The sequence below is a fragment of the Cervus elaphus genome, chromosome 17 (assembly GCF_910594005.1).
Source record: "Cervus elaphus chromosome 17, mCerEla1.1, whole genome shotgun sequence".
NCBI classification, from domain to species: Eukaryota; Metazoa; Chordata; class Mammalia; order Artiodactyla; family Cervidae; genus Cervus; species Cervus elaphus.
Genome location: NC_057831.1, coordinates 31,009,848 through 31,298,205, shown reverse-complemented (window position 1 = coordinate 31,298,205; position 288,358 = coordinate 31,009,848). Strand labels below are relative to the sequence as shown.

Genomic DNA, 288,358 nt, shown 5'->3' with positions numbered 1-288,358 from the left:
TCCTGAACTCCAGACTTACCTACAAATTTTATGTTGTATATATCTATTTATATCAAACTCTAAGTCATCCTTTACTCCTTCCTTTCTCTCATGTTGCACATTCAATGCACCTAGAGATCTCGTGACTGCCTTCTAACAAGTCCATAATCAGATCGCTTCTCAGTAGCCTTTTCTGAGACACCATCATTGGTCACTTCAGTTGTTCAATAGCCTTCTTAGAAGTCTCCCCACTTCTACCTTTGCTGTTAGATAGTCTATTCTCAACAAAGTGACCAGAAAGATCCTTTAAAATTTTTTTTAAATTTATTTATTTATTTTAATTGGAGGACAATCACTTCACAGCACTGTGGTGGCCCCTGCCACACATCAACACGTGATCCTTTAAAAATTTTTGTATCCGTATGAGATGATGGGTGTTCTCTAAATTTACTGTGATAACTTCTTCATGATGTATGTAAGTCAAATTATCATGTAGTACACCTTAAATATATACTGAGCTGTATGTCAATTGTATCTCAGTAAAATAGGAAGAAGCACTGTAGTTCAGGTCATGTTATTCCTGTCTTAAAATCCTCTACTGCCCTCTCCCTTCATCTTAACCAGGAGTTAAAACCAAAGTCCTTATAAAGGCTGCAAAGTCCTTTCAGGATCTGGCCTCCAATTGCTTGAATTTCTCTTCTACTATCCTTGCTCTCACTCCTTACCATATTCCAGAAACACTGGTACCCTTGAACCTGCCCAGCAAGCTCCTATGTTAGGGTCTATGCATAAGCTGTTTCCTTTGTCTAGAATGATTTTCCCCTGCTTGGCCAACTTCTCCCCTCTTTTAGTGCATTGCTCAAATCTTATTAATATTACCAGCTCCCTAACACTTTCCTTTACTTTTGTATTCCTGGCCTCTATTTTTCTCTTCTATTTTTTTCTTTTTTTGCATAATACACATCACCTTCATATGTACTATTTAATTTCTTTGTTATGTTTACTGTCTGTTTCTAAACTATCAGCTCTTTTGAGTTTTTGTTTTGAGATCTTGGGTTTTTGTTTACTAATAGATTATAAAAACATAGAACAATACTTGTCTATAGAACCCGCTCAAAAAATATTTGTTGAATAAATAAATAGAAATCCTTTAAGGGATGTGCAAGCAAACAACTTTTAAAACCATTGCTATGAATGATTTTCTATTTCATAATAGAACTATAAGTTCAAATGAGATGTGTCTAAATTAGAATCTTGTAACCTCAAATTATGATTTCATTTTTTAATAAGTCAACAGTGTTAAGTTTGAAGACTGTTTTAAGTAATTTTGTGAAATGCAGGTCTGAATGAACTAAGAGACACACACTATTTTTCAACTCAGAGCAATGGGAAACTGTTACCTAATTCACGATCACCTTAAAACAGAACATTCTCTGTAAGTCTGCCTTTGGAATAGAACAGAGAACTTCCATGGAAAGTCTCATATTCTGTGGCAATATGTTTTTTAAAGACAAAATCAAGAATTGATTTATTGCCTTGATTTTAAAATACCTGTCTGTAGTATTTTTTGATTAACTGTCAATTCTGTCGGTAAGAGCCAGTGCAGTGCCCGTCTTTCTAAAAAAGAAAGAGACTCTTTAGAAATTATAAAGTTAAGAGATTTTTGCCTCTTCTTTCCAAATGCTCCTTAGAAACTGTAAGTTTAAAAAGTTCAACAATCCTTCCCTCCAAAGAGCTAAATCTAATCATTAAAAAATCAATTGGCAAACACCTTAGGAACAAAAGAATAATAAGCAGCATGATTTTGTGGAAAAAATAGCCTGCGGGACCAATCTAGCTCTTTTGCAGACGAGGATGACAAAACTAGTTAGAATAGGTATAATTTATCTTGACTTGAATAGGATCACTGAGGGAATGGAAATTATGACCCCAGAAAAGTACAATCTGGCATGAATGTCAACTCCTTTCAGTGATTTTTCTAGTCAGATTATAAATGTGTTTTCTGCACGTACTGCTCTTTGTGGTTATGGTAAGAATTTTGTTGACAACAGCTTGTAGCCGTGGTTTGGTTGCACACAGCAGGAGTGAACTCCAACAAAACCCTGCGGCATGACAGGCAAGCATCACCAAAGCCAAATGGCAAAAGCTCACAGTGGGCCGTTTCTGGTCTGTCCACAGAAGGCAAAGAAAATCATGCTTGAGGAGCAAACTCACTGCAGCAGTGATGCAGATAACCCCCTACACGGAATGTGTGTATGTGTTGCTCCCGAAGATTGCCTAGCTATTATTTTTGTCTGATGGAAATATTTTCCTAGGGAAAATAAGAATAGTCCTCAAAGGTACCACTAACCTAGAAGCCAGATATTTTGTAGTGTTTATGTCAAATCTAGTTGTTGTTTTTTCATGTTTTATTTGATGATCACCTTTTTAATGGAATATAGAGCATATATTTAAAATCATCAATAATTTCAATTAGAATATTTGCCATGAAAATAAGATATTTTGTCCTAACCAGAAAAAATGGAATTCAGTTTAAAGATTCATGTTCATAAATACAGAAGAATAAAAAATACACTAAATTTAAGAATGTATGGCATAGCTAAAAAGAAGATAGTAATCATAGAGAACACAGTGACTAATGATGTAGTAGAATTGCATATTATTTTTAAGTGGATATGATACAGGATCTTTTTTTTTTTTATGATACAGGATCTTAAGGGCTTAGTTGTAACAGAGAAAAGACATTATTCCCAACTCTGACACATATATTAAAGTGTCTTGTACACATGAAAAACTTTGAATTCACAGACATAAATTAAAATGATTAAAGATCTGCAAATAGGTGATATGAGGACAGGTTAAATGAATGGGATCATTATGCAGTAGAAGGGAAGACTGTGGAATGACCTCAGCCCTCTTAATTTATAAAGGAATATTATGCAGATGGTGAGCAGCTGTTATCCATCTCACTGAGGGCTGAATCAGAGGAAATGGGTCTAAACTTTGGCTTGTGGGATTTAGGTTAAACATGAAGAATAGTTTCCTGACGGCAAAGGCTGTAAAGTACTGAACAAATTCCTGAGAGGCATTATAGAGTCTCCTTCCTTGGATATCTCTTAAGAATGTAAAGTGTTTTGCCATCTGCCTGCAGTGAGTGCAGTGAGAACCTGCAGAGAAGGTTAAAGAACTCAAAATCCTTTATGAATCAATACAGTCAGATGTATGTTTCCACCCAGGCGGATATCCATGTGTTTTTGTTGCAGGGGGAAGTTTTTGTTTTTGTTTTGTTTTTGTTTTTGAAAAGTAATGTCTTGGTAGTTGAGAATTTTACTCACACCAGTACATTTTTCTTGTTGTTTCCTTCTGCTTCATTGAAAATATATGTGGCTCCTTTCCACTGGTGTCGAAAAACAATTCAGCCTTTTAAGACCTTCTAGACAATTAAATACTGCCTTATTCATCACTCAAAAGGAGATATTATAAGATCTGACAGTTTTTACCCCAATATTTTTTCACCCTGTAGCTAGAGCACTATTTCAAGGAGACCCCCCAGATCAATCTCTTCAGATAGTCAATCTATTGGTTTGGCAAAAAAAAATGTTGAAAATCCCAAATGAACTTTTTGGCTAATCCAGTATTTCAACTGCCAGCCAAACAGGATTGAAAGTGACCGCAGTATTCTAAGAACAATGATGTTTTATGTTCATTTTGCATGTATTTAAGCCCTTATTTTTCATTCAAAAGAAAAAATAAAAACTGTTTTATGTCCCTGGCATAAGAACTTAGCTCTGACCATCTGCTCTTATATGAGTAAATCAGACAAGGTAAGCATGTTCATGTATGTGTACACAGGGAAAATTAAACATGTAATGTCCAATTCCAAATTTCCTAATGAGACAATATACATTGGCTATAGTTGTTACTGTTTTTACAAGTGAGTTTTTATATAATTTATGCCATTAATGACATTTTTTGCCTCTGTAAAAATCTCATGTTTAATATTGGCTATTAGAACTTTCCATACCTATTACCTTATTAATGTCTTTGAGAACCTAGTAAGTTCCTATTTTATTAAGTGTATTCCATGTAAGTCAAATATATCACCCAAGGTCACATGGTTGGTAATTGGAGAAGTCAGAACTACATCTCAGAAACTCTGAGTTTACCTGGAACTCCTTGTCTCAGAGAATATATTCTCTACCCATTAAATTTTACAAAACTTATGCTACTTCTTTCTTCCTCTTCCCTCCTTTTCCTTGCCTCTCTTCCAATCAGAAGACCATAGTATCAATTCTGTCATAATCCCGCCAAAGATACCTGAGTTTAATTACAAGGAAAGACTTTTTGTATGCAGAATATTTTACAACATAACTGGCCTTAATATTCAAAAGTGTCAATGCCATGAAAGTCAAGGAAAAATTGAGAGTAGCTCCAGATGAAATTTTATTTATTTATTTGTGTGCAGGGTCTTCATTGTCGTGCACAGGTTTTCGCTAGTTGCGGCTCGTGGGCTCTAGAATACAGGCTTACTATCTGTACCTAACAGGCTTAGTTGCCCTGAGGTGAGTGGAATCTTCCCAGACCCAGGGATTGAACTCATGTCTCTGGCATTGGCAGGCGGATTCTTAATCACTAGACCAGCAGGGAAGTCCCCAGATTGAAAGAAACTAGAGAGATACAATAACCAATATAATGTATGATTCTGGGCTGCGTGTTTTGCTATTAATGACATTATTAAGTTAAAGTGTTTAGATGTCTGAAGGCGGAAAGAGGTTCTTAGTGAATATAGATATATCACTAGCACTCAATTATATTTCCTCAGAAGTATCCAAATGCCTCTGTTATATGTCCCAAGTGGGAGTCAGAATTTAATACAATGTGTATAATATCTATTCTTTTAATGAAAATTTATATAGTTAATGGCCTTGGGAGATAGAAGTAGGGTTTCTTCTGGAGCAAAGAAGGCATGTTTTCTGCTCATTAAAAAGATTCAGGTTGTTTTCCTGAAACACAACCCGTTGCATATGTAGGTGTCATCTGACCCTCTTTGACTAGTCCTGTAAAAATTGAGGCACAGGGACCAGCACAAAACCTGCTAATTCTCTGGCTATTGTTACAGATGTGAATAATAAACTGTCCTTCCTCTCTGATCCAATGTCTTGTGTCTTCTACCAGCATCCATGAAACTGTCAGGTTAACTTGCAAAGCAGGGAAAACCTCATACCCTTTGCAGCCTTTTTACCTCCCCTGTACCTATATGAGCCAGTTTGTTAAGTTAACCACTACCAACAATGCCACACAAAACAACAGAGGGGAGGAAGAAAGGGAAAAATGTAATTGGTTATGTATACACACAATATAAATATGATAAGACAAGATGAAATATGGGTGGTTACTGCAACTTCCCATTTTTGCAACTGACCAATGGACAAAACTTATAAGTTTTTTCCCAATATTCATTTTACATTCTTCTTTCCCTTGGTTTCACTCAGTTGGTCTAAGTTCTTTATTAATCAAATGTGACGACTCAATAATATATTGTGGTCTATTTATGCAATGGAACACATACCTCAAAATTCATGAACCTCACAGATATAAATGTTAATAATAAAGGAAGTCACAGAAGAATGAACATAGTAAGGTATCATTTATACCAAACTAAGCATTATATTTTAACTACTGTACGCACATAGACTCTGCTCAGTGTCATGCGGCAGTGTGGATGGCAGGGCAGGTTGGGGAGAATACATACCTGTATGCGGTATGGCTGAGTCCCCTTGCTCTTCACCTGAAACTGTGACAACATTGTTCACTGACTATACCCCAATACAAAATAAAAAGTTAAATAAATATTTTAGGGGTAGTATATGTATGTAGCAAAACTCTAGTGACAAGAAAGGAAATGACAAAAATTATAACCATGCAAATCAGAACATCATCACCTTTGGGAAAAAGGAAACTTCACATAACCTTCACAAGCCAGATAATGTTCTATTTGCTGGGATAGGTGGCATGCATAGATATTTATTTTATAGTATATGTATTTGTTGGACATGTGAGTAATATTCAAAGCCTTTCCTTCTGCCCCTAGCTACAGAAAATCAAGGTAAACCAATAGCTTCTTTTAATGTCCTTGCCATTTTCTTCCCCTCCTCTCTCTTTGACTATATTAATAAATACATAAAATTAAATTAAACAATAATACAGTGGCTTCCCTGGTGGTCCAGTGGTTAAGAATCTGCCTTTCAATGCAAGGGCCGTTGGTTTGATCCCTGCTACAGGCAGATCCTACATGCTACAAAAGCAGCTGAGCCCATGTGCCACAGCTGTGAGACCGAGCCGTGGAGCCCACCAGGCTGTCACCACTGAAGCCCACACACCTAGAGCCTGTGCTCCACAAGAAGAGAAACCACCGCAGTCAGCCTGCACACCAGTTGTGGAGAGAGTAGCCCCCACTCTCCACAACTAGAAAAAGCCCACTAGCAGCAACAAGACCCAATGCAGTCAATAAATACATACATTTTTTTTTTAAAGCAACAAGTCCAAGCCAACTTCTCATTATAGATCTGGAACGCATTTGATATCTCCTTGAAAGACCTGTTGATCTATTTCAGTGTTTTACTTGTTTGTCCCTTCATGGGTAACCTCTTCTTCACTGGATAGTAAACAGATTTCAGATGATAACTATTAATGTATAAACAAAATAAGTAGAAATGACAGAAAGCTATCTTGTGGTAACCATTAAAATATAAATAGAATAAGTAGTAATGACAGGAACTTGGGTCCAAATCTTAGATTGTTCTCTCACAGTTTGTATTTTTGCTTCCTTTTTCCTCTTTTTGACACAGAGCCACCTGCTGGCAGTAGGGTGCTAGTTAACCCTAAACTATATTACAATGCAATTCGATTCCAGCACACAGGAAAAGGAAAGTTGATGAGGCTTTACCTCAAAAAGTTCTATAAATTGTACCAATATTAAGACTGTTCAGTGCTCGCTTCGGCAGCACATATACTAAAATTGGAACGATACAGAGAAGATTAGCATGGCCCCTGCGCAATGATGACAAAGAAAAAAAAAAAAGAAAAAAAAAGACTGTTCAGTTCAGTTCAGTCGCTCAGTCGTGTCCGACTCTTTGTGACCCCATGAACCGCAGCACGCCAGGCCTCCCTGTCCATCACCAACTCCCGGAGTTTACTCAAACTCATGTCCATTGAGTCGGTGATACCATGCAACCGTCTCATCCTCTGTCGTCCCCTTCTCCTTCTGCCTTCAATCTTTCCCAGCATCAGGGTCTTTTCAAATGAGTCAGCTCTTCGCATCAGGTGGCCAAAGTATTTTAGTTTCAGCTTAATGATACTGAAATTGGTAATATTAAAATGTGCCATGTATTTGAGGAAAGGGTATTTTTTTAAGCTGAGAAAGATTAGATCAAATTGAAATGTTGATGAGAAAACCTCATTAAGAGTAGTGGTTGAAGACACGGGTGAAGAGGGAGAATCTGTTCTGTAAGGTTCTTTTATAAAAAAATTCTTTTTTATTTTGGCTGCACTGGGTCTTTGTTGCTGCAGCCTTTCTCTAGTTGCGGACAGCAGGGGCTACTCTCTAGTTGTGGTGCTCAGGCTTCTCATTGCAGTGGCTTCTTTTGCTATGGAGAACAGGCTCTAAGTGCATAGGATTCAGTAGTTGTGGCTCAGGGGTTTAGTTGCACCACAGCATGTGGAATCTTCCCAAACCAGGGATCAAACCCATGTTACCTGCATTCCTATCCACTGTGCCACCAGGAAAGTCCCTGTAAGGCCCTTGAAAGGCAAGAAAAGACAGATTCTTGGACACAGATGGAAAACTGGCCAAGAGAAGAGGAAAAAACTCTCCTCAGATGCATCAGTAAAAATGCAGAGAGAGAGAGGCGAGAGTTGGGCAGTAACAAGGAGCTGACTGTTTTCATACTAGGAGGTGAAAGGGAAGATGGGATAACAGGCATTTAGGTGACTGAGAAATGTGAAATAGTTAAGCAAACATGAAAGCAAGTTGCCTAGTGAAACACACTAGGATTTCTGGGCCATGCTGAGAGCCCAGTTGAAGTTGGTGATCGTAAATTCCTGGCGGTACTAATGTGTCTTGTGATTTTTTTTCTCCCCCCAATTGTTCTGTTTTACAGATAAATATATGGAAAAAGTAAAGAGTTGGATCACACTGGAAGGATTTCTTGACAGGCAGAAGAGATAAGACAGATAAGACAGTTTATGGCATTGACAAAACTGTCCTTAAAATTATCAACCATGGAAAGTAAACTGAATAGGAAGAAAATGAAACCTAGAGGGAGAGATACAGATAGAGGGACTGGTCTCTTATTGGAGAGTCCAAAGAGATCAAGGATTTGCCATGGCAGAAGTAATTGAAGAAGCAAGTCAGAAGTATGAGAGATGGGGTTGTGATTGCTCAATATCTAAGTCATTGATTTGGAATATCAATGATTTTGTTGATTAAAAGATTCAGAGTGTTAAAAAAAAAAAAAAAAAAGATTCAGAGTGTGATTGTGGGAAGAGGTAGTTGAGGTGGAGTAGAAAAGGCCATATCGATGAGGAGGGTAAGGAAGTGAAAGGCCAGAGTATTGAAAGAATACTGAATATTAAAGCCACCTACAATGATGGCAGGGACTGGAACTGAGAGAAGAATGTGAGTCTGATGCCAAAGTATTTGATGAACAATGGAGAATGGTCAAGAGACAGATAACAGCGACAAAATGATCAGGTCATAAAGGCTAAGTGTGTATGCCTCAGAGGAGTAGGGTTACTGTGAGACGGGGGTGGATAATGATCTTGAAGATGTAATGAGGAGAAGAAAGGATTCAAATCTTGCCTCAATAAAGTTTATGAGGATTGGAAGAACCACACCCACTGCTCCACTGGGCTGCTAGAGAACACTGGAGTTGCAATAAGTCAGGTGGAGACAATGCTTGGAGAAAAAGGGTCTGTGCCAATGACAGAACAGCAGTTCCAGGGCTGCATACTTGCAGAGGTAGGAGGTGACGATGGAATGAAAGGCAAATAACTTACTGTCAATAGCTGCTTAGTGTTCTCCTCTTTCCTGAAGGAGTTTCTCAGATTGTAGAACTAAATTGAGACTGTTTCTATTAAACATTTACTGTTACTGAAATAAGAATGTATTGCTCTCTAGAAACTAGTTATTTCATATGAAACATAGTAGTACAGTAAGTCTGGACTACCGTTTCCTTATTTATAAAATGGACATAATTATTATCCCACAGATTAGTCATCATGTAATGGAATATAATGGCTTCCTTGGTGGCTGTTTGTAAAGAGACCACTTGCAATGAAGGAGATGCAAGGTTGATCCCTGGGTTGGGAAGATCCCTTGGAGAAGGAAATGGCAACCTGCTCCAGTATTCTTGCCTAGGAAATCCCATGGACAGAAGAGCCTGGGCTACAGTCAGTGGAGTCACAAGAATTGGACATGACTTAGTAACTGAACCACCACCACCATACATATACACAAATATAGTATCATTAAAAATAATTGTTCAGTTGCTAAGTTGTGTTCAATTCTTTGTGACCCCATGGACAGCAGCATGCCAGGCTTCCTTGTCCTACACTCTCTTCTGGAGTTTGCTCAAGTTCATGTCCACTGATTTGGTGATGCTAGCCAACCATCTCATTCTCTGCCCCCTTCTCTCTCTGCCTCCAATCTTTCCCAGCATCGGGGTCTTTTCCAGTGAGTCAGCTCTTCACATCGGGTGGTCAAAATATTGGATTCAGCCTCAGCCTCAGTCCTTCCAATGAATGTTCGGGATTGATTTCCTTTAGGATGGACTGGTTGGATCTCCTTGCAGTCCAAGGGACTCTCAAGAGTCTTCTCCAGCACCACAGTTCGAAAGCCTCAATTCTTTGGCTCTCAGCCTTCTTTATGGTCCAATCCTCCCATCCATACATGACCAATGGAAAAACTACATCTTTGACTGTACAGACCTCTGTTGGCAAAATTATATCTTTGCTTTTCAGTATGCTATCTAGGTTTGTCATAGCTTTCCTTCCAAGAAGCAAGTGTCTTCTAATTTCATGACTGCAGTCACCATCTGCACTGATTTTGGAGCCCAAGAAAAGAAACTCTTGTCACTGCTTCTACCTTTTCCCCTTCTATTTGCAATGAAATGAGGGGACTGGATGCCATGATCTTAGTTTTTTTAATTTTGAAAGCCAACTTTTTCACTCTCCTCTTTCACTTTGCAAAACTAATTAACATTTTGCAAAAATAATGCATAAAAAGAATATAAAATGAAAAAACTCAAGGCAAGAAAAAGTAGGATAGTGAGATGAAGGCAAGGATGAAGCTAATTACTGGAAGTCTTAAGTTCTTACTCAAATGCTGGAGTTCATCTACAAAATTTGTTGGTTTTCTAGAAGTAAATATGACATCAAAATTCAGTGTCCATGAAATTTGAATATTCTGGTTGATTAGGTCAAGAACAACTTTTCCTAGCACTGGAGATTAAAAATGTCTCTCACAAGATCTTCTTAAGCAGAATATTCATGTAGTTAGAATTTTAAACAGTATCCTATCAATCAATGTCATGACAGGAAAACTTTGTATATGATGTTACCATTACCTAAGAATTGATCACTAGAAATTAAGTTGCTCCCACAATATAAAGAGAAATACCTTGTTTATGGAACTCAAGCCTTTAGATTAGCTTTCTTCAGTTGTGAGGAAATGATTTTTAGCTTTTTTATAAAAATAGGTTTTTTTAGGTAGATATACTCCTAAGTATTTTATTCTTTTTGTTGCAATGGTGAATGGTATTGTTTCCTTAATTTCTCTTTCTGTTTTTTCATTGTTAGTATATAGGAATGCAAGGGATTTCTGTGTGTTAATTCAGAAACTATAAAACTCCTAGAGGAGAACATAGGCAAAACACTCTCCGACATAAATCACAGCAAGATCCTCTATGACCCACCTCCCAGAATATTGGAAATAAAAGCAAAACTAAAAGCAAAACTAAACAAATGGGACCTAATGAAACTTAAAAGCTTTTGCACTGCAAAGGAAACTATAAGTAAGGTGAAAAGACAGCCCTCAGATTGGGAGAAAATAATAGCAAATGAAGAAACAGACAAAGGATTAATCTCAAAAATATATAAGCAACTCCTGCAGCTCAATTCCAGAAAAATAAATGACCCAATCAAAAAATGGGCCAAAGAACTAAACAGACATTTCTCCAAAGAAGACATACAGATGGCTAACAAACACATGAAAAGATGCTCAACATCACTCATTATTAGAGAAATGCAAATCAAAACCACAATGAGGTACCATTACACGCCAGTCAGGATGGCTGCTATCCAAAAGTCTACAAGCAATAAATGCTGGAGAGGGTGTGGAGAAAAGGGAACCCTCTTACACTGTTGGTGGGAATGCAAACTAGTACAGCCACTATGGAGAACAGTGTGGAGATTTCTTAAAAAACTGGAAATAGAACTGCCATATGACCCAGCAATCCCACTTCTGGGCATACACACTGAGGAAACCAGATCTGAAACAGACACGTGCACCCCAATGTTCATCACAGCACTGTTTATAATAGCCAGGACATGGAAGCAACCTAGATGCCCATCAGCAGATGAATGGATAAGGAAGCTGTGGTACATATACACCATGGAATATTACTCAGCCGTTAAAAAGAATTCATTTGAATCAGTCCTAATGAGATGGATGAAACTGGAGCCCATTATACAGAGTGAAGTAAGCCAGAAAGATAAAGAACATTACAGCATACTAACACATATATATGGAATTTAGAAAGATGGTAACAATAACCCTATATGCAAAACAGAAAAAGAGACACAGAAATACAGAACAGACTTTTGAACTCTGTGGGAGAAGGTGAGGGTGGGATGTTTCAAAAGAACAGCATGTATACTATCTATGGTGAGACAGATCACCAGCCCAGGTGGGATGCATGAGACAAGTGCTCGGGCCTGGTGCACTGGGAAGACCCAGAGGAATCGGGTGGAGAGGAGGTGGGAGGGGGGATCGGGATGGGGAATACGTGTAAATCTATGGCTGATTCATATCAATGTATGACAAAACCCACTGAAATGTTGTGAAGTAATTAGCCTCCAACTAATAAAAAAAAAATAGGTTTTTTTAACTTTGAGAAGGAAAGAAATATATATAAAAGAATTGAGGGGGGTAGATTGAGTGAGTGAGAAGCCCACAACACAGTAAGTTAAACAATCTCTCATAGGGGATTTAAACTTTTAAAAAACTCATTTTTATTTAAAACTAGGAAATATCCTTCTGAAATTGCATTACATATATCCTCTTGTTTAGTCCCCACTAGTGAATGCCTGTAGGGATCACATGAATATTACCTACTGTTGATTCTTTATCTCTGCTTTCCTGCTCATCTTGCAGACTGTTAGCCTGAACAGAAATTTTAACGCCCCAGAACAGGCTTGCTTACAATATTAGATCTCTTTTCCCAGTACCATTTGCTTAATCAGGTTCCTCTGATGCTCAGTTCAGCACACACTAATCCGCCTCTTCCTGATGTAGTAAAAGACCAGCTTCTGAAGTAAGAGAGCAGGGAAATTGTATGGTACATTCCTGTGTGTGTTATGTATTGTGTGTGCATGTGTCTACATTGTAACATGCTATCTAGCTCATAGGAAGGAGGAGCTCAAGATAGTAAATAATTGAACTTTAATTTTTAAAGAAATGGAGTGGTTGAAGACATTTTATTCCTGGTTTAATAAAACACCTGCATAAATATCTTTGCTGTTTTCTAATTACTCAGAAAATTATTGTATATGAAAATCTACTAATTTTCACCTGAATTGTGCTCACTTATGGCTGACCAGAAAATCTTAGAGGCATATATAGAAATATTACAATTGATTTATAGAAATACTGCCTTAGATTGTTATTAGAAAAAAAAAAAAACTTATTTGAGAATCAAAAGATTTTGGTTCTAATGAAAGTTTATCTTAATATTTCTGAATCTTTCTCCTTATCTATAAAATAGAACTTATACTGATTACTTTCGTCAATAGAATTGTTGTTAAAATCCAAACACAAAAATAATTTGCAAGCTCTGGTATGAAGCCTAAGAAAAAGGCGTAAGGAAAAGCAGTGCTAATAATGCATTTTCTAAAGCACGTGTCTTTAGGACATTAAAATTTACTTCACTAGTAGAAAAAAGATGAAACAAATTCATTGTAATTAGTCACAAAATAGAATGAAGAAATCAAGAAAATATAAACAGATTTAAAATACTAGAAATTGTTTCAGTTATCTCTATCCATTTATAATATCTATCTAGCTACTTAGGACTTACATTCATTCAACAAATATTTATGGAATAGTTACTATTTGAAACTCCAGGGATTTGTAGTTTGCAGTTTGCCTGTCATACCTACAAACAAAAGCTTTATAGAGACATAGTTGAAGAAACATATTACAACCATGTGGCTGCATGGGGTCCAAAGCTTAATCTTAATAAAACCAACAGATGCCTTTGTTCAATGAATTACATTAGCTATTCACTCCTGTAGTTTGTGGTTAGTAACAACATAAGTATAAGTCAATATCTGACTTCTGAACTTAGAGCTTTTGGATCATGTTGTGATCCTTATAGTTAGCATCACTTGGCATTTCTTCAGTGTTATGAGTTCCAGTTATATTTCATTATAAAGGTTTAGATATGAAAATCTTCCTTTCTTAAACTTAAGTTTAAAAATTCCTTTCTGATGTCTGAATATCCAAATATTATCTCTATGTTAGCTAAGATTTAATCTGGAAAATAGTGATTTTATTTTGAATAACAAAGGATAATAAATTTATTCTCTTTTCCAAAATGTTATTTAGGTTCATGCTTTGAACAAAGATTTTTGGTATTAAAAACAGTAAGGAGTTTGGCCTTACCATTTAAAACCTACAATTTCCCTTTGGGGTTTAAGCTACACTTGGAGAGAAGACACTATAAAACAGAAAACCATTGAGGTTTTTCTGTTGTTATTCAGTTGTTAAGTCATGTCTGACTCTTTGTGACCCCATGAACTGCAGCACGCCAGGCTTCCCTGTCCTTCACTATCTCCTGGAGTTTGCTCAAACTTATATTCATTGAGTCAGTGATGCCATCCAACCATCTTATCCTTTGTCACCCCCTCTCCTGCCCTCAATCTTTCTCAGAATCAGGGTCTTTTCCAATGAATAGGCTCTTCGCATCAGGTGGCCAAAATATTGGAGCTTCAGCTTCGGCATCAGTCCATCCAATGAATATCCAGGATTGAAGTTTAGTTATATCATATTACTGGAAAAACATGAAGCATATAAGTCTAACTTTGGGCATATTATACTCTATTTTCATAAACCTAGTATTATTTTTATTGTTTAAATAATCTCAATGATCCATCATATATATACATAAACACAAACATATATAGAAGTAATAGAGTTCTAATCAACAGCATTCACATTTTAAGAAGTAAATACACTTCTACTGAATGTAAAAATAGATATAAAGTTTAATTTGTATTTCTCTGTCATTTGAAACAAAATCTGTTATAAAAATATTCAAGCAGCTATGTTTTCTATGACCATAAAGATGGAGCTAGCATCTGCTTACCTGGTATACCCAATATTACATGTAACATTTTGGATAGAAGACACAGAAATAACATTTTCTCATATTCCAGGCACTAACTTTTCCCTTTAATGAACACCCACTCCGGTACTCTTGCCTGGAAAATTCCATGGATGGAGGAGCCTGGTGGGCTACAGTCCATGGAGTTGTAAAGAGTCAGACACGAGTGAGCAACTATGCTTTTTCTTGTTCCTAAAACACACACTTGAGCAGGAGATGTGCTGACTTAGCTGTCTCTGGTCTACATCTTGTTATTTGTCCTCCAGCTTTGGTGACCCTTTCCAGTCTTCTAGTTTAATGCTGGCAATGGACACAATTATTCTGATTGCATCAGGGCCTTTATAAGCAATGTTGCTGCTGCTGCTTAGTCACTTCAGTCGTGTCTGACTCTGTGCGACCCTATGGACTGCAGCCAGGCAGGCTCCTCTGTCCATGGGATTCTCTAGGCAAGAATACTGGAGTGGGTCACCATGCCCTCCTCCAGAGGATCTTCCTGACCCAGGGATCGAACCCAGGTCTTCTGCATTGCAGGCAGATTCTTTACCACTAAGCCACCAAGGGAAGCCCTCATAAGGATATTCTGCATCTAATCTGTCATTCTCTTGGAACCAAAGAAGATATAGTTGTTTTAAACATGCCTTTAAGAAGATTTGTTTTTTCAAGACACTGAATTATATTTCTCTTTTGGGAGTTTTCTCACTAAATAAAATCATGAGTATGCCTTTTCCTTTCAAAACAAGTGTTGCATTTCTATAAAATAGAATTAAATAAAACTTTACAAGTAAATTGAACTAACATTTTTCTAATTACCACTATCAAAGGTAATGGCTTGGTTTGTCCCTCAAAATTTAAAGCTTTTGTAGAAATTCTAATCAAAAAGAAGTGGCAGAAAAAATTTTGAAAAGATTTATTAAAATAGCAAGAAGATGGTACAGACTCTACTTAGTGAGTACTTTGTATAGAATTAGATAAGCATGCATAAGAAACTACAAAGGCTGCACTTTTGTTTCATTATATTATGCTAAAGTGATAAGAAATTTTATTTCTTGATTCTCTATAGGGAAAGTTATTTATTATTTTTCACATATTTACATTTTGAAAAGTGGAAATTATGCATTACTAGAATATAATTGGTTTTATCCTGCATAAGATATCAAACCCATAGGAGTGAGCAATATGTATTCTTTACTTGCCAATACATGCCTGTCTATGACATATTCAAGAAATATTTGTTATATGAATGAATGAAAAACATAATCCAGAGACCAACTTGACCTTTTAAAGATTTATAATTGAGATGAATAGAACCCATATTCTTTAATTTAAAGGATGGTATTCTAAGCCCTGAAGAATGTAAACAGATTTAAAGAGGATAATAGATAACCTCCTTCTTCTTAAGTAAATATAAAATATTAAAACTGAACAATTAATGATTCAGGCTGCAAGGAGGAAAAAAATTCCCTGAATAACAGATACAAGGATGTGCTAATTTTCATTTTTATTGTTGTTGTTTAGTTGCTAAGTCATGTCTGACTCTTTTGCAACCTCATGGACTGTAACCTGCCTCTCTGTAACCTCCTCTATCCATGAGATTTCCCAGGAAGAGTACTGGGGTGGGTTGCTATTTCCCCCTCCAAGGGGTCTTCCTGACTCAGGGATCAATCCATGTCTCCTGCATTGGCAGGCAGATTCTGTACCACTGAGACACCAGGAAGCCCGAATTTTCATTTATTTAGAGGTTTGCAATTATTTAGAAGTTTTTTTTAATAAGTAAGAGAAGATAATTTGCCTTTGCCAGTTTCTGAGTATATATATGACTGGTTAGTTGAAAGTGATAAGCAAGGAGAAGAGAAGTTAGTTAAGAGCCCACTCCTCATTCATTAAGTTTATATACAAGCCTAGAACTTAAGACTTTCACTTAAACCCTAACTAACATAAGCCCCATTTGTCATTTCTGGTCATTGCCTCTGTTCTATAAATAGGAAGAAACTAGGATATACTTCATCACTTCCAACCAGTGACAGGATGGAGTGCTAAGGAATGGAGCTAAACCAGGGATAGTTAAGTATGTGGTATCTGGGCACAGTCAGAAAAGGTAAAACGTATCTTAAAATAATGAGCATTATGACCCAGTTATCTCACTTATACAAGGGAACAAATCACAAAGCCATATAAGAAGCTGGGTTTTTGAGCATTTCAAGAGAAATTGTTTTTCTCCTCTACTGCAGTTCAAGTTATAGGATAAATATTTTTAAGATAAAAATGGGAAACTATTTTCTTTCTTAAGAGAGCTTTACTCTTCATATACTAACTCTGATTTATTCTTACTAGAGTTACATGCATTGGATTTGTCTATGTTAAAGAAATTCTCATGTCAGTAGGTCTTGATCATAATTTTGTTAACAGATACTAAGTAATGATTCCAGTACTTTTAGAGCCATTTGCCTTTGCACTTAAGCATACTGTGTAGATAGAGAATGAGCAGGGAGATTTTATCTTGGCTGTGGACTTATTTTTTCCATCAGTAGTGAAAAGTCATAGCATACTTTCGAAAAAAATTCTATTTTAACCAGAGTTTTCTCTCTTTGATCCTTACTCAACCAATACTTTGTTTAACGGCCTATGGGTTTATCTCTTATTCCCCAAACTGTCAATTGCAGCAAAGCTTAACATTCCTGTGTTTTAATTCAATGTTTCTATTTAAGAATATCTAGGGAAAAGGCCACTATTTTTAACTAAGTTCAATCTAGAAGAAGCATAAAATGAGTTCAACTTTTAAGCTATACTTCTTACTAAAATCAATAATTTGAAAAAAAAAATGTTTAAATTATTGCCTAAAATGCCTAATGTCACGCTCTTACAGCATTTGGAACTAAGCATTTGGAGTTTAATTTCAGATTGTTTTGCTTGTTTTCATTTGTATTTCAATAAAACAGTATCTTTAACAGTTTGTAATTAAAGATTAAAGTTCCTCTTGTAAAAAAATTTCCCTTAAATAATAAATATATCGAATTAGTCTGCAGCATTCCAGAAGTTTTCCAGAAAATGAAGGTTTTTCTTATTTGTACATATATACAAGAGTAAAGAAGTCAAAGAATTTCAGATAACTTTTAACTGGGGTCATTGTGTTAAATTCCTAGGGATTCCATAGTTTAGTCTGCAGAGAAAAAGACTCTGAACATTTAGGAAATCAGTAAATGGTTTGAGCTTCAGTTCTGAATCACCTACCCAAAGGGGGGAAAAAAAAACTGTAGTGTAATCTCTCCTCTTTTATCATTTATTAATTGTAAACAGCTCTTCACTGCAGTGAGACATACTCTTAGAGTGGAATGGTAGGAATATCTTTACACTACTTCTAGGAATAAGATTGGAAAGCATTTGTTTTTAGAATCTACTGGTAAATTTCGCATTTGTTACAAGATCTGGTAAGCCTTAAAATCCCCAAGTTTATTTCTGGCCACTCAATCTACAGCATTCATTGAACATGGCCTGCTGTTCCTTCTCCAATCCTTCATCACGTACTAAAGAACAAATTCCTTAGGATAATGAATGATGACAGCAGAGCTGATAGAGTGACTGTCAGCTTATTCTCAGTGTCCAACAGACTTTCCATTTTAAACAATAGTGACCTGCATCTTTTATAAGTAAAAATGTTTACTTGGTGAGCAGTAGCTCTTACCTCTTTTTTTCTTACTTTTTATTTTGAATAAAAATTCCAAGCATATAAAAAGGTATAAGAGTGTATAATGAATCCCATTTTACCCTTCACCTAAGACTCACCAGATTCTTGGCAATTTGCCACACTCTGTTTTCTCTCTCTGTCTCATCCCCTTCTTGCCCCTCTCTACATAAAATACTTGTTTAGTACTGGTAAATTTAGTACCAGTATTTTTACTGAATCATTCTCTTATATAACCATAATGTAATTATAAAACTGAGGACATTTTGCATTGATAAATTGCTATTATCAAATATGTAACCCATATTCAGATTTTGCCAATTGTCTCAGTAACATTCTTTATAGAAATTTTGTAAAAATTAAGTTCCAATCCAAGGTTACACTTATCATGAATTTTGTATTTTAAAACAATTTTATCCTACCTAAAATGAGAAAATGCAGGTGATGTTTTGTGTAAGGATTGGTAATTTCATCCTTATGGTACCAACAAAACAATATTAAAATTATTAAGGGAAAATTTTAATCAAATTGTCTATGCAATATCAATTAGCTAAAATACTGAAGATTTCAGAAAAGACTTCATGGCTCTTGCTCTCAAATAATTCACAGTATAGATGCTAAAGCAGATCTAATACTCAATTAAAAATTTACTGATAAAGAACTATTGTATCTAGCAGCTTTTGCTTCAACACAAGCTACCCTTAAAAGTAATGATTGAGGACAGCAATCTTTTTTTTTTTTAAACTAGCAGTTCTGTGAGTTGGCAGGGCCTGTTGGCCAGTTCATCTGTTGGTCTTGCTTGGGTTCAGTCATGCAGCTGGAGCAGGTTGGCTGGGTTGGGTCGGGGCTGGTGGCTCTAGGGCAGTTGTCTGGCAGTTGATACTGGCTTTCGGTTGGTATTGACCCTGAAACAGGGAGCAAGGATGACTGAGGCCACATGTCTCCACCAGGATAGCTTAAGCTCTCTCACACAGTTGGTCTTGGGATTCCAAAGAGTGGCAAGAGAAGGCAAGCCCCAGTGCACAACATTTTTCAAATCTTTTCTTTCATTGCACTTGCTTACTGCCTCTTTGGCCAAATTATGTCAAATGACTAAGTCCAGGGTCATTATATGACGTCTCTCCAAGGCTACGGATACAAAGAGGCATGGATAAATCAGGGTCATCCCTGCAAAATCTATCCCAAAAGTATAAAATTTGATTAGAGTGAAATTGATGAACAATATTATGGAGTAAGTATTATTTTGTAATTGCCTTATTTTAAATGTACCAAATGTCAGTCAAAATACACCATAGGAATTATGATATAAAATTATTATGGTTAGAATAGTTTAAGAAGATGTCAAGGATAGAATGACTTGTAATGTCTCAAAGAATGGGTAAGAATTGGATGCATAGGGAGAAATTTATGGACAGAGGGTTTAGAGTGGGTAAATGAGAAATATAACAAAGTTGTGGAGCTTACAAAGAACATATTTGTCAGATAGTGAAGGAACAAACTGAATAGACAGCCCATCAGAAATAATAGAAAATAAGACCTAGGTGAATTCAGTCTATACTATGAATGGGGGCGTTGAAAGCCATAATTTAGAATTGTAGTTTCATAACATCAATAATATTTTAAGAAGAAACGCTTAGTAACAATATTGAGATGGGTGAGGTTGGGGTGTGCTATAAAAACGAGATATACTTTTATTATAATAATCCAAATTACGGGCTTCCCTGGTGGCTCAGTGGTAAAGACTCCACCTGCCAATGCAGGAGACACAGATTGGATTCCTGATCCAGGAAGATCCCACATACTGCAGAGCAACTAAGCCCCTGAACCACAACTATTGAGCCGATGCCCTGGAGCCTGCAAGCTGCAACTGCTGAGCCCATGTGCCGCAGCTACTGAAGCCCGCATGCCCTAGAGCCTGTGCGCCACAATAAGACAAGCCCCCACAATGAAAGGCCTACACACCCCAACTTCAGAAAAGCCTATGCGGCAACAAGGACCTAGCAAAGCCCAAAAGAAAATAAATTATAAAAAATAATCCAAATTGAAGTAATAACATTGAGAATAAAGAGACTGGGACAAATCTAGGAGACGTATTAAATGAGAAGAAAGAAAAGTACGAATTTGAGACATATTTTATATAGAAAACAGTGGGATTTTTAAGCTATAGGTTTAGACTCAATATCTCTTTCCTTTCCCATTCCCCTTTCTTCTATACTGTAGTCTTACATACATTTAAAATGAGCTAAAATATCATCTTTAATGATTTTGCCCCACTTTGCCCCACTTTATCCAGCTGTTCTCAGTACAACTTCCAAAATTTCCTGCTTCTGACAACTCTGTGATTAAGTTGACATCATTAAACTTTGATATCCAGAAAAGAGCACAATATCTCATATATACCTGCCCAGGACAGAGAACAATATTGATATGAATATCAAACTTTATATTAATGCAGTTAATGTCTTCATAGGTTATTGTTCCTGTGATATCATATGATCTCTTCATACTTATCCTATAAAATCAACTAAGTTCTTCAGGAATTTTGTATGAGGGCATTCAAAGTCATGTTATCTTCTAAATCAATATGTTTACAGGTATGTTAAAAAATAGTCTTAATTAAAAAAATTTTTATGCGTATTAAAATTTAAAAGAGACTCATTCTATACATTGGCAAACTTCAAAAAATCCTTAGGAATAATTGTAAACTATAAGAGTACCTTTCATCAGTATTATCTGACTGCCTTTACATAGAGCTGTAACATGGGTCCACAATCAAATGCAATGCTGAGTATAAATTATATCCTTTTACTTACGTGATAGGAATTTACTGAACTTGGTTATAGAAACATTAAGTGAAGAGGAACTAAAGAGCCTCATGATGATGGTGAAAGAGGAGAGTAAAAAACTGGCTTAAAACGCAACATTCAAAAAGCTAAGATCATGGCATCCAGTCCCATCACTTCATGGCAAATAGAAAGGGGAAAAATGGAAGCAGTGACAGATTTTATTTTCCTGGGCTCCAAAATCACTGCAGTTGTGAAGTCAAAAGATGCTTGCCCCTTGGAAGAAAAGCTATGACAAACCTAGGCAACGTATTAAAAAACAGTCACATCACTTGCTGACAAAGGTCTGTATAGCCAAAGCTATGGTTTTCCAGTAGTCATGTATGGAATGTGAGAGCTGGATCTTAAAGAAGACTGAAGAATTGATGCTTTAGAATTGTGGTGCTGGTCATTGAGAGTCCCTTGGACAGCAAAGAGATTAAACCAGTCAATCCTAAAGGAAATCAGTCCTGAATATTCATCGGAAGGACTAATGCTGAAGTTGAAGCTCCAATACTTTGGCCACCTGATGTGAAGAACTGACTCACTGGAAAAGACCTTGATGCTGGAAAAGATTGAAGGCAGAAGGAGAAAGGACGGCAGAGGATGAGATGGTTAGACAGCATCACCGACTCAGTGGACATGAATTTGAGCCCACCCCAGGAGATAGGGGAAGACAGAAGATCCTAGCCTGCTGCAGTCCACGGGGTCACAAACAGTTGGACATGACTTAGTGACCGAACAGCAACAAGACCCCCGTTTCTGTTCTTAACAAACAACTTTATCCCTAGAGAGCAAGGAATCTGAAATCATAAGGTATAAATGTACTAAGAGGTTGAATGTTTTCTGGATACTCATGCACAAGACAATGTGCTCACTACTAAGTATGGCATTAGGGTGAAAATTAGTCCTATAATGTCCTTTTATTGACCTGGAAAAGGAGTGAAAAAGACAATGGCTTACCAGCCTTTTGTCTTCTTATAAGCAAAGCAACAATTTAATATGACAGTTTAAGAACATGTTTAAATAGAGACACAGCTAGGACTGTGTTCTCATTCTCCCCCATCACACATAAACCTGAGTTGATTTTTGTAACACTGGCATCCTGTCCATTATAACTTTCTTTTAAAAAATTTTTGCTAAATGCTGAAAATCATCTCAGTGACCAGTGAGTCAAGTATGTAAGATCAAAGAGTTGCTTTTCTAGTAAATAAAACATTATTACTCTTTGGCTTTATTGTAAAAAAAAAAATTCATGTTTGTACATCAATATCAGTTCAGTCACTCAGTAGTGTCTGACTCTTTGCAACCCCATGGACTGCAGCAAGCCAGGCTTCCCTGTCTTTCACCAACTCCTGGAGCTTCCTCAAACTCACATCCATTGAGTCGGTGATGCCATCCAACCATCTCATCCTTTGTCGTCCCGTTCTCCTCCTGCCTTCACTCTTTCCCAGCATCAGGGTCATTTCTAATGCGTCAGTTCTTTGCATCATGTGCCTAAAGTATTGGAGCATCAGCTTCAGCATCAGTCCTTCCAATGAATATTCAGGACTGATTTCCTTTAGTATGGACTGGTTGGATCTCCTTGCAGTCCAAGGGACTCTCAACAGTCTTCTCCAACACCACAGTTCAAAGGCATCTATTCTTCAGTGCTCAGCTTTCTTTATGGCACTCAGCTTTCTTTCTATATGTTTGTCATATCCTCTCCTATATTAAAAGTTTCTTCAGGGTAAGGATTATCTCATACTTTTTTATGAATAATTTTTTTTGTGTGTAAATGATTTTGTAGTAGATATTCAATAATTTTTTTTTGTTAAATGCAAAAATTTATGAGAGCAACAGCAAAACCCAACTATATGTGTATGAATATATATGTGTGACTTTAACCTGGGGAGATAAAATCTCTTAGGATTTGAAGATGAGAATGGCAGTAGATTGCAAACTTCTTTTTTCTATCTTTCCATTTTTTTGCAGTGCTTTGATTGAGTAAGAGGAAACTGGAAACTTCTCTGTGAAGTGTCTAGGGTACTTGAGGTGAGAGAGAGCGAGAACCATTAACCACTAGAGGGCGGTAGCCACCTCGCTTGCCATAACAAGCTTCGCTTGAGCCTAACTCATACCTGTGTGTGGTGTGTGTGCTGTCGCTCACGCATGTTTGACTCTGAGCAACCCTATGGACTATAGCCTATAGTCCGCATAGTCCTATAGACTATAGGCTCCTCTGTCTATGGAATTTTTTAGGCAAGAATACTGGAGTGGGTTGCCACTTCCTTCTCCAAGGGATCTTCCTGACCCAGAGATTGAACCTGGGTCTCCTGCAGTGGCAGGTGGATACTTTACCATTGTGCCACCTGGAAAACCCCAACTCTAGTACTATAGCAGTTAAATATTTCTTCTAGCTAGTACTTTATCATTTTTTCCCTCTTATAGCAAATAGGTGTTATCTAGTTTCACTAACTTTAAAGTACCATTGATTTAGAGGTATATAATATCTGGAACCTGTTGTTTTTGTTATTATTTTGGTCCAATAATTTAGAAATAAGGTGGCATCTTGGATTTGGGAGAGAAATCACTTCTTACACTAAGCTTTATTCTTACAAGTAAAATTTAGTATGTGGCGTGTAGAATGGTGGTTTAGGTTGCTTTTTCTCAAGACATGCTTTGCTCTTTCTTCTAGCATACAGGCAGCTGCAGCAAGAAAACCCCTTGGCCACAAATATCTCTCCACCAGCTGTCTACCTGAAATCCATTAAGGCAGTGGATCCTAACCTTTTCACAGTGAGGGTCCTTTAGAAGCAAAATTTCATTGACGCATATGTGATAATTCTTAAACTCTCAAAATCAGTAGATTAAACAAATATATACATATGTTGTTGCTGTCATCATTGTTGTTCAGTTGCTAAGACATGTCCAGTGCTTTTGTGACCGCATGGATGGTAGCTCACCAGGCTCCTCTGTCCAAGGTATTTCCCAGGCAAGAATACTGGCCTGGATTGCCATTTCCTTCTCCAGGCGATCTTCCTGACCCAGGGATCAAACCATGTCTCCTGCATCAGCAGCTGGTTTCTTTACCTCTTAGCCACTAATGTTGTTAATACCTTTTGACAAATTAAGATTATATTAGCCACAATAGTTGCTAATAGTACATTTAACAGATAGCAGTACAAACACATAAAACATATTATTTAATCAGCCAATGGTTAAGACTCTTTGCCTAAACAAGTTCATGAACCTCTCGAAGGAAACACACAGTGTATCCCTCACCTACAGCATTGAGTCTGTGATCTGAAAGAAAAGAATCATTGAATTTATGTGTTATCCTGTTAAACCTCCACTTTTAGGATGGAATATCATATTTTCTGGTTAGAATTTTTTTAACCTTACCAACTCTTGGAAATGGAAAATGTGTATCTTCCTAGATACAATTAAGAAATTCCACAATTCCTGGCATTCATCAGTTAAGACACCTGACATAAGTGTGTCTGTAGCTCCCTACATGTGTTCTCCCTGTGAAGACTTGTAAAGGTTAAAGTTTTTAAAATATCAATGGCATTTTGATCTCTCAAAGACGTCAGTTCCAAATACAGTTTGTTTGTATGACCCAAGCAACTTTTTTTGGTGTCCTACTGAGTACATAGCCTGCATTCTGAGCTCAACTGTCTTGTGAGTTTTGACATCATAGATGAGGTATCTCCTGGCAGTGTGAAAGGAGTGTCTGGCAGCATGTAGCTAGCCCTGCAGACAGCCAAGCTTCTGCAGCTCATGTTAGCTGACAGTGAAACCCCACCAGTCACTTCTGGCAAAAGTCAAATTACTTCTTTTATAAAAGTAGCTCACTGAACACTGCTCCTGTTTCTCATTGGAATCTCTTACTCAAAGGACATTTTAATCAAATCAATTATGTAATCACATTTCTGTTTAATTATCATCAGGGAAAGGAACCAAATATAATTAAGATCATATATGGTACTTAATTAAAGAAAGTAAACTTACTCAAGCAATATCAGTTAATTCCTACTACAATGATGAAGCCATCATATAATATGGGAGAGCTTAATTATACTTTTTTATCCCTCAAGGTTATTTTACTGTAAAACAGAAGTGATTATTCTTACTCTTGTCAAATATTCTTACTCTTGCCAAATATAGAGGAAGGGGTCTATGTGTTAAAAGCTAAGAGAGAAAAAAGCTTGTTCAAAACTATGACAGTGTTTTCCTCCATTTTCAAAAGTCCTCTTTGGAGATGGTAACCACAGTCTTTCACATGTGGTAGTGTACTTAGACAATTCTGGGATGCACATGCATTTGTGGGCCTTTGGCAGTAGATAGGATATTCTGGAATTTGAGGCTGATAGGTTGGGAAATACTGATCTGGGATGACCTTCATTTCTGAGGTCCAAAGGGGTTAGCCAATTTGTACAAAATGACACAGCTAACTAAAGCTAGAGCTCTAGAGCTAAAATAGAAATCTTTCAATCTTTGTCTCATCCAATTTCCACCATCCTGGAGCTACAGAGGAATGTAAAGTTATGAAAGAAGATTCCTATGCTAATTCAGAGAACTGTATTTTCAGGCAAATCTACCTGCCAAGTGCCGAGAACACTACTATAGTTTGTATCTGGAAACTCAAAAGGGTGCTCAGGAAACTTATAAATAGAATGGTTACAAATGGTTTGATGTCAGCCTTAAGACATAAATAATGTTTAGCAGGTGTCAAACCAAAGCCTTGTTCCATTAGATATTTTCATCAGTGACCTAGATAAAGACATTGGCAATCCAGACAGCCAAAATCTCTATAAAGAATTTTACATTTTAGGAAGGCTTCTAGTGTCTCCTGCCCACAAATTATTACTCCTTCTCTTCTCCCATAATCAATTCCAAGTTCACTCCCATGGCCCAATTTATCTCACCTAGTGACTTAGCAGTAGCAGGGGTTAGGTTATTTAATTAATTACTACCAAGCTATGAACAACTACTATAACAGCTCTTCTAAATGTCTTAGAGATTTTTAATTTTTTAAAAAATGAGTTTATTCATTCAGTAGAATACTAGTAGCATTCTAATAGTAGTAGTGGGTAGAGATAAGCATCTCTGCTGTGTACTGGCTAGAACATTTCTCCTTGCCAAATGTAACCATAATTCCTCTAAACAACATTTTTGAAAAAATTCTTGAAGATTTCCAAATCAGAACACTTTTTCTTGTTGAGCCTGAACTAAACCTCTAAACCCTTCTTAATGTGATTCTCCATAGCAAGTGATCAATGACCATGATAAATACATGCAAGGAAACTCAGTTGCCATTTCTGATCTATATAATGTGGGTATATTCCTGGTAGAGAATGGTATTTTATACTTCTCTAAAACCCCCTCCCCTATAGCTCATTTTAAAAGTAACTTCTTTTTTCGTTTGTTTGTTTATGCTCTCCCGTTCTTGTTACTTACAGTGCTGAAGATTAAAGAAAAATAACATGGCAGCAGCTTTGGTTTGTATTAAAGAGAAAGGAGATCCTTCTTCAGGGCCACTGAGATCTAAAAATTATTCCTGGAAGTAACTAAAATGCTTGCAGTGGTGTGAAATCATGTAAAGTGAAGTTTTAGCCATATATAGCACATCCCTAATGAATACACTACTACTACTATTTTTTTAGGTGACACCAATTTGAGGGGAAATAATCCACAAACAAGTGTTTACAAATGAGGCTACTTAGGAGCAACCACAAGTATCTGACAGGTCACGAAAGTAAACTGTCTCATACAGGGTTTGCTGTTAAAAATATTTCAGTGATGTATTTTTACAGGCAGGCGAGGGAAAATGTCCATAAATAGCACTAGGAAGTTCAGCCAAGAACTTAAGTTGCCAACAAAAGTATTAAATTGACCGTCATTAGAAATATTTCAAATTTAGTTAATACTTAAAAGGCAAACGTAGTAAGAAACTGAATTATTGCGGTTTTTAAGTTTGCAGCATTACCTGGTTTGTTATGTTGTATTTTTCTAATTTTTCCATTTTTTCCCCATTTTCACATCCTATGATTTTCTTCATCTCAAATTCTATTTTCATTCAGCTCTGAATTAGTTGCTTTATTTCTCTTCTGTTCCAAAGTATAAATTTTTTTTAAAACCTTATGCCACCAACTTTCCCTTCCGCATTTCAAATCTTCACTGCCAGTCAATTTCTTTTTAAGGAAGAACTCTTAAATGGGTGTGGTGGTTTAGGAGGCAGAACTTCACCTTTCTGACACTGGCAATCCGTATCAATAAGATGCCCTTCATCCTGAGTTCCTTGAGTGTCAAAACTGTCGGCACTCGACCATGAACTATGACTTGGCTGCTATGATCTCTAACTCTAACTCAGGTTTGTGAAGTTTCACAATTTTTTCCCTTGAGAACAGCCAATGCTGAGCTGGCACAATACAAGCAAGCACAGATCTTTGAAGAGCATGCTACTTAAGTCCATATGAGGAACACGGTCCTTGGTTACGGCAGCTCCTCCTAATTCAGCAGCAACCATGGCAGCGAAGGAAAGGTTTTGGAACCTCCCTCTGAGCGCCTTCTCTCACGTCAGTTTGAGAAAAAGCTAGAAGGAAACATCTCAGACATTTCTGACAACATTTCTGAAAGATAGTCTGATTCTTGGTGACTTCTAACTTACTAAAAATGAGAAACAGTTACATACACGAAGAACCAGTTAATTGAACAGTTACCTGCCTGGCTAAAATGTATGAATTAGAAAGTTTCTTAAATCAAAATCTTAGGTGTTTCAGCTCCCTCCTGTGATGAATTTAGAAGAATCACTTTAACCCTTCATTAATGCCTGGGCTTGCGAATGAAACAAGGAACAGGTAAAAGAATGGAGTTGAAGCTCAGAATCAGGATCAGGGCTTCACTTGAACCAGCTTCCTAGTCTTTTTGATTTTTAAAAGCTACTTCATGTAGATTTTCTTTAGACACAGACAATATTTCCCCATGTCTAAAACTGTACGTTCTTGTCCTCACTAACGTAATATTTAGCATATTAAACTTGCAGGTTCTCGCTTACATTTCTCCAGGAGGAGATGTGCCTCCACCCTCACATTTCTTTACTAGTTACTTAGCTAACAATTTTAGAGAATACGTTAAATTTTAATGTAAAAACACCCTTCTCCAAATTCTTCCTACAAATGACTGGTGTCGTTTCTTCTGATGCTCTACCACTGAAAGCTACAATAGAGGTTAAGTGTTGACCAAAGGCTCCTTTTCCTGTTTTCCTCACAGTTATTGAAGTTTCAAATTCTTCCTGGGAATTTCAGTGTAAACAATAAAGAGATTGCAGTGATTTTCAAAACATGTTCCTTGAAACCTTGGAGTCGCATAAACATCTCTAGGGTTATGTAGAGGTATGCAGAATGATCACAGCTGGATTTAATTTATTTTCCTTTTTTTTTTCCTGTAGCCTAACTTAACAGGATTGAGGTTTATGGACATGGAAAATGAGCCTTATGAATTGGCAACACTGCTCAAATGACTGAAACTCGGTTGAAGAAGACCATTTCATGACTCAGGGCCAGTTGTTTTGGGACACAGTTGCTATCTTAGAGTGAGTTATTTGAATCTTTAAAACACAGTAAGGACAAGTAACTGGTTTGCTTTTGGCAAAGCTTAATCATTTATTACAGATGACAGACGTGAAAATAGTGAGGCTTCTCAGTGTTGCTTCTGTTCTTTATGTTTGCCTTTGGCAAGTATATCAAAGGTTAATTTTAATTAATCCTTTGGAATTTTAATTTCCCTTAAAGGTACTACCAGTTGATTAGAAAATGGTACTATCAGGTGTGATTGCTGCTTGTTTCACACGCAAAACATGTCTGGCAAACAATACTGGGAACTGAGCCAAGAAATGTCATTTCTCTCACTTTATGCTTCCATAATAAGTCTCCATCCCCAAATGCTTTCCCTGGTTCCATCCTCTGACTAATCCACCCACTCCAAATCTTTCCTGTTTACACTGTGGAAGAATGGTATTTTTAAAAAACACGCCTTAGCAAAACAACCCAACAGAGCTTTGCACATAGGGACACATAATAAATGTCATTTTGAAAATCTTTTGGAATGGATATTCTTTTATGAATGTCATAGATCATGGAAAGAAATAACTCAAAGCTAAACCCAGCAACTGACTCTCCATTATGAAATTGCTACTGTCAGAGATCTGGAACTCGAGTGTAAGATTTAAACTCTTGATGATTTTACCTTAACTAATACACAGGTTACTGAATCTTAGGTTACACTGAAGCATTACCAGCACTTCAGAAAAGCTGGTCCTGATTTGTCAGAACCTTTGACTTAGTTTGTGGAATTGATCCTCCCCCAATCTGGATTACTGAACTTTGTAGGAGACATTATTAGGCATGAGCAGGAGTTTATAAAAAGTAAATATTCACTTACAGAGTAGTTGTCAATCATTTCCTTTATTAAAAAAAAAAAAAAAAAGAACTGTCTTCAACTAAAAAGTCCAGAAGTATCTTTATGTGATGGTACCTGAAAAAGAGTCAATTTAGAGTTAATTTTACTTTCTTCCCTTTGTGGAAATTTTAGAAGCCATTATACCTTTTTAAAACCATCACGTAGCTCTTCATAAATCAGGACTTGTTTGGATGTTTCTTTAGAGGCATTGATGTGATTATTTTCATTTTCTCCCTACTGAGGAAGCAGTTTTCATCCTGTGGTTTCAGCAAACATTTAGAGAGACTCAAATAACTTGTCTTGTTCTCCATCTCCAGTATAACTCCAATACAGCAAGTTATTACCATCTCTGAAGCAAGCTGACCTTGGCAAACACAAACTTGGTTATATTAGTGTCAGCACCCATCAAATCTAATACTCCATCATCATATTTGATAGTTTCATGACTGTCCTGACATTATGCCATAACAAGACCTCAAAGTCACTGTAACTGTCCCAATTATATTTTGCCTCTCTTACCTTTGGTTGCCACAGTCTGTTGGTTCTCTTTATAGGCATCTCTTTGACTGGGAGCAGTTACTTTTACAAGCCTTTGTAATTCACCACTTAACTATAATAATCTTCTGCCCCTCGGCTTCTCTCCCCTTTAATTACCCTGAATGCTACTTGTCTCATAGTAATATGTAAGAAAACAATTTCATGTATTAAGTAATTAGCATCCACTAACCTTTGTTCATACTCTCTGACACTCAAACACCAGGGGCCAGGGGTTGGCTGGTAAGGTCTGAGCACTTCTGTTTCGTCCTAGGCTGTTCACCCCAGAGAAGGAGCCATAGGAGGAAAATGGTTTCTGGGGTCACGCCAGAGGTGTGACTCAATAGCACGGATCAGTGACCGCGCTGGGCCAGGAGGGAGTATGACCGTGAGCCTGCTCAAAGAAATGAGGGGACAAATGCAGGTAGACTAAGGTCTCAAAACTTGAGCTCAGGCTCCAGCAAAGTCAAAGAGTTGGATGCAACAAGGGGTGAACCAAAAGCAGAAAAAGATGGGATGAAGTTTAAAAGAATAGCCAGCTACCCATATTAACATCCTGCACTTTATAGCAACTCTAGACTTTGGGTCACTACTACCCACTTACCCAGGACACTTACCCCAAGGAATTTTGTTTCTCCCCACGTCTTTCTTTCCCCCTCTCCCTCCTCTTTATTATGCTGATCTACCCACTTGTCTGCCTTTTTTTTTTTTTAACTTTCTGTTTGCTTTACTCATTCTCCTCACTGTACATAAACAAACCCAAAATTCAGTTTTGCCAACAGGTTAGCTCTTCTGAGATGGAGAGGAGGAGAGAAGGCTGGGAATCCTTGCTCCTCTCTAAAACCATGAGGAATTCTTGTCCCCATTGTACTATAACAATGTCTAGGACTATTTTCTATCTCTATTTATTAAGTCACATTTATTAACTTATTTCAATTGGGATAAGATTATTTGAGAAAAATGAATATATTTTACTCTTCTTACTTTTCTTTGTGTTCTCTTGATGGCAGTTAATAACCACTCCATGCTGGTTAATCAATATATATATATATACATATAAGATATATTCATATTATGATTGTGTTAAAACCTTTTAACATAAGTTTTATTATATGTGCTACTGAACACTTAGAAAAATGGGTGAAGCAAGTGAAAACTATGGGTTTGTGTATGAAATTGAAAAAAATCAAGTAGAAAAGGAAAAATATGCAAAGCAATGATTTTTAAGAAGAATTTTGTTTCAACGAATTTTGTATAATATAGTGTATTATTGGTGAGTTCCTACTATGTGCTAGTTATTCTTCTAGGTGTTCTACATGTGATATGCCATTTCATTTAATCTTTACAACTATAAAAACAGGAGAAGTAAGGACTTAAGTTATTATCCCTAATTTGCTAATCAAAAATTAGAAGCACTTAGCATTGGCTTGTCCAGGGCCACCCAGGGAATAAGTTTGGAGACAGGATTCTGACACACGCACTTTGACACTTAGGCCATGTTATAACTTTCCATGGGACCATAATCATGTGAACCATTCCTTTTTGATAAACACACACACACACACCCCCTAATAGTTTTGTTTGTCTGAGGAACCCTGATTAACACGATACTGCATCTGTGTGTTTCCGTGAAGAACTGAGGTTCTTTTGAGATCCTTAGATTGTCTCATGAGGAAACTATTTCATAATTATTCCTTTAAAATGTAAAGACATTATTTGCATAACCTTTATGATATAACTTAATGCTTGAGATGAAAGGTCTTAGATGTTCACAGAAACAATGTCTTTGAACTTCAGTTTTCAAGTTGTCAACCTCAGTACTTAGCAGCTGAGCAATGGATATTCATGTTTCAATTTAGTCACATAATGTACACTCTAGAAACCCAATTTTAGTGCTTATCTGTTGTGACCTAAATCTACTAAAATAGAGGAATAATTTAGGGTCTTTAGCTGCCAAGGTACACAGTCCACTTTAAAAGGAAAAGTTCTCTTTTCATTCACTATGTCCTTCTTCTAAAATGGTTCATCTATTTGTCTGTATTTTGAGTTTGTTCCTTGTCCCAAATGGAAATATTCCTACCCACTTTGCAGTTTTTATTTCCAGGCTTGATTGCCATGCAAGTTTTATAGTTAATTTTTCAAATTAGATATCTTTTACTTGGGAGTTGTGCATTCATGCAGATAATTAATCAAAAATACAATCCCAGAAATACAATTGTACTGATAATTGATCAATACAATACAACTGGAAATAGCGTCTCCAATTTCAACAACCTACGATTTAGTTCTTTTTATAGTTATTTCAAGGTAATCAGGTCCCTCTACTGATAAGGAAGCTTTGACATGGAACTTGTTCTTCCACGGTGAGCATTCTGAAGTCCAAATTAAATAAAAGACATGTTATTTCCTTTACATTATGGCCTATTAAAGATTGCTGTTTGGAACATAATGACTAGGTAAATCCCAACCAAAAAATTAAAAAATGGAACTCTTCAAGAATTTAAGATAATATATTTACGGTTTCCTAAAGTTTTTATTTCTTTAAAACAATAATTGATTTGGTCGATCTTTAAAACAACAATTGAATTGACGCTTTTGAACTGTGGTGTTAGAGAAGATTCTTGAGAGTCCCTTGGACTGCAAGGAGATCAAACCGGTCAATCCTAAAGGAAATCAGTCCTGAATATTCATCGGAAGGACTGATGCTGAAGCTGAAACTCCAATACTTTGGCCACCTGATGTGAAGAACTGACTCATTGGAAAAGACCCTGATGCTGGGAAAGATTGAAGGCAGGAGGAAAAGGGGACGACAGAGGATAAGATGGTTGGATGGCATCATTGACTCAATGGACATGGGTTTGAGCAAGCTCCAAGAGTTGGTGATGGACAGGGAAGCCTGATATGTTGCAATCCGTGTGCCGCAAAGACTTGAATATGACTGAATGACTGACCTGAACTGACAACAATAATACTCATAAATAGGGAAACTCGTTAGCTCTGTTTACTCTCACTTTTGTGTTTTTTAAATGAAATCAAATAGATTTTGAAACATTTAGATCTCCTCCTCTCATAACAGAAGGAATTCAAAGTGAAAGAATTGCTTGACAGTATAAAGTAGAGGTTAAAACAATTAGACTTAGTCAATAGAATTATTTCAATTTCTTTAATGCCTGAAAATGTAGAAAGAAATAAAATCTTGCTTCTATGCTGCTAAATAGCAACATCCAGGGTGGTTGGTCCCATCTTGGACTGGTGAGTTTTTTTAATCTTATACTCACCGGTTTGAACTACCTTATAAAATTATAAACATATACAATTGTTTAACTGATAGTTGAAAATAGATGAGCTCTATTTCAATAAAAATATAATTATTAAAATTTAAAAATCTACTTAACTGCTGATTTATATGAATGATACCACAGTTATTTGGGGAAGGGATATCTTATTCAGCCTTGCTAATTATCATGTACTATAAAGGAATCCAAATTACATAATTTTCTATTGTTACTAGTTGATTAATTTAGCATTTCAGTCTCTCCATCTGAGAGTTGTAGAAAATTTGAATTCAATATCAAGGATACAATTTTCAGTGTGCTCTTTCTTTCTTTCTGTAATATATTTTTGTAATATATTTATTACTATATATATATATATAATAAATATATTTCTATAATATATATCCCTGTGATTCCTTTATAATTTATTCATATTCTCTCATTTTCTTCCTCCAACCTCTTTCCTCCCAACCCCTGAAAGAAAAAAGTCACATCCTGAACTTAACCTTATCTATAAAGCATATCTTTTCAAAACTGTGTTTTCCTTCTGGTGTGATATGTTTACTTTATAACCTATGTAACTAAGTTGTTTTTCACTTGCAAGTCCCAAGGAATAGTCAGATAAAAACTTATAACAACATTTAAAAGCACTTATGTGCATGTATGTGTGTGCCAAGTATAAGGCTGTAATTTTTCTTCTAAGTTGTCTTTTGTGGTGTTCAGCATGAGTAAGAAAGTAGCTTACATGATTACTCTAGTTCATGAGCTTAGAATTTGATGTCTCTTCTAGTTACTGAGGAATGGATCCAATACTGAAAATGAAATGAGCCTTTTACTATGTGATTGAGAGAAACACACAGGTGCTTGATATTACAAAAGCATTTTTAAAATGTGGAACCAGAGGCCTAGACACAAAGTTCAATTGGAGAGAGAGTTTAGAAAAATACTAGGACCGCTTAACTCTAATTTGGAGTTTTCAAACTTCCCATAGGATTTTAATCTTAAACAGGAGGTGCTTTGGCATACCATTTGTAAGATAAGACACATTAGTAGCAATGTAACTTAAAGGTGGAGGCACAGAAAAAAACACTCTTCACTCTGGTTATCTCTTCTCTGACAAGATTAGGTGGGCCTTTGGGGGCTTAACTTATCCTCTGCCTTGAACCACAAGTCAGATTGCAAACCACAGGATTATGAATATATCTGAATTTTCCTGTTTATTTTAAAATTGATAATACCTAGGGGTTTCTATGGAAAGGAGGATTTTATTTCCTTACGTTATTAATGATTCATCTAAAATTAACCCTGTTATAATTTGTGTAGAAAATATTCTTGTATGTTCTCAGTAAGTAATGATTAATAAAAACATTTTAAACTACAGTTGCTCTTTGTACGTGCTAAGTCGTTATAGTCGTGTCTGACTCTTTGTGACCCCATGGACCCACCAGGCACCTCTGTCCACGGGATTCTCCAGGCAAGAATACTGGAGTGGATCTTCCCCACCCAGGGATCAAATTTGCGTCTCTTACGTCTCCTGTGTTGGCAAGTGGGTTCTTTACCATAAGCGCCACCTAAGAAGCCCACAATTGCTCTTAAGGGATGGCATGTCTGAGGTATAATAGATCACTTTATAAGCAAGATAAATTCTCCCCAAAATCATTATCTTTTTTTTTTTTCTTTTTTTTTCTTTTCAAAATCATTATCTAACATGAGGGGTTTTGTTTTTACTTTCTTGCTCACATAAAGTCAAAACAGGAATTTCTGAGGTGAATAACTTAACTGCAAGTGCTAATTTGGTTCCTTCCTTCCTGTGGCTTTGCCATCTTCCATATGTGACTTTCAGGGACACCCCAATAGATGGAAAAACACAGTGGGTTATGTATGGGAGGTTTGCATGACCTGGGCCTAATCATGGTACTTACCTCTTCCTCTCATTTTCTACTGGCAAACAGTCACACGTAACTTGAAGGAGGCTGAGAAATAGTCTAATCATGTGATCAGAAAAAAGAAAAAAAGACAAGGTTTGGTGCTATGGCTTGGTATTCTGGAGATGAGCACTACAGAAATGTGAACAGCTATTTGGTAATGAAAAACTATTTAACCACTTGCACAGTTAAGTCAGCATTATCCTTTTCTTGAAAATTTTTATTGGGGCATAGTTGATTTAAAGTCTTCTGTTAGTTTCTACCATATAGAAAAGTGAATCAGATCATTTTCCCATGTAGATCATCACAGAGTATTGAGAAGAGTTCCCTGTGCTGCACAGTAGGTCCTTATGAGCTATCTGTTTTATGTTGTATGTATGTGTGTGTATATATGTATGTATGTATATACATATATATATATATGTATGTTGTATGTAGTATGTATATATCAGTCCCAGTCTCCCAGCTTATCCCTCTCTCCCATTTCCCTCCTGGTAATCATACGTCACCATCATCTGTGATTCTCTTTACTTATTCTTGTTAATGCTCTCATCTTTTGCAGCACTTAAGTTTTGCTTTTTAAACACTAAGAGGGAACCACATACTAATTTTAAAATAATGAAATGCACAAGGGCCATGCATATGTGTGCAAGCTTGTATATTTGAGTTTTTCAGAGTTTCGCAAAGAGTATAAAGACCTGTTTTGTATTTTACCTTTGTAGGTTTTATTTTATAGCCATAAAAGGATGCATGGGATTTAGGCTTCTTAATACGATGGAGTAACAGGGACCAAATTTACTTTCCATCTTAACTGAGAAATGAACACTCTATATGAAACAATGCCTTTCAACACTGGACAACTGGCAGAGTAACATTGTCATCTCTGATAGAGGAAAACAAACAAAGAGAGCTCTATAACTGCCCCAGACTCAGGTCTGAAAGAATTTTCCAAGCCATAGCACAGGGAATGAAACCCAAGGAGAGCCCAGAGTTCTCAGTTCACTGAAGAGACAGGGATCAGAGTTCTGGGAGGTCAAGGCAGTTAAATTTACAAGACAGGAGTCAGCTGCACAGAGGAAGAGAGAGCTCCGGAGATATACAGAAGGCTCTCCCGAACTTTTTGGCTGGGTTCTGATCTGCACATGTGTGAGAGAAACTACTTACTCATAGCTTGGGACAGAACCATCAGGAGGCAGCAAACTAAATAATTCCTGGGATTTAGACAGAGCTGGGTATAGTCTGTGTTCCCACCAGCCAGAGCAGAAAAACCTTTTAATATATAGACACTGGAGAGAGTGATTGGAAAGATATCACCTTAGGCATGAGATAACTTAGAACACAGACTAAAGGCTGCTCTGGACACATCCTAACAAGGTTTTAAAGCAAGCTTGAAAAGATTAAATTAATTCCCAGTAATTTAACTGAGTCTCAGAGCAAATTACTATTTAAAAGAATTCAACTACGTTTAACTCCCATCAATGTAAACTTCTCAGTGTTCAGAATTCAGTCAAAAATTACGAGGCATGCAAAGAGGCAGGGAAAAGAGACCTATAACCAGACCTATAACCAGGAGAAAATTCAGTCAATAGAAACAGGCCCAGAAATGACAGAGGTGATGGAATTAGGACATAAGAACATTAAAATATATTTTCTACATGTTCAAGGAGGTAAAAGAAAACATGAACATGATGCAGAGAGAAGTGGAAGATATTTTTAAAGATCCACATGAAATTTCTAGAGGTTAAATATATAATATATGAGTAGAAATTATACTAGATGTGATTAAAAGCAAATTAGACCCTGTAGGAAAAAATTTGTGAACTTGAAGACACAGCAATAGAAATTACCCAAAATGATAAACACAGAGGGAAGCAAGATCAGAAAATAATGAAAACAGCAACATGCCAGGAAGGACAGTATCGAGTGTTCTGATGTACATGTGTGTGGAGTGCCAGAGTGGGTATTGAAGCACAAAAAAACTGAGGAAGCAAGGGCTGAGAAATTTCCAAAGTTCTTTAAAAATATAAATGCATGGATTGAGGAATATAACAAAACCCAAGTAAAATAAACACGAAGAAAACCACTCCAAAACACATCATAAATGCCTGGATGACAAGACAGATGAAGGCAGCCTGAGAGACAGGGGGCAAAAAAAGAAAATTCAGGGTGCCAAGAAAAAGGACTACAGGAACTTATTGTCAGAAACTATGCAAACCAGAAGACATGGAACAACATCTTTAAAATACTGAAAAAGGAGAAAACAAAACCCTGCCAACCTGGGATTGATATCAGTGAAAAAAGCCTCTTTCAAAAATAAAGGTGGAATGCAGACAAATAAAAACTTAAAATTCATTATCAGTAGACCTATTCTACAAGAGAAATGTTACAGGAAGAACAAAGGGAAAATGATACCAGATGGAGATTTGGACCCACACAAAAAATAAAGATGCCCACACATGGGCAAAAAATGTGAAATTATGAAAGGTATTTTTCTTCTATTTTAAAATCCTTTCAAAGACTATTGACTGTTTAAAGCAAAAAATAATAGTAGTGCATTGTAGAGTGTATAATACATATAAAAGTAAGGTATAAGACAAAAATAGCACAAAAGAGGAGAGGAAATAGAAGAATACTGTTAATTACTTATGTGTGAAAGGATATATTATTATTGGGAATCTTGCATGATACCACTACACCAGCGGCGCCATATATTATTATTGGAATGAGCACTGTGATAAGCTTTAAAATATGCATACTGTAGATACTTTGAGAAACCATGAGAAAATAAAGCAGAAAGCTTAGGCTAATAAACCAATCAGTTCAGTTCAGTTACTCAGTCGTGTCTGACTCTTTGCGACCCCATGGACTGCAGCACGCCAGGTCTCCCTGTCCATCACCAACTCCCAGAGTTTACTCAAACTCATGCCCATTGAGTAGGTGATGCCATCCAACCATCTCATCCTCTGTCGTCCCCTTCTCCTCCCGCCTTCAATCTTTCCCAGCATCAGTGTCCTATCAAATGAGTCTGCTCTTCGCATCAGGTGGCCAAAGTACTGGAGTTTCAGCTTCAAAATCAGTCCTTCCAAAGAATATTCAGGACTGATTTCCTTTAGGATGGACTGGTTGGATCTTCTTGCAGTCCAAGGGACTCTCAAGAGTCTTCTCCAACACCACAGTCCAAAAGCATCAATTCTTCAGCACTCAGCTTTCTCTACAGTCCAACTCTCACATCCATACATGACTACTGGAAAAACCATAGCCTTGACTAGACAGACCTTTGTTGGCAAAGTAATGTCTCTGCTTTTTAATATGCTGTCTAGGCTGGTAATAACTTTCCTTCCGAGGAGTAAGCATGTTTTAACTTCATGGCTGCAATCACCATCTGCAGTGATTTTGGAGCCCAGAAAAATAAAGTCAGCCACTGTTTCCACTGTTTCCCCATCTATTTCCCATGAAGTGATGGGACCGGAGTTGGTAATGGACAGGGATCCCTGGCATGCTGCTATTCACGGGGTCACAAAGAGTAGGACACGACTGAGCGACTGAACTGAACTGAACTGATGGGACCAGATGCCATGATCTTTGTTTTCTGAATGCTGAGCTTTAAGCCAACTTTTTCACTCTCTTCTTTCACTTTCATCAAGAGGCTCTTTAGTTCTACTTCACTTTCTGCCATAAGGGTGGTGTCATCTGCATATCTGAGGTTATTGATATTTCTCCTGGCAATCTTGATTCCAGCTTGTGCTTCTTCCAGCCCAGCATTTCTCATGATGTACTCTGCATATAAGTTAAATAAAAGTAGGGTGACAATATACAGCCTTGACGTACTCCTTTTCCTATTTGGAACCAGTCTGTTGTTCCATGTCCAGTTCTAACTGTTGCTTCCTGACCTGCATACAGATTTCTCAAGAGGCAAGTCAGGTGGTCTGGTATTCCCATCTCTCAGAAATTTCCACAGTTGTTGTGATCCACATAGTCAAAGACTTTGGCATAGCCAATAAAGCAGAAATAGATGTTTTTCTGGAACTCTCTTGCTTTTTCAATGATCCAGTGGATGGTGGCAATTTGATCTCTGGTTCCTCTGCCTTTTCTAAAACCAGCTTGAACATCTTGAAGTTCACGGTTCACGTATTGTTGAAGCCTGGCTTGGAGAATTTTGAGCATTACTTTACTAGCATGTGAGAGGAGTGCAGTTGTGTGGTAGTTTGAACATCCTTTGGCATTGCCTTTCTTTGGGATTGGAATGAAAACTGACCTTTTCCAGTCCCGTGGCCACTGCTGAGTTTTCTAAATTTGCTGGCATATTGAGTGTATCACTTTTGTAGAATCATCTTCTAGGATTTGAAATAGCTCAACTGGAATTCCATCACCTCCACTAACTTTCTTCATAGTAATGCTTCCTAAGGCACACTTGAGGCATCAGATTCCAGGATGTCTGACTTTAGGTGAGTGATCACACCATCATGATTATCTGGGTCTTGAAGATCTTTTTTGTGCAGTTCTTCTGTGTATTTTTGCCACCTCCTCTTAATATCTTCTGCTTCTATTAGGTCCATATCATTTCTGTCCTTTATTGTGCCCATCTTTGCATGAAATGTTCCCTTGGTATCTCTAATTTTCTTGAAGAGATCTCTAGTCTTCCCCACTCTATGGATTCCTTTTATTTCTTTGCATTGATCGCTGAGGAAGGCTTTCTTATTTCTCCTTGCTATTCTTTGGACCTCTGCATTCAAATGGGTATTTCTTTCCTTTTCTCCTTTGCTTTTTGCTTCTCTTGTTTTCACAGCTATTTGTAAGGCCTCCTCAGACAGCCATTTTGCTTTTTTGCATCCGTTTTCCATGGGGATAGTCTTGATCCCTGTCTCCTGTACAATGTCATGAACCTCCATCCATAGTTCATCAGACACTCTGTCTATTGAATATAGTCCCTTAAATCTATTTCTCACTTCCACTGTATATTCATAAGGGATTTGATTTAGGTCACACCTGAACAGTCTAGTGGTTTCCCCTACTTTCTTTAATTTAAAGCCAAATTTGGCAATAAGGAATTCATGATCTGAGCCACAGTCAGCTCCTGGTCTTGTTTTTGCTGACTGTATAGAACTTCTGATTTCGGTGTTGACTATCTGGTGATGTCCACGTGTAGAGTCTTCTCTTGTGTTGTTGGAAGAGGACCAGTGCATTCTCTTGGCAAAACTCTATTAGTCTTTGCCCTGCTTCATTCTGTACTCCAAGGCCAAATTTGCCTGTTACTCCAGGTGTATCTTGAATTCTTACTTTTGCATTCTAGTCCCCTATAATAAAAAGGATATCTTTTTGGGGTGTTAGTTCTAGAAGGTCTTGTAGGTCTTCATAGAACCATTCAACTTCAGCTTCTTCAGCATTACTGGTCGGGCATAGACTTGGATTACTGTGATAGTGAATGGTTTGCCTTGGAAATGAACAGAGATCATTCTGTCATTTTTGAGATTGCATCCAAGTACTGCATCTCGGACTCTTTTGTTGACTATGATCTACTCCATTTCTTCTAAGGGATTCTTGCCCACAGTAGTAGATATAATGGTCATCTGAGTTAAATTCACCCATTCCAGTCCATTTTAGTTCACTGATTCCTAAAATGTTGACGTTAACTCTTGCCATCTCCTGTTTGACCACTTCCAATTTGCCTTGATTCATGGACCTAACATTCCAGGTTCCTATGCAATATTGCTCTTTACAGCATTGGACCTTGCTTCCATCACCAGTCACATCCACAAGTGTGTGTTGTTTTTGCTTTGGCTCCATCTCTTCATTCTTTCTGGGGTTATTTCACCACTGATCTCCAGTAGCATATTGGGCACCCACTGACCTGGGGAGTTCATCTTTCAGTGTCCTATCTTTTTGCCTTTTCATACTGTTCATGGAGTTCTCAAAGCAGTAGTCAAGACAAAATGGAATGCTAAAAATAATTACTCCAAAAGGATTCAGAATAAGGGCAGAGGGTGGGGTGAAAGAGCTGGAAACACATGGGAAAATAAAAAACAAATAGTTAGGTGTAGATTAGTAATAGTACATAGTAATAGTAGATTTAAATCCAACTCTCAGCAACCCTACTTCTTGGTATCTACCCAAATGAAAGAAAACATATGTGCACACAAAAATTTGTAAGTACCTTTTTATAAGTTTATATAAGCTAAACAATTCAAATACCCATCAACTTGTGAATGAATGAATAGAATATGGTATATCCATATAATGAGATATAGCAATAAAAAGTAGCAAATGACTTAAATCATGCAAAGACATGGATGAATCTTAACATATTATGCTAAGATAAAGAAGTCATCCACAAAAACACTATACACTGTATGATTCCATTTATATGAAGTTCTAGAAAAGACAAAAATATAGTAACAGAAAGCAGACTAGTGGTTGCCAGAAGCTGGAAGGTCGGGAAGAGGAATGACTGCAAAGGTCAGTGGTGAACCTTTTGGAGGGTGCTGGGGTTGATTACAGCTGGACTGTGATGAAGCTTTCACAACTGTGTACATTTGTCAAGACTTGTTGCATTGTACTTTCAAAATTGCCCCTCAATAAAGCTGACATTAAAGTGAATTAATGATTTGATGATCACATTTTAAAAATAGCAAGTTGACATTATAAGTGAGCTAGTGAACGCCCTTGAAATAAGACCCCACTGTGGAAAGAAGGATAATTCATTGGAAGAATGTGAGGGGAGAAGATCAGTAGAATAGCCCATACTCCAGGAATCCTGGGACTGAGTATATTAATAGAGACTCTAATCCTTTCTCTATAGGAGTCTGTTAAAATCAACCTGAGAGCTTTGGCTACTTTCTTATCTAAACAGAAAGAATGACTTCATGACAGCTACTATGCTAACTGATTTCATGTCCGAAGCATCAGGTAATGTGGCAAGTTGGAAAACTCTTGTATTTGCTACCTAGCTTCAAAGAGCAAACAAACAGGCTTCATTTGACTAATCAAGGCCAACTGGTTTTGGTCTTAAGCAGGCACTGGATTAGGACAGATGACAAATGCTTTTGAGATAGATGCGTATAAGCCATTTTAGAGCCTGAGGCAGGGCATATCATACTACAAGTGGAGCAGCATAAGGCAGAGCTGGGGAAAGAAAGCAAACTTTAAACTAAGGAGCAAGTTGTTGTTCATGCCAAATGTCAAGTTAGAGGAGAGGGCCAAAGATGCACCTGTCTGCTTCTAAGGCTCACTAAACGTTTTAGAGGTTGGATGGTTTTAAAACCTCTCTAAGCAGCTAAATGCTATTGCTTTTTCATTCTGTTTTCTATATAATCTCTCTTTTAACTACTTAATTCTTACTGATATATTCAAACTTTTTAAATAAAAGTAATACATGAACAAGATTTTTTAAAAAGCCTTGAACAAGCATAGAAATGAATTTTTAAAAAAATGAAAGCATCTCTTCCCAATACCCTAGTCTATTCCCTTCTAGAAACATAAGTAATGTTAAAATCTCCTGATTTTTGTGTAAATCTGATCTTTATGCTATGGCACTTAGGAGTTTGAGATTTCTTTTTTATTAATGCTTACACATATTTATATCATCAATCTAACTCTGATTTTCCCTTAAAAACCTTTGATCTTCCATTTACCTTGATCTGACTCTACACCTCAGTTAACAGTCTCCTCATTCAAGGCAAAAATATAAGATCACTCTTGATTCCTTTTTATCTTAAATATTACACTCCAGGTACTTCCCAGGTAGTTCAGTGGTTAAGACTTCATGCTCACAATGCAGGAGCCATAGGTTTGATGCAAGAGTACTGGAATGGATTGATCCCTGTCAGGGAACTAAAATTCGGCATACTGCAAAATATGGCTTAAATAAAAAAATCACATTCTATATTTAAGCCACTAGCAAATATCTTCATATCCACTTCTAAATTATTGCAGTACTTCACAACTTCTTACTTTATCTACCATTACCACATCTAGATTCACGCCACCATCCTCTCCTAACTAGTTTCCCTGAGTCTACTTTTACCTTTTAAAGTCTGGGTGATTTAAGGAATTATGGCCCATCCCTATTAGAAACCCTCCAATGACATTCTGGACACTGGAATGAAATCTAGACTTCATGGGCTACAAAGCTTGCCAACTTGCCTTTGGCTACTTCCCTGATCTCACATCAGGTCTGATGTGAGACCTGATTTCACATTTCACTCCAGTAAAACCTGCTTCCTTGCTGATTTGAAAACAAATTGAATGCATTTCATTCTCAAGATCTTGTTGTTTGTTTTCTGCCTTTAATTTCACCTGAAATGCTCTTCCTCTTATACTTGTGTGGCTCACTCAACATTCTGCTTAAATATCACCTCCTCCAAAAGCTCTTATCCTGAAACACCATCTCATTCCATCATGTCATTACTCACTTATCCTTACCTGCTTTATCAGTCTTTATGGCATTTATCACCACTTGAAATATTGTATGTACCTGTTTCATTGCCTATCAGACACACTAAAATATTAACTCCAGAAGGAAACAGACTGTTTATTTTTAACAATAGTTACATCCCTCCAGAGAATGGTGTCTGTCATAGAACAAACAATAAATGTTTTTTGAATGAATGAATGAACCCTCATCATTTTAGCTATCTAGATAGTTGTATGAAGTGCTTCCTGCTTCATTAATCTATAGTTATTACTGTGATCACCAAGCACAGGTCAATTCAAAGTATCTGTTTTCTTTCTATCTGAAAGGCCAAAAAAAGCTAACTAAAAAAAAAATGAACTAAGTCCCTTGCTGTGTTTTGTAAAAAATATACGATCAATAATCAAACACATTAGACTGGAGATTAGTTACGTCTTCAGAATCTTTGCTTCCAGGTAAAGAAAAAAATTAAAAAATAGTGTTAATGCTTGTGTATTTCAGAGACTAGTTATTTGCTCTTTTCTTTGTAGAACTACATCTCATTCCTCAAGAAATCTTGACAGATGTCACCCAGTGAAGGTTGGATCCATCAGCATTAATCATACATTCATTTGCTGTAGACACTATTTTGGCTTTCACAAGTCTTCAGGATTGCAGTGTTCTATATTAAGCTGTATCACTCTGATCCAGCTGATTCTGGAATACTGCCAACATGAGGGACATCTTCAAAGGCCTTTTAAATTAATTATTTATTTGTCTGCACCAGGTATTAGTTGGGGCATGCAGAATCTCTTAGTAGTGGCATGCAAACTCTTAGTTTCGGCATGTAAGGTCTAGTTCCCTGATCAGGGATCAAACCTAGGCCCCCTGTACTGGGAGCACAGAGTCTCAGCCACTGGACCACCAGGAAAGTCCCTTAAAAGGTGTTTTTAAAATTTCAGAGTAGAACTGTGTTCTCTAATAGTACATGTTCTTTATGATGGAGGTGATGATCTTTCCCAGCTTTGAACAACCTTGTTAATATATGGTTTTCATTTATTTACATATACAAGAATAAAAAACATAGCTAAGAAAGGGAAATTTGAACCACTATTCTCTCATATGAGAGTCAAAGCACCCCCAATTTGCCCCCCCCTCCCAGAATATGTATCAATAACAATTTAATCCATTTCTCTGGTCCAATCATACATTAGGGACTTCTCTGGTGGCTCAAACTGTAAAGTGTCTACTTACAATGTGGGAGACCTGGGTTCAATCCCTGGGTCGGGAAGATCTCTTGGAGAAGGAAATGGCAACCCACTCCAGTATTCTTGCCTGGAAAATCCCATGGGCAGAGGACCTGGTAGGCTACAGTCCATGAGGTTGCAAAGAGTCAGACACGACTGAGCGACTTCACTTTCACTTTCATCATACATTTGACAAGAGAGTATCTAGTAATCAAGTAAAAAAAAAAAAGCCAGTTAAAGGGAAAATTTTACTCTGTTCATGGTTTCCAGCGAAACATAGATTATATTAAAATAAATTTAAAGTATCAGTCTAGAATATCACTGTCTGCTTTAATGAAACGATGTCTTGATTTGAATGTTGTTTGTAGGTTTCACACACTCCAGTGGTCCTCAATAAGGAAAACAAAGTAAGTCTCAAATAGGCTAGTAATTTAATCTAGTAATCAGTTAATGACATAAATCTATAATGTTTGAAACCCTTAGGAAGCGACTAGAACAGAAAGAATGGATTTACCAAAAACTGGATTGTAAAACTTGAGTTTAAAATGTGATGAAATCTGTCTAAAGTGAAGGTGATAATACTAATGGGAAAAAAGGGGGACATAGTTGAAAAATTGATGGGGATTCCTCGTAATAAGCTTAAAAATTAATTTAAAAATACCAGAATATTTTCCAGATATAACTGTTACGGTCTTCTCAGGTGGCGCTACTGGTAAAGAACCAGCCTGCCAATGCAGGAGACATAGAGATGTGGGTTTGATCCCTGGGTTGGGAAGATCGCCTGGAAAAGGAAATGGCAGCCCACTCCAGTATTCTTGCCTGGAGAATCCTATGGACAGAGAAGCCTGTTGGGCTACAGTCCATAGGTTAGCAAAGAGTCAACACAACTGAAGAGACTTAGCACACATGCATGCATATATCGTTGTTATATTTGTGGAATTGTCAACTGATCCAAGTAATAATAGGTTTTATTAGAGCTAAGTTCTATTTACTTCTTTAGTCCTATCATTTGTAATGAGGTCAGCTTGGATGTCTTCTTTAATCCATCTTTCTCTTAGTAATGACGTATGCAGACTGTTCTTTAACTGGGAAAAGATTCTAGGGTTTTGGTGAAACTGTAATAAACTAAGGGCATCTCCCTGAGCTAAGCATGCAATAGGCACTCAGTGAATTAGATTTTCTTTCATTTTTATATGTCATCTTGTCTAATTTCTAAAATGATGCTTGCTTTCAGGTTTGGATTGTGTATTGTATTGACTTATATTATTTAATAGTTGCTAGACAGAACTATGAACTAAATAGAACATATAGAAAAGCTTTTACCTTCGAGTATCTGTTACCATACATATAGCCTTCATTAAGAACTTGTTTATAGGTTTCAAGGGAAATATAAGGAAAAACTACTCAATGAGTTGTGGAGTGGTAGAGTTATAATTAAAGGATTGTTGGCAGTGTTATTTTGGAGAACAAAAATAATTCCAAACCAAAAGCAAGAAATAATTTCATACAGAAAAACTCATTTGGTCAAACAAATAGCTACTTTCCACTATCGAGCACATTACAAGATTATACTTGTTGATATCCTTTGATATCAAGATTATATCCCTTGATATATATATATATAATATATATTATATATATATTTCTCACAGTTTACAAAGATCAAGTAGTGGGTACCACTTGGAATTCTTGGACAGATCCCCAAAAAAGGAATCAGTCTGAAGGATAAAGAAAACTTTGATTGTATTTACTATTTTTAATTTAGGCACCTATGGGCAGACATGAAATCTGCTTCTTCTGTGTAAATGTAATTGCACTATAAACTAATTTTTATAAACCAATCCCATTGATGTATTTCGATATATAACTGTTAAGAAATACACAACACGGGACTTCCCTGGCTGCCCGGTGGTTGCGACTCTGCATTGCCAATGCAACGGGCAATCCCTGGGTGAGGAACTAGGATCCCACGTGCCTTGCTTCATGGTCAAGAAAATATAAAACAGAACAACAGCTTCCTTGGTTCCTAATCGCCTTCTTGTTTCTCCTTAGAACCTCATACCTTGTTACTTTCTTTCCTGTCTCAGGAAAAAACAAAAAGGAAAAATATTCATCTTTCTGAAGAAATTCGGCTACCAATTTATTTGTTTGCTTTGAGGAGTTTTTACTTTACCTTTTAATCAAAGAAATGGGTTGAGGGTGGACAGGAACAGTAGTGCTCTAAGTCTGAGGGAGTTAGAACATCAATTATGGAATCATACTTACCTGGGTTGGAATCCCATCTCTACTATTTACAAACATTTCCCATAGATAAATGACTTAACCTCTCTGAGCCTTGGATTTTTCATCTATAACGTGGAGAAAATAATAGCATCAGAAAGTAATAACATGGGGCTGAGAACATTAAATGATGTAATAAATACAAAAACTCTTGGCACAAGGCCCTATACATTGTAATACATGATAAATGCTAGTTAGCAGTTTTTCTATTATCCACAATGATTCTTATTCATGTCTTCCTTACCAACATCTTACTGAAAAAAATTTCAAATATATAGAAAACTGTAAAAGTTTTTACAGTGAACACACATATATGTTCCACCTTTATACTGCAATTAATATTTTATCATACTTGCTTTATCACGTATCTATCTATTTCTCCAGGCCTCTATCCATTTAGCAATCCATCTGTTCTGTTTACTGTTGTGTAATAAACTCTCTAAAACTTAGTGACTTACAGTAACAGTCATTTTGTTATACTCATGGATTCTGTGAGTTAGGAATTCAGACAGGGCATTGTGGTGTTGGCCTGTCATTGCTCTACCATGTCTGAGGCCTCAGCTAGGAAGGCTTGATGGCTGGAGGCTGAAATCGTCTGGAAGTACCTTCACTTACAAGTCTGGGGGTTGCCAACATCAGATATTATTTTTTTAATTAATTTTTTGTTGAAGTATACTTGATTTACAATCATATTCATATTCATATATATATATGAAACTGAATCTTTTTTCATATTCTTTTCCATTGTGGCTTATTATAGGATATTAATGTAGTTCCGTATGCTATACAGTAGGATATTGTTGCTTATCCATTCTACACATAATAGTCTGCCTCTGCTAACCCCAAAATCCCATCCGTCCCATGCCCATTGGCAACCACAAGTCTGCTCTCTGTGTCTGTGATCCTGTTTCATAAATAAGTTCATTTGTGTCATATTTTAGATTCCATGTGTAATTAATATCATATGGTATTTGTCTTTCTCTTTTTGACTTACTTCACTTAGTATGATAATTTCTAGGCCCATTCATGTGGCTGTAAACAGCATTATTTCATTTTTTATTATGGCTGAGTAGTATTCCATTGTATATGTATACCACATCTTTCAGATACCATTTTGAATAGTTATGTATGTAATACATGGACATGTGAATGAAACATTTGGAATCTTTTAGACTTATAGACATAAAAACCAACGTTCTACAATTAGGATTTTTTAAATGAGAATCAAAGTGGAAAAATCTGACAATAAATAATTATTAGGGGAAGTGGGCATTTCCCTTTCCCACCTCCCCCTGGTGCTGGTATAATGTTAATGAAAAAACAGGAGATAAATCAACTATATTTTAATAAAAAAAAACAAACAAAAAACAGAAGGAGAAATTAGTCTCTGGGAAAAAAGCATAATATTTTCTTTGCATTTTTATTTCCTAAATTCATATATCAGCCAAACTTCAACCACTAGCTGGGTAACCTTGGAGAAGATACTTAATCTTTCTAAACTTCTGTGTCCTCATGAGAAGTGGTTTTAAATTGTTGCTACCTCATACGGTTGTTGTGAGAATATGCACACAAAACACTTAACTTAGCGCATTGTGAACAGTAGCACAGAAGAAAGACATTATGTGTTATTCTTCTCAAGTTGGATAAGCAAAACTTCATGCAGTTACTCAGAGAAACACACTTTTCCCCTTTCTATTGCTCCATCCCATGAGAGAAAGTCACATCATATGAATATTTGTTGAATACCTACTCCGTGCCAATCCCTGTGATAAGTGCTGGGGATATATTAGTGCTTAAGACAAATTCTACCCTCATGGTGCTTATGGTCTGGAAGGCATCAGTGACATTAAACAGTGATTACTCAGATTACTGTGTAACTACTGTCATAACAGGGGCTGTGAGAGCAAAGTGCAGATGCTTTACCCTTTTTTTTTTAACTATACTGTATAAAGTATGTATTCACTGTATAAATGCAGTATGCGGGAGTGGATAGCTTACTCTGAAGAGTCAGAAGGCTGACCCAGGAAAGTGACTTCTATGGTGAGATCTAGTCAACAAGACAGATTTGTAGGGTTGGCACTGACAGGAAACAGTGAAGTCATTCAAATGTATAAATAAAGTCACAAAAAGATCTCATTTCAGCTGAAGATTTTTTATTTAAAAATGATAGAAGAAAATTTCCTTAGGGTTCTTACAGTTAGAAACTATTATTATGGGATACTACTAGATTATTAGACTCAGTGTAAGTATTAAGAACATTTTATTTAGTAAAATACATTTAAGTGGATTAATGTGTTACAAAGTCAGGTGTTGCGTATTAAAAAGCTAGAATTTTAAAAATCAACCTTGCTAAACTATAAGTTCCTAAGATGCAGTATGGCAGTGGATAAGGTTTTATTTGCCTTGGGGAGTTATTTTATTTGTTTGTATTTTTAGGCATCGTGAAGTGGAAAGAACTTTGACGTCAGGAGGCCTGGGTTTTATTTCTGACATTTGCTCACTGGGGAGCTGTAGGCAAGGCATTTAAACTACAGCTTCCTTTTTGGTAAAAGGAGATATTAGTTACAAAAGCATGACGGAAGTTTAGCAGAGGAGCACTGCTAGCCGAGGAGATGACGTGTTGGTATGGATTGGGGTCAAAAGATTCCTGAAATCCTGTTCTTCTTTCACCTAGACATATGTTTGCTCCTTTTTTTCTGGCTTTGTGACAGGAAAGGGTCAGGGGTCTCATTACCTTAAGATTGAAAGGAAAGAGAGAGATAAGATCAACAGGTTTTGGTAACAGTACTGGAACAAATAACTAATAAGAGCAAAAGTTAAGAGTAAAAAGAACATGACGGGAATTTAAAATTCATCATTGCAGCTACATGGGAGTCTTTTAACTTCTGCTTGGTGCTTGGAGTAGAAATAATCACACTACCATGAGAACCAACCAAACTATTCTTATTCTCTCAGAATGTTTTCTCCTCCATCTTGCTCTTCTTCCTAAGCAACTTTCTGCCTTCCCCCATCCTACATTTTCGTCTTCAGTTTCCTTATCACTTCTCCTTTGTTTTCTTTGCTTTCTCTCTTATACTCTTTTCCCTACTCCTTCTACTTTCCCCTTTCTATTGTTTCATCCCACCAAAACATAATCATCAATGAAAACTCAATGAAGCAAAAATGCATTTCAATAAAAACTTTAAAAATTATAATTAGTTGTTATAACTACATGAAAGTGAAAGTGTTAGTTGTGCAGTCGTGTTAGACTCTGCGACTCCATAGACTGTAGCCCACTAGGCTCCTCTGTCCATGGAATTCTCCAGGCTAGAATACTGGAGTGGGTTGCCATGCACTCCTCCAGGGGATCTTCCTGATCCAGGGATCGAACCTGGGTCTCCCACATTGCAGGCAGATTCTTTACCATCTGAGTCACCAGGGAAGCTGTTACAACTGCATAGTACAACAGCAAACTTGTCAAACAAATAACAGTGAAAGGTCATTCCTCAAGTAGCCCAGCACTACCTGCAAGTCTCCATTTGAAACATAGTATCCTCCCACTCAGAGCGTCCCAGGTGACTCCGTGGTAAAGAATCCACCTGCAATGCGGGAGACACAGGAGATGCAGTTCAGTCCCTGGGTTGGGAAGATCCCCTGGAGGAGAGCATGGCAACTAGTTTCAGGAAATCCTATAGACAGAGGAGCCTGGCAGGGGTTGGGGGAGGCTACAGTCCATGGGGTCACAAAGAGTCAGACACAACTTAGTGACTGAGCGCGCAGGCATCCTCCCAATCACATGGTGGCACCTACACGTTTTTAAAAGGAAAAAAAAATGTGATGAGTAAGCATTGCGTTTATGCTCAATGTGTAGGCCTCTCTGAGTTGAATATATTATGCTCTGATATTTTCAGATAATGTTATTGTCATTTTGTAGGTGGGCTCTTCAGAGAAATTATTTGTCAATCCAACCCAAAGAGTGGTTATAGTTATACAGATAAAATAAATACAGGCAAATAAATCTGATGAAAAAAAAAGAGTAGATTGCCTTAAATTTTGTGGAACTCACCAGGGTATTTTTTATCTTCAAAAACCAAGAAGCAAATTATTTTTGGTGAAATAATTTATATACAATATTACATTTATTGATACATAAAAGTAACCAAATGTCATTATTTTGGAAATGGTACTGCTACAGCTCAGAAAACTCCTCAGTATCTCCACCATTTATTACTAAATGGTCTACTAGCCAACCATTTTGGAACAGATTGGCAGAGAAGGAAACTGCTCTTTTTAAGTACCGGAGTCCTTAGAGGTACAATGGAGTGTTCTCCAATATTATTCTTTGGGCTGGAAATGATTTTGAAAAATTCTTGTCAGTAGATAGGCTGTTTGATCAAGTCAAATTCTTACAGATTGCCTAGGGTTGGGTTAGAAAGGAAGCCACTTAGAACAAATGAAAGAAGTCCAAAACTTCTGGCTCTGTTAACTAAAGTGTCTCATTTGTTACTTAATATGAGAGAGAGAGAGCTAAAGAAACAAAAATTCCAAACTGGGAGCTCTTAAAATCATTTCGATTCTCAACCCTTTGATAAGGAGAAGTTAAGGTAGTAATAATAAACTTGTAGCATGTACATGCCCAAAGGAGAAACAAAGACTATGTTTTATTACCCTTAGAAATAAATATTAAGAGAATCAGCATGCTTGCAAAAAGATGAGAAAAAAAAATTGTGTGTGCTTGAGTTAAAAATGTAAACAGGACTTTGATTCTTAAGGGAGCCATCCTCTAGAGACTGGATTATAGGATAGTTTTCCTTTAACAATCCCAGAAAAAGCCAGAATCCTTTCTTTGGAAGCTGGAAAAACAGGAAAAATCTGTATTTGCGTTTTGCCAGTAGTGAAGTCTAAATGACCTGAGGGATGGTAGATAGCTCACCCAGGAGTCAGTAGTTTCCTAGTGGACTGCTTCCTAAACATCAGGAAGACCTTAATTTAAAATGTTCCTCAAGTAGGTAAAATAGAAGCTTAGAAATTCGGTATCTTCAGAGTGAAGTGTTTTAGTAATGGGGAAAAAGTGGAAATTAGGCCCTTAAATGAGGAGAAGTTTGAAGGCAAACCCTTGTTAATACTCTCCCACCCTGTGCTGGGGAAGGTGTGTTACCAGCATCCTAACTGACCCACTGAAGTGGTCCACAGCAAAAGTCCATCGGGTTACCCCAACAGGGTGAGTTTCTCTTTAACTTCATCCACCTCATCTTACTCTGATCCTATTCTTGTTCGCAAATTTCTAGCCTAAATTTTATTTTTCAATTAGACTTTTCTGGAAGTGAAATGCCCTGAACCTTTCAGATTGCTTCACAAGTATCTTTTATTTTAAATTGATAAATTGAACATCTGTGTTTTTCATTAGCTTCTGGTGAGCTTTGGTATTATTAGCATGAATGTATCCTGAAAGTCTGTTCGATCTATTTCTGTGCTCAGTTTCTCTGTCATATCTGAACCTTTGTGGCCCTGTGGACTGTAGCCTGCCAGGCTACTCTGTCTGTGGGATCTTCCAGGCAAGAACACTGGAGTGGGTTGACATTTCCTACTCCAGAGGGTCTTTTTCATCCAGGGATCCAACTCACATCTCTTATGTCTCCTGCATTGGCAGGTGAGTTCTTACCACTAGTGCCACCTGGGAAGCCCTATATTCATTCTGCAGTTGGTCTAATAAAAGTGAATTTCTGAACATGCTTGGTTTTGGCATTGATGGTGATCTCATAAAGATTTATTTACCCTGAGAATTTAAATCTGAAAAAACCTTCCAATTGTATTCTAACTCTTCAAGAGCAACATAGATGAAGTAAAACCCACATTCCTTCACTGAACCTGGAAAATAGTTTGTGAAATCTTGCCACTGGCTTCCCCCATGGCTCAGTGATAAAAAATCTGCCTGCAATGCAGGAGACCCAAGTTCAATCCCTGAATCAGAAAGATCCCCAGAGGAGGAAATGGCTACCACTGTAGTATTCTTGCCTGGTGAATCCCATGGACAGAGAAGCCTGGTGGGCTACAGTCTATAGGGTTGCAACAAGTTGGACATGACAGAAGCCACTGAGCATGCATGTATGTCCTGTATAAAACTTATTTTTGGTTTAAAATTATGGGTTAAACTTTAAAATTACATTATTGATGATGATCATTGAGGCTGGGTAATGGATCCATTGGGAGTTCATTAACTTATTCTATTTTGTGTATATTTAAAAATTCTACAATAAATATTAAAACAGGAACAGCAAAAAGACATATCAGGAGATTTAAAATTCATCTTCAAAGAACTTTCTGGAATTGAGGTAATATGATTTGTTCACTGCCTGGATTTCCAGTGTATTTGTCTCCACAACAAGCAAAACTTGAGCTCAGGTTGCTGGGGCAATGCTATCAGGTGTCTACCAGCTCTGCCTCTGCTGTTTCTTTGCCAGAAGGTACTATATTTGGATCTATGTGTAACACTTGACACTTTGGTTCAAGTTGTAATGAACCAACTCATTTCTTTTCTAAGAGGGTTTGGATACTTGTTTGCTCCTGCTGAACACATTGAAATATCTGTGAAATAGTCAAGATTTTGATTTTCCTAGGCATGTTTCTGCTTTCTTTTAAAATAATAGACATCCTCCTTGTACTCTAAGGCTTCTGTTCCCTTATATACCAACAGGATCTCTTGTTCAAAATTGATACATGCTTTTGTCTTTAACAGAAACACATAAGTGTTTCAGAGACTAAGTTCTGAAATAATGACACTAATTATTATGGTGAATATATGAATTACATATAATTCATGTATGTACATATAATTGTACATATAATGTACATATAATTCATGTAGTTCATATATCATGTGACATAATAGTAGTCACATGTAGTAGTATAATTTAGTATAAATATAATTTAGTATAAATTTAGTATAAATATAATTTAAAATGTTATAAACTTAATAAATAATATATTTTATAAATAATATAAAATTATATTAAATATAATGATAAGGCTATAAGAAGTTTTCAAGTAATTCGACCAGGTAGAAAACTAGAGATGCCTTGTTTATTTCCCTTAAAGATTAAATCCTACATAGAAAGGCTTATCAGCCTAATACATTTCATTAAAGGACATATTCAGTTGATGTTAATTTGGAAAATTTGCCTCATTTATCTCACTGATGTATTCATTTTGCCTGTGTTTTTGTAGTACTTTTTGTCATATTACTTTAATAATACAATATGTTGAATGTCTTTGTTTAAAAAATTAGCAATATTTTCCTTTAATGTTTTATGTAGCTTTGATTAAGACTATTATTTTAAAATTGATTAAGGTGTATTTGTATCAAATTTGGAAAACTCAGCAGTGGCCACAGGACTGGAAAATGTCAGTTTTCATTCCAGTCCCAAAGAAAGGCAATGCCAAAGAATGTTCAAACTACCACACAATCGCACTCATCTCACATGCTAGTAAAGTAATGCTCAAAATTCTCCAAGCCGAATTCAGCAATACGTGAACCATGAACTTCCAGATGTTCAAGTTGCTTTTAGAAAAGGCAGAGGAACCAGAGATCAAAAATTGTCAACATCCACAAGATTATCAAAAAAGCAAGAGAGTTCCAAAAAAACCATCTATTTCTGCTTTATTGACTATGCCAAAGCCTTTGACTGTGTGGATCACAGTAAACTGTAGAAAATTCTGAAAGAGATAAGAATACCAGACCACCTGACCTGCCTCTTGAGAAATTTGTATGCAGGTCAGGAAGCAACAGTTAGAACTGAACATGGGAACAACAGACTGGTTCCAAATAGGAAAAGGAGTACGTCAAGGCTGTATATTGTCACCCTGCTTATTTAACTTATATGCAGAGTACATCATAAGAAACGATGGGCTGGATGAAACACAAGCTGGAATCAAGATTGTCGGGAGAAATATCAATAACCTCAGATATGCAGATGACACCACCCTTATGGCAGAAAGTGAAGAGGAACTAAAAAGCCTCTTGATGAAAGAGGTGAGAGAAAAAGTTGGCTTAAAGCTCAACATTCAGAAAACTAAGATCATGGCATCTGGTCCCGTCACTTCATGGGAAATAGATGGGGAAACAGTGGAAACAGTGGCTGAATTTATTTTGGGGGGGGGGGCTCCAAAATCACTGCAGATGGTGACTGCAGCCATGAAATTAAAAGATGCTTACTCCTTGGAAGGAAAGTTATGACCAACCTAGACAGCATATTTAAAAAGCAGAGACATTACTTTGCTAACAAAGGTCCATCTAGTTAAGGCTATGGTTTTTCCAGTGGTCATGTATGGATGTGAGAGTTGGACTATAAAGAAAGCTGAGCGCCGAAGAATTGATGCTTTTGAACTGTGGTGTTGGAGAAGACTCTTGAGACTCCCTTGGACTACAAGGATATCCAACCAGTCCATCTTAAAGGAGGTCAGTCCTGAGTGTTCATTAGAAGGACTGATACTGAAGCTGAAACTCTAATGCTTTTGGCCACCTGATGTCAAGAGCTGACTCATTTGAAAAGACCCTGATGCTGGGAAAGATTGAAGGCAAGAGGAGAAGGGGATGACAGAGGATGAGATGGTTGGATGGCATCACCGACTCAATGGACATGAGTTTGGGTGGACTCCAGGAGTTGGTGATGGACAGCGAGGCCTTATGTTCTGCAGTCCATGGGGTCACAAAGAGTCAGACATGACTGAGCAACTGAAATGAACTGAACTGATATCAAGTACCTTGGTTAAATAAAAAATTAAATATTAAAAATATCTAACAGTTTTGCTTTATCTAAACCAAATCTGTGAATATTTTGTTTTTCAGATTTAATTTGGATGTTTGAATTTGTATTGATGACCATATACATGTTCTCAAATTCTCCTTCCAAGTATATTTTCATAGAGAAGACCAAATATTCTGATGAGATTTTAATTTTATTTTTTCTCTCTTTTTCACATAGTGAAAAATATATTTTTATTATGAGGCCCTTTTCTGTAGGGAAAGCTGTGACTCAATAGAAATAATAGTTGCAGACTAAAATATTTGAAGAACATTTTCCCTATGATCAAACCTAAAGGTTTATCTCTTAATCCTGAAGTGATTTTTACTTCAATCAATCTTTTTATTTTATTTTAGCTTATTCACCTAATACTCAGTTATACAAAGACATAAAAATCATCAAGTTTACAAATTGAATTAGACCCATATTGAGCTGAATCAGACTTGCTTGAATAGAAATTTTCAGAGATACAAATTATTACAATATACTCTGTGAAAGTACCCACCTATTTTAGTTAAGTACATGTACTCTGTAGCCAAAGTTTTGGTCTCAAAATTTAGCTCCGCTCTGAGGATGAAATATGTAAAAAGGATTCAGAAGAGTATCTAGCCACTGAAAGTGAAAGTTGCTCAGTCATGTCCGACTCTTTGTGACCCCAAGGATTCGCCAGGCCAGAATACTGGAGTGGGTAGCCTTTCCCTTCTCCAGGGGATCTTCCTGACCCAGGAATTGACCCCAGGTCTGCTGCATTGCAGGCAGATTCTTTACCAACTGAGCTATGAGGGAAGCCCATCTAGCTACTAGTAAGTATTTTATAAGTAAAAATTATTACTCATAATTTAAATATTTTTGAAAGACATTTGTTCCTAGAGAAGGAAATGACAACCCACTCCAGTATTCTTGCCTGGGAAATCCCATGGACAGAGGAGCCTCGAGAGCTACAGACTATAGGGTCACAAAGAGTCTCAGTGACTACACAATAACCTGTACAAAAAAAAAGACATTTGTTATGTATATATAACAAATGTATGTGACAATGTTATGTGTATCAACACAATGTTACTATACTTATAACAATGTGTATAAACAATGTGTATTAATGTATATGTCAGTGTTGTGTATAATAATGTACATAAAAATCATTACTCTTAATTTTCAGTTTATTATAAAAGTGTTAGTTGCTCAGTCATGTCCAAGTTTTTGCTACCCCATGGACTGTTGCCCGCCAGGCTCCACTGTCCATGGGATTCTCCAGGCAAGAATACTGGCATGGGTAGCCATTCCCTTCTCCAGGGGTTCAACTTGGGTCTCCGACACTGCAGGCAGCTTCTTTACCATCTGAGCCACTAGGAAAGCCTTTAATATAAATGTAAAATGTTTTCAGAGAAGAATTTAAAAGTACAAAAGCGAATATGAGTAAAATAAAACTATAAAGAGTTTCACTACTCAGAGGTAACCATTGATAGCATTCATATCTAGACTTTTTCTATAAATTTTAAAATGTAAGATTTAATGTCTAAAGTAATAATATTCGAGTAAAACTGGATGGATTTTGTTATTAATTTATCAAAAAGCTACAGTTATTTTGTTAAAGTTTTTAAATTGTGAGAAGGAGCAGGCATCAAACTTTGGCTGAAGAATACTTTAAAATATGCTGTCATATGAAATAATGAGATTTTAAAAATATTTAAAGATTCCAGTTTCACATCTCATAGATTAAAAAAAATACATTTTGTTCACTTTCTTCATTAGTTAACCTTTTCACAGCTGGCAGAAAATGGCTTTAAGGAATTTCCCAGAATTAGTTTAATGAAATTAAATGCCAATAAATGTATGCACATTACATGCTGGCTGAATTTGACGTGATGTGTATTCCATCTTTGGTAGAATTAAGTATAGTTTTGGTTTATGTTATTGATCCATATTTGTTTCTTCATATCTTTTTATATCTTAAAAATAATTCTAAGCTATAATCAGATTTTTGATGAATTGATTCATCATTCTTAGCACAGCATCTCTTACACTTTGGCTAGGAATGACATGCCTTAATACATTCCACTATGACTACACATGTGGATATCTTCCAATGAAAATATTAGTTTCTTTGCTTTTCCCAGAGTATATAAATGAATTTTAAAAACATTTAGTAGAGTTACTGTCTTTTGGGTGGAAGATTTTACTGTAAATAAAGCTTGTTAGAATTAGATTTTCCCCAAGGATCTTTCCAATCCAAATACATTTGCTTAAATGACCTTATTTGTACACTAGTCTTGTTAATAATTATGTCTTTGTAGCTCTACCATTGATGGAGAGACACATGGAAAAGCCTGAGAAATTCTAAACCCAGACAATGTGAAAAACTACTTAATGGCTACGTAAAGATTACATCGGTGGATTGGGACAAAACCACACTTAAAGAAATTGAGATTTATAAACCAATTAAATTTAAATTAATTTGGGGCTAACATAAGCTTATATTTTATGGTGAACTTGGTCAATTCATGTAGTTTTATAAAAACATATATGAGTTGCCTTATTCCCACTATGTATATATTAAATGTTCTCTAAAAATCTGAAATTTAGAAAATTTAAGGAAAAAAATTAACAGCCTCATAATCCCATCTCCCAAAGATAACTAACGCATATACTTTACTATATATACATAGACAAGATCTTGATTTAATAAGTTTTACTTGTGATAAATAATTGTGATTGTTACTAGCTCTTTTACTGATTACAAAATTGACAATATACAAATAAAATATTAATTTACAGATTTTAAGTGACAGTGAGTCATCACACAACATTTTAATCTAGTGGGAATACTTCTAAAAAACAGAAAATGCCTAATTCAAAAAGTCATCAATTAAAAAAATCTCAAAACCAAATCTAGTATTTTCCCCCAAATGAGTTTGCTTTTAAAATCACTTATATCAGCAGAATATGGGACACGGTAAATGGTCAAGAAATAAGCATGCATAGCATTTTAATGATTTATCCAGGGTGGGTGATGATAAAAATCACCAGCAACATATCAGTCAGGACCCTGAGAAAAAACAGATTGTACCCTCAAAGGTATTTAATTTAAAATAATTTAACAAAGGGACTTTGTATAGAGGTGTAAACATACTGTATTCTCCAAAAGTGACCTAGTATATTTTATAAATAAAATCTAAATTTTCTTTCTTCACATTTTCCTTAACTCTTTTAGTATAACAGTGTGAGATGTTTTTACATGGATAGCTGACCATTTTAAAATTTCTCTCTTTTTGCTTTCCTAACACACTTTGTTTTAATTGATTTTACATGAATGTAAATTTGGAAACAGGAAAATGCCTCCCAGGCTGGGGAGATGGTTTTCTGGGCACTACCAACTAATTGGGAAGCTATGTTCCAGGCCCATTTCTTACTTTCTTGACTTTCTTCAAATAATATTCTTTTCAGACACCAAGTTTGCTTCGTTGCTGTTGTTGTTTTTAATTTTGGCTGCATTGGATCTTAGCTGCGCTGTGTGGGCCCTCTTAGTGGCAGAACGCAGGATTAGTTGCTCTATGGCATGTGGGATCCTAGTTCCCCTACCAGGGATCAAACCTGCACCTCCTGCCTGGACCACCAGGGACATCCCCAGACATGAAGTTTTTTCAGTGATTGATCTACATGTTTTGTTTCTCACTAATCTTCAAATCACATATTGGTTTCTCTTTCTGACTACTCCAGACTCCTCAAAGAATTGATTTTCTCTGGGCAAAACCTCAGACTAGCTAAACTTGGATCTGATCATGAGAACTATTCCTCCCCTTTTGAAATCTCAAACTTGGAGCTCCTGAGTACTTTTTTCAGTGTCCTTACTATCTACTCTTCTTATTGATACCCCTCACTGACCAACTGGGTCTTTTTGCTTACAGCAAATTGTCAGTGAAATGCATAGTCACTTCACAAACTTGGCCACTCTTCCTTCATTAATCAGTCACTTACTAATACTACCCCCCGAACCCAGACTTGAAACTTGGGAGCTACTTTTGAGAAGTTTAAACTTCTTTATAACATCTTCCTCAAGCACACATTTACTCAGTTACCTAAACTTCATGGATGTTAGAGTTCTTAGAGTCCTTCTCATCCATTAACTTCTTTCCACTCTCTGTGCCTCTTTTAGTTCTGGCCCTTCTCCCAGGACTCTGTAGTAAGCTTTAGAATGACAGTATGCCTCTCTCTCTAGATTACCAAATGTTTCTTTAGGTATTAGAATAGTTAATACTTCCTCTCCATCCCAGATTTTAAACATTAAATACTGATACCTATGAGTGGTTTATTTGCCTTTCAGAATTAGGATTTAGAAGACAAACTGACTTAGAATAATATAGGAACTTTTTAAATACTGGCACTTTATAGTTTATTGGGTGCAACTGTAAAAACTCATCACGGCCATGCCAGCTTGTAATTTAAAGTTTCTGTTATTTTTGAAGTACTGCAAGAGGAATTCTGAGTCATATATTGGATAATTAAAATGTTAGAGCAAACATTTATACATGGAGGTAAATACTGTGTTGAGATGGAATATTATTAAAAACTCTTCCTGCTAAATTAATCTTTTGATCTAATTTCCTTTTCTCATTTTAGCTTTTTGTGTACTGGTTTTGAAAGAGTGAGGCTGTTAGTACATTTTTTTTTTTTTTTTGGTGTGGTGAATGCTTCATTGCTTAGCCCATAGGGTTAATGAGGTTAAGGACATTGGTCTGATTTCCCAATGGTTCAGTAATCTTCCTGTAGTCTGTAGTCACGGACTGTCCTCCAAACCATGACCAACCATTTCATAGATGTCAGTCATGAGGGAGACAGAAAAGGGGAGTCAGGATAGCTCAGTCAATAGCTCAGTCAATTCATTCTAAAACAAATTAAGGCAAATGCCCTACCAGAAGTGGTTCAGGAGTTTCACCTTCTCTTATTTAAAAGTAATTCAGCCTTTATTCAGGGCTTCCCAGGTGGCACTACCATAATTTGCTACAGATTATGCCTCTATGGCCCTCAACAGTGTTAGTTGCTATAGTTTTCCATCTTCTTTCTCTTGTCTTTAAGTTGGATGGTTTACTGAATTTACTGAGATGCAGTGTGTTGAGATGAAAAGGATGTAGTTTTTCAAGTCAGACCCTCTGTTCTACTTCTATCACTAATTAGTTGTGTGCCCTTGGTTAAATTTCTGAATCTCCAACTTTCTATTTCTTTCTTTGAAAAAAATAACTATATGGTTCTAAGAATTAAATAATATACATAAGTCAATAAATAGTACATGCATAATAAATGCTAAAGTTCTCTATTTATCTTTTGTGATACATAAAACCTAATCAGTCAGGAAAGTTTTACATGGTTACCAGTTATTTAACACTTTCTTGGTGCCAAGCATGCTACATATATATATATGTAGTTTATATATATGTGTATGTAGTTTATATATGTGTATGTAGTTTATATATAATATGTATATGTAGTATATATATGTATAATCTCTACTTCTCATGATAACTTCAAAAGGTAATTTATAATTATTTCTTTTAAAATGAAGAAACTGAGATGAGTTGCTATCTGGGGTGCATGGTTCTCACCAAAGCATAGTTTACAGTAAATTGGGGGTACAGGGATATTTCTAGGGAAGTGATTTTTAAGTATTATAGTTGAATGACCACTTGGATATGAAAAAAAAAAACATCCAGGTAATAATTTCACAAAAAAATTTTTGTTTGTGAAAAAAGCAGACTCTTGGGGCCCATTGGCAAGGATCCTGGGTCTGGAGGCCAGGAAATTACAGTTTTAACAAACTGCCTGTGCCATTTTGATGCAGTTGGCACTTTGGAGAACACTTGGGTAAATATCAGCCTATGCATCCAACTTGGATTTGGTTCATTTCCCCAACACCCCAGACTTTAAACTGTGGTAGGAGGAGGAAGAGGATTCAGAGGTAGGCTATCATCTATAGGCTAACACTGATTTGCATAGGTAGGTAACACTCCCAGCTCTTCACCACCTCAAGATGCTTATCTTCTAGTGATACCTCTACACATTGCCTGCAGTTATTGATGTCTTTAGTCAACCTGGTTTTATTCAGGATCAAATTAATTGTATTAGCAGTAAACAGATGAGGAGGAGCAGAGAGCGGACCCTTACAGGGTAATTCTAGCCATTGCCCTGTGGAAGTGTTACCAGCTGCAATCTCTTGAAACCTCAGTTTTCTTGACTATAAATGGGATGACATTTGTCTTATAAAGTTAGAATAATTATCAAGTGTAGTAAGAGTTATTACATTAAGTATAGTAAAAATTATTACACTGCCTAGTGTATGGTAGGTGTTTGTAAGTGGCAGCTATTGTTACTATTTAATTATTTATATATTTTGGGAGGGAGATGTCAAACATGACAACAAATATAAAAGCACTCTGTAAACCAGTTCACACTAGGAAACCCTTCCCTCCAATATAATCTTTCAGAGAATGTGATGAAAACTATGGACTAGTGCTGTCCAATGAAAATATAATAATGTCAGTCAACATTGGTAATTTAAAACATCTTAAAATCCACATTAAGAAACAGGCAAAGTGAATTTTAATTGTATGTTTAACAAATATAAAACTTTTACTACTTCAACATGTAATCAACATAAAATTATTAACGACATTTTATATTATATTTGTCATAATAAGTCTTAAAAATCCATTTCCATTATAACACAATGTGGACACTACTTTTTCAGTGGTAAAATGAAATGTACTCCGATCCAAACACTAAGGTTGTTTTTAACGGAGGCATGTTATCCTACTTCAGTTTTTAATTTAAACTTACATAAAACAAAAAATTCAGTGCTTCAATCGCAGTAAACACGTTTCAAATGTTCAGTAGCAACATGTGATAAGTGGTTACCGGTTTGGATCGAGCAGTTTGGGGTGTTCTCTAGAATTTTGTTTGCACTTCTTGGGGACCCACGGACTCCATCAGCCTTGCTTTACACGTCCCATGGTTAAGAACCATCCTTTTCACATATTATAAGCCAATTCACAGTTCAAAACAAGCCTAAAAGTTACTTTCTCTTATGTTCACTGAACATTATTCAAATTTGCTCATGAATAAATCCCTTGGGCTAAATCTAACACCTTTATAGAAACTGGAAAGTGGACTATTGATCTGGACTTAGAAAATTAAGCTGAGGTTATAATGGTTGAACCACCTTTGGCCGCTGCTCTTTTTAACACGGTCTTCTGGTTTGATTAGAGGATTTAACTTCTAGATATTAAAGTTGCTAATTTTCCCTTTCCTAACAGGTCAACTTTAAAGACTTCTTCTCTTCTCCGGGCACATAAAGCTTGTTCAAAAAAACCAGGCAGTGGCCGCTGAACTTGCATAGATAGGGATTTATCCAAAGCCCTCTCCTATTTTTAGCCAAAGCAACTGCTTGCCAATTCAGTTTCTGGAGAGAAAAATGCATCCACGACAAAACAAACAGGCCGAGCGGACCTTTGTCAGGTACTGCCCCAAACCCCCTAAGACTGCTCCCACAGAAACTCCGTACTGCAATAGTCTTTCCCCAGCAGCTTCGGCTCGCTGCAGTTAGCCCACCGCAGATTCGGCCGCAGGCTTCCCTCAGCTCCGCGCAGCCCTGATGGTCCGGGGCGTGGCCGGGAGCGGAGAGGGCGTGTCCTGACTCGGGGGCGGGGCCGGTGTGTGTGTTGGGGCAAGGGGGCGGGAGCCAAGAGGCGGAAGTTCCCGCGGGCCGTGGGGAAGGCGCAAGCCGCGCGAGTCACTTGTCAGCGCTCGTCTGATTTGGAGGCATCGCGGCGCCGGCCCCGAGGTGAGTGGCCGCCTGCAGGGGGATGCGCGTCTCTGAACCCGGGTGGGGAGGAGGGAAAGAAGGAATCGCCGTGTACTGAGCGCATGGCGAGAAGTCCTGCTTAGGGAGAGACGGTGGTGCGCCTAGCGCTGGGAAGCTTCTCAGGTGTTTGCTGGACGCGGATCTGCGGAGGTGGGAGAGTGGCGTGGGAAGAGGACTGTCGGGGAAACGGCGGCGCGGAAGCGGTCTCCAGGCCAGAGAACGGGCACTGGAGCCCGGCCGGGCTGGGACTAGCACGGCTGAGGCAGGGGCGCAGGAGTCGGGCGAGGGCGGGCCACCATCCGGGTGCCGAGCGCCTCTGGGCACCCACCTTGGAGTCTGGGGATACTCGCGTCCTGCGCAGTGTCCTGGAGGTGTGGAGAGGAAGCGGGGCTAATTTTTACTTGGGCTCACTCTACTGAGAAGCATCTATTACTCCCGGCCCCCCCCCCCCCCCAACATTTAGGATTGTGTAACCTGTTAGGGGAATAAAGCTTGTTTAAAAAACAAAGTTGCGTCCAGGAATAGAGCTTGTTTAAAAAACATATCTGTCGTAAACGCCAGATTTATTAATGCTTGCGTACTTGTTGGGGGCTTTTTTAGGCTGTGCCTCTAATTCGTTTGACAATAAGTGGAAAAAGGAAGGGCGTATGGATAGGGCAGAGCCTGGAAAGAAAATTGGTGGCTGCGCTGGGCAGGGCAGGTCTAGGGTGTGATCGCCAGATCCTATCCCAAGGCCGCCTTCCTGACCACGAGGACGTTGGAACCCGCCTGCCTCGGAAACAGCCGGCTCGGGAACCTTATTTGGCAAACAGGGCTAGGCGTGAACCTCTCTGCTGGAAAACTGTCTCGTCGGCTACTTTCATCCGCTGCTTGTGGCTTTAATTCTTCCACTCTACCTCCACAGTCTCTCAATCTGGGGAAGAAAAGAATCTCAAGATACGTCTTTAATTTCAGACCCTTCTCTGAGCCATTCATCACGAATTCTTCTTTCCAGTCTTCCCATCCACCGAAGAAGTTAGGATAGAAGTGTGGGAAATATCAGGCTTCCTAGAGCGAAGACATTGTTTGGACTTTCCCTAAGAGAAAATCCAACACTATACAGAAGTTCCAACATTTTCTACTTATTTGAAAGAAGAAAGGCTGCTCAATATTTCCTGCCTCCTTGGTAATTTAGGAGGAGTTTGGGCACTAATAACCAGACCTGGAAAAGGCCAATAATATTACTGTTGCTTTGGTTTCTGACTATTTCAAGTCACATGAAACTGGCAAAGCGAGGGAAACGGCACTGTCTAGAAATGAACTGACCCTGGTTCTATAGTGTGGCTGTGTGAACTTGCCAGTTCTAGAGATTTTAATAACAAATAGGAGAAAGCAGGAAAGGAACTTCCAAATAAAGGGAGTTGCAGGTACATGGGTTAATATATGAATTAAATACATTTTCTTGTAGGCAACAATGGGATTAGGAAAGTTGAGCCTAACTTTCACGTTCTTTTGAGGAAAAGTTAAAGATTAAAAAAGGAGGGACATATTGCCTGTGAAATATCTGTTGGCTTTATACACTTTCAGTAAATATCGTGTGCCCTCATACAAATAATTCTTCTCCACAAGTTCTCAGAAACGCTTTTATTATAGGGAGAAGGCAATTAAATTATGTATATTGGGTGGTTTAGTCGCTAAGTCCTGTTCTGTCCGGCTCTTGCGACCCCATGGATTGTGGCTCCTCATTACCTCGTTACTGTTCATTTTTCACCTGTATCTCATAGTGTGATGTCTGGTTTGGCCTTTTCATCTTTTTGGTGCCTGTTACATTAGTACTGGTTTTGTTGCCTAGTAGTTCAGTGAACTACTATGCCTGGGGAGAAGCTTTCTCATTTTTTTTTTTCCCCTGGTAGATGTAGTGCAGATTTCCAGTGAATTTTCTTGAAGAATTTAGACTTATTTGAAAATTTTGCCTCGTTTTCCCCATAGGAGAAGATGGAATCTGCTTGCTTTTAATATACCCAGTTGTTCAAATGTCTATATCTGCCACTATTAATTGATGTAATGGAGTAGAAATTTTGAATAAGTTAAAAAATGAAATATTTTAGGACAGGTAATGATTTGGTTAAACAACAGATTTTTCCAAGGAAGTAGGTCTTAAGCAGCTTTTTTTTGAAGTGTGGTTTTCAGCCCAGGTGGGATGCATGAGACAAGTGCTCGAACCTGGTGCACTGGGAAGACCCAGAGGAATCGGGTGGAGAGGGAGGGGGGAGGGGGGATCGGGATGGGGAATTCGTGTAAATCTATTGCTGATTCATGTCAATGTATGACAAAACCCACTGAAAAAATAAATAAATTATTAAAAAAAAAATAAAGTGTGGTTTTAAATTATTTATTGTTATATTACTAATATTTTAAAGAAGCAAATAGTACATTTCTTAGTATTACATTTTAGAAAATCCCTATTCCTCCTAATTTCTCCCACATAATCACCATAACAACCAATACCAAGCTCTGAATCATGCTTTTTTTCCTTTTAGTTTTTTTTTTGTTATATAGAAGTACATGGGACCATGAGAGTCATTTTGAGCTCCCTTCAAGCAAAAACATAGAAAAAAGAAAGCACCGAAACACTGGTTCTTTTCTAAAGCTCTAATTCCCTTTCATGCAATAAGATTAACTCTGTATTCCTACCATGTTTAGTCAGTCTTATACACTGTGTGGTAAATGCTCACTCCACTTTGCCTGATGATGTGTGTATGTAAAACAAAAAAGCAGGTTCTGACTCAAATATCACTGTGCTAGAATATTGCCACCCACTCCAGTATTCTTGCCTGGAAAATGCTGTGGATAGAGGAGTCTGGCAGGCTACATACAGTCCGTGGGATTGCAAAAGAGTTGGACATGACTTAGCAAGTAAACCACCACCACCAGAGTATTGCCCATCATTGCCTGTCTGAAGGAAAAGTGAATAATTTAAGTGTGGAAAATACCATGTCCCTATATGAGAAAATGCAAGTTGTAGTTTATGATTAGAGAAAATAGTTTTTATGCATTAAGAAACAACGTCTCATTTTAAAGAATTTATTGTTTGGAAAGCATGAATGAGAGTCTACCATTTGCAGTTCTCTTCAGATGTTAAAATAACTTAGAATTTAGGTAAGTGAAATGGACTCTTGCCAATTTCAGGCAGAAGAGGTCAGGCAAAATCATTTTGAATTAAACCTGAAATATAGTTTTGTTCTTTTTTTTTAAAATATAAAAAGTGTTGTAAGGTACCTTGAATTAAAGTTTATATGCAAGAAGCCACAAATTGTATTCTAGCAAGTTGTAAGACTGGTCAAATGTCTAGAAATATACTCTGATATGGAATTTTTAGACTATGGAAATTGGCATAAGTTTAGAAATTGCATATTAGCTCATAGATTCCTTTTCCTAGACTGAAATGAGAACAATATAAACTTACTCTGCATATCCCCTCTTTCCCCCAAAACAAAATACTGAAGATAATTTAGTTGGGTTTATATTCAATACATTTAAATATGTAATAGCTTTTCAGATAAGCATCCTTGTTAACCATCTGATTTTCTTTCAGTTTCTTTCATTTTGAGGGATTGGACTTTGCGTCATTAGAACCATGAGCAACTACAGTGTGTCCTTGGTGGGCCCAGCTCCCTGGGGTTTCCGGCTGCAAGGTGGCAAGGATTTCAACATGCCTTTGACAATCTCAAGTGTAAGCAAACTTTACAGATTTTGTTGTAGATGTTCACTCAGTGCAGATTTTGTTGTAGATGTTCACTCAATGCATAGTCCTAGAAACATCACGGCTGAGTTGTTGAAATCTCTGAATGTCCTGTGCTGTACTTAATAGAATTGCTTATGGAATATGATCTGAGCAGATTTAGTTAATTGTCGTAAAGAATCCGCTGGGGAAGGAAATTGGATAATTGATTTCAATTAAGCATATTTTCCTCCCTCTTAATAAAAAAAAAATGGAAAGCGTTTAACTGGGGGACAGACTCCAGATCTTTGAACTGTCACTGATCTGGACCTTAGATTCTTCAAATGTGATAGGAGGTTGTGACTGTGGGATGTTCACTGTCACTTTAAGTTCCAAAAGCTGTTTATTAGAAACTGTTGATCAGTATTGGGTAAAATAACTGTTTTGGTGTTATTTCCTCAACTTGCTCTCTGATGAAGGTGATAGCCTACAGTAAAATGGCCAAAAGATACTTATCTTTGAAGAGGAATTGAAGGGCTTGGATCTCCAACTACTGGGTTGGCCAAAAATTTTGTTGGGGGTTTTCCATAAGATGGTACAGAATAGAGAGTCAATCTTTGAATAACTGAGATTTGGCTGTTTACCTCATTATGGATTTAGTTTGAATATATTCTATGTATATATTTTAAAGATATGTTTCATGATGCTAATGATACTTATGAGGGGAGTAATAATAGCTTTCATTTATTGAGGCTGGACTGGGTATCAGGCACTATTTCACTTTCATCTCCAATAGGTAATTTTTGCTTTTAATTAGTTGTATGACATTTAAAGGATTTTTTGTATATTCGAATAAATATGAATATCTGTTCCCTTTTACTTGCATGGTAGCATAATATACACACTATTCCACACATTCCTTTTTTTCTCAACAGCTTTCCATGGAGAATTTTCCTGATTAACATGTAGAGTGTTTCTTTTTATTTTTAACAGATGTATAGAATTCTTTTGTAGGGAAGTAACATTTACTTAGGTAATCCCCTACTGAAGTGTGTTTATACTGTTTCCAGTATTACTTTTACAAGTAATGCTGCAGGGGATATCATATATACGTGATTATATATGTAATTTTTGATAGGTTGTGCCAATTTGCACTTTTGTCCAATACATGAAAAAACCTATTCCCCAAACAACATTACCAGCAAACTTTTGGACTTTTGCCAAGTTTTTTACCTCCGTCATCTTAGGTAATTCTCACACCAGCCTGAGACATAGTGGTGGTATTCTCATTATACAGAACTGTGCTGTGAGCTCCCATGGCTAATGTGGAAGAGCTGGCTTTCAAGCAGGTATACTCGGCTGCCTGCTCAGTAAGCTTTATCATAAATTTAGGTAGATTCTTTCTCTAGTTAGATATTTAGAGGATTACCTTTTGGTTTAATTATATATGTACTTGTATATAAATAATATATATATATATATACATAAACACACTGCTTCTTACAGTATTATATACTACTTGATTTTGAAAGATTGAAAATAAGTTTGTAACAGTTATGTATCTCAATTAAAATGCTTCAAATCCAGTTTACTAATGAAGTTTTCCTTGTTTTTTGGCTTTGAATTTTTAAATAGTTATCTTTATCTCCAAATTCCATCTTGATTTCAGCTACTCAGGTTTTACAAGGAAACACATGTATGTAATCCAGTCTGCAAGTTTTAGGGCTTTGCATGGTTGGATGAAATTTTAACTGTAAAACATTCTTGTGAAAATGTGTCTTGTGATTTATTCCTGTTTGAGGGGAGCAGTGTCTTTTTGCCTCCTACCAAAGAGCTATTATGCAGAAAGGAACAATATTTGAATATTGTCTTTTTTCGCATTCTGTTAACATCATTTTATATTACTTTTGAATATCCTCATTTGTGACAATGGACTAAAGAAAATTGTGGTTTAAATACTCCCATTTTTTGCTAAAAAAAGATCCAGAGACGAACACCCAATGGAACATACTTTGTTGTTTGATTATAGAAATGCAAATAGAGTGTGTAGATATTGTGATGCTGTGCCTTTAAAACCGTTGTCTGCTTGTTTTCTGGCAGACAGTCTGAGCTCCACGTTGTGATGCTGATATTAACAGAACAGTGTGTACATGCATATGTGCTCTCTCTTGGCGCAGAAGAAATGCTTTCCTTATGTAGACAGGGTGCTAATTAAAGGGTTTTGAACATACTGATTAAAAGAGACTATGGTAACAAAGCTGCTGAGTTATTTCTGTTCTCTTACAAAAGTCTCTGCCATCTCCTGTGACCTTTTTGGGTCTTGTGCAGTGGGGCATGCAATTCATTCTGGACTGCAGAGGATGGAGGGGGAGGGGGAGGAGAGGGAATGTTGGCGCAACTTTGCTGTTAGGCTGTTGGCCTTTCATTGTAGTTATTTTTAACCCCTTGTGTGGTTCAGTTTAAACATGTGCAGTAACATTGCCTAATAAACATGGGTGCCTAATAACTAATTTATATTGTGGTAGTAAGATGATTAATGTTATACCTCATCTTAATTAGTTCTCTGGTTATATTTATTCTGCCTTCATTATGTAAAATTATTGGGATATATTTCAGTAGGCACCAGATTAATTAATAGTATCAAGAAGCAATTAAAACCTGAAAGCATGCCTTAAAACATAATTTAGTGATTCTCTTATTTTGATAATGTGTATGGAATTCTTAACAAGGTCTGGCATGATAATTGCTCAGTTATCTTTTACAATAATAAGAAAAAGAAAAAATTATTTAGAGACTTGAAACATCAAATGCCCCATAATTGTAGGGAACAGTTGCATATTTTTAAATTTACTGTCTGTTGAAATTGAAAAATAAAAAAATGTACAAGTTTGTGCTTAGCTAGGAACCTGCATCTAAATAGAGTTCAAAAGTATAGTCTTTCCTCTGGTCATGTATTATTGTGTTGAACTTTAAAGTGTTATTTATGGTTTCCTTGTAATATTGGAACTCAGATATCAAATGTATTTGAGGTAAAGAAGTCATTGGCTGGGACTTGAACATTCTGTTTTCTTAAGATTTTGTCGTTATCAGCATAGGAATATATTGACTATGACTTGTTTCTTAAAGCATACAAACTATAAAATTTTCGCATTATGCTCAGATTTTGTTCTCCATCTCTTTTGTATGAGTTTTGCATACTTCTTTAGTTGGTAGGTTTCTAAGGTAAGATTGGTAATTCTTGCAAACTTTTTGAAAAGATCCTCAAATTGCTGTAACTGCCTGATTACATATCATTGTCTTCAATTTCCTATCCTTAAAGTGGCGTGTCGGCTACTGGAGTTTGTAGGCTGTCTTTTTATGACCCTATATTTATGAAATTGCCTTGAAGCCATGGAATGTAGGGATGGTTTCATTGTAGCAGTGTGGGTTTGCTGGTCTTTGCCAATATATTTTATAAGAAGAAATAGGAGACTTGTTGCACAATTCAGGGCTGTATTTTGGCAAGTTGATGACCCTCACCATGGAATTACAAGAAAGATACTGTATTTGTGAATAACATTTTAACTATAGCATCCTAAAATTCAAACACTCTGCTTATGTTATTTTCTGATATATGATATTAGGATCTTCCCTTAACTCTCAATATTTGGATTTCCTGAAGGTTATCTCCCAATTCTTTATAAACACATCTGTGGTGTTTCTTTAGCAGATCAAATGAGGTCAGACATTTCAATACCCAAATAATAGAGATTTTGATTCCAAGAGTTAGGGGAGGATCAGTTGTCACCAGGTCAGACAAGATTTTAGTTGGTTTTGAAAAGCAGAAGATGTGTATTATTTCTTGGAGTATGGAGCCCTATTTCGGAGTATTATTGATACATAGAACAGAGAACAGTGAAAACGCTTTGCTGTGAATTCATTCATTCAGTAGTTAAAGGGACCTTTCGTGGAGGCCATAGAGGAAGAGACAAAGTTTCAGAGAGTACAAAGGTTGGGGAGAAAAATAGAGTACTAAGCAATGTCATAAGACCTGTCACAAGACAATATTTGATGGAATGACAGAGATAAAGATAGGTGTTTCTTGGTTTCAGTGGACACAGAGCTTTTGTGTTTGTTTAGGGTAGAGAAATTACCTACAGGAGAAATTAATTGAACTGGTCCTTGAAGGATGAACTTTGAACACCTCAGAGTAAGTGTTTCTCTGTGTTGGTTTCCAGTGCTAGTGAAAATGAAGACTTTTTTTTGCTATTGCTTGACTCTGGGTGAAACTGTGAATAAAGCTGAGTGATTCTCCAGAGAGGCCAGCTGCAGAGTTCCCTCCAAGAGGCGGGTAGAAAGAGACGTTCAGTCCTCAAGCTGAAATGAGAGAACCATCCTACCTTGAATAAATGGATCCATTGTTAATTTTAAGCTGTTGAGTATTTTCTTTTACATTCCCTTCCAACTACCCTGTCATTATGCCAAGTTAGAAAGTTAATAATTTAGCTTGCTTAACTGCATAATGTATATTTCACATGTATTTTCACCCTTTGCTTTAAAATATTAATTACTTATGTGGAAGCCTCAGAGGCTTGCCTTTACTACATGGCAGTTTGCTGTCATTGGTGGTTGCAAGGTTCAAGAATCTCAAGATAATTCTGAAGATTTTTTCTGGTCTGTTATTTGTAAAAAAATGAAAGTCTAAATCAATTTTATTGTTAAGTTAGTAGTTAGAGAAAAAAGGCTTTTTTTTTTTTTAGTTTTTAATGAATATTGGGCATTTTAGAAAGTTATTTGTTAACATAGGAATTTTACTGTTATACAGGATTTTTGTATCTGATGGAAGAAACAATACTGTAGAGATTGAGTCAAGTAAGAATAGCACTTTAGACCTAAGAAAAGGAGATTTTCATACAAGCTACTCATTTACTCGTGAGTTAGGTCTAATATTTACTTAAACTGAGAATAACCAAAGCCTGTAGACTCACTTTCAGTCATTTTTGAGAATTTTCAATGCAGAGAGCTTGTCTTTATGATGGTTGCTGGTCAGGCTACAGTGTGAATATACAGTTAACCAGATACCTTTGTCTGAAACATCCTGTTTGTAGTAGTTCTTACCCAGATTCCCATGCACTGCAAGGCCCTTCGTGGCCTTTCCCCCCAGTTACAACTTCACAGAAGAGAAATCTGATATGACTTCATTAATCTAGAAACACCCATGTCTCTGGCTGACAAGGGATTGCTTCTTTGGCTAGAAGAGATAATTAGGTTTCAGCTTTAGGAGGTGAGACTCTAAGCCTTTGTTTGAATTTTTAAGATGAAGAAATACTGAGTATATGATATAAAACTTCACGAAACAAGATCCTCACTTGTGAAATATTAATATATGTGTGGATTTGCAAATAAATGACACAATAGTGGGATTGAAAAAACACCAGTTTAAGAAAGTAATGAGCAGTGACCATGGTGGTCCCTCATTTAGGTATTCTGGGTACAGAGTCACTGTATAACCCTACTGGGAATTCAGATTTGTGTTTTAATTGCAGAGTAGGAAATCACTTTTGTAGCATAGACACTTTTTTTTAAAGGTAATAAAATATTTAGCTATGGACGGAACAGACAATATTGAATGAGTGTTTAAAGTCAGATTTGGAAGAATTTTTTATAGTATTAAAATGGAATCTCTCAAATCATCACTTCCCTGTCTTCTGTCACCTTTTTATCATTTCTTTCTTATGGCTTAAGTGGAGTTATCTGTCCTCTGTCAATACCCAGTTTTCTTTTACAGCTTAGATTGTTACCCGTTTTGTGTGATTATTACTGGAACAAAGTTCATCAGCCCCACTGGCCCTTAGTCTACTCGGTAGAGCTTGAGCAGTTGCAGCAGGTGTCCCTGTCCAGCCTAAATGCAGGAGAGTGAAATGAACTGGGAAACTTGACTGGACGAAATGAAAAAGAACAAGTCAGATGGAAAGTGCAAAGAGGTAGTTTTTAAAAAGTTACAGTGGGAACAGTTGTTTACTCGATCAAATATGGTACTCAAGAAATCTTAACCCTTCATGCTTTCCTCCCTTTTAAAGTTTAATTAGTTTATGCTTCTCTTTAGGTAAGACATTCATGTGAGTTGAAAGTCAAATGACTCATTAGAGTTTAGAGGAAAGAACCTCCTGTTGCCCTATCATTCATTTCTTTTGCCTGCAAGCAGCCAGTGTTTGCAGTTTCTTGTGTATAGTGCCAGGGGTAATCTATACAGATATGTGAAAGTACATATGTAGCCTCACTACCCTCCTTTTCAACACAAATAGTGTCCTTAAAGACATACTATTTTTTTTTGGCATTTTGCCTTTTTTAACTTAACCCCAAATCAGTAAATATGTCTTCATTCTTTTTGTATAGCTGCATCGTATTTGGATTTATCATAATTTATTTAGCCAGTTCCTGTGGATGGACAATTAGATTGTTTCTAATCTTTTTCTTTTAGTAATACTGTGGTGTAATTTTTGTATCTGTATCTATATCTATATTTTAGGCACATATTTGAGTATATCTGTGAGATAGATTCCTAGAAATGGAATTGCTGAGTCAAAGGGTTGTCTACATTTTGACTGATCCTGCCAAATCTCTCTGTGGAGACACTCCTACCCACAATAGGAGAATGCCAGTTTCCTCATACCTGTGCTAGCACGTGTTTTGACAGACTTTGATCTTTTCCAATCAGATGGGCCTATTTCCATCTTTCTCCTTTTTTACAGAGCTTAATCACCAGTATTGTACTGAGGATTCTGTATGTTTTTAAGTGGCTCATTTTTTCCCCCATTTGTGTGAGAATATACAGAATGAAAATGCGCTGATTTTCTTTAAATTATTTCATTAACTTTGGAGGGCTGCTGTTTATTTGAATGTTTTCATTTAGAGCTCTGATGAATAATTATCCTCTTATCACTTGCTTCCTATTTCCAAATGAATTTCCTCTTTCTGTTAACATATTACTTCCAAATATATGGTGAAATAATTTTTTGTCTTTTGTGAAATAGTTTTTGGCATAGTGCCCTGTGATAGACTTTCTAAAAAATTAAGCAGATCACATTGAATAGATTTCAGGTTGTTACTTTGGAGATTTTCCAGTAGCTTGATATATTGTGTAATATCAAATCCTACTCTTGTCTGTCTCCCTTTAAAGGATGTGACAGAGAGACTGACCATAATGAGGTATTTGGCCTGGTCCTTGGACATAGTAAAATTCAGCCTTAGGACCCTCACTGTTTTCATATCAACGTTATTAGCCAGTGGAGTATAACAAGTCACAACAGTTTCTAATGTTTCATAGCGCAGTGAGTCAGGCCTTGGGAAGGCATTCTAGTATGTGGCACAATCTAGTTCTTTGTTTCATCTGAGTGAAGCCGCAGAGAATGTAAGTGTTGGTAACCTTGATGACAAGAAGGGTCGGGATGCCAGGGCTGTTTGTATTTTATATGCTTAAAGTTGAGGGAAGTAGGGATTTCCTTTTAGTCTGTTGCCGCAAAATTTTAAATATGATGAGAAGGGTTTGGAACTACATAAGAATGTGCACCATTTGTTACTTGAATTCTGTGACTTGTTAACCGTTTGCCTAAGATTCAGAAATTGATTTAACAGTGATCACTGTTCTTCATGATAGTTATCTTGGGTGGAGTTTGATTGACCAAAAGAAAGTTTTTTTTTTAATGGTATTAATAACTGAATTCCATTTATTGTTGATTCTGTCAGGGACTTAAGTGTTGTGATTGGTTCCATTAAGTATCCAGTTATTAGACCAGTATTTCTCTAATGATTTCTGAGATATTAACTTTTAGAGATGGTAAAATTTGAAAGTTTAGTCAGGTTGTAAAATGCTTGCTAGAGGAGGTTGTGCATATATTCTGAAAGTGTTTTCTTCTTAAGAGAAGATACTGGAGGACAAATATCCTTTAGAAAGCAAATGCATTATTCCTTAACTAGCAATCCTTAGAGATAGATGTTCTGGAGAGAGATGTTTGTATATAAATACAAGCATTGTTACACACGTAATTTTCATGTGGACTGTGGACATTCTCCTGAAGTATCTCCATGGTGCTGACTTCCAAAATATTCTAGGAATGGTTCTTTTGATCTTTTTATGTTAGACATTTCTGTTTGTATGTACCTTTATTCATTCTGGAAGACTCTAGTTAATTGATATCCAGTTCTCGGAGTGGCACTTTGATAGTTTCGCAGACAAAGGTGTTTCTGAACTTCATCACTGGCTTGTTCCCGCCTAGGCTGGTTCCTCATCTTCAGGCTGGCATCTTGCCCAGGCAGGAATTCTGAAATCCTGCATTTACTGTATCTCTGCCCTATTTAAGAACTGCAGGGCTTCCTGTTACTTACTGCTTAACTCCTCTGCCTGCCATTCAGGCTGCATGTCAGTGGGCCCATTTAACAGAACTCAGTTTATAGTCCAGAATGTTTTGAACCCTGAAGTCCTTCGTCTCTTTATTCTTCATGCACAATACCTTTGTTTCTTAACTCTGAAGCCTTACCCATCCATCAGGGCACTTTTGTATACCAGGTGCTCTTTGAAATGTTTGACTGCTCCAACTCACTGGGGTCTCCTTTCTTTCCTATATTAAATAATAATGAATATGCATTAACATTTATTGAGCCTGTATTATTGTCTAGGCCTTGCTCTAGATATTTTGCACATGTTTGATTATTTAATCCTCTTAACAACCCTCTGAGGAAGTATAATTTAAAATCTCTGATCCTCAGATGAGGAAACAAAAGTTAAATAACATGCCCAAAGTAGCACAGCTGGTAATTGGTTAAGCTTAGGATTTGGAACCATTTACACTGAGTAGAAGTAATACTGTGATGGCTTTAACCAGCATGCTCTATTTTCTGGGAACAGATAACAGCTTTCAGTACTGACAGCCAACTTTGTGTGTATGTCTCTTAAAGAGAGAATACATGCTGTAAAATCAAAGACTTTGAGATTATATTTTAAAAATATGACTGTTTTCTAAACTGATCATTAATATCATCAGTGAGATTTTTCAAATGTAGCTTCTAGACCCAGACTTTGAATTCAGTATGTTTAGGGATTCTCAAATGCTTTATGGATGTTTCTCATGTACCATTGAATCACATTTTGTACACTCATGTTTGGGAACCAAATGTAGCTTTTATTTATTTTTTAAAAATATTTTTATTATGGATCTTTTGTTATTTGGATCACTTCAACAAAAAGATTAAGGCTAAATTGCAGTGAAATTGCCACCAACTAAATAATGTGACAGATCTGCTTTTCTCTAAATCATAGTCTTTTCACTTTTTTCAGAGTTCAGTCACCATAGGTCAAATTCCTTTTTGGAAATAAATGTCAGTTTTAATAATACATGTTATCAGGTTTTAGTTCTGTTTATGACGCTGAATTGTCTTTGTGACAAGAAGCTCTGGAGCACCTTGAAGCTGGCACATTACTTGTAATATTTTAATCCTACATAATTAAATAATGTTAAATTTACCAGAGACTCCTGGAGGAATCTTTGGTAAATTTAACCAAGCATGTAACAAGTATACTTGGTTTTTTCCATGCCTCATTGTTAAGCTAAAGCGGTATCATTGACGTTAAAAGGAACTGAGGAGAGTCTTTTTAAGGCCATGAGCCCGAGATCAGTTGTCATGTATGTTTCATAGCAGTACTGTTCAAGTATATATAAATAGTTCATATACTTTGTTACGTTGTGAACCCCTCTCACCCGGAAAAAAAAAATCCTACAGCTCTGGGTCTTGTTTACTTAAAATCATGTTAAAATTCCCAGTATGTGTTCAGTGATTGTTGACTGATGATTCTGATGATGGGGACAAATGGAAAGCCTAGTTGCAATTGCAGTCGTTTCTTGTAGAATTGTTTTGTTAATGAATATGATTGATAGTTACTATTAACTGGTGAACCATTTTGGTTTTCTTTGTTTTTAATCCTGGTCAGGTTTTGTTTCTACGAAATGCCCCAGAGGTTACTTAATGTAATAGCCCTCTGCCTCCCTATACAGTCTTCCTGCGTGTCAGCCTGTATTTGTTTTCTCTCTATTTGACCCTGTGGTTCTATATCTGTCCCTTAGTGTCGTGCACAACAGAGGAGAACCCTTGCTCACATTATAGCCTTCTAGGTGACTGAGTTATATTTCCCTTTAAGTCTTGTGGATATTCGGTTGGAAACCATTTCTTCAAATGTTTCTCTCTTGGCAGTTGCCTCTCTTCACAACCACGAGCATTTGCCTTTAAAAGTAGTTCAGTTTTAGATGTCACTTTATGTGTGAATCCCAGAACTGAACCTCACACCTAAGATATAGTAAGACAAGTGCAAAAGTTTAGTTATTAAGTAAAGAAACTGATTTTTGTGACTGGATAGTGCAGAGTTTAGAACTGCTTTGGGCAGCGGGCTTGATAGAATTTTCACTATTTTCTCTGTATACTTTTGTACTGTTTGAAATGTATTCATATCTTTTGTCTAAAAAGTGAAAGAAAGATAAATTGGCCTATACTTTGTTCACATGCAAACTCAGACTTGCCTGGACATATATGGAGCTTAGGAGAGCCTAAAAAGGAGCAGGTGTGTGTGTGTGTGTGTGTGTGTGTCTCTGTGTGTGTGTGTGTGTCTCTGTGTGTGTGTGTGTGCACACACATGTGCTGTTTACGTGAAAGACCAAGGGACTTCATGGGAAGGAATTCAAGAAACACATAATTGAGGCATATTCAAAGCTTAGTCCTTGGAGATTGTATTATTATCATTTATTATCTTTTAGGAGAGATGGGTAAATTTTTGGTAGACCAGAGTACAGTCCTCTTGGTATTGTCTTCTGGTGCTGCGTTTTCCCTGAATGACTCATGCCACAACCCTAAGAGGAGAAGGTGTTAATTAACACACACTTGTTATCTCCTACTGTGTACCAGGTTGGGCTAGAGAGGGTGGTTCTCTATTTTCTGACAGAAAGGTACATAGAACAAGATATGGAATATATGAAGAAGCTTGGAAGTAGAAGAGGACATATGTGGAATGAAACTTGGGAAAGGACCATGATAAATGTGCATTGACCATACAGCCTAGTCAGGATAGCAGGGAACTTCTGGATTAGGATCTGTAGAATCCCTAGAGGAGACAGAAGTAGCAGCAGTAGACAGCATTTGCTATCCTACCTCGAGGCATGGAGCCATTTATTTAGTATCATTATTGAACACCTAACGTATGCTCAGTACTGGTCTAGAAGCTGAAAGTACAGAAAACAAAGTCTTCATTGTTATGAACCTTATAGTCTAGTAAAAGAGACTGTTAACTCTCGTGTATAGGGAAATGAGCAGTGTGACTTAATGAGGTGGTGTGCTAGGGAATGAGTGAAAGTGAAAGTCACTCAGTCGTGTCCGACTCTTTGCAACCCCATGGACTATAGAGTCCATGGAATTCTCCAGGTCAGAATGCTGGAGTGGGTAGCCTTTCCCGTCTCCAGGGGATCTTCCCTACCTAGGGATCAAACCCAGGTCTCCTACATTGCAGGTGGATTCTTTACCAGCTGAGCCACAAGGGAAGCCTAGGGAGTAATTGGGGGAATGGTCTACGGGGGAAGGGTCTTACTTTAAGTTCAGCAGTCAAGACAGGCTCCTCTGACTGAGGAAGCAGCATTGACTTAAGAATAAGAAGCCAGTCATGGGAAGATGAAGGAGAACAGCTTTGCAGGCATAGAAAACAGTAAGTGCAAAGGCCTGGAGACAGGAAGGATGTTGGTGTGTTCAAGAAGAAAAGGAGGCCAGTGTGGCAGGAGTGCAGTGAGCAAGGAGGCAAGGGGAATGAGATGGGGGTGAGGGGGGGAGCCTAGTGTCAGAGTGAGAGAGAAGACGGTTTAATGTAGTGCGGGGAGATGACATTGGGGGTGACGGGACAGCGGGGATTTGAGAGGGATTCTGATTCCTCTGGATTGGTGCTGAGCTAGGGAGAGTGGGCTCCTGTTACTGTGATTTTACCATATCTGCAAGCTGGTGTATTTTAAAACTGGTTTTGATAGAAATTTCAGGGGAAAAATTCCAAACATTTTTTAAGCAAAGGAATAACCATATAGCCTTCCAAGGTGGTTACTTGGAAATATCTTATGTTTTAATATGTTCATTTGGAAAAGTTATTTATGTTATAACAAGTACATTATTGTTTTCTCATTGTTAATTGCACACTGATGACAGTTTTCCTATTTTGTGCTCTTTTATTATCATCACTGTAAGAAGCAGCTTGTTTCCCAGATGGCTTTTGTTTTCATTTCCTTGTGATGTTATGACCTTTTCTACTTTAATAAGGAAATGTTGCATACAGATTCAGGAGTTGTTTACAAATTATGCTGGTAACACTTTTGTTAGAGTCTGCCCCAAAGATAAAGTGAATGTTAGCGTATTTATTCTAAGTCAGATATGTTGAGCTGAGAAAGATTTTAATAGTGTCTATTTTTAAAAAGAATATTTTAGTCTCTTGGTTAATGTGCCCAATGCCAAAAGTTATGTTTTGTAGCCCTTTTATTATTTCAAGTGGAGGGAGTTTATGAAAGTTAATGTTTTTCATTTCTGAACCTTTCGGAGAGGTCACATGACAGGATTAACATCTCATAAGAGAAGGCTGTTCTTAAATGCATTGTTAATGGATAAAAGTGCTGTCACTATCATGTAGCTATAGGTCTGCATCGATCATAATGTCTTAGCAAATGATGAAACTTCGTACTTCATATTTAAGGTCAACTTTTTGTAAATTCAGGGGAAAATGAGCCTTGTTATGAGTTTTGGGGTATATTTGCAAAATAATACTTTACAACCAACTTAAATCTATGTTGCATTAGGTATAACAAAATAATATACTAATGTAAATGTCATTTTAGATATAGTTTTCTTAATGATTTTATCTTAAGATTTAAAGTAATCTAATAGTAATTAGAGGCAGAGGAACCAGAGATCAAATTGCCAGCATTTATTGGATCATAGAGAAAGCAAAGGAATTCCAGAAAAACTTCAGCTCCATTGACTGTGAGAAAGCCTTTAACTGTGTGAGTCACAACAAACTATGGAAAGTTCTTAAAGAAATGGGAATGCCAGACCACCTACCTGTCTCCTGAGAAACTTGCATGTGGGTCAAGATGCAACAGTTAGAACCTTACATGGAACAACTGACTGGGTCAGATTGTGAAAGGAGTACGACAGGACTATGCGTTGTCACCCTGTTTATTTAACTTATGTACAGAGTACGTCATACGAAGTGCCAGGCTGGATGAGTCACAAGCTGGAATCAAGATTGCAGGGGAGAAGGGCCAACAACTTCACATGTGCAGATAATACCACTCTGATGACAGAAGGCGAACAGGAACTAAAGAGCCTCTTGATGAGGGTGAAAGAGGAGAGTGAAAAAGCTGGCTTAAAACTCAGCATTCAAAAACTAAGAACATGGCATCCAGTCCCATTCTTGGCAAATAGAAGGGGAAACAGTAGAAGCAGTGACACATTTTCTTTTCTTGAACAGATGGTGACTGTAGCCATGAAATTAGAAGGTGCTTGCTTCTTGAAGGCTATGAGACACCTCGACAGCATATTAAAAAGAAGACACATCATTTTGACTATAAAGATCCATATAGTCAAAGCTGTGGTTTTTCCAGTAGTCATGTATGTATGTGAAAGTGGGACCATAAAGAAGGCTGAGCGCTGTTAATTGATGCTTTCAAACTGTGGTGCTGGAGAAGACTCCTGAGAGTCCCTTGAACTTCAAGGAATCAAACCGGTCAATCCTAAAGGAAATCAGTCCTGATTATTCATTGGAAGGACTGATGCTGAAGCTCCAATACTTTGGCCACCTGATGTGAAGAGCAGACTTATTGGAAAAGACTTTGATGCTGTGAAAGACTGAAGGCAGAAGGAGAAGAGGGCAGCAGAGGATGAGATGGTTAGATAGCATCACTGACTCAAAGGACATGAACTTGAGCAAAATCCAGGAGATAGCAGAGGACAGGAAAGTCTGATGTGCTGCAGTCCACGGGGTCTCAGGGAGTCAGATATGACTTAGCACTGAGCAACAGCAGCAGCAGTAGTAATTAATTTTCAGCCTTAAAAGAACACTAGAGGCAGTTGTGATTATATCATGATGCTTGGTCAAGCATCCATGACTGTTTTATTACCAAAGCTAGTGGAGTAGTATTTTTATTTATTTATTTTTTTTTACTGCAGTCCTTTGGGGTTTGGGCTTCCCTGGTCGCTCAGACTCTAAAGAATATGCCTACAATACTGGAGACCTGGGTTCAATCCTGGCTTGGGAAGATCCCCTGGAGAAGGGCATAGCTACCCACTCTAGTATTCCTGCCTGGAGAATTCCATGCACAGAGGAACCAGGTGGACTGCAGTCCACGGAATTGCAAAGAGTCGGACACAATTGAGTGACTAATGCACACTGGCATTTATATTTTATCCCAAAATATAATTTTTTAATTTTAGTGGACAATGTTGTACATGCTGTTTTGTGTAGTAATACCAGTGCAGGCTCTGGAGCACAATGCCTCGGTTTGAATTCTGGCTCTGTAATTTACCAGCTGTAAACATCTGGACAAATTACTTGACTGTGTCCCAAGTCCTAACTGTCAAGTGGGGGAAAAGTAATATTTACATTATAGGGTTGTTGAATTGAATAAATTAATACCTGTAAACTGCCTGGCACGTAGTGAGAACTCAGTGAGGTTTGCCTAATAATAACAAAGATTATCTTATATTAATAACTATTTACTAGTAATATCTGGTTGAAGCAGTTTGACACTATTATTGAAATAATGTTTCTAGATCCATCACTTCTTAGATAACATCATCTTCCAAACCAATTCTGGTTTTCTTTTTCATAGATTTTTATAGAAGATTCTTTAGAAGCATTCTTCTCAGTACATACACAGACACACAGAGACATACATGTGCACACATATATACAACCTACACAGACTGCAGTTCGAATTATTTCATGAAACATTTTTTATAGAAGGTTCATAAGAAATATTTGTTGAATGAATAGCCAATTTCCTTCTTCCATCTGTTATGGTCTGCCGTACACTGTCAAAGAGATCTGAAAGGATGGTTAGCACCAGTAGTAACCTCCAATTAGACTTTCTTCCCTTAGTGATTGCCTTTCACTATGGCTTTTTTTTTTTTTAATTCTTTTAAAGAGACATTATAAGCTGTATTGCTGATGAGATACAGTTGCTCTAGAGAATAATGTTCTCTCCAGTGAAGGATGTTGTTGTTTACTTGCTAAGTTGTGTCCAATGCATTGACTTTAGCCCTCCAGGCTCCTCTGTCAGTGGGATTTCCCAGGGAAGAATACTGGAGTGGGTTGCCATTTCCTTCTCCGGGGGATCTTCCCTTTCAAGGGATTGAACCCATAACTCCTGCACTGGCAGGCAGATTCTTTACCACTGAGCCACCAGGGAAGCCCACCAGTGAAGGATAGATTTGATTATAAGAGAGAATATGTAGTGGGATGTAGACGAGATAAGCTTAGCAATGTTTCTGCCATTTGTACCATCTGTTTCTAAGAGTGCTGGCATATCATCAGCCTTTGTGTATTGGTCTCTGTGCTCCTTCCCGTGCCCTCCTGTTTTTCTGACCATAGCCAGCTGGACCTGGGTTGGGTGCCTGACCATCTATATATAGGTGATATAGCCATCTAATAGACAAAGTTGGATGATTTATATGTGGTCATACTATGTACAAGCCTTATGAGTTTTATGAAATATAACATTTAACTATTCTGAAATTCAGCCATACAAGTAAATGTAAACCATTGCTATTCATTCATTAACTTATTTACCTACTCCATAAATATTTATTGAACATTGTTATATGCCAGGCACGGTCCTAGACCTACATGCCTTATAAGCACCTGTATCCCTGCCTACGTGCTGGGCACTGGGGGCACAGTGCTGTGAATAAAACAGAGTCTGCCCTCCCAGACTGATGTTTTAGGGACGTGAAGACGAGACAATAAATAAGTAAAAATAGTTGGTGATAAAATAGTATGGGGCCAAGCAAAGGAGTATAGGGAAAAGGAGTGATGTTTGAATGCAGGTTACTGATTTATAGAAGGTGAGTAAATAAGGCCTCATAGGTAAGGTGACATGGAACAGAGACTTGGATGAAGTCGGGGGAAGAGCCTTTGGGGCAAAGGGTAAAGACCACAACATGAACATTTGCTTTGCATGTTTCAGAAACAGCAGTATTTGAGTGGCTGGAGTAGACTGAGGGGGAGAGTGGTAGAAGATAATTTTAGAGAGTTGAAGGTAGTTATTTTCTAAGATCAGTTGGTATTAAAGTCTACAGCAGGTTAGTTGATAGGACAGTGGCATTTTGCTGCTAGTTTAAAATAAGACCTTGTCAACAAAATGAAAGCTTTTTTTTTGGTTTGGTTTTGGAACATAGTACTGTGGTACGCAGTAAATATTTTCCCTGAATTCTGATTGCAGTGTTCTTTTATTCAGGATTGATACTAATTTTAATGCTATGTAAGGTTTAAACGGTTATAAATATTGATATTTGTATCCTTAGTACTGTTGTATATGTGCCTGCTTAGTCGCTAAGTCCTGTTTGACTCTTTGCGACTCCGTGGACTGTAGCCTGTCAGTCTCCTCTGTCCATGGGATTTTTCAGGCAAGAATGCTGGAGTGGTTTGCCATTTCCTCCTCCAGGGGGTCCTTCCAAACCTGGGGATCGAACCCGCATCTCCTGCCTCTCCTGCATTGTCAGGCAGATTCTTTACCACTGAGGCACGTAGTTATAAACGAGAAGTAAGGTCATATTTCATATATAGTTCAGTGATAGTAACTTTTGTCAAAGGGTGATTGCTCATTAATTTCATTGCCTTCACTCTTACAAGAATACTTAGTTGGAAAGATAAAGTGAAACAAAAAATTATTTTTGTCTTTTCTCTCCAAGGTTTTGGTTTTACACTTGTTTTTCAGCTTTATAATAGAGATTGAGAAATTTTGGTATGTTGGGTAATCACTAACAGGCCGGTTATTAAAGGCATATTAGTATGTAAAATGATTCAGTCTACTTGGGGATTTGTCAAATAATACTTGAAGTTGGCTTTTAAGTTTTACTTTCAGAAACATTTCCTGGGAAGCTTTAGTCTGAATACAATGGATGATCATTAAAACACTTCATTTACACATGGTAGGAATGACCTTTTGAAGTTAGCTAGCTGCCCAGGTGTATGGGTAATCATTGTCTAGTTGTTTTTACTTCTGTTACAGTCACTAGACTGTGTTTCTGTTGAAATTTAAAATAAAAATAGCTAAATATTTTCTTGGGGAAGGTCTGTTTTCACACAGGTGCTTTATTATCATCACTGTTAGCCTTCATTTTTTTTTGACTTAAGTTTTATTATTGTAGACAGTTACTTATTATCCCAGTTAAAAATCAAGTTAAAAATTTTGTAGTCAGTTGTTTTACCTTTTGTATCAATGAAGCCCCATCCTTTTTTAGTTTGTCTAAAGGAGGTGCAAGAAATGTTATAAACAGAAATTTTCCAAGAAGATTGCTGTATTAAAGGACAGGTTTATTCTAATGGAGAGCTGCGTTCTAAACTAATGGTAAAGCCCCAGATTAATCCAGGTAATTTGTTTTTCTAGAGTTGGTACAATTTAAGACTGATTTCTCAGTGACTTTGTGAAACAAGTGTTTTCTTCAGCAATATTTGGAAGTTGATTTAGCGGGTTGTTTAGATAATTGGGTCTTGTGCTTGTCTGGTTTTGGTGATTCACATTTTTGGGAATGCAATAGATTTGCGTTTCATGGTCAGATATGGCCTTCACCAGAAATTGTTATTTGTATTGATGTTAATTTTATATAACCTCAATAAAGTCATAGTCTTTCTTTGAAGGGGAAGACAAAAATTAAAAATGATAGCAGAAAAGTAGAATGGTGGTTAAAGGGGTTGGAGGGAGAGGGAGATGGGGAGTTGTTCAATGGGTGTAGAGTTTCATTTTTGCAACTTGAAAAAAGTCCTGGAGATCTTGAGAGTTTGTTTGGATGTTCTAGTAGGGTAGGTAGCACAGCTACCCTTGACCGAAGACCGGTCCTCCTCTATCAGAGATGGTTGTCTCTTTGACTGAGCACACAGCTTCAGGAGCGATGCACACGGAGGGGTGAGAGAGGAGGGATACTTGCCTAGGCAGGCAGATCAGCTGAATCAGCCCTGGTGATCAGTGGGGTGACAGGTGTTGCAACCAGATCACCCTCACATTCAGTTTTGGAGATCTGTAGTACAACAATATGAATATTGTTGTGACTTTTATTTGATTCTTATAAAATATTAGTATATAAGCCCTTGCTAGTTCTTATTAGTATTACAAATACACATTTTAAAAGAAAAAGCGTTTTTTTCTTGAAGTGCCAAAGAAATAGTAATTAGCATTTAGATAGGAATGAGTAGACAGCAGATTATCACTAACTTTTACTTGAAATTGTGGGAACTAAAATTTAACTTCAGGAATTAGTGTGGTTATGGTAACATGATTTCTTAACAAAATTGAACAGATTTACCAGGGAATAGCCTCTATATTTAAAGAGAGTGAAAAGTTTACCCAAATTTGTAAACCACCTCCCAATTTAGTAACTCTAAGGCCATTCCTTTCTGCCTTCTCTTTAAACACATGTATATGCCACAAATATTATGTATATCCAGTTCCCAGGTCTTTTAAACTATTAAATGGTAACTCTTAAAGTTGCATCATAACTAAAACAAAATATGTTGTAAATATGCCTGCATATCTCATGAGTGTGAAGTGTGAATGTGTTTGATATTTTAGTATTAACTGATTAACATTTTGGTGCAAATACACCAAATAATGCAAAGCTTACATATACATAAGGAAGCGAGTGTCCTGTTTTAGCTATGGTGATCTGGAATCATTCCCCTTGTTTCCTTTATAGTTTTGTAGCACATGTTATTTTTGATTGGATATTATTTGTAATTCTGATATTTTGAACATTTTAGTGTAGTGGATATGAGTGTCACTTTGTATTTTACATAACTCAAACCTCTTCCCACTTCTTACTGCCTAAAAATATAGTCTGGGGAATTGTTGTGATGAACTGTTATATTTTAATTAAAGATTGTTCTCTGTCATTGTGTCTTTTATTTGTAGAGAATACTTTATCACAGTCTGATTTTCAAGAGGAAAAAATTTTGTTTACTTTTGATTATAAAAATTATATATATACATTCTAGTTAAAAATACATAGTTAATGAAGAAAAAACCAAAACACCTCACCAAACTTGAAATCCAGCTACCTAGAAAACTGTGGACATTTTCGTAAGTATTCTTAAAAACAGACGCTTTACCAGCATTCTTCATTAACAGTCCATCTCTGATCTTCTTTCACCATCAATATATAAAGACTTTTATCATCTTTGCTTTTGGTTGGTTATATCGTGTTTGAGTGCCATACTTAAACATTTTGGGTTTTTATGTTGCTGATCTAAAAGAGATGCAGTGAGGGTAGGAGAAACGGGATAGATGGTGTGTGCAGCAGCATGGACTCTGGAGCCTGTCGTTATGTGTTTGAATCCCAGTGCTTAACATTTTCTGCTCTGTGACCTTGAGCAAATCACAAAGCTTCTCTGAGTCTCTCCCTTCTCATTTGTAAAGTGAGATTATGAAGAGTGTACTTACACTATTAGATTAGTGTGGAGGTTGGGTTCATGGTTTTTAAGTAGTTGAAAGTGAAAGTGAAGGTCACTCAGTCATGTCTGACTCTTTGTGACCCCATGTCCATGGAATTCTTTAGGCCAGAATACTGGAGTGGGTAGCCTTTCCCTTCTCCAGGGGATCTTCCCAACCCAGGGATTGAACCCAGGTCTTCCACATTGCCGGCTTCTTTACCAGCTGAGCCATAGGTACTTGAAATACCTGACAAAGAGTGCATGCAATATAAATATAAACTATTTTTGCTATTAGTAGGGATATTATGGTTGTTAAATTGTAGGGAGAGGTAGATTTCAAATGGTTTTAGATCTTTAGTCCAGGCATCAGCACATATCCTCTTGCCATTTCCCTATGTCTTCAGAAGTCTGTGCATGGCATTACTCGGTATCTGTTGGATGAAGGAGGATGAGGGGGAGGCTGGTTAGAAAGGAGGTTTTGAGTTTCAGAGACCTGGATAGAATTATTGTTGGCAGTTGTCCATGCTTTTCTAGCCATATTGCCTTTGGCATATCTTGGGTGGCCTTTGACTAGAGCTCCTCTAGGTAGAGCCAGCTGAACTTCCTGTATCTTGGAGCCTAGGGAATAGTTTTAGAGATTCTCAACCCAGAGCCAGAAAAAAGCAACTTAAGTCAACTTATGAGTTAGTCAATTTTGGCGTGTAGTCTAGCCTGGAGATGCACTTACCATTTTCTTCATTTTTGTATTTAAGTGTTCTTAAAGCGGCTTCCCCGGTGGCTCAAACAGTAAAGAATCTACCTGTAATGCGGGGGACCTGGGTTGGGAAGATCCCCTGGAGGAGGACATGGCAACCCACTCCAGGATTCTTGCCTGGAGAATCCCCATGGACAGAGGAGCCTGGTGGGCTACAGTCCATGGGGTCACAAAGAGTCCCATGACTAAACAACCAAGCACAGCACACAGCACGTTCTTAAAGCATTAAAATGCCATGTGTCATTTGAAAGACTCTTCTTCTGGAATTTGCCTTTTTGACTTCTCTATTCAGTTTTTTTTTTTTAAGGTTGAAATTGGAGAAAAGGAGTGAAACTGAGATTTCTGTTCAGTAGTTTTTCATATTAAAAAGGTTTTTATAAATGACCTGGAATAGATGAAATGTAACGAAACAAAAAATTTAAGGAAATTTGACCTGTGGGTTCATGGATTTGTAAAATTTTATTTTAGTGTAGTCTTCTATGAACCTCCTTAAAATCAATGAAAAGTTATTAATCAGATGATCATTTTTTGTGGTAAGTATACATTTAAAATAATATTTGATTTATGACTACCAATTTTTATGTATATTTCACTTTTGATAGCAAGTTAGGCACGTACGAAGTTAAAGAAACTTACTGGGACCTGTAGAATATGGGTTAGTGTAGTATTACAATTATGTAGTCAGCCCTCATTTCTGGGGATTGCTATTTGCAAGTTCTGTGGGTTCTACCAACTGTGAATTGAAAATATTTGAAAAAAAATTCCAGTAAGTTCCAAAAAGCAAAACTTGAATTTGCGATATTGGCAGCTATTTACATGTCATTTACATTGTATTTACAACTATTTACATAGCATTTACTTTACATTAGATGTTATAAGCAGATGATTATTATAAGTAATCTAGATATGACTTAAATTATATGGAAGATGTATGGTAAGTTATGTGCAAATACTATACTGTTTTATGTAAGGAACTCAAGCATTCTTGAATTTTATATCTGCAGGGGCTCCTGGAGCCAAAGTCAACCCCCTTCTTGCTAAGGGATGATGATTATACCAGGTGACAGTGAAGCTCAGTCTGGCTGGCTGACTAGAAGTGTTCGGCTATGAGCAGGAAGGGCACTGGTTGAGATTTATAGTATCAGTGATTTCTAGAGACAGTGATATCTTTTATTCTGTAAAACACACCCAAACTGCTCTTTTCAATATACTTTTTTTTTTGGTTACACTTTTCTTACTCAGTTTCCTTCCCATTATTGGTTAGTCAGAATGACCCTTTAAGAGAGTTTGATGAGGATATCTTTGTATATGGGATTGTTTTCAAGGCAAACTGTGGTGAGACGTGAAACTATTCTTAGATTATCTTACATTAAGATATGGAAAAGGTATAGATAAAATATTCTATCATGTCTTGTGATGTTTTTCACATACAAGCTGTTTATCTACTCTTACCTATATCATCATCAATTTATGGTATTTGTGTTTGCTTTTATTCTGATTTTTTAGTCTTTGCAGAAATATCAAGAGTTGTTATCAGTCTAATTTTCAAGCTTCTGAATAGAACTTCCCACTGCCTTTCACCAACCTTTGAATTTTTCTTCTTCCTGGAGAAAATGTCATTAGGAGGAAGGGGAAAAAGGAAAAAGTTGAGAGTTTGAGAGGAGGCTAGAGCTAAAGATTACTTCATAGTACATTACTAAATCAGAAACCATCTTTTTATTTAATTCATTCTTTAAAACACTACTTCTTTTATTTAATGTGATGACTTTTTAGGTAAATGTGGGCCACAGAGCATATACCTTAGTGTTAGAATCATTAGTGTTGAGTAATTCTGGATCGTGGGTAATTTATAATCTCAGTTTTCTGGTTTAATATGTTTTTTTTTTTTTTTTTCTTCCTAAAAAGTAAGCATTACCTGTTATATTGAAAGGTCTTGATTTTAGGAACCAAATGAGTCAGAGTCCAGTTAGGAAAATTAAAACACTTTAGGTGTTCTTTTATTATTTTGTCAGCTTGGCATGTGGAATCTTAGTTCCTGACCAGGGATTGAACCTGTGCCCACTGCAGTGGAAGTGTGGAGTTCTAACCACTGGACTGCCAGGGAATTCCCACTAGAGGAATTTTGAATAGGAAATTTTATTTCATGGAATTGGTAAATAGGTTTTGGTAGAGTAGAGAAGCCAAACACTATGGTGGGGAATTCTAGAGATGAGCAACAGCAGGAAACCATTGGCATCTTTAGGACAGAGAGAGGCAGTGGGAAGATGTAATGTCACCAAGCCAGCCTGGATGTTGGGATCATGTGGCATGGGCTAAAAACCCCTGAGAGGGCTCAAGCCCAGAGCTGGGACCACAGAACCTGGGGCCAAAGAACTGGAGTTGGAACCATAGAGTGGATGTAGAAAGAGGAGAAATACCAAGGCTTCTCTCCTACTCTCTAGGCCTCTGCCATTGGCTCTCTTATTGGTGGAATCTATTCAGAAGCCAGAGCAAGGGAGCCTGGGAATGCAGTTCCCTGTCATACAGTGGGGGGCAAAGAAGGACAGGGCATTGATTTAAGAACAAATAGACAACTGATCAGTGGAGATTATACAAAAAATGTATTCTCCCCCGCCGCCCCCAAATGCCATGGGTGCTTTTCATATTCTGAGACACTGCGCCTCCTCCGTGGCCCAGGATCCTTGTACTATATATAAGATGGATATAATTACTATGTATATCGTGTCAGTTTTCAGGAAACATTTATATTTAGTAGTATTAAACTGTTAATTACATTTGCTGCATGTATTTCTGCCAGTCTTTTTTCATTTTTGTTGTACATGTATATGAGAGACAGAAATTTATCATTTTCTTTTGTTTGCATCTTTTCCTCTTTTCTTTTTCAAAGAGTAGGCAGTTAGTTCCCTTGAGATATTTAATAAGTATTCTATCCTGTCATCTGCTTTTTCTGGGTTTTCAACATTTTTAAACTCTGTAATCCATCTGGAATTAATTTTTGTGTGGGGTTGATATTTATTTTAATGTCAGTTATTTTATTTTATTTATCATAATGTCAGTTATGATATTTATTTTAGTGTTTCATTTTTAAAGATTACCTGTGCTTGGAGAGCCTTAATATTTTCTCTTTAAATTATCTTGTTTATGTTGGCTTTCTTTAAATTGGGTAGATACTGATCTACAATTATATTCTAGATTTTATTTGAAGTGTCATCCTTGCTGATTTTTAAATTTATTGACTGTAAAATGTACATCTGTGTTTAATCATCTTTTAAGTGGCTATCCAAAGACTTTTTACCTCCTTTGTAAATTAAAAAAAAAATCTTAAAATGTCATGTTGAGATTTAGGTTGCTTTTAAGGTCTTTTAATTGTGCTTAGTCACTCAGTTGTGTCTTCATTCTTTGTGACCCTATGGACTGTAGCCCACCAGGCTCCTCTGTCCATGGGATTTTTCAGGGAGGAAATACTGGAGTGGGTTGCCATTTCCTTCTCCAGGGGGTCTTCCCGACACAGGGATCGAACCCAAGGTCTTTTAATGTTAATGGACAAATAGGTACAAGTTCAGTATTGATTCATGCATATTTGTTAATTGCTTTTTATGTGCAGGTCCATAGAAGACTGTCAAGATTTTCACTTTTTATTTAGTTTAGTCATGGGAGAGTAAAGTGACTGTCTCAAATAATAATTGTCTAAGGTGTCTTGAACTTGGCTTTTTACAATTAATTGCTGTAATCATATCAATGTGGTATTTGTGGTATGGAACATTGTCTAAATTTAGTACACAGGGAAGTAAAAGTATGAAGTGAAAGGAAGGGTAGGTTACTTAATTCTTAACTCCTTACCTTTTTTCTAGATAAATTATTGACTTATGATGAGGATATTGGAACTCTGAAAATCTCTTTAAGTTGAGAGATCATCAGTTATTTTATTTGCTTCTGAAATGTAATATATTATTATTAAATATTTGTGTAGTGACAGAATGGTTAACTTAGCATTTAAAAAGAATTGAGTTATAAGGGAGGGTGAATGAGGAAAGAGATAGGTTTAAAATGTATTATTTCTTCAGAATAGATTCTGAAAAACAAACCCCCCATGTTTGGTTTTGAAGTAAGATATTTTTGCTTTCAATTCCTTTATGATCACAGTTTTAAATTTTGGTGTAATTGGTATCAATCAAAAACTTAAAAAATGTGAATTTTTGATGTGGCGATTTTCAACTATATAAATAAACAGAATATCGTGAGCCTACTATATCTGTCGCTGAGGTTCAACTAAGCATGTAGTCAATTTCATTTTATCTATATTCTCATTGACTTCTCCCCTTACTTCCAGATTCTTTTGAATCAAATCCTAGTTATATCATTTCATCCAAATAGTTCAGTATGTATCTCAAAAAGTAAGAACTTTTGAAAAAACATAACCAACAATATCTTTATGATACCTGAAAAATTGACAGTGATTTCCCTTTATCAGCAAAGCTTTTATTTTCCTGATTGTCATTCACAAGTATATATGTGTGTCTGTATAGTAATTGTTAGTATTTTTAACAAATAATATCTGGATTTGTTTGAATCAAGATCCAGATAAGGTCCATTCTTGGTTTTATACATTTCTTATATCCGCTTTAATCTGTACACTCCTCTTCCATATATATATATTTTTTGCTTTCAATTTTATGCTTAAAAAAACTGAATCATTTATATTACATAAAACATTTTTTTGAGAGAAACTTTACTGTAGAAAAGTAGAGCTGGTTCAACATGTTTTCCAGATTTGTCTTTGTGTACCTACCATGTTGATGATTTTTTGCTACATTCCAAGTTTACTTGTCTTCTCTGGTGGCTCAGATGGTCAAGAATCTGCCTGCAATGCAGGAGACCTGGGTTTGAACCCTGGGTCAGGAAGATCCCCTGGAGAAGGGAATGGCAAACCACTCCAGTATTCTTGCCTGGAGAATCCCATGGACAGAGGAGCCTGACTGGTGGGCTACAGTCCATGGGGTTGCAAAGAGTTGGACACGACTGAAGTGACTTAGTATGCACAGGTTTGCTTACTATTTTCATGATTGTTACCCTGCTTTTAAAACCAGAATTCATAATTTATTCTAATTATTCACATTTATGGAATCATGGTTTTAATGTCTTTGTTATATTTTAAAATACTTGTTAAGGTCAGTGTTAACTATTATGGATAGAACTCTTCATATATCATCAAAAATCATCTTGAATACCACAGTTCAGGAAACACCGCTTTGATACTGTTTTTCTCCTATTCCCTCCACTCACTTTCTGGGTTGAAATCTCGGTTACCCCAAGAGGCACAGGTTTGAAACCTTAGATATGTTTCCTGCCTGTGTCCAGAAACAAGGTACATTCTGTGCAAAGTGTGGTTTTACCAGCGTGCTGCTAGTGAGTTGTGTTACCAATCTGAGATCATGGTCTAGACAGCTCAGCATTTTCAGGTTCAAATTCCCTTATGTGTGAGCTATAATTTTACAGAGGAAGGCAAAAAAAAATAAAATGCAGGAACCTGCTTCTGGATTTTCATTGAAATCTTCAGTTTATTATTGATAAATGGAATTAGGTGATGGCTGAAAACATTTTTCTTTCTCTTGAATAGGATTTAACTTTCAGGGAAAGTTAAATTTGAGTATCAAATTAAGAAGAAAGTACAGTGATAATTTTTTTTAAGTTTCTAAAAAATTTGTGGAGAAGGCATTGTAGCAAAATTTGTTTGGATATATTAGCCTTGGGAAAAATGGAATTTATTATTTTGTGTAGATTGCTGCATTTAACTCTTCTGTATTTAAAGATTATCCTTATTTATGTGTCAAAATAATGAGCTGCAAATAACTTGCAAAGCTTTTTCATACACATCCTCAGTTGTGTCTCATGTTACCTTACAATGACTTATCCTCATTTTACAAACTAGGAAGTTGAGGGACACCCAGAGAAATCATGTGATTTACTCCTAGACACACAGTTGGTCAGAGTACATACTGAGAACCCTGTGAAGATCTGTCTTATGCCATAGTGAAAGGCTACGGGATTTGAAATCATGTTCTGGATCTTGTACTATTTATAAGCTAAATTATATAGACTTGGATAATTTCACACCACTAAGTAACATTATCAGTTGGGATAATTTGCTATAGAACTTTCTTGGGAACAAAGTTGAAAAATATGTAAGTAAGAGCCATATAAAATTTTTTAATTTACAAAATGCTTTGAGTTCATTATAATGACATTTTTCATATTAGTAACATAATCTTTAGTAAGTACTTAGAAATATGGATTTGTTGCCTTTTTAAAAAGTTTTTATAGAAGTCTAAGTAATGAAACAATAACTGGAAGGCATTCATATATTTTTTTTAATACAATTTATTTCCTCTGAATTTCCTTTTTCTATAATTGGGAAATTCAGTGTACATTTCATTCATTTCATGAATTTTGAAAGGCTCTGGGGATATAAAAATGCATAAGATATTTCATTTCACAGTCATGGGAGGGATACATACTTAAGAAAACAAGTGAATTTCAGCAGAGCATAATGCTTTATTAGAAGATGAAAGAGTGCCATGAAAGTTTTGGGGAGGGATTAGTTATATTTGTATGGTATTATATACAGGACAAGACTTATATTTCTGTTATTTATCTAGGCACAAGGAGTTTATGCCTATAGGGAGCTGTTGGACAATGAATTATAATGAGTAGCTTTGTTGAAACCTCATGTGATTAGTCAGATGAGGCCTTTCCCCAGCCCCAACCAGGAGTACCTCTGCTATTAAGAGGAGGGGTGTCATGAAGGAGGGAAGTGGAAAGGGAAAAAGAAGCTGATGTTTTGAGAACAGAATCATAAGGCAAGTACATGCCTTAATGGGCATCTCCTACTTGATAGATGGACAGAAGAAGGTACAGATCTCTACTTCTGTCTGTTTTAACGTGGCCAAATTCTGTTTCTCTCTTGTTCACCTGTCTTTGCTAGTTTCCAAGTTTATTTCTCTTAGTCTTAACCGTTTAGTCATGATAGCACTGTAGGATTACAACTGCAATATGTCTCCTTTTGGTTATATGTTATTATTGTGCTAGGACTGTGTCATCAAGTGACGTAATAAAATATTCTACAAACAAGCATTTGTTTCACACACTGCATGACCAATATAATATACATGCAGTTGGGAAATTATGTGATTAAAGTGAGGTGAACTAGTGCATACCCCTTATGCTTAAGGAATAATATAACCTCTTCTGTCTCTTAAAAGGGCTTCCCTGGTGGCTCAGATGGTAAAGGATCTGCCTGCAATGCAGAAGACCCAGGTTTGATCCCTGGGTCGGGAAGATCCCCTGGAGAAGGGTATGGCTATCCACTCCAGTATTCTTGCCTCGAGAATCCCATGGACAGAAGAGCCTGGAGGGCTCCAGTCCATGGGGTAGCAAAGAATCATAAACCATGTGATAGCTGTGTGGTAAAAGGTGAATAGATTATAAATCTGGGTTAAGGATAGTAGGAGGTCTCAAAGGTCTTCCTCATGGTTAGGAAGGCAGAATTGGGGAGTCATTGTGCTTCTCTAGATCCCTTAGAGTCACCTCTCAGGTGAATCCTATACATTTAAGTTCTGCCACCTTGATGTTAGTTCTTACGCTCCAACCATTCAGGGCAGATCTGTAGGTTACTACCTAAGTATCTAGCTTAGCACTAGCATTTCTTTCCTTAAAAATAATTTTAATTTTTTTGTATTTGGAAATATAACCAAATAGTAAAGGGTACTGTTCAGTAAGGATCCTTTTGCTTTTGATAGGTAAAGGTTGCATGGCGTTTCCAGATAAAAACACTATACTTGTAGCATTAAGGTTGTAGGAGATAAAAGAAAGATCTTTTGTGAGTAGGATAAGTTGGTATGTTAGACCTCATGGTAAGCTCAGGGGAAACGGTGAGATGACTTTTCTCATAAGAACCTTTTGGGTGATACCCACCGCCATTTGCCTGTTTAGTACTTTTCGTCAACACTTTTCCATACCATCAGTGCCTTTTGGGGTGGCAGTGGTACCCAGCTGAGAGATTGCTCTCTGTAGATTCATTGCAGCTGAGTCTCAGTGGATATTTGCTAGAGTACATTTCCATTTGCCTGAGTGAGATTCCCTCCATTCCCCACTGATTTTCTTCTCATCTGGAAAGTGGACATGGTGCTCAGACTTGCTTGCTGTTATTTGTAGCAGTTAAAAAGTAGATGAAGTCTGTGTATGTGGGTGGCTGAGGAGAAAGCAAGCCTTTATTTTCTTGGGCTCCAAAATCACTGCAGATGGTGACTGCAGCCATGAAATTAAAAAACACTTCCTCCTTGGAAGAAAAGCTATGACCAACCTAAGCAACATATTAAAAAGCAGAGACATTACTCTGCCAACAAAGGTCCGTCTAGTCAAAGCTGTGGTTTTTCCAGCAGTCATGTATGGATGTGAGAGTTTGACTATAAAGAAGACTGAGCACCAAAGAATTGATGTTTTTGAACTGTGATGTTGGAGAAGACTCTTGAGAGTCCCTTGAACTGCAAGGAGATCAAACCAGTCCATCCTAAAGGAAATCAGTCCTGAATATTTATTGGAAGGACTTGATGCTGAAGTTCCAATACTTTAGCCTCCTGATGCGAAGAACTGACTCATTTGAAAAGACCCTGATACTGGGAAAAATTGAAGGCAGGAGGAGAAGAGGACGACAGATGGTTGGATGGCATCACTGACTGGATGGACATGAATTTGAGCAAGCTCCGAGAGTCAGTGATGGACAGGGAGGCCTGGCGTGCTGCAGTCCTTGGGGTCCCAAAGAGTCGAACATAATTGAGCAACTGAACTGAACTGAGGAGAAAGAATGGGAGCCTGGGGCAGTGGTGTTCCTGGATTCCCACCTTTACACTTCTCTTTTGTTGTTGTTTAATTGCTAAGTTGAGTCTGACTCTTTGTGACCCGTGGACTGTAGCCTGCCAGGCTCCTCTGTCCATAGAATTCTCCAGGCAAGAATACTGGAGTGAGTTGCCATTTTTTCCTCCAATACTTCTCTTTGCATGAAGAAAATAACTATTTCCTTTTTATTGAAACCACTGTAGAAGTATTTTCTGGTCTGTGTTGCAGAATAGAATCCTAACTTTGCAGCATAGGTAACATTTTGTTTTACTTTTACACTAGGACCTTTGTTGCTAAAAGCTATTAGTACCTGCCGGATACAGATTTTGTCAGTGAACTTCAACTAGAGCAGAATTTGACTAGCTAGGATGGAGAGGTTATGAGAAAAAAAGCATGTATTTCAATGTAGTTTGAAATTACTGTTTCATCAAGAGTCACGTGATTCAAGACCATTCTCCTTCTGAACAGGGTTTTGAAGAAAATTTTGAATCTGGGTAAGTTCTTGCAGTTTGTTTTTTGTAAGTTGTTTGCAGCTTTCTTAACCTCTTGCAGCCTGGCCATTCCTTAAAAGATACAGCCTCTAAGATGATGGCACGTGAACGTACCCCAAAAGTGGCTGTTTCTCCTTGCTGATTTTAGGCTGTCAGTACTCTTTTAAAAATTCTTTGGGGATGGAGACTTTATCGTGCTTCAGGTGGTCAGGAATCGCATCGTACACTGTGAATAACACGGGTTTTTCCCATAGTGTGGTGGGAGTATTGAGATTTTTCTTTGAGTACTTGAGGATGGCTGTATGTTTCTTAAACCTCAGAGAGTGTAGGGGAGTCTCTGGAACAGTGTTTCTTGGCCCACCTGTATCAGAATTACCTGAAGCTGTTGATAAAAGTACTCATTTCTGTGCTTCACTCTAGACTTACTGAATTAAAATCTGTGGGAGTAAAAAGTAGGAATTTGTGTTTTTAATGAGCAGTGTGATTTCAGGATGCAGATATTCGAGAGATACTGTTTTCAAGCCTTCCTAGATTCCCCCACTTCTGTAACAAGTCCCTCGATCTGTGTGTTTGTATTAAGGCGCTGAATTAACCTGTTCCATTGGTGAGTGCATCCTTCACTCTCGGCATTTGTTGTCTATGCCTTCCAGCTTGTGGGATGGTGGCTCTCCCATCTGTGTGAAATCAGCTTTTCCATTGGTTTTTCCTGAATGTTTAATGTTTGACAAAACATATCTTTGTCTTGGAGTAATTGATACTGTTCTTGAATTGAAATCAACTTTTGTCTGCAAATAGCCAGGGAGCTGTTTTTCCTTTAATAGTGCTTCTCTGACTTGTCAGACTTCCCTGGTGGCTCAGACGTAAAGAATCTGCCTGCAATGCAGGAGCCCTGGGCTTAATCCCTGGGCTGGGAAGAGCTCCCGGAAGAGGGCATGGCAGCCCACTCCAGTGTTCTTGCCTGAAGAATCCCCATGGACAAAGGAGCCTGGCAGGCTACAGTCCATGGAGTCGCAAAGAGTCGGAGACGACTGAGCGACTAAGCACAGCCCGCACATCTGACTTGCAAGATTCCTGTTCAATCAGAATGAATTTTTCCAGAAATTCCTCTTACCTTCATTTTACTGAGGCAACCTTTGTTTTCTTTTCTTTCATAGGTGTTATTTTTTTAGTCACTCTTGCCCAAAGTCCTTTAGAAATGGAAGTGTAATTTTAAAAATTGGTGCCATCCTTAAAAAACTTACTTATACCCTTGAATTGTTTTGAAAAATGGCAGTGTCCATTTTTGGTCAGTAAATGCATACTATAAGTAGCCATGACAAAAATGTCTTCTTTTTTTGTACAAAAATTTCACTTCCAGGTAAAATTTATAAGCAAGCAAAACTTTTCCCTAAACTTGAATCTGTACATCTATAAAAATAAAACGCTTAACACCTTTTAAAGTGTTTCTACTTTTTGTTTCTTTAGCCATGGCAAGTTCAGTTTAGCTAGTAGGTGTTTTTGAGACCTCCTGTTTGAGCATGTGTTTTGCATTCCCCCTTACCAACTCCTTCCTTATTGAGCTGTTTCAGTTGTCATAAAAGGCCTTACCCTTTGCTGAAGCAAATGCCATAAAGGATTTGCCTCAGGGGCAATTATTTCTCCATGAGTTAAGGTGGAGTAAGAGTACTAAGGAAGTGAAGTGAACAGTACAGCTTATCTCCTTTTATGGAAAGTAGTTTTGCAGGAAGAATTACTTTGTACACCACCCACGGAGGGTGAGGCAGTTCAGAAGATGCCTCTTTTGGAATGGTCATGAACTGTGTGTTTTCTTCTGTTTGTGAAATGCAAGTAGCCTAGAAGATTTGGCAGTTCTTCAGTCTCAGATAGTATGTGGGCTCTTTTTAGTCCTGGGGGAATAGGATGGTCAATGGAAAGTAGTTATCCTAGCAGCTGTGAGGCAGGCACACGTCAGTCTGGGACATTCTGTTCCTAGTTCTAGAATTTTACAGGCCGATGGGGAATGTTTGATCATCTTAGGTTACGTGACATGCAGTTCCTATGAATGCATATCCATGTAAGTTAAACATACTTTAGGTAGACATTTGTGTATGAATGGTAAATATCACATAAATGGTGAAGTCAATCTACAGTTTGATTATCAGGTAGTTAAAATTTACTGCTTTTGTGGTTTTCATCATGATATGAATCTTACTAATTAGGTGTAGAGTGTCAAGAATGTTGACTAGTATTTGGTAACACCTTTTAAAACATGTATTGTTATCTAAAACTTAAAGTTTAATGCCATTTGTAAAATATTCAAATAATATAAAGGTATACAGGGTATAAAATAAAATTTCCTCAGTGTCTTCTGTCCTCTGTTCTTCCCAGGTGTAATCTTTCTGTCTTTTTACTCTTTTTTCTATGTTTTAATGTGCATCACCTTCCTCCACTAATACACATTGGTACGCATTGCTATGCAGCTTTCCTTTTTTTCTTTAATACATATCATAGATATGTTTCCAGGCCAGTACATATAGATATTTATTATTGATGTACATGATTTATACATCATTGTTTTTGAATTGTTTTTTATATACAGATTTTAAAAATAAATGTTTGCTTATTTATTTTCACCTGATACATATCTTTATGTAACTGTTAATAACAGAAAAAATTAAATATAAAGAGTATATAATCTTACTGATGAGTGTTATGAGTTTTATGAAGATTTCCCATTAAAATTAATTAAACAATTGGAAAATGACCTAAGCATTTTTGTCAACAAGGAAACTATAAAATATTGTAAACTCTGTTTATGAATATTTTTCTATATATTTGATTCTGTGTAAAACAGTACTGTGTAAAATGATTTTTAGATTAAAAAAAAAATCTTTGAAACTTTGACATCTTCTAATATGTATTCCATTAAGTTTTTCTGAAAAATGTGTAACTAATGTGTTGTATCTCTGAAAATATTTATTTAAAGATTTATAAATAAAGTAGCTAGAATTACAGTCCCATATGCTCAGCAGTGGCCACAGGACTGGAAAAGTTCATTCCAATCCCAAAGAAAGGCAATGCCAAAGAATGCTCAAATTACCACACAATTGCACTCATCTCACAGGCTGGTAAAGTAATGCTCAAAATTCTCCAAGTCAGGCTTCAGCAATACGTGAACCGTGAACTTCCAGATGTTCAAGCTGGTTTTAGAAAAGGCAGAGGAACCAGAGATCAAATTGTCAAGATCCGCTGGATCATTGAAAAAGCAAGAGAGTTCCGGAAAAACATCTGTTTCTGCTTTATTGACTATGCCAAAGCCTTTGACTGTGTGGATCACAACAAACTGTGGAAAATTCTAAAAGAGATGGGAATACCAGACCACCTGACCTGCCTCTTGAGAAACCTGTATGCAGGTCAGGAAGCAACAGTTAGAACTGGACATGGAACAACAGGCTGGTTCCAAATACAAAAAGGAGTATGTCAAGGCTATATATTGTCACCCTGCTTATTTAACTTATATGCAGAGTACATCATGAGAAACGCTGGGCTGGAAGAAGCACAAGCTGGAATCAAGATTGCCAGGAGAAATATCAATAACCTCAGATATGCAGATGACACCACCCTTATGGCAGAAAGTGAAGAGGAACTAAAAAGCTTCTTGATGAAAGTGAAGGAGGAGAGTGAAAAAGTTGGCTTAAAGCTCAACATTCAGAAAACTAATATCATGGTATCTGGTCCCATGACTTCATGGGAAATAGATGGGGAAACAGTGTCAGACTTTATTTTTCTGGGCTCCAAAATCACTGCAGATGGTGATTGCAGCCATGAAATTAAAAGACGCTTACTCCTTCGAAGGAAAGTTTTGACCAACCTATACAGCATATTAAAAAGCAGAGACATTACTTTGCCAACAAAGGTCCATCTAGTCATGGCTATGGTTTTTCCAGTGGTCATGTATGGATGTGAGAGTTGGACTGTGAAGAAGGCTAAGCGCTGAAAAATTGATGGTTTTGAACTGTGGTGTTGGAAAAGACCCTTGAGAGTCCCTTGGACTACAAGGAGATCCAACCAGTCCATCCTAAAGGAGATCAGTCCTGGGTGTTCATTGTAGGACTGATGCTGAAGCTGAAACTCCAATACTTTGGCCACCTCATGCAAAGAGTTGACTTATTGGAAAAGACCCTAATGCTGGGAAAGATTGGGGGCAGGAGGAGAAGGGGACGACAGAGGATGAGATGGCTGGATGGCATCACCGACTCGATGAGCATTAGTTTGAGTAAACTCTGGGAGTTGGTGATGGACAGGGAGGCCTGGCATGCTGCGATTCATGGGGTCGCAAAGAGTCGGACACGACTGAGCGACTGAACTGAACTGAACTGAACTGATGCTATGTACTATTTACCCATAGTGGTTAAAATTCCTGACCATATCCTTCCATGTAACAGTGGATAAAAAGTTAGTGAGACGACCCAGAGTAGTAAATGGTCAAAATTATTTTGTATATTGCATATATTGCCTTTCTTGAATTTTTCTTTAGTTTGATATTTGTAATTCTACTTTATGGAGGCTGCTATTAAAATAAGTCAGTGTTTCTGATAATTGTGCAAATGGTAAGTGGCAGCAGAAGCCAATTTAGGGTTGAAAAAAAATGTGGTCCAAATGTGAGAATCTGAGAGATGATTCTTGATGATGCAGGTAGGTAAATGATTCTTGAGACTAGCATTTTACTGAATAGCCAACGTTGCAGTCTTAAATAATTCAGTAAGTTAATTTGGGTTCTATCTGGAAGAAGGTAGGAGTGGGTTCTAAGTATACCTTTCAGTTCTGTGTTTGGTTCTTTTTGTATTATATGTGAAAATATATTTTGTACTAGAATATTAAATGACCATATACCATTGTTTTTTATACAACTTTATCTTTCAGGAGCTCTTTATTCTCCATCTCTGTTACAAAGCAGCACTATCTATTCCCAGTGGAAATTTTTATACACTAGTGTGAACTTCGCTTGTGTTCACTAACAGAGATTCTTGATGTTTTGATCTAAGGGTGTGGCCACGTGCTCATTGTGGAAAATGGCAGTGATCACCACCTTATTTGGAATAAAAGCCAGAAATGAATTCTGACCTTGGTTTAATTGGCATCTAATATTTGCATTTGAGACAAGAAACAACCCTCTTTCAAGCTCTTTAGCTCATTGGGTGTTTGATTAGTTCTTCTTTCTGACAGGTCAGTTTATTTCTCTTCCTTGGTTCTTGTCTCATTGCAACAAACACTTGCAACGATGGACTAAAGAGATTAAAATGACAAACAAGTTACAGCTCAGTTCAGCTCAAGCAGACAGATCTTTTATTGGCCACTCCCAAGACATGGGCGCAGGCTGATCCCGAAGGACTCATGGTCCTCCTAGTCCCTCTTGGCTTCCTCCTGTTTATGCTTCTTATCTCTTCCTTTTGGTTGTGCCCTGTGCAAAACAGGGCTTGTACCCACCCACCACCAATCAAGAAAGGGAAATGCAAATGGGCACACGCTCGAGGCTGGTTGACAATTACAAGTTACAGAACAACAGGCTCTGTTGTGTATGTCTTCCCATAATTTAGTCTGTTATAATCAGATGTGTGTATGTGTAGATTACATATGAACCCTTAGTGGGCTCCTAGCTGCCTGAGGTTGCTTGGAGAAGCCCCTGTAGTCGGTTTGTATCCTCTGTGCCTGTGGCGCATGTGCAGGAGTTGAGAAAGTCTGTGATGATTTTTGTAGTGAATCTGTGAGCTTTCCTGCTCAGGCCTAACTTCCTCCCTGACAATTCCATATCTTCTTAATTCTGACATGGATTTTGATGTTTTAGGGTTAGTATGATCATATTAAAGTCCTGGGACTGGTTCATACTGAAGTCCTGGGACAATTTCCTTTTGTTTTGAACTGAGAACAAACTGGATATTGAATAATCTCTTCAGAATGTATCTTCAGTGTTTGGCTGACCTGCATATTATATTGCTGTTCCTTTATGCCTTTGGAAGTTTTCAGTGACAACCAAGGGTCATAATCTTTCCAACTGAGATGTGTAAACTGTGCTTTACTCTTTCATAGCATCAATAAGATGAATATCCATTTCATCATCTCTATCTCATTTAAGTTAGAGGTTTCTCATGCCAGAATCAGATAAGGGAAAGAAAATAATTTTTACAGTATGATAGAGAACTTTAACTTACTTTTAAAATATGCTCTAAAAATAATTACATAATTGTCAATATTGATGTACTTTTTTCAGCTTTAAGATGCTGAACTAATTCCAGAGGAGCTGTTTAGTTTTAAGAGTTGCTTCCCTCCTCCCCCATTTCCCATTGGTTAAGAGATAATATGACCAAATTAAATTTATGAAGCAGACTCTCCTATGTGTGCTTTGTAGATTAAAAGACACTCTAGATTTTTATTACAGCACAGTGTGTTGGAATTATTGATTTTTATGGTAAACTGTGCTTTCTTACCTAGTAGAAGGTTAGCTTATTTTTGGTGAATTATAGACAGTATTCAAATGCATGTTTGTGTTTCCATGATGGAAATAAAAAAGAAAAATAGCCTTATAATCCCAGTAGGAAGTATATACTACCAAAATATTATTTTCTGTGCATATAAATGTTTATTTTAAAATGCAGAAATGGAATCACCATGTGTTGTAGCCTAAATTTTTAGATTTATTGATGTTTAGTTGGCATACAATATACTGCTCATATTTAAAGTGTACAATTTAATAACTTTTGACATATTTATACACCGCTAAAACTGCTATCACCACAATCAAGAGAATGACCGCAATATATTGATCACTCCTATAAGTTTCTTGGAAGCTCTTGTGGTCCATTCTCTCCACTTCCCCCACCCTCATCTCCTCATCCCAAGCAACCACTACACTGGTATGCTTTCCATCACTATAGATTAGTTTGTGTTTTCTAGAATTTTATATAAGTAGAACTATATAGTATACATTTTTTTGGTGTGAATTTTTTCATTCAACATGATTATTTTGGGGATTCATGCATGCTGTAGCTAACAGTGGTTCATTACCTTATATTACTGAGTAGTATATCTTTGTGTAGATACAGTATTGTTTGTTTATTTGCCTGTTGTTGGATGTTTGGGTTATTTCCCAATTTTGGCTGTTAATTTACAAAGAAAGCTGCCGTGAACATTCATCTACAAGTCATTGTAAAGATGTGTGCTCTCGTTTTTCTTGATTAAGTACCAGCTGGGAATTGGCTGCATTATCTGGAAGATATATGCTTAACTTTTTAAGAAGTTACCCAACAGTTTTCCTCAGTGGTTGTACCATTTTACATTTCCATTAGCAGTGTGTGTGCGTTCAGTTTTTGCGCATCCTCACCAACACTTTGGTATGATCAGTATTTTTAATTTTAGCCATTCTAATAGGTATGTAGTATCTTTTTGTTAAATCAAGGATGAATTGTTAGAGTCTTCAACATGTGGTGTACTCTTTAAGTCTTTTTTTTCTTTAACTGAAATGAAATTCACTTAAAAGTAACAATGCTAAGGTGAAAAATTCAGTTGCAGTTTAGTACATTCACAGTATTGTGTAACTACCACCTTTATCTAGTTTTCAAAACTTTCCATTATCCCAAAAGGAAATCCCATCCTCATTAATTAGTTACTCTCCATTTCCCTTTCCCCTCAGCCCTTGGCAACTACCAATATGCTTTCTGTCTCTTACATTTACCTAGTCTGAATATTTCATATGAATGGAATGATATGATATGTGATCTTTGGTGTTCAACTTCTTGAACTTACTACAGTGTTTTTGAGGTTCATCCATATTAGCAGATATTAGTACTTCTTTCCTTTTAATTTTGGAATAATCTATTGTATGGCTGTATCACATATTTTTTATCCATTCATCAGTTGATGGATATTTAGGTTGTTTTTAATTTTTGGCTATTGTGAATGTAGATGCTGTAAACATTCATGTACATGTTTTTTGTGTGGACATATGTTTTCATTGCTTGGGTATATACCTATGAGTGGAATTACTGGGTCATATGGTTAATCTGTGTTTAACCATTTTAGGAACTGTGAGACTGTTTTCCAAAGAGGCTGCACAGTTTTATTTCCTAACAGCTCAGTTATAAGGATTGCATTTCCCCACATTCTAGTCAACACTTTGTCTTCAGTGGGTATGAACTGGTGTCCCTGTTGTTTTGATTCGCATTTCCTTGATGGGTAGTGGTTCTTTTTTTGTACGTATGGACATTTGAAGCACAAGTGTTTTTAATCTTGATGAAGTCCATTTTATATATTTTTTCTTTTGTTGTACCTTAAGTGTCACATCTAAGAAAGCTTTGCCAAATTCAGAGTCTTGAAGATTTACTGCAGTATTTTCTTCCAAGAGTTTCATAGTTTTAGCTATTGGATTTAAGTTGATGATCTGTTTTGAGTTTATTTTTGTGTGTGGTGTGAGGAAGGAGTCCAATTTCATTCTTTTGCATGTGGATATGAAGTTGTGGAAAGCTGTCTTTTGGTTTTATTTCCTTAATGACTGATGATGTTGAGTATCTTTTTTTAGTTAAAATTCTTTCCAGCTTTACTGAAATATAATTGGCTTATAACATGTAGGTTTAAAGGGTGCAACATCTATTAAAGTATATAATGTATATATTTTGAAATGATTACCACAATAAATTTAATTAACACATCCATCACTTCACCTAATTGTAATTTTTTTTGTAGTGATAACATTTAAATTCTACTGCCCTAGCAACTACTTTCAAGTATATAATACAGTATTGTTAACTGTAGTCACCATGATGTATGTTAGATCCGCAGAGCCATTTCATCTTACAACTGTATTGAGTATCTTTTGTTTGCTTTTTTGCCATCTGTGTATTTTCTTTAGTGATATATCTTCTACTTTTTCATTTAATATGTCATGGACTGAAATCTGAGTATAGAGATCATTCAGTTATTGACATAGAAAGAGATCTAATTTCATAATCCTTTTAATGATGGAATAGTATTTAATTTTATGAATATATTATAATTTTTAAACTTTGTACCATGAAGGTGGTTATTTACTATTAAAAAAGCTATTGCCCTGTACTCTTATTTGACAGATTAAGTACTTAGAAGCCTAAGTACTGGGGTCAAAAGTTTATATATTCTTAAGGCTTTGATAATTATTGCTAAATTGCCCTCAAGAAAGACCATACTCCAACAGTGGGAGCATTTGAAAGGGTTAGAAAAACCTGTGGAAGCATAGATCTTGACTAGATCATACTTATTTCTTGACTAACTTTCATGTCTCTGAGAACATTGTAGCTTTTTTCTCCTTCTGATTCATATTTCTTAATATTGCTGAGATTTAGAGCTACATCACTTAGTGAATTTTGCTTTGTGTATCTGTAAATCCCACATCTTTTAAGGCTGAAGCTAATGTGGCCCTCTTCAATGAAATCTTCCAGCACCATAGTGTAAATTTATTCTAAGCATGCACTGCATTTTATATATCTGTCTTCGAATTCCAGAACCTCCCACTGTGCCTGGCATCGGTACTGACTAGTTAAATTATCCATGGATCAAATCAGATTTCTTGTCTATGTTATATTCTACAGTGTATTTTTCATATTAATGCTAATTTCAATTTGAATAGTTTCTTGGTCTGATTATATCCCTAACTTCTAGCATTAAATGAGAGATCCAAGTTGTGTCTGAAATCTAGATGTCATCAACACATATGTTAAAATAACTTTTTGTGTCTTTCACAATTTTGTGATCTCAAATGCACAACTCTATAAGCCTGATTGTTTTTAATGTCTAGAATTACAGAATTAAATATTTTATTAAACGTTAGTTCAAGATTTTTTAGAAAAGATTTTCCCGTTAAGTTGCAGTAACTCTAAGTATGGTTCAGTTAAGATTGTGTTATAAGTTGACTTTAACAACATCTATTAGGTAGCTGGCCAAAATTAAAATGGAACTTAGTTACTTTTTTCAAAAAAAGCTTATCTGTTGCGTTTAGGCTTACAGATTTGTCCATCAAGCAGTGAAGACATCAGTTTCATATAACCAGATATCTAGGAAATTTTAAAAAATTAGAATCTTCTTAAAGAGTCGGACACGACTGAACAGCTGAACTGAACTAATGTTAACTTGAATGTAGTAAGTGAATGTATTCCTTACTTTGATGGAAAAGCAGAAATGACTGTTCTACTGCCAGTATTAGAATTCTTGTAGAAGCCCTACAGAATTGATGAATATGTAAGAGGACATTTTTATGAAGATCAGTGCAGGCTGGTTTCCAAAGAAAGTCTGGGGAAGTATTTTTGCAACTTGAACAGCACTAATGCAGCAATTTGAGTTATTTGGGGGCTTGGCCAGCACACTGATGCCCAGAAAATGTCTGGGCTGACTCCTTGCCAGATGCACATTTGACCTAATAAAGGAGAAACTAAAGTGACTGACCACTCACTGCCAATTTCAGTTTCCGTTGGACTTAATTCTAAAAACTAGAGCATAAATAGATAACAGTCTACAAATTCAATTAGTTAGAGAAAATACACATTTATCTAAAATTATATTTCTTATTGTAGTATAGTTCTGTAAATTTTTTATTGATGGTAGTAAATAAAAAGGCATTAAAGTTTGAGTCTTTCTGATTTCAGAAGGTTTATGCCCAGCAGGTGTGACACTTTCAAACTCACACCAAATGAGTGAGCTGTGATTTAAGAATTGCTTAAGACTGTCCTCCTGCGTAGGTTTCTGTCTTGGAAGACCATTTTACATGTATGTTACCCCACTGTGAAGGGACAGTGTGGTCAGTAGCTCAGTTGTGTCCGACTCTTTGTGGCCCCATGGATTGCAGCCCGCCAGGCTTCTTTGCCCATGGAATTTTCCAGGCAAGAATACTGGAGTGGGGTGCCATTCCCTACTACAGGGGATCTTCCCAACCCATGGATTGAGCCTGCATCTCTTGCATCTCATCTCCTGCAGTTACAGGCAGATTCTTTACCACTAGTGCCATCTGGCAAGCCTATGCTTTATGTTTGAGTCTTTGTCATATGTGTTATTTCCCTCAAAGAGAGGTATTGTCAATGGATTTAGTTGAATTAAACTTAAATTAAAATTTTAAATTAAATTTGATAATGATTTTGCGTTCCTGGTGATAGTGCTGAACATTATGAGATCATGTCTTAACAAAAATTTATTTACTGTCAGTGAAATATTTCTGTTTAGTATTTTAAAGTTGAAAAGATAATTTTTTTTACTTTACTATAATGACTACCTTTTATTTTAAAAAGTGAAAATAGTAATTCACACACTTAATACCAGTATCCTAATGGAGGTTAAAAAGTAAAGGAACAGTTTATTCCCAATGAGTAAACTTTTATACAGTTATAAAAGATGGTATAATGATGATAGAAGTATGGTTACCAGTTATACGAAATTCATTTTGAAAAAACAAATTGACTGTGCTTATTTGTTAAGGTACCTTTTTGAGGACTTTAACATTTCTATTAGAGAGAGAAAGTGGGCAAAACATCTTAGTACGTTACTCTGGAATTCAGGCTTATGTGACTTGTCTGTAGAGCGTCCCAGAGATTTATGTAGAGATCGTGAAACAACTTCATTTAACAGAGTGGGCACCTCTTTTGTGTTAACTGCATATATTACTGCAGCATAGGAGAATGTGTGTCCAGTGTCAGATCATAAGTTCTGAATCACTGTTTGCCGTCAGCACTTTTCTCTTCAAAGCTGCCAGACCGAGGGTAGACCTACATGCTGTGACAGAGTTTTAACTTGCTAGACAGCCTGAGAGGAGAAACTACGTTCATTGTTCTGTTATTGGAGAATCCTTGGAGAACTATTTGCCACTGCTTAGCGAAACCTAGATGTTCAGCCAGTAATCCAAATGAGGAGTGACCTGCCCTTTGAGGTCAGGGCTAAGCACTGAGAAATCAAATGCGTGTGTGCTTTAAAAAGCAGGCTTGTTTGGATTGTACCTGCAGAAAGATATTATAGTTACCTTTATTCCTCACTCAAATTCAGTCACACAATTTAAAATTGAGTACTCCAATGAGTGATTTCAGAGGTCTTTTTGCTCATGACTAAAAATGAAAATTAAATATATTTATCAGAGATGCTTTTGTGTTTTCATATATTCATTGACTTTTTATTTTATTATTGTAGTAAAGTATTGTGTATGTAGTAAACTATTGTGTATGTTTCCCCAGCTCAGGATCTTCACTCATACTGATCACTTCTTGGAATTCTTTCTGCCTAGTTAACCCCTGGGCTTTCTGAGTCACCTAGTCGACCCCTAGACTGGTGGAGATACCTGTATTATTTGCTCTCATAATGCCTTGCTTTAAAAAAAGGTAGGACACTTAGGAGAATTATATTTAAGTACTGTAGTTATGATAATTATTTAATTAGTGTCTACTTTCTGTGCTAACTTCACCAAGGCAGAACTGTGTTTTTCCTGTTCACTGCGGTATTGCCTATTTCCCACTGCTTTCTTGGTGTGTAAATGGATACGTACAGAATAAATGAATATATGGCTTGCATCTGTTGCAAGATGAGGAAGGGGAAACTGAAGCAGGAGGGAAGATCTCTGAATAATACATAAAGTTTTGAGTGTTTATTTTCCCCTTTTCAGCTATTTTGGAAATAGGTTCTTCACTTCTTAGTGTGTGACTCGTCACAAAATGGTTATGTTTTTGATCAAAGCTCTTTTCACTTAATTATGTGATCTTATGATTATAACTGTCTAATATTTTATTCTCATTTAGAAGTTAGCTAAAACAACAGCTGTAAAAGCTGTTAATGGTATAAATACTGAGAGAAGAAACTTTACTCATACGTTTTTATTGCAAATTATTTCATGGAATTGTTTAGGATTGAGCACTATGGTCTACTTGAGTAGGTAAAGGAATTCTATTCATATGAATGAGAGCTTGAACATTGTAAAAATGATTTGAGATAAGATTGATTAGAGCAAATATTAACCAAAATGTATATAATAGATGTTTCTGGAAAAAGTGAAGTTATGTCTATAGAAGATAAAAAGATAGAAATGATGTTTTGGATACTCAGGCTTTTATATGCCATGAAATAAGTTACAGCAACTGAAATGATATTTATTTTTTAATTTTTTATATACTTCTACTAATTTTGAAAATATAAAGTATAAAGAAAAAAAATCATGAAGTTGCTCATAGTCCTGTCTAGTTCCTCCTGGTAATTCCTGTTGACATTTAGAAAAAAATATTTTCTAAATTTCTAAAAAAAATTTTAATTCTTTCAGATATCATAATATTTAAGACACAAAAATTGGTCTTTGATGTTCTAATATAGTATTATTCAAAGTGTTGTTCTAGAGAGTTGTCAGTTTGTGGTAACACAAGTTCAGAAATTGAGAGTATTTAGAAATTTTTATAGCATTTTGAGATAGTAATTTTATGTCTGTTGGATATAACAGTAGAAATTTGGGGCTTATATTTTATATATTTTAAAAATTATTTTTCTGATAATTTGTTGTATTTTTATGAAAGTATTGATCTGAAACAGACTGGAGGTTTAAAAAAAAACTGGCTCTTTGCAAATCTTTTGAGGAGCCATGCTCTGTGTGAGTTTATTGATCATTTATATTTCATTGATCAGTCGTATTCCTCTCTTACTAGCCTCCTTAGAGAGAAAGTCCAGTCATCATTTACCAAGGGCTCCCGAGACAATCATACCAAAATTAAAATGTTGGGAGGAAACAGGGTATCCCTTATCTTGGAAGGCAGAAACTGGCAGTCTCTCTCCTCTGCTCCCCAGATGAGCCTGTGAGTTGGACTCTAGAGTGAGATTAGTTCAGTAGGAAAACTGCAGGGATTTTAAAATGAAAGGAAATTGGGGGCCAGGGAGGTGGTGGAGATCCTGTCTTTTCTGCCACTTTCCCTCTCTTTACTTCCTCTTTCCTACTTCTCTTTTCTTCCTGCCTCCTGTCTTCCACTTCCTTTGTTTTCCTTCGTTTTTGGTCTGGATGGCTAGAAATTTTGGTAGAGGGTGTGTTTGTGTGTGTGTGTGTGTGTGTGTGTGTGTGTGTGTGTGTGTGTGTGTGTGTGATGTATGGATGCCTGTTGAATGTGTGTGTGTGTGTGATGTATGGATGCCTGTTGAATGTGTGTGTGTGTGTGATGTATGGATGCCTGTTGAGTGTGTGTGTGTGTGATGTATGGATGCCTGTTGAATGTGTGTGTGTGTGTGATGTATGGATGCCTGTTGAGTGTGTGTGTGTGTGTGTGTGTGTGTGTGCGTGCGTGCGTGCGCGATGTATTGTTGGTTACCAGGGTAGCAGTTTAGAGCTAAACTTTAAGGGAGAGAGATTTCCCTCCTGCTTTATCCGGTCTAGTTTATCTGAATAGTAGGGACAGATAGATGGGATTCAGGAGGTACTCAGAGAGTACAACATGTGCCTTTGGCCGGAGTGTGCCATGTGTTCTCAGGAGGGAGAGTGGCAGATGATGTGCCAGGTGGGAGGGCAGCCCAGCAGGGTCACAGGATGGACTTTGGAATCACACTGCCTGGGTTCCTGCCTCAGCACTGTGACCTCCTAGCTCTGTGACCTTAGACTAGTAACTTAAGCTCTCTGTGTCTTAGTTTCCTCACTTATAGATTAAGAATGCTAGTACTTTATCGTCTGTTTGTGAGGTTAATTAAATGAATGCCATCTAACTCTGCAACGTTGCTTCCCCTTTCCTCCTACTCCTCTTCTGTATTACTAGCATCAAGCCTGTACCAGGCAACATGTTGCAATAGATTTCTGTGGATGTTGCCGCTGGTGCAGGATGGGCACATAGTCAGATTTCTTCCTTCCTAGTTTACCATTTTGAAAGTTTTGTTATTGATTTTTATTTTTTAATTTTTTTTTAATTTGGAGAATTTTTATGGCATCTCTGCATGCTTGAAAATTATGGTAATGAAATAGCCTTGCAAAAGAATAAAACAAGCCACTTTTCTTGTGAAGAAAAGTGTTATTGATTTTTAAATCAACAGACAGAAGCTTGTGATGGTGATGATCTTTGTGTTTTCAAGATTGGAGGTATTAGGTGTTAGATATTTCTGAAATTGTTTTCTGTATCTCCGTGGAACCAATAGTCACAAAACAGGCATGGGAAAGTATATTGTTAGAGTGGCAAGACACCTTGCATTATACGATTTGCACTCTCTCCTCTCCCCCATCACTCATTTTCTTAAACAGGTAAACAGACTCGAGACAGATGTGCTCAGTGTGGGTGTACTCGTTTTAAAAATAACTTTCTTGAATGTTAATTCAGTATTTAAATTATTACTACAAGAGGATTCCTTAACCTTTCTTTAGCCAGTAGAATTTTTAATTAAGAAGACTCTTTTCCACTGCTCTCTCCCCAAATAATATTGTTTTATAATAGCCTTTCATCATGTATCAATAGAAGGAAGATGTTTTTGATGGTACAACTTCACATTGTAAGAAAAACAGCAGTAAAATTATCTAGGTTGTATGTGAATATATTTTAGAGATCTGCCCAATTTCTCCTCCTAGGTGTTTGTATCTGTCACTTGGTCACCAGAAGGAATTTTTTTCTTACCAGTTAAACCACTCAAACTCTGATGATAGTCCTGTTTTAAGAGGCCCAAACATCTGATTACCTGTACCTGTTTCAGTATCTGAGACTGCTTCTCATCTGTCAAACCCTCAAGGAAAGTTATGAAAACATCTAACTCCAGACTGCTTGGTGTTCGCCCCCTTTTACGTTTTCACTCTTTTGTTTGTTTCTGTGAGCTCCGAAGCTGCAGGTTGTGACTTTGGCTGTCTAACATCTAGTTACTTAATATATTTATTGTATATGGAATGATAGGAAATTAGCTGCATTTAGCTCACCCAGCATCTCTTTATTCCTATTTGAAGCAATTACTGTTACATCATTATGGGACAATTTAAATATCCAGTATAGGGATGATATACAGTCCCCTGTATATCACTCAGTTCTTTCTGGCCTAAGAGACCTCCCTCTCTCTTGTTTCTTCCATTTACCAGTATCATCACAGTTTAACAGAAAGTTATTTTACTTCTTTTTGAAATTATTTTGAAGCTGTGATTATTATTTATTTTGATAATATATCAATAAATTCAGTTTCTCTGAGCTCTAGCTAGATTGAAACTCATATATATCATTTAGCATTTGCTGTGGTAACACAAAAAACGTTTACAGTCTGATTGAGATGACTGATGTGTAATGAGAACCAGCACTTCATGATTAGATTACTCTCATGGAGAAAGACCATTTACAATGTGTGACTGAAGTTGTATAGTGGTTTCTTGCATCTGGCTGTTTACTCACCAATAGTTTATCTGTACTTTGTTTCTCCTGTTCAGATTCACGTATCCCCTGTGTAGCACCCATGGCTGTCTACCTTATGCTTAGACATACCCGGGAATAGAAATTTTATTACTTTGCAAGGAAATCATTTTATTCTGGAATGTTCTGAATGTTTTCAAGTCCTTATCTGCGCTGAGAACTGAAATTTCTCTTTTTGGATCATGCACCTGCAGACTCTTGTTCCTGCCTAGAGGATTTTTAGATTCTTGGGTCATCACTCAGACCTTATAAATCAGAGTCTCTTGTAATGAGTTTCTATAACCTGCACTTTAAAAAAGTGCCCTGAGAGATTTTGATCAGCCAAATGTAGGAGTCACTGCTTTGTAAAACACAGTAATTCTAGTATATCTTTATATACACTCAGTCTTTTCAATACCATCCATTTTTTTCATAAGTAATTCCTGGTATGATGTAACTTCTGGATCTTGTACTTTTCTGACTGTGGTTATTTATCCATTCCTGAATTATACATAATATTCCTTATACATCTAAACATACAAAGTACAATAGGTCTAACACTTTCCCTATAGTGGCTAGTAATTTTTTCGTCATGCAGTCCAAGACTATGTCCATTCTAATGGCAGAAAGCGAAAAGGAACTAAGGAGTGTCTTGACGAAGAGGAGGGTGAAAAAGCTGACTTAAAACTCAGCATTCAAAAAACTAAGATCATGACATCAGGTCCCATCACTTCATGGCAAATAGATGGGGAGAAAATGGAAACAGTGACAGACTTTATTTTCTTGGGTTCCAAAATCATAGTGATTTTGATGATGATGATGATGATGAATGCAGCCATGAAATTAAAAGATGCTTGCTCCTTGGAAGAAAAGCTATGACAAACCTAGGCAGCATATTAAAAAGCAGAGACATTACTATGCCAACAAGGGTCCATCTAGTCAAAGCTATGGTTTTTCCAGTAGTCGTGTGTGGATAGGATAGTTGGACCATAAAGAAGGCTGAGCGCCAAAGAATTGATGCTTTTGAACTGTGGTGTTGGAGAAGACTCTTGAGAGTTCCTTGGACTGCAAGGAGATCCAACCAGTCCATCCTAAAGGAGATCAGTCCTGGGTGTTCATTGGAAGGACTGATGCTGAAGCTGAAACTCCAATACTTTGGCCACCTGATGCGAAGAGCTGACTCATTGGAAAAGACCCTGATGCTGGGAAAGATTGAGGGCAGGAGGAGAAGGGGGCGACAGAGGATGAGATGGTTGGATGACATCATCAACTCAGTGGACAGCTCAATCAGTGGACATGCTGCTGCTGCTAAGTCGCTTCAGTCGTGTCTGACTCTGTGTGACCCCATAGATAGCAGCCCACCAGGCCCCTCTGTTCCTGGGATTCTCCAGGCAAGAATACTGGAATGGGTTGCCATTTCCTTCTCCCTCAATGGACATAAGTTTGAGTAAACTCTGGGAGATGGTGAAGGGCAAGGAAGCCTGGCATGCCACAGTCTGTGGGGTTACAGAGAGTCCAAGATGACTGAGCAACTGAACAGCAACCAAGACTATGTTACTACTTAAAAATAATAAAACCCCTAACAAACTGTGACTTTGTTGACTCAAAGTTGTGACATGGCCTTCTAAAATCTCACAGCTTTTATTTTTGTGAGCTCCTTGTTAAGCCTTCCAAATTCTATTGAATTTCTCTTAGAATTTTTTTTCTTTTGAATACTGGGTTATAGATTTATTCTTGCCCATTTCTGTATCTTCACGTTAAGAAAGAGCTTTTAAGTCTTCTTTCCACAATCCAGCATACTACTCTTCTTTCTACCTGTTTGTTTTTTTTTAACATTTGTGAATTGGTATACAAAAGTATTAAGTCTATAAAAGGTTGCTGGAAACAAATATTCAATCGGCTCTAAGAAATGGAGCTAGTGTTATTGATTCTTTTAAATTTTTATTGAAGTTTAGTTGATTTGCAGTTTGTGTTCGTTTCACGTGTACAGCAAAGTGAATCAGTTGTGCATATTCATATGTCTACTCGTTTTTAGATCTTTTCCCCCCATATAGGCCGTTACAGACTATTGAGCAGAGTTCCCTGTGCTATACAGTAGGTCCTTATTAGCTATCTATTTTATATATAGTAGTGTGTATATGTTAATTCCGGTCTCCCAGTTTATCCCTGCCCCTCCTTGTCCCCTGGTAACCATAAGCTTGTTTTCTACATATTGATTCTTTTTTCATTTGAAGTATACTTGTTATACTAGTGTTATATTATTTTTCAGTTGTACAGCATAGTGATTTGATATTTTTATAAGTATTGCGTTAATACTTAAGACATTTGAGCAAGCTCTAGGAGATGGTGAAAGACAGGGAAGCCTGGCGTGCTGCAGCCCATGGGTCACAAAGAATCGGGCACAACTGAGTGACTGAACAACAACAGCAGCTTCACATACCGTGCAGAGTTATGACCGTGTTATCATAAACTGTGTCCCCTACCCTATACGTTACGTCCCCACGGCTTCTTTCTTTTATAATTGGTATTTTGTACCTTTTAGTCGCCACCAGCCTTTTCGCCCATCTTCCTACACCCATCCCCTCTTGCAGTGACTAGTTTATTCTCTGTATTTATGGGTCTGTTTCAGTCTTATTATTTGTTCACTAGTTTTGTTTTTTAGATTCCACATACAAGTGGAAATGTATGTACAGTATTTGGCTTTCTCTGTTTGACGCATTCACTTAGCACAGTACCCTCTTGGTTCATCCATGGTGTTGCAAATGGAAAGTAATAATCTATTTTATTTGTACACACACACAAACACACCCCCCCACATCTTTATCCATTAATCTATTGATGGACATACTTTGGCTACTATAAACAATGCTGCAATGAACATGGAGGTGCATATATGTTTTCAAATTAGTGTTTTCATTTTTCTTGAATAAATAGTCAAAAGTGGAATTACTGGATTGTGTAATAGTTATGTTTTTAATGTTTTGAGAAGCCTCCATACTGTTTTCTGTTGTACTTTTACCACTTTATTTACATTACCACCAGCAGTGCATGAGGATTACCTTTTCTCCACATCCCCACTAATAATGCCTGTCCTTCTCAAACTACTCTAACAAATTGTTACTGACATTTTTTTATGATTGTGGAGTAATTATCAAGTGAAAATCAGAAAGAGTTCATTCATTTCATCAAATACCTAAATATAGTTTTAGATTTTGGGTGAAGAAAATAATTATAATTGTTTCAACTAGATCTGGGTCATATCTGCGAGTTTTTAGTGTTTTTGTGTGTTTTATATGCTTTAAGGAGGAACATTTTTGGTTTGAGAATTGCTTTGGTAGGGCAGAATGCCTATTGTCTCTCCATCACTTGTTGCTTCCACACAAAATAAGGTAGAACAAAAAACCCCACTTATTCAAAATATCTTTACTCTTGAAACTTGTTGTTTCAGAGAATTCTCAGTGAAAAATTGTTTCCATCCCATTGTTTTTTTGCCAGAACCATTTTTAGTCCATGAAGTGTGCCTTTGACTGAAGAATCTGTTGCAAGGAATATGTTTCTTACCTGAGTTTTTCCGAGTTATTAGACATCACATGTGAGCACATTGGTTTCTAGTTTAAGTCTATAATGTTGAATAGTGTTGCTGGGGAACTTAATGGACTAGTTTACAGGTTGTTGCTCCTGGAGGAAGTTTTCTAACTCAAATAATATTGTAACATAGTGTGCTATTTTCCATCTTGCTTGGAAGTTGGGGACATGGCTTACAATAATTGCCAGTGAAGCAGAATAACTAACCAGAGGGTTGCCAGATAGATTTTTTTTGGAAATGTGTTCTTAATATTTAACTTTTTGAGTAGATATTTGCGTATATGGAGGAAATGTTAAGGCAAATGTGTTTTGGAAGAGATGGAAGAGCATGTTGCTTTTTTCATTTGCTGTCTTTGTCGTTTTGCATGTGGAATGGAAACTTTTGTAAAACTTGTAAAAAAGTGCCTAGCATAGTGCCTGGCATGTGGTGAATAGTCAATAAATGGTGGTCTTGTAAGTGTTATGTTAATTACACATACTTTTAACAATGATGATATAACTCTGTTACCTCCCCTTTCCTGTCCCCTCTCCTCCACATAGTTTCTCTCTGTCCCACGCATCACACAAACACGCACACACATGCATGCACACACACACAGAGGCATGCATGCAAGGTATCTTATGTCCTGGAATATATCATGTACTCACTATTTGCTGAAAGAATGGAATTTTTGTTAGTAATCTAACTCAAAGACTTTTAAGTAATACATTGATCTTCTATCATTCAATAGTTGTAGTATTGATATTTTTGATTTATACAAGAAAAACTCTATACAGATGTTTAACTTCTACCTCTACCTTTCTAGATTTACCAGAAAATTCTTCCTTTCTTTAACGGTAATGGCTTAGTCTTAATCCTTATATTTAAATGACCCTGGGCTCTTACTCTGAAGGGAGGAGATGGTTTGAATCATTGAAGCCCTGATGTATGTAGGAAACCGGGTGAAGATGGCACAGCAGACAGTATGCTTGAGGCGTGTTCTACAGGCAGACCAAACCTTGGTCCCCTCCACTCGCGCTCTCCCACCTCTATGCAGACTTTGCACTGCTGGGAACAGTGACGTTGCTTAATAGACTTTCCCTGACTGCTGTCAACACTATGCCCCCTGCCAAGTCGCATGTTGCCCAGAGCTAAGACACTCATAGTATTCCAGTCGCACTGGAACAAAAATCCTTCAGTGTTGCTCTAATTTCTTTTACACTGAGTTTAAAAAAGGAAAAAAGAAATAATGGTGCTGACATGAGAACATTTCCTTTCCATGTCTAGCTGCTGTTTGTGATCATGTGTTTGCTTTCTGTGGAGGGAATAAAACATCTAGGGTAAATCAATGTTTTGTGACTACAGACCTGCTAGAAGTGCTATACCATCATTTGGTGCTATCTCCATAAAAGCCAACTGTGCAGGCTGGATAACTGGGCTAGAAAAATAAACCTGGGTTGGTAGGAAAAGGCACAGGAGACCCATAAAGGGGTGTTGATGGTAGTTCTGACCTAAACAAAGTGAGATGGAGGGAAAGGATTCCCAGGATTTTTTGTTTCTCTCAACAAATCCCAAGAAGAGTAAATAAAATAATTCCATGTACAGAAATGTTAAATCCCTGGGTCCAAGCGTTGATGAGTCTTAGTTCTGAAAGGCCACAGCCGTACAAAGGAAGCTGAGATTGCAGTTTCAGAGATGGAAATGGGGTGAAGACTTACCTGTCTTCTTTGAGGGATGAGATAAAGTGCATGGTAGAAAAAGCCCAGAAAGGAACCAGGAGTTGACAGGCATGGGTTTCTTGGAAACAGCACGGTATCTAGGAGTGATGGTTGTAAATGTAAGCAGTCTTCTAAGAAGACCCACATGAGTTGATGTGGAAGCAGCTTGTAGGCTTCAATTCTTCTGAAGTTATTTATCGTCACGTACTATTCCGCTTATTGTATGCCTGACATTTGATTAGTTTATCTGCATGTTTATATATTGATTTTCTCTTTCCTGTTGACTGAAGTGAAGTTCCATGAGGGCAAGGACTCGTTTTGTTTGTTGTATCACCATGTCTAGAATAGCTTGGCACACAGTAGATACCTAGCAAGTATTTGTTAAATGACGGAATAAATGAGTATTTGCTTTCCCCATTAATCTAATAATTTATTGTTGTCGTTAGTATCTGCTCCATATGTCCTCACTCAGTAGATGTATAATGAATGAATGAAGGCATAATTCAGCATTAAATGTCAGAGGGCTCAACTGCTACCAGTGGAAAGAAGATTCTTGTTGAGACTAATTCATTCTAAAAGAAAAACTCATTTGGGATCTGAAAAAGTAGATAAAACTAGAGTCTCTTCTCTCCTAATTAGCTCCAAAATCCAACCTTTTGAGTTTCTATTGTTGACACAGTTTCAGGTTTTTGAAAAGCACCCGTGTTTGCCATTTTAGTGTTTTATAATAGAGAAATAAGAGTAAAGAGTAATATGTATGAAGTAATTGGAGAACAACACAAAATTTACTTTAGTGCCTGAGTAATGGATACTAATTGTAATGACTGTAGACTAATGAGAGGTTGTAAAGTCTTTGTAAATATTTATTATGGTTTATAGTTGAAAGGGACCCTAGAACATTTGATTCAACTCTCTTTACAGCTGAGCAGAATGAGGCCAGAGGGGTAAGTGATTTGCCGAAGGTCACAGGGTTTGTTAGTAGTAGAACTATAATTACCCTCAGGTTTCTTTTACAAAACTAAGGATTGCAAGGGTGTGGATAATGGACACTATCATACAAAGTTTGCAGAATTGTAAATGTCTGCAAATATTCTTGTATGCCAGTCTAGAGTCATGGATCAAACATTTTAATGTGCATACCTTCTTAGAAATAATTCCTAAAGCAAAAGTCAGATAAGTGTGCCAAAATAAAGGTACAGTATTTTTCATCACTTTAACATGAGCCCCCAAAGTAGAAATAGGTTGAATTATTAAATAATAGCCTATTTGCAAAATACCTTTAATTTCCTGTGTGGTGACTCATCAGATGTTTATTGTGTGTTACGTTTAAGTCTTTGTACGATGAACTTAAAAAGAAATAAAAGATATAGTCCTTACCTAGGAGGAGCATTCTTGCTGATCTGCTCACCTGCCAACTGTCAGTTACAGAATGAGATGAAATAAGGTTAGAAATGAAGAGTAAGTATCTAGGAACTGTCATAGTTGGACAGAGCAATTTTATGTCTGTTGAGTCTGATGATAAATAATTTTGTCTTTTATTTTGAGTGATTTCTTTGAGTTTGTTTTTTCAGTACTTTATTGTAGATCACAGAAGAATTGGTAAAGGCAAATGTGGGTGGGAGGGGACTTCTGCATAAGTGGTGTCCACCACAGATGGTTCGAGGAGCACTGCTTTCTGGAGAGCTGCATACAGTTGGGAAAAGTGAAATAGTAGAAACCAGTAGATGAGGGGAAGGGCCATGCCTGTTCTCAGAATTCAGTATTGAAGGTAGTGCCTCATTGAAATAGACCCTTATTAAATGCTAGTGATTTATGCTATGAAGATTTTAAAAGCGAGTCCCCATTTTGTTAAGGTACACTTACCTGCCATTTAGGCTTTCCTGGTGGCTCAGGCAGTAAAGAATCCACCTGCAAAGCGGGAGACCTGGGTTTGATCCCAGGGTCATGAAGATCCCCCAGAAAAGGGAATGGCAACCCACTCTATTGTGCATGTCTGGGAAATCCCCATGGACAAAGGAGACTGGCAGGCTACAGTCCATGGGATCTCAAGAGTCGGACACGACGGAGTGACTAACTCTTTAACTTACTTGCCATTACCACATGAAATTATGATTTTCCACCACTTTGCATAAATATTAATAATTCTGTTCTGAGTTATTAAATTTTCTTGATGCTGACAGACTTTTTTTGTTTTGTTTTGAAACATGTTTAGCTTGTGAGTTGTGAAAGCTTGTGATTTGTTTCCTTGTCATCGAAATAGGCTAACACTGGTGGTTTAGGAACCACGCTTTGAGAAACACTGTTCTAAGGTTTCATTAAATCATTAGTTCTTAACATTTGGTCATAGATGCCTTTGAGAATTTGGGGAAAGCCGTGGGCCAACTCAGTGGAAAATACATGTATACTTGACAATTTGCATACAATTTTGAGGGGGATTCATCTCATCATTGAAAAGAACCTTATGAGAAGGGAGGGTTGAAATGTGTGAATTTCAGTTAATCTGTTCTCAGGTAAACTTACAGTTGACTAAAATGGTTTTGAACCTTTACAGCTCTCTGTGACATTTCTTATCGTGTTCCTTATTATTGTAGAGTGGACTACATAGAAACTAATTTCTCTGTAAGTAACAAATTTGTTTGATTTTGAGATGTTTGTGGATGTACTCTTTTTTAACAAACCACCATGCTTTTCACATTTCTGGTAGAATTATATTCACACATTAACTGCAAAGCGCAGGAATTTTTAAAATACGTATGGATTAATTGTAAAATGAAAATGCTTTGTGGCATATTAATAGTGAATTACAGTTTAAGAAGGCATGTTTCTGTTTTGTTAGGTCACTCTGTAGAGAATAATAAAGATATTATTTCAATTAAGAAGGAATCATTGTGGACATACATTTAGACTGCTAAAACAAACATGTTTGAACTAGATGGCTCAGTGGCTACGTAAGGAAGGAGGCGTAATCACTTCCTTTCTTCTGTTTGGTTTTGTAAGACATAATGACACATACTTTGAGGTATTCTCTTCAGTGCTACCATATAAGGTGGATTCTCAGACTTTTGGGTAAAATTGATTACAGTTTGACTCATAAGCCAAAATAAAGTCCATGGTTAAAATAACCAGTGCTCACAGAGTCAGGATTTTATAGACTTAAGAGAGACATCAGTGATTGCTTGCTTTATTTCACCATTCTAACCTGCAGAAAGCAAAATCACTTTATTGCAAACAAAAGATGTTAAAGTGAATTCAAAGTAACCTCCAATTTTAAGGGGGTATGTTCATATTACACATTCAGGCCGGAGATAGACATTCTCTATGTTGCTGAGTTGCATTTGTAGGCTGATTGAGGCGCCAGCACTCTGTAACGATAAACAGCCCAAGACAGAACATCTTTGAGTGCTGAGTAATGTAGAGCAGATTAGCAAGCCTGGAGTGATAGTGAATAAACTGGGACTTGGAAATAAAAAAGAGTATTTCTCACATGTTCTTCTGCTCACCTGAGTGGCTGAAAACTCTGACCTTTTTGTTTATTTGTGACATTTCTTGGTGATTGAGTAGCATTCATGATTTGTCAGGAAAGCAGGTTCTGTGAGTTCTCATTTGGAGTTGTGTCCATTCAGTCTTAGGTTTTTATGGGGTATGGTAGTGTAAAGAATCACATTCTCAGTATTCTGGGAAGCATGTGGGAGATAAATACCTGGGTACTTTCAACCATAGGTTTCTATCTGGAGTCAGATTATTTATTCTACAGTTGGTACTACCAGAAAATAAATTTTAAAGCAAAATTAAATATTGTCCACTAATTAGGTATTTTTTAAAATGAGATTTTTCTCTTTGCTTTCTTCTGTCTCATGAAGGTCCTTTGGTCAGATTGATAGAATTTTTTTTTAGTATATGTATTTCTCTGAATTTTGGTAATGGCACTTAGAAAAACAATAGCTTTTACTTTCCCAGGATTTAGTTCCCATGGCTTTTGGACATGGAAAATTTCTGTTAGTGTTTCTTTCTCTAGCTGTCATAGTTATGTTCCTTTTTTACATTTACTAGCCTGATGGCATTCCTGTCATACCCATGGTTTTAAGGTCACATGTTTCCAAACATCCCATATTTGTTGAAAATATGCAGAAGGTTGAAATTGGCACATTGGTGATAACTCATTACATAGGTACCTATTTCCTACTTGTTACCTGTAGCATGTAATAGGATCAATACCAAAGTAAATTTCTTTTGAACCAGCATAAATTGTTGTCAGTAAACAACTGACTTATGTTATGTTACAATTTACTATTGTAAAATGATCTTTGTAATATTCTTGGGCACATATATTTTCAAAAAGTCATTTTTATTGCTGGCACCTATTTTCTGAGATTTGTAACTACTGACTTATTTTCAAGGGAAGACAAGTAAGAGATTTTTTTGTACATATTGAGAATTCCCTATGATTTGGAAGGATACTTTTCATTAGAGAATTCTAAGGTAGTACTGGAGTCACTGCTTTAGTTATACATTTTGCCTTTTTATGAAGAATCTTTGTGCAATATAGCAGCTGTATTAAACGTGCATTTTATAGATAAATCTTAGGTAGTTAGATTTATTTAAAATGTTATCTGCCATGTTGGCTCCTAATTTTTAAAAATGAAAGCTATATAATGCTTTCTTTGATTTTGTTTGTTTTTTTACTATGAGTTCAATGATTGGTTTGTTTCTGTGATATACTATTAAGAGGTGATAGCTATGGGGGAGGATTAGTTTGACAGGTATGTCTATAATGCCTATGAATTCTAAGTAGTTTACTGCTTTGTGGATAAAACAGATTTTCTCTTCAGTGCATTTTGGAGATTCTCACCTAAGTGATATGCTCTCTTGAGATAATATTTACTTTTGATGCGGTTTCCTAAGGATGTGATGCTACTTTCTTCTTCTGTTAAAAAGTTTAAAGAAGAAATACTGTTGGAACTACAAATTTGTATACAGGCTAAGCATTTGGGAGAAGTTTAGTTGTAAATTTTACTTGAGTCCAGTAAAGTTAATGACATGTTTAATGGCATACATAAATATTACTCTGAGTTAATTGGCTCTGCATCATAGTTATTAATTATAGTTGTATAGATTATTTTATCATAATTGTTCAAATCAAAGTATAAGACCTTCTTGCTTCTTTAATTACTATTTTGCTGTTGTATTCAATTTGCATATTATTTTGTACAAACTCAGTGATGTACAACACACTCAGAGAGAAGGCCTGGACCCCAAACCTGGGGCATCTCATAACTTTCTTCGTTCATGTACTTGGTTCCCTGTTCTGCCTTCCCAGGGCCCTCCCTTGTGATGTGTTCTTTTGTCTTCTTTCCTTCCCTGACCCCTAACTCAGGATTTCTTCACCAATATCACCTTATTGATTCTTGCTCTTTGGCCTTTTGGTACAGCACCAGACTGTCGTGGGTGCTGATAATGAGGCCACCATCCTGTGGGAACAGAGTTTGAAAAATTCAGACTTGAATAGTAGTAAGCAGGGAGGGAGGGCGGGCCTGTGAGCTGGGGTTCTGATTCAGCATTGTATCAAGCTCTTTGGCTAAGTGAAGAGAAAATTAAGGCTTAGAGAAGCAGAGGGAAGAGAAGAGGGCTGTTTGGTCTTCCTTTAAGTAGGAAAGGGAAAAATAAGCCTGACTGGTCAGCTGGAAAAGTTGTCTTCCCTGCCCTGTAGGTCCTTGAAGTAGGTGACCAGCATGTGTGAGTTGATGGCGTATTATGGTAACGACAGTGAGCATTTACGGTGCGTGGTGTGAGCTGTGTGGTATGTGTGTGTTAGTTGCTCAGCTGTGTCTGACTCTTTGCCACCCCGTGGACTGTAGCCCACCAGGCTTCCCTGTCCATGGAATTCTCCAGGCAAGAATACTGGAGTGGGTAGCCATTCTCTTCTCCAGGGGATCTTCTTGACCCAGGAATCGAACCTTCATCTCCTGTATCGCAGGCAGATTCTTTACCATCTTAGCCACCAGGGAAACCCATGTGCTCTGCTGGGGCCTCACTTAATCTGCTCAGTAGCTCTTGAGGCAAGTGAAACCCTAGTCCGCATTTTCAGGAAGAAATATCTGAAGCCTCGAGAAGCCTGGTAAACTCATGGTGCACACTTAATAGGGGACCAAGCATAATATGAACTCACGTTCGCTTAACTTCAGAATCTTTTCCTGAAACTCTGTTCTTGCTGTGCGGACAGAGGCAAGTCACTTAATCCCTTTGGAGTTCTCTTTTCCCATCCGCCGAGCAGAGTAAAACTACCTGATAGTGGTGAGGGATGATAATGGGTCTCCCAGGATCCTTCACTTGCTGTTGGTGCTCAGTAAGTAGTTTTATTTACTTTTTCTGAGTCATTTCTTTCTCAGGACAGAAAGAGTGACAGGAGCTATCCATCCAAAATGTAAGAAAATTTACCTTTGGGTATTTCCCAGTTGCAGCAAGATGAGGGAAGCCCAAGTCTGTGATGCCATTTCCTCTTATATCTTCCCCCCACATCACGCACACATGGGTGCACATGAACACACAGTCACACATACACACACAGTCTGTCCATCTGCTTACTGAAGGCTGGGCTTTCTTTTCAAGAGAGGACTTCTTATAATTCATAATTAAAAGGGTTAAAGTGTAGCCCTAAGGGTGAGGTTTAGATCCAAGTGCAGGTGATTCATTTTAGATCCTTTCTTATCTGAGTTAATGGGGAGGCTCAGTAAAGATCCCATTCTCTCTTGAAGAGCAGATAGTTATCCTGCTTTCTGCATCAATAAACCGAAGCTCAGAGGTTGTTCCAACATCTGCAGCCATATCTGCTTGCAACTTAAGTGAGACCACAAAGCAGTGTTTTTAAAGAAGCATACAGCTAAAATTAAGTTTATGGAAAATTGGACAGCAGTACTGAAAAATGTATTTGAAGATCAAAAGAGAAGCATTTGTTTGTGATTAATTTGATTTATTCTGAACCGGACCCAGGAGCCTCCTTTGACTGCTTCCTTCCTACACATTGTGCATTTATGAAATACACACATACTTATAGCTGTCATATAATATGGACAAGATTTATTGGTGACAGAAAGTTGTTACTGACTGCCTCGAACAAATGCAAGCTATTTAGACTTGCCACAACAAAGAAGAAATGAACTATGCAAATAACAAGTGACCTTGTAGTCTTTTCTTAGCTGCTCACAATTTATAATAGTGATACATCCTACCCAATTAAGGGGGAGATTTCATCTTTCTATTGAGTGGCTGCCTTGAGGAAGTAGTTCTGGGGATAAATAAAAGGTCATGGGAGTTTTCAATGAGATGCCATCTTTAACAGTTTTACATTTGTTTCTATGCATTGGGCCTTTTCCACTGGCATTAGTTTAGGCTTTTCTGCTCTTTAAATTAGTGAGTAGAAAGCCTAAATATTGAATAATAAAGATGGTTAGAGATTTAGAAAATATGTTCATGTCAGAAACTCAAAATAATTAATATTACTAAGCTCAAAAAAACTGTAGGCAAAAAGGAGTTTGGCAGTTTAAATAACATGAAGTATACAGATGGCAATAGACATTTGTTTACATTTCTGATAATTGAGAAAGTTTTGAGATTAAATACAATTAAATTCTTTCTAAGCTAAAACTCCATTACTTTGACCACCTGATGTGAAGTGCTGACTCATTGGAAAAGTTCGTGATGCGGGGAAAGGTTGAGGACAAGAGAAGGGAGCGGCAGAGGATGAAATGAATGGATGGCTTCACTGACTCAATAGATGTGAATTTGAGCAAACTCCGGAAAATAGTGAACAGGGAAGCCTAGTGTAGTTAATGGGATCACAAAGAGTCAGACACAGCTTAGTGATTGTACAACAACAACACTGAAAGTTACTAAGGGGAGTTGTGACATCTCTTTGGAAATTCTAGGGAAAATATATTAACTGTGTATCCGAAATGTGTTCACTTAGTTCTGTTGGAAATGTTGTTTGATTTTTGACCTTTCTTAGGTTAGCTCAGCCTAATGTTCAACTGAAGATTCTCATTTTCAGATTAAAATTATTTTTTTCTCTTTGATGAATTAAGTATATTTTGTCAGAATTTAGCATATTAATCTGATGGATGGATTTATTGATTCCTTATTTACTATGGTTTAATCAGATATTTTTCTAATACCTACAATATTCAAGGCTCTTGAGAAGACATAATGTAAAACATGATCCCTGAGGAGCTTGTTTTGAAGTTGTAAACAGGTTGACTACAGATTATAAATTGCTTGTATATCAGGCTTCAACTTTATTCTACATTGTAGGAAGCAGAAAATATTTGAAACCTTTTCACCCTCATTTTATAAATAGTTGACATGATGGAACTCTTCAGTGTGAGATGGTAGTTGGGCCACCATTATGGAAATAAGATGAAGGAAATGGCACGGAATTTGGAGAGTTTGGCAGTACGGAGGTCTTTAGAAAACTCTTGCTTTAGACAGCAGGCAAGATCAAGGTGACAGACGACCAGGGTATATGGACTGGCATGAGAGGGGAAAGGAAGATCAACAAAATTTAGCAATTTCCCTGGATGTGGTACCCAAGGAAAAGGCAGAATTCACAAGGGCTATACGACTTCTATGCCACATGCTTTAAAGAGAAGGGTGGCAGAGTAAAAGCAGTCCTAAACAGATAGGTAATTATGAGACATTGGATCTGAACATCTTGGGATCGTAGCATCTCAGAATCTAGTAGGCTACTGGATCAAAGGAGTGAGAAAAATGTTATCCAGTGTGTGACATTTGATTAAATTATTTACTTAATTGTTCACTACCTTTATATTACTATTGGACTGGGGATATTTAAATTGCTTTTGTTGGGTACATTTTGCGCAAATGCCCATAGGTTTCAGTCTTTCTTTTTAAAGGCTACATCTTATGTTAGGAATTGTGAAGTAGGTAATTTAGCTGTGTTCTGTTTGTGGTTAGAAAAATTTCTTTTTTTATGCTTACTCTTCTTGGTTAGAACAACCTAGGATAAATAATGTAAACATAATTTTGTTTCCATAATTTTGCCTCTTTATCAGGATTCAAATTTCAGTTCATTTATTTTAGTATGGAATAGATGTTTCTTTGTCCTACCAACAAAATTGTTCAGATATGACTTTTGTTTTAGGATTAGAGTTATACCTTTGTACAGATAGTTCACAGATAGATAACCTTTTAAGACTGGAAGGAACCATAAAAGGCCTTTAACATCATCTAGTACAGCCACCACATTTCTTGGGTTAGTAATCTGAGATCAAGAGAAAATAATAACAGATAACATTTATTAAGCTCTTATCTCACATAATCTTTATAAACCCCTACAAGTAAGTCCCATGGAGAGCAATGACATCGCTATTACAGCTTTAGGAATTGTTTTCTTGGTAAATGTCCTTTATAATTTAAACAGTTCAGCTCTGTGCAGGAGAGAGTAACAGTATGCTATTTAATTAAATAATTAATATTTATATTAATAAATACTAATTATTAAAAGACATTTCACACCTATTATTCAATACAGTAAAGCTGTAGTATTTAATGTAGGTATTATTATTTTTAAAGACTTTTTCTTACTCTTGACACATACACATTTTAATAAATGTTTCTGTCTATATAGTATTTTAAAATATACTTAATAAAATTCTATCTTAATGTTTTTCTTCTTGATCCTGTGGTCCTGGAATTCAAATTAGATTCATTTAATTTTTATTGAATTTTGGTATTACTTTGTCAGTCATATAGTATATAATAAAAAATGTGTCTATATGTATGTGTGTGTATATATATATATACACACATGTGTATATAATATAGCTATGTTGATCAGTTTGATATGTGTTAAATTTTAATCTGTTTTGCTACTCTGCAAATTTTATTTCTTTGTTGTCAGCATTTCATTAACTTTTGTTACCTCTAACTATCTGAGCAGCTGAGAGGAGTTGTTTGTTTACATTAGTACAATGATGAAAACAAAATCACTACAGTTGACCCTTGAACTCTTAGAGATTAAAGGCACTGACCCTCTGTGAAATTGAAAATCTGCCTGTAATTTATAGTCTGTCCTCTGTCTATACAGTTTGGTTCCTCCATATCTGTGGTTCTGCATCCCTGGATTCAACCAACCGTGGATTGTGTAGTACTGTTGTATTCACTATTGAAAAAAATCCACATATAAGTGGACCCATGAGTTCAAACTCATGTTGATCAAGTGCAACTCTATGTACTACATTTATATTATAATAGAGAATATTTCATTGAAAGGCTTGAAGTCTTTTTATATACTCTGTATCTGTTGGATTTTATATGTGTGCTGTGTGTGGTAAGTTGCGGCAGTCACGTCCCGTCTTTGAGACTCCATGGACTGTAGCCTGCCAGGCTTCTCTGTCCATGGAGTTCTGCAGGCAGGAATACTGGAGTGGGTTGCCATTTCCTACTCTAGGGAATTTTCCTGACCCGGAGATGGAACCTGAGTCTCTTAGATCATCTCCTGAATTGGCAGGCAGGTTCTTTGCCACTAGCACCATCTGGGAAGCCTAGACTTTACATATCCTTACTCAAATAGATATTTTTTCTTACTAATTTCTAGAACCTTGTCCATCATTGATAGTTATATGTTAAATGAAATAGAGTTCAAATTGAAAATCTTAGTTCTTCCTGACTTCACAATGTATAACAAACGATAGATTTTGCCCGTGTTAGATAACATATGCCATCCATTCATTGAGCATATTATTTTATGAAGGTCTGTAGTGTTAGGCACACTTCAGCTTTAGGGTAGTGGGAGAGAAACACAGACATGGGCCTGCCTGAATGGATCTGATAGTCAGTGCTGTTTCCTTGCTTTTAGATCCAAATAGTTGTTCTTGTACACTAGGATTTATATGCCTTGATCATTATTTTTAAGGAAAGAATTAGAGAATTGATAGTAATCAAAACCTACAGAACATACAATATTCATTTGTATTATTGCTTTGCTTCCAAATTATGAGTTCCAGCACTCAGCCATTGTTCAGTTTGCTGAGGGATGTTTTTCTTTTAGTCAAATAGCAATTTTAGTAAAATGTGCTCTAAAACATTTAGTTTTTTAAAAGTTGTGGTAAAACGTACTTATCATAAAAGACATTTTAGCCATTTTTTAAGTGCACAATTCATTAATTGCTTTTACAGTGTTGTGTTTGTAGAGAACCCACCTGCTAATGCAGGAAATGTGAGAGACATGAGTTCGATCCCTGGGTTGGGAAAATCCCTGGAGGAGGGCATGTCAGCCCACTCCAGTACTCTTGCCTGGAGAATCCCACGGACACAGGAGCCTGGTTGGTACAGCCCACAGGGTTGCACAGAACTGGACACGACTGAGCGACTCAGCACCACTCCACAGTGCTTGCAGCCATCACCACTATGCACTTCCAGAATTTTTGTTCATCCCAAGTAGAAACTCTGCTTGAGATCTTTACTTCTAATTTTTAGAGAAAGTGGGCTTCCCTGGTGGCTCGGTGGTGAAGAATCCGCCTGTCAGACAGATGTATGTTCTATCCCTGGGTCAGAAAGATTCCTAGGAGAAGGAAATAGCAACCCACTCCAGTGTTCTTGCCTGGCAACTCCCATGGACAGAGGAGCCTGGCGGGCTATAGTCTGTGAGGTCACAAAGAGTCAGACATGATTTAGGGACTAAACAACAATAATATTAGAGAAATTACAACAACAACGTTAGAGAAATACTGCTTATTTTCTTCCTTTTTCGGGTCTAGTCTCAAGAATATGGCTTCTTCCAGCAACCCATGTTTAGTGTGACCTACTTGTATTTAACTGAATTCTGAGCTTGTCATTTTAATTAGAATGGTTCCTTTTGGTTTGTACTTGTTCCTTATTTCTGAGTATCTATTAAAAATGCTTCATCTTCCATTTTACTGTCATTTTATATTTATTTGCTCCTTTTGGAGCAATGAAATAGATCCATATGGAGTTTAAAGGAGATCAAATTAAATGTAAACATGTATAACGTTTTGTAAGGAAGGGAAGAAAGATTGGAAATTAAAGACTGTGGTACACAATAAAGTCTGACAGTCTCAGACACAACTGGTTTTCTTCCCCTCCTGCTAAATGCCTGGAACAAGAAGCCTGTCCAACATAAAAGATATTTGGACCTGTGATCTAAAAGAGTTCAGTCCCTCAAACACTGGTCACGAATTGGACTCAACAGGAAGGATTGTTAGTATATCCTTCATCTGTATTAATCTTTGTGCTGAAACAAAAATACAGCTGTTTAAAAGAGTTTTAAAAATTATTTCTGAAAGAGTATTAAATACCCTATTCAGATTACTTTTTTTCCCCTAAAATGTGGTTTCCTTGGCTACTTCTCTTCCTCATTTGTAACAATCACACACTCCTATTACACAATAAAGAAATGGAGAAATTACCAAAGACTCTTTTTCAGACAATTATTTTAGAGTCTTAGACAGCAAATAAAAATTTAAGAAAATAAGTGTAAAAGCCATTTAAATTTTTACTTTACCTGTTAAGTAAGAAAATTTGTATTACTTTGTCTAGTAGTATATGAGTATATTTTCTTTTGATATGACAACAGTATAATTTTCATCTGTGTTTATTTTTAAAGAATGACGGTCCTAATGAAATATATTTTTTACAGCTAAAAGATGGTGGCAAAGCATCCCAGGCAAACGTAAGAATAGGCGACGTGGTTCTCAGCATTGATGGAATAAGTGCCCATGGCATGACTCATCTGGAAGCCCAGAACAAGATTAAGGGTTGTACAGGCTCTTTGAATATGACTCTGCAAAGGTAAATTTTTTTCATTTGGTTCTGATACAGAAAACAACACTGATGAATGTGTTTTTGTGTGTCTGATTCATGGTGTTAAGTAAGAAGCAGTTTCTACTGCCTTTGTTTCAGGTAGATAAATAAGAAATAGACAGACTTTTACATTGGGTATTGAGCAGTATGAGAACTGGTGAAAGCTTTGGTTATAAGGCATGTATTTGCATACTCATAACTATTGTGTGTACAGTTTCATAGAGTTTAAGAATTTCTGCAATTTCTCAGTGGAATGCAGCCTAAGGATTCTTGTTATAGGGTAAAACTCTTGACCTTAATATTCTAGGCAGTGTATTAGAAGGTATTCTTTTAAAATATTTGGCTTTTCTTTTACCATAAGTATGTTTTTTGCCTTTTATCCCAGATAGAAAAATATAATTTTAATATATTTATTTGAGGTCCTAATTTTCTGAACTTAGCTTGGCTTCAGTTTTAAAATAGATAAACATTTTGTTGATTATATTATATCAGGTCTTTTCAGCATCCCAACCTTTGAACTGTATTGAGATCAGCTAAATTGCTTCTTAAAAATACTGCTAGGAAACTTGTACAGCCACTATGGAGAACAGTGTGGAGATTTCTTAAAAAACTGGAAATAGAACTGCCATATGACCCAGCAATCCCACCGCTGGGCATACACACCGAGGAAACCAGAATTGAAAGAGACACGTGCACCCCAATGTCCATTGCAGCACTGTTTACAATAGCCAGGACATGGAAGCAACCTAGATGCCCATCAGCAGACAAGTGGATAAGAAAGCTGTGGTACATATACACAATGGAATATTACTCAGCTATTAAAAAGAATGCATTTGAATCAGTTCTAATGAGGTGGATGAAACTGGAGCCTATTATACAGAGTGAAGTAAGTCAGGAAGAAAAATACCAATACAATATATTAATGCATATATATGGGGTTTAGAAAGATGGTAATGATGACCCTATTTGTGAGACAGCAAAAGAGACCCAAATGTAAAGAACAGACTTTTGGACTCTGTGGGAGAAGGCAAGGGTGGGATGATTTGAGAGAATAGCATTGAAACATCTATATTATCATATGTGAAATAGATCGCCAGTCCAGGTTCGATGCATGAGACAGGGTGCTCAGGGCTGCTGCACTGGGATGACCCTGGGGGATGGGATGGGGAGGGAGGTGGGAGGGGGGTTCAGGATGGGGAACACATGCACACCCATGACTGATTCATGTCAATGTATGGCAAAAAACCCTACAATATTGTAAAGTAATTAGCCTCCAATTAAAATAAAGAAGAAAAATACTGCTAGGAATCAGAATATCTGGAAGTAAGGACCAAGAATTATATATTAATCAGTTTTCGATGATTATGATGAAATACAAAGTTAGAACCACTTCATATCTTGGGTTGAGGGGAAGGTAGGGGAAAGAGAGAATGGAAGGAGGGTTCTTGAATAATGGCTGTGAACCTGTAGGTTTATAAGGAAGGTAGCTATTCTTTACCAGGTGGTCATAAAGGGTTTTAAGCAAGTCTTGCTTTTTATAATTATATTAATGGAAGGATTGTCTGTTCTATAAAATTTGGAAAATGCCATTTCCCCCCAAAACATATCATGTCTTTGTCATTGTTTAGTCGGTAAGTCATGTCCAACCCTCTTGTGACCCCATGGACTGTGCCCACCAGGCTACCCTGTCCATGGGATTTCCCAGGCAAAAATACTGGAGTGGGTTGCCATTTCCTTCTCCAGAACATCTCATCAGTTCAGTTCAGTTCAGTCGCTCAGTCATGTACAACTCTTTGCGACCATGTGAATTGCAGCATGCCAGACCTCCCTGTCCATCACCAACTCCTGGAGTCTACTCAGACTCATGTCCATTGAGTCGGTGATGCCATCCAGCCATCTCATCCTCTGTCGTCCCCTTCTCCTCCTGCCCTCAATCCCTCCCAGCATCAGGGTCTTTTCCAATGAGTCAGCTCTTGTCATGAGGTGACCAAAGTATTGGAGTTTTAGCTTCAGCATCAGTCCTTCCGATGAACACTCAGGACTGATCTCCTTTAGGATGGACTGGTTGGATCTCCTTGCAGTCCAAGGGACTCTCAAGAGTCTTCTCCAACACCACAGTTCAAAAGCATCAATTCTTCAGTGCTCAGCCTTCTTCACAGTCCAACTCTCACATCCATACATGACTACTGGAAAAACCATAGCCTTGACTAGACGGACCTTTGTTGGCAAAGTAATGTCTCTGCTTTTTAATATGCTGTCTAGGTTGGTCATAACTTTCCTTCCAAGGAGTAAGAGTCTTTTAATTTGATGGCTGCAGTCACCATCTGCAGTGATTTTGGAACCCAAAAAAATAAAGTCTGACACTGTTTCCACTGTTTCCCCATCTATTTCCCATGAAGTCATGGGACCAGATGCCATGATCTTAGTTTTCTGAATATTGAGCTTTAAGCCAACTTTTCACTCTCCTCTTTCACTTTCATCGAGAGGCTTTTTAGTTCCTCTTCACTTTTTTCCATAAGGATGGTGTCATCTGCATATCTGAGGTTATTGATATTTTTCCCAGCAATCTTGATTCCAGCTTGTGCTTCTTCCAGCCCAGCGTTTCTCATGATGTACTCTGCATATAAGTTAAATAAGCAGGGTGACAATGTACAGCCTTGACGTACTCCTTTTCCTATTTGGAACCAGTCTGTTGGTCCATGTCTGGTTCTAACTGTTGCTTCCTGACCTGCATACAGGTTTCTCAAGAGGCAGGTCAGGTGGTCTGGTATTCCCATCTCTTTCAGAATTTTCCACAGTTTGTTGTGATCCACACAGTCAAAGGCTTTGGCATATGGCATTTGGCATTGTCATATGGAAGACATCTCATGCCTTCCATAAATCGTTGTTTTTATTATGAGTCTTTATGAGGGGAATAATGTATGCTATATATTCCTATTATTTTTAATATGAAACCTTTTTATTCTTGGAGTCTCTCCTGGGAGGATTTAAAGGATATATACAGGGTAAATTACATGTAATTTTCTGAATGAGTATCAATTTTGTCTTAAAAGTGAATAGGAGAAATCTATAAAAACTTAAAGAGATTTACTGTGCTGTATCATGACTTTCTGACCAGTTCCCGTTTGGGTGCATATGTGTGTGTGTGTGTCTGTCTGTCTATATGTTATGTCTTTGTGTGTTTCTGTGTGTGAAATTCCTTTCATTGGGACTGTTGAATCAAAGTTAATGTGTATTTAAATTTGGAAAGCTAGTAGCTGTTTGTTTCAGTCGATACAAAAGTAATCAAGGAGAAACAATAACTTTGCTAAAAAGTTATATTTTGATAGTCTGTTTTGTATATTGAGACATATAACACGAAAATTGTTACTAATTAAGAGAAAATAGTCATTTTAATGATAGGCATTTTTACTAAGTATGAATTTTGAAAGGGAACCAAGAAGTTAAGAAGCTTGATGTGTCATGAAATATCAACACAACAAAGCAAATATGGTGTTAGGTTGTCTCTCCTATTCTCAAGTGAAAGTTTGTGTGTGGTGTAAACTTTTTTTCTGGGCTGTATATAGTTTCTTTCATAGTAGCCTACTTGTTTTCATATTGTGCTCACTATTTTATGACCTAGTACAGTATCTTATTTTCTGTTGAAAAGACTTCTGGTTCCATGACAGTAGATGAAAACCAGATGTTACCCTGTTTGGGTGGGTTTCTAGTTTGAGTAATCTGCTACTGATTTTAATAGATTCTTTTAAGCTACTTAAATGCAGAATCTCACAAGCCAACTTGTTACAAATACTTGGAGATACTACTTAATCTTATCTTCATGTATCTGAAGATACATGACCCAGATGTGTATCTGGAGTGTATCTGAAGATACACAGACCCAGAATGTGAGAGAGAATTTTAGAGTCCTGTTTTTCATTGTTATTATTCTCAATTTTTCGAACGCCTCTTGTATTAGGTTATGTCAGTCTGAAAGAGATTTGCATTTAAGAGAATTCATGGTATAACCCTGACAATGCTACTGAAGAAATACATTTTGCTTTTTTATGAAAAAAATAAAACTTTGAAGAGTTATCTTTAATCTTGCCCTATACTAAGGCCATTTTCTTCCTAAATTCTCTTTCTTATATCAAGGCAAGATTTCTTTTCCAACTCATTTAGTAATTTGAACAACAACTCCTTACTTGGCTTCCAGTCTCCTCACCCTCTTTATTCCAGCTCTCACCAACTAGTCTGCTCAGAATTCTCCTTCCAAATTGAGTAACCTACAACAGCACTTTCTCTGTTTTCTTCATGACTATCTGGTACTCTCCTTTACAGACTTGTCTCTAGTCTGGTTTCTCTAGAAGCAGAACCTGAGATGGGATTCATGTACAAGTGATTTATCAAGAGAGTTGTTTCATATGTTACTTATAAGGGAGTGAATGAAGCAGGACTGGGGAGAAGAAACTGAGGTGAGCAAGGATGTGGTTTCAGGGGATGTCTATCTTCAGCTTGCCCCAGGAGAGAACTTGGGAACAAAATTGTACCATGGAGTGAGTCTTGTCTTGAGGGAACTAGGTTTTTGTCCCCTCTCCCCTGCATTTGTTAGTCATTGGCCACCATTGTCCTCGAAGTGTGTGTGTGTGTGTGTGTGTGTATTCAGGGGAGGGCTAGGAGCTTCTGTGACTTCCACAGAAAGTTGCTGGTGTGAACCATTAGTAGCAATATAGGGAGCACCTCGGAGCTTATGTACCAAACCAGTAGACTGGTTCCAGAGGACCCACACTGGGCACCAGCATCATGTGCTGTGAGATTGCATCCAGACTGAAGACCTTTATTCAGAGGATTAGGCTCTCTGTGACCCAGGCCCAATCTGGTTGTCCTCCTCAGATCATCACTACTCATCAGCAGATATCATCTTTCCATTTAAGACAGATTTCTTACTGTCACATGCCTTTTTGTCCTCTTACAAACTTTGCTTCAATGGAATGCCTTCCCACTTTTTCACTGCCAGTGAGTGCCTCCACATCCTCAAACCCCGTATTGAAGCTTGTCATCACCCCGTAGTCTTTTCTAACTTGTAATTTGTTCATTTCCCCCCCTCTAAACTCCTGTGACAAGTTTATACTGTTTGAGTTAGCATTTAATTATATACTAGATACAACCAGGACAGTTAAGACAGATTCCATGAATTATATACAAGTAAGCCTAATTGGTTAATAGTCATACTTTATACTGCCTATGTAATTAACTGATTACTTCATGTACATTCAGAGAAGGCAATGGTACTCCATTTGCCTGGAAAATCCCATGGACGGAGGAGCCTGGTAGGCTGCAGTCCATGGGGTCGTGAAGAGTCAGACACGACTGAGTGACTTCACTTTCACTTTTCACTTTTATGCATTGGAGAAGGAAATGGCAACCCACTCCAGTGTTCTTGCCTGGAGAATCCCAGGGATGGGGTCACACAGAGTTGGACACAACTGAAGTGACTTAGCAGTAGCAGTCATGTACATTAGTTCTATTTCACCAACTAGACTCCTTAAAAGCAAAGACCATATTTATTTGCACTGTCATTGTTTGATAACATCTTGTATAGTTTGGTGTTTTCAGTGTCATTTGATTGGTACCAGCATTATTTCTCAAACTTGGCATTATTCATTTATTCCACAAGTATATTTTGAGCCATTACTATATGCCAGACACTGTTTTGGATGCTAAGAACGTTGAGCAGTGAGCAAAAGAAGCAAAAATCCCTGTTCTCATAGTGCTGATCTTTTAGTGAGCAGAGACAGACAATAAACAAGTAAAAGTGTGTAATATATTACATGATGATGTACTATGATATGGAGAAAAGCAAAGCATGTAAGGGGCATAGGGAACACAGGAGTGGAAAATTGCAATTTAAAATAGAGGTGGTCAGGAGAGCCTCAGTGAGAAAATTATTGGATACCTGGATCACGAGTGCCCCAGGCAGAGGGAAAGTTTGGTGCAGTGGCCCTGTCAGGAGGGCCACCCAGGACGGACGAGTCATGGTGGAGAGTTCTGATAAAACTAGGTCCACTGGAGAAGGGAATAGCAAACCACTTCAGTATTCTTGCCTTGAGAACCCCATGAAACAGTATGAAAAGACTAAAAGATATGACACTGACAGATGAACTCCCCAGGTCAGTAGGTGCCTGACATGCTACTGGAGATCAGTGGAGAAATAACTCCAGAAAGAACCTGAAGAGACAGAACCAAAGCAAAAACAACACCCAGTTGTGGATGTGACTGGTGATGGAAGTAAAGTCCGATGCTGTAAAGAGCAGTATTGCATAGGAACCTGGAATGTTAGGTCCATGAATCAAGGCAAACCGGAAGTGGTCAAACAGGAGATGGCAAGAGACCGTCAACATTTTAGGAAGCACCAAACTAGGATGGAGTGGAATGGGTGAACTTAACTCAGAAGACCATTATATCTACTTCTGGGGGAAAGAATCCCTAAGAAGAAATGGAGTAGCCATCATAGTTAACAAAAGAATCCAAAATGCAATACTTGGACACAATCTCCAAAATGATAGAATGATCTCTGTTCGTTTCCAAGGCAAACTAGTCAATATCACAGTAATCCAAGTCTATGCCCTGATCAGTAATGCTGAAGAAGCTGAAGTTGAATGGTTCTATGAAGACCTACAAGACCTTCTAGAAGAACTAACACCCAAAAAGATGTCCTTTTCAGTATAGGGGACTGGAATGCAAAAGTAGGAAGTCAAGAAATACCTGGAATAACAGGCAAATTTGGCCTTGGAGTACGGAATGAAGCAGGGCAAAGGCTAATAGAGTTTTGCCAAGAGAACGCACTGATCATAGCAAACACCCTCTTCCAGCAACACAAGAGAAGACTCTATACATGGACATCACCAGGTGGCTAATGCTGACATCAGATTGATTATATTCTTTGCAGCCAAATATGGGCAAGCTCTATACAGTGAGCAAAAGCAAGACTGGAAGCTGACTGTGGCTCAGATCATGAGCTCCTTATTGCCAAATTCAGACTTAAATTGAAGAAAATAGGGAAAACCACAGACCATTCAGGTATGTCCTAAATCAAATCCCTAACGATTATACAGTGGAAGTGACAAATAGATTCAAGGGATTAGATCTGACAGAGTGCCTGAAGAACTATGGGCAGAGGTTCATGACATTGTATAGGAGGCAGTGACCAAGACCATTCCCAAGAAAAAGAAATGCAAAAAGTCAAAATGGTTGTCTGAGGAGGCCTTACAAAGAGCTGTGAGAAGAAGAGAAGCAAAAGGCAAAGGAGAAAAGGAAAGATATACCCATTTGAATGCAGGGTTCCAAAGAATAGTAAGGAGAGATACGAAAGTTTTCCTCAGTGATCAATGCAAAGAAATAGAGGAAAACAACAGAATGGGAAAGACTAGAGATCCCTTCAAGAAAATTAGAGATACCAAGGACTGTTTCATGCAAAGATGGGTACAATAAAGGACAGAAATGATATGGACCTAATAGACACAGAAGATATTAGGAAGAAGTGGCAAGAATCCACAGAACTATACAAAAAAGATCTTCATGACCCAGATAATCACAATGGTGTGATCACCTGCCTAGAGCCAGACATCCTGGAATGCGAAGTCAAGTGGGCCTTATGAAGCATCACTATGAACAAAGCTAGTGGAGGTGATGGAATTCCAGTTGAGCTATTTCAAATCCTGAAAGATGATGCTGTGAAAGTGCTGCACTCAAAATGCCAGCAAATTTGGAAAACGCAATAGTGACCAGCGGACTGGAAAAGGTCAGTTTTCATTCCAATCCCAAAGAAAGGCATTGCCAAGGAATGCTCAAATTACCACACAATTGCATGCATTCATTCACACGCTAGCAAAGTAATGCTCAAAATTCTCCAAGCCAGGCTTCAGCAGTACATGAACTGTGAACTTCTAGATGTTCATGCTGGATTTAGAAAAGGCAGAGGAACCAGAGATCAAATTGCCAATATCCACTGGATCATCAAAAAAGCAAGAGAGTTCCAGAAAAACATCTATTTCTGCTTTATTGACTATGCTAAAGCCTTTCACTGTGTGGATCACAACAAACTGTGGAAAATTCTTAAAGAGATAAGAATATCAGACCTCCTGACCTGCCTTTTGAGAAATCTGTATGCAGGTCAAGAAGCAACAGTTAGAACTGGACATGGAGAACAGACAGATTCCAAATCAGGAAAGGAGTATGTCCAGGCTATATATTGTCACCCTGCTTATTTAACTTATATGCAGAGTACATCATGAGAAACGCTGGGCTGGAAGAAGCACAAGCTGGAATCAAGATTGCTGGGAGAAATATCAATAACCTCAGATATGCAGATGACACAACACTTATGGTAGAAAGCAAAGAACTAAAGAGCCTCTTGATGAAAATGAAAGTAAAGAGTGAAAAAGTTGACTTAAAACTCGACATTCAGAAAACTAAGATCATGGCATCTGGTCTCATCACTTAATGGCAAATAGATGGGAAAACAATGGAAACAGTCACAGACTTTTATTTTGGGGGGCTTAAAAATCACTGCAGATGGTGATTGCAGCCATCAAATTAAAAGATGCTTGCTCCTTGGAAGGAAAGTTATGACCAACCTAGACAGCATATTAAAAAACAGAGACATTACTTTGCCTACAAAAGTCCATCTAGTCAAGACTATGGTTTTTCCAGTAGTCATGTATGGATGTGAGAGTTGGACTATAAAGAAAGCTGAGTGCCGAAGAATTGATGCTTTTGAACTGTGGTGTTGGAGAAGACTCTTGAGAGTCCCTTGGACTGCAAGGAGCTCCAACTAGTCCATCGTAAAGGAAATCAGTCCTGAATATTCATTGGAAGGACTGATGTTGAAGCTGAAACTCCAATACTTTAGCCACCTGAAGCCAAGAGCTGACTCATTTGAAAAGACCCTGGTACTGGGAAAGTTTGAAGGCGGGAGGGAGAAGGGGTCGACAGAGGATGAGTTTGGATGGCATCACCGACTCAATGGACATGAATTTGAGTAGGCTCCAGGAGCTGGTGATGGACAGGCAAGCCTGGAGTACTGAAGTTTGTGGGGTCACAAAGAGTTGGACATGACTGAGCGAGTGAAACTGAACTGAACTGTTTTCATGGGCCTTTCAAAAGTTGGGAGAGAGCCTTAAGGAGTTGGCCGGCTCTACAGCAGGATTTGGGAGAGAGATGGCTTTGTTATTGGAGAGAAAGGCTAGAAGGAGGAGCAGACCAAGGTTCTCCCAGTCTTAATCGCTGCTGCACTGTCTTTTCCTTCTAGTGCGGTAGAGATAGTGGACCATTACCACTTCTGCTCATCTCTCCCCAAGAATCCCCAGGGGGAGACTGTAAGAGAGAAAACGCATCTTTGTTTTGAAATCAGAGCCAGCAGCAATATCTGTTCATTAAGCCCAAACTCAAAATCCTAAAATAAGATTTAGATAAGAAAAAATAAGGTAAAAGTACTTGCTTGAGTAGGGTTATTTTGGAACCGTTTATTGTATCTTATCTAATTTGGAGGGTTGTTGTTCAGTTGCTAAGTTATGTCTGACTCTTTGCAAGTCCATGGATTGCAGCATGCCAGGCTTCCCTGTCCTTCAGTCTCCTGGTGTTTGCTCAAACTCATGTCCATTGAGTTGCTGTTGCCATCCAACCATCTCATCCTCTGTCGTTCCCTTCTCCTCCTGCCCTCAGTCTTTCCGAGCATCAGGGTCTTTTCTAATGAGTTGGCTTTTTGCATCAGGTGGCCAAAGTATTGGAGCTTCAGCTTCAGCATCAGTCCTTCCAATGAATATTCAGGTTTGATTTCCTTTAGGATTGATTGCTTTGGTCACCTTGCTATCCAAGGGACTCTCAAGAGTCTTCTCCAACACCACAGTTCAAAAGCATTAATTCTTTGGCACGGTAATAAAGCTCATATACTATTTCCATTGATATCCTAAAATAATAAGATGACTCACTATATTCTAGTATCTAATGAATATAAAGGTGTGAAAGATTTCATTTCAATTTGTTTTTTACCTTTGCATAGGATTAGAAGATATTTTTTCCCCCTGAAACTGGCATTGATTCTAAGAGCACTAGAAACTAGACAATGAAAAATTATATTTCAAATTATTTTTCCTCTTGTGAGAATCAGGCAAATTGTAGTATGCTGTTTTTAACCATCAAGTGCTCTTTGCCTAGGTGTGTTTGATTCACATCAAAGTGGATCATTTAAAAAGTTCTGTTATTTTGGCTAATAAAAGAAAAAAACAATTTTCTGAAGCTTTGATGTCAAATAACTATGAGCTATATTAGAGTTGGAGCCTATGAATAAGATTTTTAACTATTTCATTTTATTTCGGTAATTCTCTGCATAAGATAGATAAACTTGCTACTGACTTACCATGTGAATTGAGGTAAATTGCTAAATTTCTGAGCCTTTATTGTCGTGACTAAAATGAGGTCATGAGTATTTCTATGTTCCCTAAATTCTGTTTCTTGTTCTGGTTTTTCAACTGTAAATGGGTAAGTTCCGTAGAGCTTGCTATTAGATCACACTAACTTAAGTTTGCTTGTTTTGGCTGAGAGAATCGGGAAATTGGACTTTCTTCTTTGGCGTTATCTTAAACTGTGCCAGGTTAGCAGTCACTTGTACTACCCTGCCGACTTTAAGGTGAAAGGTAGGTCAGATGGATATTCAAATAGCACTTAATCATAAAAAAAAATACTCATATGTTTCCCTGTTTTATATTTTAAAATTAATCCTCTCAGAATCACAGAAAATATATGTAACTTTTCTAATCTTCCTTGTTTTCTTGTTTTTTCATTAATAGTGGCATGTCTGTGGGTTTGTTTACTTATTTACTTTGGTTCCTTAGATTTCATTTACTATATAGTTTGTTATGATTGAAAGTGAAAGATCTAATGAAGGACTGAGTATTGAAAAATATTGATGTACTCTCTTATTGCCTCCACCTTCTTCCTCATCCTTCAAACAACAGAAAAATTGTCAGACGTCCAGTAACTACTACTAATGAATGACACATTGGAATAATTTAATAGGTACATTGAATTACAAGAAAAAAGAAGTAGCTTTGGTACCACACTGAAGCTGTTAGCCATCTTTTGTTTCATTTTAATGGATTGCTTAACATCCTATTACTGTTAAGTTTAATGAGTTCAGCTCTGTTCTTTCACTATGAGCATAGAGACAAGATTTTTTTTAAGTTTTTTTTTTTTAAATCCAAGTTTTCAGTTCTCTCAGATGTTTCAATTCATGTGAATTAAAAGGCATTTAGTTTGATTATCTTTTCTTTCAGTTGGAGTGGCACATTACCCCACCTCAGGTTCTTTTTGCCCCTTTGGTGTTGCACATGCGTTTTGTTTCTTTCCTTCTTTTTGGTGGTGCTAGGTCTTTGTTGCTGCAGGGGCTTTTCTCTAGTTGCAGAGAACAGGGGCGACTCTGCATTGCAGTACCCGGGTTTCTCATTGCTGTGGCTTTTGTTGTGGAGCTCAGGCTGTAGGATACTCAGGCTTCACTAGTTGCAGCTCCCGGACTCTACAGAGCACAGGCTTTATAGTTGTGGTGAATGGGCTTAGTTGCTCGTCGGTATGTGGGATTTTCCTGGACCAGGGATTTTCCTGTCCTCTAAATTGGCAGGTGAATTCTTTACCACTGAGCCATCAGGGAAGCCCTTCATATGCTTTTTGAATGTGTTTTCTGCTATTTAGATTTTACTGTTTGTTTGGTGATTTATATTGGTTTTAGTTTCTTTTTTTAATTTTGTTTGGAGTATAACATTTGCAGGACTGTGATTAAACTTTCCTCCACCTCATCATTAAAATTAGAAGTGCTGCTTAGGAAAGGGGGTGAGGGCAAGCAAACCATTGACATCTCTTTTGTGCAAATCTTTTCACATATATCATTAAATCCTCCCATCTGTCCACTGAAGAGTGAGTTAATATACCCATTTTCCAGATGATTTATTTTATGGTATCAAGAGTTTATGTGACTCCCCTAACAAACTTCAGTTCAGTTCAGTTCAGTTCAGTCGCTTAGTCGTCTCTGACTAAGCCATCCAGCCATCTCATCCTCTGTTGTCCCCTTCTCCTCCTGCCCTCAATCTTTCCCAGCATCAGGGTGTTTTCCAGTGAGTCAGTTCTTCGCATGAGGTGGCCAAAGTGTTGGAGTTTCAGCTTCAACATCAGTCCTTCCAATGAACACCCAGGACTGATCTCCTTTAGGATGGGCTGGTTGGATCGCCTTGCAGTCCAAGGGACTCCCAAGAGTCTTCTCCAACACCATAGTTCAAAAGCATCAATTCTTCGGCGCTCAGCTTTCTTCACAGTCCAACTCTCACATCCATACATGACCACTGGAAAAACCATAGCCTTGACTAATAAACTTAGATCATGTCAAAGACTATGCCCTGTCTACTTTTTTATGCTAGGACTTAGTGACTATGGTCACCTAAAAAAATGTGATAAGATAGGATTCAATTGGGGAAACTCTTTGACTTTTTAATTGGAAACAACAGTGTCTCTTTTCACTGTCACCTTTTTGTATTCTGTAGTAAATATTATACATAAATTGTTTCCTATGTGCTTCATAGATCCTATATGGTAGAATAAAACTAAAAGAGATAAAGGAAGCTAAATAGGTTGGTGGGTCACTAGACAGGAACATTCATTTGGGTATTGATTTGTATGTATAAGTTGCCTGTCCTAAATCAGAATATCATCTTTCTTTTTCTCTCTCAAGTTTATTGGCCTGTTGACTATATTTGCTAAATTATTTATGTATTAATATCTCTTCAACAGTCTTCTGTATGTATCCCATGAATAACTCAGGGTTCAGGAATTTAAAAAAAAATGTTTTAAAGACTTTTTGCTCAATCTGATACTGAAAGGAAAAGATACTGTAACTGTCAATTAACAAATCCATCAGCAGACATGAAAGAGAAGTATTTCTCTTTTCTTCATTTCAGTAGGGATAAAGACTGTTGAAAATGAACTTGAAGTCTCAAGTTAGTGCATCTCTTTTGACAGTAGCAGATTTGGTAAATATGAGTTCATCAGGGTGTATTTTGCATTTTGAAATTCTTACCAGAACTTTGCCTCTTGCCTCTTGAAAGCATGCAGTTATTTTTAAGCATAAAAATTACTTTCCTGAAGGAAAAATATTACTTCAGTAATAATTCTAGGAAATAATATATTAAAAGACCTGTTTAAAGCTTTATTGTAAGTTTTTAATTTATAGAATATTTCATATGTGCAGAGTTTTTAAACAAGGTCGTAAAGTAGAGATATAAAGAACGGGACTAGTAATAAAACTGGTTTTGAGTTGGTTTGGTATAAACCTTGATCCCACCACTTCCTAGCTGTGTGACCTTAGGCATATTACTGAGTTCCAGTTCACCATTTGTAAATGGGCATAGCCTTGTAATAACTGCCTTCTAGAGCTCTTGTAAAGATTAGATAAACACACATGTAAAGAACCTAGAACATGACAGAGAGAAGTTTTGTCTCCTTTCTTCCTGTTTTTCTCTTAAGTGTAAGTAACTATTAATACAGTATCCATTGTAAGGTTACTTCCAGGAGGTCATATTTATTTTGTTTCTTAGCAACAAAATGGGTGTGACTAGAGGGAAGTGGGGAGAAAATGAGAGGGCAGTCGGGTAAGTAGTTATCTTCGAAAGTCAGAAAGATGATGATGCCAAGTGTTAGAAGAAAGGATTCTTTAGTTAAGTGAGTGGTTTTTGATCATACAGCTGTAATTAAAGCTTTTTAAAAGCTTGAGGGTGTATAAACATTATGCTGAGTGCCAGCTAACTACTGCTTTGGCTAAGAAATTGTCTCAACCAATAATTTATGGCAGCAAAGAGAAATCAGTATACACCTAGACTTGTTTATTTGGCTAATTCCTCTTGTTATCCTTATAGGAACAATGCAGATGTAATTCTGTTTTATTGTGAGTTAGCCCAGAAAGACAAGCAAAATAAACTTTTTTTTCTGTCACTCAACCAAATTCATGTATATTCCCTTTAGTTTCCTGAGTAACATTAAAATCAAGTTAAATTGCAAACTTTTGGACTGTGTTTTTATGATACTTAAAGAAATAATTTTCTAACTTTTCATCAACACTATCATTACTTAAGTTTAGTTGGAAAATTTCTTAATGTTCCAAATTTTTGAAAATTGTACTTTTCTATATTTACCTTATGACCAGAAGCCATAAAGGGTAGATATAAAGAGAATGATTTATGATTTCTGCCTTTAAAGAACTTGTATGTATTCATTAAGACGTTCATTGAGATAAGAAGAGACAGAGGTGCTACATAGATTCAAAGAGGGCAAGACCCAATTGAAATGAAAAGGCTTCCTGGAGGTGCTGTATCTTGGGCTAGACCTTGATGAGAATGCCATCTCGTGGAGGTTGCCAGTCCCCAGACATCTGTTGGGAGGAGCACGTGGACCATTTTCAGTGGAGATAGGAATAACAGATTCGAATAGTGCTTTGCAGATTTTTAGACATTGTGATATTAAAAGGTTTTATTGGAAAAGTGACATTTTTCAGGATAATGTTTAGTGAGACTGCTTGGAAAAAGGTGGAGAGAAACAGGGAGACTGATCAGGCAGTGTTGCTGTAATGTGGCTACTTGAGGGCTTGGAATGGAAAACAGAGGAGAAACATAAGAAATGAGAACTTGTGAACAGTAATTCTGAAAGCCACAATAACAGTGTGGATGTGAAGAAAGAGGGAAGAACCAAAGACTGCTCAGGTGTCCAGCCTGCTTTACCCAGGCTCCATTCTGCTCTCACCTTCTCCTTTTTCCTCTCCTTTCTGGAGTCTGGCTTCTGCTGCTGTCAGGTCTCTGAAACTATGTTCTCACAGGTTCCTCAGACTCAGAACTGAGCTCTGTGCTTCCTTCTCAGCACTTAGCATCTCCTGCCATTTAAATTGATGAAGGGCCGCCATTCACCCCATTACCCAGCTCAGAGAGACTCATTCCTTGTCTGAACCTCCCACGTTCGTCTCTACTGTCTGTTCAGTGCAGTTTATATAGGTCTCAAAGCAGGTGGGGCTGCTCTGATAACTCAGTTGGTAAAGAATCTGCCTGCAGTGCAGGAGACCCTGGTTCGATTCCTGGGTCGGGAAGATCCCCTGGAGAAGGGAATGGCAACCCACTCCAGTATTCGTGCCTGGAGAATCCTGTGGCCAGGGAGCCTGGGGGGGCTACAGTTCATCGGGTCACAAAGAGTCGGACTCGACTGAGTGACTAGCAACCAACCAAAACAGACTATGAATAGAATAAATTAGCATAGCCACAGGGTGTGGTGGTGAAGAGAGGTTCAGCTCCTAGTCATAATGCCTATATCTTAAACAGAAAGGTTTAAGATCCATCTGTTTGGCATATACTAATCGAACATTTGCTGTCCTGATCACTGCGAATAGAAAGGAAGTCTTCACACCTGCCCTCAAGGAGTTCATAGAGTGAAGCACTGATTTCTAACCTTGAATAAAGACCCATTTTTTCATTGTCAAATATTTCTTGGGTAATCCTTCCCTTACCACGTTAAGGTAATAATTGTAAACTGCACATTTTTAAGTATCATGTTGTGGTTTTAAATGAACAGGAAGGTTTTTTAATTTTATGTTCAAGAGTCTACATTTCTTTAAAAATTCGAATATATACTGATTGAAACAGATTAAGCAGACTTTAAACAGTGTTTAGTACCCAGAAAAATTCATGAATCATTTGTGAAAACTGAAAATTGCGTGCCCTTTACCTCCAGCTGCTTCATGTGTGATTCACAGATTGTGAACCACTGGTCAAAAAACACATAAGCCATCTGGAAGTAGAGAAAGAGGAGCAGAGACATTCACAGGGAAGACGAGATTAAGGAGAGACACCATGAGACTGGGGAGGGAAACAAAGACAGACAAACACAGATAGCAGGACCATTGGAGGAGTAGAGTAACAGGAGACAATTCTCCTGGTCATGACAACTTCTGGCAGATTAAAAAAAGACCATGGTTCCACAGCGTTGAATTCTACCAACCTTCATTTTAAGAAAAAAGCTAATTTCAGAGTTTAAAAGGAGTAAGCATATAATACTTCCTTGTGTTAAAAGAAAATAGCTCACTGAAATGTTGTGAAGTAATTAGCCTCCAACTAATAAAAAAATTAAAAAAAAAAGAAAATAGCTAAGAAAGATGTAATATGCACCCTAAGTGGCAAGAATATCAAATCAACTTTTGAAGGGAAGAAATAATGTTCTCTTTTTAAACACCCCAGTGCCTGTCAGTATGACTTGGACATAGAAGATACTCAGTAAATAGTTACTGCCTTGAATTGTAGAGATTGCTGCTTTTAAAATTACAATAGTTTTTGCTACTTTTGCCTGGTAAATTTAGAAATAATTCTTAAAGTTTTATTAGTGAGACAGAGTGACTAACTGCTCATTCTTGTGTTTTGATGGCAGTAGTCTCTTTGGAATTCCAAATAAACATTGCCTTCCACAGCATTGAGAGCTTTTGAAAGGACTGAAATTCAAGTCATTCCCAACTGTCTCCAGTGGCTGTTGTTGCTATTTAAGGGCTCAAAGGCTGAAATAGCTTAGGCTTTATATGAGTTGGAAAGTAAATGGGAGTGATGGACTGTGCAGAACACAAGCATAGAGTATTTATACTGTTCAGCTTTGCAGCTTACTTTTTCTTTCATGTGTTTCAAAGGCTGTATTGTCCTAGTAAACTAGCTTTATAAATAGATTTCTAAATGTTGCTAGACCCAATAATTTGTTTTATCAGCTATGCTCCCTAGTAGCAGTCTTTTTCTAAAATTTAAAGCATATAAAAATAATCTTTCATTCATCTATTTTTTTGTATGTATGAATTTTAATTTATTGTGTAATATAGTAAGAATTCCTTTCTGTACTACAATAAAAACCCATAGATGATAATCTTTAATTCAGTGACCTCTTACAATTGAGTCTGGCTTTATCTTGACTCCTTTGGCTGAAGTTTATAGCACCCTTTTCCTGTGTAATTCATCCTGTTACAATGAGTACCAGGGGCTTTCCAGGTTCTTTTGTTTTACTGGAATTTTGTTCTATAGACTGTGTTTTGAAATAATGGATTATTTATTTGTCCAGAATGTTTTTGTTATCCTGAAGATGGATCTGATTACTAAGTGATTCTTAAAACTAAGAAAAGTATTTTTGTATGAAAGATAAGCTATTTAACTGCCTCTTTCAAACTGGATTTTAATCTCTTTGACACAGTGAAATATAGAACAATAGAACTTTCCCATGTTCCATAGATTCTATAATGTTTATGTAGATTTCATTTTCTAACGAGAAACTTGTTCACTTAGTAAGGCAAAGAATTATCTCCAAGGCATCAAAGTAAATTGTTTTTTTATTGAAACTTTCAAACTTTACTGCAATATTTTTGATTTGTACATGTAATTTTTGTTGCTATATAGTTTTTACAGTTGGGATTTGTATTACACAGAATTTGTATTATTAATCCATTGTATTGGTTATAGCAATATTTATGTTTCCAAGGACTTTAGATAATAGTTTTTCTTCTGAATTAGTTGATGGAAAAAGTGTTAAAGTTGCTATGGATGCCATCATTAATAGTAGCATTATTTACAGTTGCCAGGGTATGGAAGCAGCCTTAAGTGTCCATTGACAGATAAATGGATAAAGAAGATGTGGCAGATGTACACAATGGAATACTACTCAGCCATAAAAAAGAATGAAATTTTTGCCATTTGCAGCAACCTGGATGGACTTGGAGGACATTATGCTAAGCTAAATAAGTCCAAGGAGGATAGACACTGTATAATATCACTTATATATGGAATTTAAAAAAATGAACTAATGAACTAGTGAAAAAAAAGAAGTAGGCACACAAATACAGAGACAAACTGGTGCTTACTAGTGGGAGAAGAAAAGGCAGAGGGACAGCATACAGTAGGGGATAAAAAAGGATTGGTATGGGATTATATGAAATCATGTATGTGAAACTTCTGAAAGCTGTAAAGCATTATAGTATGAGAAAGTAAAATAAAATACCAAACACTTAAAAAAAAAGTTCCTAGGTATGCAATTTCAGTCTTACTTCTTAGTACACAGTAGGAATTGAGTAAGTAAAGCATATTGAAAAAAAAGAAACAGGGGTTTTAAATTCTTACTCCAACAAGTTACTGAGCTAGGAACTTTATATACTTGAGTCATTTAATTGTCACAGCTGTTATTGAGGCAGATGTTGATATTAACCCTCCACTTTACAGGAAAATAAAAACTTCAGAGTCACACAAGTTGTAAGTAAGCCAGAAGTCAAGCTCAAATCTGTTTTCCTCCTAATATAATGACTTTTTCTACATTGTCACATTGACTCTTTAAACAAAGGAATTAAAAAATATTTTTATAGTTATTGTAGTACCTGTTGTCTAAAAGTTCATTTTACTTTTTCAAATACACCACAGTAAGAATTTTTGCCATTAAATTTGTTCCATAGGAGGTGCAAAAACAGGCAGTGATGGAGACATTTGTTTGAAATTCCAGTACATTTCAAATTCCATTGAAAATGCTAGCAAGTAGTCAATGCTTTCTGAAAAATTTTCTTTTTAGAAGCTCACAAAATAGTCTAGCAGTAATACTACCTCATCCATTCCTTTAGCAGCTCCAATGTATACCTTCTCTGGATAAATTAAAGTAGCATTAATAATAAAGCTGTAGAACAGTTTTTCAGTTGAATTAAAATGCATGGCTAAGTACAAGTATAGAGACAGACTTCATAGATTCATAGCATTTTAAGAGTTTGTAGCAGCTCCAGCTGTCAACCTGTGGAGCTCTTCTTAGTTCACCTACACCATTTGTCTCTATTTGTAGTTCAGAATTTCTTTGTGACCTGTAAAAAAAATATCTATAGTGACCACTCTTTGACTCTGGATTGGATTAGTGAGGCAGAGGAGAGTCACAGAGGTTGGCCTGTGAGCTGAACCTTCTCACTCCAACACTTTTCACCCAGCTCTGCTCTTTCCTCCTCCTGTTTTGTGGTCTGACTATTCAATACAGTGTTCTTTAGCTCTCTCATCAGTATCTTAACCCAGGTGTGGGAAATATGCTGGATTTTATCTCATCGGTATCTTAACCCAGGTATGGGAAGTATGTTGGATTTAGTAGTAAAGTGTTTATAGGAAATACCATAACTGATAAAGAAGCCAACAGATAATAGTTTTGTCTTTTCTCCTACTTTCTTTAAGTTGCTCATCTTCCTGCATTTCTTTCTTTAGAGCCTTAAGATCCCTCCTCTTGACTCTGAGGGGTCCAGATGTTCTCCCTGAATTATACATGTCTGAAGCATGAATAATCCATATGCAATTGAATTACAGAAATAAGAAAACTGTTTATGTTAGTTTCACTGGACATAGAGACCTTAAAAATACTAAAGCACAGCTGCCTCCCCCACCCTATCACTCACTCCCCTACAACACACACACACACTCACTCAAATATACACACACACACACACACACAATCACAGGTGGGATGACTGGTGATGGCAGGAAGGAACAGAGTAGCATTGTTCCATCACCTGAAGTTTTGAATTCTGGAAAGGAAGAATTGTTTAGACTAAGGGCAGTGAGAGAGTTCGCAGGGATGTCCCAGAGAAGAGAGATCCTAGTTCAGAGTGATTCCACGATTCGAGTACCGGGCAAATTATAGGTTGGTACAAAAAGAACTTCGTTTTCCCAAGAATCAAATGAGATGGCTGTCCTTAAAAGCCTTGTAAAACACGTTAGCAAGATGTGAATGAGTGACAAGATGAACTGAGTTTTTCTGTAACTTGTACATACACACGTGTATCTAGATATAATATAGAATTCACAGCCCCAGTTCCTTTGTAGTGTGGAAAACTGCATGTGTACTTTAGGCTGCTAACTGAATGTGTTGGCTAAAGAAGACTTTAATGGAGAATGGAGAAATGTCAGGGAAGATCGGGGCCCCTGAGGCCATGATGTGTGGGAGACAAGGCACCCTCTTTTTCTCCCTCCCTTTCTCCCTTTCTTCTGAAAGCATGTTTACCTATAGTTAAATGTATGAGCAATGACTATGCTAGAATCAAGGACTGGGTAGAGGAAAAAAATGCATCTCTTAGTTCAAGAAGCCCCTAATGGGAAGGAACAGAATGGAGTTAGAGGGTTCAGATTATTCTACAAGGTTCCCAGTTGTCATAAATCACATTTTGAATTTTGGTTCTTAGTTAATGGGAAACTGTGGAAGAGTTACTTGGGAATAACAGCTTTTAAAACAGTACTTACTGAGCAGATACTGTATGTCAGGGCATTCTTTTAAATGCTTTATGTGTAATTTGTTAACTCCTGTGAAGATTTCTGTGAGGCATGGATGCAGTTCTTCTTCTTCTATCAGATATAAGGAAACGGAGGGAAACTATGCCTGCAATCAGCTATGGGGTTAGCGCCTAGGTATTGGGGCTGTGTGCAGTATGTGTTAGGCCTGGGGAGGGGGAGACAGATAGGAGACTGTTTCACAGGTGTACATGTAGGTGGGAGCTTGTGAAGGCCCAGTGGTGAGAATTCTTCTGATGGTGAGGCCAGAAAGTTCCAGAACTGGTTGGGTAAGTTTCTGGTGAGCAGCCTTGCTGATTCCGGTCTTCCTGCTTCCTTGCTCTTGCTTCTGTCTCCCATTTAGGATTCATTCTGTTGCTTTTGTTTTGGTTTTCTTCTCTCCAATTAGTAATGCTTATTTACTCATAATTTTAACAAATATTTTTCAGGTTTTTAGTTGATGTGAAGCTACACTAATTTGCAGTTACAGAAAAGAAAAAAAAGAAGCATAGTCCCTGTCTTAACCGAGTGTATACAGATCAGATAAGTGCAGAACTTGTAATTCAAGTCAGTGTGAGGAAGGCCATGAGAATGACACCAACTTCTGGTCAGACATGTTGGTGTGTATACTTCATCTTCCATTTGTATTTCTCAAGTGATTTGAGAGAGCTTCATCTGGTCTGGCGAGATCTGCAGCTCCCTGGCATCTCAAAGGTCAGAGCTGGGCCCCTCATAGGGCCATTACGTAGTCTATTTTTAGAGGTATAGACTACTTACTGTCCCTGACAAACACAAGCCCTTCCCAACTTTCCCAATATTTTGGCCTTAGAGAACAAAAATTCTCATTCATGTGAAACCTCATTCTTATCTGCTCCTGGACTGTAAGTTCCTAAGGGCAGAGGCCAGGCCGCTCTTGTTTGTAGTACTTACGTTCTGACCTTCCTTGTATAGAATTGGCCCACGATGTCTGCTGAAATAATTGTTGAATACTGCATCTGAGGGTGAAGCTTTTACCAAGAATTAGGAAAATTCTGCCCCTTTACCTCCGTCCTCAGGTGTGACAGATATCCTGGGCAGAGGAGAGGATTGCTGTTCTCCACTACCTTGCTAAGTGAATGGAGTCAAGGAGGTAGTGTTTGGGGTCTTAATGGGGTCTTGCATTTTTAAAGGGTTTACGTTTACTTCTCATTTTGTTCACCAAGTCTTTGTAGGCCATGGCCCTGCAGAGAAGGAGGTTTCAGTGATACACGTACCTTGTAGGTGAGGGAAGGTTTGGGGGCCCACTGCATTTCCTGGGCTGTTTAAGTGGCTGTGTGTCTTTTCTGGTTAGAAGTCATTGTATTTAATATCGATACACTGACTGAAGCAGTATTTCACTTGTTGGGTAATGAGTAGTTTTCCTTTTCTTTGTTAAACCATTCACTCTGTTTTTATAATTCCGTCTATTCCCAGTGAATTCAGATTTCTTTTATTTCATCTGTTTAATAGATTGGGAGTGAATAACATGTTATCAAGGCTACTAGCATATTTAGTGTTAGCCTAAGTTACTGATATAAATGAGAAAATCATTTAAAAGTTACTTGTCTTTCCTTGAAACAGAGCTTAACAATTACAGTTGCTAATTTTAAAAAATATATTTACTGGGGTACCAAGTACACATTGGCAATTCATTTCACAGTGAGAAAAGAAATTTGTGATGGTTTTCTGGAAAACATCAAACATCCATGGAAAAATTCAAAACAGATATTTTCATGTAGAATAGCTATCTCTCTCATATATTCATTCATTAATAGTAATCACTGATATTTACCATATACTTACAGATTAAGGTGCTTTGAATACACTCACTCATCAGATCTTTTCAGCACTTTTTTTTTGGTCCTGTATTTAATAGTTTCTGGTAGCTGATATAACAGATTACCAAAAACTGAGTGACTTAAAACAACAGAAATTTATTCTCTCACTGTTTTGGAGGCCTGGAGTCTGAAATCAAAGTGGCAGAAGGACTGCAGTCCCTTTGGAAGCTCCAGGGGAGAATCATGCCTTGCTTCTTCCACCTTCAGGTGGCTGTTTGCATTCCTTATGGCTGCATTACAACAGTCCCTGCCTTCATGGTCATTTTCTCTCCTCCTCTGCATGTCTATGTCTCTGCTCTTCTGTCTCTTATAGGAGATTTGCCGTTGGATAGAGGGTCTACTTGGGTAGTACAGGATGATCTCATAGCAAGATCTTTAGCTTAATTACATCTGAAAAGACCCCATTTCTAAATACGTAGCACTCACAGGGTCTGGGTGTTAGGGTATGGACTTGTCTTTTTGAGGACCACCATTCAATCCATTATAGTTACATACTCTTATTACCCAAATTTTCCAGGGAGGCACTGATTGAGCAGGGGTTAATCTGTTGTGACCAGGAGCTGTGCCTTTCCACCACCACACTGAGCTGCCAATGCTAATTCATTCTGCCTAGTCTGTAGATAGTCTGTTTTGAGGCATTTTGTGTGATAGCTAGTCCTTTATTTAATTAGGAATTATTCCACACTTGGTAAATTTTTTCTACTTGTTGCATAGTGTCTGTTTTGGGATGTATATGCATAAGATCCATTAATGAATTCTCTTGAAAAAGATGGGAGTTACTGTGCCATGGTTAACTCCAGCAGAACAAAGGCAGCATAGACTAGCTTTTCTGGTTCAGTGAGACCAATCAGAAACATCAGAGTTCTAATCCTGACTCCTGACTTCATTGCTTCCTAACTCCAGGACTATGAGCAAGTTACTTCAGTTCTTAAAACCTCAGTTTATTTACTCATAAATTAGGAACCTCTATTTTGCAGAGTAGTTAGATTAGTTGAAAAATTAAACCTCAGCATTTAAGAAGTAGTTTGCCAAATCAGGGCTTCCCCATGGCTCAAATGGTAAAAGAATCTGCCTGCAATGCAGGAGACCTGGGTTCAGCCCCTGGGTTGGGAAGATCCCCTGGAGAAAGAAATGGCAACCCACTTCAGTATTCTTGCCTGGGAAATTCCATGGACAGAGGAGCCTGGGGTCTACAGTCCATGGGATTGGACACAGCTGAGTGACTATATTTCATTTCATTTCATTGCCAAATCAACTACACTTCAGTTAAAATTAGTTTACCTACATTAAGCATATACGTTTTTAAAAACTATCATTGCAGTGTATGTGAATGTTTTATTTAGTCCTCTTTGCTTTTAATAAAAGTCATGATTTTTGTTTTTATTTATTTTTATAGATTTTTTTAAAAATTAATTCTTACTGGAGTTGAGCTGTGTTACAAGTGTGTGTTGGTTTCTGCTGTACAGCGAAGTGAATCAGTTATACATAGACGTATATCCACTCTTTCTTTAGATTCCCTTCCCACTGAGGTCACCACAGAGTGTTGAGTAGAGTTCCCTGTGGTATACAGTAGGTTCTCATTAGTTATCCACTTTATAGTTGTATATATGTCAGTCCTAACTTCCCAATTCATTCCACTTCCCCTTCCTCCCATTGTTAACCATATGTTTGTTTCCTACATCTGTGTCTGTCTTCCTGATTTGCAGATAAGTTCTTCCATACCGTTTCTCTAGATTCCATACGTATGTGTTAAGTGATTTGTTTTTCTGTGTATGACTCACTTCACTCTATATGACAGTCTCTAGGTCCATCCACGTTGCTGTAAGTGGCATCATTCCATTCTTTTTTTATGGTTGATCATATTCCATTGTATATATGGACCATATCTTCTTTATGCATTCTGTTGATGGACGTTTAGGTTGCTTCCATGTCCTGGTTATTGTAAATAGTGCTACAGTGAACATTGGGATGCATGTATCTTTTGGAATTATCATTTTCTCTGGATATATGAAGAAGACTGAGCACTGAAGAATTGATGCTTCCAAACTGTGGTGTTGAAGAAGACTCTTGAGAGTCCCTTGGACTGCAAGGAGATCCAACCAGTCCATCCTAAAATCAGTCCTGAATATTCATTGCAAGGACTGATGCTGAAGCTGAAACTCCAATACTTTGGCCACCTGATGTGAAGAGCCGACTCATTGGAAAAGACCTTGATGCTGGGGAAGCTAGAAGGCGGGAGGAGAAGGGGATGACAGAAGATAAGATGGTTGGATGGCATCACTGACTCAGTGGACGTGAGTTTGAGCAAGCTCTGGGAGATGGTGAAGGACAGGGAAGCCTGGTGTGCTGCAGCCCATGGGGTCGCAAAGAGTCTGACACGACTGAGCAACTGAACAGCAACAACATCTGGATATATGCCCAGGAATGGGATTGCTGGGTCATGTTAGTCCTATTTTTAGTTTCTTAAGGAACGTGCATACTCTTCTTCATAGTAGCTATACCAGTTTACATTCCCACCAATAGTGTGGGAAGGTTCTATTTTCTCCACATCCTCTTCAGCATTTATTGTTTGTTGACTTTTTGATGGTGGCCATTCTGGCTGGAGTAAGATGATACCTCATTGTAATTTTTATTTGCATTTCTCTAATAATTAGTGATGTTGAGCATCTTTTCATGTGTTTTTTGGCCTTCTGTATGTCTTCTTTGCAGAAATGTCTGTTTAGGTCTTCCGCCCATTTTTTGATTGAGTTGTTTGTTGATGTTGAGCTGCTTGAGTTGTTTATATATTTTGGAGATTAATCCCTTGTCAGTTGCTTCATTTACAAATACTTTCTCCCATTCTGTGGGTTGTCTTTTTGTTCTGTTTATGGTTTCCTTTGCTGTGCAAAACCTTTTAAGTTTGATTAGATCCCACTCGTGTGTTTTCATTTTTATTTTCATTAGTCTAGGCAATGGATCAAAGAAGATCTTCCTGTGATTTATGTCAAAAAGTTTTTCTGCCAGTGTTTACCATCAAGAGTTTTATAATATCTGGCCTTACCTTTAGGTCTTTAAGCCATTTTTAGTTTATTTTTGTGTATAGTTTTAAGGAGTGTCCTAATTTCATTCTTTTACATGTAGCTGTCCAGTTTTCCCAGCACGACTTGTTGAAGAGACTGTCTGTTCTCCATTGTATATTCTTGCCTCCTTTGTCCTAGATTAGGCGGCCAAAAGCTATACTTTTAAAATAGGTCTCTATGTTACAAATGATGGAGGATGCTTTAAAAAAAAATTTTTTTTTTTTTTTTTGGCTGTACCCTGGTCTTTTGGGATTTTAGTTTCTCAACCAGGGATTGAACCCCAGCTCTCAGCAGTAAAAGCAATGCGTCAGCATCTTTGATTATCCATGTACATATGTGGTATATTTTTAAAAGCCTAGATAATATTTGCTTTGCCTATTTGTGGCATCTCCCTCAGTAGACTTTGGTTTTATTGTTTATGCTTTTTTTAAAAGATCGTTCCTCTTACTCAGCTCCTGACACACATACCAAAAAGGGAAAAATTATAAGAAAGAATGTTCCTGAGATCACAATGTTGGATTATTGTACTCTCAGCATTTTGTGAGTGCTAGCTTCTTCCTAAGGAAACATTCTTGTTAAGGTTGGAGGTCAGTGTTTCTTTTTAAGAGTCTTTAATGTTCCAACTCTAAATAATTCCTAGATGGGAAACATGGACATCTTTCACTTATTGCCCCTTTTAAGTAGATGTTTATTGAGAATACTGGTTGCTGAATAAAACAAACAACCCCAGTCTAGTTGTTCTTACTTATTCTTGTTTTTCACAGTTGCATAAGCCTGTTTGATAATAAGGTCCAGTTGTGCAGATATATTTTTAATCTATTTTTCTGATGAAAAGACTGACTTTTTTCAGTCTTTTCAATATTGTCTTCTCTTACCCTACTAAATTCCTGACAACTGAGACATTTTCAAAAATACATGTTTTGGAAAACAGCATTTTTTGAAATATGTCTTATTTTTTGGTATTTTATAAAAACTTGTTAGACTGTAGTCTTAACATAATCTGTCTTGAATAGCACTGTTGTTTAGATAATGCAGAACCCTGTGAAGTTGTAGGCCCAGTTGAGTAGTATTTGTAAATATTTGTTTTCCACTTTTGTGCAGATAATAATAGATGCAAAGTTTTTGACCATTAGTATTTATGATGCTTGCTTCCAGAAGAGTATATTATCACAGAGTTGAATGGAGTGATGGGTTTTTAAAAATTATTCTGACCCAAATGATACTGCATTATTCACACTGCTCTTGCTGTTCATCTTTCCCTGGAGTAGAACACGGTTTGTTCCTACCACAGCCCGTTTAAAGATCCTCACCAGCTCCTTTTCACAAAGGTGTACATCCATGTGCACACGCATATTTCTGTTCAAAGCAGAATGGTTTCAAGGTGGAAGTAGCAATGTAGAAAAAGAAGTTCCACTTAGAGAAGTATATGTAAGTAGCAGTTCCCCTTTGCATTTACTTATTTTTTAAATTGATATCAAACAAAAGCTACAGGCACACCTTGCAAACACTGTCGGTTTGGTTCTAGAGCACCACAATAAAGTGAGTATCACAATAAAGTGAGGAACATGAAGTTTTCGATTTCTCAGTGAATATAAAAGTTATATTCACACTATTTTGTAGTCTGTTAAGTGGGCAATAGCATTATGTCCAGAAAACAGTGTACATACCTTAATTAAGAAGTACTTTAGTCCCAAAATATGGAAACTTTCATGTGAGCTTTCAGGGAATCATAGTAGTAACATTAAAGTTCATAGATCACCATGACAAATATAATAATAATGAAGAAGTTTGAAATATTGTGAGAATTGCCAAAATGTGATGCAGAGACTCAAAAGGGGCAAATGCTGTTGGAAAAATGTACCAATAGGCTTAATGGATGCAGGGTTGTGACAAACCTTCAATTTGTAAAAAAAAAAAATCACAATAAAGTGAAGTGCGGTAAATGCAAGACAGGATCTGCCTGTATTTGGAAATCTTTTGGAGTTTACTCTGAAAAGGTTCCAGATGTATTGTTTTTCTGTACTTTTACTCTTAGGAAATACATTAATGTGTTTAATATTTATCTTATATTAAGTGTAAATGAAAACTTCTGTTATCAATAGAAAATGTCTGAAACATAGGTGTTCTTGATTTTTTTTTAGCATCTCATCTATAATTTGAAGTAACTTTTGAAGTATAAAGCTAAATTTAATCTATGGGATTAAGTATGAAAGCATCAGGCATGTAAAATTTTTAAACTATAATGTTTTAGGATCTATTATACATATGTAATGTATTATACATATAACTTATAATATTTACTTAATTATATTCAACCCTAGCATTCCTTTTGGCAATAGGTCATTCCTTTTTCAAATCTAAATATGTAATGGATTTAACATATTTGAAATTGCATTTGGGTTATATTGTGGTTATCTCAATTAGCATCATAACATAATGTTTTATAGTAACTGTTAGTAATTTTAAGCTTAGGGAAGAAAAGCATTTTTCTATGGTTAGTGGTAAACTTAAGTTATCCCTAAAACCTCAAGGCATAGCTAATTCTGAATAACTGGATTTCTAGATACATTGACATTAAATACCTCAATTCTTTAAAATGTTTACTGTAAAATTTTCAAAAAAGTCTTTCAAAATGATTTCTTTGTGTATTAGTTTCTTATTGCGGCTGTAACAAACTACCACAAGCGTAGTGGCTTAAAAAAGTCACAGATGTATTGTCTTACAATTCTGGAGGTCAGAAGTCCCAGTGGGTCTCCCTGAGCTGAAATCAGAGTGTTGGCAGGGTTGCCGGGTTTCTGGAGGCTCTAGGGATGAATCTGTTCTCTTGTTTTCAGTCTTCTGGGGATTGCCTGCTTTCTTTGGCTCCCGTTATTTCCCTCTTTCAAGGCAGCAGACACTACAGAGCCTCCCACCTCACATCTAGCACTGACTTACAGCCTTCCTCTTCATATTTAAGGACCCTTGTCATTATATCCGGCCCCTTGGATAATCCTGGATAATCTCCCTATTTTGAAGTCAGCTGATGAACAGTCTAAACTTCACCTTAAGAATACCTTAATTCCCTTTTGCCATGTAATTTAGCATTGTTTACAGGGGACACCTTTGGATTGTCCATTTGGGCCATTATTCTGCTTACCACATTTTGCTTTCTTCAGTTCAGCTGCTCAGTCATGTCCAACTCTGCGACCCCATGGACTGCAGCACGCCAGGCTTCCCTGTCCATCCCCAACTCCCGAAGCTTGCTCAAACTCACGTCCATCGAGTCGGTGATGCCATCCAACCATCTCCTCCTGTGTCGTCCCCTTCTCCTTCTGTCTTCAATCTTTCCCAGCATAAAGTCTTTTCCAATGAGTCGTCAGTTCTTCACATCAGATGGCCAAAGTATTGGGGTTTCAGCTTCAGCATCAGTCCTTCCAATGAACACCCAGGACTGATCTCCTTTATGATGGACTGGTTGGATCTCCTTGCAGTCCAAGGGACTCTCAAGAATCTTCTCCAACACCACAGTTCAAAAGTGTCAATTCTTCGGTGGTCAGCTTTCTTTATAGTCCACCTCTCACATCCATACATGACTACTGGAAAAACCATAGTTTTGACTAGATGGAACTTTGTTGGGAAAGTAATGTCTCTGCTTTTTAATATGCTGTCTAGGTTGGTCATAGCTTTTCTTCCAAGGAGCAAGTATGTTTTAATGTAGTCTTTAGTGTCTTCTAAAATAGTCTGCCACTGTTTCCATTGTTTCCTATCTATTTGCCATGGAGTGATGGGACCAGATGCCATGATCTTAGTTTTCTGAATGTTGAGTTTGAAGCCAGCTTTCTCACTCTCCTCTTTCACTTTCATCAAGAGGCTCCTCAGTTCTTCTTCGCTTTCTGCCATAAGTGTGGTGTCATCTGCATATCTGAGGTTATTGATATTTCTCCTGGCAATCTTGATTCCAGCTTGTGCTTCATCCAGCCTGGCATTTCACATGACATATAAGAAGGCATTTTTGCCTTCTTAAAGTGTTGAATTATGTGTGGGGAGTTGACTAATTATGTAGATTGCATGAGATAGGAGGTCTGACTGATTTATCTTATCACCATCTACTGCCTTAGAGTGATTAAAAGTTGCTTCCAGGCTTCCTCAGCTTGGTTGGCGGGCCTTCTCTGTGGTTCACTGGTACTTTTTGTAGGTTGACTGTACTTCTGCTAACATGGTAGGGACTTTTTCTACCAGAGTCACTAAGGGGTACTAAGGGGATACAGATCAGTGTTTGTTGGGTTATTGATCAGTGTTTGGACACTCTTTCTTGCTCCTGGGAGTAACAGTGCTATTAAATAATCTTTCAGTTGTTCACTCTTTTTTTTTTTTTTAACTGAAAAACCCATTCCCATCCTTATTGTCACATCTCTCAATATTACCCCACTTGATGTATTTGACGTCTGGTTTCTTAGGGTGCCAGTTTTTTAAGACGTCTGATCTTCTTCAGATTCTAGTCTTACCCTTGTCTTTTTACTGTCTGCTGTACCCTTTGTTCTTCTTATTTTTTTTTTCTTGTATACAAGAGTGCATTTTTTTTTTTTTAAGTTGAAGAAATGGAATTTTGAGTAACTTGCACAAGGTTACACATCAGTGGCTGATTAAGGGTTTGACCCTAAGGTTACTTAGTCGAGGAGAGCCCAGACTTATGGCTTCACTGAATTGCTATCCCACATTCATTCCAAACCCTGAGCTTTTTCTTTTGAAATCCATTTATCATGACTTTTTAATAAAGAAGGCCTTGCAACTAGAAAAGAGAACCTTAATAATTTCGTTTATCACCAGGAAGATAGAAATAAAATGGACTGATACTTTCACTCTGCATTACCCCTTTTGAAGGCTGAAATATGAAATCTGAGGGATGATGCCTATGTTTTAGTAGATTCAGTAGAAACAGTTCATATACCCCCAGTTCTTAACTTGGGAAGAGATAAGGAATTGGGCTGTTTTTTTTGACAGCCTTATAAGGGAAGATAAGAGAGGAAATAAAGGGGTGAACCAAAAGACATCAGATATGAAGTGCCTGTTTACTCCCTGTGAGTCACTCACATTATTCTAGTTAAAAACATGTTAGGAATTCATCTAATCTTCTTCAGGGCACACCCACTTCCCTCTAAGCCCAGTATAGTTCACAGATAAATTGGTCTTTCTCAGCTCACCACTTTTTGCTAGGCAGTTACCTTGCCAGCGGAGATTTGACGTCCTGCAGCTGGCCAAACTTCCTATTCTCAGTTTCTTCCTTATATAATCGGGTACCTGACTAACAAATACTTTATCTAATCCTAAATGTTCCATTGCCTTGGCAGGATTTCCATAAGTTGAAAAAGCCAACTAAGGTACTGAGTACATAGTGATGGTCACTTTGTCCTCTAAGTCATGTTTTGCTTTATTTGACTACTCTTCTTAAGGTAAGAATACTGGAATGGTTAGCACTGACTTCTCCAAAGGATCTTCCTGACCTAGGAATCAAACCCAGGTTTCCTGCATTGCAGGTGGATTCTTTACCATCTGAGCCACTAGGGAAGCCCATAGAGTATATAGTGAGTTGCTAAATGACTTCTGTACTCCTTAATTTCTTTTCTTCCTTCCTTCCTTCCCCTCTCTCTCCATAATTTCTGTCTTACTCTGTGCATTCTTTTCTCTTGTTAGATTACCTGTTTGTATGCGTTGCCAGAAAAGGCCCTTGATGGACATGGCCTCTTGACAGTTGGAACTTATGTTTTAACATATTTATATTTCTTTAGTTTTGAATTTTTCTTTTAGAAGGAGAGAGTGCATAATAATTATTCTCTATATTGAAAAATGTACTAGAAATCAGGCTCCATAGTTGGAGACTGTGCTAGAAACAAGGATTCATGCTGTTGCTTCTATTGTCAACTTGGCAGATCTAGAAATCTTCTATGCCTTATTGATTAAACTGTAAGAATGTTTGGAGTTAAATAGATTTGGCATCTCAATAGTTCAAAATATTTAAGTCATTATTCTTGAAAGTAACTACTGCCTCTAGCAAAAATGTTTAAGGCTATATATATGATAATTTGGAGCTGAGAAAGTTCAGTTAAAATGTCGTGGCTATAACAAATTACTACGATCTGAATCTCCTGGATAAGTGAGTTGTTCTCTCTAGCTGAGTGTCAGAGCTGAAGTTTATCTGGATAGCATTTACTTGATTTCTGTATTAGAAAATGCATGATTTGGCTTTTCTGGAGGATCAGAATGTTTTTTATAAACAGCATTTATTGTAAGGGGCCAAAGATGCCATTGTAAGTAGTGACATGCTGTAATGGAAAAAGTTATTGTTTAAAAAAGAAAAAAAAAAGACTAGCCGAGTAGAAAGGGTTTCCCTGATAGCTCAGTTGGTAAAGAATCTGCCTGCAATGCAGGAGACCCCAGTTCCATTCCTGGGTCGGATCTGGGACCCAGATCTGCTGGAGAAGGGATAGGCTACCCACTTCAGTACTCTTGGTCTTCCCTTGTGGCTTAGCTAGTAAATAATCTGCCTGCAATGTGGGAGACCTGGGTTTGATCCCTGGGTTGGGAAGATCCCCTGGAGAAGAGGTTACCCACTCCAGTATTCTGGCCTGGAGGATTCCATGGACTGTAGTCCATGGGGTTGCAAAGAATCGGACACGACTGAGTGACTTTCACTCACTCACTTACTCTCACTCAGCAGAGTAGAAAGCAGGCACTTTCTTGTCCTTCTCTTCTGCATCACTTGCAGTGTCATGGAGTGTGAGAGACCATCCCTGACAAGAGATAGCATTCTAGCTGACATTTATTTATTCCAGTGCTTACAAGTTTTCCTCAGGCTTCATGAAGACGTTGTATCATCTTCTGTCTTTGATATATGACCATATCACAAAGATCTTGAGCGTTTTCTCTCTTTCTTCTTTATAAACAGAAGTTTATATGAATTTTGAACTGAATTATATAGTTTGAACTGAATTCTGAGGATTAGGCTCATTAACCTTTTGTAATACTCTGAGAGTTTTGTATTTTAGCTGTATGACAGATCAGTTCTTGAATGAACTTTTCTAATAACATTCACCTTGCTACTGGGTGCATCGGACGTGGTGAAAATCAGGACAAGAGCCAGGTATGAGAACACCTGTCACATAATTAATAGTATCTAAATCATTGTTCTACTGATGTATATATATTAACTCATGTAACACTCACAGCAGCTTTCCTGTGAAGTACATGGTAGTCTTACTCAGTACGTTATGTATGAGCCAAGTAAAGCACAGAAGGATTAGGTAACTTGCCTGAAACCATCCTTTTAGTAAATGGCAGCACCATGCTGGCTCTCCTTCTGTCGTATCCTACCCTTAGTTTAACAGATAGATCTTTAGTGTGACATTTTGGTGCTCTTAGGGACTGCTGAAATCTAAATGACTGTCAGCTTAGCTCCCTCCTGTCACCTATCTCTGCTCACCCTTTCCTTCACACACACACATCCCTCACACCCTGCAAAAATACCCTATGGACAAAGTGTTAACTGTGCTACTAAATTTAGATTGTACTTTGACTCACTGTTCTATTTTCTGATTCTTTTCTCTGAAGTCAGCATTGTATAAAAGCTACCCTCTCTGTTGGCACAGCGAACGAAGCAGTCACTTTCCCCAGCCATGTTTACTTGCTCTCTTAGTCAGAAGTGGCTTCTTTATTACTGAAGAAGGGGTGTTTTGCCAGCTTCTTTCCTCATTTATTCTTAACCACTTATTAAGCATCCCTGGGCCAAGTTCTTTACAACTGCTAGGAGAATGGAGATTGGTGAAGTATAGCATGATCAGAAGCTTGGAGTCCAGAAAACCGTGATTCTAAAATTCTTCAGTAAATCTTCAGGAACATAAATCTTTAGGAAAATGATAACGATACTTGTGCTAGTGGTAAAGAACCCGCCTGCCAATGCAGGAGACATAAGAGACATGGGTTCAATCGCTGGGATGGGAAGATCCCCTGGAGGAGGGCATGGCAATACACTCCCAATATTCTTGCCTGGAGAACCCCATGGACAGAGGCACCCGGTGGGCTACAGTTCACAGCGTCACAAAGAGTTGGACACAACTAAAGTGACTTAGCACGCACACACCAGTACCTTGTGTCTTTAAAATGGCTTACAGAATATAAAGCTTCTATTTATATGCTTCCTTGCTGAAGTCAGTGGTACAATATCTGGCATATACACAAATATGCTCATACTGATTTTATAATAATAGAGTTATAAAATTATATAATGATTGAATAGAATTGTCATCTGAACACATTTTCTTAATTTGCTTATTTACAAGATTTGATTTAAGACATCTCTAGTCTTAAATATCATTTTTGTCCTAATCTGTGTTACATATGAATTGTATTTCTATATGAAATATATTTTATTCTCATCTTTTGGATTCAAAACTACAACATTTCAGAAAGATTTATGTATTATCTATTTAGCAGAAACCTTTCAATTACTTTCTAGTATATAAAGACTAAATGAATCACAGAAGATAAGGAATTTGAAAGACTTGTTAGCAATCATTTAACATGTGCTATTGTCCTTGTAAAATTATTTTAAGCTCTATTTGTTGTCACACACTGAAGGATGAAGGAAACAATGTGGCTCTGGCTGGAGCTTATCACTTCTCAGAATAACTTTGGTGTATTATCTTTAGTGGCATTTTAGCTTAGTTGGCCCACTTCAAAATATCCATCAGAGACACCAGAGATTGACTTAAACTTTGTGGCTGCATACACATCTAATTTTGGAACCCTCAAAGTTTGGAATTTGGAAACTCTTATTTTGAAATTCTGCCATGTCTGACAACAGTTCTTTCTATTTGAGGGGCAAAGGGGAATAGTTCTGATACTTGTAATTAATGATTTTAAAAATTACCTCTCATTAAAAATTACCCACCAAAAATATTTTGGCATATTATTTTACAAGAATTACTAGAAAGAAGTCCATGAAAATAGTGTGTAACCTGTCTTGAAAATACATTCTACCTGAACTATGAAATCAAGATCCTTATCAGAATAAAATTAAATAGAATAAAATTAAATATAGAAAGGACTGAGAGAAGAAATGCCAACAAAAGCAGAAAGAATAGAAACTCGAACTTTAAAGATGCCCATTTAAAAATTCAAATGAAAGAGCAAACAGTTGAGAATACTTGAGTTTAGAAAATTTTAAAGAACGAAGGGAGAGGTTGCCCTACAGTAAATCACAGTGTAAAGACAAGCGCCATGAGGCTGCAAAGTCATTTTAATTTTTTTAAAACTTGTTCTCAGCTTTTGCTAGAAAAGGTCATTCTCATCTCAGACTTTTCTGGCTAGTCTGTCTCTGGCTCAGTTAAATCCACAAGTCGCCCCTGCCGTGAAACTATTTCATTTATTAATTAGCATTTATTTAGTAAATGTATTGTGTACCTGTTTTGTGTCAACCATTCTGCCAAAAGCTAAGGAGAGAAAAAATGGTAATCTGAGTGAGGGCTAGTGGATTTACTGTTTGCATAGGGCCCCATGAGCTGCGTGTACTCAAGGTGGCCTAGTGAATTTATGAGTGTGCAGTATATCAAAGGGTAACCCTTAGCTCCTCCAAAATTAAGGTCCTGAAACTTTATTAAACTTATTATTGAACTGAAAAAGCTCGAGGCAGATTACTGGGTTCCATCCCCAGAGATTTTGGTGCCAGAATGAAGTTTCTCTCCCTCCAGAGCCCATGTAGTTAACCTCTGGCCCTTGCTGCTTGTTTATTTATCTCCCCCAGTAAATGTTAAGATCCTTGAAAAAAGAATTCATTTCTTATTCAGCTCCGTAATGTCTCCTACAAACCTGTTGTTGTTGCTTAGTCACTAAGTCATGTCCAACTCTTAGGACCCCACGGACTGTAGCCCAGCAGGCTCCTCTGTCCATGGGATTATCCAGGCAAGAACACTGGAGTGGGTTGCCATGCCCTTCTCCAGGGGATCTTCTTACCAACCCAGGGATCAAACTCCTGTCTCCTGCATTAGCTGGTAGATTACCACTGAGACACTAGGGAAGCCTCTAGAAACGTGTAACAGAGTCTTAATATGCAGGAGGTGCTAAAATATGCATAAGCATGAGGAATTAAATCCAGGTAACATAATGGTTTAGCTAACCAGCCTCTATGTCCAGTATATGACCCATAAAGGCAAAACTGAAAACAACTGAGGTCAACTCAGAAAGGAAAATCTTCCAGTGCAGCTGCAGTATAAATTGTTCTCTAACAGGATATGGAGGAGTGGAAGAAGCTTCCTTTCTTTTTGCTTTAGGAAATGACATTCATTCTCTGAAGGAGGACTGATTGATTTTTTTTAACTAGTATATGGACTGATTATTTCTTGTATATTAAATAGGCAAAGGTATTGTAAAGTTCACTTAAATAAGGTAAATTTTTTGGCTCTACCTAATGATTTTTAAGGAGAAGGAAATGGCAACCCACTCCAGTATTCTCGCCTGGAGAATCCCAGGGACAGAGGGGCCTGGTGGGCTGCCGTCTATGGGGTCGCACAGAGTCGGACACGACTGAAGCGACTTAGCAGCAGCAGTGGCAGCAGCAATGATTTAAAGCTTGCTAAAGCAATCCTCAGGAGCTGCCTGTTGGCTCATAAGAGTGTGTTTCTCTAGCTGAGATGACAGGGACATGGATGTGAGTTTGTTTTACTGTTGTGAAAAACACATACTTTGGAGATTCTTTTTTATGTATTATTGCAGTTCACTATTTTCAGAATCTGAGGAGCTCAGTATCCTTTATAAGTCATATATTCCATTTAGTGGCAACTGTTTCATGACAGTGTAAGATATACTCTAGTATAATTTAAAGATACCACAAGTTGTCAGGTTGAGTGGCTGAGAGATTTGTTTAAAGAGATGTGGACAACATTCTTGTGGTTGGAAAAAAATAGGGAGAAAATGAAATTATTGTTTAAAAGCTGTTTTTAAAGCTCTATTATGAAATGGATTATATCTGAGACTTAGGGTCTGTTTTTAAAATAAAAATTAGACTAGATTCCTTTTTTGAGCTTTATGATGTTTTCTTTTTTAAACCTTTTATTTTATATTGGAGTATGAAGTGAAGTGAAGTGAAGTCGCTCAGTCATATCCGACTCTTTGCGACCCCTTGGACTGTAGCCCACCAGGCTTCTCTGTCCATGGGATTCTCCAGGCGAGACTACTGGAGTGGGTTGCCATTTCCTTCTCCAGGGGATTTTCCCAACCCAGGGATGGAACCCAGGTCTCCCGCATTGCGAGCAGATGTTTTAACCCCAGCCACCGGGGAAGCCCATGTTGGAGTATAGCCAGTTAGTTAACAGTGTTGTGATAGTTTCAGGTGGACAGCAAAACCACTCAGCCATACATATATATATGTATCCATTCTCTTCCAAACCCCTCTTCCATCCAGGTTGCCACATAAAATTGAGCAGACCCTGCGCTTTACAGTAGGTCCTTGTTAGTTGTCCGTTTTAAATATAGCGGTGTGTACGTGTTGATTTCAAACTCCTTAACTATCCTTTTCCTCCACCCTTCCCCCAGGTAACCATAGTTCATTCTCTAAGTCTAGAACAGACTAAATTCTAACTCTGTAAGTATCTTCTAAGTAGGAGTCACGTAAAGAGACAGTATTAATTTCTGATTTGTGTTCTGTGACCTCAATAGAGTGTTTGTTGACTAAGTGAATGAAAATAAAGGTCTTAAATATGACAGAGTTTTCTCTAAAGGTGAAATTTTAATGTATACTAGTGTTATATAAGTCAGAATAAAAAATTTTCCCTAAGCAAAATAAATAAGTAAAATAAAATAGCGAACATAGAGAAGGAAAAGATTTTTTTCCTTCAGATTTTGCTTCATAAAACAGTGGCTATTTGCTACTGGCTAAACCATGATTGCTCAAGTTTCATGTGGTGTAAATAGGAAAAAAGGCCCATTAGGGAAACTTTAGGCCCATCTGTGGCATAGTCATAGGGTCTGGAAAGGACAAGACAGGACTGGGTAACTTTAGGCCGTCTGGTTTACCCAGTGCTTCTGGAGCAGAAGGGGAGTAGCTGAAAATGTAGTGAAGGGTTTGTACGTTGGTAGATACGGGTTTCTTTTGTTTTTTAGTAAACAATTTTCTTATGTGATACTTGAAAGTATTAGGCATAAATTCACTCTTTATATATATTCCTAATGTTTCTACCTTATTTTACATTTTGAATCACCAAATGTATTTTTAAAACTTTATTTTTAATCAAAATGTTTTATGCAAATAGTATAAGAATTTAAAAGGCTTGTTTACAGAAAAACTCTCTAGCAGTCCCTTTTTTGCACCTCCACCTATCTGTTCTCTTGCATCAGAGGCAATCAGTTATTTCTTTCGGTATTGACCTTTGCATTTCTAAATAATCTTCAAATGCTGGCTCTTGACTCATCAGTTTTAATTATTATTCACTAACTGCTTTCGGTAGGTAAGCATCTTGCCTTACCTCTAGCTCTGTTTCTCTAGCTGATTCGTCAGTGTCGTCGTTTTGGGAAGATTATTTAGCAATATATTTTTAAAAATCTGTATCCAATCTTTTCATTCATAGAATGTAAATGCTCAGTTTTGGAGAATTCAGTGTATCCATTCAACAAGAGTGCCCCAGTATCCCACAGAGAACACTTTCAGGTATTGTGGGTCCTAAAGGAGCATGTGAACTGTGGCCCTTCCGGTCTGTGAATTAGCTTGGTGTGCTGGGCCAGTGACTGCAGGTTCTTCATTTCCATTAGTATACACATATATACTTTTAGCATTTCAGAGAGTATGTATAGATGTGGCATTGGAGGATGAATGGGTTAAGTAAGTTTGTGGGAAATGAGAAAATGTTTTCTGAAAACAGTTTTCTAAAAAAAAAACACCCTTCTTTCACATTATATATTTATTTATATTGTTCCACAAGGTTATCTCGACAGATAATGTCTTCGCAATCACATTCTCTTTGCTAGAGATGAGACATTCATCTTCCCTTTTATTATTGGACTTAGCATCTTTCTATTGTCTTTATACAGTTTTCACCATTTTATGACTTAAAGTTAGTTAATTGCTTTTCTGTGTCCTTTTAGGTGGGTACGTGATGTGTAATCCCTTTAGAGTCCATCTTCTATTAAGAGATTACAAAATCATTTGAGTTTAAGTGGCTTTCAAATTAGTGCTGTTGTGTTCCTTGTTCTCTTATCTTTTTTTTTCCATTTATTTTTATTAGTTGGATGTACAGAACAGACTTCTAGACTCTGTGGGAGAAGGCAAGGGTGGGATGTTCTGAGAGAACAGCATTGAAACAAGTATACTATCAAGGGTGAAACAGATCACCAGCCCAGGTTGGATGCATGAGACAAGTGCTCAGGGCTGGTGCACTGGGTTCTCTTATCTTTTATTTCATGCACTTTTCTCTTTAAAAAAATATTTAGTGGCTTCTTCCTATTTGTAAAATAGTTACACCTTTCTTGAAAATCATTTGGAAGATGCAGAAAATGAGAAACTCATATGCCATCCAAAGAAGACAAACATATTTATTATGTGCTCTTCTAGTCAGACAGACAAGAAGAGTCATGTCATGCACATGCATTATCTAGTCATGCACACAAAGATAATGCCTTCTCTCAACACAGACTTCAGGAATATAGAGGTGAACAAGATAGATGTGGTACCCGCCATCACGGACCTGCTACACTGGCTAATAAAATAATCAACATATATTAACGTAATTCTTTAATTGTAATTTTGACAAATGTATGTGGTATAGGAACACAGTTTTTTTAAATTGAAGTATAGTTGACTTATCATATTATATTAATGTTGGGTATATGGCATAGTGATTCAGAGAACACAGTTTTAAGAAAGGGCATAGCATTATCAAATTTGTGAGCAGGTTTTGTCATTAAAAAAATTATTGTCACAATATGTAATTAAATGCCTCTGTAACATGCCACATTATATATATTTAGTTTTCCAGTGATTGTAACTTTGTCAAATAGTACTTCTCTTTAGGAGATATTATAGAATTGTGGCCTAGTAAAATTGAATATTAGTGTGAAGAATCCTTCTGCTTTTTACTTTATCTTTCATATAATAAACTTTTTCATTTGACTCTTTTATTTCAGTCACTGCTGAAGTGCCAGGGTAGTGAGATACACTGCTCACACTGCATCTGCCTATGGAAGAATCAGGTGATAATGGTGAAGTAGATTTATTTTATAAATACATGGGAATGCCATGCAAATTCTAGACTGTTTTATTTGCTGGCTATGAGTTATAGGTATAGTGCTAGATGGTTTACATACATGGCATCAATTAATCCTCCTTCTTGTAATGATCTCAGCTAGACCTTCTTTTTAGTGCAAGTCTGCTCTGCCTTGATGAATGTGCCTTCTAAAACACTGGTTTCTTATAACCATATGCATCAGTGTTCCAGCACATTTAACTGCTAGTCTCTTTTCTTCAGAAGTAACATTAAGACACATAATTCAACTAGAAGGTGCAGTAAGTCATCTTTTGTTTTCATAGGAGTACCAAAGCATAAGCATATGCCCTATCTGCTTTGGAGTAGGTTACCTAGAAAACAGGAGATTGGTAAGGTGCTAAATTGCAATTTTATGTGACAGACAGCTGAAAACAAGGCCATGTGTGAGAGCAGCCAAACCCTTAGATTTTGTGCATGTCAAAACGGGAACAAAGATTAAAATGCAAGTTTTAATTTCCTTAAATATGGATCCCAACATTAATTGAGGTATGCAGCTCACACACAGCCTTGGGTGTGGCCTGTGAACACAGCTGCAAACTCTGATCTGTAATTTTTATTTATTTTTTTTTCCCTGTATGATGGAGCCTTGGGGTTTGTAACCCTTGATGCAAATGAAAGAGAAGAACACATACAGCAACATACATATTTTTTGGCTTTGGTGTTTGTGTCATCGGAAGTTTTTTGTTCATAAAACTTTAGTACTTGGAAGCACTTGTGGAGAAAGTTTAATATGCTGGATTTTTTTTCTTGGGGATTGGGAGCAGAGTATGTTCTCTGGCCAGTCTGTGGTAGTTTCTTATCTGTGCAGGCTCCATTGCTGATCATGGCGATGATTTCAGAGGCACCCAAGGCCTGCACTGTCCCCCTTACATGACCTCTGCAGACAGGTGCCCAGAATCACCTGCCGAGGTGAGCCTCAGTATTGTACCTTGTGTTCAGGGAAGTGTGCGAGGGGATTGCAGAAAAGGAGAGTCATTGACCTCACCTTTCTCCTCCATCTAACTTTATAAGAACCAATGTGTCATCACCAAGCCCTACATTGTTGCCAGGTGAAAGAACTGTTTAGAAAACCAGTAGACCTTAGTTTCATTCTGGGATTTAGGGATGACTGTATATTATGGATGATTTGGAAGTGAGTTCTCTCTCCCATTGCTGCCAAAACTCCCCCAGTACTTTCTCATTCTTATGGCAGCCAAGAATGGACATTTTCTCAATTGGGACCTGTGAACTGGCTTTCACAAAACTATATTGTGTTTAATGTCAGACTCTTACAAAATCCTAGAGCCTGGAAGATTACAAAATTTATGTTCAGCTTTCATGTCATGGAGAATGATAAATATCATGGCTGACATTAAAAGAGTGTGTATTTGTGGGGCAAGCACTATTCTGAATATCTTACAGACATTTTTCCTTTAGTTTTCACAAAGCCCTGTAAGATGGATTAGTATTGTTATTGTTCTTAACTTACATGGGAAGAAACTGAGAGAGAATGCCTAAGTAACTTGTTGTAGTTCAGATAACTAGGGCATGGAGGAATTAGTGTTACTTGAAAACCAGGTTTGCCTCTTGGTCAAGCCAAAAGACACAGCCAAGCCAAAGATCAGGAGAAAGAAAGATTTATGACGTGCAGCAAGTAAGGAGAACTTTGGGGATCTTTATCAAAGCAGTGTCTCCCTGAACGGCAAAATCGGGGACCTTTTAAGCTAAGTGTGCATGCAGATTCATGAAGGGGGTCTGCACAGAGGAGAATTCAGCATAGAATTGGGGCAGCAGTTGCCAAGCTTTAGTTGACTGAAGTCATGAGGGTCAGAAAAGGTCCACATCATCCTTCCTTAGGTTCTCACCAGTCTGGGGTTTTAGCATCCTGTACCTGGGTTAGGGCCTTGGTTCCTGCAGAACTCAAAGATATGTTATCAGATGGTTATGCATATCCCTTGAGAAGGAACTAGGACATTGTTTTGCCATTGAACTAGTGTTTCTTGACAGCTTTTCACTTGTTCCTGAGTTCCCTTAATTCCTTTACGATCATTAATTACTGAGATCTTTCACAAGCATTGTGGCCAGGCTGAGATCACAAAACAGCTTGGGCCAAAAATGGCTTCTCTTATGTCAAGAAAACCGTGCCTTGTTCTTTTTCTCTGGGGACTCCCTACTGTATCTACTTATGCTAAGATTTGATTCTGGGACATCTGCTTTCAACTCTGTGAGATACTGGACATTCTAGGGACTACATTGCTTATTAAAGTGACCAGGCTAAGAATTTTTAAAATTTACTTATGGTTTGCTTGCCTTTCAGGCAGGTTGGGCTTATTTGCCAGTCTGTCCTGAGTCTCACATCTTGTTATAAGTAATAAATGCTTAAGAGAAATGAAAGAGTTAGCTAATGTAGACAGTTTTTCTGAAAGAAAAAGAATACTGTATGACGCAAGCTGTGTTACAGAGGTGTTCACGTTCCCCTGAGCTGCAAGGCACCTTGTAGGCAATCGCCCTCATCTTCTCCTACGAAAGAGCCCCTGTGACGGTATCACAGCTCCTGTGTGAATATCATCACTGGACAGCCCTTTCCAGGTAGACAGCTCAAACTAAGAGAAAGCCCATTTCACTGAAAGCTCACGATCAGTATTTAACAAGAGCATTTTAGAAAAGCGGCCAAAAGAATTAAATATCAGAATAGTTATGGAAGAAAAGAAGCATTGTTGTCTTGAAAGGAATTAGGAACTTTGGTATCAGTTACAAAAATGCGTTTTTCTTTATTGTAAATGTTTTTCTAAGGATCGCAGTACAGAGCGCATTGTGTGTTTGTTTCTGAATTGGTTCTAATCTTTTGTGAGGTCTCAGGTCCTTCTGTGAATCTTTGAAAAGAGGAAGTAAATATGACAGGAGTCTCCTATTTCTGTTCTCTAGAGACTTTTTAGGGGACGCTTAACATTGTGTGTGCATGCTAAGTCACTTCAGTCATGTCCGACTCTTTGTGACCCTATGGACTGTAGCCTGCCAGCTCCTCTGTCCATGGGATTCTCCAGGCAAGAATACTGGAGTGGATTGCCATTTCCTTCTCCAGGGGATGTTCCTGACCCAGGAGTCAAACTCATGTCTCTTATTTCTCTTTAATTGGCAGACAGGTTCTTAACCACTGACACCACCTGGGAAGCCCTATGCTTAACGCCAGTGTAAGGGAAACAGTGAGGATGTATTTTTCTCTCACTAAAGAATCAAATATATTTCAAGTTGCTTGTCCTGAGAGTTAAGTATTGGTGTTTGGCTTCTCTAAATTTTCACACATTTTCATATAGGGAAAACATTCATCATCCAGTTGTTTTTAAGTACTTGCTAGGAGCATTTATAAGTTTTTGTAACAGTTTGACATTGCCAGTTTTCAAGGTTTTGATCAGTGGATTTGTTGGAACAATACAATACATATGATAGCCTGTGGTCAGCAGTTCTGTTCTTGTCAATGATTGTAATTGTGTCAAAAGCAAATTTGGTGAGATGGAGCTTTAAGACATGTCTGAGCCAGACTCTTGTGTTAATTGTTGTTGCTACATCTGTTTATTTTGTGCCTTTAAGGATATTATTGAATGTAATACTTTCTGCAAGTTAAAACTAGCCTAATATTGTTTTGTGAATTGGCTGTTTCAGTTCAATGAGTATTTTTGTGTGGCCTGTTAGGCAACCATCATGTTTGTTATCAAGCTTCCAAACCCTTCTGAGTTCTCTGCCCTCCTTCCGCTCCCCCCACCTGCCCCTAGTCAAGAGATTCAAAATACTGTTCATCAAACTGAGGCTCATATGCATTCAGTTTGAGTCAGGGCCAGCATCTCCTCTCCCCCTTTTTTGTTTTGTAAATAAAATGGACTAGAACAGAATATATTATAATGGATTGCATGTGAAAATACGTGTTTTTGTTGATTTAGATTTGTACCAGTTAGGTCATGAAATTATACTTTTCCCTGTGTATTGTGATGAAAAGCTTGAAAACAGTGGTCTACTTTGGTGCTGCTCAATTTGCAGCCCCTGGACACTGGTACCAGTTCGTTTCTTCCTGGTCTACAATGGGATAAGTACTGAAATTGAGAAGAAGCATTTATAAGTTTTTGTAGCAATTTGACATTGCCAGTTTTCAGGGTTTTGATCAGTGGATTTGTCCCATTGAAAGGTGTAGCCCAGTTTGGGTGTTGTTGAACTTGCATGATGAGACACATATATTTTGAGTTGTTTACCATTAAGAAGCACTATTGGGGGATATTTTTATATATGAGATTCACAGCATGGTGGAGAGAATGAATTGTCTCAGGATAATAAGCTTATTACCTTTTGGTAACATAGGCAGAATGTGTTTCTAATTTGCTAGAGTTTCAAATTTTCTTCCTGTAATGACAGAGGTATTAGAGAATATACAATGTTTACTATCTTCCCTTTGCTTAAAAAAAAAAGAAAAACTTTGTTAACATTGGAAAACTTAAAAATTCTATAAACAGAAATAAAGTTTTTTGAATAAAAGAAACAACTGACTCTGTTTCAGTCCTTTCTTTGTGATAGAATAATTGTGAAGTTAATCACAAATAAGAATTTTAAAAGATGAACAAATACTTGAACACTTATCAGCTTTATATTTTCCTTTTTTTCAGATTTAGATATTATTATCATACAGACTACTTTGAATTTTTAATTTAATAAGATTCAGTGATGAGGATGATTGTACTTCTAAACTGATAAGTGTGAAATTTAGGGCTCATCTTAAAGTTATTAAGGATAGATCTGGCTTATCTATGACTAAAATAGCCGCATTTGATCATTAATTTTTAAATTCCTAGACTCTGAGTACTCCAGATTTTTAGGAAACCTAAACCCACCCCAAGTTATTTTTTAAGTGTTAAATAAATGGAAAAACCTAAGTTTAGACTATAAAGAATGAAAAGTTTTCATTTCTGTGCTTTCCACGAGACAGCAGCCTGACTTTGTTTTCCTAATAAGGCTGTACTAAATGTTGGAATGCTTGTCCCCTTGAATTTTACTGAAATACCTAAAAATACTTACTTTACCGAAAAATTTCACAATTTAATTTGTTTAGCCTAGACAAGAATAGAAAAAGTGATGTATCTGGAAAAAGTTAGTGGCAAAATTGTGCCTCCAGTACTAACACAGGACAGAGAGCGTATAGAAGTGAGCCTCAAAGAGCATTATCTAAGCTTTGGATGTTTGAAGAACAAATTAGCTATTTCGTTCTTTTCCATCTGTATTCTGTTTGTCTTTATATATTTAAGATCTGGGACAAGTTTTAGTCCCTCTCTTTTCTCCTTCCTTAAGCAAGTAGTAGCTTATATAGTTCAAGCATACTTACGGCCTACTTTATTGCTTGGCACTGTGTTGAGATTTACTCCTTTGATGTGAGATTTGGATTTAGCTTTCTTACAAAATGAAGTACTATATGTAGGAATACGTTTTCATCTGACTTAGAGGGGTAAGAAGACAGGGTCCTTATAGTGGTGTGAAGTAGCTTATGTGTTCTGCCTCCTAGTTGGCTTTCTGGCTTTCTCTCACTGCTCTTTCTGTTTTTCCTCTCATTCCAGCCCGTTGGCACGTTCCTGCCTCCAAGATTTAACACTTGCTATGTTATGGTCTGCCTGGAATTCTCTGCTTCAGGTTTCTTATCAGATTTCATCTTACAGAGACTTTCTCTGGCTCCTTCATATAAAATAATGTATCCCCGCCCCTGTTTTTGGAGAAGGGAATGGCAACCCACTCCAGTATTCTTGCCTGGAGAATCCCATGGACAGAGAGGCTGGCGGGCTACAGTCCAGAGGGTCGCAAAGAGTCAAACACAACTGAAGTGACTTAGCATGCCCCTGTTTTTCTTTACTATACTGCATTACATCATTGCCATGTGACATACCTTGCTTGTTTATGTTTAGCCTGCTTCTTCCAAGTAGAACATAAGCAACTTCAGAGTAGGGATCTTGTCTGTATTATTCATGGCTGTTGTGCCATCTCCTACAGCAGAACCTGCTCTTTAGGGGCTCAGTAAATATTTGGGGAATTAATTAATCAATGAAATAATCAAGGAAAAGATATAGCATGAGTATTGCCCTGCGCTTGAAGTGACAGTAGGTGTAATACATATAGGTCAGGAATGAGAAGGTGCTAGGTTAAAGTAATTTATGGTAATAGAGAAGCCCATAGTAATTATAACAGATCGGTAGGGTAAACAGAAGTTAGGTTCTGACCATAACATAAGGGTATGTGTTTGTTTATAAAAGTATAGGCTGATTCAAAAAGAATTGAATACTATTAAAAATGTATTACCTAGTGACTAGGAATATATGAATATATGTTCAGTTCAGTCGCTCAGTGGTGTCCGACTCTTTGTGACCCCATAGACTGCAGCACGCCAGGCTTCCCTGTCCATCACCAACTCCCAGAGCTTGCTCAAACTCATGTCTTTCAAGTCGGTGATACCATCCAACCATCTCATCCTCTGTTGTCCCCTTCTCTTCCCGCCTTCAGTCTTTCCTAGCATCAGGGTCTTTTCCAGTGAGTCAGTTCTTTGCATCAGGTGGCCAAAGTATTGGAGTTTCAGCTTCAGCATCAGTCCTTCCAGTGAATATTCAGGACTGGTTTCCTTTAGGATTGATTGGTTGGATCTCTTTGCAGTCCAAGAGACTCTCAAGAGTCTTCTCCAACACCACAGTTCAAAAGCATTAATTCTTAAGTACTCAGCCGTCTTTATAGTCCAATTCTCACATCCATACGTGACTACTGGAAAAACCATAGCTTTGACTAGATGGACCTTTGTTGGCAAAGTAACGTCTCTGCTTTTTAATATGCTGTCTAGGTTTGTCATAGTTTTTCTTCCAAGGAGCAAGCATCTTTTAATTTCATGGCTGCAGTCACCATCTGCAGTGATTTTGGAGCCCCCACAAATAAAGTCTCTCACTGTTTCCATTGTTTCCCCGTCTATTTGCCACGAATACATATAGCTAAACCAAATTGAAAAGCAGGCATCATAGTCATTTCTGTAATCTTGCACGTGCAGTATGCACCCCTGTATCACAGGGCACTCATCAGACTGGCAGCCTTACTCATTCAGGGGTCCTGGTAGCACATCACCATCAGGAGCTGTAGTGGGGACTGTGATGCCAGTCCCTTATTTTCTCAAGTTCACCAGGAAGAAGAGATAGAAATGTAAAGTTTTTGACACATACCCACAAGAAGATATGTATCTTGGGATCTGCATGGCCACTGACCGAGAAGCCAGCTGCTACCTTAATCAGAAACCCAATTTAGTTTAGCACCCAGGTTAGCACCTTTATTAAGGAACCTTCAGCTCCATCCTGCTGGGAAATGAAGTTATTAGAGAATTCCTATGGGAAAATAGTCCTCTTCTCTGGAAAAATATGGAAGAATGCACTGAAGGTGCTTGTTTCTTTGTTTTTGCATGTTTATAAACCCTTAACTGGGAATCTTGTGAAGAACTTAAACTTTTTTTTAATGTCTGTATTGTTCAAGCTGTAAAATGTGTACTTTCTATAGATCAAGAACCAGATAGGTAGATAAGATATCTGTATATATATCATCTATCTCTGTATATCTGTATGTGAACTAAATATCTATACATATATGTGTGGTTTACCATGAGTAACTTCCATTTTTATATGAATTAAAACAAAGGTGGCATTCTGTAAATAACATGATTAAAAATAAGATAGTTTTTAGTTAATAGAAAATTAATAGTTATTCATTGTTTGAAAGCATTTCTGTCTGTAGTTCTTCACCAAAGTTACTTTTGTGGCTTTCACGTTGATGTTATTCCTAGAAGGCAGAGTGTTGGAGTTGCATTTAAAGCATCTGGAAGCATCTTGGGTTCAAATCTTGGCTCTACCGTTTTAAAATTCTAAGCTATGGTCAAATTATTGAAGCTAACTAAGTTGCTTCTTCCTGTGATTAAAATGAGAACAATATTATTTTCTTAGAAAAAGTAAATGAGGTAGTTTATGTAATGGGCAAAATGAAATTATTGGCATTTGGGATGTATTCACTTAAGTGATATTTTCTTGTTAATTTCTAGTTTGTTGTTGTTTTCTCTTGAAACATACCCTGGTAGATAATTTGACTTGGCTCTGACAGTATATAATCCAAAGGGAATAATTTCCAGAAATCGAGGCTCGTATTTTCTGCATGGGGGGTAGGAAATTAATGTCTGTCACTGCTTACTTTGTGCCAGTCACTGCTGGGTGTGTTACATGCATGACCTTGTTCCATCCTCAGAACAGTTTTATAGGGGAAGAATTACTGTCCTTGTGCTAACAGAGAAACTATAGCTATTTAATTTTGTTGGTGTCACAGACTTGGAGACTTTATTTAGTGTTTCACCTGTTTTTCAAAGTATTCCTGTATCAATGAAGAGCTTGATAAGAGAAAAGGCTGAGTATGAAAGATAGGAGGAGCTCTCTGTCTCTTTAAGGCTCTAAGCTTTTCCTAAAAGGAAGAAAAAAAAATCGGTAGACAAACCATCAGGGTATGAACTGTGCCTGCTTATGCTGCTGAAGCCCCAACACTGTGGCCGCCTGATGGGAAGGCTGACTCATTGGAGGAGACCCTGATGCTGGGAACGACAAGGTGGGAGGAGAAGGGGACGGCAGAGGATGAGATGGTTGGATGGCATCACTGACTTGATGGACATGAGTTTGAGCAAGCTCTGGGAGTTGGTGATGGACAGGGAAGCCTGGAGTGCTGCAGTCCGTGGGGTTGCAAAGAGTCGGACATGACTGAGCTCTTGAATGGAACTGAACTGATGCTGCTTTTATCCTGTTTTTCAGCATCTGACTCTTATGTGTTGCTAGATGTCTGTGAAAATCCATGTGTGCATATGATTTGTTATTGATTCCTTCTCTCTTAATGAATTTTAAGAGATTTTAAGAGAATTCCTTCTCTAAATGGGCTTAATGAATTTTAAGCGCATTTGTTAAGGGTATTTTAATAATGTCATGAAAAAAGCCAAGAATAAATGGAATAAATGTATAAATGGAATTCCTAATGTTTCACAGGTAGGTTATTTGCTTTGAAAATCCTATTAGTTTCTTATTAGTAATGAAGTATTTACTATTTTGATAAAAATTTGTTTTCTCTACTTGATTGGAGCTGGAAGAGAATGTATATTCAATAAAAGTAGTTACCATTGTGCCTTAAGGAAGATAGAAACCTAGTAGGTTTTGAGTGAATGAAACTCTGCTACAGATTGCTTGTTTATATCAGTCCTAAAAGTATTATAATTGTGTCTGATATGAAATAAAATACAGAATTTTGGTGAAAAATTGGAAAAGAAGGAAATTATACTCCTCAGCTTCTCTCACAGAAAGCATGGTACACTTTCTTTTTCTTTAGAACAAAAAAGAAAAACATTACATTACTTACACAGTTGCATTTGTAATACGTAGAAGCAGAAGGTGAGAGAGGTCTTTAGTAGACTTTATCATGTATTAGCAAAGGAACCGAGGTGCAAAGTTAAAAATAGTATTTAAAATGTCACCCTTAATCCAAGAATATTAAACCTGTCCCTGCTCCAAGCTTCAGTATCAGTGCCCTATGGTATGAATTTTATTTGATTGGGTAGTTTGGAAATTTAGATGGATCATTCAGTGGCAAGTAGTATGAAAGTTTGAAGTAGAGGAATTAAGAGGGATTGAAAGGTAGTGTCTTGCCGAAAGAGTAATGAGAAGCTCAACTCTCCTATCTTACGCCAGTCAGTGTCTGAACAGATTGTAATTCGAGGTTTTCCTTTATACAAAATGATTATGAGGTTTAGACTCCAAAAGAGCCATGGTCATGTAGGATTATTTACTAGAATGTTTGTTATAGTCAAAACCATGAAATAATCTAAACTAGGGGTTAGCGAACTGTGGCCTACAGTCTATCCCCCTACCTGTTTTTATAAATGAAGTTTTGTTGGAACACAGTCATGCTCACTCACATTTTGTCAGGATCATCTTTCTTGCTATAATGGCAGAACAGAGTAGTTGAATCTGTATCCTATGGCCCACAAAGTTTAAAATATTGACTGTCTCACCCTTTCCAGAAAAGTTTGCTGTTTTTTTAACAATGGGGCATACAAAATAGCCTCCTTGCATTATATAAACCCTTTATTGAAATAGTATTTTTACTTGATAAAAATTTTATTTTTGATAAGAATGAATTATCCTGAACATTGAAATACCTTTTATTGAAACTTGAACATACCTATGATGTTATATAATCTCTTCAACTTTCTTGTTTATAGAAATTATTTTATAAACACTGGTTAGAAAAGTGCATTTTTCCCCTTAAGTGATGCTGAGATTATTTGGAGTGTGGACATGAGGCACAATAAACAGATAAAACTTTCTTCCCTGATAAAAATGCTTTTGTGGAAATAAATATAGCGTTAAAAAATAATTTTTTTCCATTTAGAATCAAGTAGAATAATAGGAAAATTTGCATTTATCACTGTGTGAAACTTTTATTTATTGACTTATTATATGCCTCTTCCACCTCAAAATTATTGAAGGCTGGCCAAATGAAAGGGTGATCTCAAGTGAAGGATATCAAGTAATATATAAAACTCTCACTCAAACTAGTTATTTAAATTGATTAGTATTCAGTTTGCAATTCTAAAGATCTTAATAGCGTTAAATTGGTGAGCTTCAACCGTAGAAAATAAAGCAGAACATCATGAGATGAAGAAATATTTGTTAATTTGCTGCTTCCTGCTATGTGAGATGGATATATCAGAGGAAGGATAATGTAGATATTTGCCTTAAACCTTTTAGTGATCCAAGTTCTTTAACATCTGTAGACTTTACTTCTGAAACTTAAGGAATACCTTGTGTATAAGGCCTTTAATTTACTGTGGAGCTCCTAATAAGACCCCAGTACGTGTAATGTCGACCGTGATCCTCTCATTGTTTGTATAATAGGAAATTATGTTGTCATTTTAAGTTCAGCCTAATGCTGCTTTCTCTCGCAAGCCCCTTACATTCCATCTTGAAAATGCTGTGACCGATCTGGTCAGGGAAGCTCAGTAGAAGGCCTTTCCTTCCCTTCCTTACTTCCTCAGCCCCTCCCTGCCTCACTTGGTGGCTTGATTTAGAACTTGGTTGCTGAAAATTTCTTCTCAAGCCCCATCAACTCTTGTAACCACCGGAAAAGAATCTTTACAACAAAAGCCATTTCCTTACACAGAGAGGTAATTATTAATATCAAGTGGTAATTGCCTGTTGTGAATTTTTCAGCACCCCTTTCATTTTCAAGCCAAGCCTCAGTAGAGGAAGGCCCCAGGTACTCAGAGGGCTTCTAGCAATTCCATTGCTTTTCTCTTTTCCTTCTTTCTCTACTAAGTCTGTTGCACTTTCAGTTGTTATTTCTGTCTCTCTATATTTAGTACTCATAGTAATAGAGAGGGACTTCCCTGGTGGTTCAGATAGTAATAGAGAAGGTGCAAAGAGAGAGAAGGAAGCGGAGACTGTGTGTATGAATACATGTGTATGTGGTGAGTATAATCTTTTATAAACTGAAAGCTGTGTTAATAATATGCTGCATGCATGCATGCTCAGTTGTGTCTGATTCTTTGCAACCCCATGGACTGTAGCTGGTCAGGCTCCTCTGTCCATAAAATTTTCCAGACTAGAATACTGGAGCGGGTTGCCATTTCTTCCTCCTGGGGATCTTTGCAACCCAGGGATTGAACCTGTGTCTCCTCTGTAGGCAGGTGGACTCTTTACCACTGAGCCACCTGGGAAACCCTGACGTATAGCTACTACTGTATATGCAGCATACTGATATATAGCTATTTTATACTTTTGTTTGTAGGAAAAATAATCCTTACGTGTTCTCAAATCATTTGGGAAGAAACCACTGATGCATTGCCATAAGTGATTTAAATGTTTAAGGTCTGAGTTTTAGAAAAGCCGACTAACTAGAAGTACAATTAAATATGGGGAAATGGTTTAAAGAGACATCCCTCTACACACTTGACTACTCACTTTTTTTCCCTCTGGAGTTGCTTTGTTATTGCAAATTGACAACTTTGCAATTAAAGTGATTAATGATGTGCCCTAGTGTTTATGGGTCCCAAGGTCAGTGAGCCCAAAGATGGCCATGCTGTGGGAAACTTAGATAGAGCTCATCTCACGGAAGATGAACTAAAATTCCTTCCCTTCTCTGTATGATTGTTTATGAATTAAGTGTATTAGATATGGTTGAAGGCATCACCAAGACATAATGAGTAATGTGAGTAATCTTTATCAGTCCAGTTCTGTTGCATAATTCCTCATTTTTAAACACTAATGTGAACATTCGTTAGTGACTTTTATTAGCTAAAAAAGTTTTACTTTATACAGCAGTATTAGAAAATTCAATGAGTGTTCATACAGTGAAGTTTTTCATGATCCCTTTGATTTAATCTTTATTAGATCTATTGCTTATTTTTGGTATTATTTTTCCTATACATTATTCTAACCAGGGCATCAAAATTCTGATTTCAAACACAATGTTGTAACTTGGAACTCCTTTCAACTATTCAGCCAGAAGTTCTGAAACTGGCTGTAATGCTTCAGGGATTTTTATTTTGGATACTGCTCTTATAAAAATCAATCAGCTTTCAAAATAGATTGTTCTAACCACACTGTGGGCTTTGTTCTTTGGATTCCACGAGCTGAGCATAGTACAAGGCCAAGGCACTAGCCTCTCTCCCCGTCGTGGCTTACTGCCCTGCAGAAGCGTCGCACCAAGGGAAGAGAGAACAATAAGTGGATTGTTCAGTCTGTGGCACCGAGCCATTGCCAGGATCTCTGCTGGTTTTAAACACACACACTGCACAAAAGTGACTTGTGACAATCTCTGTGGTTGAACGGGAGATCTATATGTTACACCATTGCTTATTTTCCAGGATTTGAACAGAAAAATGTAGGGATAATTATTAGCAATTATACATCAGTTTTTAAAACTTTGTCTTTACAAAATTGTTTGCTTTTAAGTAATCTATTAACATTTCTAAAGTAGAGGAGCAGATATTCAGTATAATACTGTTCTTAAAAGAAAGGCAACTATAAAAATTTTAATTTTGGGACGTAGTTTCACTTATTCATTTATTAGGATTTTCTCCTCAGGGAATATGGGAAATGTATATTTCAGTTTGGTGGAGGAAATGAGATTTTCCTCCTTAAACACTGATTAAATTATGCTCAGAGTGTTTGGGTATCTTGCTTAACAATGTTCAAGAAAGCAATAGCTTGTCAAGAAAGATACTCTGGATAACAAAAGGTTTTGAGGATTTTGTGGGTTGTAATGTTTCTTTCTCTAATTTTAGCCACCTGAAGGAGATTTAAGAAAACTTTTCAGACTGACAGAGATTTACTCTTTTTATTTAAAATAACATTTCTCAGAGGATTTTTCCCTTTCATAACTCCAACCTTGAGAAAGGTTTCCTAAGTAAATGATTATTCTAAACAGGAGTTCCAGAAATGAGTATTTCAAGCTCATGGGTGTGGACCATGATCCACAGTGTTTTCTTCTTTAGGCATTTAAAGGCTTTGAATAGCCCTATGGTTACAATGCTTATGTAACTTTAAATTTTCTACATTTCTCTGATAACAGAACCTTTTTGGGAGGAGGGTGTTTTGGAAAGTAGTTTTCTGTGAAGCCTGCTTTGAGAAATAGCCTTACTTATCATAAGAAGTAGAACATGTACAGTGCATAAAATGTGAAAAATACAAGAAAGGAGAAAACATATCATTCACAGAGAACTTCTACTAAAATGTTGGTGTGTTTCCAGTATTTTCCATGTGTTAATCATGCTCCATATATGCTATTTTATATTTTTCTTTTTTTACTTAATATCATAAGGTAAGCATGTTATCATGTAATTCAGAATTCTTTCTAAAAATTATTTTAATCGTTGTATAGTGTTTCATCATTTGATTTCCTCATTGTATATTTAATTAGTTGTTTCCTAGTTTTCACTGTTGTAAGTTATACTGTTCAGTTCAGTTCAGTTGCTTGGTCATGTCTGACTCTTTGAGACTCCATCGAGTGCAGCACACCAGGCTTCCCTGTGCATCACCAAATCCCAGAGCTTGCTCAAGCTCATGTCCATTGAATCGGTGATACCATCCAACCATCTCACCCTCTGTTGTCCCCTTCTTCTGCCTAAAATCTTTCCCAGCATCAGGGTCTTTCCCACTGAGTCAGTTCTTTGCATCACGTAGCCAAAGTATTGGAGTTTCAGCTTCAGCATCAGTCCTTCCAATGAATATTCAGGACTGATTTCCTTTAGGATGGACTGGTTGGATCTCCTTGCAGTCCAAGGGACTCTCAAGAGTCTTCTCAACAGTGCAGTTCAAAAGCATCAATTCTTTGGCGCTCAGCTTTCTTTATAGTCCACCTCTCACATCCATACATGACTACTGGAAAAACCATAGCTTTGACTAGACTGACCTTTGTTGGCAAAGTAATGTCCCTGCTTTTTAATATGCTGTCATAGTTTTTCTTCCAAGGAGCAAGTGTCTTTTAATTTCATGGCTGCAGTCACCATCTGCAGTGATTTGGGAGCCCCCCAAAATAAAGTTTCTCACTGTTACCATTGTTTTCCCATCCATTTGCCATGAAGTGATGGGACTGGATGTCATTATCTTAGTTTTCTGGATGTTGAGTTTTAAGCCAACTTTTTCACTGTCCTCTTTCACTTTCATCAAGAGGCTCTTTAGTTCTTCTTTGCTTTCTGCCATAAGGGAGGTGTTGTCTGCATATCTGAGGTTATTAATATTTCTCCCGGCAATCTTGATTCCACCTTGTGTTCATCCAGCCTGACATTTCCCATGATGTACCCTGATAGCTCAGTTGGTAAAAAATCTGCCTGCAATGCAGGAGACCCTGGTTCTATTCCTGGGTCAGGAAGATCTGCTGGAGAAGGGTTAGGCTACCCACTCCAGTATTCTTGCGTTTCCCTTGTGGCTGAGCTGGTAAAGAACCTGCCTGCAATGCGGGAGACCTGGGTTCACTCCCTGGGTTGGAAAGGTCCTCTGGAGAAGGAAAAGGCTACCCGCTCCAGTATTCTGGCCTGGAGAATCCCATGGACTGTATAGTCCATGGGATTGCAAAGAGTCGGACACGACTGAGTGATTTTCACTTTCACTCTGCATATAAGTTAAATAAGCAGGGTGACAATATATAGCCTTGACATATTCCTTTTCCAATTTGGAACCAGTCTGTTCCATGTCCAGTTCTAGCTGTTGCTTCCTGACCTGCATACATATTTCTCAGGAGGCAGGTCGGATGGTCTGGTATTCCCATCTCTTGAAGAATTTTCCACAGTTTGTTGTGATCCACACAGTCAAAGGCTTTGGCATAGTCAATAAAGCAGAAGTAGATGTTTTTCTGGAAATCTCTTTCTTTTTCAGTGATCCATCGGATGTTGGCAATTTGATCTCTGATTCCTCTGCCTTTTCTAAATCCAGCTTAACATCTGGAAGTTTTCAGTTCAGGTACTCTTCAAGCCTGGCTTGGAGAATTTTGAACATTACTTTACTAGCGTCTGAGATGAGTTCAATTGTACAGTAGTTTGAGCATTCTTTGGCATTGCCTTTCTTTGGGATTGGAATGAAAACTGACCTTTCCCAGTCCTGTGGCCACTGCTGAGTTTTCCAAATTTTCTGGCATATTGAGTGCAGCACTTTCACAGCATCATCTTTTAGGATTTGAAATAGCTCAACTGGAATTCCATCACTTCCACTAGCTTTGTTCATAGTGAATCTTTCTAAGGCCCACTTGACTTTGTTTTCCAGGATGTCTCGTTCTAGGTGAGTGATCACACCATTGTGGTTATCTGGGTCATGAAATTCTTTTTTGTACAGTTCTTCTGTGTATTCTTACAACTTCTTCTCAATATCTTCTGCTTCTGTTAGGTCTATACCATTTCTGTCCTTTATAGTGCCCATCTTTGCATGAAATGTTCCCTTGTTATGTCTAATTTTCTTGAAGAGATCTCTAGTCTTTCCCATTCTATTGTTTTCCTCTATTTCTTTGCACTGATCACCGAGGAAGGCTTTCTTATCTCTCCTTGCTATTCTTTGGAACTCTGCATTCAAGTGGATGTTCCTTTTCTCCTTTGCCTTTTGCTTCTCTTCTTTGTAACAAAGTCAAAGATTTTATATATGTATTCTGTGCATTAAAAATGCTTTTCCTAATATTTTTAATGTGGGCAAGTTGACTTGTTCTGTTTATTAAAAAATAATATACTAAAATGAAGGCCATTTTAACAGAAATATTCAAAAATTACATGGCTTAAACTGTGAGCTCCTGTAAATATTCAAACAGAGGTCAAACATATATCTGATTGGCATGTGATAGAGTAACTCTAAGGCTTCCTTGATAGATCAGATGATAAAGAATCTGCCTGCAATGCAGGAGACCCCGGTTCGATTCCTGGGTCAGGAAGATCCTCTGGAGAAGGGATAGTCTGCCCATTCCAGTATTCTTGGGCTTCCCTTGTGGATCAGCTGGTAAAGAATCCACCTGCAATGCGTGAAACCTGGGTTTGATCCCTGGATCGGGAAGATCCCCTGGAGAAGGGAAAGGCTACCCACTCCAGTATTCTAGCCTGGAGAATTCCATGTATAGTCCATGGGGTTGCAAAGAGCTGGACATGACTGAGCGACTTACATTTCACTTCAAGGAGCCTTCTAAATTTTAATGATTCTATGATTCATTTGGTAGTTATTTAAGTATTTAAACCAGCATAACTAATTTTTATTGCATATAGTGTCAGCTCTTTCATTTGATATTTAATTATAAGCCAGTCGTTTTTTTTTCCACCTACGACATAATGCTTGTGATTTTCATGTGTAACAGACTCAATCCTGGAATTTTGAGGACAGGTTTTCCTCTTTTCTTTGACTGCTTTTCTTATTTCATGTAATTGTACTTGTGGGCCTTTATCAGAAGGTGAGTGGGCCAGATATTAAAAATTTCAGTTTAAATTTTTTTATGAATCCTATATTTTAAGAAATAGTTTTGTAGAACTTTCAATCCATAAAATATGGTAAGACTCGCTGTTCTTTAAGTTCTCAACAGATTAAGAGGTTGGACTCCATAGAGTTAGTGAAAACTCACCATTCTGGGGATTTTGTTGTTGCTAACACTATTCAAGTAAGAACTAACACCCAGAAAAAACTAAGGGGTTTATTTTCATAGACATGGGATATATGCATTTTATTCTTCTTGGAAACCACTTTATTCTGTTCAGGTTAAACATCATCTTTTGTGTATATTGTTTTTGTGTTAATAGAAGAGCTGCATATACCTTTAAGTGTCCAGAGGAAAAAGGATTCTGTCCTCTCTGTTACGGCAAAATTTCAATTGTGTCTTGGGTGGTTTTAATAAGTAGATCCTTTGTCATTGCATCTTACTGTGAAATTTCAATGAAAGAAAGATTACACTGTTCTGTTCTTGAACTTGTTTCCTTTGCTTGTTATAATAACCCTACAAGCTAAAAGAGAAATTGTCTGATTGATAGCACACATGGAAAGTTGTGCAATTGTAGAGTGTAATTCTACATAGCAGTAACCGAATGTTAGCATCCATTGTGGTCTCTCATTATGTTAGCCAATTATTCAGTCCATGCTTGCCCTGGCTAACTAAATTAGTTGTTATTGGAAAATTCAGTTGCTCCTAAAAATGCTGATCAGAGTTCATTACTAGGTTATGACTGTAGAAACCAAATATCCTATGTTAGCTTCTCTGTAAGTAAAATGATCTCATGATTTGCAGCTTAAAATTTATCACTTATTATTTACCTACTGTGGTTATATTTCTTGAATTCTGCACTTGCTGTCTTATCCTCAGTCTTGTGTGATATAAGAGGAGTTAGACTGCTTCTGACATTATTAAACCTAATGTATACCTTAATGCTGGGAAAATAGCTTTAAATCATTAGGAACTCTCCAATCATTTACTGTCCTTGACTGCAGCCAGTGTATTATAATACATAAGGATGGTTGCTTTAGCTCCATTCTAGAAGTAATTTACTTTAACTCTGAAGTTCCTCCTGTGAAGAATGGGGATAATGATTGCTGCTGCTTTGGTTATTTGTCATGATTATAAGAGATAATTGCTCCGAATCAATTATTGTTACTATTAGTCCATGCTAACCAAACTGACAGTAATAATACAAAAAAGCATAGATTAAAAATAGTAAATTTGTATACAAGAATACTTTTGTGCATGGATTTTTGTCCTCTTTTCCTTTTTATCTTATTTCTATGCTCAGTACTGATAACCTGTTATTAATACATGCCAGGCCATGCTGATACAGAGACTCAAGTAGGCCATGATCATTGCCTTCACTGAAATTGTAGCCTAGTGGAAGAACTTACAGTTTGGTTTTAGCAGGACAGATCCATTAACCTGCACTTAAAATATAAATACAAAATTAATACTCCATGAGCCAGTTCAACCAGAATTTATTATCTTCACACAAAGATCCACATGTCCTTTGGGCATATTCATGGATAATAAGAGAGAAGGCAGATACTGTTTGACAAAGAGATCAGTTGTTTGTTCCAGGAACTACTGAAAGTCATGTTTATTTTACTTTACCCTTTTTGGTGAGGGATAGCCTTAATTTAAAGGTTAAACATGGGTACGTTAGCAAACAGGATTGGTGTTTGTCTTTCCTCATTTGAATGTGTAGAGAACTGTTGAATACTTAGTGTATGAGTTATTGGATCTTACAGCATTTGAGTTTCGTGAACTAATTAGTAGATTGTGAATAGTTAAAAGCATGAATTATGAAACTATAAATTCTGATGATTTAGTATATTAAGGTGAAAGTGAAAGTGAAGTTGCTTAGTCGTGTCCGACTCTTTGCGACCCCATGGACTGACTGTAGCCTACCAGGCTCCTCTGTCCATGGGATTCTTCAGGCAAGAATACTGGAGTGGGTTGCCATTTCCTTTCATTAATAAGTTTGCAAAAATTCATGTTTTCTTCCTTTTTCTTTTTTTTCCTCAGAGCATCTGCTGCACCCAAGCTTGAGCCAGTTCCTGTTCAAAAGGTGTGTTTCTAATCCAGCATTACTGGGGTAATATTTGATTGTCCCTCTTGAACCACACTCTAACTGCCATTCCTGTCTCTGACCATACTGACAATCTGTAGTTCCCATACAGTTTTTCCTCACAGTTCTTTAAAGATGATGAGGGATAGTGAAAATCAACACATAACAGAATTATCATGTAATTATTCCTTATTATTTAAACAATATAATTATTCCTTATTATTTAAATAGTATTTCTAGTGTCATATATTATCGGTAACTCATATCCAGATTTCTTACCTTCACTTTTAATTTGCCTCTTTATTCAAATAATCTAAACAGATTAAATAAGTGGTTACAAAAATGAATGTCACAATAAGTCTTTAATGACAGTTTACTGGTAATATTTAATTACATTTTTATATTTTCAGAGTATTCTTGGATTAGGTTTTTGGCAAGTACCCTTTTTTTTTCTTATATATATATATATATCTTCAAATTGTCCCAAACCATTGTTCATTTACATCTAGTTTTGTGCTTTGGGGGTTTTTCTCCTTAATTTTACTTGTGCCTTTTCAGTGAATTTGCTCATATTGATTCCCTGAGGCATTAAGTTACTTTATCCCCCTCAGCTTTATTATTTCTGTAAGATTAGATTACTTTTTCTTCCTTTAAATTAAACATAATAGAGCTACCATTATGTACTTTTTAAAGAATTCAATTGTTTTTCTTTGGGGATGATAAGGACTTATTCTTGAATATCATAGATGATTAAGCTGGTTTTATTTTTAAATTCACACTTACTTTGTGATAGGGGTTTGCAAACACAAATTCTGTTAATTTTAGGTGGAATTGATCTTTCTTAGTTGTTATTTTTTTCTTTGATGTCTGTGAAGAAACATTTAAGATCTTTTTTTTTTTCTCATGTTACTTTTGAGTATTTATTTTGGAAAAGGGAAGAATTTTATTCCATCTTTAGCGATAACTCAAAACATTCCAGAGAGAGAAATAGGTGGACTGTAGAAAAGGGAAAGGATGGATTTTGTTTCATTGTTTTGTGTTTTATTTTTAAGGGGCAGTTTCTTGAATCAAAATAATTAGAATGTTCACATTTCTGAATTAGATGAAAATGAACATTCCTTATTTTTTTTTAATTGAAGAGTTAGAAATGTCCAGCTGCTTCTGCATGAATCAAATAATTGTACTCTGGAGAGTAATTAAACGTGTTTAAAAGATGGAATTGTAGTTGAGTCTCTGGATATTTTAAAATAAATGTTTTGATTAGTGATGTTTTGTTTACTGTGGGGTATTAAAAAAATTTTCCTTTGGAATATGTCTAAATTGGCACTTATGTTGGCCTTTAGGCTTTTTGATAACTTTCCTAATCTCTTTCCTAAATATTTTGAACTCCTTTCATTTTTTAAAAAAAAAATTTATCTACTCAGTATGTGCATCTGTGTTATGCATGTTGAGACCAGTTAGCATGCATGCTAATATTTTATCAGCTCATTATTTTTACCTGGAAATGTGTGAAGTTTGGCCTGCTAACATAATTGTGTTTGTCTTTTTACAAACTAGCCGTGTGTTCTTTTCAGTGGATCTGTTTCGCATGTCTTTGCCGTGTTGTGTGTGTTTGTTTTTATTTTACATAGGGAGAGCCTAAAGAAGTAGTCAAACCTGTGCCCATTCCATCTCCTGCTGTGTCCAAAGTCACTTCCACAACCAACACGGCCTACAATAAGGCCCCGCGGCCCTTTGGTTCCGTGTCTTCACCAAAAGTCACATCCATCCCATCACCATCGTCTGCCTTCACCCCAGCCCACGCGACCACTTCACCACATGCTTCCCCTCCACCCGTGGCCGCTGTCACCTCTCCCCCATTCGCTGCATCTGGACCGCATGCTAACACCAGTCTTAGTGCTGACCAGCGGTCATCCGCTCTGAGCGCTGGTAAACCTGCAGTTAATGTCCCACGGCAGCCCACAGTCAGCAGCGTGTGTGCCGAGACTGCCCAGGAGCTAGCGGAGGGACAGCGAAGAGGATCCCAGGGTGACAGTAAACAGCAAAATGGGTAGGTGGCTGAGGGTGCTTTCTGCTCTTATCAAACTCTTCTTTCAGGCGATTTCCAGGCAGCACAATCTCCACCCACCCCCAAATCAGCTGTTCTCTGAAAGAAGGGAAGTGAAGTTTCATTTGCTTCGTTAACATGTAATGTAGCTTTATGTTATATACAATACAGCACTCTCTGCAAGGCAATTATAGGTTAATCCAAACCTAATTATGCATCCTGACCTGTTATGAATCATGTAACGGACTCTGTAACTCTTTTTCTCCAAGTCTGGAACAATGTGGAGCAGCTGGCCCTTATAATGCAAGGCAAATCTTGAATCCTTCTTTCTCAATTTTTCCATTCTTTTATGAGTCACCAAAAGTTGAAATAGAATGGTTGCAGTTGTGTCAGCTTATGGATCTCATGCTAAAGAGAGAGGAAAAGAGAAACTTGTAAGAAGCTTTTTTTCTAGGAAGTATTCTGAAGACAGAAAACAAATTCACTTTTGACTCATGTCTGTGTATGATGCATTAGCTTAGGTCAGCTAGCTAAGCCACATTCTTTTCAGATAAACTTACGCTGAAATTTAGTCCTTAAAAGCACAGTAATGAGAGGACAGTAACAGTAACGGAGGCTTAAAAATTCCAGAAGCAAATTAGAGAATACTTTCATTGTAAACATTTTTCTAAAATGGATAGATTTAAAGCAGTGGACACTAAATATATAATGTTATAATAACTTTCTGAGAATCCATTCCTTATAATTTTCTTCTTTTTTTTGTGGCACAAATTTTTAAAAAATTGAAGTCTGTTCTCAGTAGCCATCATTTATAGACAGTTATTTTATTTTTGGAATCCAGTGACTATCCTTTAAACCAGAGTCATTTCTGTAAAGTCATTTTGATCAGATTTATTGTGACAAAAGTGTCTTTTAAAAGGAAATAATCTGCATGCATGATTGTTTTTAACCAATGTCAGTTCCCAGGAAAATATAATTAAAATAGTTGTGTAGTTAGGTCCTTTCTGAGATAATCCCTTCTGAATGTTAATTCACGTAATGAAGGGGCTGTGCTTTCATAGGACTGCTCCCATGGCAACTTGGGGGCTTTGAAAAAGAAGGTGGCAGGGTTCCAGTCTGCTGCTGAGAGAAAGGAGCAAGTCTGGAAGGACAGCTCCTGGGCCCTGTGTGTGGTTTTGTGGTTGTGGGTGACTTGAAAGTGTTGATGTATATACTGAGGAAAACTAGTGCCTTTCAAAGAAAGTTATTTCTTTCATATGAGGAAGATAAATAGTATGTAGCGTTGAGGTGCATTTGGTTGTCATTTTTCTGATTTGTCTATTTTAAGACAATAGATTTTAGAGTAATCAAAGTAGATATCTTGAAAAGACAGAAGTGTGTGTGCTCAATTGTGTCTGACTCTTTGCAACCCTGTGGACTGTAGCCCGCCAGGCTCCTCTGTCCATGGTATTTCCCAGGCAAGAATAGTGGAGAGGGTTGCCATTTCCTCCTCCAGGGGATTGTCCCAACCTCGGGATCAGGCCTGTGTCTCCTGCGTTGCAGGCGGGTTCTTTACTGCTGACCCTCTGGGAAGCCCCCTGAAAAGACAGATGCTGCCTGTCAAATGCTAGTCTCATGGAAGACTAAAAACAAAAGTTTATTTTGTTTGTTGAATTCCAGGTTCAGTAGGAAAAAAGTACTTCTTTTGAAGGAAGTGTTTAAGATAAAATCTTTTCTCCTTCCTAACATTTCATAAAATTTTATATGGAAGGCTTCTTAATAGAAAATTTGTAGAGATAAAAGCAAAACTGAGGTTACAGAAAACTATTATATTGAAAACACCAAGCTGAAACTTTGTGTTTTACGGGTATAGCTTTGGTGATTCCTGAAATGACTTATTATTTTCAACTTTGTAGGCAGTGATATAGTTACAGGGACTTTATAGCTGTTTCTTAGTCAGTTGACATGTAGTTATTGAGCACAAGTCTGGTGTCCTACACTGTCCAAGATTCAGGAAGAAAGGGACTATTATATATTTTGCATCATTAACAAGCAAGTTACTGCTTTGCATTTGTAAATTGATTGTATTTAAAAGTAACTTAATTTCAGGTGTTGACCTGATGTGTTAGCACAATGAAAACTTGATTACCATGAAAACAAAAGTGTGGTGTTTGTGAAATTCTATAGACAGATTTGCAGTGCTCTTTCTGCTGTTTCTCTTACTACATTTAGATCAGAGAAATCAAAAATAAATCTCACATTTTACTATTTACTAGTCAGTGATGTCATTTTGAAAAGCAGGTGTTTTGTGGTATTAATGAATATATTTCCTTCATCGGGTGTCAAACTCTTTTCCTGAAATCACTGTCAGCCTTTTTACTAAGTGTGTGATTATTGAATTTTCCATATTTTTATAGTGTTACAAATGATTGCAGCAAATGTCTTTCACAGTTGAGAGTTGTTACTTTTTATTACTCTTTATTTTAAATCCTAATTGCCAGTAACCAAAAATTTAGGAGTTTACAAAGATATAAAGTTAAATGCATAGATTATGTTTTTATTCAAAGCAGGAGGACTATTAGTTTTTATAGGTGTCCCACTCAAATTTATTTAGTTTTATAATAAACATAAGACACAACAAATGCTTATGAATTATGCATCATTACTGAGAAATAGTTATCCTAATAGTATGAAATCTAACAACTATGTTGATATTTTTAGAATATTAATAATGCTATGCTAGCATTCCTGTTCCTTCTTACAAATAATAATGGAACGAGACACTGTTTAGAAATTTTTAGTCCATCTTCTTCATATATGAATTTGTAGTCTTGGCTTACTATTTTCTTTACTACTCTCTTTACTCTGCTGCTACTTAGAGCAAAATGGAGTTTTATATTCCAAACTGGAAGGGGATCTATTTTGCATCAAGTAGTTTGAGGGATTTACCTTTTTCCTTTCCATATGCTCTTGCATTATAATGTGCCACTGCTTTCAAGAGGTAAGTCTTTCATACATTCTTTATTAATTTTAATTTCATTGGACTGCAGTCTCTTCTAACAGTTCGTATGTGGTATTTTGATGAACCTGGCCTTGGAAGATACAAAATATGATATGGTAGTAATATTTTTAAATGCTTTTCTCTTTGCAGAAAACAAAAGTGACAAAGTTAGTATCCACATTACTGGAGAGGAAATATGGTGATTTATATATGAGTAAACAGCATGAATGCCTGATTTTTGCAAAATTAAGTTAAATTTTGCAAAAGAGCTGTAATTTAGAATAACCACATTTAGTCTTTTCGATAAGTTTTGTTTGCATTGCTATGTTGCGGTGAATTGCTTTATGGTAATAAATAGTAGTGTTTAACTTTCGTCATGAAGTATATGTGGGGTTTGCTGTGTAACAGTTTAAAAGAGGTTATGTTGCAGGTAATCTGTAGCAGTCAAGACTGTTAGACGAGAAAGACAGAAGAGAAGGCATAAATACATGTGCCACTAGTGAATAGTCTATATTATAAAACTGAGTTGACTTCCAAATTCATATCAAAACCCAGTATTTCCCAGGTAAAATCTCTAAGAACCTTTTTGATTTCTCAGCCAGTGTTGCTGAAAGATGTAGAACTCTATGTGTGCAATTGTGTGTCATTGGCTGATAGAAGGTCTGTACACCTTTGCAATTAGTTAAGTGCCACAGGCAGTTGGCATAGACATTGGAAATCACAACGTCAAAACTTTGTGTCGGTATTGATGATAAACTAGTGATTACTAGCTTTAAAGTTGATAAAAATCACATTAGACAAGAACTTAATTTTGTGTTATGATTATTCTGAGCATATGCTGAAATTTCCTTATCATCATACTCTAGAGTAGAATTGAAAATATGGAGTATCTTAGACACACTTGAGGGAATTAGCTATTGAATAATAATAATAATTATTATTATTATTATTAAATTAGAGCAACTTTATTCATGTATGGTTATGATCTCACTAATTGAATAGGGCTTCCCTTGTGGCTCAGCTGGTAAAGAATCCGCCCGCAATGTGGGAGACCTGGATTCGATCCCTGGGCTGGGAATATCCCCTGGAGAAGGGAAAGGCTACCCACTCCAGTGTTTTGGACTGCAGAATTCCATGGACTGTATATTCCATGGGGTCTCAAAGAGTTGGACATGACTGAGTGACTTTCACTTCATTTCACTTCACTTCAAGGAACATGTTACAGTCATATAAGAATATTATACACCAGTGCACTAGAGAAACATCCCCAAGCCCTGATTTACTGATTGTTTACTTAAAGTTAAATTCTTGTTAAACAAAGGCTTTCACATAAGATTCCAGTGTAATAATTTGACTTGTAAGGGGGGAAAATGGGACTTGAAAAAACAACTACATTTAGGTTAAATGTATATTTTTTTAAATTCAAGGATAATATTCATTAAATTACTAAATATTACTATGCATTGTGCTCTATGTTTTTAACTGCAGTATATGATTGAATTCTCATTTAAACTTTGAACCTTGAGAAGTTACTTAATTTTCTAAGCATGAAGCTTGTAAGTGATAGAGCTAAGATTGGAGCCTAGGGATTTTTGAAGCTAAGTTTTGGTGTTTCTTGCTCTGTCACCTGTTTGTGACCTGAACTTATTTCTGTTACTTTGAATTAGTGTTTGTTTTTAATGGTTATAGTTTTGATAAACTGAGTGAATTGAAGCTACATGAATGAATAATGTGCATAAACTACAGTTGGGTTTAATGGTACTTTTTTTTTTTATATTGAGCAGCTGAAGGATCTATTCTAACAACAAATTTGTATTTGTATAGTTACCAAAGTGCTTTCAAGAGCATGTAAACATATGCCCCTACAGGAAGTCTGAAAGATAGAGAAGTATCCATTGGATAGACATCTCTATCCAAAGAGAGAATGTAATCTGTTTCACTGTTGAGGGAAGAGGAGCTCCTGGGGGTTGCAGCTTGTCCAGGCATAGAGGAAGTGGGCAGTATAGTCAGGGTGGAAAGCCACGCCAGTCTGACTGCCCCATTGTGCAGATGCCAGTGTTGTATGATGGGCTATTCCACTTGGACACACTTTCTAAAATTCATGAAAATACCTTTTCAGCACATTAAAATTGACATCTTTAGACTTTAACCAATCAACCCTCTTCTGCTTACCCCTCACCACATCATAGAATACCTCCACCCCCACAACTTCATTTTGACATAAAACTTCTTTCTCAAACTTTGCAATGTTCAAATATGTTTCTAAGATTTTATTCTGGTCAGAGGAGGTTATTTTAGAGAACTGTTTCTCTACTATTTGAAGTGTCAAGGCAGAGGAGAGAGTACTTTTCATTGAATAATAAGGCTTAGAGAAGAGTAAATACCCATAAATTACTGAGATTAATTTAATCCCGTGTCTCACCCCCACTCAGCAAAACTCAGCCCTCTGTTGAGTTTATGACACTGACTTTAATGTGGAAATACAGCTTAGCTTCACTGTACAGTCTTAGCATTCAAAGTGGTAGGCACTTTTTCTTACTACATTTATAATGAATTTTTACTTACTCTGACTAAACTTTATTGTAATAGAATTGATTCAACAATGTGTTGAGAAACTAGTTAATACTTGTCTTCTTTATATATAATGGAATGTGAATATATTTGTTTTTAATGGTTTGATACTTAATAGGCTATATGAATGAATTTTATTTTCCCTCTTTAGATGTTATTAACCTAGTTCTCTTACCATATATCAGACATGCCTTTCTGGGCAGTAATTATGCTGCTGCTAATACAGTACTCTGGAATTCCTATAAATCAGTTCTGACTTCCTGGGATTTGCTTGTGCATGAGGGCAGTGGTAATAATCGACAGGGGAGAGTATGAAAATTGAGTAATAGCCCATTATTAATGACCCACTGCTTCATATGTTTTTCATCACAGTCACTACATTTTAAAAAATAAGAAATTTTCAAAAGTGTATCATTCCTTTGTAATGTATGGTTCATAATAATTCATCTGAGAGGACTATACTTGTTAATATATACTTGTTATATTATGTGAGAATGAAAGATTTTCTCTTAGTCTGCTCTAAAGTGATTTTAAAATGATCTGTTTCTACATCTGACATCTAATTTATATTTTAATCTCTGACTTTTGTTAGCCACATTGTAGGATAAAATAAATTTTATAGAAACCTAGAAAAAAATATTTGAGGCTTCCTGGTAGCTCAGTGGTAAAGAATCTGCCTGCAATGCAGGAGATGCAGGTTCGATCCCTGGGTCAGGAAGATCCCTTGGAGAAGGAAATGGCAACCCATTCCAGTATTCTTGCCTGGGAAATCCCATGGACAGAGGAGCCTGGTGGACTACAGTCCATGGGGTTGCCAAAGAGTCAGACACGACTTAGCAACTAAACAACAACAACAAAGAAAATATTTTAAATATTAGATCTTTCTCTCTTGGTATTAGTAACTTGAGGCTTGATCTAGCATTAACACACAAATTCTTTTTCAGAGTTTTTGGAAACAAGCAGTGCAGATAAAACTGTTATCCAAATAATAACAATGTAATATAATTTCAACTAACACTTGTTCATTTTGGTTTGTCTGCGTTTTACATAATTATTTTGAAGCATGATGTTTGGTCTTAATTTTCATGTAAATTCAGTGTTTTGAATTTTGTTATTTCATTTTTTTCTTCTTTTTTTGGCCTCATCTATGTTTTCCATCATCCTGGAAACTTCAATGTCTTTTCCCCTCTATCACCTTTTTTTGTGTGTATTATTCCTCCTTCAGTAACCCTGGCACCGTGTAAGTACCTAATCAGTGGTTTCTTTCTAATTTTCATCATTGTCTGTCTGTAACTTTTCATCTGGCTTTCAACTTAACACTGTCAGCAGATTTTATTAGTGTCTTCTCATGGCTTAGCATTTTCAGATATGCTGAGGAAACTAGGAAACTTGTTTTTCACGTTAGAGAACTTCATATGAATTAGTGGGTGTGTTTAGAAAACCCACACTTCTGTAGTGGAAAAACTTGTCTAAATTTTCAGGAAGATGGATAGGTATTACAGAAAGCAGATACTGGAGTCAGAGATGTAGGTGGGGCCTTCCTTGTTTAATATTTTTTAAAAATTTGAATAAACTTGCTACTTTTAAGATCTATTTTGAAATAAATTATTTGCTCTTGATAGTTAAGTTTATATTCTATCCCAAATGAATTTTAAAAATAAAAGTATTCATATTATTCCCTTATTTAATCATAATCATAAGAGTCTATAGAGTGTCAAAGCCAGTAAATGTTTAGAAACTTTCTGTCACTTGACATAAAACTTAAGCTGTGGTGAATGTCACAGAGTCTAAGATGTGCTGTACTTTTTCAAGTGTGTGGTAGCTAAAAAATATTCTTAAGTGGTGTCATTTTATTAATCTTAGTGTCTTAGACATTTTTTTCTTTTGTATTTTTATAATCCAAACCTTTTATAGAGGATAAAATACCTGCAACTGGCACCATTTAAGAGTAAACAACATTTACTGATGATAGAGAAATTTAAAACTATAAGTTTAGTAGCTTAAAAATAAAGTTTTTCAAATAATTGCATAAGATAAGGTGTTGTCTGTTTAGGAATCTGTCAAAGACAATGTATTTATGAAATAATGTTATTTTCTAATTTAAAAAATTATTTATAAAAGAACTAGGAGATTTTATTCACTATTAGTAAAAGGTGTTTCAGGTATTTCATTTTCAGGTTATTGAATTTTATCATAAATAATCATTTGAATTACTATTAAATATAATCATTAGATATTAATAGTATTAAATGCTATTATTAGTATTATATATAAATACTATTCTGTTATGTATATATAGATGATTTATATACATCTGTAAATATATATATTCCTATAGCCCACCAGGCTCCTCTGTCCATGGAATTCGCCAGGCAAGAATGTTGGAATGGGTAGCCATTCCCTTCCAAACCCAGGGATGGAACCAGGGTCTCCTGCATTGCAGGCAGATTCTTTACCGTCTGAGCCACCAGGGAAGCCCTAGATGATTTATAGTCTTTGAATATGCATTGCAGATAATTGTTCTAGCAATCATAAAAGAACACCATTATGTGATTACTTTTTGTTACCTACTCCGGGAAGCATTTTACCTACTTTACCTATCTTATTATTTCTCAAAACAACCCTTTCAGGTAGATAAAATCCCCATTTCTTAGAAGGGAGATATTGAAACTTGGAGAAGTTCAATGACTTGCATAAAATGTACACTGAGTGGAAGATGTGTGCTTAGAACTATTGTCTGACTGCGCAGCTAGTGTTAAAGTTAATTCTGTCATGTCGCTGGGGCAGAAATGTGTACTGTGACAGGTTTTGATTGTATCCCTGTTAAAATGACAGCAGTCGTGTGGCATTCTGATAGCAGTGTGATTTCCTAGCAGTGAGTTAATCTAACAGGTGTTGCTGTGCATATCTGACTCTCTGAGGGCACTTTTCTGCTTGGATCTTGTCCTGGGTATCTGCTAGTCCATACTCAAGTTCCTATTTCTCTTCTTCTGAATTGAAACTCAAAATTCATTAGTATTTATCCTGTTTTGCCTGGAGATGTTGAGAAGGGGGAGTATTTATAAAGTTACCTATATCTTAAAGTGTTAAAATAATGTACATTGTAAATTCCTTAATATTTATGCTTTCATAATAGAAAAATGAATATTCTTAGCAAACTCAAGGTTCTTGAACTCTGTAGTTTGCAAATTCCTTTCATATATATTATTTCATTTAACCCTGAAGACAGTGCTACTTTGTGCATGATATTTTTATTTTATAAATGAAAAAATTGAGACTCAGTGAGATTGACTTGTCCAAAATTACATATTTGAAAAGTCACAGAGCCATGATTTGTATCTTGGTCTTTTGATAAATATTTCATTTGTATAACACTACATATCTTCACAGTGATGGTCCTGCACCTAACTTTGTTTAGGGTGAGCTATATCTGTACACATAAATGAGAATACTGTAGAAAATACCAGTTCTGATCCTTTTCAAAAATTGTGTTTGGAATTGCTGATTTAGCCTGTACCAGATTATTCCTGGTTCTTGGCCCTAGTGATGATATGATCATTTAATTTTGTGAAAGCCAACACATTTTAGCAGCATAGGGGTATTTAACCATGCTTGGGAATATAATTCATATCTGTTTTGTTATCCAGAGGATGGATAATACAAGTAATTTTGAATTGTTTGATTTTAATTACTGTGGACTTTGCAATTTCTTATTATTTTCCTTGTTTTCTTATTCTTTTCTTTTCCTTTTCTTCATGTTGGAAATCTCTCTTCTGCTGCCTTCTTCTATCAATTAAAAGGAAAATCCCACCCAAACGGTAACCTTTCTGTTAAATAGACATTTATACTGTAATTTTATGTTATCATATAAGTACCTTTTTTTAAAACTTAAAAAGCCCAGTATACTTTTTAAAAGGATGCTTTTTTTTTAAAGAAAAAAATGTGAGTATACCTGAAAGTCAGACATGACTGAGCACACACACATATGTCACACATACTTGAAAAAAGCAAAATATACAAAAAGAATATTGAGGCTTAAATGTATAACTTGTAAATAATATGGGAGAGGATATTTTAGCCTTAATGTAATTAAAAATATTTTAATCTTTTTTTTTTCTTTCTTAACCCTAGCCCACCAAGAAAACACATTATGGATCGTAATACTGAGTTTTATCACATACCTACTCACAGCGATGCCAGCAAGAAGAGACTGATTGAGGATACTGAAGACTGGCGTCCGAGGACTGGAACGACTCAGTCTCGTTCTTTCCGAATCCTTGCCCAGATCACTGGGACTGAACATCGTAAGTAAATAGCTAGGGATTCTAATGGATGAATATTTTTTTGCCACGGAGAGTAGCATTTAGACTGCTGGACAGTCACTGGGAAATGGTAATATTCCTGAAACAGTTTGCTTTTAAATTATGCCTAGTGAGACTGTAAATAGTGGTACTATAAATAAGCAACCAGCCCAGAAGAGTTATGTTAAAAAAGTACAGAAATATTAATAGTTGTAGTACTGACTATAGTACAGTCAATAACAGTATAGTGATAAGGAGTTTTTTAGTGGCTCTGGTAACTTAACTGTTTGGTATTAATTGATAAAGGTAATTGCTTAAAAGTTAAAAAAGCAAAAAAAAAAAAAAAAAAGTTAAAAAAGCTAACTGACATTGGACATTGCTTATTTTATTTCAGTGAAAGAGTCTGAAGCTGATAATACAAAGAAGGCAAAGTAAGTGGTCCATTTTTTGTGAATTGAATGCTTTCCTTTTATGGATGGTCTCTGTTTTTGATTTTCACCTTTTCAAGGGAAGAGTATGGCGTTTTGTCTTTACAACTAGGGGCTTAACTTGGGTGCCTTTTGTGGTACTTAAATACGTGATTTAGAGGTTTTTAATTTAGTTGATAATGTCTGCATTTTTTGTCTGCGGCCTGTTTTCTTCAGTATCGAAGTAAGTGGGCAGAAGGGTATATTTGGGGGTGCTTTGCTAACACTGCAGATCTCTGTGAATGAGTTCATGTGTCTTGCAGTTGCTTTATTTGGGGAACAAAGATTGAAGTTTCCAAGAGGGCTCTATAGATTAATTTCCATATTTCTAAAAAAGCTCTACACTTAAAATCTTTGCTATTAAATCAAACAGCTCTGTGGAGATTAAGCTTTTAGAAGGCATGTTTTCTGCATGGTGATCTAAATGTAGAAACTTTTCTTTCTCTTTCTTACAACTCTTCTATCAATCTCTTTTTCTTTTTTCTTTTCTTTTTATTTCCACAGGGAAAAGATACCCCTTCACGTCTTTAGTCCCAAATACACAAAATTACGTGACTGGCACCATGAAGTTTCAGCACGTGCTCTTAACGTGCAGTGATTTCTGAGGCTTGCCCCCCTCCCCCAGCAGGCAGCACATACCTTTTCATTCACTTGTTCTTTTTCTCCAACTTCTTAGCCAAATCTGTATTAAATTTGCCTTGTGAGAGAAAAAATAGAGCCTTTCTATACTTTTCTAACCATTTCCTGCTGTTTCGAAAACGAGGAGGATGAACATGTTTTGTGCCATTTGGTAGCCCACAAATGTTAAACCAAGAGAGAACAGTAAGGAGCTAGATTGATTCAATGGATTTACATGTGTTTTTATTGTTTTTATGGGAGTAACCTTGGAAAAGGAGTTCTTTTCGTAAGTGGAGTTGGGTTGGTTGGTTGAAGCAGAGGTGGATGAGCAAATAATGTCCTTGTGTAATTGGGAAAATACTTTCTTTATGTTATTACATTTCCCAAGGTTACTTTTAAGTTCATTATTATGTAATGTTCAAAGTGGGTTGTAAACGCTTCTAAGTAAGCAAATACAGAGGCAAGATAAAATAGAAATGACTTTATTAGAATAGAGTTTGTTATAATTTGAATATGCTTTAAAGGAAGAGCTATTGAGGATGGCTGTCTGAAGAGCAGGAGGCCCAGATTTGGCTCCTAAAAAAGGAAAGAAGAGAATTCTGCCCCTATTTGCAGTGGGGAAATAAAGTGCTCTTTTGGTTTGGTTAGTTTAAAAATCCTATTTTCTACCAAAGCAAGTATCTCTAAACTGGTGGATACATTTAGGGTATAAACAACTTCTAGGTATCAACTAGTAACATGTAGACAAGATAGCTTTGTTTTATTTCTAAAACAGGGTAAATGAACATAAAATAAATTGCAACATGAATGATTCTTTAGGTGACATCAGAGGAATAGTTTACTTAGTGATATAAGTAATTGTGCATTGTTGCTCTTTCTAGGAATCTTTGTTTTGGGAGATACATGCAAGCTAAATATCTGACCAGAAATGCTTTCTATCTTGTAATATAATGTATTATATATTAGATTAAATTCAATAATGAATGCGTTTTGAAGTTTGGAAAAGTATTGTAATAAAGTTGCCTTTAACTTAGCTTTGTAGTTGTTTTCTGTTTCCTTGAAGTTAGTAACAAACTATCTAAGACTTTACAGTACCACTTGGGTAAAATAAATATTTCTCTTGATATTTAACTTGGAATATGTTTTTTAAATTTTGTGAGATTGCTAAAATGTGAGCATAGAATATGACAAAGATACATATTATTTCTGTGCATTGTTACATTATTTTATATAATATCTTCTGTGAGAAACAACACAAGAATAGGTTGGGACACAACATAGAATTAGGCTTTGTGTGGAAATTATCCTGAAGCATCTTTGTCTTCAATCAAGGTTCCATTTTTATTTTCCCAGATTTTCTTGATTTTAATATCATTGTAGGATAGGGAAACTGCCTCATAATTTGGAGAAACTAACATTAATTTCCATTAGTGATTACTGTTTAAAATTTGGCATGCCAAATGTGTTTTTAAAAATAATTCTAGGATTTATCTGTGTTCATTTGTACTACAATACTTTTCTTTCTTTTAATTGTATCAGTTCTTCAGATACTGCTTATGATTTTATGTTTCTGACATCAGTCCCGGTTGCTACTATGTCTTTGGCCTCTGTAAGAAAACCTATTTTCTTAGACCAGGTTTTCATATACCCTATAATTCCACTAATCTCAGGAGATGATGCTTGAAAAAAAATCAAGTTCTCATGAAAATAAATGGTCTTGGCTAGAGTAAACATGGTATCTTATAAGAATCAGATTTCTAGACTAGACTTCAGAGTTGAGAGAAAGAGCTACTAGAAAGAGAGTTTTACGTAAATAAAATAATTTTTCCTTAATAAAAAAAAAGAACATACGTATGTAAAACCGTAAAACTTGAAATACATGCCACTGAAAACTAGAGTTTTAATACCATACCTAATTAAAAATAAAATACTTAATGTCTCATTGAAACCATAGATTTAGATAAATGGAATGATCCATGAGTATGTGGGTACATGTTCAGCCAGGATCGCAAAGGACATTCTGTTTGACCCTGTCAGAGGTTGAATTCCTGTGCTCAGTTAATCTCCTGGGACATCTTATATTCCAAGCTTAAAAGCTAGCCAAAAATTATAAAAACGTCTTGCAAAAATATTGTTGTAAGTCTAGTGACCTAATTTATAGCTTGTTTTTGTTTGCCTCTCTTCAACAGACTTTCTTTATCAACAGGCTTGTTTTTCATGTAAAATTGGAAATGTTACTCTTAAGAATTTTCACCATTTTTTTCTTTTAATATTTTAACAGCCAGAAGATAGAATGACTCCCACATAGTCAATCTTTTTTTTTTTTTTTTTTTGGTTACCTTGAAAAACAATTATTTGTGGAAACAGAAACCTACTCATTTTGTACATTCTTATGCCCTTTAGGAAAACCCAGATAAAAACAGTCCTAGAGAGCTTGTTTAATAAAAGTTGTGATGTTAAAAGAGTTTTCTTTTATTCACGTTTTTGTTTTTCAGAAATGTAGGATGAATTGATTTCCCCAAATAATTTTGCAATTGTTGTAGTTGCCAGTGTATATTTAAAATATTATAAATTGTAAGTATTTATTTGTTGCCTACTTTCATTCTTTCACGTGAGTAGTTACTGAATGCTTGAATTCCGGGAACTGCTATGTGCTAGGGATTCAGGAGTAGATAGCAGATAAATATGTGAACAAGATCATCTGTGATAATTGAGTTACCAAGATAGTAAGTTAATATAAAGGAAATTGGTTTAGGCAGGGTGGGATCACTTAAATTGTGTGGATGGACAGGGGAGTCTGGCAAAGAGTTGGACATGACTTGAGCACCTTATCACACGTGTACACATTGAGGAGATGACCTTAATGGCATTGCCTGAGGGAGAAAAACGGGTCAACCAGGTGATTTTATGACTTGGGATGAGTGCTCAAGACAGAGGAAACAAATCTGAGAACCCCCGCGTGGGAGGAAGCATAGGAAGTATACAAAACAGAAAGAACAGTGTGGCCAGAATGTGGTATGTGACCGGGGAAGCATGATACAAAACATAACTCTTAATCCATATAGACAAATAAATTATGTTCCCAATACTGTCCACAGCATTTTAAATGGGAAGTTTAAAGGTGATTAACATATCTGAACACTTTCAAGTAAAATCAGAAAATGAAGAATCAGGGCGGTAATCAACTTTCTAAATAAAGTTTACACCACATAGTTATTGCCAGCCCTGATCAGTGTAATGCATTTCCCACTGAGATCTATTGAAGATGAAAAAAGGGCGACATTAATGTGTATTGTAACGTATTTGTAGGGAACAGAATGCCCCGGAACACACATAAAATCACTTAAAAACAAAACTTTTATGTATAGAAATGTGGCATATAATGCTCTGTGCATAATTTAGTGATGAATTTGACAGTTTAGTCCTCTGTAAAAAACTCGGTTTTCACATACTGCAGCTGCAGACATCCCTTGTTCCAAGCCTTCCCGGAGCTGCCCACCTGCAGTGAAGTGATGGAGGGAGGGTGGGGAGGAAGCCTGGCCCTTGCAGCACCGGTAGGGCTGAACCTGAGGGTCCGTGCTAGCTCTGTTACATCTCAGGGTGAACCTGGCTTGTATTTGTTCTCTTCAGTGTGGTTCTGGTACTCACCTTCTCACCGTTCATTCTGGGACACTTCTCATTGCTTCTCTTTACATCTCAGACCAGATTACAAACACCATTTAGGGAAATCGTTAGTGAAAGATCAGTTTAGGGCAACCTGAAACGTGTGAAATTCAAAAGAAAGATATGTTTACTTTTCTTTGCCTTGAGGAAAGGATGTCTATTTGCCAATTGCATCACAAATACCCTGGGAGTAATAAGTAGGTAAAGGTATTTCTATTATAGATAACTTTTATTTCCTACCTTGGTGTTTGTAGTGTTTTATTTTTTATCCTTGAAATAAAGCAGGTTTACTGGCAAAAAAGGAGAAAGTAATCAGATGTAATCAGGGCTATAGGAATGAATTAATGAAATAAGCTTCAAAACAAAAAAAGATTAACTCTGAATAAACGTTATAAGATCCGGTAACTAATAAATAGTACTTAATAAATATTTTACATTATAATTTTCCATATGGAACATTTTAGAATCAAATATATCAGCCACATAATACATTTTATTTGAACACTTCTGTTTCCTTTACGTCTTTAAAGTGTGAAAGTGAAAGTTGCTCGGTCGTGTCCGACTCTTTACGACCCCATGGATTATACAGTCCATGGAGTTCTCTAGGCCAGAATACTGGAGTGGGTAGCCTTCCCTTCTCCAGGGGATCTTCCCAACCCAAGGATCAAACCCAGGTCTCCCACATTACAGGCAGATTCTTTACCAGATGAGCCACAAGGGACATCTTTAAAAATTTACCTCTAATTCTTCTCTCCTGGAAGGGATACTGCAGCTGAGTGGCCTTTGGAAATGTATGGAATAAACAGAGATCTCACAAGGACAGGAGGGTGCTACTGGGGGCCAAGGGAAGAAGAGTCTTCTAGTGCTCTGAATAATTCCACAGAACCAAGTATCATCTTCCCAAAAGACCAGTGGAATGCCCCTGAGAACGGTGGGGCCGAGTACAAATGCTTCTCTTCCAAGATCTCCTTATTCTACCTGCTGCTCTAGCCACAGGTTCTAACCCACAGTGCCCCACCCCCACCCCACTTCCTTTTCTAATTTGTGTTATAGATATTTGTCTACATATCCTACATCTCCAACTAGAATTTGAGCTCCTTGAATACAAAAGTTTTAATGAAACATAAATTGAAGGGAAAAGGCATTCTAATAGGCATGCTATTTCCTCCTAGACATTTATACATAAATGTATATATAAATATAAATATTTAAGTATATAGATGTAGTTGCTCTCTGAACAGTGTAGGCGGATAGGGGTGCCAACCTCCTGTACAGTCAAAAATACACATATAACTTTACAATCAGCCCTCCTTTTCTGAGGTTCTGCATTCTTGGATTCAGCCAAGATGGATTGGGTAGTACTACAGTATGTATTATTAGATTAAAAAAAAAAAAAGTCCACTTGTAAGTGGGCCAGTACAGTTCAGATTCATGTGTTCAAGGGTCAGCTGTATATAATATACAAATTCTATTTGCAAGTGGGTGTTTGCAGTGTAAACTTCATCTCTAGTAAACTACTTTAGTCAGCTGAGGCTGCCATACAAGATAACCAGACTTGACTTAAACAACAGAAATTAATTTTCTCACAGTATTTTTTCTTTTTATTTATTTTTTAAATTTAAATTTTTTTATTTTTTCATTTATTTTTATTAGTTGGAGGCTAATTACTTTACAGTATTGTAGTGGTTTTTGCCATACATTGACATGAATCAGCCATGGATTTACATGTGTTCCCCATCCTGATCCCCCTCCCACCTCCCTCCCCATCCCATCCTTCTGGGTCATTCTAGTGCACCAGCCCTGAGCACTTGTCTCATGCATCCAACCTGGACTGGCGATCTGTTTCACACTTGATAATATATATGTTTCAATGCTATTCTCTCAGATCATCCCACCCTCTCCTTCTCCCATAGAGTCCAAAAGTCTGTTCTATACATCTTCGCCTCCTTTTCTGTCTTGCATATAGGGTTATTGTTACCTTCTCACAGTTTTAAAAGCTAGACGTCCTAGACCGAGGTGCTTGCAGGGTAGGTTTCTGGTGAGGCATGCCATGTCTGGCTGAAAGCTGGCCTGCTTGCCTCTGTGTCCTCACACGGCCTTTCCTCTGTGGACTAGCAAAAAGCGTGAACCATGGGTGCCTGTCTCTTGTGTTCCTTTAAGGACACCAGTCGTCTTGGATTAGAACCTCAACCGTTATGACCTCATTTAACCTTAATTACCTCCTTATAAACCCTGTCTCAAAAATACTGTTGCATTAGATGTTAGGGCTTCAACATGAATTTAGAGGAAGGATGCAATTCAGCCTATAATACACACCAGCTGCCTGTCTATACCAATATTCATTTTGACAAATTAGCATTTAGAAAAAGCTATTCTAGAGTAGAGTCACTGACTTAGACCCAGTTGGAAGTACTATTGTTACCTCTGTTGTGGTGCCTCCTTTTCTGATTGGGATGCTAAGTGTTTGTCTCCATGTCCTATATCCATAACTAGAGTGTAAGCTCCTTGAACACAAGCTTTTTATGTTCTTCACCACCCCCATATTTGGCTCTAATTAGTACTTACTAATGGTACCAATTATATATAATTGCATATTTCTCCAATTCTCTGTTCAGTTTTAGAGAAATTGTTTGCAACAGGTTTTACATAACTTTTAATTGAGTGAGTTAATTCAGAATAAGGTCAAAGCTTCATAAAAATATCAAGGAATTAATATCTATAGTGAGGATAAGGGAGAGCCACACCTAAGCTGCTTGGAAGGGGAATTGGTTTGCTATGGGCAATCTAACTGGCAAAAGTTGATGCTCTTCCCTTGGGATTATCTGTTGAATAGTTGTGGAAGATATTAAATAAACATTTGTTTGTTAATCCATGTTCCTTTCTGGTTTTGGTCTGTTTTAGCATGAATAACTCCATGACTCCTGTGAGGTGACAGTACATGACTAATGTTAGAAATAGGCTTGTAGAATACTTAGTGCTCTGATTGGAAAAGCCAACAGAAATTTTATCATTACTAAGGAAATGTTTCAAGATAAAAGTATAATCTAAAACACTGATTAAAAAAAAAGCAGCCTCCATATTATCAGATGTACTGAAAGCTGATATTAATATGTGGCTGACCATAATAGAGAATTATTGAAGGCCATAGAAAATTTTATTTAAAGTTAATTATTTTGGAAACATATATGCCTAAAGTACAAGCACCATACAAGGGGTGATTTTTCTTGACTCACTATTTTCTCAGTTTCTACTATATGTAGTAAAATATTTATCTAATAATTTTAAGTTTTTTATGCCTGTATAGAAGATCCCCTGCAGAAGGGAATGGCTACCTACTCCATTATTCTTGCCTGGAGAACTCCATGGACAGAGGAGCCTGCCAGGCTATAGTCCATGGAGTTGTGAAGATTCCAACATGAGTGAGCAACTAATACTTTCACTTTCATAGGTCTATATAAATTAGTATAAAGTAGTATTTTGAGGGCTTCCCTCCTAGCTCAGTCGGTGAAGTATCTGCCTGCAGTGCAGGAGACCCAGGTTCTATTCCTGGATCAGGAAGAACCCTTGGAGAAGATAATGGCAACCCACTCCGGTATTTTTGCCTGGAGAATCCCATGGACAAAGGAGCCAGGTTAGGTTACAGTCCATGGGGTCGCAAGAGTCAGATACGACTTAGCAACTAAACCACCAAACCACCACCAAAGTAGTATTTTAGTTTAGCAAAAAAGATTTCTAAAATTATCATGACCAAAACATGCTTTAATTAGTCTTTGTTTTTTCTTTCTCTCTTGTTCAAGTAATGGTGGGTTCTGATTTTTCACAGGTTATGGTGAAGAATTAATGTGTGATGTAGTTTCCCAATTTTCAAAGACTTAAATGTCCTCACCGAGGGAAGAGTGACTGCCTCTCCCTTTAGCTAGAAAACAGTTCAAACTCCAGTCACCAGTTATATTACACAAAACTGAAGTGGTTATGCGGGGAAAACAATCTTCTAGGCTCTCCCTTGGCACTAACTAATGTCTCTCTGATTTTCAGTTGAAGGGCGTCAGAACAGATGTTACTTCTTGAACTGAAACTTGTCACTTTTGTACATTCATTGAAAATTTAGACAGCAGAACCTACATAAATTTGTCCAAACAGGCTCATTTTATAGCAGATTTTTAAAACATTTTAGGTTGTTCACAGATATTCACAGGATACACATAAAACAGATTTTTAAAAATTTATTTATTTATTTAGCCTCTCGGCTTGTTTTCCCTGATCAGGGATTGAACCCGGGCCCTCGGCAGTGAAAGTGTAGAAATAGATTAATGAAGAAACACATTTTGCTAGCCTGTGCATGTCTTCATTATTGTTGTTTTCACAGATATACTGGACTTTGTTGTATATTCTTATTAGGACATGTGTCATTTGAGTAAATTACATAAAATTATTATTTAAAAGTTTACACAAAGAAATTAGGAATCATTTCCTTGGCTCATAATCTCACATGTTTTCATGAGGTTAAAATCAGGTTTGCCCCAAAACACAGAACACAAAGACTTTGACAGCAGAGTCTAATTTTTAAAAGCAAAAATAGAACATTAATAACCAGATAGAATTGCTTAGCTGATAATGTTATCATACGCATTCCTGCAAAGTATTGTGTTAACCTGGGAAAAAAGACCACAGGTTCAAAAATGGGTATATAACCAAATAGTAATTATTGTCTATTGCAAAATATGGGATGTTTGTAATTTATCTCCTTTCATTTTCTACTGGTTGATTACATTGTCCTAGGGCTTCCCGTGTAAGGAACCCGCCTGCCATGCAGGAGACCCGGCTTCGACCCCTGGGTCAGGAAGATCCCCTGGAGGAGGGCATGGCAACCCACTCCCAGTATTCTTGCCTGGAGAATCCCGTGGATAGAGGAACCTGGCAGACTACAGTCCATGGGGCTGCAGAGTCAGACATGACTGAATGACTAAGCACAGCACAGCACACATGCGAATACTGGTTTGATGACTATAATGTAAAAGTCGCCATCTATTGAACATAAGTAATTACTACACTTGAGCTCCTTGTGAGAAAAGTATGTTATTGAAGCAAGAAACATAGTTCCAATATACTCTGTTTTCACACACAGATTGTTTAATTTTCTGTTTAATTATGGAAATACTTGGATACTTTTTCCAAATTTTACTGTGAAGACTAGTATTTATGAAGTTGTTTCATGAAAATCAGTGCTTGTAATAAGCAAGCATTGACTTTCAAAGTACAGAATATGCACTAAGTTCTTTAGAAGTTTTATCAGACTAGCACTGCTTCTGTTATGATGCTATTTAGATAAATTCTTTTCTCTTAACCTTAAATAATTCAAAATTATTTTATTGAATTAAACAAGAAAAAAAAAGAACTTATTTTCTTAACTAAAACTCAATGTTGAAGACATTTCCTACAGCTTACTTTTTTTAATTCAAAGGAAATTATAATTTAAAAGGATTAATTGGGGGTAATTATAATAGTCTTCTCCCTGATGGAAGACTTAATTTTCTATCTTTGACTGCCATTCAGTTTTACATGTTTCCATCACATGGAAAGTTTCAAAACCCCAAGTTTTTTACCTTTATGTGAAGGTGTGTTTATTATGATGGTGAAGTGAAAGTTGCTTAGTCGTGTCTGACTCTTTGCGATTCCATGGACTATACATATACAGTCCCTGGAATTCTCCAGACCAGAATACTGGAGTGGGTAGCCATTCCCTTCTCCAGGGGATCTTCCCAACCCAGGATCAAACCTAGGTCTCCGCATTGCAAGCAGATTCTTTACTGTCTGAACCGCCAAGGAAGCCCAAGAATACTGGAATGGGTATGTGTTAGTCGCTCAGTTGTGTCCAACTCTTTGTGACCCCGTGGACTGTGGCCTGCCAGGCTTCTCTGCCATGGAATTCTCCAGGCAAGACTATTGGAATGGGTAGCCTAGCGCTTCTGCAGTGGATCTTTGTGACCCAGAAATCAAACTGGTGTCTCCTGCATTGCAAGCAGATTCTTTACCAGCTGAGCTACCGGGGATTTTATGAAAGGAAATTGAAATAATTTGTTGCATAGTATAGCATAAAACATTTGATAGGTATGGACATTCAGATGTCTTAATTTTCTTCTTCCTAGTCAAATTAAAGAATTCTGTTTTCAAGTTACATTATTCTTACGAGCATTCTTAATTGTCTATGTTTTCTCTGTTGTATTTCTCTATTTTTATATTAACAGGTATACATTGGGTGCTGCTTCTTTGTGCAATTTTGATACGTGTTCATCTCCCAAATACATCTAATCAAATGCTTCTGAAGAGTCTGTAGTCATTTCTTTGAAGTTATGTTCAAGCTAGGACAACACCTCATCAATTTTTGAGTTAGTGTTACATATGTATTTTATCTTTTCACATATTTATTACCCTACTATCCTAATAATTCTAGGATAGGAAAAAATGTTTGAGGATAAATTTCTGAAAGATTTTCATGGGTTCAGGTAGTTGTATATCACTCTTCAGATAATAGGTAAACTAGAAGTTTTGATACAAAGAAGCAAGACTTTTAAGTGAACATGGTGTACTCAGACTTATCCTTTGCTTACAACAATGGAATCAAATACCTCTTGTTAATATCATCAGATCTCTTAGCAGTGATACAGGTAGGGATATTGAAGCAGTACCACATGCATGTTAAGAAAATGTACATACACATAATAGTCATTTATTTTTTTTTGTTGTTGGTTTTTTTTTTTTTTTTTGTCAAAGAATAAATCGTAAGGAAGAGAGAGAGAGGGAGTCACTGAGAACGACCACCAAAAAAATCCTACCGAGAGTGGTGGCGGCCAAGAGGTTGGGCTTATGGTATGCTTTTGGAACTATTTATGTGCCTGCATCGTTGCACGGAAGTTTTCTTGCTGGGGCCGGCACCCTAGGGGTTTCTAGGCCATTCCGTGACCCCGTTATCCTCTCACGGGAGTCTTCAAGTGGCAGGCGCCCTAATGGCCTTTAAGTGCCTGACCCATGCCCACAAGAAGAATTTTAGGCCACGTCCTCAGTTAGGGCTGTTAAAGGAGAGTTTCACCCGGTCGGGCTCTAGTTACTGAGGCTCGCTTATTGTAGGGCCTTCAGAGTCTGCCAAGTGTAGCCCTGGCCAGGAATCATCAACTGTTCGCCTGTTCGCCCCACAACTGTTCGCCTGTTGACTGAAACTCCCGAAAAGAAAAGGCTGAAACTCCCGAAAAGAAAAGGCTCGCTTATTGTAGGGCCTTCAGAGTCTGCCAAGTGTAGCCCTGGCCAGGAATCATCAACTGTTCGCCTGTTCGCCCCACAACTGTTCGCCTGTTCACTGAAACTCCCGAAAAGAAAAGGAGTTGAGGGCAGATCAGAGAAGAAGAGAAGGAGAATAAGTCAGAAGAGAGAAAAGAATGATGCACCAGAAGAGAACGAGACTAGAGACAAAGCCAGCACACACAAAAACACGGACAGCCGAAGACAAACACATGGCAAACAAACATTGGCCGACGACACAGCGCTGGGTTTTTGGGCCCCCTGAATTTTCTTGCCTCCCGGTAGCAGATTCACCTTACGGAATGGCGTCCGCTGTTCACCAGACTCGGGGTCGGGAGAGGATCTTTCTTTCCCGCAGAGTCGGCTGCCTCCCAGCGCGTCCACTGGCCTCGGCCTTACGCTGGCTGGCCCCCCTTTATAGAAAGCTTTCTTCTGTGCCAGATACCTTCCTGCTTCCCAGCAGGGCCTCGGATTTACACTGGGCTTTCCTGTCCTGAGCACTGGTGTTATTATTTATCCTTCACCTTTGTCCTGTAAGTGTTCTCTTCTCCCGGTCAAGGGATCCCGGACGAGCCCCCAAATGTTATGCCCGATGTCTGAATCCCCGAGCAGGAAGAGAGAAGGCTTCCAAGACAATGCAACTCGCAAAGAAAGGGAAGTTTATTACTGACTTGAGCCAGGGCTTTCTGCCGCAACCATCACAGTGGTGCAGGGTCAGAAAGCCCAAAATAGTCATTTAAATGTGAAAGATAAAACAACCAGACAGTGTTAATTTAAAAGATTTAAAAAAGTTAAATATATATATATATATATAAAACAAGATGTTGTCAAGGATTATTATTAAAATAATAAATGCTGGTTGTTGAAAGATATTAACAGGCAAACAAAAATCACTCAAACCCAGAAATAAACACTAGAAGTTTACATTTATTTACCTTCTGGAGAAGATTGAAGCCCAGGTAGAAAGTTTTTCTTAATGTACTCCCTAAAATGGGCTTAAAACTCAGCATTCAAAAAACTAAGGTCATGGCACCATCACTTCATGGCATGTAGATGGGGAGACAGTGGAAACAGACAGACTTTTTTCTTGGGCTCCCAAATCACTATAGATAGTGAATGCAGTCATGAAGGGTAAATGTCACTTGCTCCTTGGAAGAAAAGTTGTGACAAACCTAGACAGCACATCAAAAAGCAGAGGCATGACATTACTGACACAGGTCTGTCTAGTCAAACCTATGGTTCTTCCAGTAGTCATGTACGCATGTGAGAGTAGGACCATAAGAAAGACTGAGTGCCAAAGAATTGATGCTTTTGAACTGTGGTGTGGTGTTGGAGAAGACTCTTGAGAGTCCCTTGGACTGCAAGGAGATCCAGCCAGTCCATCCTAAAGGAAATCAGTCCTGAATATTCATTGCAAGGACTGATGCTGAAGCTGAAGCGCCAGTACTTCAGCTACCTGATGTGAAGAGCTGATTGATTAGAAAAGACCCTGTTGTTGGGAAAGATTGAAGGCAGGAGGAGAAGGGGACAACAGAGGATGAGATGGTTGGATGGCATCACTGACTCAATGGACATGAGATTGAGCAAGCTCCAGGAGATGGTGAAGGACAGGGAAGCCTGGCATGCTGCAGTCCTTGGGGGACACAAAGAGTTGGACACAACTGAGTGACTGAACAACAAATAGGCTATAAATCACTGAGAGAAAAAGACTAAGTATTTAGAGAACTTATAGATGAGATATAGAACTTATAGAACTTATAGATGAGATTTGCTAAGTAATACAATTTTTTTTTTTAAGTCTGGAGAATGGAGAAGAAAGTAGAAGACTGGGAACAGAAAATATGGTGCTAGGTTTTAAAAAGGAAAAAGGTCAGCTTCTAAACTATAAATTAGTTTGAACTCGAGGTCACTTGAAAAAAAAAAAAGGCCCCGAAAACATTATTAAAAACCATCTAGTGAGACGAGGAGGGCAGGATTGCCATGACCCAGAATTAAATTCTAAAGAAACAGATCACACCCAGCTAACGCATTTTGGATAGATTGGGGGAGATCTTAATTTTAACAGTTATCAAAAGCTTTTATAATCCTCTTGAACTTAATGATAAAATGAGGCTAATGATTATCAAGTAGATTCATAACAGGTTGAAGGAGTTTAATGAAAGGACAGTGTTTGGAGATGAGTCAGTGGCTTGGATGAAGACCCCTTCTACAGTTGACTGCCTTAATTTGTAGCTAATATGAAGCAGAAGGTATAGTAAGTATGTTTCATAACCAGATCCTCCTCAATAATATATTGGCCATGTAGGAAAATGGACCAAATCTAGATTTTTTTTTAAAAAAAGAAAGGAAAGAAATTTGGTTATGTACAGTTTAGATCAAATCATCTGCTCTTCTTGAACACATTGGGAGGAGTGGGATAAAGTTATCAAAAACAAATATCTGAAAAACTAGGGATTTTGGAGGAAAATGAACCCAATATGAGTTTATCATGTCACATGGCCTCTAAAATTATAAGCAAGTAAGAGTTGTGTTCTGTGCTAGTAAACTCTCATGTGCATATTATGTGTAATGTTTATTGTGTTTAGTCTTTGACAGTTATATAGCTAACCCCAACAAAATAACTGAAAAATCATGGGACGTGTAAGCAGTCTTTGGGTCAGAGGCAATTATATAAGTGCTTGTTTTTAGCTGATAATATGAGCTAGTTCCTTGATCAAAACCCATAGCTCCATCTTCCACACTCTCCCTTAGTCTCAGGCCTCATAGATGGCTGTGGAAATTGATAAGCAACTGAGTAAAGAACTAGTAAGGGGCCAGAGCATTTATTGCCTTGTGTATAACATTAAGGGATTTAAATTCTTATCACAAATAAGAAACCAAATACAGGATTTTAATCATGGGAGTAACATCTGATGTCAGTTTTTAAAAGATCATTCTGAATACTGTGGAAACTTAATTATAAAGGAGAAATAATGAAAACAGAAGGCTAGTTCTGTGTATTTTCTTAATTCAGGCAAGAGATGATAGTCACTCAGGCCATGAAAGTGCTAATAGAGCTGTGGAGAATTGAACTGGTTTATATTTTAGAAGAAGAATTGGCAGGAGTTTAGGAATAAGGGGGGTTATTGATGGATAATGGAAAATTGCTGAGTCAATGAATTTGGTAAGCATTAATTCCGTTGGTAAAAGTCAGTGAAATTGACAAATCAACTCAGTACAGTCAGGAAGCTAAGGGGGTCAAAATGTAGAGGAGTGAGTTGGGAAAAAGCGTGTTTAAAACATAGATTTTAGACACGTTAGACTTGCTGATGAAAAAGTAAAGGGTATGAATTCTGGAGTGCATGGTTGCAGCATTCCAGGCCTGTGACCTAACTGTAGAGGGATTATCACTGAACTGAAGAAGTTAAAGAATGTAGCGGTCTGATTATGTAGTGATTCAGCATGATAACATTGAAGTCATCAGGAAGATTATTGGAATGGGGTAAAGCCAACAGTGGGGAGGGTTAAGGCAAGACAGTGACTAGGTGTGGAGTCAGTGGTGTAGTCTGGCCCAGGCCCCAAAGCACTTGGCATATTGCAGGCTCAAAGATGATTGCTGGTAGGAAGAGTAAGAAGAAGGACACTTGCTCCATCTCTAGGTTTATAAACTTATGCAGTATGAGAAAAAAGGGACCTCTGAGGGACAGCAAGGGAGATCTAGAATGGCAGAGGGTTTGTGAGGTCTGAGAGGTATGGGAAATGGATCAGATTAGGAGACATAAAACAGTAAAGACATAAGAGGTCAGAAGATGATGGATGGATGACTCAATGGGTAGTATTTGTGGCAGGTAAATAGAGATGGGAAGTATGATGGACTTGATCCTTGTGGTCTGTTACAGAAAAGTGGACATTAGACCATAAATTCCATGAGAACAGGAAATTAGTGGGCAGCATGTATGGTGTGAAATGGGACTTCGAATAAGATTTTGTTGTTGAATGAATAAATGGATGCAATGAATGATTGAATGGGAGAGCTCAGGATGTGTGATCCAGAATATTTAGTCAGAGAGCATGTGGTCAGTGGCTTTTGTTCTCTAATGCTGGAAGAACATTCTTGCTGGACATGGGGTGGTGTAGTGACTTTCCCAAGATACCTGGCTTCTCCAAGGACTCACACTGGGTGGCTGTTGGACACGGCATTCAGAAAGATTTATTTATATTTTCAAATAGGTAACAGATTGACTCAACACTATAGAATGATACATTATTTTAATCTGAATTTGGAAAAATACTTTCATCATAAATTCTTTTTATAATATTAGGATTACATTACCACTACAAAGTGACAGATTTTTGCCCCATACAAGAAACTGTTCCTAACTATATAGTTGAAATCAGTGAAATCACTAATCGAAATGATTCAGTGATGAAATTGATGATGCTCAGTGAGATGAGCTAAGTTTAGTGCGAAGTACCCTGCTGTTAGTGAGGGAGATGGACTTTTATCAGGAATAGTTACAAGTGATCTTTAAGTTGGTATTATACCTTAAAATCTTTATACTGTATTGGTATTTTTATAGACATAGTGTAAATATATACTCATTCTTTATCTATGTTATCTTTAGACCACATGCTATATTTTCTCTAAAGAGATCAAGAAATATTATAGATAACTAAAGAGTTCAAAATCCTAAAGGATAATGCCGTCAAGGAGTTGCATTCAATATGTCAGCAAATCTGGAAGACCCAGCAGTGGCCACAGGACTGGAAAAGGTTAATCCTCTTCCCAGTTCCCAAGAAAGGTAGTACTAAAGAACGTGCTAACCATCAGACAATCACACTCATCTCCCATGCTAGTAAGGTCATGCTTAAAATCTTGCATGCTAGGCTTCAGTGTTATGCAAACCAAGAACTTCCAGATGTCCAAGTTGGGATTAGAAAAGGAAGAGAAACCAGAGATCAAATTGCTAACATTCGCTGGATCATAGAAAAAAGCAAAGGAATTACAGAAAAACATCTACCTATGTTTCATCGATTATGCTAAAGCTTTTGACTGTGTGGATCATAACAAACTGGGGAAAGCCCTTAAAGAGACGGAAATACCAGACCACCTTATCTGTCTCCTGAGAAACCTGTATGCAGGTCAAGAAACAACAGTTTAAACCCTTTATAGAAGAACTGATTGGTTCAAGATTGAGAAAAGAGTGCGAGAGGGCTGTCTGCTGTCACCCTGTTTGTTAACCTGTATGCTGAGTACATCCTGAGAAATGCTGGGCTGGATGAGTTACAAGCTGGAATCAAGATACGCCAGAGAAACAGCAACAACCTCAGATATGCGATGATGCTATTCTAATGGCAGAAAGCGAAGAGGAACTAAAGAGCTTCTTGATGAGGGTGAAGGATGAGAGTGAAAGAGCCAGCTTAAAACTAAATATTAAAAAACCTAACATCACAACATCTGGCCCCATTACTTCCTGGCAGATAGAAGGGGGAAAGGTGGAAGTAGTGACAGATTTCCTCTTCTTGGGATCTAAAGTCACTGCGGACGGGGACTGCAGCCATGAAATCAGAAGATGATTGCTTCTTGTCAGGAAAGCTATAACAAACATAACAGCATGTTGAAAAGCAGAGACATTACTCTGCTAACTAAGGTCTGTAAAATCAAGGCTATGGTCTTCCCAGTGGTCAGGTATGGTTATGAGAACTGCACCATAAAGAAGGCAAAAAGTCAGAGAATTGAAGCCTTCGAACTGTGGTGCTGGAGAAGACTCCTGAAAATTGCTTAGAAAGCAAGGGTATCAAACCAGTTAATCTTAAGGGAAGTCAACCCTGAATACTCGTTGGAAGGACTGGTGCTGAAGCTGAAGCCCCAATATTTCGGTCATCTGATGTCAACAGCCGACTCATTGGAAAAGTCCCTGATGCTGGGAAGGATTGAGGGCAGAAGAAAAAGAGGGTGTCAGAGGATGAGATGGCTCAATGGCATCACTGAGGCAATGGACAGGAACTTGGGCAGACTCCAGGATATGGTGAGGGACAGGAAGGCCTGACATGCTGCCCATGGGGTCGCAAAGAGTCAGACACGACTGGGCGACTGAAGACAACAAAAAGAGTTCACATAATATTAAGACTGGGCATTTAATAATGTAACATCCATTACAGAAAAGCAAGATCAGAGAAATGCATGAACGCTAAGGCAGAATTTGTTTTTTTTTTTCCATTTATTTTTATTAGTTGGAAGCTAATTACTTTACAATATTGTAGTGGTTTTTGCCATACATTGACATGAATCAGCCATGGGTTTACATGTGTTCCCCATCCCGATCCCCCCTCCCGCCTCCCTCTCCATCCCATCCCTCTGGGTCTTCCCAGTGCACCAGCCCTGAGCACTTGTCTCATGCATCCAACCTGGGCTGGTGATCTGTTTCACCCTTGATAGTATACTTGTTTCAATGCTGTTCTCTCAGAACATCCCACCCTCGCCTTCTCCCACAGAGTCCAAAAGTCTGTTCTGTACATCTGTGTCTCTTTTTCTGTTTTTCATATAGGGTTATTGTTACCATCTTTTTAAATTCCATATATATGTATTAGTATACTGTATTGGTCTTTATCTTTCTGGCTTACTTCACTCTGTATAATGGGCTCCAGTTTCATCCATCTCATTAGAACTGATTCAAATGAATTCTTTTTAATGGCTGAGTAATATTCCATGGTGTATATGTACCACAGCTTCCTTATCCATTCGTCTGCTGATGGGCATCTAGGTTGCTTCCATGTCCTGGCTATTATAAACAGTGCTGCGATGAACATTGAGGTACACATGTCTCTTTCAGATCTGGTTTCCTCAGTGTGTATGCCCAGAAGTGGGATTGCTGGGTCATATGGCAGTTCTAATTCCAGTTTTTTAAGGAATCTCCACACTGTTCTCCATAGCAGCTGTACTAATTTGCATTCCCACCAACTGTGTAAGAGGGTTCCCTTTTCTCCACACCCTCTCCAGCATTTATTGCTTGTAGACTTTTGGATAGCAGCCATTCTGACTGGTGTGTAATGGTACCTCATTGAGGTTTTGATTTGCATTTCTCTGATAATGAGTGATGTTGAGCATCTTTTCATGTGTTTGTTAGCCATCTGTATGTCGTCTTTGGAGAAATATCTGTTTAGATCTTTGGCCCATTTTTTGATTGGGTCATTTATTTTTCTGGAATTGAGCTTCAGGAGTTGCTTGTATATTTTTGAGATTAATCCTTTGTTTCTTCATTTGCTATTATTATTTGGCCACAGCAATCAGAGCAGAAAAAGAAATAAAAGGAGTCCAGATAGGAAAAGAGGAAGTGAAACTCTCACTGTTTGCAGATGACATGATCCTCACATAGAAAACCCTAAAAACTCTACCAGAAAATTACTAGAGCTAATCAGTGAATATAGTAAAGTTGCAGGATATAAAATTAACACACAAATCCCTTGCATTCCTATACACTAGCAATGAGAAAACAGAGAAATTAAGGAAACAATACCATTCACCATTGCAACAAAAAGAATAAAATACTTAGGAGTATATCTACCTAAAGAAACAAAAGACCTATACATAGAAAACTATAAAACACTGATGAAATAAATCAAAGAGGACACAAATAGATGGAGAAATACACCGTGTTCATGGATTGGAAGAATCAATATTGTCAAAATGGCTACACTACCCAAAGCAATCTATGGATTCAATGCAATCCCTATCAAGCTACCAACGGTATTCTTCACAGAACTAGAACAAATAATTTCACAATTTGTAAATACAAAAAACCTCGAATAGCCAAAGTAATCTTGAGAAAGAAGAATGGAACTGGAGGAATCAACCTGCCTGACTTCAGGCTCTACTACAATGCCACAGTCATCAAGACAGTATGGTACTGGCACAAAGACAGAAATATAGATCAGTGGAACAGAATAGAAAGCCCAGAGATAAATCCACGTACCTATGGACACCTTATCTTCGACAAAGGAGGCAAGGATATACAATGGAAAAAAGACAACCTCTTTAACAAGTGGTGCTGGGAAAACTGGTCAACCACTTGTAAAAGAATGAAACTAGAACACTTTCTAACACCATACACAAAAATAAACTCAAAATGGATTAAAGATCTAAATGTAAGACCAGAAACTATAAAACTCCTAGAGAAGAACATAGGGAAAACACTCTCCGACATAAATCCCAGCAGGATCCTCTATGACCCACCTCCCAGAATATTGGAAATAAAAGCAAAAATAAACAAATGGGACCTAATGAAATTTAAAAGCTTTTGCACAACAAAGGAAACCATAAGCAAGGTGAAAAGACAGCCTTCAGAATGGGAGAAAATAAGGTAGAATTTGAAAGGTGCTGAAGAAAACTGCTTCATACTCTGGTGACCGAAATGGGAAGGAAATCTGAAAAGGAGGGGTGTGAATATGCATGTAGCTGATGCACTTGGCTACACTGTAAAGCAGCTAAACCCCATGAGCGAGAGAGAGAAAATGAGATAAAACAACAAAGAACAAATTCTTTCCTCATGCAAATAAGTTCCAGTTCTTTCAAGGTCTCCATTTATATTTCCTTCTTTTCCTTGTTTCAGTAAAGTACAAGCTCCAAGTAAAATTTCTTTGACCCAATCCCTTTTATTCGCTCTCATAAAAAAATAAACCTTATTTTGGATGGTGTTATTCTTTATTTCATAATCTTCTTTTAACTTCTGACAGTTAGTCTCCTCAGCCCCTGCATGTGCAAATCAAGGATGCCCTATTTGCTTATTTTTAAATTCTCTTCGGGATGAAATTGATAATAAATGTAGAATTAACAGGCTCAAATAATGTTTTTAGGCTGATAAAAAAAAAAAAACAACAAAGGCAGTTGAAGTGAAAAAATTTAGCTTTTGATTAAGGGCGTCAGAAATTTCCACTTGAGGTTTAGTTAATTTAACTTACCAGAGAGGAAATCGTAAAAAGTTACAAGTGAATGCATATTTGTTGTTGGGAATCTGGCAGAAAATTCCCATTTTTCCTGACAACAGACAGTTTCCTTGGCTAAAATAATTAACTTTGCTCCTCCAGTGAACCCCAGAAGTATGGAATGCAGCTACAATGCTGGTATATCCCACTTTTCTTTTTTCCATTTTCTGCTTAGCAGTATTATTCTGTGAATGCTTGCTTTGTGGAAGACTGAAAATACTAACAACAATTTATTGTCATTTTGCTCTTTTACCTGCTATAAAATATATGTAAGGTTTCTGAATTTTTTTTTCCTATTGAAAACCTGCCATTAGGGATTAGTAAACCTGCCATTAGGGATTAGTAAATCATTCTGTCTGATTATTTTGTGACATTCATGTGGAGAGTGAGGAGGCATTGAAATTTGTGTTTGCAGACTGAAAGTTTTCATACTGCAAAGGAAAGTTTCTGTATTCTTTTTCAAGGTTAGTCTTTCTGAAGAATTTATTCTTATGTAGTTTGGATGTCATTCAGTCAAAATATGGATGAGCCAAATTAACATTTTGATACTTTGTAACTGAGATGCATTTTAACATCCTTCCACCAGAAATAACTAGTGAAATAGTACTAAAACCAGGTAAGTGTATAGGTAAGGTCGTAGCACAGAAGACGGAAGAGAAGTGGTCAGTTGGATCCTATGATGCGACTAAGTGAAATTAGGAATGCACCCCCAAAAGACAAGACTGTGTGACTCCACCTGTGTGAGGTATCTACAGTGGTCAAATTCACAGAAACAGAAATAGAATGGTGGCTATCAGGAGCTAGGGGGAAGTGGGGAAAGGGAACTTGTTATTTAGTGGATATATAGTTTCAGATTTATAAGATGAAAAAGCTATGGAGCTCTGGAAATCTGTTTCACAATAGTAGCTATACCTCACATTACTAAACTATACACTTAAAATGGTGAAGGTGGTAGGGTTTTTTCTTTTTTTTTTTTTTACAATTGAAGTGTAGTTGACTCACAGTGTTGTGTTTCAGGTGTACAGCAAAGTGATTCAATTATTCTTTTTCAGGTTATTTTCCGTCATAGCTAGGACAGTAAATTTTATGTTGGTTCTTTTTACCACAATAAAAAGAAAGTGAGGAATGCAAATTGTCAATTGCATTTAGCCACAGAGAGGTCATTCAGGACCTCAGCAAAAATATGATTTTCTAGCGGTTGGAGAGTGAGCCCACTTGAGGCAGTGGAAGAGGGGCAGGCAGGTAAGGAAGTGGAGACTATGTAAGTAAACTTATTTCATTGTGTTTGGATGTTAAGGTACATGGGGGAAATAGAAGATGAAGGTGTTTTCGTTGTTATTGTTGTTTTAAAAGAAACTATAGCATTTTTGAATGGGGATGCAAAGCCTGCAGGAGACAAATAGAAAATGTGAGAGAAGTTGATTGAGACTGCTGTGAAAAGGGGAGGAGCTAGAGTCTACAGCATAAGGAATTAGCAATTTGAGAGTTGTCAGGACTGGTGGATAGAGTTCCTCTGGCTGCTCCTACAGGGATGGTCAGGTTGGTAAGTTAATGAGATGGGCAACCTCACTCCTGCTTTGCCCGAGCAGACGGTTTACATGGGTCCCCACTGAAAAGCGTAGAAAGGCCCAGTGCAGAGATTATACAAAGAAAGGCACAATTGCAGAGAAAGATAATGCACAAATAGCTCTTTGTTCATTTTCCCTGAGAAAAGCAGGCCAAAAGTCTGCAAGCCCAACTCTCCAGACATATCTGGGAAGTGTTCATACCTCTCTCTAGTGAGAAATGAAAACTGACTTAACATAACAGACCGAGCAGAAAGTCTTGCTGCTTCAGAGATGCTATTAATTAGAGCTTCTTCCAACTCTAAAAAGAATATATATTGGGGAATGACAAAATGAGTATAGATATTGATGTGTGTTCATATTAAATGAGGTAGTTTAAAATTTTCTTAAGTCTATTATTTTCAGACATTGGCTAAGCAAAGGAATAGGTAATCAGTGTTTGTAAATGTGGGAAACCTCCCAAGTGCATTTGTTTGGAAACTTGAGAAATCTGGCTTTAAAGGGTATTTTATGAGTTACATGAACTTTATTTTCAAATGGTATTCATTTTTCCAGTCAACAGAGTTTGTGGAGGTGTTGGAAAACTCAACTCCTTCAATTCACTCTTTTTTTCTTACCTGTCCTCATTATGTATTATATACTAATTATGTTATATAATACATACATTATGTATCAATATATAGGTGTTGATCATTATTTTTTCTAGGATATTGATAATTCTTTATGTTTTAAAGGACATTTTGAAAGGTTTTTTTGAGTTCTAGTCATTTCTTTGAGGTTGTTCTTGTATCAATTCTTAAACAGTAACACCTGTTTCACCTGAATTGGGAAACAGTTTCTAGAAGGTACAAGATATATTATGTGGGAAAAAAATGCATATATAGTGAGTTTGTACTTGAAAACAATAAATTTCTCCAATGCATTTATTCAACAAATACTTATTTGTTGTTTACTATGTTGTAAGCACTTTGTTTTACTTATACCAGTGAACATATCTGTCCTTGACCTCAAGGAGCTTCTAATCTAGTGAGGGAGTCCAAATTCAAACAAATAACCACACAGATTGCATAATTAATATAATAACAAGTTATGTGAAGCAAAAGTACAGGGTGGTATAAAACCATATGACACAGGCAGCATTTAGGCAATTTGGGAAATTAGGGAGGCCTCCCTGAGGAGGTGACATTTAAACTGAGGCCAGAAGGATACTTAAGAATTAATGCAATGAAGGTGTGGCAGAGAGCTGGGTATAGAAAGTGAGATGTAATAGACTGTGCGGAGGCCTTGAGATGGGAAGAAGGTTGGCCTGTTTAAGAAGAGATGAAAGACCGCTGGACTGGAGCAAGCCAGACAGAGAGAAAGCTCTATAAGAAAGGCTGGTGAGTAGGGAGCCTAGGATTACAGCTATCCATAGAGCAGTGCTGGCAGCACCTGAGAACCAGACAGGATCAGATGTATGTTTTTAAAAGTTCACTCTGGTAGCTGTGTGGAGAGATTATTCTCTGTGACAGGGAGTCAACAAACCTTTTCTGTAAAAAATGAGATAGTAAATATACTAGATTTTGTGAGTCATGTGGGTCTGTTGCAGCTACCCAGCTCTCCATGTTTTATGGAAGTAGCCATAGATGTTATGGAAGTAGCCATAGACGTTATGTAAGTAACTGAACCTGGTTGTGTTCTATAAAACTTATTTATAGATGCTGACATTTGAATTTCATATAGATTTTACGTGTTGTGAAATAGTCTTTTTTATTTTTTAAATCATTTAAAGATACGAAAGCCATTGTTAATTCCCAGGCCTTGTGAAGCTAGGAGGCAGGCAGACTTTGACCTGGGAGCTGTGGTTTGCTGACCCCTGTTATAGCGCTTATTTTATTTGTCTAACTTTTTTTTTTACTCTGCCTCTTAAATGATGTTTACTTCTACCTTGACATTTTTCTTAAGTTATCTACACTTTTTTTCAACACTCTGGTAAAGGTATGACCAGTACTAAATTAAAAAATGGGACTATAACCTCTTCTATTTCTTTATCTTAGTGTTACATTTTCCATTTGAAAATCAATAGATATGACTGACCCATTCTACTTTTTTTCAGAGGCTTTTAAAAAAATGAATAATTTTTTGTTTTTCCTGTTTATTTTTTTTCCCCAAAGTGTTACACTTGGTGCTTTCTTCTTTCAGACCTCACACCGAATTTTTTCATCTTCTTTTTACCTGGTAATGCTCTTAAATTTAATTCTGACATTTGAAAGAAAAAATGGTAGAGGCATCAGGAAAACAAAATGCATCATATTCAAACAACACAATTGCTTGCAAAGGTTTGTTTCTGATTAGATAAAATAGTTTCTTTACATCAAGGTAAACAACATCCGTATTATTTCAGATCTGCAAATAGTTATTCTGACTTGAAGGGAAATTCCTAGTTGCTTTTGTATATTGTGCTATTCAGCCCCACAGGATGCTGGAAAGCATAAGGTTTTGGAAAGAGTACATACAGACTTGGTTCAACATCCATCTGAGCCTTACTAAGTATATGATATGATATGTTATTGGGCAACTTAATTAATTTCTTGGAGCTTAAGTTTCTCTGAAGCGTGCACAATGCATAGTCAGTGATGGAAAATCCCACCCACCTTTTTTCCCCCTGTAAGCATGATAGTTTATCACATAAAAGTTGCTATGTTAAAAAACAGTCTATATTTGGTGATTGTGAGGGTGTTTGGTGTTAGTTTTAACCTTCTGCAGATACAAAGTTTAAAAAAAAATCTAGCGGTATTCCAAAATGGAACCAATGTTCTTTTAAGGTAGTATGCATGATTAATGTCTGTACTTTTCATTAATATTTCCTCTGCCTTGTTTATTTTACTTCTGAAAACTCAGGTTTGACAGTTCTCTGGAAGACCTACCTCAGAGTGGACCTCACCCACCTACAACTGCTCAGGTTTTACATATTGGTGGCCAAGTAGCCACACTTTCTAAAGTAACTACGTATTCTAGGTAGAGTTTTTTCCTCTTGTCTGTCTAAATTTTAATGCTGGTGGTGATAGGTACTAAAACTGTTTGACTATTAATAAAAAGGAAAAACTGATCATAGATTACAGAACTGACATCGCTAATATATAGACAGAGCTTGGCACTCAGCCTTGGTGGAACACTGCTTTACACTACTTTTAAATTTTTCATTTTTTGTTTTGATTCTGAGTTCTAATTTAGAGTCAGGAAATCTGTGCCTTTTCTCTATTCACTGTGATTTGGAACGTCATCTTTCTTGAGTTTGTCATAAGTCTATTGAATTAGAGCATTCCCATCTAAAAAAGAAGTGATAGAGATTTTATGTTCTAGGTGCCCAGATATATTCTAAATGTATTGAGGTTAATTTTCTTAAGATTTTGATGGACTCTGCTCATACTCGATCTTTTTATACTATCATTTTTGATACAGTATGATGAAAGAAATTCATTATAGCTTCCTTTTCTTCTTACAGAAGAAGGATAATTTACCTGATTTATTTTTTTAGCTGACTTTTTTTGTAGACTTAAGCGTCTTGTCATTATTTGCCATTATTTCCCTCAAATAGAAGCCATTGTCTCAAAGATGCAGAGTAATCGAAAAACTCAAAGTTGAGTCAGTTGGTAACTTTATTCTTCCACTTTGTATGATACTCATATTCCTCTGCTCTGCTGCTTATCGCATTTTTCTTTTCTTTTTCTCAGACCCCATTTTTCTTTTCTAGCCATTCAGAACAGTTAAAACGTATCTACACAGTTCACTTAAATTATAGACTTATCAAAAATTATACTTAAGCAATTCTCTCTCTGTGTGTACATATATATATACGTATATATATATATAAATGGCTTACCACTGTTTTCTTAATTTGTCTTCTGATGGTTTGTAAAATTATAGCCAGTGGAACTAGGAATAATGAATTATCAAATTCTTCTAGATGGGAGAAGAGGAGTAGGGAGAAGAGACTTATATCAACCCTCACAGTTTTAGGCATCTGAGCTCTTATTCGCTTGAGTTGAGTTTGATACATAAGTATGTTGTGTTAGAGGTGGCCATTGTCACCAGTTTTGGAAAAGGCAATCATAGTAGTGAGGATATTCATTAAGAACTTATATGCGTAAAGAAGAGAGGCATAGATTTCATCCCATGCATTTTAAACTTTCTTTTTACCTAATAAAAACAAGAAGTTCTCAATTCCAGCCTGATAACCAGATTTGAGAGGAGGGCATGGCAACCCACTCCAGTATTCTTGCTTGGAGAATCGCCATGGACAGAGGAGCCTGGAGGGCTACATACAGTCCATGGGGTCGCAAAGAGTCGGGACACTACTGAGAAACTAAGCAACAGCAGCAACCAGATTTGAAAATCATTACAGTCCTAACGACGCAGTGTTAATTCCTATCTAGATATATGAGCTTTTCTAAAAGACCAAAGGACACTATTATTTTAAATAATTGGAATTTTGAAGGTAAAATTTCATAGCAGCATTTTTGAATCTTTACAGAGCTAACTGAGAATAGAAATACAGAGCATCATTAGAGAAGGTGATCTTTTAATAAACTGTAACTACTGTTTATTTCTGCAAAGGTGTTTGCCCTCCCCAAATAGTTTTACTCTCAATATTTAAAAGTTATTTCTTGTCTGTATTAATATGTATTGTGGCTTCTTAATAAGCAGCCGATTGTACCTGCTTCTCTTGAAAACTTGAGTCTCATTAAAATGTCAGGCTCTGGGTGTATATCATCTCTACATTCTCATTATGTAGAAACTTTTTGGAAAAGTTGGCATAACCTTCTTTCTTTTTCTGCTTACTGAAATTCACACTTCATGTTTGAATTTATTTTCTACTTAGTTGTTGACAAAGAAAAAGAAAGGAAGTTGTTGACAAATCAGTCTTCAAATGTGTATTGTTATATGATACTGATTTCACTTTAAGTAGGATTAGAGACTGTGAGCTTAAAAACATTCAAAAATGTTTGTATAGTATTTAAACCAGTTTTATGGAGGATTATGTATCAGAGTTTAATTTCTGAGAGAAATCATAGTAACAGTAAATAAAGGATCTGAGCTGCTTTAACACTTGTGACATGTCCCGCCTTTAAAAGTCTAAGTATTAACACAGCATGGTTGCTGTCTTACCTTTATTATGCTACGCCTTCTCACTTTCCTTTTTGTTCCTCTTCTCTGTTTTTCTACTGACCAACTTAAGCAGCTCCACAAGAAATGTGGCAACAAGCTCTTTGGAAGCTTTTCGAAACTTGTCTACCTTGTCTTCTCCTGCTAGATACAGTGCTGCGGTTCTGAGCAGCGCCGCCGCCACTGTGTCTGCTGTTCTCGCCGCAAAAACCAGGTAGAAACACATGTACAGTGTGCCTCTGATGTGAGCCCAGCGCCCTTCACTGTCTTACAGCTCACCTCTGAGAAAGCATGCCCGTTTGAATCAGCCACAGCCCTGTTACGGGACCGTAATTGTATTGGGACATTTTTTCTAGGTTGTGGCTAGATCCCACAGAGTTTTTTTTACTGATTTTTCCTGAAATAATCCTTTTGTCTCTTTCCATTACCACCATTTATCTGCGATACTTCTCAGTTGCGTGGATTGTTGCATGTTGTGTGCCTATTGACTTTTGAGTTTTTATCATTTTAAATTTTTATGAAACAGAATTCTGAAACAGAATCAAGCATAAATAGATATTTTAGGTTTTTGTTGGTTTTACCTTTTCGCACACGCTGGTTGTGTTTGAAGTTGATCTAAAGCCTAACTATTCTAATGTCCATCCATCCCATAGAAAGAGTAAACCTTTTTATTGTTGTAGGGTTCTGTTTTTACATAATTTCTAGTAGTTTTTATAGCTTTCGATGCTTTCCAAAAGATTGCCTTGATCAACTTTGATGAAAATTTACTCAATTCTGTATTAATGAGTAGAATAACATGATAGACGCTTCATCCTCTTTCTGCTGCTTTGTTCTGTTTCTGTCCCTATCTCTCTCTCTCTTTGGGAATGTTTCAAATCATAAACTATAAAAACTACATACTTCTTGCTATCAGTAGTGTGATTTTTCGGCTTAAAACTCTTTCTGAATGCTCACCAGGCTCTCCAGTCCTGAAAAATATCACTCACTCCTGGATGCACTTTGCATCAGCCCTGTATCCAAGCCTTTAGCTTTTTCATATCTCCAGCCCTTGAGGAAATCAACTGGCTCTGTCCATGTTAAGAAAACCAGGTACGGGGGGGAGTGGATGTCATAAGGGGGGGCTTGCTGTCAAAGGTACTACTTTCTCTGACACTGAAGCACTGTATTAACAGCCCAAATGAGAAAATCCTAGAGCTGATTTGTGTCCAGTTTTAAATTAACTGTAATTTCAATGCAGCGATAATGCACGAGCACATTATTTTGTATGATTATTAACTTTTAATCCTTTGTGACATCTCTTATTAGCACGCTTGATATTTGGTATGAAATAAGACCCTGTTTTTTATTGCATGGATATTGCTATATGAGAAGAATTGTTTAATAAAACATACCTTTATACTGTTCAAAAAAAAGGAAAAAATAATAAACTAGTTGCTGTTGATTGGTTGCTATCTTATAGTTCTTATATATGAGAGTTTTACTTTGGCAGACAACTTAATTTTCACCATATTTGGGAAATGCTAAAATGCAAAAGTGAATTTTTCTCCCAGACTTAACAATTATGCTAAAAATTATTAGGTATAACGTAAAAATAAAAAATCCCAAATGTTTCCTAAAGGTATAATCTTAATGAAATGACTATATTATTTCTGAAAGAACATAAAATTAATGGCAAAGAGCATACTGTAATTCGTAAAAGCCTGATGTGACACAGGCTGCCTATTGATCATATGTTTGTGTCCTACCCACAGTTAACGGATGTGCTCAATATACTTAATTACAGACATCCCTTGGAGATATTACAGGTTTGGTTCCAGACCACTGCCATAAAGTAAAGAGTGCAATAAAACAAATCACAAATTTTTTGGTTTTCCAGTGCATATAAAAGTTATATTTACCCTATTATTGTATTCTGTTAAGTGTACAATAGCATTATGTCTAAAAAATTAATGTATATACCTTAATTTAAAACTGCGTTATTGCTTAAAGATGCTGACCATTATCGGAACCTTCAGAGAGTCATAATCTTTTTGCAATAGTAATACCAAAGATCACAGATCACTATAACAAATGTAATAATAATGAAAAATTCTGAAATCTTGTGAGGGTTACCAAAATATGACACAAAGTGGGCAGCAAATGCATTTGGAAAAATGGTGCTAATAGACTTGCTTGATGCAAGGTTGCCACAAACCTTCAGTTTGTGAAAAGAAACATAATATGTATGAAGCACAGTAAAGTGCAATTAAATAAGCTGTGTCAGTGTAACTCTGGATAAATTTTAAGGGAGACGTTTGAACAGGGGGAAGACATGTCATTGTACATTTTGCTCTAAGGAAAAAAAATACCCAAAATTATTTGTGGAATTGTAATCATTAAATGAGCAGAAATATAACACTGTTAGGGCTAAGTCTATACAAAGACAGGTGCTGACTACCCTTGGAATAAAAATTCCCTTGAGAACACAATAGAGTCTCTAAATCCTCTGTTGCTTTCTTTCTTTCTTTCTTTCTTTCTTTCTTTCTTTCCTTTTAACTAAATGGCTTATGGTATGTTTTGGCTGACATCAGATGGAGATGGGATGGGGAAAAGCATTGGTTATGAGAAAATACCCCGTTTCTCCATTTGTGCCATGCTCATTCAGCTTCTGATTTTTTATTCCAGTAACTTATTTTGTTCTCACTGTTGAATAGAAAAAGAACAACATAAAAATCCTTGTATACCTTGTTTGAAGAATTAATGTTTTTCATTTATCATTGTAAAACTGAGAACAGTTTTATAACTTTTTGGTATGTAGTTGTTACGTGGTAAGTCAGTCTGTTTTTAAGCAGAAAAAGTTACTCTAAAAAAAATGCATCCCTGATTTCCTTTCAAATCAGGCTCCTTATTGTTTAAATGAACTTTTTGTTTTTTAAAAAAGGTGTACCTGCAGTTATGAATGGACGGTTTGTCCATGGACCTACTTCTAGAGGAAGTGTTAGTAGTAATTTTCATTACTTTTTATTAACAGTTGTAGACACAAGCTAAATATGTTTGATATCCAGAGAAGGAAAATGGTTCTTGACAAGGTGAGCTAGCTGGTATTCTGCAAAGCAAGAGTTTTCTGAAGAGACCTTGCCACCTCAGTGAGAAGTGTACTAGAAAGAGCAGTTCGGATATTTTAGCTCTGATTTTTGCTTTTGTTTAACAGTAGTCTTTAAAACAGAGGTCTGTATAGTCAAAGCTATGGCTTTTCCAGTAGTCATGTATGGATGTGAGAGTTGGACCATAAAGAAGGCTGAACGCTGAAGGATTGATGCTTTAGAACTGTGGTGTTGGAGAAGACTCTTGAGAGTCCCTTGGACTGGAAGGAAATCAAACCAGTCCATCCTAAAGGAAATCAATCCTGAATATTCATTGGAAGGACTGATGCTGAAGCTGAAGCTCCAACACTTTGGGCACCTGATGTGAAGAGCTGACTCATTGGAAAAGACCCTGATGCTGGGAAAGATTGAAGGCAGGAGGAGAAGGAGAGGACAGAGGACAGGATGGTTGGATGGCATCACCAACTCAATGGACATGAGTCTGAGCAAGCTCCGGGAGATGGTGAAGGACAGGGAAGCCTGGAGTACTGTAGTCCATGGGTTTGCAAAGGGTCAGACACAAGTGAGCGACTAAACAGCAACAAATCTTTAAAATTATAATAAAATGTAGTACAACACAAGACTTGTCTTTCCATTATACTATTTATATTTAACATGTTGAATTTTAATACAAAAAGTTGAAGAATTTTGCTTAGCAAAATTCTGGAACAAAAGAGACTCAATGACTGCTCTATATATCTCGATCCTTTTCTAGATTTCTTAAAGAATTAAGAATTCTTAATAGCATTCTTTAAGAATACTTATGATCTTCCAGAAATATTCCTTTCTTACCACTTCAGAATGTGTGTATCCGTATATCAATTTTTGTAAGATTTTAGCTAAAAACTGCTTAGTTTAAACATTGATGTTTAAATCTGTGATGTACAATTGGCTTTTAAAAAATTTAAACATGTAATTATGATAATTAGAATAAAAGTTACCTCAAGATTATTCGTTAAGCAGAGATTCTCTTTTGAAAATAGACTTGAAATTTCCAATTCTTCCCCATCTGCAGCTGAAATTTATTTGTTATAATAGACAAATGTGGGGAAAGAATGTAAATTTAAGATAAATCAGGTTGCTGACACTGAAAATTAACTTCTTCCTTTTTCTTTTGTCCTCATTAGCTCAGTTTTTAAACCTTTGCTCTATCAGTATACATTTTTCTCCATTTTAAGGTTTTGAAATATGAAACAGAATCTTTGGTATTCTTGAGATGGAAGTCATATTAATTTTAACATTTCATTTCAGTGCTTGTTTATTTGGCAGACTAGTGAAAATGACCATGTTTGATGCTGAGCTTGGTATTAGTCAACATTGCTAATGGATTTGCTCTGGTTTTCTTACTAGGATCTTTTAGAAAGCAGTTTAATTTTGTTTAGAATTTAGGTATACCTTAAACCATTTAAGTTTAGAAAAAATGTATGAGTCATGATTTTAGAATATACCAATCTAAGTGTTCATGACTATTATATTAATAAATTAGTCATTAGTTTGAAATATTTTGCTGTTAGTGACTATTGCATTTTCCCCATTTTCCCCAAATGTAGAATTATATAGCCAATGGCTTTATTAATTTTTTAATCTGTGTATAATGTTCATATATTTCTTTAAGTAGAAAGTAATAGTTAAAAATTAGAAAAAAAAAAGATGTTTGATTTTTAGGGGCTTGGACATCATACATTTCAACATGATTGTCTAGATAAAACAATTTTCTCCCATTACTACATTAAATATTTTCAGTTAATAGAGATCTATTCCCCTAGAGATGTTTCAGCTCTGTTGATCAATCCTGATATAAATAGAACTTCCTTGCTTATAACTTAGATTTTTATAGATTCTTTATAATCTGCACATCCTTTGTATCTAAAGAGTACTGTTTAAGATTTAAACATCTTAGAGTCTTTGGGAGAAAATATATACAGAACTGTGTACAAAGGTTACAATAAAAAATGAAAACATTTTTTGCTTATGAGATACTGTGTGTCATTTAAAATTGAGTTGAGGAGGCAAGATTGTACCTGACCTCAAAATCCTGGATCAGAACTATCTACAAACTACATTTAGAAGCAGAATTGCTAGTGCAGATGAAGGATGTTTATTTGCTAGATGTACTTATCTCTCGATATCTGAGCTGCATATTACAGGATATAGCATTTCTGGAGCACACGCTCTGTGCTCAGCAGTCTGTTCAGTACTTGATGTGTGTTACATGTGTTATCTCATTGTATTTCATTTAATCCTAGCAATAACCTTGGAATAACAGTAGTATTTTTTTTGAAGTAGGTTGAGTCAGTGTTTCAGGTATACAATATAAGTGAATCACTTTACTGTATGCCTGAAACAGTGTAAGTCAACAATATTATATTTTCCATATTCTTTTCCACTACAGGTTATTACAAGATATTGAGTGTAGTTCTCTGTACTATACAATAGGCCCTTGTTTATCTATTTTATATACAGTAGTAGGTATCTGTTAATCCCAAATTTCTAATTTATCCCCCCTTTCCCCTTTCATAACCCATAAGTTTGTTTTCTGTGTCTGTGGGTCTGCTTCTGTCTTGTAAATAAGTTCATTTGTGTGTTTTTCTTTTTTTAGTCCACATGTGAGTGATGGCATGTGATATTTGTCTTTCTCTGTGTGACTCAGTATATAATTTCTAGGTCTATCCTTGTTGCTGTAAATGGCGTTATTTTGTTCTTTTATGGCTAATATCCCATTGTATATATGTACCACATCTTCTTTATCCATGGGAATGCATTCTGTTGATGGACACTTAGGTTGCTTCCATGTTTTGGCTGTTATAAATAGTGCTGCTATAAACACTGGGGTGTGTGTATCTTTTTGAATTAGAGTTTTTGTAAAATAAATATTCTGTCCACCACAAATCTTTTAAAAGGTACTTAATGCTTAAATTTGGTCTCCATTAATATTCTTTACTGTGTCTTTACTGATAATTGTGTTCAGCACTGCCATTAAGTAAAGCAACTGTCTTTCATTTCTTATTTATGATAAAATTATTAAACTGCTTAAGTTTTTCATGTATTTTTCAACATCAAGCACATTTGAGTTTTCATTAAACTCATTAGAAATAGAAGAAGGTGATGGCTCTGCTACACTTGAATATGAGGGAACAATAATAGGGAATAGTATTTCAAGGTAGTTAAAATAGCTCTAGTATGATTTTTCAAAAGTACCTGTTATCAGAAGTGCCCTAAGCCCACCATCAGGTTTGGATGACTCATGGGAGGGCTTAACAGAACTCAGTCTATAGTAGTGCTCATGATTGAGAGTCATGACAGTGAAAGAATACAAAGCAGAATCAGCACAGAGAAAGATGCATGGGGCCAAGTCGAGAAGAAAGGAGGCTCGAGTTTCCAAACCTCCCCGTGAGGTCACCCATGCTGTGTGGATGCCTGTGGCAAGGAGTTACGATAAGACATGCAAAGTGTTCTCTGCCAGAGAAGCTATTTAGAAACTAAGTACCTGAGACGGGTTTCGTTGGGGCTCATCTCGTAGGCATGCTGTGCCTCATTTGTACCCAACCTCCAACTTGCAGGAGGGCAGCCGGTGTTTATCATAAACCACACTGTTGATACGGCTTAGGTGCAGTGAGCTCTCTTTTTTAGAGAAACTTTTATATGACTGTTTGGAACTGTTGACCAACCAAAGTCCCAAAAGGCAGTCAAAGGGCAGCCTTGAAGCAGCCTTCCTAAGGATAGGTAGCGTCAGCCTGCTGCGTTAGGCTATGCAGGGTTCAAGAGGCATTGGGAAAACTAGGTAATCTTAGTCATTTACAGTAATATAGTGGGCATGATTGCAGTTGAAACTTCAGCCTGACGGTATAATTAAGGGTATTTATTTTGTCTAGCTGTTGATTTCTCATATTGAAGGAATTGAGTTTCTGTGCATAGGATTATTTAGTAAGTGGTAGCTCAGCTTCTGTTGAAAAGCCAGTAGGATGTATTATTGTTGTTGTCATTGTTACCATTTTTATTATACTTCATTTGAGAGAAACTGTTTATAGTATTACATCATTCCAAAAGGGCCTACTTTATAATTTGGACTACCTAGAATTATTTTTTAATGATGATATATAAGTGTAAATAACAAATGACTGGGATGATACAAGCCATATCATCTTCTCTATCAAACTGGAACCAGCGTAAATAAGACCTCCTGTTAAGCAAATAGCTCTGCTTGAGGGAGGACAGTGGCAGACATGTTTCTTGTTTTCTTGTATCATGAACACAGCACTGGATGCTGTGTTAGGCTGCAGATATTGTCTCCTGTTTTCCACTATGTAACACAGTGTCTGGCATGTATTATAGTAGGTGCTTGAGTATTTACTGAATGAGTAACTGAGCGAGTGTGTGAGTGAAACGAGTGACTGGTGAGATGTCAGGGAAACTTAGTTCATGAGATACCAGAAGAGTGTGGTAAAGAAAAGCTGCATATGCCATTTCATACGAATGATCAGGGATTCTCCAATAATTGTTGTATTCTACACGACCCTTCTGGAATGCTGAGATAGAGGAAATTAGCTTCTTATTTAAAAAAACTGGCTGTGTAACTTTTTCAGTGCCTAATTTCTCAGGTTTGGGCTTCCCTGGTGGCTCAGTGGTAGAGAATTTGCCTGCCAATGCAGAAGAGGTGGTTTGATCCCTGGGTCAGGAAGATCCCCTGGAGAAGGAAATGGTAACCCACTCCAGTTCTCTTGCTGGGATAGTCCCATGGGCAGAGGAGTCTGGCAGGTTACATACAGTACACAGAGTTGCAAGAGTCAGACATGGCTTAGCAACCAAACAACAAAAACAACAATTTCTCGGAGTAGACCTTTTAAAGGGAATTTCCAAAGATTAAAAAACAAATGCGACCTGATTGTTTTCCTTTCCTTTTCTTTTTTCTGTTTTAAAGAGAGTCAGTCCCCTGTCATGGTATTAAGAGTTTTCTTTAAAATATCAATTAATCAGTATTTTCGTTTTCCTTAGAGATTTAATAGGTTGAGAAAAGGACAAATCACTACTAAGTTAGATTACTGCCACTTTACCAAAATCGTCTCCTTCTTTTCTCTCCAGCAATGCCCAGGAGCCTTCTCAGCAGTCTGCGCCATCAGCAGCTGCAGCTTGGAGCTCCCCCGAGAGGCCGGGAAGCCCAGGCTCGACCAGACCAGGGGTGGCCGGGCTCACCACTGCTGCTGCCTTCAAGCCTCTGGGGTCCAGTGGGATCAAGTCACCAAGCTGGCAACGGCCCAGCCAAGCAGGTACTTCGCCAAAGAAATCTCTTGCTTTTTTGCATTTAAGTGTAACAATGAAAATGTGTTCTGGGATATATTTCAGCTAGAATTCACTGCTGAAACCCTTCTCAATCATCTAAGATTGACAAAAGACTGGGAAGAGTAGTTGCAGCTATTTTTCCTCTGAAGTGTCTGATTAACATTATGTATGTGTGTGTGTGTGAGACACAGTTGCCACTTGCTATTTATAATTATAGAATTGAGAGTGTTTCCTAGTTTTCCAGATTACCCAGGAAGCATGGGTTGAGTTGTAAATTTGGGGTCTTATTAACAAACTATGTTGTTTGAAGGTTAGCCGTGGACATACATCCTAGTTTTGATCATTTACACAGGATAACAGTGACAGATGCATTTGCTGCTGGAGTCTTTTACTTCCTGTCCTTGGGCTCCATCTGGAAACCTGACTTTACATTCACTTCTATAGATAAATAACTTTAAATAAAGTCACTTAACCTTGACCCTCAGTTTTCTGATCTGCAAAATGGAAGAAGACTAAATACTTCTCCCAACATGAGTGAAGGTTATGCTTATAGGATGAAAGTACTGCTTTAAGATGGGACTACACTTAAATGTTGCTGATCCCACCCTCAGTCTTCATCTCTTGCGCTCTTTACACTCTCCTAGATGATATGTCATCAAGATTCCCTTTACTTCCCAGCCACTGATAATTTACTTCCTATCAGTTGGTAAAGAATCTGCCTGCAGTGCCGGAGACACTGGTTCGATTCCTGGGTCAGAAAGATCCACTCGAGAAGGGACAGGCTTCCCACTCCAGTATTCTTGAGTTTCCCTGTGGCTTAGTTGGTTAAGAGTCTACCTGCAATGCGGGAGACCTGGGATCGATCCCTGGGTTGGAAAGATCCCCTGGAGAAGGGAAAAGCTACCCACTCCAGCATTTTGGCCTAGATAATCACGTGGACTGTATAGTCCTTGGGTCGCAAAGAGTCGGACTTGACCGAGCGACTTTCACTTCACTTCTCCTGAACTTCATACCCTCAACCTTGTTGACCTCCAACAAGGAGGTCACCTTGTTGGAGGTGGCACCTCCAACGCTGTGTGTCTGAGAATACCCTAGCTGTCTTTGGGGATGATCACCAGGCACCAGAGCTAGAGTGGAAGCTTGAGACTCCATTCCCATGCTCTCACAGTAACTAACACCTAATGATTCTACCTCTTACTTAGTATTTCTCAGATTTCTTTTCTCCTCTTTGCGGTCACAGCAACTGCTTTGGTTCAGGCCCTGATCTTTGCAGACAACTAACTAATTTCCCCATCGCCTTCTCACGCTGTAAGTCTGTCTTCCTTACTGCAAGTGATATTTCCAAAATTCATTGGCCCATGTTACTCTCCTGCTGCAGATGCTGGACTGTTTCCCCCTTCCTTCACTAATCATTAAGAGCTTTTCCCTCTGACCTCTACTAACTTCAGTCTCATCTCCTGCTGCTCACACTTCGTAACTGCTCTGGTTTTACTAAAACTGAAGTTACTGAGACTTGCCATGTTAATTTGCTTTTGAAAGTTCAGGCTCCTCTGCAAAGAAGACACTTTTTAAACTTATCCCTTGTATATTTCTAGTCTTCCCTCATCAGTTTTGGGATGGGTATTAATTGAATACACAAGGGGCTGCTTTAAAAAATATGATAACTTTAAAAAAAATAAAAATAAAAATAAAAATTAAAAAAAAAATATGATAACTTTATAACTTTTTATATAAAAATAGGTAATTTATTACTTTTTAGTTGATAAGAGTGGAAAGAATGAATTTTTAATTAGGAATCCATCTTTGTTTTGTATTTTCCATAGCATTTAAATATATTAATGCTAACTTCATTTATTGTAAGTAAATTTTCTTTAAGAAATTACTAATTATTTATGTAGTTAAAATTTATTTCATAGTGTCATTTACATATTTTTGAATTACCATTACTAATTTTTAAAGCTAAAAGTGTTGTGTGGAAGAGAGAGGAAAGGCCATTACACATAACCTAGACTGTTTTGTTTGCTTGTTTATTATTATTACCTCAATTAAAAAAAAATTTTTTTTTAATTTGGCTGAGCTGCCCAGCAGGCGGGATCTTAGTTTCCCAGCCAGGGATCGGGTCTGTGCCCCCTGCAGAGCAAGCGCAGGTCCTAGCAACTTGACTGCCCAGAGGTCCCCTGATGGAGACTATTTTAAACAAAAGGCTATTTTATTACTTTTGAAAACTTAAAAAACTTAGAATAATACCATTAGCAAGACCTGTTTTCTTGGAAAAAATGCTGACACTTCAGCCCTACACATTTTAAATTATTTCCACTTATTTAGAGCTTATCTATAACAATGAAGAATTGCTGTAATTATTTTATGTATGATTAAAATACAAAAAGTAACTTTCACAAAAATTTGGGGGGTATAGTAATTGGAAGCAAACAGGAGAATGTTTCCTAAAAGAGCAAGGAAAAGACTAAATTTCAGAAAGTAGAACTGAAAGGAGGGTATGGACTGTGAAGGGCAGGAAGTTATGTGTACCGCTTTTGGAAATTCAGAAGCTATGGGCAAAATACTACTCAGCCTGTTAGAATAAAAAGAAAATTTCCAATTGATGTCAAACTCCTGGAGGATACACTACAGCAAAATTACCACAAGAGGGCGATAGAATCCTTTTTTCTCTCAATCAAATATAATTTAATAATCAAAACAGGCAAATAAGTATAATCATGATCCACATGGTTAGTATTTAAAATATTAATCCTTTTATAGAAGGTGTAACTGAATTTAATCTGAGCAAAACTATAACAGGATAGAAAACTGTATGTTATATAATATTATAAAGCATTAATTGTTATTAAAAGAAAGTATGTTTTGCCATTGTGCAGTGTTAGTTGAATTACATCTTGATGCTTAAATCAGAAAATATTTGCAGAACTCCTGCTGTTTATCTTGCTTTAGGTACTATACTGGCACTTAGTTTATGTTATGTTAAAGTTACTTATTTTATGTTCAGTTCAGTCGCTCAGTCACGTCCGACTCTTTGCCACCCCATGAACTGCAGCACACCAGGCCTCCCTGTCCATCACCAACTCCCAGAGTCTACCCAAACCCATGTCCATCAAGTCGGTGATACCATCCAACCATCTCATCCTCTGTCGTCCCCTTTTCCTCCTGCCCTCAGTCTTTCCCAGCATCAGGGTCTTTACTTTGTAAAAATTGTAAAATAAATACAAAATTCCTAGCTACTCAAGTTCTTTTATTTTATTCTAACCATAAACCATATTTCAAAACAAAATAAAACAACACCTCAGAAGCTACTCTTAGTCTCTAATAAATAGTTTCAAGGACTTCTTGTGCACATATTTCCCATTTGTTCTTTTGACTTAGAAGGTTGTAAGTGTCGCATTTGGCTGTGTGGACCATGACAAACTGGGAAGCTCTTAGAGAGATGGGAGTACAGACCATCTTCCCTGTCTCCTGAGAAACCTGCATGCAGGCCAGGAAGCAACAGTTAGAACCCTGGATGGAACAACGGATTGGTTCAGGATCAAGCAAGGAGTAGGACAGGGCTGTCTGCTGTCACCCTGGTTGTTGAACCTGTATGCCGAGCACATCATGAGAAATGCTGGGCTGGATAAGTTACAAGATGGAATCACAACAGGTGGGAGAAACATCAACAGCCTCAGATATGCGGATGATACCACTCTTCCCTTGTTGAGGGTGAAGGAGGAGAGGGAAAGAGCTGGCTTAAAACTAGTATCAAAAAAACTAAGATCATGGCATCTGGCCCATTACTGCCTGGCAAATAGAAGGGGAAAGGAGGAAGTAGAGAGTTCCTCTTGGGATGTAAAATCACTGCGGATGGTGACTGCAGCCATGAAATCAGAAGACAGTTGCTTCTTGGCAGGAAAGCAGTGACAAGCCTGGATAGTGTGTTGAAAAGCAGAGACATTACTCTGCCAACTAAGGTCCATATAGTCAAGGCTACGGTCTTCCCAGTGGTATTGTTACAGTTGTGAGAGCTGGACTGTAAAAAAGGCAGAACGCCAAAGAATTGATGCCTTTGAACTGTGACTGGAGAAGACTCCTGAAAGTCCCTTGAACAGCAAGGAGATCAACCCTAAATATTCACTGGAAGGACTGATGCTGAAGCTCCAGTATTGTGGTCATCTGATGTGAACAGCTGACTCATTGGAAAAGTCCCTTATGCTAGAAAAGATGGAGGGCAGAAGGAGAAGAGGGTATCAGAGGATGTGATGGCTGGATGGCATTACCAATGCAGTGAACATAAACTTGGACAAATTCCGGGAGATGGGAGGGACAGGGAGGCCTGGTGTGCTGCGGTCTATGGGGTCTCAAAGAGTCGGACACGATTGGGTGATTGAACAACAAAAGTTGTCGCGTGATGTGTTCTTAATGTTCTTCACAACTGACCTGTAAAAAGGAAAATTTCCACCAAAGGTTGCAAAAGCTTCAGAGGCAAGTCACTGCACTTCTTTGGACTCAGATAAAGCATTAGCAGGTGGCGTTGCTTCTCTCACGCTGAGAACTTCAGGTGTCTTTTTCTTGATGGTTCACAGCTGTGCTCTAGTGTGGGTTAAGAAAAGAGGAAAAGATTTTTTATCCCCCTACCCTCCCACCATCACCAAAGAGTTCCTATCACCAGTGATGTCATTTTAAAATAATTCCTACAATGGGGTAGGAAGGATGGGATCAGAATCATTAAAATGCAGTCTGTGGCCCATTTAGTTGATAATGAAACAGTTTAATGGATCATAGCCAGTATTTTCATTAAAAAATGAAATAGAAAATTTGAGAATATTTTACTAAATGAAGTGTTTTAACATATTATGGGTAGGTATCATGTTATGAAAATGTGGTTTTAGTTTACATATATATGTATGTATGTGTATATGTATGTACTTATTTGTATACAAACATGTATTTTGGATCAGCCGATAAAGTGTACAACAGGAAAAGTGTATTTATTATTTTTTTATAGTTAAGAAAAAGTTTGAAAGTCACTTATTTAAAGAAGTATTTTAGTCATGAGTTTTGAAATGATAACCAAAACGAAAAAAGATTGCTTTGAAAGGGTAATTGAAGTTTTAAGCCTTACTAGTATATTCTGAACCTGTCATGGGTTTCTATAATACCACCTCCATTAACATTCTGACTTTAAATCTTAGATCATTTCACTTGTGGTATAATAGAGCCTGTGTTATCCAGAAGTCTTTCAAGAAGACAGTAAAGCATTAAGTGTTAGTCGCTCAGTCATGTCCGACTCTTTGCGACCCCATGGACTATAGCCCGCCAGGCTCCTCTGTCCATGGAGTTCTCCAGGCAAGAATACCGGAGTGGGTAGCCATTCCCTTCTCCAGGGGATCGTCCCAACCCAGGAATCGAACCTGGATCTTCTGCATTGCAGGCAGATTGTTTACTATCTGAGCCACCAGGGAAGTCCATAAGGTGTTGTTCGCTGAGTTGTGTTTAACTCTTTTTGACCCCATGGACTGTAACCCACCAGGCTCTTCTATCCAGTTGATAAATAGGAACTAGGTGTGTATGTAACAGCATTATGGTTTAGACTGGGTCCTCTTCATTTTCTCAGGCATCTTCTTTAACATACACCACCATATATACACAAGCTTGCCAGTAACTGACAAAGAAATAAATATTTTAGAATGCGAAATGTTAAAGAGTTCATAGTCTGCATGAAAGTATCAAGATACAACAGAAAGGTGAACCCACGCTTGAGTTTTTATGCACGCTAGCGATACTGCTGCATGCTTGCCCTGTGCTTTGGTATGCTTCCAGAATTCAGATGCAGTGGTCTCTTTAGAAACGTTTACTGATCTATAAAAATACATAAAAGGTGAGATTCTTGACATTTTTCAGAATTGAAGATTTGTGCTTTTTTACACTAATATTTTAATACATGCGTATATTTGTATGTCTAATAGGTATTTTAATGCTTGAAACCTTCATATTGTATATGAATAAGTGGTTAGATAGATAGTCTTAAAACCTTCATGAATGTAACGGTGTAAGTTTAAAAATACGTTCCTGTGTTTATGTAGGTGCCCTAATTTGCTCTGTAATATTTTTTCTAGATTCTGTTTAGGTTATAAATACCAGATTGTGTGCTGAGTCGCTCAGTCGTGTCTGACTCCTTGCAACCCGATGGACTGTAGCCCACCAGGCTCCTTTGTCCATGGGATTTTCCAGGCAAGAATACTGGAGTGGGTTGCCATTTATTCCTCCAGGGAATAGATACCAGATTAGGTAAATTTAATTCATTTGATGCAAGTGTGTGTGTGTGTGTGTGTATAAATATATATATATATATAAAATCTTACTGTCTTACCAAATATAGTCAGATTTTTTTTTACAAATCCAGTCTTAGTTATGAAGGACTAAATGTTTGATGCACATCAGTTTTCTAACTTCAGTTATTTGCAAAATGAGAATGACCAGTTCCTTAGAATACAAGCAGTGCTTTCTTAGATCGGGCCATTGTTCATCACTGTTTTTTGACGGGAGGGCCCTGAAGCATAGGAGTTCCTGCCTTCTGCAGTAGGAATGTCACAATACCAGAGATGTTCCCCAGGTAGAGAATTCTGGGGCTTTGGTTTCTTTATCTATTAAAAGAAGAGTCTAAAAAGGTCCCCTGTAGCATTATTAGGAAGTTCAAATGATATACATATAGTGTTTGGTACATAGAGGGCACTCAAGAAAGGGTAAGTTTTCAGCCTTTTATTCCTTTTAATGATAGTATTTAAAACTTACACTGTTACCATCTAGTAAAGCACTTCTCCTCATGTGACTTCCTTGCTTAAAAATGTTTTGGGAGCTCTGCCACCCACTAAATGTTTGGCTTCTTCACAGGGCTTACAGCCCTCTCACACCTCGTGCCAGCCTCACCTCCAGCCACAGTATGTAATATTGTTCCTCATGGCCCCTCCAGTCCTGTCACACTCAAGTTCATGAGTTCATCCTGTTCCTGGGGCACACACCTCAGTGCTTTGTACAAGAGGCTCTTTTTATTTGAATTGCTTCCCTACCCTTTTACCCCTGAAAAACGTTTCTTCACACTTTAAGACCAGGTGTCATCTCCTTTGTGAACCTTTGTTGAACCCTGGAAATAGTTGCCTATTCTTTCTCTGTGCTCTACAAAATTTTGATTATGGCTGTATTATAGCATTCATCATGTTTATTTTGATTATTTACATAGGTGTATTTTATCATCATTTTTAGATCCCCTAAAGGTCAGGGATCAGGTCTTACTAATCTTTGTTTTACAGCACGAAACCAGTAGCTGGCGTGCACCGTTTCTAGGCCCTCAGTAAATGTCAGTGAGGGATGAGTGGGGGACAGGTTAGTTTGTCTTATTTTAGACATCTTCCCATGATGTGAGGGGTTCTCCAGACATTGTTCTTTCCTCCTAGTATGTGTTAGTCGCTCAGTGGTGTCTGCTCTTTGCAATCCCATGGACTGTAGCCTGCCAGGCTCCTCTGTCCATGGGATTCTCTAGACAAGAATGCTGGAGTGGGTTGCCGTTTCCTTCTCCACAGGATCTTCCGGACCCAGGGATCAACCCAGGTCTCCTGCATCGCAGGCAGATTCTTTACCGCCTGAGCCACCAGGGAACCTATTCTTTCCTCCTACCAGACTTGAAAGTCCCACAACAGTCCTTGAACAAAGGTGGACGTGCTGTCTGCCATAGGCTGCCAGCAAACACTGTACATATCCATAAAGAAGAAGGTGCTCCATCGTCCTTGTAGCTTTAGACTTCCAGAAGGCTTCAAAGTTTTGAACATAAACAATACTGTAATTAAACTCTGTTATTATTTTTCCAGTGATTAAAAAAGTGTAAAGATCCATAGCCACATATTAGGAATTTTTACTCAAAAAATTTAGAAATTTATGGCATATAGGGTACCAAGCATTGGAATGCAGAGGAAATATTAGGGGTATTCACCCACCATGTCACTGTGGATAAATTAACTTCGATGCAAAATACCAGTAACAGAAATCAATTTAAAAAAAAAAAAAACGAAAAACAAGGTCCAAAGAGAGAAATCCAGTTACAAGATCCAGGTCAGAAGATTTGGAGGTCTAGATTGATGTAACGGGGAGAAAGAGACCAATAAAGTTCCAGCAACACAGTCCTAAGATGAAGTATACATTTGTTTATACTGGAGTCATATTTTATGCAAGAACACAGTGTTCATGTTTGTGCCTAAAGTAAGATCGTATGAGTCGATGCCCCTTGAATATTTTTAGGAAGAGGCCAACTTGGAGAGGGAGCAGGTATGCAGAAGCTCTCAGAGACTATTGAGAGGTTGATGAGGTAATCCAGTGTAGGGGTGGTGATAATGAGTATTACCCTGAGCATTGGCAGTATAAACCCAGAGAATTCCAACAGCAAGAGAATGTAGAGTACTTACATGTAAATCTGCCTGGGAGGTAAGTTCTAACCAGTGCTCCCATAAGGAGCTGTATTCTTTATAGAATATTCAATATCCTCAGATAAAATCCTGGTAGAGAATTGTACTAGGCTTGAGGAGACTATACTTCGTTCTAAGTCAGACTACAGCACAAAAATTTGGGTGAATATGTCTTTATGTTATGTGTGTAGCTACAAAATATAAATCTGAATGGATTGCATGTTCTATTGTACTTGAGAAGTGAGTTAGAGTTAACTTTCATAATATAGCTAGTCTATTTTTGCAGCATTTCCTCAGGTGAGTGCATTGACTTCCCCTAAATCAGCATTTTCTGAACACTGAATATTTTTGATTATTTATAGTTGCAGATATGAGATTGGTGACTTGGGCATGATCCTCACAGCATTGCTTACCTTTGTAGGAAGCACTTGTACTACATGTTGTCAGGGAAATAAATATTATAAACTGGAAAAGGGGTTTCTTCCAAGATACCCCTTTTTATTCTTTTTAGAAGAAAAATTCTATAGAGTCCCATTGATCAAAAATTAAATACTCATGTTATTATTTGTATGTAGTTCAGAAAGCTTTAACTCCATAAATAGGCTTTTCAATTATTTTTCATACAGGTTTTTTCCTTCTTTCACACTTTCAAAATGTGTTGATCTTGAGAGCATTTGTAATAATACTTCAATGTATTAACACTTTTATGTTTTTAATAAATAAATTATAATTTATTACTTAAAAATCATTGAAATATACAGTCTTGGCTAATACTCTAATCACCATTTTCTATAGAAAGTAATGTGACCTTATTTCATACGGCCATTGAAAATTAAAAACTTTGCTGTGTTTTCTTTCACAGTGGTTCATGTTGTCTGGCTGTGCTGAAAATTTTCCTTTTTCTGTTTTCGTTAGTAGTTCGTATAGCATTTTAGAATAATGCCCCATTCGCGCTTTAATTAAACACAACTCACTATTTATTCTTCTGTTCCCTGATGTTGGCAAGGAATTATTGGATTTATTTATTTTTTTTTAATCATTAAATGTGTCCAGTGGAGAGAGACATTCTACAGAGGTGTTTAGTGACTATTATGATGAAGTACTCAATACACTGGGCTTCCCTGGTGGCTCAGTGGTAAAGAATCTGTCTGCCAAGCAGGAGACGCTGGCTCAGTCCCTGGGTTGGGAAGATCCCCTGGAGAAGGAAATGGCAACCAACTCCAATATTCTTGCCTGGAAATTTTCATGGACAGAGGAGGCTGATGGGCTGTAGTCCATGGGTTCGTGAAGAGTTGGACACGACTTAAGTGACTAAACAACAACTCAGTACACTAGTAGTATTTTATCATGTAATATTAGACGTGAGGAGGGCATGGCAACCCACTCCAGTATTCTTGCCTGGAAAATCCCATGGACAGAGAAGTCTGGCAGGCTCTAGTCCATAGAGTCAGACACAACTGAAGTGACTTAGCACATAGCACATTAGACATTCTTAACCTTTGATGCTGTATGTTGAACAAATGTCTCCCTGTGTTCTCCTTATAGCATCATTCCCTTTATACGTACCAAGTACTGTTTTCTCCTATCCAAAAGCAGAGTTCTTGTGAAACCTTTTGGCAAGTCAAAATCGTGTAAAGTGAAGAGTTTGCCTTTTTTTGTAAAAGTGAAAGTTGGATTTCTGTTGAGTTAGTGAAAATGGGTACCAGTGCATGTCTTCCATAAAAGTAAAGTGGTTTTAAACTTTCTAAAAGCTGGAGATAGCTGTAATATGTATATAGACTTTTTACTAGTGAGTTGCTTTTTTCTTTATGAAGCAGTTTTAATATATGTAGTAAAGGCTAGGCTTATAATTGACAATGAGACATAAAAATTGGTGGTTCTTTTTAAAAATATGGATTATATTTTGAAGAAATACAGTGGAAGTAAGCTATAAATTGAAAAGTTGGGATCATTAGAATATCTTTTAGTGACATAGTAAATTTCTTCTAGTCAAATGAAAAAGGGAAAGAGAAACAAACTTGCTTTCAAAATGAATATTTAGTTAATTTTATCTTCTATCACATCCTGCCTTGGGGAGTACTTATCATCCCCGTTGGCCATTTGGAACTCAAGAATATAGTTGGTAGACTCAAAGGGAGCAACATCCTCTTTCAATAGTAAATGGTGGGTATCATTGATTAATATGAATAGTAATAATTATGTTTTTAAAATACTCTCAGCTTTAAAAGTATCTTTTTATTCAGAATTGTAGTAAGAGAATGTCATTAAATTTTTAATGGGCCATTGTTTTCCCAGTGAAGTGACAGAATCTGAGAAATGTCAAAAGAATTGTTCAGAGTCCTGTAGTGATTTGAACCCAGTTATTTTGATTAAATAGTGCAATTCTCTGTATCACAGGATAACATCAGTGACTATATTTAGGGAGAACTAACTCTCTTAGGGATAGTCTAGAAAGGATTCTTGCCTTGCATTGGGTGGATAAAGTAGGTAACTAGCAGTTACTAAGATCTATTTCAAGTAACATTTTCATTGAATCTCCACTTCATTTCAAAAAATTTAGCTAGGATTCTAGTTAACATGACCCTTTATCATACCCTGCCTCTGCTGTATGCAACATTTTAGCAATTTTTTTAAAAAGTTTCTTTATTTACTATGGACAGAGCTTTGGAGAGATCTGATGTATTCTTTTTTTTTCCAAGGAAGACTTGAATGTATTTGTGAGATCTGATTAGATCAAAAACTGAATGATGTGCATCTCAGTTATAAGTGGATATAAATTCTATATTTTACTCAAAGTCTAAAGGAGATAGGAGTGAGAAAGGAAATTACTGTTTCTTCAACCATCCCAAATTTCATTGTGGGCTTTACGGTGCAGTAATAAATCGAGATAACTAGATTTACTTAGCTAAGATGGATAGATTTATTGGTTCCATTTAAAAATTTTGATATGAATAAGTAAACTGCTACCAGTTGCGTATGTTTCATCTCTTCTAATAATGTTTTATTGCCATCTGCTCCCCTACATTTTGACGTCATTAAACTGAACAGTCCACTGCCATAAAGGCCTACTGGAGCTGTCCATTGTCAAAACCACAGTGTGAAGCATGTAAATATGCTCTATGTAACAGATATATTTTTGTTTAGAATTATGTTTTTTAAATTTATTTTTTTATTGAAGGATAATTGCTTTACAGAATTTTGTTGGTTTCTACTAAACATGGACATGAATCAGCCATAGGTATACACATGCTTTCATATAGGAAAAAATAAAAGTAGTAGCCATACACTGCCCTCTTTCTTTTCTTTTAAAAGTTCTTTTATTGAAATTTATTTCCATGTTGGAAGCTTCCCAGTGCTGTTTCAAGTACACTGTGGTGAAGGCTCTTTTTTCCCATTTCCTCTCATCCTGAGATTAAAATATTACATCTTTAATAAGAGAAGATACCTGGGTTTATTCACATATGCTTTTCACAAAGAATTACTATTTCTAAGTCAGAAAGGAAAAGACAAATACCATATGACATTACTTATATGTGGAATCTAAAATATGACACAAATGAGCTTATCTAGGAAACAATAGACTCAGAGATACAGAAATGAGACTTTTGGTTACCAGTGGGGGCCGAGGGTGGGAGAAGGAAGGATTGCAAGTTTGGGATTAGCAGATGCAAACTAGTATATGTAGAAAGGATAAGCAGCAAGATCCAACTGTATAGCATGGGGAGCTATACTCATATCCTGTGATAATCTCTAATGGAGTGCAATATATATATATGTATAATTTTGCTGTACAGAAGAAATTAACACAACACTGTAAATCAATCATTCTTCAGTAATATTTTAAAAAAGAATTATTACTTCTTATTAATTAATGCATATGGTTTAAACCAGGAGCTGGCAAGCTATGGCCATTGACCACATCCGGCCCACCACCTGTGTTTGTAAACAGTTTTATTGGAGCACAGACATGCTCATTCATTTACATGTCCATGGCTCCTTTCATGTCCCAGCTATAGAACTGAGTAGTTGCAAAGTAAATTATATGGCCCAAAAATATGTTGGATAATTCTGCATAGCACAAACTTTGTTGGGGGTCATGAGCACCCTACCTTAGATAGGGGCTAATCCTAAAGTGCTCTGTTCACTTTGCTTGTGACCATTTCCCGTAAGAAGTGGGTTACTTCTTTTGGGCACCAGTTTCTTTTTCTTGAGTGTATCTTTCATACCACAAGAGTTCCTAGGTCTAAAACATTGAATGTGCTCACTAGGTAGCTGCTGAATGAGTGTATACTTTATTTTTTTAACCATGTTAGGGCATTATGTCAGAGTATAAAATCACATTAATGAGGCATTTCTTACACATTCAAGGATCTATAAGTAAAACACTTTACTTAGACTACCTTGTTTAACCCTCTCACACTTTTGAGTTAGTTGTTACTTTTGCTGTTTTACAGATGAAGAAACTAAGACCCAAAGTGATGGCATTTCTAAGTTCATATAACTAGAAGTTTAAAAAACAAGGATTCCAAGTGTATCTTAACATTAGACACTGTGCTCAAGATACTGTTTCCTCCAGGATAAAATAGCCGATCAGTGTTCTCTGCTTTTAAATGATATGAAATTCAAACATATGTTTGGATAATGAATAAGGTTTTGTTTACTTTAGAGATCTAATGACTTTAAGAAGAGTTCCCCATGTCAAACAATACCAAAGATGTCTCTAATGATGAATACAAGTTATCTGAAACTAAAAGCTGGATACTCCTTACATTTCTGTTACTACTACGAATTCTCTAAGATATCGTTCTCAATTAAATTTTTTTCCCTTTCTGCTTCAGTTGTTTGCCAACCTTTTCTATTTATATAATCACTCAAATCGGAGGTAGCTTTCTCCTTGATTTCTGAGACTAGGTTGCTTTCTCACATATGTAAACAGATGAAAGTTGGTGGGAAAATGGTGTTGGATTTCACATTAATTTGGAAATAACATGTGAGAACTCCATATATAATGTGAGTACAAATAATTTTAAGATATGTTCTTATGGTTTTTTCATTCAAATGTGAATGAAAATCTACAAATTTAATATTTTAAATAAATCTGTAGCTTACAGAGGTCTGAATGAGTTTACCAGTGATCCTCTTTAGTATCCTGAGGTCATGAATCAGTCTTCAGATTTCTGTTTGTTTTTTAAAATATTTTATCTGATTTTGTTCTTTTTCTTTATCCACCCCTCTACCCGCTTCAGCATGAAGCACATTAAGCACCCAAGATTATATATAGCATGAGCTTGTCTTCCCATTATAAAATTTGAAATTGGAACAGTGGTATTGAGATTATTTAGGAAACTCTATAAGTGATAAATAATTTGTTGGTTTTTAATTAAGTTTTGGCAAAACATACTTTATCTGCAGTATTTTATATTTTATCTTATCTATATCTGAAAGTTATAGATTGGGATTCTTTTACTTGCAGCTTTAACCAAATAGAAGTTTTCAATGTAAGGTTAGTAGGGAGAAAAAGGCAAGTCTGTGTATCTCGAATTTTGATGATGTATGATTCAAAAAACTAAAAAAGAAGAGAAAATCTAATTCAAGTCCCCACACTCACTTTAATTAAGACACTTGAGATCCAGTTTAATCTGGGTTCTTAAGAGTTGAAAGGTTGGTTGCTAATGGAAGAAACTAACCTACTGAAGTTGCAGAAATATTTGATACTTAGCCTTGGGCGCACCTGTTCCAATTCTTTATGACATACATACCAACATTCTCCACTGCTTAGGGAAATGATAATAGTTTAATCTGTCCAATTTTGCTTTTAATCATTGAATTTAAAAAATGCTTGATTTCACTTAATAAAAGTTGTGCAGACCTCTCTAGAATGTACTTTGCTCTGATCCTAGATCTTGGCTCAACTTTAAACCTTTTCTGTTTCTACTGGACATGGTTTCGTGCCTGGATTATGAAGAGTAGGCTGTTGTCTATGTGTTCAGCATAAGGGCTTGGCAGACGAAATGCAGATTCTACGTTTCTCATGCCACCGTCTGTTTGAGGCGGTTGGGGAAGGGACAGAGAAGAACGCGTTTGCCTTCTACGATAGTATGCAAGTGTGTTACTGTCGCTGCTACTCAATTTAGTATGTGTAAAATTTCTACCATACCTTTGTGAACACATTCTCTGAGATGTTGAATTACAATACTTTGTCTCCCCAAGAGTGCCAGAGTGTCACTTTGATGTAGCCCGGTTATTTATACGAGGACAACGTTAGCCTCAGTGTTTATAGCAGGAATACCCCTTGTGGAAGAGGCAGTTGTTTTTCACACCATAAACCTCACATATCACTTCCCTCTGTCTTGTCCAGGCTGTGAACATTTGTCCTTTTTCTTTTGAGGGATAATATTAATATTCTTGATATCAGCCTTATTTCTGACTTACTGAGAATGAAATATTATAGGATACTTAAAACATTTTATGGTTATTTGCAGATTTACTACCATGACTTTCTCTATTGTTTTCTTTTAATTCAGATGTATTAGTTGAAATATTTACATCAGTAGAGTTTGCACAAAAATGAATTCAGCACTTAATGCTTCAGGCTTCTTTGTCCTTAGCAAAAGCGTTAGATTTATAATTATATTTCCCTTTCTGAAGCAGCTTATATAACTTCTCTGAAACATTTCTCAAAACATGAAGAATCTAGCTTTATAACCATTTGTTATAGTTCAGGAACTTTGAAGCCATTAATTATAAATGGCTAGAAAGGATGTGCAGCCAGGTGGAGGGAAAGAAAGTTAGATCTCTGTAGGAAATATATCTTTTACAGAACACATGAAGGGCTTAAAAGTGATAATATAAGATGTTAAGTGTACCAGGGCAAATAAAAAATAATACTTTCATACATTATTCAAAAATTTATCCTAGCAGGCTTATTAAGGAAATTAAAATAGCAGAAATTAATCACCTCAGTTATCACTGTCCCCTTCTTCTCAACTGGTCTAGAAGTTAGTACTTCAAGGTTGAGATGCATTCAAGAAGATCTGCTTTCATATTTTCATGGGTCAAGGTTCAGTTCAGTTCAGTCACTCAGTCGTGTCCGACTCTTTGCGACCCTGTGAATCAAGGTAGTGCCTGGCAAAGAGCTTCGTACACAGCAAGCATGTAATAAATATGTGATGAATGAATGCTTAGGGTCATAGGCTCTGGAGTCACATGGAAATGATTTTGGATCCCATATGTTCTCTACTCTGCTTCTTTGGCTGCCATGATGTACTCTCCTGGTTCTCCTGCCTCTCTCTCTGTTCCCAGAGTATCTCTTATTATTTGTCTGATACCTTAAGAGCTCTTCTATTTCACGCTACTCTTTCCCTGAACAGTCTCACTAATTCCCACAGCCTCAGTTGCCATCAGTATGCTGATAACTCTTGAATAATTCTAGATCAGATCTTTTTCTTGAGTTCATATATTCAATAGACTGTCTATACTTAGATAAACCACAAGAACCTCCAACTCAAAAAAAAAAAAAAAAGGCCTTAGCTGTATGAAACAAAGGACAAAATGTGTTTTGTCCTCCAGCTGGGTTACCTTCATGTAATGCAGTGCCTGCCACACTGTAGGCTGTCAGTAGACACTTGTGACTGAAGGAATATCTATAATTAAACTCGTTATCTTTCCATCATTCTAGCACTGGCCACACTATAACATATCTGACTGATTTCTGGTCTGTTCAGTTCAGTTCAGTTGCTCAGTCGTGTCTGACTCTCTGTGACCCCATGCACTGCAGCGCGCCAGGCCTCCCTGTCCATCACCAACTCCCAGAGTTTACTTGAACTCATGTCCATTGAGTCGGTGATGCCATCCAACCATCTCATCCTCTGTTGTCCCCTTCTCCTCCCGCCTTCAATCTTTCCCAGCATCAGGGTCTTTTCGAATGAGTCAGTTCTTCTGGTCTGTAATCCCTAAACTCGGTGAGGGCAGAAATCACTTCTGTCTTGTTTGTAGCAGTAAAACCTAGTGCATTATTTGATACATAATAGTTGAATTCAAAAAAACATTTGCTTCGTTTTATTGCTATACATGAAAGAAAAGTGTTAGTCACTCAGTTGCGCCTGACTCTTTCGTGATCACAGGGACTATAGCCTGCCAAGTTCCTCTGTCCATGGAATTCTCCAAGCAAGAATACTGGAGTGGGTAGCCATTCCCTTCTCCAGGGGATCTTCCCAACCCAGGGATGAAAACTGGTCTGCTGCATTGCAGGTGGATTCTTTACCGTCTGAGCCACAGGGACTGTCTTCAGGCAGATACTTACCCTTTCTGAGCTTTGTGTTCCTGGCCCATCAAGTAATAATAATAATACCTTATATTGTTTCTGTAAATAAACGATTCAGTTTAATAGGTATAAAGCTTTTCATTAGCTTTTTACTATAAAAAAAGTTCAAATACACAAACATATAACTGGAGACTTAGTTTCTTCTATAGGTATTTTGCAGGGAGTAGGGAGTTGGAAGGGATTATAGACTAAAAAATTTAAGACACACCAAATGTAGTATGTGGACCTTTATCATTTGGATCTTGATTAAACTGTGTTGGGGTGTATGTGGTAAGTAGAATAATGTCCCCACAAAAATGTCCATGCCCTAATATCCATAACCTGCGAATATGTTATATTTCATGTCACAGGGGGATTTGGGATGCTGATGGAATTAACAATTGTTCATTAGCTGAGCTTAAAATAATTATTCTGGTGGGCCCATTGTAATCACAAGGACCTTTAAAAGTGGACGAGGGAGGCAAAGAGAGAATCTAGAGTGCTGTAGTGTGAGAAGGACTCAATCTGCTGGTTTTGAGATGGTGTGAGAGGACCCTGAACCATGAAATTTGGACAGCTCTAAAAGATGGAAAAAGCAAGGAAATGGATTTTCCCTAGAGCTTTTAGGAAGAAGCAGCCCTGCCAACACCTTGAGTCTGGCCTGGAAATATCCATGGAGGAGAACTGTAAAATAGTGCACTTGTGCTGTGTTTAAGCCAGTACATGTTTAGTAATATGTCGCAGCAGTGAGAGGAAACTAATATAGAGGATAATCAGAAGTAAATTGGAAAATTGGTTATTTGATGAGGTTAAAGAAATTTTTGTTTTATTTTAGATGTGATAATGGTATTATTGGGTAGATTTTTTTAAAAGAGTACTCTAGAAATGATATTGAAATATTATGAAATAAATGATTGATCTTGAATAGTTCAGAGACAACAGAGGAATGAATGGTATATAGTTGAAACATGATTGGCTACCAGGTGATAAATTGTAAAGCTTGATTTCTTTCCTCTTTACTAAATTTTACAGGTTTTTCAAATAAATCTGTTTTTTTCTTAGCATCCTCTAAAGGTGATCAATGTGGTTTTTTAAATTACAAAACCATTGTGAGCTCGTGTAAATTTATTTCAGTCTTTGTAGTTATTATTAATGCTCAGAAGGTCTCATCTGCTTCAAGTCACTTGATACAACTCTAGTTCTTTGCTAGCATTTTTGCTTTCTGACAAAATATTCTAGACTTTCCATGTTGACTTTTTTTGTCCCAATCCTAGAAACAGTAGTTTCTCTAAGGAGTCTGTTTCCTTTCCATGGGAAGACAGTAATTTTGGTGCTGGAGTCATTCTTGAAACGAAGATTTGTAAAGCAAAATGCCAGGAACTGTTCTAGGTGCTAGAGATACAGCAGTGAATAAATTAGACAGCTTCTCTGGCCTCAAGGTATGGAGAGAGAGATAATAAAAAGCAATAAGAACATAGAATGCATTAGATGGGGATGATAAACCAGTTAGGGAGTATGGGGAATGCTGGTTTGAAGGGAGAGGGTTGCTCCTTATTATATAGGGTGATCAGAAGGAGCCACATTGCTAAAATGACCTCTGAGCAGAGGACAGGAAGGAAATGAGGGAGGAAGCCGTGGGAAAATATTTCCTGGCAGAGGGAATAGAAACTACAAAGGGCCTGAATCAGAAGCACACTGGCCATTTAGAGAAATAGCAAGGAAGACAGGAGATAGTAAGGAGATCCAACCAGTGCATCCTGAAGGAAATCAGTCCTGGGTGTTCATTGGAAGGACTCATGTTGAAGCTGAAACTCCAGTACTTTGGCCACCTGATGTGAAGAGCTGACTCATTTGAAAAGACCCTGATGCTAGGAAAGATTGAAGGCAGGAGGAGAAGGGGACGACAGAGGATGAGATGTTGGATGGCATCACTGACTCAATGGACATGAGTTTGGGTAAACTCCGGGAGTTGCTTATGGACAGGGAGGCCTGGCGTGCTGCAGTGCATGGGGTTGCAAAGAGTCAGACACGACCAAGTAACTGAACTAAAGGAAGACAGTGTGCCCTGTGGCTAGTGAGCAAAGGATGAGTGGCAGATCAGGCCCGAGAGGCAGCTGGAGTCAGAATCTGTAGGACCTTTCGTTCAGGTCTGAGTTAGAAGTGAGTTGTTGGAGCAGAGGAGCTTGAGATGAGCCAATTTAGTTTTTCTTGGGCTCCATGTCTTGGGAAGGACAGAGCAAGAGCTTAGGCCATTGCTGCAATAAGCCAAACAAGAGATAATGACTGCTTGAGCTGGGACATACTCTGGATGTGGTAAGAAGTTAGGTTATGTGTGTCTCATATTGTTGTGGGCAGTTCATCTTTCAACACCAACTTGCTCTCCTGCTGAATGATATTTTCAGCAGTTCGAAAGCACTACGTTTAGTAAGAGAAACCTACCTTGAAAGACAATAGCAACATCTGTTTGGGGGGATATTGTCCCCCAGCCCCAGTTGACTTATGTTATTTTCCAAATACAGTCTGACATAATGTAGTATTTTTTCTAATAGATGCCAGTAATAAGATTTTACTGGTGGTTGAATGATTGGACTTGAACCAGAGGAATTAACAGATGAAATTTATGTTTATTCAGGTACAGCCTGGCCAGGTATTTAATGTATACATTATAATCTTCACTACTCTTTGTTTTTAAAAATATTGGTTTAGAGCTAACCACTTTTTTTGAACAGAGATAGAAAGCAAAAATGTCATATAACCTACCTTGTTACAGTTGGAAAACATCTGTTTCAGAGAATTCACACATTGAACTACCTGGAGTTGTGAAGGTCTTAATCTGTGTTTTCTCTCCAGAAACTCTTTTTATATAAACAAGTGCCTTTTAGTGAGCTTAGCTATATTTGAACCACATAGTAAATAATTAGATAGTTTCTAATTCCATATATATTACATAGTCTTTTATAATATTATACAAATCCCCAGTTATATTCTTATGTGCCCCATTACTGAGGATTTACTTGGATCAACTTGAAAAATCACTTGGTTAGGACCTTACAGTGGTTAGAAAAGAAAATTAAACCTCAGGATAAGAGTGCTTAAAACTTGTGTTAACTGATTTGCTAAATAATGCAAACTTGAATCATCTGCTTGGGGAAGAATACAGTTAAGATCCTTCTAGAGTAAAGAGTTTTCACTTTATCTTTCCAAGTGATATATCACAGAGATTTCCCCAGTAACGGGAGGTGTGTTTTCTACTAAATTAATGAATATTACGTGGTTCAATTTTTAAAAATTTTTTATCTCCAATTTATTGTCTGTAGTCCAAAAGAGATGACTTCATTTCTTTGCAGTAAAGTAAGTCTCATAATTAGTAAGTTGGTTTATTTGCTTCTTTAAAAAGTATTACCCCTTAGAATACTCAGATATATCACTATTACAGATATTTTAAAAATGAAGAACTTAACATTTTGTGTGTTAGTTATATTTTAGTTGATTAATTTGACAATTTACATATTAAATGCTGAGAAAGTATTCTAGTGTGCTGCTGGATTTTCCAACTAATTTATATCAACTTATTTAATGTTAGTGTTTGCAATCTTAGGCTTGACTATCATAGTGCTGAAAATAAAAGCTTAGAATGTATTTCATTCCAAACCTTTAGAAAACTCATAAGTAAGCACTCTAAAGTTAGTAAAAGATATCTCACTAACACTGTTAGTTTGGAGAATAGCTACTGGCTTTAAATTTCTAGATGAGTTTTGGTGCTGAAATATATTTGATACAAAAGAAAAAAATTAACTTTTAAACTTGATTCCATTGGGTAGAGATCAGCCACAAAACAAGCCTAATTTAATGGAAGTCATTCAAGATTAAGGTTAAAAAGGAAAGCTTGAGTCAAAAACTAACCTTTTAATGTTCTCTTTGTGACTCACTCATTATTCAGTTTAAATAAGTCACTTACATTTTTGTGACTTAGATTTCTAGATTATGAAATGGAGCTAATTCAGAGCTCCCATTTATTACTTTTATTAGAACTTAAAAGAAAAATCTGGTTTTATTACAGATCAGTAGACTGATATCTTTAAACTGCTATCCCTGAAGAGATGTATATTTTTTCCTACATAAAATTGATTTTTATGGCGGGGTCAATAAATCTGAGATATTTTGGTCTCTGTACTCCTCATGGAAGACTGTTTTTGTCTGTGTGGCAGTGCAGTTTTCTACAGAATTTTAAAGGAAGCTGGACTCATTTGTGGTGCTTCCCCTTTTCCAAAACCTCACTTTCTCACACCTTCCTCTCCCCAATAAGCTAGATGAGCAGAGGCCAGGGGGTTGGTAATTGATGGCTCAGAAGTTGCCTGCTTCTGTGCTGGAGTAGTGAGAAATTCAGTCTGAAGAAATGAAACATCACTTTATTCATATGGGAATTAACTGTTCCTTGGAAATGTTTGGGGCTTGGTAATTAACAAGCTGGTAGAGCTTTGCGTATGGGCCAGTGTACTCGCAACACAGCAACAAAACAGAGGTGTGAGAATTTCTGTCTCATCCAAAGTGGCTAAAATGGAGCATTAACAAGAAGCAAGGCTTTTCTCCCCAAGGAAGGTACAGCAGTGAGCTTAGAGCCTCCTTCTATGTGTTTAAGACACAGTCACATGTTAATGTGACTTCTCGCGTTCAAAAATGGCTTCTCATGTTAAATAACTTAGTTCCCCCATGTATCTTCTCCTTGAGGCATGGGCCAGATGGATTATGTCCCATTTTACAATGACCGATGGAAAATTACTACACTCTTTTATTGCTAAAAATGCCTCAGTGACTCAGTACTTTAGGGCTTATGCATAGATAATGTGATAAAATAAAGGCATATGGTAGATGAAAGGGTTTGACTCCCTTTGAGGTCTGATTTTGAGATTTTTCAATTGGTAACTTTCCCACTGTTTGAAATCCTGAACCTAATCCACATTTTAAAACTATCTCAATCCTGTTCTTTAAAAAGGCAAAATGAAAGTGATTTGGAACCTTCCTTTTTTTGTTTACTTGATTAAATATTAATTTTTTGCCTTCTGTTTTTAAGGCAGTTTTCTGGTAATGTTAGAAAGAAGTTAATAGAAAGTTCTCATTTCACCGAGTTTATCATTGACATAGGAAGGAAAAGATATTATAGGATATTGATAAATAGCAAATATATTACATAGATGGGGGTGTTAAATATGTTATGAGGGACAAGAGAACATTCTGGCTCGGATGGTCAGGGGATACCGGGGAAGAAAACAGAATTGCTATGAGCCTTGCAGAATGGGAAAACCATGAATAGCTGTGGAGAAAGGTGTCATTGGCCAGGGGTCATAGAAGCAGGGCCCAGCACGGCACATTCAGGGAAGGGACAATGAGTAGACAATTGCATAGTGTTTAAGAGCACAGATTGTGGAACCAGACTGCCTGCTTTAGGGTTGCCCTTTATTTGCTATTTGATGTTAGGCTTGTTACTTAACCTCTCTTTGCCTCAGCTAGAGTAAAAACATGGTACTGATCATGCCTCCATCATAGGGCTATTGTAAGGATTTGAGAATAGTGCCTTCAGGTAAGGATGGCACAAGTTAAATGTTAAATAAAGATAATTGAGTTTGTTGATAAAGGTGGGTATTTGGCTGAGCAGAGAAGACAAGATTGTAAAGAAGACTGGCATGAACTCGTGGAGGGACTAGACTGTCAGTGGTGCATGTAGCTTGCAGGGAGGAATTATGAAAGCTTTGTAAGCAAGAAAATATGAGCAGAGTAGTGTATTTGGAAAAATAATCTAGCAGATTAGGTTGAAAAAGAGATGGCAGCAGACAGACTGGTTAGGAGACTTACAATTGTCCAGACTTGAGGGATTCAAGTGTTAGTCACTCAGTCGTGTCCGACTCTTTGTGACCCCATGGACTGTAGCCCACCAGGCTCCTCAGTCCCTGGGATTCTCCAGGTAGGAATACTGGAGTGGGTTGCCATGCACTTCTCCAGGGGATCTTCCCAACCCAGGAACTGAATCCAGGTCTCCCGCATTGTAGGTGGATTCTTTACCGTCTGGGCCACCAGGGAAGCCCAGGACTCAAATGCCAAAGCATGGGTTTGGATTAATGAACAGACCTTGAACACATTTCCAGTGGACCAGCTGTTAGGGTCTGGGAACTGACAGGGACAGAGGAGCCAGAGGACCATTCCTGAGTAAGTGGGAGAATTCAGACACCTCAGATTTCTGAGGGTGAGCTGGTAATGTGTCCTAGCAGATGAAACCCATGTTGCCTATCTTGAAGCCAACGACGAGAACACGATTTGGCATTGAAAATGCTTATCTGCATTTCTCTGAGAGCAGTCGGGCCTGCATATAGAACCTGAAGGAGAGTTGTGTTGTATACGTTAGTGAGAGAACAGGAAGAAAGGATATTCTTTCTACAGTATGGATTACAGTATGGATATCGCAGTAATTTTCTTTCCCATTTCTGTAAGAGAAAGTGTAAGTTAGGAAACAAGGAAGAACATACACAGTATGGGTGTTAGAGTAATTTTCTTTCCCATTCTGTAAGAGAAAGTGTGAGCCTAAAACATGTTCCTAGTTCAGTTGAATCTCTTGAAACATGGACACTAGTTGAGCTCCCAGCCTATAAAATGCCGTTTCACAGCTCAGGTACCAGGCAGAGCGCTGGAGGGGATGTGCTAGGTGTTTATAAATGCTGACTTTCTGGATCTGAAATTGCAAGTAGGCTTTATTTTCGTGAGGAAGAATTAGTTTTTCAATTATCCTAATTAAGTTTATCCAGTTCTAACCACACCTTTAATATGAATCCTGTCGATGTACACACATGCATATATAACTGTACACACATACATACACACATCCTGTTAATTTGTATTATTTATATGCTTTTCTTAAAAATTGTTTCTTTTAAACAATTAGAATTTATAAGCGTTTTCTCTTCCACTACATTTTAATTGCCTGTGGGTGAAGAATAGGCCTTCTGTTGGGTTTAATCCTTTACAGTTGTTGCAGTTGTTCATTCATGTATTGATTCCAGTTTACTCACTCATTCGTTCATTCTAGACACTGTGTTAGTTGCTGGGGCGAGGAATAAAACCTAGTTCCTGCCCTCAGGGAGCATCTTCTGTAAAGTCATTCACAGAAAATTATGGGAACATGGAAAAGAGACATTAATCTGGATTATGTGGAGGGGCAGTGGGGAGAGGTGGTTGGGGGAGGACTTTAGAGCAGTTGACTCCTGGGCGGCATTGTACCAAGTAGTGGTTACTAGGTGAATAGGGGAAAGTAGAGAAATGAGACTGAGGACAGGCTGTGAATGGACAGGTGCCTCACAGGGACAGTGAGGCAGTCTGGTATTCACTGTAGTAAAGAGAAAGGCAGAGGATGGTGACAAGTGAGGCTGTGGGGAAGATGGAGACCACTGCAGGGACCTATATGTGGCGCTTAGAAGCTTAGACTGCACTCACTGCTGAAGAGGAAGAGCCTTGGAATGATTTATGCAGAGTTCTCATCAAGTAAGATTTCAGTCCGCAGGGGCAGCGGAGAATAAGACATTGGGTATTAGTTCAGGTGGGAGGCCTTGAGGACATAAACCAGGACAGTATTGCAGGAATAGGCATCAGGGGGCAAAATCAGGAACCAGGAATGAAGAATCAGCAGAACCCATTATAGCCACAGGTGAGGGAGAGGAAAGCCCTAGGATGATTCTTTTGTATCTCCCTTATATGACCGGTGACCAATTTCACAGTATTCTTAGGCAATACAGGACAGGAGAGAATATAGGGGGTTCATTTTTGTTTCTGTCCTCAACACATTGGCATCTGTAATGTACCTCTGATACATTTTGAGTTAAATATAATTAATGGTTATCAGAGACTCTGGATGACTAGAAATATTTTACCATCTGTATTCGATATTAACCATATCTCCTCTGGAAAACATTCTCTCCCGTCATCTGTCATAACTCTTTCACTGGATTACAGTCTTTGAATTTTTCTATTTAACTCTGTAGTCTCAGTCCAGCATTTGATCCATAATCTCTCCATAAAGTGTGAGTGACTGAGTGAAGAATTGAGTGGATAGATTATTTTTTAAAGTAAAGTGTTTTTTTGAGCCGGGGGGCTTCCCAGGCGGCGCTAGTGGTAAAGAATCCTCCTGCCAATGCAGGAGACTGAAGAGATGTGGATTTGATCCCTGGGTTGGGACGATCCCCTGGAGGAGGAAATGGCAACTCACTCCAGTATTCTTGCTTGAAAAGTTCCATGGTCAGGGGCGCCTGGCAGGCTGCAGTCTATGGGGTCACTGTGTCCGATAGAACTGAGCACACATGTATGCAATGTTATCATTTGATTATTAGGAAAAGCTTATATTTGGTTTATTCTCATTCTGATTCCCTTGTTTAACTCCTAGCACCTTCCGCTGGAAGAGTCGTAAGCAGTGGACCATCCACAGGAGTCGTGGCACCAGCCAACTCAGCCAGAGGGCAGCCTCAGCCCAGTGATGAGGACACTTTGGTGCAAAGGGCCGAGCATATTCCCGCAGGGAAACGAACTCCAATGTGCGCCCACTGCAACCAGGTTATCAGGTTGGTCATTTGATTTTAAATTTTTCTTGAGAAGGCTTAGTACCAATGTTGATTTTTTTTAATACTTTGGAAGATTAGAAATTTTATCAATGAGAATATTTCTTTCTATGTAATAGTTATTATGGAAGTAGATATGCATGAATATATTAATAGATATTTGTTAGAACCTGTTTTAATGAAAAGTAATTCTGGGCTCTGTGAAAATAAAACTAAAAATACCAATTGAGTCAGTTATTAGTTCCTATGCAAACTAAGAAAAATAATGATTAATGTGGCATTTCAGAGAATAATGAAATATTAAGACTCAAAGGGACCCCAAAGAACTTCATTATTTCACAAACTAGAAAAGTGAGGACTCTCATTTAGATGAAAAGTAACTAATGATGTAAAATAAAGAACTTTGAGCCCTGGAGAAAAGATTGCATTTTCAAACTAAGCCTTGAAAGATATAATTACCTTCGGATCTATTCATAAATGCTTTGCTTTTTGGATTAGGTCATAACATGCTTCTTTAAAATATTTTTTATCCCAATGTATTTTATTGTTTCTTAAATTCCTAAAAGCAGGAAAGGCTAAGCTCTTAAGTGAGTGTACTACACTAGCACTTATTAAACCTCAGCATTTCTGAACAAGTGACTTTTCAAATGTTACGAGGTTTAGGTGTGAATGTTAATACAGGGATCCCACCAGAGGACCTTGCTGCTTGTGTGAGTTGCTTGCTGGCCCTAACAGATGATTACTTGACATGACTGCTCAAGCTCCCTCCTCATATTTAATTTACCCTGTTTTGTAATAGTTGAAACAACAGTGTCTCTAAAGTTGAATAAGGTTAAGACTTACTTGCATGTTCCCCTCTTGTCTTACATAATTATTGCTTAGGGTAATGTTTCTAGTTACTACTTAAAATGGAGCTCAGGGAGTCTCAATATCTTATTTAAGAACCAAATATAAATACCCTTCCCCTTAACCCACTATTAAATAATAAATGTGTCAAGAACACAACACAGAGTATGTGGGTTTTTTTTTTAAAGTAGCTTTTGCCTCTTAAAGGTAGTCCACATTCATTGTGACATTTCCAAACTATAGGAAAACAGAAAGCAAAAATAAAAATTCATATATAATTATACCTCCCAAGATACCCACAATTAGTTCACAGTTTAAAACACACTTACACACAAACACACAAGGACAGATATTGTTTTCTAGAAATGGAATCATAACATGCTATTTGATAAGCTGTTATTTTCCACTTAGTTTGTATTTTCCACAGTAAGTACCTGTTGTATGAGAATTAACCTGCAGCCGTGGCAGGAGTAATAATGGTTGTGGTGAGACGGAGGAAATCTGTAGTGGCTTTTGAAGTCTAGCATAATATCTGACATACGAAAGGCATTTGGTGAATGTTTAACCTGAACAGATCATACATGACTCTAGACCCACTCATCCTTTGGTCATAGTATCTTTGTGGTTAGAGTCACTTTTTTTTTTTTAAAGTACTACTATCAATGGGTCTTACAGAAATATTTAAACTAATATAGAATCTAGTGTGCTACTGCTTTTTCTCAATAAATAAAACAATGTTTCAAATTACTGACTCTATGTAGGGTTATGTTTTTAGAGTTAATGTTAATAAAAATAAGCTTTGACTTATAACATTGTTCCTATAAGCTATGATGCTTTGGTTTCCTAGACTGGTATCAGAGGATAATATGATTTAGACAAACACACCTTTTATGGAGATGGGTTACGGAGACAGGAGTCAGCGCTGCTAGTGTGCTGTTGTAAGCGAGTAATCACGGGATGGGTTAACAGAATGTGAGACCACGTCAGTTTCTGACTCTTGTGGGCTGATCATCAAATTCTGTGATATCCTATGATCACCACTGCCAGCACGTCTGAAAAAATCAGTATAGGGAAAATATGAAGATCAAAATAAAAACTACCTTCCCCCCCACAACTGCCTTGGTTTCAGTTTTTAATGCTACACCAGAATGTGGTTTTCATGCACTGTCTTCTGCCAAGTAAAATAAATACTATGTTAAAAACATGAATGGCCACCACTTATTGCCCCCTCATCTGTTAAATTTTATATTGCTCTGGATTATCCCAGCGCTTGTTATCAGTTAAGCATTAGAGCTTCATTTACTAGAGAAGTTAATAGGAACAGGGATTAGCTTATGTCAAGATCCTATTACAGTAATTAACATAGCATATTTGCTTGGTGTTCAAATGCTGAAGCTGCTTGAATAGAGTGTGGTCAGTTCAGAGACCTAGGCAAAGCAGGTTTTCCAGTTCATGACTGCAGTGTCAGTATCACTTACCAAAGCTAGGAGGCATCAGATCAAGTGACATTCTCTTGGACACCTGTTTTAGAAACAGGCTGCAGTTGCAGGTTTGACACTTTCAGTATAGAATATTGTAACCTGGCAGTTTAAGATTATTTGTAATTTAAATTTGTTTTATTTGTTTTCCACAGTGTCATTTATATTATGTTTTTATAATTTATATTTTTTAATATTTATTTTCTAAATGTTCAAATTTTCAAAAACATTTTTAATTAAAGGCAATCTAATATTGTTTTCTTAGAAAAATTTTTGGACAGTTTCAGAAACTTGTATCTCTGATGTTAGTACTGAACTGATTATCTCTTATTGAACATATTTTTAGCTTAAAACTCCATAGATCATTTTCATCTAATGTTAAAATTTTTGATTTATTTGAATCTGGGAAAGATTATGAATGTTTTTCCTAAATTGTATTATTTCATGGCAAATAGATGGAGAAGCAGTAGAAACATTGGCTGACTTTATTTTTTTGGGCTTCAAAATCACTGCAGATGGTGATTGCAGCCATGAAATTAAAAGATGCCTACTCCTTGGAAAGAAAGTTATGACCAACCTAGACAGCATACTAAAAAGCAGAGACATTATTTTGTCAACAGAGGTCTGTCTAGTCAAGGCTATGGTTTTTCCAGTGGTCATGTATGGATGTGAGAGTTGGACTATAAATAAAGTTGAACACTGAAGAATTGATGCTTTTGAACTGTGGTGTTGGAGAAGACTCTTCAGAGTTCCTTGGACTGCAAGGAGATCCAACCAGTTCATCTTAAAGGAGATCAGTCCTGGGTGTTCATTGGAAGGACTGATGTTGAAGCTGAAACTCCAGTACATTGGCCACCTGATGTGACGAACTGACTCATTTGAAAAGACCCTGTTGCTGGGAAAGATTGAGGGCAGGAGGAGAAGGGGATGACAGAGGATGAGAAGGTTGGATGGCATCACCGACTCAATGGACATGGGTTTGGGTGGACTCCAGGAGTTGGTGATGGACAGGGAGGCCTGGCGTGCTGCGGTTCATGAAGTCGCAAAGAGTCAGACACAACTGAGTGACTGAACTGAATTGAACTGAGGCAAAACTCTGATTAGCTAGTTGCCTTTTACAGATGGATAGAATGTTACATTTTGGGAAGTTCTACAGAAGTTCTGGTTAAGTTTGCTCTAGAACATTTCCAATCCATTTGTGATAGAAGTACCATTTTTTGATTCATGCTGGTGAACAGATTGACTATTTGGAGTGCTGATATAATAGGGGAACAGAAAATCAGGATACTAGTACAGCCAAAGCCATGTTTAATTTCTCTGGTAGAATAGGCTTATGAAAATACTAGTTTATTTTTGGACTGTTATATCTAGTGACATTAAAAATCCACTTGTATTATATGGAGTTAAATGAACCATTCACATTTAGCTGCTCAGCATTTTGATAAAAGAAATAAGGGGTTCATGGTGCTTGAATTTCTCCCTTGATATGGAATACTTTAAAAAAAAAAAAGGAGCCATGATGCTATTGTCCCATCTTTGCCTGCAGTCCAGCACCAGAAAATCACATTGAGACAACTCATTGTTTATTCCAGTGACAGAGAAAATTTTAACAGTATTGATTTGTTTCTTACTTACTTGTTTTTAAACTTTTCTCATAAGAAGGGCCATCTCAGTTACCCTGGAGAGAAGCCAGCAGAGTTTTTGCCTGTCTTAGCATCCATTTCTATCTCTGAGAACTCCATTATTAATAGGTTTTATTTATTGTCCCTTCTGGTTAAGATTTTACTTGAAAATAAAAGACTTCTTGAATTAATATGTTAGTCCCTCAATTTACGGAAACAGCAAAGACATAGATCTTATGAGCAAGGCGTAGACCAAGATTTCAGACCTATTATGGGGGAAAATGGGAAGAACAAGATGTTCAGCATTTATATGATGTAGTGTTATGGTGCTGTTATTATCCTGTCTTTGGATAATAATTGTTTTATGTAGTCTTGTGTGCATGCTTAATTGTTCAGTTGTATGCGACCCTTTGGACTGTAGCCTGCCAGGCTCCTCTGTCCGTGGAATTTCCCAGGCAAGAATACTGGAGCAGGTTGCCATTTCCTACTCCAGGGAATCTTCTCAACCCAGGGATTAAACCCACATCTCCTGCATTGGTAGATGGATTCTTTACTACTGAGCCATCCAGGAAGCCCTTAATATATTCTTAGCATATGCCAAATACTGTGTTATAATTTTACCTGAATCATTATTAAATTCTCATAACCTTGTAAGGCAGTTATTATGATTGCCTCAGTTTTACATATGAGAAAACCAAGGCACAGAAAACTTACATATTTGCTGAAGTTACATAGATAGTAGATGGTAAAACCTGCATGTGAACCCAGATCTGTGTAACTTTATATTCATGCTTTTAACTTGCACTACTTAGGAAAATGTTATAGTATTATATTATGATAATTAAAAACTATAGAACTCTAAATGAAGTTCTTTTACTTTATGTAGAGAAATACATACCAAGATATATTAATGTGTTTCCATTTCAGTTCAGTCGCTCAGTCGTGTCTCACTCTCTGTGACCCCATAAACTGCAGCACTCCCGGCCTCCCTGTCCATCATGAACTCCCGGAGTTTACCCAAACTCATGTCCATTGAGTCGCTTATGCCATCCAGCCATCTCATCCTCTGTCGTCCCCTTCTCCTCCCGCCCTCAGTCTTTGCTAGCATCAGGGTCTTTTCAAAAGAGTCAGCTCCTCGCATCAGGTGGCCAAAGTACTGGAGTTTCAGCTTCAACATGAGTCCTTCCAATGAACACCCAGGACTGATCTCCTTTAGGATGGACTGGTTGGATCTCCTTGCAGTCCAAGAGACTCTCAAGAGTCTTCTCCAACACCACAGTTCAAAACCATCACTTCTTCGGCACTCAGCTTTCTTTATAGTCCAACTTCCACATCCATTCGTGACTACTGGAAAAACCATAGCCTTGACTAGACGGACCTTTGTTGACAAAGTAATTATTAATATGCTATCTAGGTTGGTCATAACTTTCCTTCCAAGGAGTAAACGTCTTTTAATTTCATGGCTGCAATCACCATCTGCAGTGATTTTGGAGCCCAAAAAAATATTCAGCCACTGTTTCCACTGTTTCCCCATCTATTTGCCATGAAGTGGTGGGACTGGATGCCATGATCTTAGTTTTCTGAATGTTGAGCTTTAAGCCAACTTTTTCACTCTCCTCTTTCACTTTCATCAAGAGGCTCTTTAGTTCTTCTTTGCTTTCTGCCATAAGGGTGGTGTCCTCTGCATATCTGAGGTTATTGATATTTCTCCCGGCAGTCTTGATTCCAGCTTGTGCTTCATCCAGCCCAGCGTTTCTCATGATGTACTCTGCATATAAGTTAAATAAGCAGGTTGACAATATATAGCCTTGACGTACTCCTTTTCATATTTGGAACCAGTCTGTTGTTCCATGTCCAGTTCTAACTGCTGCTTCCTGACCTGCATACAGGTTTCTCAAGAGGCAGGTCAGGTGGTCTGATATTCGCATCTCTTTCAGAATTTTCCACAGTTTATTGTGATCCACACAGTCAAAGGCTTTGGCATAGTCAATAAAGCAGAAATAGATGTTTTTCTGGAACTCTCTTGCTTTTTCGATGATCCAGTGGATGTTGGCAATTTGATCTCTGGTTCCTCTGCCTTTTTTAAAACCAGCTTGAACATCTGGAAGTTCACGGTTCACGTATTGTAATATATATAAATATTGTGGCTACATATACATGTAACCATATATACTACTGTATAAATCAGGGGAAAAGAAACGACTTAAGCAGACCTGCCATATCTTGAGAATGTGGAAGTGTACTCTTCTTCATAGTGTTAGAGTGGGTAAGTGAGAAAGAAGTGAGTAAATAACAGACTGAACAGTTATGAGTTCTTACTTCCCCTCCAAGTGACTTTGTACCATGTACATACATTCTTAGGCTCATAGAAATGACCCAGAGAGTGAAGGGTTTACTTTGCCAGTTTCTCATCTAATGTGGATATATAGTCATTCTATAAGCAGCGCTCATTGAGTATTTTATGTGCCACTTCCTATAGATACCAGTGATACAGAAATCAAAGACATACTCCCTTGCTTTAAGGAGGTTGCTCTTCTAAACTGATTTGAGTCCCTTCCCAAATTCATATGTTGAACCCCTAAAACCCAGTATTTCAGACTGTATTTGAAGATAGGGTCTTTAAGAGGTAAAATGGGGTCATTAGAATGGATCCTAATCCAGTATCACCGATGTTCTTAATAAGAAGAGGTTAGGACACAGACACACATAGAAGGAAGACCAGGTGAAGATGGCCATCTAGAAGCCGAAGAGAGAAGCCTTAGAAGAAATTAACCCTGCCAACATCTTGTTTAGATTTCTAACTTCCCAAATTGAGAAAATAATTCCTGTTGTTTAAGCCACTCCATCTGTGGTGCTTTTTTAAGGCAGTTCTAGCAAATGAATACAGTTTACTAGACAAGCAAAGCAACAGCTGTATCATCGTGGGAAGTCTTACAGAGATACATCCAGAACCTGTTGGTGCAAAGAGGAGAGATGGGGATTATCTAGCTTCAACAGCCAGTTACTTTTATTGGAAAGAAATTGCCAGCAATAAAGTTCAGTAGTCTACTTATAAAGCAGTACTTTTATACAACAAATATACGTTGAAAGCTTACAAAGTGTTAGCTAATACTAAGGTGGGCTTCCCTAGTGGCTATGTAATAATCATCTACCAGTGCAGGAGATGTGGGTTCAATCCCTGGGTCAGGAAGATCCCCTAGAGAAGGAAATGGCAACCCACTGCAGTATTCTTGCCTGGAGAATCCCATGGACAGAGGAGCCTGGTAGGCTACAGTTCATAGGGTCGCAAAGAGTTGGACACAACTGAGAGTTGTTAAGAGAGTAAATCCTAAGAGTTCTCCTCACAAGAAAGAATTTTGTTTTCTATTTCTTTAATTTTATATCTATATGAGATGGTACCTGTTGTGGTAAACAAAAAAAGAAGCATTTATTTTTCAACCTGGATCCCTACTAGCTTGTACCTGTTGAAATTTACAGTTCCTTTCACCTTTCTGACTAAGCTGTTCTTTTTCTCTGAATTCTTACTACCTTTGCTTCCTTTTTTTGGCTTAAATATCACACCAAGAAGACGAACATACCACAGCACTTCTCTCTCAGCCAATCAGTGCTCCAGCTCAGCCCCCTGCCTTCCCATGTCAGTCAGCAGGCATTCAGTGAGGCTCACGGTTGCAGAGGACTCTGAGAGGGAACCGAATCCTTCATTCCACTGTGCAGTTATCTAAGCCTTTCATTCCAGTTCCCAGACGGAAACCCAATCCTACCTAGGACAAGAAGAACGTATTCAGTGGTAATCCTGTGTTAATGAGTTTGTTAAATTAGTCTCTGCTGACACAGAGAAGAATGGACTTTGTTATATGTAAGAAATGTTATTGTTTATACATAACTTCAAGGGCACTGACAGGGAAGATGCTGTTTCGGCTTAGCCGAGGAGAATCTGTAGGAGCCTGTCCGTATTAGAATGGAGGTGTGGCAGGAGCAGGGTCACTGTCAGCTCACTTTTTAAAGGTGCAGAGGGAGTTTCTCTGGTGTCGTTAATATCATTCACTATTCAGATTTGATAAAGAAACTTAAGTAAATACCTTAAGATGACCCTTCTGATGGACTGTTTATTTATAGTGGACTCTATCCCAGAAGGCTTTCAAAAAGACTCTTTAAGAATAGCTGAAATGTAAGAAAACCTTCTAAAACATACAAAAGAAAGCAAAAGAAGATTGGAAATCATGGATGAGGCTATTAAAAAATGAAGAGTGGAAAGAAGTTTGTCATTGAGCCTGGACAGTAATGACGTACATACATCCTTGCCTGTGGTTAGACTTTGGCTATGAGCCTTCTGTGCTGAGTCACTTCAGTCCTGTCTGACTCTTTGTGACCCTCTGGACTGTAGACCACCAGGCTGCTCTATCCATGGGATTCTCCAGGCATGAATACTGGAAGGAGTTGCTCTGCCCTCCTCCAGGGGATCTTCTCGACCCAGGGATCGAACCCGTGTCTCTTAACGTCTCCTGCATTGGCAGGTGGGTTCTTTATCGTTAGTGTGGCAGTTGACAAAAAAAAAAGGAAAATTTTGCAAAGTAATGTTTAGTGAGATAAAAAATAAATCTCTTGCTCAGAAGAAGCAAAACTGTTCTTGTTACAGAAACTTGAAAGGAATTTCTCCAAGGAGTCCATGTAAAAATGGCCCTGTATGATCTTACAGCCAGCACTTTCCACAGCTGCTTCCAGGAGGAGTGCGAGCGGGCTTTGTGGGTCTGTCTCCTCTCCCAAGTGTCAGCGCGGACTGAAGGTGTCACACACAGCACCCGTCGTTACAGAGCATCCTATGCAGTGGGCCAGACCCAGTCTGCTCAGATTCGCAGAATGGAGTTGTGTGCTGGTCTGAGTTGATCTCAATACATATCTTAGAAAGTCTAGAAAATAGGTTGTATGTTCCTCAATCAGCTGTTCTCAAGTGTCTTTTTTTAACCCCCTCAGGTGAAGTTTGTTAAATATTTGGTAGCACTGATAGGCATGTTTCAAGAGGAAAGCTTTCTTCCAAGTGCATACTAATACTTACGCTTCAACAGAATGTGGAAATCGAGGTTGAACTGACTTGTTTTGCGAACTGAGGAATCAAATAAAGATACAATAAGGATACTGGCCTCAAGGGGCCATCCACCCTTCTGGATGAGCTGAAGATGTGCCCTGATAGATACTACCTAGTAAATAGGTTTGAATCTGCTTTAATGTCCAGACAGATGGTAGCATAAAACCTTGAAGTTCCGCCATCCTCTGCTTCTGTGTTATGGTCATAGTCAATTTAGCATGGCAGATTTTTCAGACAAACATAATAAGATATCCACCTGGTGAAAAGTGCAGCGCACTCCTAAAACTTTGTCAGCCTTTGAGCTTGTGACTCCTTGGCTTATCTTTGAAGGTAAACTACTTGCCAGATATATATTGAGAAAATGAATGAAGTGTTAAGTAGGACTGTTTATAAACCAGTTGAAAATAGAGGGACAACCTGCCAAAAGTGCCATATTCTGTTACATAATAAGTGATCTATAGCTCTTTTATGTTCTGGTGAGAATTAATTAACAAAAGGCATTCCTTACTAGTGGTAACAAAAGTGGTACCCTAAAGTTTAAAAATAATAACAATAGTAAACTACTTTTCTCAAATGTTGAAAGCTGCTTATGCAAAATGGCATCATAATAACAATAAGAACCAAGGCTCAGACGGTAAAGTGTCTGCCTGCAATTAAGGAGACCCGGGTTCAGTCCCTGGGTTGGGAAGATCCCCTGGAGAAGGAAACAGCAACCCACTCCAGGACTCTTGCCTGGAAAATTCCATGGACTGAGGAGCCTGGTAAGCTGCAGTCCATGGGGTCGCAAAGAATCAGACACAACTGAGCGACTTCACTTCACTAACAAAAAGTAGGGTAAAAAATGGGGCTTCCCTGGTGGCTTGGATGGTAAAGAATCCACCTGCAATGCAGGAGACCCACGTTCAATCTCTGAGTCAGGAAGATCCCTTGGAGAAGGGAATGGCAATCCACTCCCAATATTCTTGCCTGAAGAATCCCATGACAGTGGCCTGGTGGGCTATAATCCATGAGGTCACAAAGAGTTGGACACAATTGAGCGACTGAGCACACACACAGGGTAAAAATTACTTTCTTACACCCCACAGAACACATTTTAATCATTCATTGAAAGCCTTTCAACTTGCTTGATTCTTAGAGAATTAGGTGCTGGTTCTGAGAAAACAATGTATTTGCAAAGAATTTCCCAGTAGTAGGTAGTTACTCAGTACAAAGGTTATTGTCAAAGGCTAAAAAATGTTTTAACTTTGTGATGCTCATTGCTGTGACTTTTCCCATTAATTGTCTGCCTAAAGGTTGAATATCCAATGTTTACTAAGAATGAGTTACCCTGTGGTCACTCAGTCATGATAATTGATGGTAATGTAATCAGAGGCAGAACATCAGTTGACTAAAGCAGTGTAATAGAAATCAGGAAGTTCAGCCTCTGGCCTTCATTCAGTCAATGATTTTATGATATATGTCATATCTTTGACCATTCTATATCTCAGCTTCTCCATCTGTTAAACTGAGTTCATAATAACTGTCCTGGTCTGTCTCACAGGAATGTTGCATGGACAAATTAGATAAGTGTAAAAGTGCCTTGGAGGTAAAGCCACTCTATGAATAAAAATTAGTGTGATGTAGCTACTGAAAAGTGTGTTGCAGAACCTAGAATAGTTAATCTCCACAGGCTTCATGACTAGATAAAGCTTCATAATGGATTCCTGTCCGGCAAACGAAACCCATCTTATCAGTTCATGGCTGTATAGTATTTAATGGAAAAGAAATCTCTTTACAAACATTTTCTTACCTTGATACAAATGTGCATTAGAAATCAGTCATGCTTGAATTAAATAAAACCTTTCTAAGTAGCTTTAAGTCACCTCTAATATCCAGTTTATAATTTCTGTAGTCATTTTGGAGGGTGAGGATTTGATATGTTTACTAAAGTTGTAAAATAAGTATATGAAACAATGTATGGGGGAGAGAAATTGACTAGAATGGTTTTTTTTTTTCCAGTAATAATTGTTACTGTTTTTAAGACTCTGACATTACCAAATTGAGATTTTAAAAATTTTGTTTATTTTATAGAAATCTCAAGCTCTCATTTCTGCCTAACCGATATATGTTTTCCTGGTTACTTCTTTTTCTGTCACAGTTAATATTCTTATTATCAGTTGTTATCATGACACACTCAGTCATTGCAGCTCAAAAAACCTAATTACCAGATCCCTTGAAGACAGAAAACCAGGGCCTTTCTTGAAGGAATCCCGTAAGTGCTTATTCCTCTCGCCTGTTCTTTTCACTTCAGTGCACAGAGAGTTCTGTGTAAATTGCCAGCACCCATGTGTTAAGTCCTTGAGAAGGAGAATTGAGCAAGTATTTAATTGTTTGGACATTGCAAATAAGAGTTCCTATTCAGGCTAACTAGGAACTTTTATTCCAGAGCCAACTTGATCTCTTTTCTTTTGGCAGGGGACCATTCCTAGTGGCATTGGGGAAATCTTGGCACCCAGAAGAGTTTAACTGTGCTCACTGCAGAAATACGATGGCCTACATTGGATTTGTAGAGGAGCAGGGAGCCCTGTATTGTGAGCTCTGCTATGAGAAATTCTTTGCTCCAGAATGTGGTCGATGCCAAAGGAAGATCCTTGGAGTGAGTATTGGAAACCTTTTCACTCTGAGTGAGTTTTAAAGCAGAACAATTTTTTGGTATGAAACCCTTCCATCATTTTTACTTTTTATTTTCTTCTTGCTTGATCCCCTCTCTGCTTTCATCACTATTTATTTTTGTAAAGCAAAACTAAATAGACCTCTGTGGAAGTATATTGGACTCATGGGGTTAAGTTGTCTTTGGTTTTGTCTTACTGAGTACTGGCTTGTCTGGTGAAAGTCTAGCCACTGTGGGGAAAAAATAATTTACTGTGGGTGTGCTGCCTCAACAGGACCCTGTTTGCTCAGGAATGAAGAGGTCGCACAGGACCACACACATCTGAGTTCTCAGAACTGACACCTTCACTGTTTTAAATTAAATTCCATCACTTTTATAAGAGCAGCATTTCCCCATTTGTCAGGGTTCAAGCACAGGACACAGATCTCATGAAATATATAAAACATGAGGCTTATAAGTGATACATTTTTCTTGAATTCATATAATGTTTAAAAATATAACCTCAGGTTTATGAGGGTATACATGTGATAGAAAAATAATCAAACCACACCTTTTTTTTTTTTTTACAAAAAGGTAGTAATTTAGGATTAAGATACATAATAAATAATGATGAATGAATGAATTTTCTATTCTGGAATACCCAATTTGCAGTTGTGAAGTAAGGGTAAGGCATTTCCTATGGGTGACCAGGAGTTGAAATTTTACCTTAGAATTAGCCAAGGTGACTGGACTAGTATGAAACACCTACATACAACTCATACAAAATTTGAAAATTACATTGCTGAGTTCTAATATCCCCAATATAACAGTGTAATAATGAAGCTCTAATTCATTCCCATTGAGAGAAAAGAGTATGAAACAGTGATAGATTTTATTTTCTTGGGTTTGAAAATCACTGTGGACAGTGACTGGGGCATGAAATTGAAAGATGCCTGCTCCTTGGAAATAAAAGCTATGACATAGGCAGCATATTAAAAAGCAGAAAAAACACTTTGCTGACAAAGGTCCCTATAGCCAAAGCTATGGCAATTATGTACAGTCATGAGAGTTGGACCACAAAGAACTCTGAGCGCCAAAGAATTGATGCTTTTGAATTGTGGTGCTGGAGAAGACTCTTGAGAGTCCCTTGGCCAGCAAGGAGATCAAATCAGTTAATCCTAAAGGAAATCAACCCTGAATATTCATTGGAAGGACTGATGCTGAAGCTGAAGCTCCAGTTCTTTGGCCACCTAATGTGAAGAATCGACTTATTGGAAAAGACCCTGATGCTGGGAAAGGTTGAGGGCAGGAGGAGAAGGGGACAGCAGAGGATGAGATGGTTGGATGGCATCACTGACTCAACAGACATGAGTTTGAGCAAACTCCAGGAGATAGTGAAGGACAGGGAAGCCTGGTGTGCTGTAGTTTATGGGGTTGCAAAGAGTCAGACACAACTTAGCAAAGGGACAACAACAACAAATTTTAGAATACATCTTTAAATGAGTCTAAAATTTTCAAGACACTTTAAAATTATAAATATACTATGTGAAATATTTCTGTGTATTTAATTTGTACAATATGTAGAGAGGAAAACAGGAGGATAATTCAGGCTATACCTTTTCAAATGACAAAAAGTAGACTACATTAATACTGTTTTAGTATATAAATGTGTTCTATGGATTGTAGAATGATTAATAAAACAAAATCAAGTAAGAGTTTTAGCACCAAATGAGGTTCTAAAAAATGAAATCTTCAACTCGTTGCTTTACACATGCACCAGAACTTTACTAAAGGGACAAGTTTTCTGAATTGTGTTTTAGTTGTTTGATAATCTTACGTTAAAGTGGCTTAAAACTCAACATTCAAAAAACTAAGATCATGGCATCCAATCCCATCACTTCATGGAAAATAAATGGGGAAACAATGGAAACAGTGACAGACTTTATTTTCTTGGGCTCCAAAATCACTGCAGATGGTAGCTGCAGCCATGAAATTAAAAAAGACGCTTGCTCCTTGGAAGAAAAGCTATGACAAACCTAGACAGCATACTAAAATGTCTACTGCTGCACTATATAAAATATACATCTTTCACAACTACACATCAATAAACTTATTTAAAGAATGATTAATGTTATTTAAACATATAAATGTGGTGAATAAAAGTAAGTCTTTCATAAGCATTTACTACACTAACTGCTTTCCGTCAAAGGGTGTCAGGAAACACTAACTTGTAATGGTTTCACAATGTTATCTTGAAAATGTCATGAAGAAAGGGCAAAACATTTAAAAACTAAAACAAACCTATACATTGTCCCTATACAAACCTATACATGTCTACAGCAGTAGACATTGCTTTGCCAATAAAGGTCAGTCTAGTCAAAGCTATGGTTTTTCCAGTGGTCATGTATGAATGTGAGAGATGGACTATAAAGAAAACTGAGCATTGAAGAATTGATGCTTTTGAACTGTAGTGTTGAGATCCTTGGACTGCAGGGAGATCCAACCAGTCCATCCTAAAGGAAATCAGTCCTGAATATTCATTGGAAGGACTGATGCTGAAGCTGAAACTCTAATACTTTGGCCACCTGATGCAAAGAACTGACTCCTTAGAGAAGACTCTGATGCTCGGAAAGATTGAAGGCAGGGGGAGAAGGGGGCGTCAGAGGATGAGATGGTTGGATGGCATCACCGACTCGATAGACATGAGTTTGAGCAAGCTCTGGGAGCTGGTGATGGACAGGAAAGCCTGGAGTGCTGCAGTCCATGGGGTCGCAAAGAGTCAGACACAACTGAGCGACTGAACTGAACTGAGCCTGTTAAAGATGGGATGGTAACCTATCTCAAGGACAGAAAGCTGAGTAGATACTAGAAGCCTTGGTTATTATTTGGTTGAATGTTTATCTTGCTGTACATGCTCATAGTGATCTCTTTGGGTCTAGATAACTGCTGTTTTTTCCCATTGTTCCTCGGTAGTGAACTGGGGCATTTTCTATGGCTAATGACAGCTGTATCATTTTATTTTGACAGTTTTTTATTAGAAAATATTTCACTCCACAACAATTAAAAAATACAAAAATGTAAAGAATAAAATTAAAATGACCTATATATTTACCAGTCCCAGATAGATCCTCTTAACCTGTAGGATGTGTTTTCTTCCAGTTTGCTCCTGATAAGTAATTCATTTACAGAACTTTAACCATACTATACTTATAGCATCTCGTTTTTGTGATAATTATTATGGAAAGAGTAAGTGCCTGTATTACTAACTGCTCTTCAAAAATGATTTCTAATAGCTCCATCTCTTTCTCTGAATTCAAAGAAATGATTCTTTACAAAGCAAAATTCTCAAATTTTCTTTTACTAATTAAAATCTGGTCCAAGTCTTTGATACTGGTATATATAACCATAGGGCTGTTTGTTGACTAGAATCCATGCCCTGTGGTTCAAATTTTAGACCCTCATTTGAATATGTGCTTAGTATAGTCATAGCTGATTTTCAAAATCCTAAACATGTGTTAAACATGATTGGATTACACTGATTAAGTTGTTGCTTCCAACATGGGACAATGTATAGGTTTGTTTTAATTTTTCAATGTTTTGCCCTTTCTTCATGACATTTTCAAGATAACATTGTGAAACCATTACAAGTTAGTGTTTCCTGACACCCTTTGAGGGAAAGCAGTTAGTGTAGCAAATGCTCATGAAAGACTTTTATTCACCACATTTATATTTTAAATAACACTAATCATTCTTTAAATAAGTTTATTGATGTGTAGTTGTGAAAGATGTATATTTTATATAGTGCAGCAGTTTAGATGATCTGTGAGTCTGTCCTTAAATATCTAGAGTTCCTTAGAGGAAAAGCTTAGGCAAAGACAAAGCATGTATGTCTACTTTTGGGTCAATTTAAAAGGACTGTATTGGTACAGCCGGTAAAGTATGTGTCATCTTTCTTTACATCCAATTACCTTTCTATAACAGGAAGTCATCAATGCTTTAAAACAAACTTGGCATGTCTCCTGTTTTGTGTGTGTGGCCTGTGGAAAGCCTATTCGTAATAATGTTTTTCACTTGGAGGATGGTGAGCCCTACTGTGAGACTGGTAAGATCTTTAAGCCAGTAGTTTCTTAAGTTGTAAATGAAGATAAAATCCCTATATTGCTATCAATTTGAAAGGAAATGCTAAGCAAAATAATATAGTTTTACTAAAGGTTTTAGAAGCACTTAATGTTACTGTAACTATGTAGCAAAAATGTATAAAATTTTTATATGACTGTCAAAATCAGATACTACCAATTTCATTAAGAAAAGTGCATGTATAGGCAGTTACTTAGAAAACTATTTTTCTTGAACCTCCTATAACTTATAGATATAAATCATATGAAATTATATAGCTTAAAGCCTTATTTTACACTCCACTAGTGAATTTTGAGTGATGATAAACATGAGAAATGTTCATCTTTTAAATAGAATATTGATACGCTCTTGAAGGCAACTGCCTTGACAACAAATTAGAATCCTTTGTTATTTTTACTGAATCGGAAGGTAATCATGATTTGCTCCCTTGGTGAGATTATTTTTAAGAAAACAAGCTCTCAGTATTAATGCCAATCTACTACATTTGTGCTATTACCTAAACTCTAAACACTTCCTTTTCCTTTCCAAAGGCTGTAAGTAAGCTTTCATAGCACTTATTTATTAATGTTATTCTTACTTAGATATTACTACAACACATACATCTTTCAAAAAATAAAATATTTCCCCTTTATTATTAGTACCACCACATTCCCCATGGGGTTTTATTGTTGTTCTACCTTGCAGTTCAAAGGGTGATTCTGGACGAAGGGAATATTCCGCAATACTCAAGTTAAAGAAACAGTGAGCCTTCTAATTTGAGGCTGTTGACCATGACTTGACCCTTCTTTGCCCAATCTAATTAATAAATTCTAACAGTTCTATCCCCAGTGGATATTGAATTGATACATTTCTCTAACCTCAACTGTCCCCACTAAATCCAGGTCACTCTTACCCTTTGCCTGGGCATTATAATTGCCAGCTAAAATGGTTTCCCTTCTTTCCCTCAAGCCTCAGATAGCTATAGTAATATTTTTTTAAATGTGAATCAGATTGTGCTTGATACCTTATGGCTTTCAGTAGAGGAAAAACTGTATTCCTGCCTGAGGCCAGCTTTGCCAACCCCATTTCCTACACCTGATTGTTTGGATTCTAGAGAATGTCAATAGATTCTTAGCCACACCTGGCCCCTTTGTTGTTTCTGAACCTGCTAAGATCCATCCTGCCTCAAGGCTTTTGTATTTGTCTCTTTGGACTGGAATTTCCTTTCCCAGGTTTTCTGAAATGGTTCCTCCCCCTCTTTTATTTTCAAGTCTCAGCACAGGTATTATCTCCTCTTGGAGGCCTTTCCTAACCCCTTCTGTAATATAGTGTTAAACACCTCCCCCAGTTATTCTCGATTGCATCACTCTTGTCTTTCCTTTATGACCCTTATCACAATCTGAAGTTGTTTGCTATCATGTATTTTTAAAACATAGTAAATGACGACATCCTAATCCCAGGGAGAATATAAGCCCCATATGGAGAACAACCACATCTATCTTCCCCACCATTGTGCCTCTAAGCAGCGCCTAGACCAGCACCCAGCACACAGGAGGACTCTTTGGGTGTGTGCTGAGCAGATGGCACTAAGGAGTATTGAGGATTGTTGAGAAAGGTGACTCAAGTTGCAAATGGCAGCCTACTTTCTCCTCTAGGCCAGTTGGGATTAGAAATGTCAAAGAGTGAACCATGAGTGAAAACACATAGGAAGAGTAGCTGCATAAAAGAAAATTGCCAATAAATTCTAATTTAGTCATGATAAACATCTTGTCAAAACTACTTTCGTCAGAAGGAAGACATTAACACTTTATAACTCTGTGTCAAGTAAGAGGTATTCCCTGGGTAAGGATTTTTAGCATGAAGTCATAAAATGGGAAGGAAAATACAGCAGAAGAAAAAGTGGCTAATATTGTTGTGATACAATCCAGCTAGAAATTCAGTCACAGCATTTATTCACGAAGGTTTCCTGTGACTTTTTTTCTTCCTTACCAAGTAGATGTGCTGTGGAACTTGCTAATAGCGGGGTTGCGGGAAAGAAGGTTTTTTTACACATTTTTCATGATTTATGTTCATTAGTCTTATTGTTGATAGGTATTGGACGTTCTCTTATATTTTATTGAAATAATCATGCCTATTGATCACTTATCAGAGAACAGTGATCTTCATATACATTTGGGCATTTAATAAGTTGGACAGAACTGAGAAGTAACATATGGAAAAACATAATAAAGAATGTTAAGTTGTATATATAACGTTTTCCAAGGGTAAACTGAAATAAACTACACATAATGCTCAAGTCAGATGTTCTGCCATCTGAAAATTTTTCTGTTACTGGTAACTGTATCTTTATCGTCTCATTTAATTCTCATTTTGTTGCTGTTTTCTGAAAGCTCTTATTCTACACCTTTGTCATGTTTCAATTACGTCTGCCCCACCCCTGCTCCAATACAGATTATTATGCCCTCTTTGGTACTATATGCCGTGGATGTGAATTTCCAATAGAAGCTGGCGACATGTTCCTGGAAGCTCTGGGCTATACCTGGCATGACACTTGTTTTGTATGCTCAGTAAGTAAACTCCTGATTCCCATTCAGAGGAGCACCGTTCCCCTCCTGATTCCCATTCAGAGGAGGCCAGTTCTAGCCTGAGCACTAAATGGAAATAACGGTTTTTATGTCTATCAGTCCCTGAAACCTAGAAATGTTTTACAGTGGTTTTGAAAGTCAAGTTCATTAAAATTTTTGGTACTTTTTGAAATTGTTTGGCACAGAATAAGATGCTTACGCCTTTAGAGAAATATTCTTAATACATCTGTTTGTAAGGAGAATCTATGAATTTCTTAAAAACAGATTCTTTTACGTTTTTTAAACTGTGTTTTATTGGAGTGTCTTTAGTAATTTATGAAAACAGGTAGTTCTTAAAATAGAAGTAAACTTTTATAAATATCTGTTATTGACTCAGTACTGGAAGTAAACTATATGTTGATCCATTTCCTTCCTTAGCAATAGTCTATGAATATTCTTTTCTTTTTGAGACTAAAATAAACTTGTAGTAATATATTTACCTCTTTCATCTCATATTTTAGTATATTTGGTTTTATTTTTATTGATGAATATTGATTCAGAGTTAACTTTAACCTAAGATATATATTTTTTAAATTTAGAAGTAAATATTTAATAAAGTACTCTATTCAGATGGTTGATTTTTTTTAATTATATTTAATATTTTTAATAGTTTTTAATAACATTGTATGAAGGGGGAAAGGACTAGTTAATTGAAATCACATACTTTCCCTAAATGTTACTATTGAACCCTGTCTTGTTTACTTCATCCATCTCTTAGACTTCATAAAATCTGTAAAAAGCAGTAATTTTAGCAGATTTGCCTCCTCCTGTTCTCTGGTAGATCTGCTCAGGAGCATTGTTGTTGTTGTTTTTAGTTGCTCAGTCATGTCTGACTCTGCAGCCCCATGGACCTTTGGGGCTGCCAGGCTCCTTTGTCCATGGGATTTTCTAGGCAAAAATACTGGAGTAGGTTGCCATTTCTTTCTCTAGGGGATATTTCAGATTCAGGGATCAAACCCGCATCTCCTGCATTAGCAGGCGGATTCTTTACCACCGAGCCACCTGGGAAGCCCTCTCAGGAGCATGAAAATTAGCAAAGACAGTGGGAAAGATAAGAAGACATAAATGTGAATAGCTCACTGACAGTATAACATCCAGCAGCCAGATGTGGACTATGGTTTTCTTAATAAGAAACAAACAAACAGACAAAGAAGTGAATTAAAAAGAACTCTCAGGTATTCTCTGGTGGCTCAGACAGTAAAGAATCCGCCTGCAATGCAGGAGACCTGGGTTCGATCCCTGGGTTGGGAAAATGCCCTGGAGAAGGAAATGGAAACCCACTCCAGTGTTCTTGCCTGGAGAATCCCTGTGGAAGAGGAGACTGGCGGGCTACAGTCCATGGGGTTGCAGAGAATCAGACATGACTGAAGTGACGAAGCACAGCACACTGGGATTTTCGGTGCCTGTGTATTTAGGGGCCTAGGGCTGTGTGGCAAAGCACCTGTGTTGGATTTTTTTGGTTTGTTTTTCTTAATGCCTTGGGTCTCTACAACAGAAGGCACGTTTAAAACATTGATTAGAATTTGAGAATAGAAATTACGTTTAATGTGACCGCTTTATGCATTAATTTTTTCTTTGTGGCCAAATATTCACTCCCAATTAAGAAAAATAATGATCAATAAGTTTAAATAAACTAAAATGCATTCCAGAGAAAAGTCATTCTTCATTGCTTTTGAAAGATGACATGGAATGTTATAGTAATCGCTAAATGTTAGGAGGTCTGACACAACCAACTGAAGTGTTTTGTCATACTATCCATTGGGTGAAAAATCATTTTCCCTTTTTTAGGCATACTTGATAAGATAATGACATTCTCTCAAATAATGCTTCTTTTTCAGGTATGTTGTGAAAGTTTGGAAGGTCAGACCTTTTTCTCTAAGAAGGACAAGCCGCTTTGCAAGAAACATGCTCATTCTGTGAATTTTTAAAAGTCAGCTGTCCAGGGGAAGAGAAGAAATTTGAAGAGAAAGAGGAGAATTTAAATTACCAATTAATTTTTAGATTTAATATTTATATGAAGTTTTGAAAAATAATAGTGGCCCTCAGGGGATAAATTCCAAGCTTTGAAAACCAAGTCTATGAGGAAATATTTGGCTTCATAAAGTAAAGAAACAGTTTGGTGTTTATTATTACTTTTTTCCCTGTATTTTTGCCCATAAAGTAACTTTTATAAAAATCAATTTCCTGGTTGATTATTAAATTCATCTTAGAATAAATTAGTGAAGAATCAAATTTTAGAATAAAAACCTTCAACTTCTATGCTGAAATAACTAAAGTTTCTTTCCTTGTTAGGTAGTTTTGAGTTAATCTATAAAAAGACAATGAAAATGCCTTACACTTAAATGAAACATTGTGTTTTTCTTTAACAAAAATAGCATTTATCTTTAAAACAGTAAATAGGAGTTTAAACAAAGAATTTTATCAGTAGTAGGTGTCAGGTTTTTTTAAACTGTATACATTTTTTTTTGTTTTTACAGTTGATCATTCCAATAGGAAAGGCCAATGAGATTTTGATCAAAACATGTCTTGCCAGTAGATGTTATATTTTTGTGTGATTTCCCTCCACCCCTAAAAAGCCACCATGTAGCTTATAAATTTCAATTTTTTGCCTTTTATTAGAATATGACCATTTTCTATTAATTGTGTATGTTTTATCATCTTTGTCAGTCAAACTATTTTTTTCCCCTTGCCTTATGCTGAGGTAAAGAGCTTGTTGAATAACTTTGGACTCTGAAAGTTGTCTCTCTCTAAAGAGAATAAATAGAAAAGAATGTGGTTGGGAGTGATGGTAAATCACAAGATTGGATCAGAAATTTTTTAGAATTCCCCCTTTTTAGACAGTGAGTCAGTTTGATCAGTTCCAGAGTTATACTATAGACTGATGAAGGTTTGAAAGTTCTCTTTGCAGAATAATTTTTTGTTGTTGTTCAGTTCTACATTAGAAAAGTAAAATGTTGGTTTGAGGATATTATAAAAATTTAGATTTTTTTTTCTTTTGGTAGTTTTTTCTCAATAATAAATGAACCACTTCTAAAAGTAATCATGAAGTTTGGAAAGCTTTTGTTCACAGAGGTTCGATAGTATAGAGAGGAACATGATTAATTACTCAGACCAGCCTGTTCTTTGTTTTCTTCATTTTAGGGAAAAAAATTATGTAGATACCACATGAAGACAGAGAAACAGTTGTGGTAAGATCGTGAATCCTGTTGATATTTGCCCAGTGAGAAAAGAGATTATGGCATTTGGTAGTTTTTTTTTTTCCTTTGTTTCCAGAATGGACAAAGCCCATGATCACACAAGTTATCACTTGGATTTGGTTGGGGAAGGGTGCTTTTACAGTTGAGACTGAGCCCCACCCCCTGCCCATCCCATCCATCACTTGAGACTTCACTTCCATTGTGTGCATGTTTGTTAGAGGGCAGGGTGTTAGGCTACAATATTTGTTTAACCTCCCTAAGAACTGTTCAAGGTATCTGTCCTGAAAGCTGCTAATTCATGGTCTAGCAGACTACATTATATGCAGATAGTAATTAACTGGGAATAAAAGAATGAGAAGTGTGACGCAAAGTAGCAAACTGAATGTTTCACCAATGGCAACCCAGAACTGTCCCCTTGCCCTGCATCTTGTAGGGAGGCAGGGAGTTTTTTCTGTTGTGTTTTAAAAGCTGGAACTGAATCGTGCCATATTTCCCATTGCTGCTGAAACCACCCATAGAAGACACGCTGCATTTTCACTTATCTTAATGTCAGTTCTTTGCCTTACATGACATAAAATAAGTTGGTGGTTTTGTTTTAGTGTGGTAGAGATTTTTTTGTTGTTTTTTAGTTTTGCTTTTACAGATGGTAAAGAGTCTGCCTGCAGTGCAGGAGACTTGCATCTCTAGACTCGCATCCTTAGATCCGGAAGATCCCCTGGAGAAGGAAATGGCAACCCACTCCTGCATTCTTCCCTAGAAAACCCCATGGACAAAGGGGCCTGGCAGGCTACAGCCCATGGGGTCACTAGGAGTCGGACACGACTGAGAGACTTCACTTTACAGATTATATGCCAAGAGAGTATTTGATAAGTCAGTGGTATTGGAATGGCATTTGGGTATTTCATTCAAAGAATTTTATTTGATCTGGATTTCTTATAAAGTTATATTAAGGATTTTGTTTTTATTACACTTTTCTTTCTGCATATTATTCATGGAGCATAATGTTGCATTTCTCTAAATTTTATCCCTAAAAGGATAATGTCATTTCCTAACATCATTTGTCTTTGGCTTTGTCCTTTGCTTCTATGGCAAAGCCTTCTTCTGTCTATTCTTAAAACAGTTAATCCTGTGAAATAAATACTGACTATAACCCAGAAGAATCTCTGTATTTTATAGTGGGGAATGCCATATTTAATACACCAGCATTAATCTTTTAATAACTGGCAGAGCACTTTATTCTTCTGGTGAGCTCCCAGAATATTTATTTTTCTGATTATAAATATTCCATGTCAGTAGCATTTTTGAATTGTTACCTCCTTATTGTAGAGCATTACTTTTAGTCTCTCTTGATGTATATTTTGGAATGTTGTGCTTAGAATAATACAGATTAAAATCACAGTATGTGATTCTAAAACATCCTCTGCTTGGTTTCCCAGTTTCTAAATGTATGGCATGTCTTCAAGGGCAAAATGTTGGTCACTGAAGTAGCATCTAAAAATAATGCCCTCTACATGTGCATGTAGCATTTGTGTTTCCTATTGATTCAAGTTACAGTTAGCAACTAAAATTAAAACCTGATCATTGGTCACTGTGCAAACAAGTAGAAATTAGAGTGTAAATCTTCAAAACAGCATTATGTTTAAAAATGATTATAACAAAAACAGTATTCATGTTAACATTTTCAAGGACTACTACTATAGAAAATACTCTTTCCTGTTCAAGTGTGAATCTAGAGTTATGTTAACATTTTGGTGATATTTGGGGTTTAGTTATTGCAATAGAGGCTTTTCAGACATAAGGGAAGGGAGAACACACTGAATCATTTTACACAATTTGATGTGTCTTCCATTTGTCCTCCTTCAATCCCCAAATGTTTTAAGGTTTTGGGTTTGGATTCTCAATATATCATTTACCATATGTATTAGTCTCTATCTTCTGTTTCTCTGCATTTTTTAGTTTGTATATGTCCGTGCTATTTTGCTTCTGGATACATTTTCTAATTAAAAACCACATGAGAAATATAATCAGTATATAAACCTTAATGTGCACATAATAAATAAATGGCTGCAGTGATACAAACAAGTTCTCTTGGTTTTTCTTTTTGGGGGACAAGAGGTTTCTATTGAGTCATCAAGGGAAAAAATAATGTTCACAGGATAGGCTGATTCTCAAGAGAATTCCTCCTTTATGGTATTTGCCTATCAGAATATCCCAGAAACATATTTGAAAATATTGTCACATTTATTTTAATCCATATTTATGCTTTGCATGTAGTATGTATACAATAAATGGTATGAATAGATAAGTAAGGTCTATTGTCTTTCTTTTTAAAAAAAATACTTATTGTTGGGACTTCCTTGGTGGTCCAATGGTTAAGAATTCGCCTTGCAATGCAGGAGACATGGGTTCACTCCCTGGTTGGGGAACTAAAATCCCACAAGCTGCTGAGCAACGAGGCCTGCAAACAACACCTTCTGAGCCTGCACCCTTTGGAGCCCCTGTGCCACACTGGAGAGGCCGCATGCTGCAACGACCAGAGCCGGTGGGACACAAGTCGGCCCGCGTGCCACAACTACTGAAGCCCACACACTCTGTAGTCTGCGTGCCACAACTAGAGCCCATGCCCCCCAACAAAAGATTGCACACGACGCAGCATAGATCCCACATGCTGCAACTAAGACCCGACACAGCCAGATGAATTTTTAAAAGTTTTAAATTTATTGTCGAAATAATTTATTGGAATAACCTGTCATATCTAACATTATATTATGTCATATATCATATTCAAACAACATCAGTCATCTGCATTTTCATGTCTTTCATTGACCAGGGTACATTACTTCATTCTTAACTCATCCTGATCTCATTAACTTTTCTGTAATGAGGTAGGCTTACCTGTTCCTTGTTTGTTTATTGCTTTA

At 37.2% G+C, this 288,358-nt stretch overlaps 1 protein-coding gene and 1 non-coding gene across 9 annotated transcripts; both read left to right on the top strand.

The window, feature by feature from the left end:
* The first annotated feature begins 6,967 nt into the window (after positions 1–6,967).
* Positions 6,968–7,077, top strand: LOC122673701. The gene has a single exon (XR_006334811.1). It is a non-coding gene; the product is annotated as a U6 spliceosomal RNA (small nuclear RNA).
* A 56,613-nt stretch (positions 7,078–63,690) lies between these two features.
* Positions 63,691–287,742, top strand: PDLIM5 (PDZ and LIM domain 5). 8 transcript variants are annotated; one of them, XM_043871017.1, is made up of 17 exons: positions 63,691–63,843; positions 67,439–67,576; positions 131,694–131,845; positions 190,453–190,495; positions 192,454–192,545; positions 201,894–201,911; positions 202,225–202,397; positions 202,789–202,825; positions 227,842–227,958; positions 230,174–230,320; positions 231,064–231,195; positions 238,308–238,492; positions 263,671–263,845; positions 275,326–275,506; positions 279,482–279,602; positions 282,068–282,183; positions 284,079–287,742. In XM_043871017.1, exons 2-17 carry the CDS (start codon positions 67,481–67,483, stop codon positions 284,166–284,168), a joined length of 1,875 nt encoding a protein of 624 aa, XP_043726952.1. In that variant the 5' UTR covers positions 63,691–63,843; positions 67,439–67,480; the 3' UTR covers positions 284,169–287,742. The 8 variants fall into 8 exon arrangements, with proteins under 8 accessions (XP_043726952.1, XP_043726949.1, XP_043726946.1 ...); XM_043871014.1 differs by lacking the exons at positions 192,454–192,545; positions 227,842–227,958; positions 230,174–230,320; positions 231,064–231,195 and adding exons at positions 195,673–195,689; positions 199,319–199,333; XM_043871011.1 differs by lacking the exons at positions 227,842–227,958; positions 230,174–230,320; positions 231,064–231,195.
* The last annotated feature ends 616 nt before the right edge of the window (positions 287,743–288,358 follow it).

Excerpts from the sequence above, each read along its gene's own strand:
- PDLIM5 (XM_043871017.1), top strand. The coding sequence starts at position 67,481 with ATGAGCAACTACAGTGTGTCCTTGGTGGGCCCAGCTCCCTGGGGTTTC. Across the intron at positions 67,577-131,693 it reads TGCCTTTGACAATCTCAAGT|CTAAAAGATGGTGGCAAAGC; the intron begins GTAAGCAAACTT and ends TATTTTTTACAG. Across the intron at positions 131,846-190,452 it reads TTGAATATGACTCTGCAAAG|AGCATCTGCTGCACCCAAGC; the intron begins GTAAATTTTTTT and ends TTTTTTCCTCAG.